The sequence below is a fragment of the Colias philodice genome, chromosome 14 (genome assembly GCF_061535455.1).
Source record: "Colias philodice isolate Cphi_HAF_F1 chromosome 14, ilColPhil1 Martin Lab GWU primary, whole genome shotgun sequence".
In the NCBI taxonomy this organism is placed as follows: Eukaryota; Metazoa; Arthropoda; class Insecta; order Lepidoptera; family Pieridae; genus Colias; species Colias philodice.
Window position 1 is genome coordinate 7,131,571 of NC_143099.1, and position 243,793 is coordinate 7,375,363.

Genomic DNA, 243,793 nt, shown 5'->3' on the forward strand with positions numbered 1-243,793 from the left:
CATAAATCTTTATAATTTTATTTTGGCTTTAGTTAGTAAAAAATAATAGTTTAAAAAAACTAAAAAACACGCTTTTTATAGAAAACCGTACTAAAAAATAGAAAATTTTATCAAATTAGTGTATTGTCATCGGTCCTCAATTAATCCACAAAGTTTGAACGAAATCTGGCCGTTTAAAGTGGGTCAAAATCGCGCCCAAAGAAGTCGGATACAAACAAACAAACATACAGGTGAAGCTAATATAAAGGCTATTATAATATATCGACAAATATATCGACGGACATTTCAATCAACGCTATCTAGTAGGTATCAAAATATTTTCAATGACAACAGTCAATCTATTTTTTATGAAATTATATGTATTCTTATTTGTTGGTGTAATAATACATAATATACACAAACATAATATATGTATTTAACATAGAAATCTATAGTAGAGCCATTTTAATAGGCAACATTTGACAGTTCAACAAAATTCAACAACGTAACCTAGTAACGACGACATAGAATAACATGATATTTCGTTTTGTTAGAACTGCACATTTGCTTAACTTTTTTCAATTACGATTACATATTTATAATAATAATGACCGATACAAGTAATTTTAGGATTTGATTTTACTGATAAACCATTCTAAACATAATAAACAATTTCTGATTTAAAGAACTGACGTCGCTACAATTTTGTGTCAATAAACCTTTTTTCTTTTTAAATACCAGAGACGTTACTCTAATAATCGAAATCTGACATCTAGAATGGAATGCATTGATTACTTGGGAATAAAAATCATCATAAATTATTGACATGTGTTTCAAGTTCGATTGACAAATGTTTCAAGTCCGTATCGATTAATTCACTTTAATCGATGTTTTTAAGCAGGTTACCACCCTATGAAGATAAAATTGATAGACGTCAAATGTTGCCTATTAAATTGGCTCGACAATAAATAACAAGACACATAGAAGTGCTATAATGTCATAATTCGTATGAAAACCGCTGTCGCCAAAATCAACACATTTAAACCGATAGCTAAACAATACACACAAGTAAACTATGCCTTTTATTGGACAACTTGATTTTAGTGAAAACTAACTTAAATATTAAATTAAGCTTTTTAATATGTATCCTAACGCACGAATTTACGGTTTATTTTAGAATAACATCCCTAAGTATATGAGACGTTTTGTTTCTTTTTGCTCCAATAAGGTTGAAACTGTGTCATTCATTGTTATTTCGATTACTATGGTGACACTCGTAATACTTGTAAATATTCTATAATTTTAAGGAAAAACGGCATTATTTCTAAAAAAAATATTTACCGATGAAATATTATTCCTTTATTAGTATAATTACAACTTGTGGAAGAATTTCCGCAATGGGAAATGCTGAAACACACCATGTTTACACACATACGTCTCCATAGCAACTGAACTGTGACGAACACACTGGTGATGTGAAAGTCACCTGAGTGGCGACAAGGTCACGCGCGCTTACGACTTCTAGTGTCTTGTTATTTAGATTTCTATGGTATTTAACATAGAAATCTAAATAACAAGACACTAGAAGTCGTAAGCGTGCGTGACCTTGTCGCCACTCAGGTGATTTGCACAACACCAGTGCATTCGTCACTGTTCAGTTGCTCTGGAGACGTATGAGTGTATACATGGTGTGTTTCAGCAATTCCCATTGCGGAAATTCTTCCACAAGTTGTAATTATACTTATAAAGGAATAATATTTCATCGGAAAATATTTTTTTTTAGAAATAATGCCGTTTTTCCTTAAAATTATAGAATATTTACAAGTATTACGAGCGTCACCATAGTAATCGAAATAACAATGAATGACACAGTCGACCATTCTTATTATCACGTTTGTTCGTATTGGAGCAAAAAGTCTCATATACTTAGGGATGTTATTCTAAAATAAACCGTAAATTCGTGCGTTAGGATACATATTCAAAAGCTTAATTTAATAGATAAGTTAGTTTTCACTAAAATCAAGCTGTCCAATAAAAGGCATAGTTTACTTGTGTGTACTGTTTAGCTTTCGGTTTGAATGTGTTGATTTTGGCGACAGCGGTTTTCATACGAATTATGACATTTTAGCACTTCTATGTGTCTTGTTATTTAGATTTCTATGGTATTTAATATATTGTTTTATATGTGTTTTTTTGTTTGACATAAAATATTTTTCAGTAGCGGTCTGAATTAAATTATTGACATATTTAATTCAAAAGTAAACCAATTAATAAAAGTTTCAAACACATAATAATTTATATAATAAAACGACATCCCAACATAATACAATAGACGTATAACCTTTAAATCTTTCTTGACGTTTTTATAAGAGCTACAGTTTCACCCTTGTTACTTAGACTGAATTACGAATTATGCTAGTACAGTTAGAAAAACAATGGTTACTTTATTTTTATATGAAATTTAAGGTGCATTCTGTTTAAGTAATAATTTATATTATAATATTAAATTGTATAAACTTATGAATTGTGTAATTTAATGCGTAAATTGAGTTATAAGAAAAATATCAATTCGTTTGACACAAACGGGAGGGAAGGTTTCTGTGTTTAAATATGTTGCATGCCCATTAGAATAAAATATAAAATCTCCTTTGGTACCTACTCAAAAATAAACTTGCAAATGAAAAGTAGGTATGTAATTAAATATAAAATGCTGCTGAAATAATATTTGCAATTACTGTTAATAAATAGGATATTTTAGTTGCTTCACAGGTATTATCCGAATTTCTAACAAACTAGCTTGTAGGGTCGATCGAGCAATTCGACTCTACTTCCACTTTTTCTTCAGGACTCTATGCCTGTCATATAAATTTCTTAAATAATAACATAAATACATTTTGTTTACCTCCCGTACCTACATGTTCATCTCGGACCGTAACTAGCGTTTTTCACACAAGTTTTATGTGCTATTATTCGTTAGGAGATATAAAAGTAATCCCGGTCGGTTTATGACCGGCCACCGGACAAAATAAACCGTGTTGCAACCCCTTTATATTCTGTTCGACACTAAAATCACAGCTTATGTATTGTTTATTTACGCATTGCTTAGTGCTCGTTTCGCACTTGACGTATATGGAGGACGGTGTCAGGTTTTAGTGTGCTGTGAACATTTTTATAAGGATTTTATGAGCCAATTTCGTTATACAGACTGGCCAGTAATATTTCAGTAAGACATGTTTTCTTACATTAAATGTAATCATAATAATGAGTAAGACTTGGAAACTGCTTTTTATTTGGAGTTGAGCTCGATGTTCCTGGATTCTATTGCAGCCATGCCGAGTGCCTTGGGAGGTACTCCAGATTTTATTTGGTTTCCGAATCCACATTTTTCGATCTGTATTTCACTTGATGTACTAACTCTCTCTGACGAAAGGTGGGATTCAAACCTACACATATTTTTTTATTTAATGTCCTATCGAATAAAATACCTACATATAGATAATATTGTATTTTCCAGCTGTATCCTTTCCATCAACGTTTGTTCTTTTATCGACCCAAACGAATGTTCCTATAACAGCAGACACCATTGCCCAGGCTCGCAAAAGTAGACAATATTAAACATTCACACACATCGTATAAGTTTACTAGTAGAACGTAACTCACGGCAATACAAAAGCCATTTTCTGTCATAAATAAAACAGCTCTCGAGCGCCCCATACCTTTCAATTTCTACATAGTCGCTATATTCCCAGTTCAATACTAAACAACTGTCATTTTATTTTATCACCAGGCTTTCGTAAACTCACTTGCTTGTGATAAATTTTAATGTTGCCCGAAATATTGTCGTGTGTTACTTGGTAGGGGTAAACGGGAATTGAGTCGCAAACCTTATTTGTGTACGAAAGTAATAGATATAATTACGGAGGGTATCTTATGAGTTGAGTTTATTCACTGATCATTTTTACCACAATTGAGTTTTAGAATAATTGCCGGAAGAGCGTTCAACGTTGTATCTTTATAATATCGTACTATATGTGCTTCAAAGTATTCCAATTTCATAAAAGTTTATTACTTATTACGTTTTGCACTTATAGGTTTTATAACTAGGTACTTACTATATAGTATTAAAATTTCATCGAGGAAACGTGATTTAATAATTTTAATAAAATAAATTATCTATCACAACACACATGCGTGATTTACAACATTAGTAATTGCTATTAATATTTCGAGAGCTTTTTCTAATTCAATATACTCGCTTCTATAAAAATACCTTAGTCACCTGCTCTTAAACTAAATATTGGTACGGTAACAAATGTATCCACCCCATGCTTTGGGAGCTGGAGATCTAAACTTCGTACCGTTAAAAAGTTTATACCGTACGGAAATAAAAACAAAATGTCTTCTATGTACAAATTGTTAAACATACTTTTTTAACTACCAGAACCAAAACCTCGGGGATCGTATAAAATTATGCAAGCCGCTCTTTGTTAAGGGTAACCCATTGTAAAAGTGCGTCTTTTAACAAACTCTTAAAACTTTTAAACTCCGTCCTGTTTCAAATCTCGGATCGCTCTCTGGAGATTTTTCGTAAAAAATTAAGGCACACGAAGTCAAAGAATAAGAAAATGTTCCCTTTATAAACGTTTATAAGCGTACGTAAACATTTTAGATACGCTTTGAACTAAATAATAAAGGACATTTGTTTGCAAATACAAATCCTGCTCTTTGTTAAGCGGAAATAATATAACACAATAAACGATTACCTACAGCTGTAACTGAATATGACAAATACACGGGTAGTCAAATGTTATACGAAATCAAACTGAAAAGTAAGTTATAATAAAACAAAGCTAGTAGGTAGTGTGAACAACCATAATATTAATTTAATCCAAAGAATAAACTCAAGAGTCAATTCAGTCCCAACTTAAAAAGAATCGAATCGTTACCCTTCTAGTTAAATTGAAAAAACTATAAATTCGTTAGTTAAACAACCAACCTACACTCCCATTTACAGCAGTGCCTAATAAGGTACGACACTCGTGCTAATAAATAAATAATCCACAACCGCCAAAATTTGTTTAACAATGACAGTTTAATGAGATGTCGTAGTCGAAATTGCGTGGCTTAATTATTCATGTTGAATTCATTAAGTTTGAAAAGGTGTCGTAACTAGGTGTCTTAATAATATAATCCTTACAGGATTGGCCAATTAAAATATTGCCAACGACTTTTTAAATATTCACCGCGGTAAGGGTTAAGGAGGCCTAAAAATTTCCCCACTTCAGCTCGTCTCGGGAGCTTTATGCGGAAATAATGACATTTAGTCGTCAATCAAAAAGTTTGCTGAAAGTTTTACGGCGAAAAAGGCTTAGGTTGTCGATAAATTAAATTCGGTTTTTTGGGGTGCTGGGAATTTTCGGTGATTTAACGCTACATTGAGTAAATTCTTGTTTTAAAATTAAAACGCTTAAAAATAAAGTAATTGTATTAGTAAAATTGGTATACCTAGCTAACCCTTTAAAATTACTTCAAAGATATTGTGTAGGTACATTAAAATCCAGTCACTCAGCGTCCTCATCCGTAACATTTTTATACGATTTGAAGTTCCTCATAGAGGAGAAAGTAATAATAAGTATGATATGAAAATCTATGGTATTTTATTTTATATCGCAGACATACCGATAACCAACCATTCCAGAACAGAAAATGTATAGGAGTAGCCTGAACATAAGAATTAAGTACCTATACCCTAAGTATTTGTTGTAACAGTAAATGACGATTTATTGATATTTATGTAAATATACAGATAATTCACGATTATAAATAAATTGGCAAAACAGCATGAAAATGGAGTAAAAGGTAGGTACTTTAACTTATCTTGAAAATATTGTGTTACTATATTCTTAAGTATTTTAAGAATGAAGAAAAGTACGGCTTTTGCAAATGACCTGCATGGTAAAATGGGATGATAAATTGACAATTATTACATTTAGGTCCAACACAATATCATACGACATAAATGAGCAAAAAACACACCAATGCGACTCCACATCTTTGTTGAAATAGTCAAGGGAGCGACGTGGACAGACGGACTGGCAACTTGTAATATTTTCATTAAATTTCCCATTTCCCCGCTCTACGTGCTTCGGATAGTCTCATCTTCCAAGATAATGCCAGATGTATACAAATGTGTTTCAAAAATATATGCAGCCACTGCCTACACATTGTAGTATGTATATTATCTTATCATTTTCTTTTGGTGCTTGTAAAATATAAAATGTGTAATGTTTTTGACTTTGTGTTATGGCATAGCAAAAATAAATAATTGTACCATGTAGTTGTGGAAAAATAGTAATTGTATAGGTTTAAATTGAGTTCCTGCCGTTTATATAATTTACCTAATGTGCAATGTGCTATTAGAAACTTTTCTTTACATCCTCAAACCAATTTGTGGTAAGTTTCTTCTCTTCTTCTGTTTAAAATCTCCTAGACTATATTGTTTGTATTATATTATTTAATATTGGTGATAATTAGGCTTCAATACTTTGAAGTAGGTAGGTACTAACCCGTCAATTCCCAGTGTCACCTGTAGGTGACCGTAGTTTAATATTTTTTTTCTACCACATGACAATTTATTTTTGAATTCTAACATGTTTGTATCAAAGCTTATTAGTTGAAATATCCATGTTTTTGAAGTAAAACTTCTTTAGGCGCGACTAGGGAGTAACTCAGATTTATTTTCTGACGGAAGTAACGCTTACTATAGTCTGCGTAGTTTCCGCCATTTAAAAATAATAATTCTGATTGGTTGTAAGTATATGTCATATACTACACGCTTCTTGACTTATACGCCAGCTAGTGGCAAATATCATAATCAATTAGGATTATTTATTTTCAAATTTTCAAACGGATCAATTGTGAATAGCAAAGTGAATGAAAAATTCAACAGTTTTAAAAACATTATTTTAAATTGCAAAATTTTTTGAAAATCTCTAAATATACTTGTTTATTTATTACTTTTAAAATAAGTAAATTAAAAATAAAAATAAACATGTTGCGGATTATAATCAATCTATTTTAAATATTGCTGAAGACAAAGTAGTATCCATAGCAACAGATATGTATATAGGTTGTCATTCAGTTGAACAAGAAGCATATTATGTACGCCAACAATTTCATAAAATGTCAGTTATTGATACAGGAGGATCGCCTTATGAAATCATATTAGTTCTTAACAAATTTTACATTATTACAACCAATATTGATGTATCTGATGGCTTAGCCAACGGTTGTGTTGGAAAGTTAGTGTATATTGAACGTGATGACAGTGATAACATCATACGCTTATGGCTTGAGTTTCCTGGTAAGATAGGAGAGAAAATTAGGAAAAAAGCTGCCCATCATATTCAAACTCTAAACATTAGTAGAACAGCAGTCCCAATTTTACGAAGATCGTCATCTGTACCAATGAATAGAAATAAGACAATATTTGCAAAGAGAAATCACTTTCCATTAGTATCTGCTTGTGCGCTTACAATACATAAGTCTCAAGGTGGTACTTTTGATCAAATCGTTTATGAATACAATAAAAGTCACAGTCAGCAGCTGTTATATATAGCATTATCACGAGTAACTGATATAAATGGATTGTTCATTGTCTCAAACACCGATGACAACAAATTTTATCATGGAAGAAAGCGTCCAGGGGGAATAGTTGATTTACAGTGTGAATTTGAAAGACTTTCAAATTCTCGCCTAATAACACAACAGGAAGAATTATATAACCTTGTAAATGAGAGTAACATTACCGCAGGTCCACACTGCGAGCCTAGCGCGGTTGCGACGGCGGGCGCGAAATATCAAACGTATGAAACGCGCCTTTGCGTCCACATTGAAATGACTAAGGCGGAAGCCTAGTGCGACGGTAATGAGCGAGCCAGCGCGCGTAGTTTTCAAACTCTCCTATCCGCGCGTTCTGGCCACACTACGGGCCTAGTCAGCAAGCGACCCAATGCGCGGACGGCGGGGGTATCAAACCAGTTCGGTCTTGTCGCTCGACTTCTTATATTATATCCTTTATTGTTTTTCGTAAAATAGCGGTAAATACTTAATTGTTGAAGTGAAACTTCTTTATTTATAAGTGCGATTCAATCTAAAACACTTATATATACACCACAGTAATTTTGTAGGGTATACTTAATCTCAATTTTTCATATAAGATTCACCCGTTATTCCTCTGTTTTATTTATTTCGAGTACAACTTCTATAATGATCTCATCTCAAAATCGGACTGTCCAGTAAAAATAGCAAATCGTCCAAAGTTTGCAACACCCGAAAAACGTCGAACCGCTACTTGAGCTCGCGCGTCGGTGTGGCCACCGCGAGCGCCCGCTCGTCGCGCCCGCCTAGGCCGCCGCCACCGCGCATTCAGTGTGGACGCACACTAAACACTATTTTCCTTCAACTGCCAAAGTTTACGTGCTCATGTTTCTGATCTGAATGATAAAGTATTAAAAAAAGTGTGTGCGTGTAACCTTTACGCGCGATTGAAGTAAAACTTCTTTGGCGTTGACGACATATATCACTGAAATGATTAAATATTAACTTAAATAAATAAATATTATATTATAATTTAATTATATTTATTATTCATGTGCTTTACAAAGATTATTTAAATGTTATATTAATATTATTCATTCGAAACAGGTAATTGAATGTCATCATAATTTCTTACGTACGAAATTATAGGTTTGTGGTAACTATAATGTGAAACATAAATTTTACTCTCTAAATTTGCTACTTTTCTTGAAAATACAGCATCTATCGTTGTACCGAAACGCGTTGTTGAATGAAGTCGAGAAGTATTCATAGATAAATCAAATTTTTCTTCTAAAAAATCAATTAACGGCTGAGATTCCTGAGAGCGAAAATTAACATTAAAATCTCCAGTTAGAATCATCGGTAATTCATGATAATTACTATTTAAAAGTCGAGAACCTTCAATTGTGAAGTGAAGTAATTGCTGATGAATAAATTTTTTGATATTTGTCAGGCTAGTATTTGTAGAAATATAAATAACAACGATAATCACAGGTTGGTCATTCGTATTAACACATCGAACCAAGGCGATGTCACCAATTTGTGAAACCTCATCGGAAATTTGTGATAATATAGTTGGTGAAATATTTTGAATTGGTGTTACATTGTTCAGTGTATCTGTAGATGAATGATATACAGCTACTCCACCAGCAGTTGAGTTGGGTCGTTTGTATTGGGTCGTTTGTATTGGGTAACGCAATAAAAATTTTCAATAAGAATTTGTTCGTCATTTTTCATCCAAGTTTCGGAAAATAACAGCAATGTGGACCTTTTTAATACTTTATCATTCAGATCAGAAACATGAGCACGTAAACTTTGGCAGTTGAAGGAAAATAGTGTTTAGTGTGCGTCCACACTGAATGCGCGGTGGCGGCGGCCTAGGCGGGCGCGACGAGCGGGCGCTCGCGGTGGCCACACCGACGCGCGAGCTCAAGTAGCGGTTCGACGTTTTTCGGGTGTTGCAAACTTTGGACGATTTGCTATTTTTACTGGACAGTCCGATTTTGAGATGAGATCATTATAGAAGTTGTACTCGAAATAAATAAAACAGAGGAATAACGGGTGAATCTTATATGAAAAATTGAGATTAAGTATACCCTACAAAATTACTGTGGTGTATATATAAGTGTTTTAGATTGAATCGCACTTATAAATAAAGAAGTTTCACTTCAACAATTAAGTATTTACCGCTATTTTACGAAAAACAATAAAGGATATAATATAAGAAGTCGAGCGACAAGACCGAACTGGTTTGATACCCCCGCCGTCCGCGCATTGGGTCGCTTGCTGACTAGGCCCGTAGTGTGGCCAGAACGCGCGGATAGGAGAGTTTGAAAACTACGCGCGCTGGCTCGCTCATTACCGTCGCACTAGGCTTCCGCCTTAGTCATTTCAATGTGGACGCAAAGGCGCGTTTCATACGTTTGATATTTCGCGCCCGCCGTCGCAACCGCGCTAGGCTCGCAGTGTGGACCTGCGGTAATGTTACTCTCATTTACAAGGTTATATAATTCTTCCTGTTGTGTTATTAGGCGAGAATTTGAAAGTCTTTCAAATTCACACTGTAAATCAACTATTCCCCCTGGACGCTTTCTTCCATGATAAAATTTGTTGTCATCGGTGTTTGAGACAATGAACAATCCATTTATATCAGTTACTCGTGATAATGCTATATATAACAGCTGCTGACTGTGACTTTTATTGTATTCATAAACGATTTGATCAAAAGTACCACCTTGAGACTTATGTATTGTAAGCGCACAAGCAGATACTAATGGAAAGTGATTTCTCTTTGCAAATATTGTCTTATTTCTATTCATTGGTACAGATGACGATCTTCGTAAAATTGGGACTGCTGTTCTACTAATGTTTAGAGTTTGAATATGATGGGCAGCTTTTTTCCTAATTTTCTCTCCTATCTTACCAGGAAACTCAAGCCATAAGCGTATGATGTTATCACTGTCATCACGTTCAATATACACTAACTTTCCAACACAACCGTTGGCTAAGCCATCAGATACATCAATATTGGTTGTAATAATGTAAAATTTGTTAAGAACTAATATGATTTCATAAGGCGATCCTCCTGTATCAATAACTGACATTTTATGAAATTGTTGGCGTACATAATATGCTTCTTGTTCAACTGAATGACAACCTATATACATATCTGTTGCTATGGATACTACTTTGTCTTCAGCAATATTTAAAATAGATTGATTATAATCCGCAACATGTTTATTTTTATTTTTAATTTACTTATTTTAAAAGTAATAAATAAACAAGTATATTTAGAGATTTTCAAAAAATTTTGCAATTTAAAATAATGTTTTTAAAACTGTTGAATTTTTCATTCACTTTGCTATTCACAATTGATCCGTTTGAAAATTTGAAAATAAATAATCCTAATTGATTATGATATTTGCCACTAGCTGGCGTATAAGTCAAGAAGCGTGTAGTATATGACATATACTTACAACCAATCAGAATTATTATTTTTAAATGGCGGAAACTACGCAGACTATAGTAAGCGTTACTTCCGTCAGAAAATAAATCTGAGTTACTCCCTAGTCGCGCCTAAAGAAGTTTTACTTCAAAAGGTCCACATTGCTGTTATTTTCCGAAACTTGGATGAAAAATGACGAACAAATTCTTATTGAAAATTTTTATTGCGTTACCCAATACAAACGACCCAATACAAACGACCCAACTCAACTGCTGGTGGAGTAGCTGTATATCATTCATCTACAGATACACTGAACAATGTAACACCAATTCAAAATATTTCACCAACTATATTATCACAAATTTCCGATGAGGTTTCACAAATTGGTGACATCGCCTTGGTTCGATGTGTTAATACGAATGACCAACCTGTGATTATCGTTGTTATTTATATTTCTACAAATACTAGCCTGACAAATATCAAAAAATTTATTCATCAGCAATTACTTCACTTCACAATTGAAGGTTCTCGACTTTTAAATAGTAATTATCATGAATTACCGATGATTCTAACTGGAGATTTTAATGTTAATTTTCGCTCTCAGGAATCTCAGCCGTTAATTGATTTTTTAGAAGAAAAATTTGATTTATCTATGAATACTTCTCGACTTCATTCAACAACGCGTTTCGGTACAACGATAGATGCTGTATTTTCAAGAAAAGTAGCAAATTTAGAGAGTAAAATTTATGTTTCACATTATAGTTACCACAAACCTATAATTTCGTACGTAAGAAATTATGATGACATTCAATTACCTGTTTCGAATGAATAATATTAATATAACATTTAAATAATCTTTGTAAAGCACATGAATAATAAATATAATTAAATTATAATATAATATTTATTTATTTAAGTTAATATTTAATCATTTCAGTGATATATGTCGTCAACGCCAAAGAAGTTTTACTTCAATCGCGCGTAAAGGTTACACGCACACACTTTTTTTTTTTTTTTCGGTATTTCGACTTCTTCTTCGTCATGTACACAATTTTCGTTACAAGCGTTACTTCCGTCAGAAAATAAATCTGAGTTACTCCCTAGTCGCGCCTAAAGAAGTTTTACTTCAAAACATTATTTTAAATTGCAAAATTTTTTGAAAATCTCTAAATATACTTGTTTATTTATTACTTTTAAAATAAGTAAATTAAAAATAAAAATAAACATGTTGCGGATTATAATCAATCTATTTTAAATATTGCTGAAGACAAAGTAGTATCCATAGCAACAGATATGTATATAGGTTGTCATTCAGTTGAACAAGAAGCATATTATGTACGCCAACAATTTCATAAAATGTCAGTTATTGATACAGGAGGATCGCCTTATGAAATCATATTAGTTCTTAACAAATTTTACATTATTACAACCAATATTGATGTATCTGATGGCTTAGCCAACGGTTGTGTTGGAAAGTTAGTGTATATTGAACGTGATGACAGTGATAACATCATACGCTTATGGCTTGAGTTTCCTGGTAAGATAGGAGAGAAAATTAGGAAAAAAAGCTGCCCATCATATTCAAACTCTAAACATTAGTAGAACAGCAGTCCCAATTTTACGAAGATCGTCATCTGTACCAATGAATAGAAATAAGACAATATTTGCAAAGAGAAATCACTTTCCATTAGTATCTGCTTGTGCGCTTACAATACATAAGTCTCAAGGTGGTACTTTTGATCAAATCGTTTATGAATACAATAAAAGTCACAGTCAGCAGCTGTTATATATAGCATTATCACGAGTAACTGATATAAATGGATTGTTCATTGTCTCAAACACCGATGACAACAAATTTTATCATGGAAGAAAGCGTCCAGGGGGAATAGTTGATTTACAGTGTGAATTTGAAAGACTTTCAAATTCTCGCCTAATAACACAACAGGAAGAATTATATAACCTTGTAAATGAGAGTAACATTACCGCAGGTCCACACTGCGAGCCTAGCGCGGTTGCGACGGCGGGCGCGAAATATCAAACGTATGAAACGCGCCTTTGCGTCCACATTGAAATGACTAAGGCGGAAGCCTAGTGCGACGGTAATGAGCGAGCCAGCGCGCGTAGTTTTCAAACTCTCCTATCCGCGCGTTCTGGCCACACTACGGGCCTAGTCAGCAAGCGACCCAATGCGCGGACGGCGGGGGTATCAAACCAGTTCGGTCTTGTCGCTCGACTTCTTATATTATATCCTTTATTGTTTTTCGTAAAATAGCGGTAAATACTTAATTGTTGAAGTGAAACTTCTTTATTTATAAGTGCGATTCAATCTAAAACACTTATATATACACCACAGTAATTTTGTAGGGTATACTTAATCTCAATTTTTCATATAAGATTCACCCGTTATTCCTCTGTTTTATTTATTTCGAGTACAACTTCTATAATGATCTCATCTCAAAATCGGACTGTCCAGTAAAAATAGCAAATCGTCCAAAGTTTGCAACACCCGAAAAACGTCGAACCGCTACTTGAGCTCGCGCGTCGGTGTGGCCACCGCGAGCGCCCGCTCGTCGCGCCCGCCTAGGCCGCCGCCACCGCGCATTCAGTGTGGACGCACACTAAACACTATTTTCCTTCAACTGCCAAAGTTTACGTGCTCATGTTTCTGATCTGAATGATAAAGTATTAAAAAGGTCCACATTGCTGTTATTTTCCGAAACTTGGATGAAAAATGACGAACAAATTCTTATTGAAAATTTTTATTGCGTTACCCAATACAAACGACCCAATACAAACGACCCAATACAAACGACCCAACTCAACTGCTGGTGGAGTAGCTGTATATCATTCATCTACAGATACACTGAACAATGTAACACCAATTCAAAATATTTCACCAACTATATTATCACAAATTTCCGATGAGGTTTCACAAATTGGTGACATCGCCTTGGTTCGATGTGTTAATACGAATGACCAACCTGTGATTATCGTTGTTATTTATATTTCTACAAATACTAGCCTGACAAATATCAAAAAATTTATTCATCAGCAATTACTTCACTTCACAATTGAAGGTTCTCGACTTTTAAATAGTAATTATCATGAATTACCGATGATTCTAACTGGAGATTTTAATGTTAATTTTCGCTCTCAGGAATCTCAGCCGTTAATTGATTTTTTAGAAGAAAAATTTGATTTATCTATGAATACTTCTCGACTTCATTCAACAACGCGTTTCCGTACAACGATAGATGCTGTATTTTCAAGAAAAGTAGCAAATTTAGAGAGTAAAATTTATGTTTCACATTATAGTTACCACAAACCTATAATTTCGTACGTAAGAAATTATGATGACATTCAATTACCTGTTTCGAATGAATAATATTAATATAACATTTAAATAATCTTTGTAAAGCACATGAATAATAAATATAATTAAATTATAATATAATATTTATTTATTTAAGTTAATATTTAATCATTTCAGTGATATATGTCGTCAACGCCAAAGAAGTTTTACTTCAATCGCGCGTAAAGGTTACACGCACACACTTTTTTTTTAAAACTGTTGAATTTTTCATTCACTTTGCTATTCACAATTGATCCGTTTGAAAATTTGAAAATAAATAATCCTAATTGATTATGATATTTGCCACTAGCTGGCGTATAAGTCAAGAAGCGTGTAGTATATGACATATACTTACAACCAATCAGAATTATTATTTTTAAATGGCGGAAACTACGCAGACTATAGTAAGCGTTACTTCCGTCAGAAAATAAATCTGAGTTACTCCCTAGTCGCGCCTAAAGAAGTTTTACTTCAAGAAAGACCTTACAAAGCTTCTGATGAAATTATTGCCACCATGTGGCATGACAACAGCATCGTCACCATTGTATCCAACTAACACGGATTGGATCATATCATAAAAGTAGATCGCATTGGATTTGTGGATAAAAAACGTGTTTTAGCATAGAAGCAGCTTGCCAAAATGCATGGCTGATCAAAGGGCTGATGAAACTAACTGGACCTACTAAGATTTCCAGCGGAATGTGGCAACCGTAATTCTGCCTATATATTCTCAGTACAAATGAGAGTGCCCACAGAAGTGAGGAGTGCTGGAACTGTGGACGACCACTCGGCAGTCGATTGCTCACAGCGAAGATGCAGGTACTATCACCAACGCACTAGAAAAATGTGCACCAAGTGCAATATCGGTTTACTTCTAAAGTGTTGGTACATGTTCCACAAAAAATAAGTTATGGTTTTTTTTTACTTGTTCATAAATAAATATCATTATAATAAAAATCGATATTTTATTCCTACCAAAAAAAGAAAAACCTCGTTAGTCCTTTAGAGTCCTAAGTTAAAACAATGCCCAGTGTCACCTGTAGGTGACACCCTCATAAAAAAAATGGGGGGTAGAATTAATTTTTTTGTTCTTTGTTTTTGTCTTCGCCAGATGTATCTAAACTACTTCAGTAAAAGAGAAATGCAAAATTGCTATTAAGTTAGACATGGGAATTGAAGAGTTAATTGAAGGCTGATTTCTAACATAGTTAGGTATTTTACCTACGTGTAGCTTATGGTGCCTAAATAACTGATCTTGAGTTGACAAGACGAGCGAAAATTGATAAAAATACATAAAGGAGAGAAGTTGTGATACTGAGTTTAATATAATTTTAATGATTTGTACACCAATGTTCAGTTTATTTTTTGTTATAAAATATGCCGAAAAACCCACGCAGTTTCACCTGTGGACGAAACCACGAAAAAAGATATCTAAACCTCGTGTAGTGTTGGTTCATAAGCTACATGATACATCACATCGAAGTATTATCACAATCCGTTCAGTTGTTTTCCCGTGAAAGAATGTCCATCGTTAAAATGGCTACAAAAACATATGGCTAATTTTTAACACAGTCAACAAGCCTCGGTGGCGCAGTAGGCAGCGCGTAAGTCTCATAATCTTAAGGTCGTGAGTTCGAGCCTCACCCGGGGCATATCTTTTGTTTTTTTTTTCATAGAAGCTACACATAATGCATTTATACAAATTATTACATTATCAAATTATTATTCAATGAAATTTATGTTTTCAAAATTTTAATTCTATGTTGCTACGTACATTTTTTTAACTTGTTAAATGGTGACTACTGGCGCCATCTATTGTAAGAACAAGCAATTAATTTTATATGATAAACGCCATCTAGTGACAAAAAGTTAACTAAGATTACTTTAGCACTAATAGAATACCAGTAACTCGTCATTAAGGTATTTTGTTTGTGTAGTTAAAAAAATCCTATATTAAATAAAACCACATTTAGCTTACTACGTAATATTTACTACGCTTATTTATTTTTTAGTAAAATATATATTACATTGTCTTAATTTAATACAGCGCCATCTATTAATTTATATTAGAACTACGATCTGAGCACTAAACTAGCAAATCCTTAACTAGAACTTGTTCACGGAAACAACAATAGATGGCGCTTAAAACAATATACAAAAATTGTCGTTCATTTACTATACTTAACTGCATCCACTAAATATTTATTTTTATTTCTTTGCTCATATACATTCAAGATAATATTATTTATCACTTAAATGATTATATTATAAAGTGAAGCAGGTAAGCGAAGGAAATTTAATAGCTCATTGTTTTGAATTCCATCACGAACGATTTGTACAGGTTAAGGTCGCTGAATTTTACATTAATTGAATTGTATTCCTTACTTGATTTCAAAAAAGGGCACACTCCCTTTTTAATATAATAAGCTATCTGCGGTTAGTATTGCTAGTTAGATTAGATATACTTAAGATAAAGTAACTAGTAGGTATCTCATTCACTTAATAATAACAGCTGTTACAAAATGGAAATGGTACTTACTAGGTAGAATCTAAAGAAGGTAAGATTTTAGATGAGCAACTATGGAGCTTGCCGCGGTTTTTCTCCAACTCCGCTCCGCTCGGTGGTAAATGAAAAAAAAAAAAGTGTGTGCGTGTAACCTTTACGCGCGATTGAAGTAAAACTTCTTTGGCGTTGACGACATATATCACTGAAATGATTAAATATTAACTTAAATAAATAAATATTATATTATAATTTAATTATATTTATTATTCATGTGCTTTACAAAGATTATTTAAATGTTATATTAATATTATTCATTCGAAACAGGTAATTGAATGTCATCATAATTTCTTACGTACGAAATTATAGGTTTGTGGTAACTATAATGTGAAACATAAATTTTACTCTCTAAATTTGCTACTTTTCTTGAAAATACAGCATCTATCGTTGTACCGAAACGCGTTGTTGAATGAAGTCGAGAAGTATTCATAGATAAATCAAATTTTTCTTCTAAAAAATCAATTAACGGCTGAGATTCCTGAGAGCGAAAATTAACATTAAAATCTCCAGTTAGAATCATCGGTAATTCATGATAATTACTATTTAAAAGTCGAGAACCTTCAATTGTGAAGTGAAGTAATTGCTGATGAATAAATTTTTTGATATTTGTCAGGCTAGTATTTGTAGAAATATAAATAACAACGATAATCACAGGTTGGTCATTCGTATTAACACATCGAACCAAGGCGATGTCACCAATTTGTGAAACCTCATCGGAAATTTGTGATAATATAGTTGGTGAAATATTTTGAATTGGTGTTACATTGTTCAGTGTATCTGTAGATGAATGATATACAGCTACTCCACCAGCAGTTGAGTTGGGTCGTTTGTATTGGGTCGTTTGTATTGGGTAACGCAATAAAAATTTTCAATAAGAATTTGTTCGTCATTTTTCATCCAAGTTTCGGAAAATAACAGCAATGTGGACCTTTTTAATACTTTATCATTCAGATCAGAAACATGAGCACGTAAACTTTGGCAGTTGAAGGAAAATAGTGTTAAAGTGTGCGTCCACACTGAATGCGCGGTGGCGGCGGCCTAGGCGGGCGCGACGAGCGGGCGCTCGCGGTGGCCACACCGACGCGCGAGCTCAAGTAGCGGTTCGACGTTTTTCGGGTGTTGCAAACTTTGGACGATTTGCTATTTTTACTGGACAGTCCGATTTTGAGATGAGATCATTATAGAAGTTGTACTCGAAATAAATAAAACAGAGGAATAACGGGTGAATCTTATATGAAAAATTGAGATTAAGTATACCCTACAAAATTACTGTGGTGTATATATAAGTGTTTTAGATTGAATCGCACTTATAAATAAAGAAGTTTCACTTCAACAATTAAGTATTTACCGCTATTTTACGAAAAACAATAAAGGATATAATATAAGAAGTCGAGCGACAAGACCGAACTGGTTTGATACCCCCGCCGTCCGCGCATTGGGTCGCTTGCTGACTAGGCCCGTAGTGTGGCCAGAACGCGCGGATAGGAGAGTTTGAAAACTACGCGCGCTGGCTCGCTCATTACCGTCGCACTAGGCTTCCGCCTTAGTCATTTCAATGTGGACGCAAAGGCGCGTTTCATACGTTTGATATTTCGCGCCCGCCGTCGCAACCGCGCTAGGCTCGCAGTGTGGACCTGCGGTAATGTTACTCTCATTTACAAGGTTATATAATTCTTCCTGTTGTGTTATTAGGCGAGAATTTGAAAGTCTTTCAAATTCACACTGTAAATCAACTATTCCCCCTGGACGCTTTCTTCCATGATAAAATTTGTTGTCATCGGTGTTTGAGACAATGAACAATCCATTTATATCAGTTACTCGTGATAATGCTATATATAACAGCTGCTGACTGTGACTTTTATTGTATTCATAAACGATTTGATCAAAAGTACCACCTTGAGACTTATGTATTGTAAGCGCACAAGCAGATACTAATGGAAAGTGATTTCTCTTTGCAAATATTGTCTTATTTCTATTCATTGGTACAGATGACGATCTTCGTAAAATTGGGACTGCTGTTCTACTAATGTTTAGAGTTTGAATATGATGGGCAGCTTTTTTCCTAATTTTCTCTCCTATCTTACCAGGAAACTCAAGCCATAAGCGTATGATGTTATCACTGTCATCACGTTCAATATACACTAACTTTCCAACACAACCGTTGGCTAAGCCATCAGATACATCAATATTGGTTGTAATAATGTAAAATTTGTTAAGAACTAATATGATTTCATAAGGCGATCCTCCTGTATCAATAACTGACATTTTATGAAATTGTTGGCGTACATAATATGCTTCTTGTTCAACTGAATGACAACCTATATACATATCTGTTGCTATGGATACTACTTTGTCTTCAGCAATATTTAAAATAGATTGATTATAATCCGCAACATGTTTATTTTTATTTTTAATTTACTTATTTTAAAAGTAATAAATAAACAAGTATATTTAGAGATTTTCAAAAAATTTTGCAATTTAAAATAATGTTTTTAAAACTGTTGAATTTTTCATTCACTTTGCTATTCACAATTGATCCGTTTGAAAATTTGAAAATAAGTAATCCTAATTGATTATGATATTTGCCACTAGCTGGCGTATAAGTCAAGAAGCGTGTAGTATATGACATATACTTACAACCAATCAGAATTATTATTTTTAAATGGCGGAAACTACGCAGACTATAGTAAGCGTTACTTCCGTCAGAAAATAAATCTGAGTTACTCCCTAGTCGCGCCTAAAGAAGTTTTACTTCAAAAAAATTAGGTAGATATGTAATGAGTAATGACCATTCAAAAGTGCTTCTAGAAGAAGTCTAATTGAATAAATTAATATAAATTAAGTTTCAGTTGAGTTTGAGTAAAAGGTTTTAAAAGTAATTAAGAAAGACGGCAGCAGTTATCAACATCATCATCATCAGACCATATTATACGCTCCCGCTGCAGGGGCTATGAGCCTATGAGGGTCGCTCCCACTGCAGGGACACTGGCCTATGAGATGAGGGTATGCCATAATCCACCACACTGGCCAAAGCCAAATATGCAAAGTTGCAAACCTTTTACGTTTCTAATTAATAACGACCAGAAGGTTAAATCTAATGAATGCTGTATTTTAATAGAAATTAAATATATTTTAAATTCAACTCTTTGTGCAGTAAGGAATCTGTAAGAATAATAATAATTATATTGAGATTTACTTCAAACGCCAGGCTTGTAAAGAGGAATAATTTAATTAAATACTTACTGGATTATCACACAAAACGCGTGATCGACACACACGGACAAACTTAATTCTATGTTATTAAATAATTATGTTTTCAATTTAACAACAACGACAAAGGTCAGTCAAATAATATAATCATATAGAACCTTCATAAGTGATAAACATAAAAATTTATAATAATCTGTGATAATAATATAATTCATAATTTTATGATTATACGCGAAGGTCTAGGTAATTTATAAATCACATTTTTTATTAAGTTATGAGATTTATTGTTTTAATTATTTATTATATGTACTTATTAGTTATAATACCTATATAGTGTCATGGATTCTAAAGATTTCTATAATTTAAAGAGTTATGAAAATATAATACTTATTTAAAAAAAAAAGTGTGTGCGTGTAACCTTTACGCGCGATTGAAGTAAAACTTCTTTGGCGTTGACGACATATATCACTGAAATGATTAAATATTAACTTAAATAAATAAATATTATATTATAATTTAATTATATTTATTATTCATGTGCTTTACAAAGATTATTTAAATGTTATATTAATATTATTCATTCGAAACAGGTAATTGAATGTCATCATAATTTCTTACGTACGAAATTATAGGTTTGTGGTAACTATAATGTGAAACATAAATTTTACTCTCTAAATTTGCTACTTTTCTTGAAAATACAGCATCTATCGTTGTACCGAAACGCGTTGTTGAATGAAGTCGAGAAGTATTCATAGATAAATCAAATTTTTCTTCTAAAAAATCAATTAACGGCTGAGATTCCTGAGAGCGAAAATTAACATTAAAATCTCCAGTTAGAATCATCGGTAATTCATGATAATTACTATTTAAAAGTCGAGAACCTTCAATTGTGAAGTGAAGTAATTGCTGATGAATAAATTTTTTGATATTTGTCAGGCTAGTATTTGTAGAAATATAAATAACAACGATAATCACAGGTTGGTCATTCGTATTAACACATCGAACCAAGGCGATGTCACCAATTTGTGAAACCTCATCGGAAATTTGTGATAATATAGTTGGTGAAATATTTTGAATTGGTGTTACATTGTTCAGTGTATCTGTAGATGAATGATATACAGCTACTCCACCAGCAGTTGAGTTGGGTCGTTTGTATTGGGTCGTTTGTATTGGGTAACGCAATAAAAATTTTCAATAAGAATTTGTTCGTCATTTTTCATCCAAGTTTCGGAAAATAACAGCAATGTGGACCTTTTTAATACTTTATCATTCAGATCAGAAACATGAGCACGTAAACTTTGGCAGTTGAAGGAAAATAGTGTTTAGTGTGCGTCCACACTGAATGCGCGGTGGCGGCGGCCTAGGCGGGCGCGACGAGCGGGCGCTCGCGGTGGCCACACCGACGCGCGAGCTCAAGTAGCGGTTCGACGTTTTTCGGGTGTTGCAAACTTTGGACGATTTGCTATTTTTACTGGACAGTCCGATTTTGAGATGAGATCATTATAGAAGTTGTACTCGAAATAAATAAAACAGAGGAATAACGGGTGAATCTTATATGAAAAATTGAGATTAAGTATACCCTACAAAATTACTGTGGTGTATATATAAGTGTTTTAGATTGAATCGCACTTATAAATAAAGAAGTTTCACTTCAACAATTAAGTATTTACCGCTATTTTACGAAAAACAATAAAGGATATAATATAAGAAGTCGAGCGACAAGACCGAACTGGTTTGATACCCCCGCCGTCCGCGCATTGGGTCGCTTGCTGACTAGGCCCGTAGTGTGGCCAGAACGCGCGGATAGGAGAGTTTGAAAACTACGCGCGCTGGCTCGCTCATTACCGTCGCACTAGGCTTCCGCCTTAGTCATTTCAATGTGGACGCAAAGGCGCGTTTCATACGTTTGATATTTCGCGCCCGCCGTCGCAACCGCGCTAGGCTCGCAGTGTGGACCTGCGGTAATGTTACTCTCATTTACAAGGTTATATAATTCTTCCTGTTGTGTTATTAGGCGAGAATTTGAAAGTCTTTCAAATTCACACTGTAAATCAACTATTCCCCCTGGACGCTTTCTTCCATGATAAAATTTGTTGTCATCGGTGTTTGAGACAATGAACAATCCATTTATATCAGTTACTCGTGATAATGCTATATATAACAGCTGCTGACTGTGACTTTTATTGTATTCATAAACGATTTGATCAAAAGTACCACCTTGAGACTTATGTATTGTAAGCGCACAAGCAGATACTAATGGAAAGTGATTTCTCTTTGCAAATATTGTCTTATTTCTATTCATTGGTACAGATGACGATCTTCGTAAAATTGGGACTGCTGTTCTACTAATGTTTAGAGTTTGAATATGATGGGCAGCTTTTTTCCTAATTTTCTCTCCTATCTTACCAGGAAACTCAAGCCATAAGCGTATGATGTTATCACTGTCATCACGTTCAATATACACTAACTTTCCAACACAACCGTTGGCTAAGCCATCAGATACATCAATATTGGTTGTAATAATGTAAAATTTGTTAAGAACTAATATGATTTCATAAGGCGATCCTCCTGTATCAATAACTGACATTTTATGAAATTGTTGGCGTACATAATATGCTTCTTGTTCAACTGAATGACAACCTATATACATATCTGTTGCTATGGATACTACTTTGTCTTCAGCAATATTTAAAATAGATTGATTATAATCCGCAACATGTTTATTTTTATTTTTAATTTACTTATTTTAAAAGTAATAAATAAACAAGTATATTTAGAGATTTTCAAAAAATTTTGCAATTTAAAATAATGTTTTTAAAACTGTTGAATTTTTCATTCACTTTGCTATTCACAATTGATCCGTTTGAAAATTTGAAAATAAATAATCCTAATTGATTATGATATTTGCCACTAGCTGGCGTATAAGTCAAGAAGCGTGTAGTATATGACATATACTTACAACCAATCAGAATTATTATTTTTAAATGGCGGAAACTACGCAGACTATAGTAAGCGTTACTTCCGTCAGAAAATAAATCTGAGTTACTCCCTAGTCGCGCCTAAAGAAGTTTTACTTCAAAATAGGTTGGTATACAATTTTAACATAAAAATAAAGTTAAAACGTAGGTAACCAATCACAAACAAACCAGCATATACAGAAACTAGATATAGCAATAATTTCATTAATACAAAGGGATGCAGAGCCGACGGTAGTGACGAAGCACCCTTAAATGTCAAATTATACCCCCTTTACGTATCTGCCGCCTCAGAGCTATTAAGAGCTGATTTATTAGAAAGATTATATAACATCATTAAGAGCATTGATTAGTCACGGATACCACTTTTGAAACACGTGGTAGAACGAAAACGGTTTTTGCTGACGGTTAACAATTTTCTAGACAATTTTACTAGGAATTTTGTGCCGTTTTAATTTTTGAAACACGGCGTATTTGTGGATTTTGAATGATGCTTTTTTGTGTTTGAATCATATGACGTGATCGTTGTACCGTGAAAAAATTTCTCATGACATTTTTAATGATTGCATTCTTAACAAATACTTAGTTACCTAGGTATCTAAATAGTAAATACCAATATTTTTTGAAAGTACGAATATGTATAGATATGTACGAATATTTGGACTGTTATCTTTGTTCAGAACAAGTACCTACGATGAAGATGAGGCATAGAGAATATAATATATTTTTAAAATTCGAAATATTTTAATAAGTATAAAGGTGAGTATGAAATATTTCAATAAATTATAACAAATGGCCCTTTTATTAATATTCACACCGTAAAATTGACGATTTATTAAAATGCACTCATCTTATTCAGCGCAGTTTTTACAAACGATGCCGCTAAAGTTCATATAACTGGACCAAAAGATGAATAGAGTAGTATTATTTAAACAATAATTTTAATTTATAAGTTTTGGCCAATATAATATTTGAAAAGATCACTCCATATTATAATCCACACATGTTTCGAATCAAAATTCAACAGTGAGCTAAGAACTTTGCAAGCTGAAACCGCAAATGCTGAAAACTAACATATTAATATGTTTAGTGAATGTACTTTATTATGAAATAATATGCCAACAATTTTTAATATGCCTAATAAATTTAAGGATGTAACAGGTTTTTTAATAACAGTAAAATAAAGGCAAAAGCAGACAGAAAAAGTATAATAACGGTAAAATAGAGGTTCTTCAAATATTTATAAATAAATGTAGAAACAACAAATAACTGCGACTCCATAGTTTCTTTGATATGAGCCGAACTAAATTAAGTTATCAACTTTGATAAAATACATTGTCTTTACTTTTTTTACGATACGTGTTTAATAGTCAATTAATGAAGGTGCTTGCTACCTGCGGCGCTTTTATCCCAAATTGATTGCGAAGGTAGGCCTAAGATTCATTTTAATATCGCGATAACTTCAATAAGAACACAAACTGACTAAGCGGTTTTAATTCCTTTCTTTAAAAATAACAAACACACACTGAGGCTTCAAGCGTGCCGCGTGCGATTAAATCCTATCTATTACTATCAATACCACAAGTTTATTATAATAACAGTTGGGTGAAAGAAAACATCGTTTTGGAAAAAGCGAGTCATACAGCTTAAAGCTCGCACTGCACTAGCGGAGCAGAATGTGGCTTAGACCCGACTATTTACTTATCTGTGTACCAAGTAACACGTATCAAAATGTAGACATGTACTTAGTAGCACAGATAATATAATATTATATTGTAGTCGTAGGTATAGTAGACATGGAAACGAAAATTAAAGCTCGCCTGTTAGGTATAATTTATTTGAACCGATATTGCAACAAAATCTAAATACATTTATTCTACAAATAAATTATTTAATAAATATAATTACAATAAGTATTAATAACTTTTCCATATTACACAAAGCAATTAAAACTTTAAAAAATAACTGATACCTATACCTTTCCTACACTACCTAAATGTAAGTAATTATTTTTCATCATCTACACTTACGATATTAATTATTTCCAAGTGCACGAACCCGCCTTGTTATTACAAAATAACCAATCACCTCGTTATTACCCCTACGAATTACAAAACCTATATTTTTCTCACAAATCAACGTACTAAATACCTCACAATTACAGACAGGGTAATATTGTAAGCGATATCAATTTACACCGAGATTCTCTATAATTATCGAGTTTTCTCAAGGAATAAATATAAAAGATGTGGTAGATTGGCTAATAACAGTTGAAAATCTTTGATGATATTTATTACGAATTATTGCTTCATGCTTCATATAGCTCGCTCCAATACGGACTCGAGGAATTATACATTCATCATTTATCATTATCATACATCACTAAACATTTATCTAAATAAATAAGTGTAGATTTTTATTAATTCCAATGTCTCTATTAAAATGACCAATGCAAATAGCCTTAATGCCTTGGCAAAGAAAGGCCTGAATTGCTATTGCTTCAATTTTGCTACTAAAGTTATCAGAATACTTCGAGATGGACATAGACTAAAAACTGTTCGCTTTAAAACTGAATTTTTAAATATCCTTTTGCGAAGGAAATAAGACTATCTTCGTACCCCGTTTTGGAGAGAAACCCACTTTTACCTCGACCACCGGCTAAATCATCTTTTAAATTCAATTATTAAAAATTAATTCCATAATAAAGACAAAATTGACGTTTCCGTGTCAAATAAGTACAGTTAATAATTATAAAAACACTTTCGAAGGTTATTAATGCAATAAATAAAGTCAATTTTTCTGGATGGATGGCACGAGGATGCTATCAATCAAGTAAAATGCACTAACCTAAATTTTAAGCTGTATTTTGAGCATATTGGTTATACAAAAATATGCTTCAATCAATATTCCTACAATAAATTTGAAAAAAATGTCTGAAGAGAATGTCCGAAGATATAGTCATATTATTACAAGATATTATATAATAACATACTATAATCTTTAGATAAAAACAATCTTATATATTGACGTATCTAAATCTTATATTGCTGGTATATGATAATGTATAATTGCACATAATTGTGAAACATCTAAAGCTACATAATTTAGGAACAAAATGGATCTTTAAATAATAAATTGGCTATGTACCATCCCCAATTATGGGTCATAGCTCTTAACGCTCTACGTAATTGACTTAAATGCCATTATCGTAGTTCAAGGTGCACTTAAAACTATAAGAAAGGAAAATACTTGTTCACCCAACACTACTATATCTGGGTAGATATCTATGCATACATATTTGTAATTATGAATGGCAATAAAAAAAGATGAAAATAAATAGACACAGACTAGAAAAAATTGCGAATAATTTAGTCTCTCTTTTTATCTCACTAGAGAATGGGACAAACATGGGAGAATATACTGGACATCGTTCATTCATTGCATTTTGTTGTCTATAACCTAATGTTTATTATTTTGTCTGTAACCTTATGTATATTAAACTAAAATTACACACCTAAAATAAAACATCTGTCTTCGTAATATTATGCAGACTTATTAATGCCAAAGTTATTTTTATCCAGCTTATATTATACAATATTTATGAAGCCTAATGTTAAAATTATAATCAATTAATTATAACAGAAGTACCACTGTCACTAACTAATGATAACATGCAAACTACAGAGCTAATGTTGTCTACGACCAGTTTTTAACATAATTAATTATATCTGCTAGATTAGAACGCTAAATGGAACTATTTCAATGTAAGCTCTACCAAAAATTTCAATGAAGCTTCTGGGGTATTCTATGATCTTTAATTCGACAAGGTTCCTAAATGATTTGTATGTGTGTAGGAGTGTCGGCGCCACTACTACATTATATTGTATGCTAATTTCGTAGTTCGAATTATAATTGATACAAAAATAATATGGAAGCGGTTGCGAGTAAAGACGGGTTCCCTCATAATAGTAGAGCGTTACTTTATACCGGTTATTATCATATGAGCTTGGTGATGTACCGATGTTGGGAAATATACTATTGTTTGATGACACTGTAGCTGTTACAATAGGTACAGAACCATATTATATCTTGAAAGCTCCATCTTACAATAGCCTTATAAATATGAGCCCGCGAATGTATGCAAGAATGTATCGATATAACCACAGAACAGACTAAATATTTGGCAGTAATGTAGCTTATATACCAGAACAACACATAAGTTGTAACTTTATATACTTGCCGTCATTTTCATTTTCATTGATTATTATCTACAGGCGGGAGCTTCACTCGCGTTGTACCCAGAAACCTATGTGCTATTTATATGACAAATTTACAATCAGCCAATTATGCGTGATCCAATGTAAGAAAATTTTAAAATAATAAATTACCGAGGATAAACATAAGCTCGACATTTCTATTCATTTAGGTATAATTTGAAAACTTAGAAATAGCTAAGCTTTGAAAAATTATCAAGTTTATAAAAGATTGTATTTATTATTTTCAAAGCTTTTCTTTTCTATGTTATTTATCTAGACGCTACGCGATTAAAGGCCGTACTTATAACTTATAAATAAACACAATACATACTAGCATAATCCGTATTTTATTATACTTATAAATAACATATTTTGATTAACATTATCCATTATTTACGTGAGATTTTAAACCACCTTATTTTATTATCCTTTTAATCCGTATATATCTAATCAATTTCCGTTATTCAAAACAAGAATTTCCCATTGACAAGATATTATTTAATTGTATTTCAATTGTGATTAATTATTGTATTATCATCGTGTGGGTTCAGATATTGATAATTCTGTAACCATATTATCAATGTTTTCTATTTGTGAAATATATTTTTAATATAATTATGTAACAGAAATAAATTTAACATAAATTACCAACCTATTACTACAATATTATGTCAATCAACAAAAATTTATTTAGATAACAGTATAGGTACTAAATAAAGTATGTACACGTATAATTTCAACTACCACAGAGAACAGGCCATACATAAAGCAAAACTTTCATAAATAATATTTTACGTAAACAATATTCCATGTAACTTTATTAGTTTCATTAATCTCATTTCCAATTCATATGCAACGTAAGTGATCATCCATAAATCAATTTTAAATGCTTTTAATATGCGCATTACATAAAGGAACGCCTTCCAAAACCGTGGATGAATATTGTAGTAGCTTGGTTTTACAGTTAAGGACAAAGATTATGAGGTGATAAGTAAATACTAAATGGAGGTTCCCTCTGAGAGGCAAGGCAATGAAAACCTATAAAAATTATTATTTGAAGTCTACACGGGATTAACCGTAGCAAGTGTTGTAAATAATAATGAAAATTAGTATTAAGTACCTATTTAATATTTGTAGATACGTGTAACCATGTTTGAGAATATTGTATTACAACGCAATTCTTGATTTATCAATACGATAATATAGATAAAGTTGAATTAAAAATAACTTCTAAGACATAATTATGTAAGCTTCGTTCTAAAATAAACTATGCGTAATTTACTGTCTTGTAGTGGGTGCCGTTTGTAAAGTGACTTCTCTAATCAAATGTGAATTTATAATCATCTTTGTTACTTTAATTGTAGGTTCTACAAACGATCTATAAAATTTAAATACCATACTTTGAATTTCCGATCTTGTGCATAGAAAAATAATATAAAAATAAATTACACACACATCTTACGGCATTTAAAATCGTACAACTTATTTTGTTCGTGCTACGTTATCTATGCTAATGGCGGCTGCATACAAAATATTCAGAAAAGAATCCTACTTTACAAGCATTAGCGCCTCATATCATATGCAAATTGCTGACAGCATGCGGACCACGATTACCATGCTCCAGCGATTTCTCTCGGCCATTCAGTGGTCATTTTCTTAATTCCCTTTTATCTACATATTTTACGATCTATTACGAATAGAGGTGATGATTTTGGGTGGTCCGAGGTTGTAATGATGTTATTATTTATATGGTATTATTAATGGTTTCTTCCAACTGTCTCATCAAGATAAGTTTCAACGAGCATTCATTAGCCGCTATCGATGTACGATCGACTATCTCTATTCGAGATTTTAATTCGATTGTCAACAGTTGCTGATGGTTGTAAATGCGGTTTCTTGCGTCATAGGTACAGCTAGATTCAATTAGCAATGCTATATAATTGTACTACTAAAATGCAATGTGAAAGTTTGGGAGAATAATTTTATGAATAAATTTTAATTGCAATAACAATAGCTGATCGAAATACGATGAAATTTGGCACATGTATTATGTATTAAAGCATAAAAACTCTGTTATTAGATATTATTTAATATGTAGAGAAAAATCTCTATACGAGTGAAGCCGAAATTAACTCAAGAATAGGCACAGATAGATGTAAAGAAGGTAAGTTTGCTTTTGTAGAGAGGTCCTAGGACCTAGAGGTCCAGTTTACTAAAATTAAACTAGTTATTAGTTTAATAAGTATTAGAGCCTTAAATGATATCCTTAAATACCTATGTATTATTTTATATATTAGTGGATTAAAATAAATGGACAAAACCATCGTATTCCGTTTTTATTTTATATGTTAAACAGCTTGAAACATTGAACTGTGTATTCCATAAAATTGTTAGAATCATTGATTTATAGGTACAACACTAAGAACGTGCGCAGTAGGCTCCCCAAGGAAAAACGATACATAATTCATTCTCACTAATTAGAACTCGGAACATAATGATATGCTGTAAGATTAGTTTATCCTTATCAAAGATATATTTCAAGTTAGGTTAAGTGGACATAGATAATGTAAAAGAGTAAAATGCGTTCAGAATTCCTTGCGTTTATTTTGTTTTTGTTCGTATAAAAGTGTTTACCGTCGCTTCGTTTCTGTTAGAAAATTATAAAGGATTGGAATATAATATTATTTCTTTACGCTGCAGCTGTTTTGTAGTTTAAATTGATTTAAACGTGAATTATTGTATTTAATTATTATGAATTATTGATATGGATGCCTTCAAAAAAAGAGCCTACGCGTCCCTCAAAGGCCGGCAAAACAATCGCAGGGTTTACCTAACGTTGCAATTGCTATGGGCGGCGGTGATCACCTTCATCAGTACACCGCCCGCTCCTTAGTCGGTTTTAGTATTAACAAAAATTGTAGCGAAGTTTAAGCTTCTAAAATATACGTGTTTTAGAAACAAATTGTCAATTGCTATGTCTACAATTCCTTCTATTAATTTGAGTTATTTAAATAAGGATTGATATTGAATGAATAGCACTTGATAAACAAAAGCTAAGAGAGACTTTGTTAATCAATTTTAATATAAAAATTTACTCATAAACCATGCAAAATAATAATGGCTAATAATTTTATACTTACAATTACATTAAGAAAACAATAAGAGGCTTACTATTGAAAATATAATAGACGTAACATAAATGTAAAATTAAATAGGTTCTCGAGTTTGCTCTATAAATGTTCTATTCCGAACTACAAAGGACACGAAAGAATGTTGCTTTATAAGTTAATTGCAATACATTGCTTGCTATCAAGAGACGCGAATTGTTCACTCTCATTAAAGCGGTAATGTACTTCGTTCTTAAGTTAGTATGCATTTGTTCCCGTCCCAAAAAGGGGTACGGAGGGCCAAAGCAAAATGTTTGTCCGTGGGAACGTGGTTGTTTGTCCACCACATTTGTTGGCCTCTCATCGAGAACTAAACACTCGACGCCTTTGTCCGAAAATGTAATGGGAATAGATAAATATAAAAGAGTGGCGTGGCGCTATTGATGGTGTGACGTTTTATGATGCTTATTATGAAATAATAACTGTTTTTATTCTTATTGCGAGGAACTTCTGAATTGAGAAAATTGTGATATGCAACGCTGGAATGTATGGTGATGGAGAGGTCTTGTGTTCTACAAAATATTAATCTAAAATAAAAAGTAGTTGTATGGTACAGATGACTATAGACGTGAAATTGTTCGTAAAGAAAATTGATTGATCAACCCATTTAAAATTTATCTTCTGTGTTAGCCAAAAGTTAAGAACCCGTACATTTTCATATTATGTTTGTATATTATGTAACTATTTAAAAAACTTATACATTTTATCATGAACCATGACTTTGAGACGTTCAAAATCTGAACTTTTATAAACCAAACTATTAAATTTCTCGTTTTTTCTTCTTCTTTTCGCTGTCTTTTAAATAAAGCAGTACACAAATTTAGGACCAATAATTGAAAGGCCGCTCCACTCCTTCCTTATGCCACAGGCTTGGCTTAGAACATATCCGCAAGCGAACCTAATGGATTTGTAATACCCGACAACTTCAAATACACTGGTGGCGTTAAAAGGACGAAGGGCCAACATTATACTTTCGATTTGTGATTTAATTCATAAGAGAAAGAGGGATAGAGCCCAACATTATATGTGGATGAATGTAGAGTAAGTATTTCAAGAAGTTATATGCTCTAAATAAAATAAATTGATATTTCTTATAGAATTGATGTCTTAAAGTAAAAATAAAATACAAACTCCTTCTTGTTAGAGTTTATTTTTTGGTTAGAGTTCAACACATTTTTTATTCTAATTGACTTCGTTGTTCGATATATATATTGATTTTCGAAATATCTTCTTTAGTTTCGTATAAGTTTGAAATCCCGTATGTATATGATGCCTTTTTATATATGATGCAATATCATCCGTTTCTCTGATCGATTTCCCGTAGTAAGAGCGACGTTATACACTAAATATTAAATATGTTTATTAATATTAGCTCTCGCACCTTTTGAGTCTTACACACTTGGATTACACTCCTTATCTAAAATGAGTGTCATGTGGTCATTCATTCCAACAAGCTTATCCCTTAGACCACACACTAAGACAGTGGACGTCCAATATTTACCGAGTGTGGAGTATTTTTTGTCAAGCTTGAGTGGAAGGGTTGAATGGCTGAGGGTGTTTGACTAGTCGCAACCTTCACTTTGGTATTGGGAAATTGGGAACATTATGACACTGAGATCCTTTAGAATCCTTAACTAAGTCATGCAGGTGATTAGTGGGGATAAATGAGATTAATATGTGTTGGATGACAGTTATGGGTACACTGTTCAAGCAGCAGACTGCCGCATGCAAGTGCATAGCCGAAAAGTATATGTATTTCAGAATTCATCTAAAATTACTTTGGCAGAGAAGAGCACGATGCGTATTTTAGAGAGCTCTGTTAATATTTAGAAATTTTGGGATAAATAATTTGCTTTTTAATATTTAATATTTTTCGCAATACAAATGAATAGAAACATTCGGCTCAATTATCCCATATTTATAGTATGTCCATAATTTCAGATGGCGAATTATACATTGTAAGTAGAATTATCAACGACATATTATTCAACTATTAAAGTAAATTTAAAGCCACAATTTTTGAATCAAAATAGGATACACAACAGCATTTTGAATTAGCAAATTGAATTTAACGTATAATATCAGAACTATAATATGATACAAAATTGTCAAGTACTACCAAAACTTGCTTCTAAAGTGGCGTAAAAATGAAATGTAACAAGTAATATAGCTAGGCTTGTGACGTGAGATTAAGATGTCAGTGTTTGCTAAACTCTCCACTTCCATTGTAATAAGGGCTCTAGAGGGTAGCATTTGTTTGCGTTTCAGCTTCCACGCTGCAATAACTTTGCTTCATAACTGTATATAGAATTCTTTTAAGTTTTTGGTACCGCAACTGGCTTTTAATAACACTTTTAAACTAGCGTTTATTGATGTTGAAGATATTTTATAGAGATCAGGTTCGTTTGTTTAAAAGTATATTCGTAAATATAAAACAGATAATACATACTAATGGTAATGTCTCGTTATTTCTTAATTTTTTTATTAAAAATGCAATAAGTATCTGTATTTTTCTATGCCTAGTATTTTGTAGATATAAATTACTTCATCAAATAGCAGGATCTTTTAGACTCTACATAATTCCTCCACCAAAATATGAATGAAACCGAAAAGCGGTCCCAAAATTCCTCCAAAAGCTGTCGATTCATGACCACTACCATGAATATAACCAGGTAGACCGGGTTGATGTTTGAACTATCCGTTAACACCAGGCCTAACTAGTTGCTGGCATCATGAGCCCGATTAACATTCGGTTATGAATAAACTATTGTTACTTAATAGACCACACGTTTTAAAAGGTTTTAAAGCATAGATTCGACGCATAGAAATATAAGATGAGTAAAGAATATTGGTGTTGATATAGAAAACATAATATTTATATATAAGAAGCTTTTTATTTTTAAAAAGAAGAGTTAAAGAGAGAGTGTAACGTTTAACGTAGTTCTTCATTGAAAACATAACCATTCATTGGCATATCATGAGTTATCAGGACAATTGCTTTAATTGCACATTTTATTTCATTCATAAATTGTTTTTATCAGTTTAATATTTATACTGATAAAAACAATTCACATTTTCTTAATTTATAACAAGGTGTGTCTATTTTTTTAAAATTCATCATAATTTAGTATTAATATTTAAGTCTAGTTAATCTTCCCCAGTTATCAATGCAGTGCTAAATATACATTTTTCTTAATCGCTTTAAATATAAGAAATACTCAATATCCTCTTTAGATTACTTATCATATTCCTAATGATCAGTAAAATTGTCAATTTTAAGATTATGAGCCGCAACTTCTATTCTAAAGTTTTTCATAATTCAGTCGAATATTCTAGATGTTTGCAGAAATATCATAAAATAAGTAATATTTGCGGGGTAACCGGTAAAGTCCTATCTAAATAATAAAGCTCAAATTTTATTTTCAAAACTAGATCAGATGACCTGAAAGTTAACTTAATTTAACGAATGCATATACGTAGATTAGAATGTACTCCAAGAATACCTTATGATATTCCATACAAATTGTATCTTGTATATTTAAAAACCCTTGTAAATTCTCTCAAATTCCTTCAAATTTCCATGATATTTGTAAATGTGGTTATCGTGAAGCACACCTGTGCTATGAGCGACTCATTAGCACTTACATCGGGTTAGTATTGACAAACAGAATCGGCTTCCCACTTCCATCTGTATTGTTAGGAATGTGTTAGCTTTCGGCTATTTATAGAATGCAATTAAGTACAATATATTTAAATACCACATCGTTAATAGTTTATTTATTTCAGCAGACGCAAGAGAAAGACTTTCCTCCTTTCTCTGTAGAAACTGCTTTCCGAACCGGCGGTAAAATTTTAAGTTATGTATTTTGACGATTCAAAAGCGCTTCTTGAGGCAGTCTAGTTAAGTTGAAAGTATTTAAATGTTTAGGTTAGAGTTTGATATCACTCGTATTTTACTACATGTTCACTACAATATAGAAATAAAGTGATAGGTATAAAATTTATCAGAAAATAATTTTTAGTGTAGGTATCTAGTTTAAAAAGGGTTTGAAATTTTACATGATTAACCATACATGGATTACATATTTTCTGCTTAGACTTCCTATACCTCTACTAATTGTGAACTACAACAGCTGACTATTGCATAATTAAAATTTATTTAATTTCATACTTGAAACTCTTAAATTCACTTCAGCTCAGCTTTAAATCCCCGTTTTATTATCGAAGGAATTCCGTCTATCTATGTGTGTCAAGTTCGTTAAAGGCAATTCGATTTAGTTCTGCAAAGCGTCGTTCTGCTTGCAAGAATATAAGATAAAACCTAAAATATCACAAGTGAAGATTTATCATACGAAAACAAATGTTCCACAAATCTTCTGTAAGTAGTATATATTCTCTGAAATAAGTAACGTATCAGACTGTATGGTAGTAGAGCGTAACATATAAAATAAATCCTTAATCGGTATTTCAATACATTTTGAAGTTAAACTTCTTAGGCGCGTTGAGAGTAAAATTTCAGGGTCGGGCATGGCAATACCGTAACGCCATGGTGACGATTTTGGTATCTTTGAATATTTCCAAAGAAGTTTCACTTCTGACACACGTGCACACACCCTATTTTTTAAATTAATTTACGTGAGTTTAATATATTTTTCATTTATCGTACAGATCTCTTTATAGGTACAATTTTATTTAACTGCACGTGACCCGCTCTATACAAACGTTCAAGTACAATTTGACCCACTTCCCAGTGTTCGATAGAGCTGAAAATTTTTCACTTTAGCCTAATTTTCCATTTAATAATTTTATACAGAAATCTTTATTTTGCTCACAGTATTATATGATAGAATAGGCTAATTACTAAGAATTAAAAACGATAAATAAGTAATCAATATAATTATTACGAATATGACGCAACTTACATTTGTAATCCATTTATAAAACAAAGACAAATAATATTTAAAGAATTTAAAAAATCTTAATCGCTATTACGTATCAAATATGAGTCACAATTTAATACCTGAGTCTAGCTTGTAGCTCAAGTACGTACACACCGTGACATCAATTATGGTATGACATAATTTGAACTAAAACTACTTATTACTACTTTGCTGATGTTATCAGTATAGTAAAAGAATCGATTGGATCCACTTACTGTGTAGGCCATTTGTTAGATAACTGTGATAGCCTTGGTGTGTAATCCCATGTCTGGTTTCTAAGAAAACTGATTGATAATGACATAGCTAATTTAAAATTTGTATGTGCCCTTGCCAAACTATCCCTAATTATGGCAAGGCCATGGTAGAGTGACCGATGTTCTGTCGTAAATTTTCCATTTGATCTCAATGCATCTTTTCTGAGTGAAATTCAAACAGTTATTTATTAAATTACTCTTAAATTATTATCATCATTAATTAGAAAGGGAGGGATTGTACGATCGCACTAATTTTAGACTTCTGATTGCTCATTGCAATCGAAAAAATATATTTGTGTTAAATAGACCATTTATTGAAGAAGGCAATATAACGTCATGTATCTACAATGTGGGTGAAACTGCAATCCACGGCTTGTATAAAATATTTTTGGTAATAAGCTCTTTCTTTAATTCTAAAGGTGAAAACCACAAAATAATATTTAATTTTCTTTTCGTGACGTCAATACGCAGACATTCGCGCCTGCCGTATCAGCTGTAATACTGCTTCCACGTAATTTTATGAAGCTGAATTGTCTAGCATTCTATAAGCAATTTTAAAACACGTCATATAAAAAGAATGAAGCATTGTAAAATGATAACTACTTATGTACGTCAAACAATACGAACAAAGACATGTTACGCTCAATTTTTACGCTATTTATCATATTCTATACCTATCACACCCACTATTATCTATAAAGTATAACAATATAGCACAAAATTGTTTGGACACCTCACATTGTTTATGAATATTTAAGAACATTCCGACAATTTCATTGTTAACAATGTGATAACCTCGTGTCTTTAAATACTGTCATATAATGTATTAATCAACAAATATGTCATATCATCATTTCTGGTTTATTATAAAAATTTTTTATTAATAATTACGTTCTATATGAATAACGTTTTAGATAAAATAAATTTGGATCTTTGGATCACTGTTGTCATTTCTAAATATAATATATTCTGCTTCATTTTTGTTTTGAAATTTAAGTAGATATAAAGTTTATGTAATTGTGCCTTTCGACCTGACACTCACCCTGTAGAAATAATATTTTTTAATAAATAAGTTCTAACCAATATGATTTAAATATTTTATTTATAAATATTACAACAATTTGTTCTTTCTTTGAGAAATTATTATAATATTACAATAAAACCGTTATTCCAGAAACTATATTCGGTAAACCTAGAAGTTTATCGTTTATTTGCAAAATGTCATTCTTATAATATTTCGTAATTTATTCTAACATTGCGTTAACATGCGCTAGACAAACCTTTAATTAATAGTCGTCACCAACCATCAAGTGATTGATAGGGCTCTATCTTTTCTCGATGATCAAAATCCACTCATTTCCACTAAATTGTATACTATCTATCTATCTATCTATTACTATCTATCTATTACTATCTATCTATCTATTGTATCCAGTATAAAGTTTCGATTTAATATGCAATGTATAAACCTAATTGTTTTTGATCAGATCTTATTTTACGAGCTGAAAGCCACCCTATTCCTAAGTGACATATCTTTTTTATCCTGCTTCAACTTTCTAGGCGGCATGAACTGAATGACTCGTAGCAAACAGGGTGGCAGTGAAATGCCTCCAATAACAACCACAAGCCTTCGCTGTACTAGCCACTAGGTGCTAATCGAAGCAGGCACGCTCGTACGATGCGGCATCATGGCCAGTTAGCCAGTTAGTCTCACTTTAGCCTATTTGTCTTTCTCGTTAGATTTCGTGTTCAAACAATCTCCTTCCGGAGACTTACTGGAACTAACCTTTTTATCCCCAGCCACTTATTGATAATTTACTCAAGTCAACATATTATTATATGCACTTTGACGTTTCGGTATAAATGAACACCTAATCCGGCCATAAACATCAGCGTTTTTGCCTAATCTTTACGAGCATTTCAATAAAATTGTTTGGCATTGGTATTTTAAAATACAAATAACTTTTGAAAGCAATGGAAAAAGTCGGCTAAAAGGGTAGGTAAGCATTCGAAATAAGATGTCGGATTAAGGTTTCGTAAATCAGGCGAAAACTTCTTGATGTGCGTGCAAAATTAGTAAGTACTGTTATACTGTACTTTGCTTGGATAAATGTAGTAAATTTAGGTGTATGAACAATGAACTTTTTTGAAAGATATATGTTTGGTGCATTAAATACTAACTGTTTGAAACAATATCAGCAGAAAAACATGTCTTGGGCCGAAATAATGAAATTAATTTACACTTCAAGGGTATAAAATAAATAAACAAAAATGCGAGTTAAATATGATTTAATTTCGTAATTTTCTTAGCAATTATGTAATTTCGTTTTCAGCATCTGAGTAATTATAAATATAGACACGGCGATACATTTTAAACAGTAATATAACTTTGTGTATAAGCGCATCACGTAAACTAACATTTAAATAGTTGGAATGTTTCTACGTCTTTTACATGTATTGTCGACTATGAATATACATAATAATAGTACATAATATACAGCATGTAACAGAGTTTACTATATACGCTGAGTGTAACTTGTTAAATAAAAAGTTTCCAAAAGATGTAAATTACAGACACCCTAAATTGTAAAGCTACGCATACACCGTATCACTGTGTGCGTAGAATTTTGTTATGTGTGTTTTATATTGTATCCACACTTTCCACCAATAACGGGAATAATGCAATACTAAAATATGCAACGATTTATCCTGTTCAAACATTTTACTGTATTTACTTAAATTTACCATCGTATAGTTATGTAATTTCTCTTACACGTTGTATATGTTACGGAACGTCTAACATCGATTGTATTCCACACATTATGGTGACAGCAACCATTAATATTCAGTAAATACATTCATAAATAATTGAATAGACACTGGGCGTTACACTAATGTTTTAAATCATCTTTTCCTATAAGTTAAATACTTTATCTACGCGTAATTACATACAAACTTAACCCACTAAATAAGAACACAAATCGTGCACTGCCACCACACTATGGCACAGATCTTAAAATATTAAAATTACAATGTCTATTACAAAATTTCGCTTCGATATTTGTTAGGATGACTTTATTATCCAATAGTTTTTATGGTAAAATTATATTTTTACAATATTACAATAGTCATCGTATGAAGGCATTGAACCTCGATAATTTGAATGAAGGTGTTTTTTTTTATGAATTACCCTTTCGATTTTGAATGCATGATTGGCATAGATTGATTTAGTGATTTGTTTACAAAATAGCAACAATAAAAATGTAGGTCTACGAGATTTTTAGAGGCATTTGAATGAAACTATTAATGCAGAGACTATTTATGTTTCAAATTATCCAGAGTCCTCTGCAGAAAGTGTCAAAAGAGATTCAAAAACCTATCACTCACATACAAACACTTAAAATAATATATACAAAACGTTCAAAATCATACACATAATTCATTTCATACATTACAATTAAATTGAAAACATAAAGGAAGATGTTCGTAGTTACAGAAGAATTTTAGTTCGATTGTGACAATACACAAGAGAGCCGTCGGATTAAATACAAAACATTTAAAAACAATTTTACATCTAACACCTACGTTACAAGTTTCCATTTAAGTTTTCGATAAATAAGTGAACATATTAGTATATTTACAAGCGGATAACACGATTCATACTTAAAAGAGTAAAGCGTTTAAATAATAATACACTGAGAATTGACATAAAGGCGCTGTAAGTACATTATGGCGAGCCAGCCGAGCGATCGAGGTTCGTAGAACTCGGCCTTATCAAACCGTTCGGCGCATGAAAGGGAAAATTACATTTTGACACGTACTAATGACGACGCGGCCGATATACCTCGCGTGTAAGCTACAAGTTCAGCGGTGGTCTGTCGGAAGACTCGTGACTAGGGAGACTACTATTTGCTCTCCGTACAGAAAACCTTTTTTCTCTCGGAGCGCAAGAGCGCAGGCAGAAGAGCAAACGCCACGATGTTACACGACCTTAAGGAATTTCACAGCTCCAGACGCGGGCCCGGCTCGGCTTTTTTCTCCCCGTCCAATGTTTGCTCTGTCTCTCGGTTCGGCTACCATCCGTGCGGCGTTCGCGACGCCGCGGCCGCGCTAACCTAACACTATCCAGTCCTCGTCACTGTAATAATACTGCGGTAGTTGACTAATACTCTGTCCACTCACAATGTCCATCGACAGCTGGCAACGAAACGCGCGAAGCGTTGAAGCGCAAATGAATCGCGAGCGAGAGCCGCCTACGTGCCCTCGCAGTTCCGTCGCCGCTGCGGCCGGCCGTGGTGGTGGCGCACGTGGCATGGTGGCTTGATGGAGTTCTGCGCGGGCGGTCGGAGCCTACGCTGCGGGCGCCACTTGGGCAGCGAGCCGGCCAGCACCGTGTTGTGCCGGCTGATGTCGAAGTCGTGCGCCTCCTTCAGCAGCGAGAAGCACTTGTGCTGGCCCTCGGGGAGGTTCCGCTTGCCGCGCCGCATCTGCGCGCCTCGCCTGTTGAATCCTATGTACCGGTCTTCGTTCTTCACGAGATGGTATCTGCTGTAGCCGTCCACAAACTCTTCTTTGAATAGGCAGTTCGATTGTCTCTCGGCTTGAAATCTCGTCTGTTGACAATGAGGAACACATTTTAGACATGATCATCCACGATACCTATTTATAAGTTGAATAATATTGATAACTACTTCTATAATATAACGTTCAAAACATTATCCATATTTTATCATTTTAAACTTATTATAAAGAGTATCTTACCAGCCTCCTGCCGACCAGTCGCGACCGATTGAAGCACAGGTACATGTCTTGCACCGGCGAGTGTATGAGCAGGTCCAGGCTTAAGCCGCGTGTGCTGATCGTGAGATTCGCTGAAACAACATGCATTTACACATAAATATCTTGTAAACAGTACAGTTAAACGTTTTGTTATTTAAAGTCGATTGTGTTCAAGTTTTTCATTTTTTTGCAAATATGCATTAAAAATATTTTATGCAATCTTCTCTTTTATTTACGTATCATATAAATTAAATAAATATTACGTTCGTATAAAGAGAACTTTATTATTATTTATTCTAATTCTAAGAAAATATAGTCGACGTAACAAGTCTTCTTCCTAAATTCAAATGCTATAAACATTCATATTTTTAATTTATGTGAACGATTTGTGTGATATTAGATTGCAAAATGGTGTAATATTCTCTTATGCAGATGATACGGCTTTGGCTTTCTCGTCTAAATCATGGCTCGAAACTTATAATCTTGCACAGCAAGGTTTCAACTCCGTTTTACATTGGCTAGATAACAACTTGCTGACCTTAAATGTTAAAAAGACAAAATTGGTAACTTTTTCAATACGCAATGACATATCTGATACTAATCACCTCCAAATTTTGGTTCCTTCTATCACGAATCCATCGAATCCAGCTGTTATTGAAAGAGTATCATCTATCAAATATCTCGGCATCATTGTTGACTCCTCGCTAGCTTTTAAGGAGCATATAGAAACTGTTGGGACTAGGATACGAAAACTTATGTATATTTTTAGGCAACTACGCTCATCAGCTGACAATTCAATTATGAAAATGGTATATATAGCGCTGTGCCAGTCTGTTATTTTGTATGGAATTGAATCTTGGGGTGGTACATATAAATCTTATCTAATTCAGCTTGAACGTGCCCAAAGGGCAGCTTTGAAGGTTTGCTTTCATAAGCCTCGATTATATCCAACAGCAGAATTATACAAATTATCTCAAGTACTAACAGTTCGCCAATTGTTTATTCTTAAAACCGCTTTAAAACAACACAGTTCCACTCCTTATAATCCCCTTACTGAGCGTCGCAATTATATAATAGCTCCGACAATTAGATTAAATTCATCGTTCAGTCACAGATTCTTTTTATTTCTTGGCCCTTACATTTATAATAAACTCCAAAATATTCTATCTGTACATTCATTAAATTATCACAAACTGAAAATATTACTTGATAGCTGGCTAAAGGGACTTTCATATGCAGAGACTGAGACCTTTATAGATTCATTTATCTAATTTGTTCACATTTAGATTTCAGATGCACACGCACTCAAACTCACTCACACTCACTCACACTTCACACTCACTCAATCTTCACAATCACTCACACTTCATCCGGGTACGCTTTTTGCATGTTTAATTTTAGTTTTTCTTTGTATTATTTTATTTTATATATATATATTTTTTTTTCTTTTGATAATGTAACTAAAGTAATTTTGATTTTTAAGTTACATACATATTTGTCTAAACTATAATGTTCTGTTCATCCGAGTGGTGGAGACCTGGTGACCTATATTACAGGTTTTACACCTACCATGGGCACCAGCTTTCCACACCTGTTGCCTGTTTAATGTTATTATGTTACTGTACATGTACTGGAAAGAAATAAATGAATTATTATTATATTATTATTATTATATAAAATATCCAATTATAAAGATATTTAAGAGCATAATTGCTACACCACAGGCGCTAAGCGTCATAAGTTTTATAAACTTCACCGCCAGTGGTCACATAATAAATTCAATTAGCTACATGAACTTATATGAAAGTCATATGCAATGGACGAATCGTTAATGATATTTGAATACTTATAAAGTACAAAAATAAAAAGTCAATAAAAATTAATCTATTACTTGACAAGTACATGATTAGTTAAGCGGGGATTACATGGCTGTCGTTATTGTATTATGTATACCCAATTAATTTTCGATTATCACTATTAAATTATTTTAATCTTTGGAAGTATTTTGCTATAATATAACCATCTTATAAATTAGATTTAGGAAAAAAAGAACACTTGCGAGCATAAATTTATGTTATGATGATAACACAAAGTCCAACAAAAAATATTTCAAAAACAACACGTCATATCCGAAACACGTCAAGAATTCAACAAGAATTTCGCTAATCGCGGAGATAAGTCTCATTCGTCAGCCTAATTAAAGGATTTCAAACAGCATCATGTAATCCCAGCCGACTCATCGATTAGATAACATATAAAAGAGGAAAGTTCGAGAATGCAACGACCTAACGCGATGGGACACGTATAAAAAGGTACCGCTACGACACCGGCCATGTCAATTCAATTACCATTAGAAGAAATAAAAATACTCCGGGCGACTCCACGGACATAAATTTGTTATAATTTCGATGTAACGTGAAAGTGATAACACGGATATCTTGTTCTTGTAAGATGGAAAAGTAATGGAATGGTATAAAATATATGTTTATGCCAATTTTAATTGACGCGTTTAAAAGCAAAGCTATGAAAAAGCAAGTTATGCAATAGGGAGGATTACGTCGGAAATGTAGAGTTGCAGGTATTTTTATAACAAATAAAGTTATTCGTTATTTTCTATATATTTTTCAAAAAACATCCTTAAACACCAATAAATTTACGTAAATTTACGCCATTGAATAAAATAGCGTAAATTAATCGATCTGTTACTGAAATATTTCGGGATTTAAGCAAACTTGCATGTTATATATAACTATAAGAGAAGACTATGATTTCCTTATATACTTTTTTCTTTCTTATGTAAAAAAGTAACCTCAAAACGACATAAACAGTAAACAAATAAAATCAAACAAATATCATACGTATCAAGGAACGTGACCGCGTCACATTGTCTGCAATTTTTGTTAAAAATTTTAACGATGTTTAAATATCTCTGTATCTCACATGTGAAACAATGTTTGTTTTTTGATATAAAAAGTTATTAACACTGATAACGAGTCACGGCATAATATTGTCTTATTATTTAATCCACTTTATTACTGTTTGTGTATGAGTTCATTACTTGGAGAGAGAATTTTAACCAACGTCAATAAATTTCTTGCATTCATTTTGAGTTAATCATTCAATACACACGATGAAAATAAGAAGCATCAAAATTTTTTACTAATTGAGTGAACTTATTGTATTAAAAAGAAGGCAATTCAAGCATAGTTTTCAAATCATAGTCATCTATGAGTCTTGGAGAATCTCTACATTTAAACTGTATTCAACGTTTTCAACACTTTTCACTCGCATTCTTAGGCACTTATTTTACATGTAAAGCATGACTCACACTCAAAAAATCAAGTAATCTTCAATCCCAAAATAGATTCGTGTTTTCGTCTATTTACACGCTAAAACTGGACGGTGAATTCATAACAAACACTTATTGAACGGCGTACAAACATTTACTACAGCAATGGGCCATATTTCTGTCGTAACAAGAAAAACTTAAACATTGCACAACCTCCTTCATAGACATAAGCTAATTTTTGAAAAGACAACGTAATCTCAACTACTTATGGTAAACAAGTCGCTTTGATCGTATGCCGCTGCATGAATTTTCTCTTGAGCATATTTGCTAAGGGCGCAAGTACTCAATCAAAATAAACATTATTAGATTCCATGTTAATGTAAAATTGCGAAAGTTCTAACTGGTAATATATCTTAGGATTTCAAAGGATATAGGCTCTTTATTTTTGCTATTAAGTTTTTTGATGCTCTGAAAACTCTACTAAGAATTAATTCTTAATGTAGGGTCAAAAGTTTTGAGACAAAAGCTGGGTGTTTTAAAAAATGTTACTAGAAAAATAATACAATCATGAAGGCTTATTGTGTTTAAAAGTCAAAAAATGTAATTTTTAGTTACTTGGTATGTACTATGTAACAAGTACTAAGTACCTACGAAGGTAATAGTTTCCCTCCATACAACGGAAATTTCGTAAATGCCATAGACTAAGACATCCTTTCAAGAAGAACAATTATCATGAAGCTACAGTAATTTTCACTTGAAAACTGTTACATTCTCGATTCGATACGCCCTTTGAACAGTTAGTCCGTCTATCTGTTTATCAGTCAAAGACCGTTATGTACTTTAACGAAGGAATTTCAAGTCGGTTAGTAATAGACAATATAAATAGAATCATTATAATATTTCGGCATTATTTTCGCATACAGATAATTTAACCTATAGGAGGTAGTTTTCTTCAAAGACACTAAAATAAACTAGTAAGAAGTTTGAGACTAATAAAAGGATATCCTATCCTACTAATACCTATTAAAAGTTTGCGAAAGTTTGTTAAAAAATTTATGATATATAATAATTTATTTATGGCGGAAAATGAATATTTCATGTAAGTAAAACAATTAATGTTTCATGAACAGAATCGTGAATTTTATCACAAATGAACGTAATCTATGTATAGAAATTGTGAAAAAAACAGGAAAAACTTGTCTATATAACATCACACGGCAATTTATCGTTCATAACAAATATTTTCGATACTCATCGATTTTCAATGAAATTTCTTTATTCATCCGACCTCGCGTCATTTGACACATATTGTATGCGAAAAATATTGCTAACTCACGAAAACATTCGAGGCTAGTAAAGAAAAATATTTGCTCACAACTCCTTATTTCGAAATATATATAAAATTATAGTTGGCATAACATATTTGTTTTTAGAGATAACGTTAGATAATAATTTAATTATTAAGGTTAAGTGCGGGCGTTCTGAGTTCGATACACGAATTTATATACTACCTACTTTTAGGACAGTAGAAAGTCTATTACTGGATACAATTTCTAAGTAATATTTACGTAGTGCAGTCAATGATATTGTACGCTCTTTTAAACTGACTAGGAAAAGGATGTATTCTAAATTATATCTCACCAAATAGAATAAAAACTTACTGTAAAGTTTTACAGCTAACAAGTTTTAGGTCCAACAAAAAGTAAAATAAAAAATGTGTTACAAACGAGAAGATAGTAAGCATGATTTGCAATGCGAAATAATGAATGATTGATTTTTCACATTCAACAATATAAAATTACAGAGCAAAAATTATAAACTACGAATTTTTATAGTGCATATAAAAAGATTATTCGTAATCCGTGGTATACTTTAAATTTCCGCTATACCGTTTTCCTAATGATTAGCTTCGAATGGTCAACGTCCGGCTATCGATACTGATAACTGATAATAATTGTATACCGCATTATCTTAATCGAACCTGCATTTCCTTTTTGAAGATTACAAGTTTTATGTTCATTAAAATATGTGGCATGAAAATTCGCACATATATTCCGCCTAGTTACTGGAAGAGAAAACGATATAATATTATGTATAGCCTAAAGGTAATAATATAAAGCTGAAGAGTTTGTTTGTTTGAACGTGCTAATCGAAACTACTGCACCGCTTTTAAAAGTTCTATGTTGTATGTTCTCTGTTGTTCTTGGCTCCTGAGTGCTATAGGCTGGTTGTGCCACCAGCGAATCCAGGGCGGACCGCTAGTTTTGTCATAAGAGATCAATAAAAGAATCGATGTGAAAAAAATTAACATTAAACAAAATCTTTAATTGTGACGTACAATAAATGTAATGTATATGTGTTTGTACTCATAAAAATTATAGCATGAAATTGAATGTTTTTCTTAAGTAAATAGTCATTGATAAGTCAAAATAAATACACAAGTATATTTCATTTGCTATAAGCGTGTTCGCGCTATCACGTGTTTATAATACAAAGCCATTTAATTTAATAAAAATACTTCGTATAATTAATTTGATTATTTGCTCGTAAAATATTATCTAAGACCTTGTCTCCAATCAATCTACTAACATTTAAATAACATAATTTTACGTAATAATCGTCGTTTACGATAACATTTGATACCAAAAGGTTAAAATTGACTTACTTGTAACTTACTTGTACTTGTACAAAAAATAAACAGAAGAACATTTAAGCCGTGAAGCGTTATGACATTCGTGTAAATGTATTTTTATCTTGTCTTATGATAAAATTTTATTTTCAGCAGTTTAATCCTAATCCTAACTAAAACGGTATTCTTCACTGGGGACCTACAAAGGACTTTTATTTATTTTAAACTAACTCTTTTAAACTGTGGGTGTTATTTTTAGTTAGACTTAAATCTTACGAATGTAAAGTTTATCTAAGTTATTTAATTACACAGTCTTCTTAGTTATGACTGTAATTTAGAAATTTAACACAAATGGATGGATGTTGTAATTTTCATGTTCAATTTTACAAATAATTTTATAGCAAGCCGTAAGATTTATAGCAAGGGTAACATCATAATCGCGTTTAGTCTAGAAACCTAGGGATTAAATACTGGCGTCTAATCCACAACTGCGGTAGGTATTCGTCGAGAATCTGCTGAGCGCTCCTTTGGTAGCCAACGCGTTTCCATTGTAATACAGCTGTTTTGAAATATGTTATTAGATTTTACGCAAAAAATATTCTCTCTCATTGCTATGTAAATGGAAAACAATAACTAGTTAGTTTGATGTTGCATAATGCAGCATACTTTTTGAATTGTTTCAGTGCACTTTTTTATTACAAGTATGCGAATTCATTGTGAATTTATTGTGACTTTTTAAACTTAACTGATTTTAATACTTATTATAGAAAACTTAACAATCAAACGAAAAATCTAAACTATATAAAAAGAACCTTCCAAATTTCCTCTTTCCTCGTTTCCAGAGTATTATCTATACTCTGATCAACATAGAGCCAGAACTGGAAGCTTATTATAGCTCAATGAACTAAATGAAGGAACCAGCAAATAACAATTTTTTTCACTATCACCTATTGGAGGTATATAAATCGTTGTCGTATTCAGCACGCAGTAACAACAGCCATAACCAATATATAGTATAATCTCGTGACGTACCACAATGGAAACATACAAATTCAAGCGCCAAGACGACAGGATGCATAGCGGCACAGCAAACACGGATTACTATTGAAGGCTTTACAGTAACCGAGCTTTATCTTACGGGTTTATCTGCGCAATTAAACGCACTTGTTAAACAAATACAGGTTTCACTCGGAAGTTTTTTGTTGATAACATATGTTTTTGTTATTACAGTTTCAAGTCTATTTTTTCATGACGCTAAAATTTTCGTATGATGTAATCGAGATTTAAATCAAATGTTCATCAAAAACTCTATTTATATTGACAAGACCAAGCGTGCAGGAAATTAATAGATATTTCAATTTTCAGTTGTTAACATCACCACTGCTCGAACGGTGAAGGAAAACATTGTAATGAAACCGACATGTCGAAGAATCAAAAGATCGACGACATGTGTCATCTGCAAACCTGCACTTGGCCAGCGTGATGAATTACGACCTGATCCCTAAATGGCAATGGAGGCCCGTTTCCCAGCAGTGGGAAAAATTGTGGGCTGATGATGAAAATTAATTTTATCTATCGAAATTGAAGTGAAGTTTAATATCGTAATTAATCAGACTCACGTAATTTTTTTGTTATTTTCCGTTTTATAAAACTATTTACGTTCAGATTATATCTAAGACATTGATGATATTAATAAATAATGAAATATCATTGAAAGATAATAGTGTTTGTGAAACCACAATAGTTGTCCAATATTATCATAGAGATTTTTGGATAATCTTTGATTAAATCTAAATATTTGATATTGATCAATCTGTTACAAAAATACAAAATTATCATTTTAATGTCTGATATTCTAAAATAGATTTAGGGCTAATATAAAATCAAATAAGAAATCAAATAATTTGAGTTTGAATAAAAACAATCCGTATGTTTACATTTCATGTGGGTTTAACGTGTTGCTGATCGAATTTTGATGATTAATGTTAAATTTTAAATTCATTGAGGTATTACTAGTACATGGTAACTCAATGGTTAAATTCAACAAAGTTAAAATATTAGGGATAGTACCTTACCAGCACACATTGAATACTTTATTTTGTATATACCTTTATTAGAAAAAATATAGCAGCCGTACATTATTATAAAGCTGCAATATTGTATAGTTCCAAACATATTCTATACTGAGTCAGTGAATTTCTGACCCATATAGCTGGCTTTCATTCAGTCATCTGGACAAATGCCCAGAGTGAGGTCAACCTGAGACTAGGCTGCATCTGTCTTTGAATACAGCATAAATAACCAAAAGCTTCGAGACGCTTTATGGAATTCAAAGCAAATTATTAAATTCGTTTTGTTAACAAAATGTTATATGGAATTATGAAAATAAGGTTTTTAAAATTGTAATATGATGTATCGATATATTTTGTTTAACATATTACTGGGCCTACTGATTTACTTGTTATTGCTTAGTTCTAAATATTCAGCAAGCGATCTACCTATCACCAACAAGGACGTTCAATCAATATCTCCATACTAAAGATCCTTTTATATAAAGTTGCCAAGAAAATGTGATAATAATGTATTTATTTATTTTTGTCGCGGGTGTCAACGGCCAAACTGTAATTATCGGCTGGCGAAGTTGATCAATAAAATAAATAAAAATGGACTTGGAAGTTTACTGCACACTGTCAATAATATTATATGAATAGTTGAGGACTTTCTTGTCAGGGAGGTTATTATGGAATGTGACTCGATTACATTTTTTTTGTTTTTCCCTTTTTTTAGTATAGTAATGTTAGCTGCTACCTACTCCGTTAACATTTTCTGTATGCCAAACTTGTTATTTCAACGAAAAAGTAACTAGATGTGCATTACATTCTTAAGTTTATTTTCCAGAAATGTATGTATATTTCTAAACCATAAATTTGAAATTACATGCAATTAACATCGCAATGATATCGAGGAAAACGAAGTTTAATTGTTTACAAGCTTGTAAAGTAGTAAGTTTATACAATTAAGCCCGTAAGGTAGTTAATTATATTTTATAGGTAAGTAATAGTAATTGATAATAATGTCTCTGTACAATGCATCTATTTCATTTTTATGAACTTTTGCTGTAGTTAAGTTGTATTAATTTTAAGCTCTCGCTTCTGTTATGTACATAAAAAGTAACCATGGAAAAGTTACCTTTAAGTATAGAAAGCGAGTAAAAATCTACAAATTCGTTACTTTTATAAAAATTACCATAGTAAAGTTACCATTCAGTATAGAAAACAAATAAAAATCTACAAATTCTCGACAAATACGATGTTATTCGTAAACATCCACAAACACTAGAACACGTTTAGTCTAGACCGCATCACGACAATGACACTAATACTAGCATCTGAATTTAATACGCTATGCAAATTATAATAGGAAAATAAATAAAGGTCACTTCGAATCTCTGAAATGATTATCTTTAATGAATTCATGGAATGTTGTATGTCGACGTATTAAGCAGTTAATATAGGACTGTCTTCATTTTGCGGTGAGCATAATATTAACGTTAGTGTAATAATTGCAGGGAAGATTGGGAATTTCCTATGCATTGCTTCAGATGTTGCAATTTGCTTTAAGCTTTATTAAATTTAATGTGCCAGTGAATTTATTCACATTTTGTCATCTGTATTTCTTTTTCCTATTGAATTATCAACTATAATTTTAAAGGAAAAAAGGTAGGCTCTGTCTATCTTTCTAAATAAAATGAAAACAAGTTAAGAACATATGCAATGGTATCCCATGAAGATGAATTCCTAGAATCTTTTAACATATTAAGACGATATTGCAACAATCATAAGCGAGTTAGTTCTCGATTAGACATCAAACAGTTGAGATGGACTAAACAACGAATATATAATTTCCTAACTTTTATCATTAACTAATAAATCATCCAATAATCTGAATTATTATTTAACCCTATCACCTAAAATTATTCCTATCTGAAACCGAGTGAATCTAGACATAAAGAGAGTAGGTGAAAATCATATGTCACAACAAAACTGGGTCAATATTTTCACAAACAATGCGTAAAATTCGTAATAGCAATATGAACTTTATATCCATTGTTAGTAAGGTGACATTTGTGTGAATCATGTTATCGAATGATACGATTGAGTAAGGAATTGTCACGGCGATCGAAATCGGGTCATTCATATTTTGATAAGTAAGCGCAGACTTCACAAAGATAAGTTAAGATTATTGTTGAGTGCTTCACACTTCGTACAAATATCTTTGACCACCTGTTCTGAAATTTACACATATAGAAACCTTATTGATACCTGCAGGTTTTATAGAAAAATAAGGTAAGAATATTTAACAAAATATCACTTGAACCTACTACTTAATATTTGAATTTTACTAATGTTATTAAATAAAAGGAAACATACCGAGAATACATTTTATTATAAATGTTTCACAACGTTGCCCATCATATTTTACTAAGGAAATTCGTGAATAAGATTAGTATTTTGTCCTTAATGTAGTACTTGATTAATCACAAAAGCACGCAGCGTTAAATAACAAATTAAAAAAATAAAGAATTTTAAAACAATAAACTTGCATACCTCAACCCGATTCCATTGCATACAAAGTTGAATGTTTGCTAAACATTTAATGTTATTTTTTATTCGCGACAAAGGCCAGGACCACCCAAGTAATTGTAACAAACAGATGTTACGAAAAGCAATATTGTTGATAAGCGGTCTCTTTTAAAACGTATAAATTAGTTTTATTCCTACGATAGATATCGCGTGGAATCAACACTATTTTATTGATATATTTCGTATACTGAGATTATGTGGTTTGATTTTATAATAACGATGAGTTGTACAAGTTTTCTGTTTGGCATGCTCTTCGGTTTAAAAGTAGAAATCAGTCATATGACTTCAGCACCACCCTCCTATTTAAATATCGCAACTCTTCTTTTTAATTATTACGTAGAGTCCTTAACATATTTTTAACAATATCTCGAAGTTAAATTTCTATTAATATCCCATAATTCTAAGAAAAATATTTTCAACTGCATAGAAAATTGTCTACACAATAGCAAATAATATAACGCAAATTTAGTTACACTGAAAAGCATAAATCATTTGAAATAGTCACGTAATCAACACGATTTCCATTACAGTAAGTAGCCGTACCTTACCTAATCAAAACATTGTACGATACAAGTTCGCATTATTTTTGTACCTCAAATAAAAACACTCAAACCGATCTTCACTTTCACACAAAGAAAATGGCTAAAAAATATCCACTCGATAACCGCATAGTCATTCACAACGTTAAATAAATAGAAGACACGTAACAAATTGTATATTTACTAAGACAACCGACGAAATTAACCCATCAAAATCTCTCGACTCTAGTTTTGTAAACCACTTAAAAGACTCAAAATGATTTCTCGGTAGTTTATTTTCGAACGCACAAATTACGTTATTTCTTATTAGATTATAGGGAAATAATTGGATACGTGTGTGGTATGTTTTTTGCGAAACGGAGGGCATTATGGCTCTTTCATTATAATGTTTTTAACCTATAACAACTTAATTTGGGAAGGCGCCGCACCGCCTCCGTCGATTGATTTCATATAATTTGCGACCCGACAATCTTCTTTCCAAGAATTCACACAAAAAACACCTTGAAGAAGCTTACGAGTTGTAAAAGGTTGATGCTTATATTAAATACTTGGCACATTCTCTATCCTATATATTTAATATAATATTTGAACCTTAAATGGAAAATATTAGAAGATATTCCAATCTAATTATTCTCTTGTCGAAAACAATTAATATATTCTTCTACAATTCAATTGGTTTCAAAAGAAAGTTCTGTCTGTACTTCAAATCATTGATTACTATTACTTTTTCTATTAAACCGGAGGCATCAGGAATTTTTATAGCTTCGTATTGAGCATTCCTTCTAACTCTCAATGAATTATTTTCTCTTATCAGTGCATTTACATCAAATTTTAATTAAAAAGCGTCACATATTTTATGCGGATATTCGGCGGTAGGCGGTGCAAGGTGGTCGCCTCGGCGTGAACCGACAAAAATAGCTTGACCTACGATATTACTTTACATTTAAGATAAAAGACAACGAGAACAGGTCAGCTTATATTGGATATGTGATATTAATTCGTTAAATCTAATACAGCCCGTAGTTTATTTCCTAGTGATTAACTAACTATAACCATACAATGTAAGGTTTTGCTTCACACTTGATTATCTTTCACACTTTTAATAATAGAACTAAGTTTAATGCAACCATAACTTAAAAATTCATTAAACAGCTATACATAAATTACAATTGAATATTAAAATGGACTCTTATGAATGAACGTGCAGTAGTAAAACCTTTAAAAATACTACATTATTTTTTAATATTTTACGATTATTACAAGCACATGCACAAAAATCGATGATGAAATAAATAATAATTATGTCATACAAGTGGATTGTTGCGTCTTCGATTCAAGTACTTGATGTAACATTACAAACAAATAAATCATATTACAAATTATTGATTACGTTTCTAATTGCTAATGGAATGTGTCATAATATATTGGGTCAGGCGTTAATGTAGCTGTGATGTAGTACACAATTCCAGCGAACATTTAGAGCCGAGGGAAATCTTTTAAAATGCCATTGAAGTACACTGTAGGACCCTTGTAATCGCTCTCCACATTCTTGTGAAGCAAAAATGAATACGACATAAGAGAATTCCTTTATTTAAGTCCTTGCAGGTGATGTAAAGCCTACGATAATTCCTGAGCAAACCGCAAATCGCTGTGAAATGTTAAGGTGAAAGTACTTTTTATTTGTACAGGTGACTTTGTTAAAATACGTTTAACAAACATTAAGTAATATTATGGACATCGTCTAGTCTAGACGAAGCCGTGATTTTTTCTACGTCGAGGTGTTGATCAGACGCATTAGATGTGCTAATCAAACGTGATGAAGTAAAATGTATCCGGCTATTAGAAATTCGTTTTACAGCTCTTTTGTATTTTAAATATTAACTTTCATTTGAGCAAGTTTTCTTAACGCCTTTAAACATTTGACAATTGACTGCCCAGATTGACAAAAAAATTAATGTTCTTTTATACGTACATCTGTTTAAATGTAAGTAATAATCTTTAATTGTACGTGCTTGCAAATTGATGATATTCATAAAATTTTCATTTAAATCCACTACAAATACTATTAAGCAACTGTAATATTACTGATAACGAGCTACAAATAAATAAAAAACATCACATGACTGAAATAAGCACTCGTATATTTGCCTACTTTTTGAACACTTAGCAATTATGTTTTGACATACCATTTGATCAGAATTTATTGTGATAGGTACCCTACAATACAGTAATTAAATGTCAAACATGACTACCTAAAACAGTACCCCGTCTACACATTCATATAAACTTACATTTGTAGGTACAATAAACCCCTGAAGAAGCCATGCTAATACAGTTTTGCCAATACAATTCAACAGAAGGCATCTAACAACAAGCAAGCTCCCTTAGACCTTGAGAAATCAAGTCGCACAATACATATCGCACGGTGACCATGCCCATGCCGTTAGCATATAGCAAAGTACTTGTTGCATGGCCGTTGACCCTTCAAGTATTGACATATTCCTATAGTTTCTCACGTCTAGAACCCGCAAACATGATTATGGCAAGCCTGCAACGCTCAAATCGACTCGGTAGCTGGTTTTTAAACTAAAGCCTACAGGTGTTTCTAATGGATATTTCGCATACCTTAGATATTGGTTTTGAGGATTTTACTTATTTAAATGAATTTGTGAATTGATTGTTATAGAGGGATGTTCCTGTGATGTATGATGTGAATTACTCGGTTTCAAAAAAAATGTTTTATAGCTTATGCTATGCTTAGGAATAATGTCACATTTTATCAATAGAGCACCAATCTATACTAATATTATAAAGAGGAAAGGTTTGTAATTATGTATGAAGGTATGTATGGTTTACACGCATAAACTACTGGACCGATTTCAATGAAATTTATATAGAGGGTAACTTGGATTAACACATAGGCTAGGTTTTATCCCGGAAATCCCACGGGAACGAGAGAAACGCAGGTTTTTCTTTGAAAACGCGGGTGAAGCCGTGGGCGGAAAGCTAGTTAAAACTATTTTACTGATGAAAACTTATAGAACGATGATTTATCGAATGAAGTTTTATCATAACGTTTTAAAACATGTTAACGCTGGATTATAGCAAATACCTACTTCTTTAAATGTCTAAAAACTAAGTCATACACAAAGTCATATTGCGGTTGTTTCCGATTAGCAAATGTGGTCTAAACAGATAACAATAAGTAATAGATAGCATCACAGATTTGAGTTATGTTGAAATAGGTTTTCACGGATTTGAAAAATGCAACATTAAAAGGAAGGAAGTAAAATAAAATATTCTTAATCACGTGTTGTTTCATTAGGGTTTTGTTTTTAGTACATTTCAATTAAAATACCGAGTATTATGAATAGAGATAGCAATTTATCAGAAATCAATAGATAATATTTTTTACTTTCTAGATAATGTTTTAGTCTTTTGAGGCCAAGGATTATTATCACACTACATTTGAATTTGTTATTCTTTTGATTTTCGATACGATATTATCTTCTATATAAAAATGAATCGCAAAATGTGTTGGTAAGCGCATAACTCGAGAACGGCTGAACCGATTTCGATAATTCTTGTTTTATTATATTCCTTGAAGTACGAGGATGGTTTTTATGTAGAGAAAACGTAAATATGTACCACGGGCGAAGCCGGGGCGGACCGCTAGTATTTGATATAAGTGAAGTCAGTAGGGTAAAATTATGAACTTTTCAGGATTGTTTCATATTCATCTCGCGATTTTCCAATGATTTCGTATTGTTGTTGAGTCATTTAGGTATAATTTTCTTGATATCATTGTAGTCCAAATCAAAGAAAGTCGCGATTTTCATATTAAATTCATAACAGAAAGATCTAGGTATATTCTATCTATACTAATATTATAAAGAGGAAAGGTTTGTATAATTATGTATGTATGTATGTATGGTTTTCACGCATAAACTACTGAAGCGATTACAATGAAATTTAGCACACATATAGAGGGTAACTGGATTAACACATAGGATAGGTTTTATCCCGGAAATCCCACGGAAATGGGAACTATGCGGGTTTTCCTTTGAAAACGCGGGCGAAGCCGCATGCGGAAATCTAGTATGTTATAAATAAACTTGAAAACAACTCTATCGATTTTAAAAGAAAATATGACACATCTTTATTAAGTAACATGGGCAATTTTTTTAGTAGAAAAATAATAAAATACTTACGCTGGTCGTTTCCATCGGAGCGGGCCATGACAGTGCCGTTTGGGAACACGTTGACATACATGTGTGAACACTTGCTGTAGAGACGAACCGACCGGACCATCGATGGCACCGCACCGCAGATCACCACCTGGGAACAATATAGGTTTCAGTCGGCCATTTTGTTGCTATGGTAACGAAAAAAATGAGTATGAGCTTGCAGTTGTAATACGGTAAGATTGTATATATAAGTTATTTAAACTACCTACCAAGCCTAGTAGTCTCTGAATAATTATAATTTTGTTGTAGTTTTTAATTGAATAATGAACAACTATCGGCTTGCAAATTGACGGAATAAAAAGGTAAACAAATATGTTTAGGAATATTAAAATTAATTAGTAAAAATTACAACACATAAACATGAGGTTGCAGTGTAACCCGAGAAAATTAAGCGGAAAGAATTCGTGTAATTTTGAAAATCGCGCGATTAAATTTTATTTCTCAGACTATTTGTAGCTAGACTTGTTTTATTTTGGTTTTATAAATATTATCATAAAAACTGCTAAAAACAAAAGATTTCAATTAATATCATCTATTTTTATAATCTTTACTTAATTAAATATTCGTATTGTTCGGAATTTCTAAACACGAATTAATTAACATTAATACATTATTAATTATTTATTGTATCTATGCGCATTTTTCAAACCAATACCAATACCGAGCAAAATGTATTATGTATTTTTTTCACATAATAAGTATACTTATTGAGAATAGAAAAATTTTACCAGTTAGAGACTAATATTAAAAAGCTTTTTTTTATTAAAAGGCTGAGTTAAAAGTACTACTTAGCTTCAGTTGATACAGAACATACCTATAATTTTTTTATACTTTAATAAGTTTTTTAAACGCCATGTGTGGTCGAATTCAAACGTAGGCTTTATCTATAAGTCTATTTAAATTAGTTTCCTTATAGATGATACTTTCACTGTAATTTTAATGGCGCTTACGTTGGACACCTCATTACAAAGATTTGTATCAATACCTTCCTTGATATCGGGTGTAATGTGAGCACCTTTTTGTTCATATTACGTCGTAATTAACCACACTTTTAATAAATATCATGTTGCTTTAATAATTATATTATTATATGAGAATGTACATTAGTCTATCTGTTTGTTTGTAATATTTTCAGGACTATTCACTGATAGTACATATTTGGATGTGTTGATATATCCAGGAGCAATTTTGGTGAATAAGGTTATTTTTGTCGCAAAATCAAACTTTAATGATGTGAAAGAGGATGGAAATTAGTATGTAGTAGGAGTCTCATGATCTATTCGTCTAATTAGGTGATAATATAATCCAATGCAGATATCGCTGCAGAAAATTTGTTAATATTGAATATCTGGCGAAGCGCACATCACGTGACTTTCAGTCACCTGTTTCCTTGCTGTTTCATATTTAAATTTTATATTTCATCCATGATTTTCCATGCGTATACGCTTGGTGTCATAAAATATATCAGATTGATTTAAACTTACAAAATATGTAAAACAAAAATAAGTTCCGTACGCTATAATAAGGAAACAATCGATCGTTTTAATGGGTCAGCCGCGCTAATCCGCAGCCAGGGGTTCAAATCGGCGCGGTTACGCGAATGTAATTTCTATTTATTATTCACGAGGGTCTCATTTTGACTGTCTCTGTGGGGTGTGACATAGTCTCTTGTGAGTGTGGTGCGGGTGTCATGTTCAGGTGGGAAAGCATACGCTACCACGACGCGGTCGACGTACAGACGTATTGCGTTTCAAGCCTGCTTTTTGTAAGCCGTACTAATTTTTGTTGGACTAGCTACCTGGCGTTGTACGTAAAACTAAATAAAACTAGGAAGGCTTTACGGGGTCAATAATAATCCTGCTATGTTATGTTGCTGTACCTATGTGCCAAAATTGGAAGGAATCAGTTAATTCCTTACTATGACCTCTTTTGATCTACAATAAAAAAAGTTGTAATATATATTCAATTGTAAAGTACAATGTCATAATCTGTATCAAATCGCTTTGCAATTATAGGTATAATTGTAAACATTATAAGAGTTAATTTTCATTAATTAGCAGTTAATCTCATTTATATACTGTCATACGTGAACAAAGACTGGGATATATGTTTCTTATTCTACTGTATGATCTATCTACATTAACTTCGCATTAAAACACGTTTCAAAACAAACATAATATTAATATAAAGAAAGACGACCACAAATGTCACATTTTTCTCAATTATCATACAAATTACGACTTATTGATAAATTATTACTTAATAAATAAAAGTTTAATTATTCATATAGTTAATTAATGCTGTTGTTATTAATTGAATATCTTGGATAGTTATACATTATTTATATGATATGTACAATTAAATATCATTGCACTGGTGTTTTTACCATAAATATGAGAAAATTTGCATTTTTATTAAACCTGCACCGACGTAAAAAAACTAAAAATAGTTCTACAACATAAATTAAAAAAAAAAAGATTAAACATAACAATCTTACAATTAATGTAAGATTTGTCAAATCTTCAAATGCTTATTTTCATTTTAAAGGATATAATCCTCTGTCACTAATTTCAGGATATGAAACTCAAAACAACCCAGTTCTTAGTAAAATTGTAACGTAGAAGAGATGTTTTTACTTCAATATTAGTTCATATTGTTTGATTAAGTAGGTACTGTTAATTAGAAACTCTAAGAGTGTATCCACGACTCTACAATTTACTTTTGTCATGGTTTCATTAATTATTTATAACGTTCCATAAATAGTAGTTATTAGTACTTTTGTAGATGGCGTCTATATAAACAAAATATTTTGTTCAAAAATCTATACTTAGATGATATACCAATAATAAGAACAATTTTATAAATAACATAACACGATTAAACTTCACCTGTAGCAATAATTATTAATTAAATTTATATAAATAATTAATAAATATAATTATCAGATAATATAACGTAATAAATAACAATTTAATTAATTCATAATCTATCAATGATACATGTCTAATTGTCCAGTCTGACCAAAGTCTGAGCGTATTTTCTCTCGGTATTTTCTTGAGAGGTTAGCTGATTCAACCAAACCTAGATATATAATAAACACGTATATTATACGTGATTATTATAATTAGTAATAAATGTAATAATATTTAAAAACAGTCATACATATAATTATCGCGATGCATTTTAAATATAATGTTATGGTAACAAGTTTAATTGATTTTCATAAATACGATAAAATTCTTGACATGAATGAACGAATACATAAACTGAAGATGTTATTATGGTTGCGTAATGCAGACACATTGAAATAAGGATGCGAGTAAGATGAAGGTACAGTATGATTTAAACTTAATGGCGTCTCGGAACAAACGATACGATGATCATACGATGTTTACGATATGTACAGAAAACAATTTTAGGTATTAGAGGGACGTGTGCGCACCCGCACTCGCACGTGTACCTAACTTCCGAACTGCCATTAAGTTTGAATTAGAGTACATACTGTATAGTAGGAAAGTGAGAGTAATCCCAAATTTGATAACTGTTATTAGATAATCTTATGTAACTAAAGGTATTATCTTGAAAAGTATAAGAATCAAAATAAATAAGAAAGACATGGGGCTTTCTTATTCATCCCCTGGTAGGTAACGTACTTAGACTGATGTAAGGATATTGTTAATTTCCGAATCGGGTCTCTTAATCTTTCTTATATTTAATCTGTTAGCTTGCTAATGCTTGCGATGTCCTCTTTTATGGACATCGCAATTGACAAAAACCTCAGAGACATAAACTTTACTCAAACTTCAATCAGCAGTTATCTCTTTGATATATTTTGAAGCGGCAGCATCACAGCACAACAATAACATATGATCATTTGTAGGGAATACATAGTTACGTCATGCTTTATAATTGTTCAATGATAGTTATCAACTTAACCGTTCGGTCAAATCGCTTATCTTTCGACCCGACCGCACGCATTATGAACGGGTGGTCAATTGCCAAAATATAATCAGAGCGGTGGAAACTTTCACGGATGAGTTAATTCAAATGTATTGTTTTGTTTGAACCTTATGTATTGTTTAGTATGTGAATATTATCCAGTGATTGACAACCGTACAGTACCACCAAAGGAAAGACTCAAGAATTACGTCTTTAGGAATACGTCTTTATAACGAATTTTAACGCTTTATATTATTTATACCGACACTTCGAGCACTGAACATTTTGTGATGAGGGTGGTCAAGGAGTGTATTTCCTTGAATTTCTTAAGCTATTTATTACTTAACCTGACAGTTAAAGCACTGAACATTGTATGATGAGGGTGGTGAAGGATATATTTCCTTTAATTATTTAATAATTAATAACATAAAAAATATATACGCAAACAGTGCAGTTGCAACGAGTAATATAATGTTCTTTTACATATATACCCTTGAAATAGAAAAGAATGACGTGTATTTATTCATATTAACATCTTATCTATAATCTTGAACTATCTTAAACTAGGATTACTGCCCACACGCCACACGCATTATTAATATCTACATTAACGTTTTTCCTATACGAATAATATTACAAACATGGAATTATTTATATTTTTCGTATTAAGAGAAATAATCGTTTTTTAACAAGAGCGTTTAGTTCTCAAAAAAACGATTAATTTTTTTTTAATATTTCTGTGATATTTTTCTTTTTTAAACAAAATCCTAATGTTTAAATTAGAAAAGAAATGTTTCAATCCCTTTTATTAATATTTTCAATGTTTTCCTGTCTCTAAATCAAATCATGGCATTCATTTACATTCTTACAGAGTGTATGCGGTAGAGCAAAGCGGTAGCGCTTAAAGCTGTCACATAGAGCTTCATTGAAGATTCATTCAAGAAAATCAGGATATACATTGATACATTATTTTACTCTTTATTACAAATCTTACTTATATTCTTCATATAGTAGATTAGATATTCTATGTTTTAATATTTATATAAGATTCATATCCTCTATTTCATTTAAAAAAATGAGCTTTCAAATGAAATTTGCAATACGCTTAATAACGCATATCGCCTTTTACACATATTTAGCAAAACTGTATTAAAATCCATATTCACAATTTACCTGTAGTAACACCAGACAATTTGACATATTTACTGTTAAAGTAGGGATTTGCGTCACAAGTTTGCGTGGTTTTAGCACGTTTTTGATAATCCATATCACTTAAGCTATTTATATGTGTGTTATTTATATGCATATTAAATATATACGGTAAATATATCCGTTTTTTAATTTAATGAGAGAAAAATATTATTTTTCAGATCGATTTTCCTTAAATATTCGTAGGTGTCTCTTTCTCTGCAGAGGTCTTTTTTTTACCTCCATCAGTGATATAATCCATCTAACCTAACGAGCTAGCGCGTAAGATTCAGTCGGGAGACATATATTCTATATCATATTATACTGCAGAAGAGTTTGTTTGTTTGTTTGCAAGCGCTAATCTCAGGAACTACTGGTCCGATTTGAAAAATTCTTTCGGTGTTAGATAGCCCATTCTTGACCAACAGGAGCGGAGCCACGCGGGTGAAACCGCGGAGCGCAGCTAGTATATAATATTAGTGGGAAATAATCAACCTGATTACCAGTAACTTTTTAATTTCACACGTAACAGTAACCAACGCGAGAGTATAATTTATACATTATATAAACCATAGAACACCCACATAGAAAGTTAATGTACGGCAAATACGATTGGATTGAATAATGAAAATCATCATGATCCCCGTATTCAATAAGCGCCGGCGCATACAGCGAACTTTTTGCTCATATCAAGCACATGCTGCTTATAGATGGACGATTGCATTACGACTGATCATAGAGATTAGTTATGCCCGCGACGATGTCTGTTTATTAAATTATGTATGAAATATAGCGATGTTTCTGTTTCAGATATGTATGTACCAAATTTCTAAATCTATAGTTATCTATGATATGAAGCTAGAAAGTTCTTCCTGAATTGATTCTCTCTAAATTATAACCTTCTAAATACGGTAATTACGATTATAGCTGTTACGACGTGTTTTAAAGATCTGTAATAATGTAGGTATAAAAATCATGTCAAATCAATAGCAAAGATGTATTATTATCAAACTATGTAAAATACAGTAAATGCAATTATTCTTGTTGTTAATAATTACTTTCAAAAATTCATGCGATAAAAAAATCTTTACTCTTATCATGAAAAATCACTTTTTCAATAATCGGAGATGGATTAATAATTAATCCACATAATCATTTTAATTAGGTAATAATTATTATTTTATTACATAAATACGATTCGATTTTCCTTTGATATGCCTTTGTTTTCCAAAACATAAAAATGTTTCTCCAATATGGCATGGTGCGTTTCCTCCCAAAAATGCAGCGATATGATTGGTTCTTTACAAACATATTCCTCGTTATTCTTTGTTTATTGAAGTGAAACTTCTTTATCGGGGTTGGAAAAAAATTTAGTGTAACATTTTTTCGTTACGCGTGACATTTTTCCGTTACGCGCCATATTTTTCTTATCCCTACCACGCTTGATTGACGTATTTCTGTTATTTTAAATTATTTTTTGAAAAAATCAGGTAATGAAGAAGTTTCACTTCTTTCGTGTGTACACAAGAACACGCACACATTTTTTTATGAAATAGATGCGCTTTGAGAATATTGCCAAATCCCAATTGTTATCTAAAATTCGTCAAGAAACTTCTATATATGGAACTTACTATACACATGTATCCTCGACTAGTCGAGTCCATGACACACTGACATTTTTCTACACGCATAGATTATTAATTTATGACAAAAGTCGCACCATAAATAGTAGAGCGTTCATGAATATCCTTAAATTGAATTTCTTCATCGAGCGTGGCGTTCGCAAGCAATCACCGCAAATGATAGGTAGCTGGCTAAAGACGGCTATGATAGCCTATGTTTTAATATTACCACTACCTTTACAACCCGTTCGACTAATAAGTGTGCACTATATATTGAAAAAAACTAAAAATTATAAAACGCAGTTTGCTAAATGAAATATTTCCTTTATACGAACAATATGATTTGTTTGGAGGTAAAAATATTTATAATAAATGTGGTATGTATATTAGAATAGTTATCTAATAATAATATTATGATACTTATGAGAGATATAATAATATACCTATTTATGTTTTAGCTTACATAATACAGATAAATATGAACAAAGTAAATTTACCATAATATCCTCCTCCTTAAGTCGAAATCCTCACTGCTGAGGGTCGTGATCATTTTGGAGTTGTGATTTCCTAGTTATTTTACGCCATTTGTCTCGATCTTCTGCGATGTGGATTGCTTCAGGTACGCTAGTTTCTACGGTCGTTTTAATTTGATCTGACCAGCGCATTGGGCTACGGCCTCGGGGCCTTTTTCCTTCTACCCTGCCAGTTAGAAGGACTTTCTCCAGGTTGTCTCCCCTCTTTCTTGCAATATGACCGAAGAATTCCAATATTCGTCGCAAGCATGTGGAGGACAGTCTTTTGGTAATACCAAGCTCCTCGAGAATTGATTTATTCGTTCTACGTGCCGTCCATGGGATGCGAAGCATGCGTCGCCAACACCACATTTCAAAAGCATTTATCCGAGAGTAGTCTGCCTTACGCAATGTCCAGGTTTCGGAGCCATATAGAAAGATGGAGAAAATTAAAGAGTTGACAAGTTTCCGTTTAGTTACTAGAGAAATATTTCTATCTGCCCACACTCTGTGCAGTTGAGACATTGCATTTTTGGCGATTCCTATTCTTCTTCGGATATCGGGTTCACATGAGCCATTGTTGGTAATAATGGAGCCTTAGTAGACAAAACTATCGACGGTATCCAAGTTGGTCGTGTTTGTCGCATCCATCTTGTTTGTGCGATCGACAACCATTAGTTTGGTCTTTGCTTTGTTAATAGTTAGCCCCAATTCATTGCTGATGCTTTCCAATTTGTCAAGGAATGAAGCCATTTCGACTTTATCATTTGCTATAAGCGTGGTGTCATCAGCATAACGCAGATTGGTGATTTTGGTGCCGCCGATATTAACTCCACCATCCCAATCTTCACAAACTCTTCTCATGATGTATTCACCATAAATGTTAAATAAAATGGGTGAAAGAATGCATCCCTGCCTCACTCCTTTTTCAAATTTGAATGGCTTGGACAAAGTATGGTCAACTCTTACAACTCCCTGGCTATTGTAATATAGTGATTGAAGCAGGAAGATTAAGTGCTGGGGTACACCGAGTTCAGCAAGTACCTTCCAGAGACAGCTCCAGTCGACACAATCGAAAGCTTTGCTATAGTCGATAAAGCACAAAACTAGTGGGATATCGAATTCATAAGCTTTTTCGACTAACTGTCTTACGTTTAGGATTTGTTCGCGTGTGCCTTTGCCCTTCACGAAACCTGCCTGTTCTTGAGGAATTTGCCAATCGAGATAATATCGAATTCGATTATTTATAATATGTAGTAATATTTTGCTACTATGTGAAACGAGGGCCAAGGTACGGTAGTTTCCGCAGTTTCTGGTGGAGCCTTTTTTGTGGAGAGGTAAAATAATCGATATACACCAATCAGTTGGCCAATCACCATGTTGCCATATGTGATTACAGATGGAATGAATATAGTCTATACCTTTGTCCCCGAGGGATTTAAGAATTTCAACCATAATATATACTGAATTAATATTTTAATGAATACATATCCACGTAACTAAATAAGATTTTTATAACACATTCTTGCTTGTTTATTCAAAATAAATAAGGAAAACACACACCACATTACGCTACACATATTATAATATGAGCAAACATTTTCTTATTAAATCTCGCTAATGCGAATAAAATTATGGTTGCAATTGAATACTAATCCTTTTATAGTGTTTAGACAGTTTTTAGACATTAACATAATATATAAATTATATTATTATGACGCGTGTATATTTTGTTTACTTTTCGAGTGTGGCATGCATAATATAAATTGAGCAATAAAATTGGATTACTCGTCCCCGACGATATAAATGTCTGAGAGTGGATTATGACGAAATATTTGGACATTTGCTGTTAATTTGTTGAGACACTCCCGAATGAAGAATGCAATTTGAAAGGAAAAACCGCTGGTGACTCTTTTAGAAAATATTCGTATGTAGTTCGTATGCGCTACATTATATTATGATAAAATAACATTATTTACTAAAACGTGAAAAGTTTGTACAATCATAGGTAACTAAATAATGTAAAGAGCAAATTATAGTATGCTCACCTTATAATATAAAGAAAGAGGCTCTTATGAAATAATATTATAAATAGACCGGTTCAGAAACTCTGTATCAGACAGTCCTATATCTAACTAGCATGATATAATCACAGAATTTATAAAAAATAACCTTATTCAGTTATTGATGTATATCTAGACATTAAATAAAATAACTCACCATCAGGAGGCACAATATCTTCGCAGAGACGGCAAGCTGTGGTAACCTGAAAAAAAATAAACATTAACTCAAAATATTTTGGACTCTAACACATGGAAACAAATTAATTTCTTCAGTAACATATTCCATAAATATTCCTAATTATGTTTATTTTAGTACTAATTGAAAATCTTTCAAAACTTTAAATTAATTTCTTAGCTAAATTAAAACGTATAACAGCAATCTCAAATTTAATAAACCTTTTCAGTTGCGGTAAATACGTTATGAATAAGCAATATCTTAATAACACTGAAGGGTAACGAAAGGTTTAAAAACATTAACCTAAACTAGTTCTTCAGGGGATTTTATAATCTAATTCGATAATGTAGAGTCTAGTTTTCTTTGGCTCTATTTAGGCTTGACTATAGAAGTAATACGGATAGATTACACTTGACCTTTTAAAATTCACCCTCGCTTGCTTTTTGCTTATTACAAAGCAATTTAATTACGTAGCGTTTGCTGAAATATGACTTGGTGGTTTAATGGGTGTGCATTAATTTGATTTTCTGTTTATTCTCGTAAAAGGGGAAACGCATTTATAGAATTATTTATCGTCTATATTTCGCTTAACGTATAACATAACGTGACAGATTTTTCATACATAGCTTTTGTAAAAAGACTTTCCTCCATCATATGTAAGTCAAAGTGTCCAGTTGATAGTTACAAATAAATAAATAAAAAATTATATGTACATTAAAAATTTCGCTTCAACAATTAAATTTACAAATATAAGAATTTACCAACATAAAAGTATAACCATTAATCACCGATAATCACATTGTCATTGCCAGTAATGCGATAGGTAGCAATAACAGTGGGTAGAAAACAAAAACACAGTTCAGAGATCATTCAATCAACCGCTAATGGACTCAACGAACACCTATAATTTACTAAGTTGCATTCTATTGTAAGGACATATACACATGAGTTCCGTAATGGGTGGTAATGCTATACATATAGACAGTTGAGTTCAGTTTGACTAGCGCCAGTTACATAACCAACCCTGCGAAAGTGTTTGTTTGAGATGCTTTCACGAACTAGAAAACGTAGAGTTAATTATTACATAAAAAGTCGAAATGAGTTAAAAATGTAATACTTTATTCCGATCTGTATCTCAATTAAACTAATAATGACTCAGTATTTTCTGTCTTCCTCCTGAATTTCCAACTACAATGCTAATTTTTGAATAAATTTAAATGGTTTTTTATTCTCTGCTATATTATACAATAGACCACCATTCCTTATGATTGATTTACAAGACAAAAATGCTATGCATAATCATAAGGTATGTACGGTATATATTATACATAGTATATTATACCTACCGTATAGGTACAATATACTGTGTGCGTAAGTGTGAGTGAAATTCTCCCTTTTTTATGATACTGTCTTATTAATAGCTTTAATTTGGAAAAGAAAATTTAGTAAAAAAATATCTAATAAGCAACTTGGAACATTTAAGTGAATACACCTACCTACTTCTTTAAAGACTATTATTGGCACATTGTACACATGTCTGTGTGGATGTAAATGGCATCAAATTGAATTAAATTGACACCGGGAAGGTCGCGTCACTCACTAATTGGAAATCAAGGCACAAGATTATTGATTGCTTTTCAATAACCATTGGAGTATGTTATTAAGTTATTTTTTCACTATTAATCTTTTCTTATTGTTGGGTTTTCTCGATCATTTAACATAGCCCATTTTCCGCTGCAAGCTGTTGAGTTAAATTTTTCTTCACAAAATTAATTGTAGTACATGATAACTTTTACAATAAATGTAACGATTTTTTTGCAATTTTTTTTATTTCTGTTTTGTAACTATTTCTTTTTATTGGGAATATAATATGTTGTATGGCATACATCCGAACGTGTATTTTTTAAAACACCTAGAAATAATTTTTTACAATATTTTTTTGTTTCAAACAAGGTCGACCGTCAAGAAAATCTACCTCTACTATTACACCCAACTTTCATCGTTACTGAAAAATGCATACAAAAATTATTAAAAACGAAAAATATCTAAAGCTACTATATACAGTATGATGAAGATGTACAAATGAGTATTTACTCTGTTTGCAAGAAGCTCTTACTATTTGATAAGCTAATGACCTGTTCTGTGCAGGAATGATAATTATTTACAATATTTTTTTTTTTAAATAAAGCTCTTTAGAAAATATTTCTTATTATAACTGTAGATCCTTAAAATGTAGAGCTATAAAACTGTAAAATTTTTTACCTGATTTACGGGTATATTATTAAAGGGTTAAATGTGTAAATATTTTGTTAGAGACATGACTGAAAGATGTGCATGTTGAAATGCTCTAATAATTTTCTTAATTGATTAGGAATACTCAATTTCCATCCGCCAACCCGCACTTGGTCAGCGTGGTGGATGGCCTGATCCCATCAATTCCCCATCCAAATTGGTCTAAGCATATTTCACTTTATCGAAAAGTCACACAGAATGGCCAGGTCGAGATTTTTTTATTATTTATAAATAATATCAACCAAGAATTACAGCTTATTCCCCATAACACATTATTTTATTTTGTTTGTACTCAAAACACGTGACTTTTTGTAATACTGTTTATATTGAATTACAAACATATGCTTATTAATCTAGTTTTATACATATTTGATAATGATAAAGCTATTTTATTAAAGTACTGATTAGAATAATATGTATATCGATGTAATTATACATATATTATTAGGTCTTATTACTTCGCTAAAAATATACCTAATATGCATAAAAATATTTTACCATCTTCAATGGCAAAATAAGCAAATAAATTACTTATTGATACATTTAAAAAGGTCCTGAAAATACAGCACACGTGTCAGATGTGAAACTTCTTTGGCGTGACGGTATTGCCATGACGTGACCTAGAAATTTTACTCTTAACACGCCTAAAGCAGCTTCACTTTAATAATTAAAAAATATACTTTCTTCTTAATGAAAAAAAAAAAAAAAACGAATCCGAAGTTGCTCTACAGTGTAGAGCAGAATCTACACAATATATCGTCTACCACAAGTCTTAAGTAAATTTTGACGAGCTTAAAGCAAAATGCATAAAAATTATGTTAAAATATTTTTTTTGCATCAGGAAGTAATTCTAAACTAGTATCAATTATTATATTAATTAAGTATTAATTATTGTATTATTAGTAATTATATTAATATTTATTGTAATAAATTGAAAAATATATGATATGATATTCAATTAAATTTGCGGCTTTTCCCCAAACCAAGATGACCCGTGATAACACATAAAAATATAGCCACTATCAATCTGTAATAATTTTGTTTTCTACCAGTTAAATAATTTTTTAAATCGGTCCAGTTATTTCAGAGCTTATTTGGTAAAAACATACCTCCTTCTCTAATAATATACGGAGATTAAACTATACGATATATGAACCCCACGACGCCCTATCAAAAACACAGTCATTGCAGATTACAGTATAGAAATATACCTATATAATGATATGATAAATTCTATAATATAATATATGTGGCGCTATCAAAGCAATGAACGCGTTCGTAACATATAAATCACTTAAGAAAGTTTTATCAGTATATAGATGGATGATAAACTATAGATAAAGCCAATCGGTCGCTTGAATACGTACAGCTACATAATTATTAATTTGTATTTACATTCGTTTTTGTCAAAGAATATTGTAGACAGCGGAAAATAAAGCCAAACCGAGTACAGCAAGTACAAAGAATTTGGCTCTATATTTTGTGTAAAAAATAGTTTTTTTTTACATATATAAATGTTATTGAGGAAAAACTACTATAAAATATTATATACATTGGAGGTCTTATTGTAAACATTAAATAGTCGAGAAAAGATTTTCTGTTCTTGAATTCAATATATATCATATGGAAAATCTACGGAAATCAATTCTTCAAATAGTAGGTATATAATCCATAAATGTGTATTTTCGGGAATAATCCTATTAAAATCAGAAATAAAAATCATAACGTTCAAAATACAAACTAATGATAGAGTTTAGCTCGAGTCATACAGTTTACCTATAAATATTAATAACACAAATTTAACCCAGCATTAATTACATTCTAAATATTACCATACAACGAACTAAAAAATTTTAATTATTTAATTCCAATATAATAATATTTACTTTATTTAATTCCAATACACACAATATACGAACAATATAAACCACGGAGTATAAAATTTTCATTAAAATGAATTCAATTCAGGAAGTTATTTACATTTCATTGACGCTAATCGGCTAATAAAAAGATACGCTATCGAGTAATAGATACCATCAAACATATTGTTATAATCTCTCTTTTATCGAAGTATTTACTATTTGAACTATTTATTTACTGTGGTTGTAGTAGCCGTACTTTCCAAGGAAACCGCATTAGCAGTTTTGTATAAGCAATGCTGGTTTGTAATTCTATAGGAAAAGTGTAACATAATAAAATTTTATTATTAGAAAAATGTAAGGAAAACATTATAAAACCTCCATCTTAAAACATACGTGCCTTTCTGTGCTTACGTATTTAGTGATGCGTCTAGTATTTTTTTAATGTGTACAAAACACAATACTATATCCGTAGCATGTATTTATTTTGATTGCAAAACAATTAACGTAGAAGCTGATAAGTTAACCACTTAAATTGAAATACTTGTGTATATTATATTTATTTATAACAACATTGTAACCTGTAAATTATATAAATTATATTATTATAATGTATGAACTTTGTAATATGTAGAAGTTAAGTTACATTAATATACAATTGTATAAAAATAAAAAGCAACTTACATAGCCGAACTTTGCCGTCATGTTTTGTCCCGTTGTATATTACGTTGAACATACATCTAACTGAATTTCCCAGCCGATTTTCTTTCGTTAAAACTGAACAATCCACTTTTATGTAATAATTTAACACACTTCGCATTCAACAAAAAAACACTCAAAACAGCATATTTATACGCCTTTATAAGCGTTACCGCAAACAATAGGCTTTGTAGTCACACGAAAAAATAACTAAGCACGCTCTACGTTTTCTGAAAAGAAACACCTCAAAATGTTTTACACCACTTTCATAAATTTTCCGAATAGACGTGTACGATAACTACGACCACTCCAGTTTTCGCTCGTCCTCCGTCTCCGAGAGTGGCTCTATTTACTACAGGATGTTTAACTTTTCCTATTTTTCATATGCGGTCGCTTTTCACGCGCGTATTTATTCGACTTCCGTGACAACAACTACATGCGCACTCCTCGGCGGACGGCCGACGACTACGAGATAAAAACCGCGCTTGATTAAAAACTTATAAGCTAAAACTTTTTTGTTGGTGTGCGTGTGTTGAAGACGATAATATGTGCACAGGCTTTTTGTCTGAGGCTTGCTTAATTTTTCCTTTACAGCCCTATAGCGTGGATGCATCTTACGTCTTCATGTGGACTAATAAATATGGCTTTCAAAGCGTCGATTGAAACTTTTAAGGGATGTCACTATCTCCAATCAAAGTGAGTATATGGGTGTGTAATAAAAGCTTGCGTTTTAAAAGAGAAAATAAAAGAGAAATGTGAATAGCGTCCACGAAACGTTTATACACCTGAGTGCTTGAGTGGCCAACGTAATCTATGCGTGGCTTTATCGAAATGGGCCAATGCGCGTACCTACCTCACTCCTTTTTATTTCGCTCGAGAAATCCTTCACCGGAGCGATAGCGTCGTTTTGCTTAACATAAATTACCTTTTTACATTGAACCTGAATCGATCGAACTATGCTAATCAGCAATGGAGTGTACTGCAGCGTCGTTTACGTAAATCAATGTTAAAACCAAAACAAAGAAAGTACTACGATTTTAGTCGTAAAATGTTAGCAGTTAAATGCAGTCTTTAGGAAATTAAAATATGTTTTATTGAAAGTGACACATAATATAGGAATACTAAATTTGTTTTATTATAATTGTAATAGGTATCATTTACTATCCTTAGCAACGATTCCGATAAGTAAAATAAACACATTACAGTTTATTCAGCTGTTAATTTCTGTTGTATCTATTGCGTAATTGTAAGTCAATGAATATTGGAATATTGTTAAGGTTAACGATACAATGTGTAATGCGATGCGATGTGCCTTTTGTTTTGTTATACCAAGTTCTAATTGTAATGAAATATTTATTTATACCTAGTTATTGTTTTTATAACGATTAATTCACGACTTTAAACAGTTATTAATATAGCAGGATATATATTATAGATATTTATTAGTGTCCGACCGAACTTTCGGTTTCGGTTTCGGTTTCGGCCGAGTTTCGGCCAAAAATCAAGTTTCGGCCGCAGTTTCGGTTTCGGCCAAAATCGGCCGAAACTTTTGCCGAAACCGAAACTTATTTCGCAAGTTCAGTGAACTTAGTTCACACACGTTCACGCTCGCCTAACTTCGTTTTCCTCGGCAACGGTTCCTTGTTCCTTGGTTGACCCACGCTGGTGGAAACAATTTTTGATTATCTATGTTGAGATTGGAACTGGGTGTAATTGTAATTAATAATTATTATTTTTATATAAGAGGTACCTAAAAGAGACTTATTATTCTTCTAAGTACAAATATCAATCCAAATTCCAAAGTATTAAAGACTCTTTAATAAAGAGAAAGATCTCAAAATACCAAAACTTAGTATTTAAAGTAACAGTAACAATTACTGATTTGATTTAGATGACTGATTTTACCGAGAACTTAATTTGAAAAAATAATAAAAATTAAATTTAGACACACACACATTTGTTATTATTAATATTTTAAAAATATTATTTTTTTATTTTATATTAAATAAATGATAACAACAAATTTAATATACTGTGTTTTCCTTTCATGCCCTAATTAAGGCAAAATAATAGGTAAAATGCACCAAAGTTCAGTATTTTTAGAAATTTCATACTAGACCACGTGAGTTCGGTTTCGGTTTCGGTTTCGGCCGAAACTGAAGCCACGGCCGAACATTCGGTTTCGGTTTCGGTTTCGGCCTGGAAACCAGTTTCGGTCGGACACTAATATTTATCAAGATATCGTAATAATTTTTGGCTCTATTATTTATCTTCAGATTGAATATAGTAAAAATGTATAAACAGCATAATATATTCAACATAAACCTTCCCATTATGCAAAAGGAACACTTTCAAGTTTGAAAATATAAACACGGCGCTACTTACACTAACAAATAGTTTTCAAGAGGTTTGAAACAGACCTCTCCTAAGGTTAAGTGCAAATATTAATTAACTAGATAATTACATTCAAAACAGCCTAACACATTAAGCCTACGTCTTTTTATTTGCACATTCATTTAGCGTATGTGTATTGTTGTTTGAAACATGTCATTGAGGAGTGTAGTGAGGAGTGATGAAAATTTTGAATACATTAACTGTAGGTATACTATTCGTGGGAGTCGAAGATGCCTACAATCCTACATCACACTGTTATACACAATGGCAATGAAATAATAATACATTTGACAGGATATTTGAAATCGAACTAAAGATATCTAAAACTAGATAATGGGAATTATTTTTGCTAGAATACAAAATAGAAAACAATTACAATAGAATCGTTATGTATGTATTTTATTAGATACTCGTTATTTTATGAAAGTCAACTTTAACTTCATGACCTGACCGCTTCGTTAATAGTAAAATAATAAATGAATAATAGAGCCCTTAATACTTAGGAGTAGTTATCTCTAAAAAAATCACTATCGGTATATTTACTATAATTTTTAAATTTTCCATTACAATTAACTATTTAAACGACGGAATATTTTAGAATATAGAGCAGGTGAATATGAGTTGAAAAAAAAAGGTGAATACGAGTTTTTAAGAATCAAGGAATATAAAAATCCGACTAATCCTAAATTCTCAGTACAGCTTAGTATTATTTTCCTTATTACACAACATTCAGCCTTGAATTGTTCAAAATAGTCCTTTATTTAAGGCTGTAACCTTAATCATGTAGCAAGTATAGACATTTAATATTCAATAGAATTCATCATTAGATCCTTAATGATCAATAATACAAGATTTTCCTACATCCAACATCGTTCACACGTAAATTTTAGATTTTATATCCTTCCTTTTAACTATTATTAAGAGATTTTGAGGAATAAATAACCTTTTATTTCTCAAGGATTGTTTTTTAAGGAATGGTGGTAAATACAAATTACTAATTAATGCGTGTAGTTGCTCTCCCTTGATTTTAGAATAAATATCTAATAGATAGACCGACTATTAAACTTCAATGCCTTTTCTTAACTTGACATTTTCGGTTTACTTAATCTCTACATTTCCTGTTGAAATAAAACGTCGATATTCTAAAAATTTCATTTAATAAACAACACAATTGTTACAAATAAGTACAAGTCATTTGAAATGAATTCAAAATATTTGCCGTATTATGCCATTCTCAGATAACTGTGTAAGTAATATTTTAACAATTGGTCTTAAATTCCCACTCGTGTTTCGCAGTAGTGATGTTTATTTGCCGACCTATGCCAACCGTTCGCCAAAAGCTACGTCATACATTTATGAAATCATATGCATATCTAAAGGTTTACACACACAAGGGAAAGAAATAAATGCACCAATTCCATATTCATTATTAAAAAAAAACACATGGGAAATATTCATAATCCATATCCATAAATTTTGAAATGATGCAAATGTAAAATAAAGTAAACTGCAATTAAATTTCAGAATAAGAGTCATACGTACCAAGAACCTTTGACCATCTTATTTCGATTTTGAAACTGTAAAATCCATTACCACCTCCATACACTAGATTCCCTAACTTATGATTCTTAAAACTGGTCACAGAATAGGAACAAAGCATAGCACAAAGCCAGAAAGATGAAGTCAATAAATCAGCTATTTACGTTCATCCGTTACTCTGTACCGCCGGAACATAAAATCCGGTGGAACAGCTTGTTCATGCACATCCGTATTAATATCCTACTTATCCCAATCATCAAATAACTGCATGTATCCTTGTGTGTTGAAATGTGGAAAGTGTTTAGATGCTTTCTTTTTCTCCAATAGTTAAATTCCTTCTCGTAAGACCCCTCAACGTATAAATATGGTACCAGAATATACTATAATAGCGGTCCGCCCCAGCTTCGCCTGTGGTACATGAACGCTTTTTCTCCATAAGAACCATCCTCGTACTTCAAAGAACATTATTAAAAAAGAGTTAACGAAATCAGTTCAGTCGATCTCGAGCTTTTTTGCAATTCATTTTTATATATTGGATTACGTGCACAAATCGTTCTCAGCGACAAAGTTTATCCAGTTAAGTTAAGTGGTGTACGCATAAAAGTTCAATCATAGACACTTCAGAATATTTTAGATTGAGTGGGTTATTGTTGATATTACATATAAGATGAAATATCCGCCAATATGTATCCGCTAGAAATAATTATAAAATCTATTACGCTATAAGTATAAAAAAGTACTCCATTTTTTCACTCCATTTTTTATTTAGTTTAAAAACTTTTTAAAGTAAGCCTACTGAAAAAAATTGCATCGTCATTAGTAAACGATATGAAGGTTAAGACTAGGGTTGCCAACCGTACTATAATATATAGTATTGTACTATATTTCGGGTCTGCGTACTATATACTGTTGAAAACATATATAGTACGCAAAAATACTATATTTTCAACACCGACAAATGCTACAAACAAATCCTTCATGAAAAAAAATAAGAACGCGCCTTTTAATTGTTAAGATGGCTAAGGGCTGATTTTTCAATCCTTGGTTAAAACTTATTCGTCGAATAATGTATAAAACTACCATTTTAAAAACGTATTCTAATTGCCCGTATTTGACAGTTTACGTGACATTTTAATATTATCGTGTAATACTTTATTGGACGGATAAGTTTTATCCAAGCATTGAAAAATCGGCCCTTAGTCATATAACCTATTGCGCATATACCAGTGGCGAGAAGTAAGAAACAGAAGTAGTGTATCATTAATAAAAAATGAGCTTTTGATTTATATTAATTTAATAATTGGATGTGACAATGCTTGACACTTTTATTTTAAACAAAAATCTGTTACACAGTGCAAGAAGTGCAAAAAAATATAGTTTTTATAAAAATAAATATATATTTGTCTATTTTTTTGGTTTTTCCCATAAAATACTAACTATATATTTTTTAAATGTACTATATTTTTTACACCTCTTCTTGGAAAATACTATATTTTGATGATGAAGTGTTGGCAACCCTAGTTAAGACTCCGACTTTGACCTTAGAAAAATTTCCCACCAGAAAATAGAACGTACTAAATAAATACTTAGAAATTAAATATTTCCTACATTTTACTATAATACTTCATTTCGCATATTTAAGCTTGAATCAACAAAATATTTAGCATACCAATCTAATGTTTGAGCGTCATGATGGGTATTTGTCAAATATTTTTGTGGTTATTAAAACCGTGTAAATTTCCATTTACACACATTTAAGATGTAAAGACTCTTGTCTTAAATACTAAGAAAACAAAACAATACTAAATTTTCTACCATACAATAATTTTAACACATTAGACGTTAGAATAACTTATGATATTAGGTCAATCACTAACATAACAACAAATCTAGAAGACTTTATGGTTTATATTAGCATAACCTTGATTTTCCGTTATCTAAATATTACCTACATTTGAATGGCATGCATACAAGCGAATGTATATCTTATTGCATAACGCACTCTGTAAATACTTCCTTATATTTCTGATGCGAGTTCACTTCAAGTGAACCGTTCGTTAAATATTTTAAAAGCTAAATGATACCACTCGGTTATACGGCTGGCAAATAATGACTGACCCCTTGAACATTGCGTTTTTGAACGAATATCGAGTACTTTATCCAACAATTTAATATCTGTTGAATGTATAAAATGTTATAATTGAAAATACCGATGACGTGGACGAGTTTTGTGATAGCATTAAAACAATTTTAATAATTTGCATACAAAGATTAGCTTATGAAAAATACTTTTTAATTCATTTAACTGACGCATCTGTAAAACTATAAATCATAAAATTGCTATAGGACTTTCAAAAATAAATTGAATAATGAGATAAAATAAGAAGGTTTAAAAATTGTAATGCAAAGCCTTTAAAATCTTAAATACCTTTATTTCTAAATGTAACCAAAAATCAAGTATCTATAATTTTAGAACCAGCCGTGTAGTGCTAAAACTAGATACATAAGTAAATCGTGTGACGACGTGTGAGTTTGTTCGATCAATTACATATATGAGGCGCCAGTCGACAAATAAAAGTACATTAACTTTGTATGTAATGTAGTTATTCTTCACATACCTTGTTTAAGGTTACACTATATATTTTATAACGCAATAAAATAGCTTTAAAAGTGTTAACATGTTCATACTAAAATAATATTGTACGGAAACCTATATCCCAAAAGAGAATAAAATTTTATATGCTTATATATTTAGGTCGTATTTATGAACCATTTCGAATAATAAGATTTCAACAAGAAGGCTGAAAGCTTTATTTATTTTTGATAATTCTATTTACGATACAATATTTTTAGACGAAATATTTTGTCATGTCTAATATAATATTAAGTTATTATCGAAACAGTTATATCATAAAATTAAATAAATTTCTCTTGAATCACGTAACTATCAAATTAATGTATCTACATAACCGAAAAATGTTGCGCCGATAATGAAAACATCGAAAAGGATGTCTTATTTATCATAAATTTAGTCCATTACAGGACTTGTTGTAAAACAAGAGACAAACGGTAAATTTAAAAGGTACAATGCGAGTAATGAACGAGAGAAGAGGCAATTTTTCATGTTAAGCCTTATAAGTATCGTGTCCTGAATGTATGCTGAAATATAGGTTATACAATTTTGTAGGACATGGTCTGAATATGAGTAAATTACCATATGTTTCTATACTATGTGCTAAAATAGGTAATTAGTGGTACATGTTTCATAATATTTATTCATACCTAAAATGTTTAAAAGTAGAAATATATCATCCTTGTAAAGAGAAATTCCAGATGCTAAATCAGCGATAGTACTTTTTTATAGTTAAGATGTAACTTTTAAAATGTCTCATCAAATCTACTATACAATCGTTAAACAAGGAGAACATGTGTCTTCCAATATTTGAATATAAGTTTAATGCTAATACGTGTTGACATAAAATCACAATCAAGAAAATTCCAACGGAAATTTCCTCATACTTTCCCCTGTCCTGTCAACATTGGATGCCGACACGATCTTGCTCAAAGCTTTTAATTGTCATAAGGCGGATCCACACGGAGCGAGCCCCGCGACTCGCGAGGCAATTGCTCCGCTAAGGCGTTTTCACACTGACCGAAATGCTTCGCGCAGCACTTGCATTTTGAAGTAAAACTTCTTTAGGTGCGTTGAGAGTAAAATTTCAAGGTAGCATCATGGCAATACAGTCATGTCATGGAGTCGGGCGACGATTTTGGTATCTTTGAATCTTACCAAAGTTTCACTCACAGAGTTACACTGCTAACACGTGTGCTTGGCTGTTGACACACACGCTCTTTTTTTATTGACAACAGGAAAGCGCTTGATTATCTCGCCTGATTTTAAGCAAGATGTGTTCTAAGATGGTACATGCTTCCTTTAGTAGGAAGTTCGCGAGGCTGCTCGCTCTGTATGGACCCGGCTTATTAGTATATTTAAAAAGGCGTACATAAACACTATAATATATTACATGCTATATCAATTTGTACGACTATCGATGGACGTGTTATTAACGTGTATTATTTTAGTTTTAATTGCATTTTAATGCTCTTCACATATGTAATAAAACTAATGGTTACTAAACAGGGTGATGTTAATACACGCAAAATGTTTTACTAATAAAGTATAAAAATGTAATTCTTATTTTCAAAGTATCAGTCCATTTTCTTTTGATGCCCACTAAAGTATTTTTTTTGTGTGATGACTATCATTTTTCATTATGTTATTAGTTTATTATTATGGAATTTAACGATGGACACAAAACTATAATCACGATTTTAAACTTTACGTAGAGACAAATAAAATCGTTTTTAAAGTAATGGATAAAATAACAAGAACAGAACGTGAACATCTTGCGATATAAATAATACAAATATTTAAATAACCTCTTATTAGTTATTTTAATCACATTATAAAAATAAAACAAGATCGCTAATTTTAATATTTGTATATGCGGTCAGAATTATTGTTTTATTAATAATTAGCATATTTTGTTTAATTTGCGCACAAAAATTAGCATTTTCATATCCTTTTATGCTTAGTCAATAAATAAATCATAGACTTTTATTCATTTTTTATTGAACTTAATTAATACCTAATACGATTATAATGTTAAAACTACTGTTTTTATGATATAATTTTATGAGCATATTGAATTGATTTAAAATACCTCGCATCTCATTAGACATGGAAGAATAAAACTTACTATTGAATATGATAACTAATAACTATACTAAAATATAATACCTATTATATTATCTGTGCTAGCTACCTAGCAGTCTACCAAGAAACATAGCGAATATAATGCTACAACATTGATACATTCATTTTCTTGTACCTACTTTTTATTGTATCCACACCGTAGAGATCCAAATCGATTCATGTTATACAGGGTGTGATCAAAACACGAGTTCAAAACCCATAACTAACTTCAAAATAATTAAATAAATAAACGACTCTGTATAAATTAACAACGCTTTCCTTATCACGTAGATATTAGCAACAAATGCTTCAAAATTATCGAACCATCGAATTATATCGACACACATAACATTGGTTTATAATTATCGATTCATTTTCCTACATGGCGCCTATGCTATATCAGGGGCTGATAACGATTTCCAATATTGCATATCTATAAGTGCGCCGTAGCTGTTCGGGATTTTATTATTATATTATAGCATGTTGTTTTAGGGATAACTGCTAAACTTGATATACCTAATTGGAGTAGTTAAATAGATAATAAAAAAATAGGTTAGTTGTTATTGCGATTAAAATATTGTCTATTATTATATATTATATTATTAAAGAAAAGGAGAAGTCTTTTCGAATAAACGAAATATACAGTAAAAAATATATTTATACTTTAAATTAAATAAAATAAAACACATAAACGAATTCAGACGGAAAGGTAAAGGAGGGGTAAAGATATCTGAAATAACTTGTTCAGATGATTAATTTGTTGACTTAAATAGACGCTAGATTATTATGTTTAAGCTGAAGAGTTTGTTTGTTTTAACACGCTAATCTCAGGAACTACTATTCAGATTTGAAAAATCTTTTGGTGTGAGGTAGCCCATTTATCGAGGAAGGCTATAGGCCTATCATCTCGCTAAGACCAACAGTAGTAAAACCGCGGAGCACAGCTAGTAAATGATATAAGGTCTTACATTTAAGATGCAAGGATATTGCACGCCTCATAAGCGAAGCGTTGAGGTGGGTACTACTGTCGCTTCGCGCAAAACATCTGATTTTTCAAACTTAAAATGTCTTTATGTATCATACATTGCACTTGTAAGATAATACATACACACACATATTAAGAAAAAACACTATTTTTAACGTTCATGATATTTTTGATGTCATTTTTGTTATTTAAACTAGTTAAAAAACAGTTTAAAAAAGTTCTGTCTTGGACGTCCGTGTGTCTGTATGTGCGGATCCTTTTTCTTGTTAACACGATAGCGACCGAAATACTTTACTAATCGAGTCTTTTTTTTTCTCTTACGCTTGAGTATGCTCAGGAATAGAACCCTTTCATTTTTCAGGGTCTGATTCGATGTGGTTTAATTGTTATTAAATAAACAAAAATAATAATTAATAAATATTTATTAAAAAAAAATTATGAGGCGTGCACTTTTGGATTTTCCAAATTATATTTAGTATATTTGCAATCCACACTATATTACAACACATTTTTCGCACCTCACGGTAATCGAAGATTGTAAATAGAATTGATATTTAAAACGCAAACAATGTAAAAATCGATATTTGATTCGAAATATTATCTTCTGTCTCTTGACCTGAGCACCTCTTTTAAGCGCTTAAAATAATTCGTAAGAATTAAAAATAAGAGAGATGGTTAAATTTAGCAGTATACCTCATTAGGTCGTTAGAACAACCAGAAACACAAAATCTAACAGCGCTGAAGGTGTATTATAAAGCATATATAAGTATGTGCACAAACGCAAGTACCCTCACCATTCCATTAATCTTAAAGTCGCTAAAGATCTAAGACGAATGAAATTGCTATACGTAGTCTACAGGTCAAGAGGCTGTTCTAACATCGCCGAATTTCTAACTCCGAGACGCTGTAAGGGTTTCAAAAATACCAAGGACATTTTCCTCCCTTACTTTCTTACCAGGACTACGTATCATGAAACATGTATATCACAGTACAAGCATAGTACCAAAAAAATCTATGAAATATTTGTTTCAAAACGACGAGAGAAAAATTAAATTGGTTTCGTAACCTTTTTACTAGTATCAAAATGACATTAAAAAAACATTGTGATGCCGCGACGTCATTAGGCGCGGGTCAAACACAAGCGGCGCGGGCGCGGGCGTGCCATAAGCGCACCTCTTGAATCTGTTTTGCACCACGTCCTTCTTATACATTTTGTATGAAAGAATTTTGGAAAGGCGACGAGGCGGCACGCCACGGTTGCGCCGCGGGCGTACCGCAGGCGTACCGCAGGCGCGCTTCCCCCATCGCATCCAAATATCCGCGGCGCGCCGGCAGTGCGCCCGCGGTGCGCCCGATGCGCGCCGCGCCGCTTGTATATGTCCCGCGCCTTATGGATAGCAATCGATGAGTCAATGAACCTTGTGGCCCAATTTAGGGGCCTATAAAATACTTTACATAATGTTTAGTAATAAAACTATGATATGGTTTCGACGAATAATGGATAATGATCAACAAGTTGTATTCAAGACAATACACTAGATGGGTGGTATGCTGCTATTCTAATTTGTCGTGGTAGATGAAAAATAACAGACTTAAACTTAAATAACAGTTCTAAAAAGCATAGACAAAGCAAACTTCTTATCTCAATACTCTTTGTCAAAGAAATATAATACCTGAGTCGCAAAATTTATTTATCTTACATTTATATATCGCTATTATGCTATTTCACCTATCTCACCATTTTCTCACTTCTAGGTGATTCTATTCAGTCATACTATACGAGTTAATCGTCAATTTTTACATCATTAAAAAGAAAAGTGACCTAACGCTATCCAGAATTACCTTATCAATGACACAATGGACAAATTTAGATATTGACTACATTGACTACATGACTACATTTAAAATTGAAAAGAAAATTAGCCTTATCGAAGCACTCAAATGTTAGTCATACAAATTGCTCATAGCTGTTTGAAAAACTGTTAATCGCATTAGCATCGTTGTTTGGTGATTAAGCTGATCAAGCTTTACCTTATGAGGTCAAAAAGATCATTGCCCAATATGAGTAATGAAGGAAAAACATTATTTATATAAATTATTAAAATTTCGAAAGGTTTTGCTCAGTATTGTTACGCTGTCTGTAACAAAACTGCAGTATATGTTCAGTTAATTTTTGTAATAAATAAATTACGTTATGAATATAATACGATATCACATCTTGCTAAACTGATTAGGGATTCACTTTCTACAAAATTTGTTTACGACTTTGTTTCAATTAATTTTTGTCACGATATTTTATACATCGATACTTTTAAAGACCTTCCTAGTTTACCTCAGGAATGAACTGAATTGATTATTAAAAAAAACCTTTTCTTATACACAAATAATTAACACGTACTAAAATTAAAACAATATTGCGTGCGCTAAAGGATTCTAAAAAAACTGCATTAGCACCTACCAGGGTTGTTCAAAAGTTCGATGCCTTTCGTAAGGAATGTTTGAGTGCATCTCAAATAGCAAACATGTTTATGATTAAGAACAAAAATAAGAAACCAACTTCAACTTTTAGCAAACAATACGTTCTAAATATAGAAAAGAGATAAACATATTTTCATCTTCAATATTAATAATAATTAATGCTCTTACTGTTGCAAAATTGTCTACGATGACTCACAATTGAGCAGCACCTTTGAAATTCAATTAAAATTCTAAATTGTTACGTTATCTTCATCTTCATATAGCCACATTTTATCTGATACGAAGGCCTAATTGCAAAATTACAAATAACGCCGTATAGACTATATTATCACCTCGAACATAACGCATTAATGAATTCCTAGTAGCACTGATTACGCATATCATTTGGAGCCCGTTGCAATAAATAGTATAGGATGAAGTGGACGTTCTCGCAGCACAGTTGCATAAAGTGACGTATTATAATTCATATTTTATACCAACACATGGCCGTCAAGTGCTAAGGCCAGCCGCTCGTTTAAAATTTGAGATCTGGAATTTTCTCGGACATTTACATGCATTCGTCGTCAAACCTAAGCCGCCTAATTAATGCGAAAGCACGCCTCTGACGATTGACCACACATCATATAGTATTTTCGTATACTTTATCCGTGTAGAATTTGTTTTTATAATTGTCGTACAAATATTGCGATAAGTGAAATGAACATTGTGTAATCGCAAATATTATTTTATAAGAACCGTGTCAGCTCCGTCCGAATAGTGTTCGACATAATATTTAAACATCGGGCGGTATGCGGTAGGCACACAATGAAACTGTACCTCGCATTCCCAAATCGTTCAGCGTCATGTGACTCAAAGTTTATCAATGTGATACAAGAACGCCATAAAACGCAGTTAATGAGAAAATTTCCGACTGTTTGATTAAGAAAGAATGTTTGTGTTGAAACTGCAAACCTGCTAATCTCGGTTGCGTAATAAAACGTGCCATTCGACCGACATAATCAAGGTTCGAGGTATCACAGAAAGAAAATATGGTTATTAGGATGGCACGGCGTGACCGCACGCCAGAACAATTACTTGGAGGTTTTTAACAAACCACAAGATAGAGGTTAGATTCCAAGTGACGCCTTTTGCAATATGACTCTACGAGCTAATATTATCGGCCATGAATATGCTATTCGATAAATGAGATACTATGAAATACACTTTCCCAACATTGTAAATTGTGTATGAATCTACTAAACAAAACCTTGGCGACATAGACCGGATAAAAAATATATGCCCACGATAATTAAACTAGTAAGGAAAGTAAAGAATTCAGAGGGATTTTTCAACTGCTGCGTAACATTACTCAAAAATATAGTCTGTTATCTCTCAGAATTCTCATTACTAAATACGTCACGTGGAAAAACTATAAAATTAACGTAAATATCCAAACTCGAAATTTGGCGCATTGGCGCTAAATTTGTGTCAAATTAATATTTGACAATCGGCTACACAAAACATTGTATTAAATATTTTGAATGAAACTAAATTAACAAAATTTTTAAAGGAAGATTTAGGACTAATCGTTTTCAACTTTACAGAGTTAATAACAACAGAGACTTCCATAGAAGCAAATAGTCAAGCGTTTATTTCAACACTTCTAACTTGCTTGCTTTAATTGTATTTAAGAACTACTGCTAATAAGTAAATGTCATAGTCCTGCAGTTAAGAATCGTGAGTTGTTTATAACTTTCTTCATATGATGAACAACTACATTGAAAGCTTCTAGGGACTAACATCAACACGTTGTCACATACATCGCGAAGTTTAATTTAACTGAGGAACTCTATTACATTGTTAAGGTTAGAGTTATGTAATGTGTTACAAAGACATCTTGGACGTTGTATGCACGTGTTATATTGCTATTTGTTTAATCCCATAGCTAGTAATTGGTATTCTATCTGTTGCTATGAGGAGAAATATGATTGAAGAAAAAATTATTGAGAATTAAGTTCAAATTGAGCTTTCTAAGATTAAATTATGAAATCATGTGAATGTACGAATATTATTATAAGAAATTAATTGATGTTCAATAGAAATATACCTAGTTTTCGTAAAATTATTACCTGAATCTCAGAGGCAAAGAGGCGATGAAATCTCTTAAATTAACAAAGGCTTTTCTTTTCAGCGCCACTAGGGAATGTTATTATACGGGCTTTGATAGGTGAGCTTATCATAAAAGATATCTTTGAGAGTAAATTTTGTATGTATAGAATTTCTTAGATATTTTTCTATCTAAAAATTTACATGCTTAATACAAGATCATTTTTGCACGCCTCATAAGCGAAGCGTTGAGGTGGGTACTACTGTCACTTCGCGCAAAACATCTGATTTTTCAAACTTAAAATGTCTTTATGTATCATACATTGCACTTGTAAGATAATACATACACACACATATTAGGAAAAAACACTATTTTTAACGTTCATGATATTTTTGATGTCATTTTTGTTATTTAAACTAGTTAAAAAACAGTTTAAAAAAGTTCTGTCTTGGACGTCCGTGTGTCTGTATGTGCGGATCCTTTTTCTTGTTAACACGATAGCGACCGAAATACTTTACTAATCGAGTCTTTTTTTTTCTCTTACGCTTGAGTATGCTCAGGAATAGAACCCTTTCATTTTTCAGGGTCTGATTCGATGTGGTTTAATTGTTATTAAATAAACAAAAATAATAATTAATAAATATTTATTAAAAAAAAATTATGAGGCGTGCACTTTTGGATTTTCCAAATTATTATAATATTATTCATATAAAATATGGACTCATATTGCTTCTAATTTCTAAAACACTTCTATATGGCATGTAATTGCTATATTTATGAATATATTCAACTGCAAGCTAATGCTATAGAAAACTAGTTTTTAAAAGCTATACCTAATATAAAACAAATAAAACATAACAAGTTTTATACCCAAATTATATGAAATAATGTGCAACAAAAGCAATACAAAATCAAATAACTGTACCAAAATAGATTCCTATTAAAACCATCCCTAATCTAAGAGAACGGTACAGTAATTACAACAATGATATTATAAAGCAAACAAAAAGTGTGAAGGATTGAAACTGGAATCCGAGGCTAAGTACAGACTCTAATGCTTTTTGTAGATACGTGTTAATTCGACAGATAATTTCTGAGAGTAGCCATTAATTAGTGACAGCATCTCTGACTGAGAGCAGAGAAGATTATATGGTGACGCGTCAAGCGCTCTTAACCTAATAGCCTACTGGCAAGATTCTATACAAATAACTTTGTATGACAAATATTAACATTGTGATTGAAATCGAAACAGTAAAAATCTAGCTAATAAATTGGTTACATCGCATTGAATACATACGAATCTACTTAAAAAATGCAAGTCATTGTAGCACATTTATACACTTTGGACATGTCCAAACTGATATAGTAATAACATTTTATAGATAAGCAAATAATTCCAAATGCCTGTTTAACTTTGGACGTAGCGTATAATGTGCAGCACTTATAATTATTTTTCTTCTTTCATTTCGACAAATTATTTATATCACATTACAATTGTAACTGCATTATGATATCAGGTTCATTTCAGGGGCTTCATTTATCAATTGGATTAATACTTTGACCCCTACCTTATTCAATATCAGGTATATTATGGACATGCTTTATGGAAAATAATGAGAGTTTTATTTAAGGGTTACTTATAGGAAAAACTTTGCCTACCAAAAGTTATTATGTAATGATACAAATGTATATTTTGTGAGTGTTATCGCTTACCGATAAACCAATTGCATAATAAGCCTTTACATAATCAGGCGTTTAAATTAGTCCTGAATTCCAACTTTGAGGTATTGTTTTTCTTTGGAAGCAAATTTTTTCGTTTTACTTTGTAAGTTAAGTGGTTGAATTTTGAAAAAAAAATTGGTATTATGTAAATGAGTGACGAATAAATTATAAACTATAATATGTTAAGTCCTACTGCAGTGTGATTAAATTTGGATTGCTGCTATGAAATACAATGTTAAAAAAAGATCTTTATGTAATTGATTAGTCAAGAATTATTCATCAATCTAATCTTCGATTTTAAAAGAAACCTTACAATGAAAGTGACGCATGGCGCTAACGATACCGCAATTTTGCAGAAAACTTATATTCAGTTTTGAATTACATGTAATCCCTACTTCACTCAATTCTAAGTATCAGGCGGATTAATTACATTGAGTAAGTAAATAATAATATAACTACGTATTTTTAATAATATTTCAAATGACTAATACTTTCAAAATATTTATTTTCTCATATAGATTTCTTCATTTCTGTTATTACGTATATGATTGGAAATGTAAAATTTTAGGAAAAGTTTTGTTTTAAATGTAATAAATATCGAATTCAATGAATTGCGGGATTATAGAATGATAATAGAGATAGTTATGGTTGCTAAAAGCTGATAAAGCTATCATACGTATCTATTTAATTTATCTTCATTCATATAAACATAACTTCAAAATGCCCACCGATTTTTTTAGTTCTATTTCTTTACACTCAGTCACAAACTGATGTACAACTAAAAACCATTACAAAACAACGAAATTAGTCCATTTCGGATGTAGGACAAGTTCGGTAAATTGTACTTCAGAGCATCGTTTTTGTAATAAGGAAATGTATGAAAATATACCGTTTTGATAATAATACCATTCATATTTGTTTAATCAATCACTACTTACGTATCAATTTCATTTTATTGTATTTACCCCGTCTTTTGGAATTACCACTGCACCTTATTACATAATAAGGAAAATTTTTCTCTAGCAAATACTAACAATGCAACGATACACATAATATGATATATATCGTTACAGATATAAACATTAATCTTTATGGATTATTAAAATCGAAAGGTTTTAAGGGCTTGGTCTAGTAGTGCAAACAAATGCATCCTGTCATCCTATATGTAAATAATACACATGTACTAAGGGAAAGTTGCTCCACTTAATTTTTAAAAATTAAATCATTCGTATGCATAATTTAATATTCGTAATAAGTACCAAAAATGACAATTTGAAACAATTTTCGTGAAAATTACACCGGGTGATTTTTTTTTATCAGTACACAAAATTTGCGAATACTTTCTATTGATATCTTCAACTTCATGTTTATATAACTGATCAACTTTTACAAAGAAATTTGGACGAAATATAAAAAAAAATAAGCTTTCCGTACAAAATGCAAACTCTATACATTTTTTTCGACCTAAGTTTCTTAGTGAAAGTTGTTCAGTTTAACTAATAAAACGGATAAACAAATTTTGTATATAATAAAAAAAATGTAATGTTTGTGTTAAAAAATTATAAAATAGAAAAATACGCAAATGAAAACAAAAGATATTTATTTCTGACTAGCTTCCGCCCGCAACTCCGTCCGCGCGGATGTCGGTCTTCGCGTCTTCTACAGATTTATTATATTATGTATAATATATAGATTTATATTGATAAACCTATAAATCTTTTGCTAGCATTCTGATGCTTTATCGGTTGCACTGGATTGATCTCTTTTTCAATCGCTTGAATGATATAGGATGGGTCCTTGATGGGCATCGAATGCTGAAGTCTCGAATCAATCAATTCTGACAGTAGGCAATTTATGTAAAATCTTGATAATGGTCCATCATTTTATTTTGCCTAAACGTTACATAATTTTTTATATATTCTATTTTTAACGAATGATTCACTCCAGTCCAAACAGCAAATAAGCAGACTTCTGCTTCTGCAACGTTTAGTTGTCCCTGAATTTGGAAAAAATAGTCATGATTCTTATCTATGACAAAAGTGTTATTTTTTGCATTGTATTTCAAATATTATTTTTTTTATTTTTAACCGCATCTTCCGCATTCATGTCTTTTGCCGGAATTAGACATTTAACTTCTACTAGTCCCATTTTCCCTTTTTGATATGGGAGTGTATAAAGTAAATTTTTTAGATATTTCTCGTTATACTTTTAAAAAGTTATTATTGTCATTTTGCTCATTAGGTAAAGTTATTTCGATATCAGTTTTAAGTTTTTTGATACCTGCAATAATAACGTCATAATCGCCTGCACATACTTAACGATTACACCCTGTATACAATCCACCATCCACATTCATAATGTTTTCCTGTCCTCCTCTCCTTTACGTTGTTCACCGATACATTTTAAATGAGTAAATCTGCTACCACTGAAGGATGTTTCATTGTGATCAGCAAATTTTCACCACTGTTGTCGATTATTTGTTTTTCATTTTTAATCAGCAATTCATCATCAGTTTTGTTTTTTGCAGATTGGTGATGTACCCTAACAATACGTCGAAAAGGGAAAGCATCAACGAATTATCGTTTTCGTCCTCTTTTTTTATTCTTCGCGTCTCTGTTACTTGTGTTTGTTTAGTTCTCAACACCCACTGAATTTTCTATGTTATTGTGATCTTCCATTACATCTGAGTTTTGATGATGTGATGATAATCCATTCGTTTTAATATTGGTACTAAGAGTTGGTGGACTAAACTAGAAATGGCGGACTAAATTTGTCAGCGCGTCTGTAAGATCAGAATATAAAACCAACATCCTGTATTTAAGTTACAAAATTAATAATCAAACAACATGCCGCTACGTTGAAAATGACTAGAAGAAAAAATTAAAACACCTCGGCATATAATTTTGGAGTAAACAAATCATTTTCCCCGTATGGGGATTTCCCCGGATGAATTTGGGAAGTTCAAGTTCTCAATACAAGTTTATATTATATTTCGTATTTCTCAAACGAAAAATAAACATTTTTGGAACTTCAAAAAAATTATATTATAAGAAAATTTATGAGATTACTTTAGTTTTTAAGAAATATACATCCCTTTACTGACAGCCCGTAAAATAAAGAAATTGTTGCCAATCACCTTTGCAATCTATTTGGTTTCATTAACTTTATGTTCGAAGATAATTTTTTTTCTAGTAGTTACACGCGTATTTTTTTCGTTTATTTTCCATATCGAAATCAAATGTTTAAAAATACGAATATTTGCACAAAACTAAGATAAAAATAATCAATTAACAAAAATATTAAATTTAATGAAGTAGAGCAACTTTCACTTCGGTATGAAGGAAAATCGAGCGTAGAGCACACGTCAGAACGCTCCGGCCCAAGGAGCGCGACTAAAGAAATTCGCTAGGATTTTTCCTAATTATTTTAAATATTTTTTTAATATTTAAAGAATTATCAAAATTCAAAAAAAATTTTTTTTAAAGGATTAATACTCATTGGTCTTCAACCAACTCGAATAAATTAATGGAAAAAATAACTTTTAGCAGTATTTATCAATAGATTTTGTAAGGCAAAAAATGGGAAATTTAATGAACTTATAACGTTCTAATTAGGAAAATCATAAGTTTTTCGGCAATTGTATTCAGCAGTTTTTAATAACGACTATATAAGGATAATAATGCGCTGATCAGATTGTATAAATTGTAATCGGTTGCAACGTAGTGAGTGCACAAACTTAGCTCGAAATGATTTTGGGGGAAAGAGACTTATCTTGAAGGCCTGATTAAGGTAACATAAAGTAACTTTATAAATGTGAAAAAATTCACGCGCATTGCGTATATAACACTAATTGATAAACAAGAAAAAAAAATTCAGTTTATCATTTAATTAGCCGGGAAAAAATTGTCAAATAACTTGTTGAAAACGCAATTTTGCTAGACTGCAGCCTTAATAAAAAGATAAAACATGAATATAGTATAGATATTGCGTTTGGCAACAGTGTAATAATTTATTTATTGTTTATCGCAATAAGCCGGATATCCTGAGACATATATTTTCTACATTATAGTAATCGCATATCTTGATTAATGATATTATACATAAACGTCATTCAAACATATAAATAGTATAAATCATACGATGTTGATAACTGATTAGCTTCTTAATTTGTGCGCTAACATTTTTCTTGTTAACTTTTAGATTGATAAATGATTATATTTTTATAAATTATAAGCGTATTTTATCTAATGACATATTTATTTTCCACTAAGCTATTAATATTAGTGTTTATAACGTGATATAAAATGTATATTTTGAATAAAACTGACGTGTGTTTAACCAAAATTAATACATTTTTAAAAGCAGTCACATCCGTGTCCCTTGTCAATGCAAAAAGAAAAATTATGCATAAAAACCTTAGCTTGTTTATCTCAAATTAAAAAGCATTTACACCAATCGATAAATTAATTTTGGAAAGACACAAGGTTAACGAAATACGTAGGTAAAAATCACAATTTATTACGATAACATAAATTTCCATTCCGGAATCGTGTTTGTCGCCATTAAGAATATATAATCACCAGAAGAAACAAAGACGTTAATAATTAATTATCTGTGACATACATGATGCTGCAAATTCCACAGATTCTATAAATATTGCCCAATAACCATTTGTCCAAATAATAATTTATCACTCCGATATGTTAATAACAAGATTAGTATATGAGCTGGTTTTGTGGAATTTTCATGTGTTTTGTTTGAATTCTGTATGGTTTATTGATGTAAGGAAAAATGTTTTTACAACGGAATTTTGCCGTGTTCCAAGTGATAATTGAATAGCTCAATTAGAACCCGGATATTATTAATTAATAGTTAAACGTCGATGTACAAACTAGCGACCAATTCATATTCAAATGAATGGCTTCAAATTTGACACGTATGACGTATCACCAATAAAATCTACATACGAGGAGACACAAAAAGTAAAACTGTATGTATAAGAAATAACATGCAAATTGGCAAATTTACAATCGATGTATCTAGACGTTTGGATCAATTATTGTGATTTTATTACATTCCTCTTTTAATTCGCGTGACATGAATATATTGTGTTTAGTTTTATATTTAGAGCCACCCAGCGTAGTAACCACAGTCTATTTAAACTACCCTTTAAAGAACAGAAAATTGAGAGGATATTTTAAGCCTTATGCGTATTTAATAATTTTTTTGTGAGTATTTATTAGAGTTATATTTTTAGTAAGTGTAGAGTGTAGACAATTTACATATTACTTTTACACGTGTAGTAGTTCGTTCACAGAGAAGGTAACAACATAATATTAACACGTTTGAATGATGCAAAATAATATCGTATAATATTATACACCTAATAACTTTTTACTAAATTGTGACTCTGTTATGTAAGTACATACATACATAATATTATGTTATTTCAGACGAAGCTTTAGTTTTAAAATCTTTCAATTCATTTTTAATTCCTAGAGGAAGAGAAATTCTACTTTCCAAATCTTAAACGCGTTATATCAAGTCAAAACACAATTGCAATAATTCATTCCGATTTGACATTCGCCTTCACACTTAATAAAAATTACCAATGACGCGTGTAGAAGCATTTAATTATAATATATTATCTAGTTTTGCATATTTTATCATTCCGACAGTTTTTGTATATTTACGTATACAAAAGGAATTCTTGGTAATATGATACACTAGTATTATATTATAATGGAACTCCCATGTTGGTACATGAGTTTCAAATTAGACTAAAACGAACCTTTGGCATTATGCTTCGAGTAACTTTGTAAATACGGTATCCTCAGATTATTTACACTTGTCTTCCAAACGAATATAGACCTTATAGGTCATAATTTTCTTTTTGGGGTAAATGTAAATTTTTTGTAAAAAGCTTGTTTTACAGCTTTGCCATTATCCATTGCTGTGCTAATTTAAGCGCCTATCTTCATTATTAAATGCCAATAAAAATTTTGACTTCATATCCAAAATCGTGGAAAATAACGATAGCCATGTGAGAACACGTACTATTCAATACAATAAGTAATTACCGAAATAGATATTTGGTATTCAGAAGCGGTTGCGCCTGTGTGTTCCTATTAGTATGCCGGCACTAGAGTCGATTTAGTGCCGATATCAAATTGTAGTTGCCGACTTACTCTGAATAATAAGCATTCATCGTTCCATGAAGTCTCTATTAAACTGACTGTATGATAATGCGCTAAATCACAGAACATTCAATATAAAATTGTTACGAAATTTAGGTATATTTTGGAATTTAGTAACAATACAAAGGAATTACTTCCTCAACTAGTTACTAAAATTTGTTACTCTAAAGATTACGGCATTTTCCTAGTTCCTTACGACTAATCAAAAGCAACTAAAACTACATTTTCTATCAAGTACCAGTCAGGCGAGGCCAGTGTAAATAAAACGTTAAATATTTAGCATATCGTGTACTTAAGAACGATTAAGTTACGTTGACACGGTATGCGTACTTTGATTGGCGCCACCGGCCAGCTTTGATTGTGCGGCCATCTTGGAATTAACTACGACACTGAAGGGAAGAAAAACAAGTGAGATATGAAGCTTACGTACTCGAAAGTTCTATCTATACTAATATTATAAAGCTGAAGAGTTTGTTTATTTGATTGAAGGCGCTAATCTCAGGAACTACTGGTCCGATTTGAAAAATTCTTTCGCTGTTAGATAGCCCATTTATCGAGGAAGGCTATAGGCTATATATCATCTATATAAAATCCGTGAGCGGATCCACGGGGGTGAAATCGCAAGGCGCAGCTAGTGCGTTATATTTACGTATTTAGTAATCTATGGTTATATTGCCTGCTTTATGGGGATTCGTGGACACTTTAAGAAAGTTCGAGGTAGTGGGGCTAGTAAGGTAATTTTGTATAGTGGAAAATTTATCAAGTTGCAATAATAACAAGGCGTAATTTCACATATTTAAATGCTATATTTGTTTTTGCGACGGATACCTATATAAGGTATATTTACCTCAGACTATATTATACTTTACATTATTGCTAATTATATTTATTAATAGATTAGGAAACATAGAAACTTAACTCAATTCTATTAAAATAAATTTAAAGAGTAATAAAATATTTGCCGTGAAATATATACATTTCGAGAGAATTATTTAAACATTGTTAAATAAATTCAGGGAACGTAGGTAATTAAATATGAACCGATTTTTCATGGTATGTGATTTGTATTACAACAAGAAGGTAAAAACCAATGAACACTATATAATGTGTTGTTTAAATTCAATTAAAGTTACAGCAATACACATTGAATCACGTATCTAGTTGATATTGTGTTGCTATCGTAAAAATATATTGCTATTAAAAATATTAGAACACATTTTGTCCACAGGAGCTTCACAAGAGCGTGTATAATTTTTGATTTGACTTACCTATTTCCTCACTTATAAGTAAAGCAAAATATAAGTTTCAAAGTTAATCTTGAACTTTTCATTATCAACTGCAAAGTATTCCTTGTTTGTTTGAACTTTCGATTCCGACATCAGTAGTAATAGTCAGAAAATTAATAATAAATAGTCTATTACTCAAACTTTATAGCCATTTACACAGGAAAATACCGTCTTGACCAAAAAAGCAAGTTCCTATAAAGTTCTGTATTCCATAAAAGGATAAAACTACAATACCACACAAACTATATGTTTCAATATCATATTGTTTTACATATCATTCCCAACTCTTGCGCAGTCGACGTCTTATATTAATGATCAAATGGAATCCACTTCTGAACTTCCGACGTCACGCAAAAAGCCCAAGTAAATGTCAGCTGATTATCAACTTCATAACACTGATGCACGAAATTGTAAAAATAAGGAAAGGTATGGCCACACTTGAGAGGGAATTATTTTTGGTTCGCTTTTACATACATATATGGATTTGTATAGAACAATAGATAAATGTAAGCTTTTCAGGTTTAAACATGAAATACTATTCTGCTATTCATTCAGAAGTTTTGTATGTTATTATTAAATAAAGAACAATTAATGTTACTCTCGATTATTTATATATTCTGCAATCAGACTGCCCTCATAGACGTGGGTAACTGGGTATACCTACTACGTATGATAGGTAAGTACTGAAATCGCGCAGTCTCAGATGTAGACATACCACAGTCACCATCGTAACATAAAGAAGAAGGTGGTAAAATTATATTCGCTCTATAATTCAATTACCAATCCATGACGAGTCGCAAACGAGCTCCGCACCATCAATCACACTTTAACTGTATCAAGTTTTTCATCCCTGCTTGCGCGATCTCTTAAAGCGGCCGCTTCAGAGACGCATAATTTGTCAAACTTTTTATCTCATTAATTGATTGACGTGGCCAATAACTCTTGAGTTGTAACGGATGAGAAAAATTGTTAACACGCGCTCTGATGCGCTGACGTTACATGAAAGGCTACGTATATTATACACAGATAGAATAAGCTTTCTTGCTGTGTACAATAGACTGTGTGCCTGTGGATTTGAAGACAACAGACTGGAAAAGAAAATAATAAAATTTTGACGTTGCGTGAATCTGAAAACCAGAAACAATAAAAGTAGGGGACGAATTCAATAAGGAGGTCTCAATAATTTTCTGCTACCTGGCGCTTATTTTCCAACAATAATTACTTCTAGGATATTAATATTGAATACAACAGCATTTTAATAATAATTGAAAATATACAAGTAGGACGGCACAAAGTCTAATACTTAATATGACTTCTATAGAGCTACTAGGTACATAATAAATGTCATTAACACACGAGTCTCGAGTGTCAGTCTAAGTCCGTGAGGTATTAAACAAATACTGTACAAGTTGCCAAGTGACATTTTGTTGCGTTCCCCCTCCCACGTGCTGCCCAATAACATAAATAAATATAGATTTTTTTTGTGATAAAATGCTTTCAAAACAATCAAGTCATAGATAAGCCATAAACACGTTTATACGACAAATGTCCAACAGTAAAACCTTAAAACCATAAAGCGGCAGCAAAACAATATTTTTATGAATTCCAACTACACTTTATATGAGACTACTGGAGATAATACTCATGAATAAACTTATAGAACTAGAACATTTTACAGCAGCGATTTAACACGTGATAAAAGTTGTAAGTACAACGGCAATAGCATTTCGCGAACGATATAAACTGATTCGAATGAAGATTTAATGCCACAACTGAGCGGCGCCGAACCACCGTCTGCAAATTTACGACTTTAGAGTTATAATGGTGATCACGCCCACAATACACCCAAATAATACTCTTTAACTCCGACAAAGCATTTATGGTACACATATAAATCATACGGCGAAGCGCAAACTCGCGAAATCACAAATGACAATGGAAAAAGTTCTAAAGAACTTCTGTCCAAGAACACTCGGAATTAAGTTATAAATACGGTTGCATACGGAACGCGCGGTACCGTTAACTTTTAACAAGAATTAAAGGAAATGTACGTAATAACAGTGCTAATTCTGTTCTTTAGAAATGCGTATATCGGTATTTTTCACAGACAAGTTTCATTGTAGTTAGGTATGTGTGCCACGCGCTATGGAAACTTGAAATTTGTCACGTAAATAAACATCAAAGAAAATGAAGACGATTATCATCTTTACCGCACTACCGTTGCTATTTAAACCTCATTTTATAGTACCGTGTTTTTGCATAAATATAACTGTTTAGTTTTTGTAAGGATTAAAATCAATATGACGCTAAAATGAATTGCGAAAAAACGTCCTTCGTAAAAAATAAAGCGAAAAATATGATTAAATAAAATCAATACAATGTAAAATGAAAATAAATATAAGGATCCAACAATTTTAACGTATTTTATTTTATACCCAAATAAGCTCTTAAAAACCTGATCCTCTGTTAAGCAATTAGTTATTTTTATAACCCATAGTTTTATTAATCGTTTTTCCATTGAAAATAAAATATTAAGTGGCGCCAATGAAAAATACCACGGCGACTTTTTATTCATTTAAATCGAATGAATATTAATTTCGTCTCATTTAGTAAATCCGCGATTAGTTACGGCGCGGGCAATTAATTTTCAATTCACAGATAATATAAGTTTTATTTGTGTTTAATTGCAATGCAACATTGTACGATAGAATCTCACAAGTAGCAACACGGAAAGCATCTATCAAGCATCCGTGCATCTCAGTTGAGAGTTACGTAACAATAATATTGGCATAGAGGCTCTGTTAAAATAAAATAAACAATGCTAATGAGCGTTGTCTGTCAAATCGTGACTGCCGTTCGATGGGAGCTGGGTTAGGGCTGCACCACACTATAACTTAACAATATAATAATATGATATGATGATATAAGGCACCATAATATGACAATTGAAAGTGTATTAAATTTAATCAGGCTATGTAATATCTTTCGTGATTATGAAATCTCAGCATTTGTTTTTTTGTTTTTATTAACTATATTTATTTAAATACTTCCTATTATCACTAATTACATAAAGCTTATCTGAAGTGAATATTATGTAACAATTAAACACGCTTTTCTTAAATTTTCTTTATCTCAAAATACAAAAGAAGTCTACATGAAAATATTACGAATACTTGTCGAAGATTATTCTATTATAATGAAATTGTATATTAATCAAATAGCCAGATAGCTATCATTTATTTATTTAATATTTCACTGTATTATGGACAGACCCTTACTTATCAAAGTTCTCAGGTTCATAAGTATTTGTTTGACGTACAATCATTACAACAAATTGTTTTTGATATTGATTGCTCACTTCCTCATCATTTGTATTACATTGATTTTTTCCATTACAGATATTCGATTGATGTTTTGTTTCGGTGTATTTGATGGTAATTATTATTGGTTATGAACAATTGTGATTTAAAAATTAGGATTATTTAGTATTACATACTCTATACTACTCTACTCTATATTTGTGACGTAAGGGCGAGTCCACTTTGACCAATAAAGATTGTAAAGTCCGATGAAATACTTTACGATAATCTTGAAAATTTTGAAGATCTGCATGCCTAATATGTAACTTCTTATTTTTTATTTATTTATTAATATATATTATTTCGCTATAAAATTTGGATAACAAGGAAAAAGCGTCATATTTCTCTATCTTTTTGTCATTATTACCTACTATATCACCAACGCACACGGATCATCAAGTACACACTTATCATAGCAACAATACAATATAGACCGGGAGATACTGACACAAAATTTCGAGTCATTTGTAACAGGATGGCGGTTCTACAGGGGTCTTAGTACGCAATGACAAAAAGAAAAACGATGGCGTGAACGCTGGTACCGGCGGCTTAGTCGCGTGGGAGTTAGTCGAACTCGTCGGAAAATAGCGAAAGTCAAACGATTTGTAACAGTATGGCACTTATTTTTCCTGTAAGTTTGAGGATCAACAAATATAAATACAAAATTTCAAAGATCTATGTGTTGGAAATCTTCACTTATATAAATTAATAATAAATTAAGTTTTCAAGTATGACAGCACTTTTTCCCCCTACTAGAAGTATGGCAAATATAATAATGGTCACATTTTATCAAATACTCTCCAAAAATCCAAATGCAATACTGGTACAAAAAGTTTGGCGAAATAAAAAATTTTTGCAGATTTTCGGCGGTATGGCGACCATTTGGAATCGTCCGAAAAGTATGGCATGGCGATTTTCGTAAATGGCTGCACGACGTTAGTTACCTGTGCAAAAGTTAGCCTGGTACAAATGGTTGAATGATTGTTTTATTTAAATCAACACATTCGCATCGGTATGGCGGGCTGTAAGTCACACCGGAAAAGTATGGCATGACACTACCGCCTACTACTTTTTTATGGGCTATCGGTAAATTCTAAAATTTTTGTGTTACAAATCGTTTGACTTTCGCTATTTTTCCGACGAGTTCGACAAACGCCCACGCGACTAAGCCACCGGTACCAGCGTTCACACCATCATTTTTCTTTTTGTCATTGCGTACTAAGACCCCTGTAGAACCGCCATCCTTGTTACAAATGACTCGAAATTTTGTGTCAGTATCTCCCGGTCTAATAATCCTTAAATACCATGTTTTAATTATCAGATACAAGAGCAAAATAAACTCGTAAAACTGTTTTAAGTAAATAAAAAATTATTTCCAGTACTTAATTTTTATACTCGTCATTATGTACATTTTATTGCATCTTGAAGTGAAATAAATTCGATACTTTATGATAATTGCAATTGACAATCGAGATAATTGTTTAATCGATTATGTCTTGTTTAATTTCAATTTAAAAAATCGATTGCAGGTTTTGTTTGTGTGCTTAAAATTAAAAACGATGTTGATAGCGAGTTATTTTTGTGTGTTTAAATGACATTTACTAGAAAAATATGATGATTAACTTTCAGATTATAGCTATAGAATTTATCCTGGAAACTCTTTATCGCAAAATATTAGTTATACCCAACTTAAACAGTCAAAATAATCCCTAAACCATCATTTTACCACGCGTGTATGTAAATTACATATCTCAGTGATGTAACACCAATCTTCACTCGATTATAAACATTTTCGAACCCGACTCGATATCACAACATTAATTAAAACACGATAATCACGTGTATTCTTATCTCGTAAGCTCAATAACTGAATGCAGTAGTCTCAGCAAGTTTAATAAAAATTCAGATTGCTAATTGGCTACTTGTATTATTGCCTACGATATGATAACAGTTGGTCTTTTATCTCAAAACTACCTTCGATTGGTATATCATACACTATTAATATGTATTAAAATACAAATTTTATTGGTCGTGATATCTTTTATGATATCGCAAGGTTCTTGTAAACAGGTATACGTTTTGAAATAAAATATCTCTCCACGTAATAGGGAATTCTCTTTTATTTTTGGATGCAAATAATAGAGCTCGTAATAATTAATAAATATACGCTTTTATTTTATAGTCGAAAAATTAGTGTTACAATTATTTGCAAAACGATGTCATATAACAGTGTGCAAAGTTCTATTCAATTATTAAAAGAAGCGGGAAAAATTGCTTACATGCTAAAATGTTACAAAATTTTACTTTTTTTTATAAAGATGCAACTAGACTCTAGAGAAAGACACGTGTAGTTCGCACTCAATAGCGATGAATGATGCTATTCAAATTGAACTTTAGTTTTTCTTAGTGAGTCTTAATAAAACAAAACATGATTATCAAAAAGACTAATTATTTAGCTACGTTGTATGCATATAATTCCAATCGATCTATTATGACTGTCGCTAAGATATTTTCAAGTACCATGGCACCACTTGTGTTGCAACTACCATCTTCGTCAAAGCTATTTTCCCATACAAAACTTTCTCGTCCAATGTTTGTCTTGTATTAAGTACCAACCTACGCACTCTGATCGACTTCTGATGGATTTTGATTGAACGAGGTGTTGATATATCCATTATAATGACTCTTTGACACTGTCCTTTACATGCGCCGTGAGAAAGTCGAGATTCCTTTCATGGCATGGACATTGGACACATTCTCGTATCAGTTTCTTGATTAATTCTATAGATTAGGAGAGATACAGGTGAAACTAGACGATTTTTAATCCAGCTAGTATCAAAAGTACTTTAAATGCGATAATTGAATGTGTTTAATCCATCAGGCCCCGGAATCACAGACACAATAGAAAATCTATTGTGTCGCGGTCGGATCTGGCCGCTCGGTGGTTGAGAGGTTAATGAAATGTGACATTGATGTACAGGATGGAGAATAAATAATACTTCGGTATCTGCAAATCCGCACGTGGCCAGCGTGGTGGATTACGGCCCTTATTATAGGAGGCCGTAATCCACCACGCTGGCCGCCCTTATTACAGGCCCGTGTCTTAGCAGTGGGAACATTTATGGGCTGATGATGATGATGATGATGAATATAATACATTTAGTAAGTCATTTTGATATAATTTTTCTTATATATTCATTTTATTTATAAATTTAGCATAGGTACACACTTGCCCCCATATTTCATTTTATCATTTCATCATTTTATCTTTTGGCGAAAATGTACCCAGATTAAAATACTTGTTCCAAATCTTCAACAACATTGAACTTAAAATCTACGTTTCCATTAACTTATCTATCTAAAGGAAGCGGTCAGAAGAGTAACCGTAATATAAGATAAATTGTGTAATGTCAAATACAGAAACATCGATACAGATTCGATTACGAGTCTCAACAACCACTATAGATATTTAATCGATTTGATAACCGATAAAAATCTAGTTTAGATTATGTTTCGAGATTAGCGGATGCCTTGTATACATTATACGGGTCAAGGACTCAGTATTATATTATTATAATGTGAGGAAGATTTGAAATTGCGCAATATTACGTACTTTTACAAGATGATTTATCTCCATAATTTTAAATCCTTACTAATAGCTTTTAGAGGTAAACAACAGTCCTAAATTTATTGTTCCGGTTATTCTATAAATAATCTAATGTTAAAAAAATTGCAAAGAATTGTCCAAAGCGAAGGTTAAAAAAACTAAAAACTGCATGGAGAGATACCTTATTTTCATTATGATATAATAAAAAAGTGAGGATGTCTTCCTTCGATAATCTGGTAGACAAATTATAGACAGTAACTACAAATTCACTAGTCAATAGACTCTCACTTGAAAACTGGCGCTATGTTCAACTATGTGGTCGCAGCATTAAGTTATCATAAACAACAATTGCTCACACCTTTCTAACAAGGCACTATCCTAGTTAATTTCCTAAAGAGGTTGGGATAATAGGATCCTATTACACGCCTGCTAATTCACATTAATATTAATTTCACGCGCCGTACATCATCAGATGTAAGCTGTAACGAGCATAATTCCGGCATTTCTAAACAAATCCACTAAACTTCATTAAAATTTGGACATAATACAATATTCGAACACCTAAGCCAAATTTATTATTAATTACAGTATGAGATTCGCCATAAATCTTGCCTTAGTTGTCTGACGCCTTGCAACCAATAATTCTAATATGTTATCGGCATAACACGTTTATATTTTAATACTTACTTATGACGTAATTAATAATTAAATTACAGGCGTACGTACTAAACACTATAGTTAAAAGATCATCCATCAATTTAATAGGTATTATTTTGGATTAAGAAAGTGAGGTGCTTGTTCGATAAAATCAAGTAATATTAATTGGAAATAAATTGGGTTAATTGGTAGGCGCAAATGTGATTTATAATTTACTATGCTTTATAGTCTATATTAACGGCATTTGGGATCTATTAATACTAATTTGCATAGTTAAGATTAATATCGTTTTTATTAAACCATCTCCGTAATTAATAGAGTGTAATTAATTTTTCCTTGGAAATGAGCAAATATAATAAAGAGATATTAAACGAAGAAACATCTTTACTTTTTATCTGAAATAAAAAGGATATTGCATGCAATTCGTTGCATACAAAGCGGTCTTGCAAACCTATTTAATCAGCCAATCTGATTATCAAGCAATGCACAATTTGTTTCATATCCATCTTCAAAATCCTTTCGTTATTCCAGCCAAAGGCAATGCGTGGCTTTGGCTATAATTTTCTATGCAAGTGTTAGTAAACATTTCGCTATTAAATCTGTTATTCAAATTGTGTACTGCCAGCCAGCCATGTCAAATAAATTTTAATTAAACCGAACATTCTCGAACCCAATGACCGCTACTACAATAATTGACAACTTCTTGATGAATCACTTTAGCTACCTTGTTATAATATAACTAGGGCCATCTATCTTGTGTGCCATAGGCACATAGCATAGAAAGCGTTGATATAAAACGCGTGATATATTGGTGAAGATTTTTTGGTAACGTAGATTTATGTTGTTTAAATTTTGCTGGACAACTTACGCAATACGAGCGGATTGAAATTGCGTGACAAAAGCGTTACCCAACCCGATCGAGCTTAAGCTCTATGACTAAAAAACAATCCGCATATATTTTTTTTAGGTATATTCAGAAAGTACGACAGTAGCATTCACTTAATTATAAAATCAAACAATTCACAAATTTTATTTAACATCATTAACTTTGTAGGTCACTTCTCAATCAATTTAAACTGAGCGCTTTAAACTAATAAGTCTACATACCCGGACTCCATAAATAATTTGTCGTATTACATTAAAGTCCTTTCCGAGGTATTTAATATTAATCTCAACGTCCCACGTCACATCAGCGATAAGCTTACATTGAGATTATTTCACTAAAGAATAAAACAACAAATACCGTTAGACCGATTGTAATAAAAAATATTCATTATATTTATTCAAGAAGGATAATTTTATAAAATACAGTGATAAACATTTCTTCTTCATCTTTCAGTTCAATTAAATTAACAATTTTTATCATTTAAAAACTGTTAAACAATTGTAAATACATCGAACATCGTCCCATACAATTATATCTCGAAGGTTGTTATCACACTGATCCAAACACACCGTTACTTATAAAAGTTATGAAGACGCAGGATGCACCTGCGTAAAGCATTAAAAAAGGTATGATATTTCGTAATTAAATTAGCGTCCCCGAAATTAAAAATTAAAAACACAAGGCGTCCTACCGCACGCAGTTGGGCGCCGCCGTCACGACACATACCATTGCATTTTATACCCATCAAATCGCTCGATAATTGAAATGAGTTCCTTGTAAAAAGCAGAAAAACGATTATCCCCATACCTTTTAAGACGTCCGAGATACACAAATGGATTTTGTATTAGAATTTATGTCACTTAGTAGATGATATAAAAACGCGCCGACGGGTTTACACGCTATAAAAATATGGGAACGACAAGAATGCCTTCCCGGTTGTCAATCGCTCGGTTTAATAATCGTAAAATGTTTTTGATCTACTCGAGCTTTGTATCGAAATCCCCGATGTATGGGCGTGTGCCCGATGCGTTTTATTCAAGGCTCAATTACTTCTTCTGGGATTGAATATTAATTTAAACATTTTAAACTTTCTTTTAAATATCTTCCTATCACGTAATCGGAATGGTTTTTGAATTCCGGAATTCTATTTCGAGAAGTGAACAGCGAGTCATACTTACATGAAGGCATAGATAGCTACGAAGCGAAAGGTTGGCATTATTTGCATACGACGTTTCAACGGTGCTGTATGCATACAGGTATAGGGAATAACATTATTGGATAGTGCCTACACGTAACACTATATAAAGATGAACACATGGAAATCAATTGTAGAAATTGCTTCATTAGTGCTTTAGACCAGCAGTAGGTAAGATTTTTATTATTGACTATATTCAGGATAAAATAATTTCAAATAATTCCAATCTTATATGAAGAGACAAAAATATTACGATAAATTAAATATTTTATCAAAAATAAATAGTTATTTCATGTTTTCCCAAAATTTCAGTTAATTCTTAGCAATGATGTGGACATAATGACTAATTCCACAATGATTATGCAGATATTTGGATGTATTCTCACTAGAGAGTGTTTCTAATACCGAAATTTAGCTTCCCAATACAATTTTATGATCTGTCAAGCCATTATGCATATCATTAAAGTTAAAGACGATAAAAATTGATTTTAACGATTTTGAATATTAATAAGCCGTGTCTAATTATTGAAGAAGTCGTATTAAGAAATCGGGTTTTCTACCAACTATGTAGTAACTTCAGTTGGCTGATAAACGACCTTTTATTTTATGTGTTACAAAAGTCAATATTCCATTACAAATTTTTGTAACTAATAAATAATTTACATGAAACTAGTAACAATAGTTGTGAGACAATAATTCAGTGATGTCGTAATAGTTGTTAACAATTTCCCAAATGTTTCAAAAGTTTAACACCAAACGTGTTGTGTTAATCGGTAGGTAATTTATATACCAAATTCTTAACGCCCTACACGATTAAAATACATGGTCTTTTTAATATTCATAATGTGCTCGTTTCGGTGTAAAAAACGGATGTATGGCACTCAATCCATCACTGGTTTTTATTGGTTCGACAGGCTACTATTGTATAAGAGTTTAACAATAAAATATAAACACTAACAAAAAATAATATAAAAGATTCAATACGTTAAGATCACTCGACGCGCGTTTTTGAATTCAAATTAAGACCATATTGCTTTTTTTATTCACGGTTTGGGATAATTAAAAATTAATAAGTTATTTTATGTATTTTGTAAAGAGTGATATATTATGCATAGAATTTCATAATAGTGGTATTTACAGCAACTTGTATAAACATTAAAAATAATTGAAGGGCGCTTTGATATTGCTCTAAATATTTTAAAATATATTACTCGTAGTAATAACTTGTAACTACTGGTTAAGGTGGTTTAACCATAATTTATAGCGTGGTACGTTTCTTTTTACGCTTTTTACGTAATTACAATTTTTTAACGCTGAATATATATTTAAATGAATAACCGAGACAGCTCATTTATCGTATGTAAGAAGACATCATCGGTTAATGATAAAAATCCTGCTTCCAAGTTTTTAATACGTATTCATTAAAACGCTTGTTCCTATACAAAAAGTGTAACAGAGTATCTAAGTTATAAGCATAAGATACGTGGGAAAATATTCTGTACTTTGGTCTGAAATAATTAAAACTTTAATAAGGAAAAAACAACTACCTAAATAATAAAATAGATGCAACATAAAATAGATTAAAAGGAAGCTCTACCAATAAAAATTGTAACGTTAATATTCAATTGATTCTTGTTTTGTGGAAGAGTTTATATTTTCTCCTAAAAACCTAACTACAAACTTTTTTCGTCAGTCAATAACACATGATTTGTTGCTACTAAAATCATTCAATTATCTTGTCATTATAACCATTCACCCTTTCTTTAATGAATTCCTACCAAAAGTGGAGTAAAAAATCACACCACCTGATTAATTTTCACAGGCAATTAACCCGCTCGTTTGCCTATTTATATAAACAATATCTAACTGAAATGTTAATAGACATGGCTTGTTATTAAAGTCAGATATGGGCGGACGTTCAATCTCCATACCGCCGGTCACTTGCGCCGTAGACCGCGTATAAAACCCACAATTACGCTTATTGGAGGATCAGATCAAAAGCTCCGACAGCAACCTATTATGACGTACACCAAATCAATGTATAGCATTTAATTTTACACGCTTACTTTGAGATGACAGCGCTAAGGTGCGTTAAAGTAGCCGCGCCGAGCGTAGCCTTCTCGATATAGCATAGGGTGCGGGATTGGCAATTAACTCTGCGATTGCTTTAATTTTAATAGTTTCACAGAAAATTGCCGCTTAAAATTCAGTATGAAGTCTTAACATTATCAAAAAGTCATCAATAACGGCACTCATAAACAACGCTTTTTATAGCGTATTGTAAAACAATTGAACAGTGTTTTGTAATAGTTATTTTTAATATTTACATAATATGATGTGAGGATACAAAATGATTTATCATCGAGCGCCGTCCACACTTCTGTCAGATACCCACAGAACTGATATCAATAAACCATTAAACATGCATTCATATCATTTCTTACATAGTGATAAGATCGCGTCCTTTGGTTCAATACTTCCCTCTTCACATGAGAGGGACCACCTGAACATTAAACGCGTCGTGTGCAGCCGTCAGCTGTGCTAATTAATTTATTGTCACGTTCCATTCTTTGTGACGTATCCTAATCTTTAAATACGTCCAAACATAAAACCTGCTTCGAAACAAGACGGCGAAATTAGAAAAAAGAGTCCTCGAATCAGAGAGGGTTAAGCTACCGATGTATTGTGCTTTCGAATAGAATCCACATAATTTACGACGACAACAATCAATTTATCATGCCCAAAAAACTAGGAAACTAAAATTAATAAAAGTAAGTCATGTATCATAAAAAATTACTATCATTTAAAAATTCCCGCAGTCCTTACGTTCCAAATAAAGACGCCCACGCTTTGACGAAGTAAAAGTCGCTTTCCAAACGCAATTGTATACCGTGACAAGTCAACAAAGACTCTGCATGCATACGCTTAGCTAACAGGTAACATTTAGCTAAGAAAAATCATAGAGAAAGTAATATAATAGAGCAGAGTGCATTTGACTTCTAGGCTTTTGTGAATAAAAGATAATGCATACGTTGAAGCAACGATTTTGCAATTGTTTCGTTAACCCCGCGACTAAAAAGTATAAATACTACAGTGCGTAGAACAGACTATTTATAAAAAGCTATTATTTACGTCATTGTATCTATTTATGCATATATTATAAGCTAACATTAACCGTAAATGAAATATACACAACAAAATTAACAATAATAAAAACCATTCATTATTCACCCATGAAATTGAAATAGTTTTGTATAAACAAAAACAAGCAATGAAAGTTGTCAACTTTCTTTAGTGTGAAGATGGCTTTACTAATTTTTTCTTACGTAATCGTAAAGCATACTGTTATAAAACAGTAGGTGGCGATCTGACTATCATTTGATAAGTGTCAAGGCGTCGTGGGAACATATTTGAAAACATTATTCGATACTAATTTTTGGAATTGCTTTAGTATTATATTGTCTTATAATTAACGAGAACAAATTATTCTCATTACCATTTTAATTCCAATTATATTGAACCTTATGTAAGCATTTGTTACTACATGATACTCGGACAGGATGCTAAAACTTTCATAGTAGACAAATCTCGACACATACTAATTAGCTTAACTACACATGTTTCATAATATTTAAGTACATATTTATGTAGCTTCTCTGAAATTATTTCTATTTGTATATATATATTATTTTTATTCTTATAAAATCGGGTTATGTGATTTTAAGCTACAGGTTTTGGAATCCTGCGCTAGGATTGCCTCTGACTTTCTCATTTTTAGTACAAAACGTCATTAAGTACCTATCTTCTTTCGTCATACATTTCATCCTAATACCTACTAACCTAGTCTTAAACGAGAATCCAACAACCCAGTCTTCTACTTTTGTTTTCTTTCTTAACCAGCACCACTACTATACTCGTATTCTATAATATCTCGATGACTGAACCAACTAAACGATCACTTAAGGCCCTCCATGCAACAAGATACTTCCAATTCATCTCACAATCTGTGAAAATTAATCCAGCTATTAGTATTGAGAGTCACCGTTCACAATCGACTCGTTAAGGCAAAGAGCTTAACGGAATTTGAGTGTCCAAGCATTATTTGCATTATGTTCTGTTTGATTCGATAATTTAACAGTCTACACCTTGCTGGGTCAATATTGACCGAATTGTCTGGACAGATTGCTACAAGTCATGCAGTTAGAAGATGAGATTTTCATAATTACTTCCTCGTGTTAAATTTTGTATGTGTGTTAAATTTATTGATAGTGCTTAAAGGATACTGTGAGTGTTTATTTTTTTTATTTCCGATGAATTTAAAAGAATATTTTGTGTATCAAACTCAAATTTATAATTGAAGATAAATTTTTCCCTAAATAACTTTATAATTTATTCATTCATTTATATCAAAATAATTTATGCATTACATATAAAAAATACATACAAAAAATAAAGCTTCCTCTTAACAATCTGTTCATTACATTAGCTCTACATTCAACGAACAGCTGACGTATGAATTACATTGTTTAATGTCAATGCCTTCCATCCACGCTATCTACACAGCTATCTATTAATCATCTATTAAACATATTTTGACCACACACAATCCTATTTAGATTTTGTTTAGTAAATCATTGGATTATATAATGCTTGAAGTTTAGTGTTTTTAAAACCTCTATTGTATCTAGTTCTAAGGACTCTAATTATTAAATCTTATGAAAATTAAATAAAACTATGACACTAAATATGAGACATTTTTAGTCATAAATAAAACTGTTGATTTTCAAACACAAGACGTGTTTCAAAAGCCTGTATTGTATCTAGTTTTCAAGTAAGTTCTTAAGTAAGGTCTCCAATTATGAAATCTAATGAAAATTAAATAAAACTATATCACTAAACTATATTACCAACATTACAATACCATAATAAGGCGTATTACATCAGATAGCATTATATTCGGCAATTCATTACCAACAAAAACATTCCGCTCATGATTAATACGTATTTAATAACGCCCACATCGTGATCTTAGAAAAAAAAATGTCTACCTTTCAATACGTCTAGACATCTGTGGTAATCTCAGTAGTAATATGAACCCTGGTACATTTAAACAATGAGTACTACCCACATACATACACACACATTTTCGCGTCTTGCCGCTCGCTTATGCAAATAAAAAGGTATCTTAACCGCGGGTGTCTTTCATTGGTTTTTTATTTGGTACTGATGGATGTACCGAATTGAAACGTGATTTACACTTAATGTTTCGGTGTGGCCATATTCAGCCTCCAATGGTGGATTATCCGTTATGCTTATATAGTTTTAAAAATGCAATGTAGAGCATTTTGTTAAACAGTAAGCATTTGTTAAACTTGCTAGACTAAAGTACCAATAGAAAAAATCATAATTTCTTGCCATTCCGGGGACGCAGCTGATTTAGGTACTATCACAAATAATTATTAAAAGTTGTAGAATCTTGTACTTCCAAATTTACCTTATGAAGAATTTAATCTATATTAAAATATTTTGATCAGTCGAATAAATACATGTATAATCTTTATGATTATAATTTACATCAGCATAATATATTGATACAATTAACATTTTTCCTATTTTGGCCTATAATAATAATCTGGGTGGGCAGAAGCGATTTTTCATATCATATTACATGTCCAAAAGTACAATCTTAATTTACGATAGCTCATTCTGTTAAGCTTTTGTTTGTTGCTCTATGAATAATAAATGTTTATTGTTATTATTGGCGCCATAAATTATTTAATTTTATCACGTTAAACTAGAACAACTTTTTCTTTTTTACATGTATTCTCGTAGTATTTTATCAGATTTTTTTAAGTGAAACTTCTTTAGGCGCGTTGAGAGTAAAATTTCAAGGTTGCGTCATGGTAATACAGTCACATCATGGAGTAAGGCGACGATTTTGGTATCTTTGAATTCAAAGTAAATTTCGGTTATTAGTAAAAAAAATGTACACATCACACAACCAAATTCGCGTTAACAAAAATCTTACTCAAACTAAACGAGTTCAAGTTAACCTTAAAAACAACACATGAACCCTTCAAAGCTTTGAAATACCACCCAGTACAGCAGGATAATGAAACGTCTCGAATCGGAAACCAACCATGAAGACGGTTCACATTTTATGTCCTCATTGAGCTGAGGTCGGTAAGCCTCTAGACCCACAATGTCATTGCTGGGGACTTGACACTTAAACTCGAAAGCAACTGTACATCGCTAGTGATTCAACTTCGTGCATTCAAATAGAAATTACTTTGTAATAAACCTATTTGTCGCTATGGTATTCAATTTATTTGTTGTTAATTTTTTTGCAGTTTGAAGATTCTGTTGTACTCTATAATACACTTTAATTTGGCAAATTATCTTTAATATACATTATCAGCAACACACTACATAAATATACAAACAACACATTACTCTTAATATTTGTACATACATATTTTCTAGACGTCCGCGTTCGAACGTTTACTTTTTAAACGTTCATATAACTTTAATATATTCTTTGAACTACATTAACAAATAAAACTATCACCAATCCCTTTTCTGATCAACAATGTATATCACTTCTTACGTTTATGGGCAGCGCATTTCGATTAACATCAGGCAATGAGTTAGCTCATTCGCCTTGCGCTAAAAAACAAAAAGGTACTTACGTGTATACAGTTAGTAGCATCCAGCACTGGAGTCGCGCGCTGGGAAGCCACGTTACGTAGCGACCAGACAGCGCGCAGTCGATACCAAATACAATACAAAGCATACCACTCCGAGGTGGCACTAACGTAATGGTAACTATCCCTAGCTATTGACTAGCACTGCTTCCTCGATCCCCTTCCCTACTTATCCAGGCAGCGGCTGTCGTTCGCCGAACTAACGTACACGCACTCCGATACTCTCTTTTCACCACACCCCAGCATCTTTATTCTATCCAACTGTATTAATGCGAGAAATTACATTTAATATCTTGTCACCCTGCTGTCCGTTATCACTGTTCCCATGTTGCACCTGAAACAAAAAACACCGAGTCAATACGCGTCGATTTAAATTACACTCGATGGAAACTTAACAAACCCGTCTAAGTGAGAATTTTAAGGGCAAAGTCATAAATAAATCACACCTTTGCGCAAACCCAGACCCTATTGTTTAAACGCTACCATACAAACAAAAACTTTTATTTTTCTCGCAAGCCTAACAGAAAAAAGCGAACGGTCGAGAATTGTGTAATATCACAACAGAAAAGTCATTAAACAATGCCTCTGCCAGGAATTGAGGTGTTTATTATATCAGTCCACGTTCCGAGTCATTCTGCAAAAAGTAGAAAGTCAGGTAAAGTCGGTGGATGCTTTTTTTGCATTACCGGGAACTTATTATGCGGGATTTATGTCACTTTTTGTAGCGTCCGAGCTAATTATTGTTATCTGCTTTTTGCTTGACCAAAGCGTTTTCTATGGGCAATAATGGCTCACTAATTCTCATGACACCTTCGGAGTCGAAGCGTCAATCGGTTTAGACGTTTGAATGCTATTGTGTCGGCGCACAAAGCCACCCGCAACTCCTACCGTGCTTAAACGTTTTATTTTTCGCATTGTCAGTGTCTCATTCAGCGCGCAGCTTCCACGCTGAAACACAACAACGCCTAACACCAATTAACGACTCAATTCTCTCAATAAGATTACCATATCGCTGACTCGGCCGATCTACCCTAATGGCACGAGGGTTCGCAAATTAAATTCCTCGATGCGTATCGGCCTGCGGTCGGGCAAAAAAATAACAATAAAATATCGAATTTAGAACGGCAATCTGGACGCGGTGCTTATTATTTTAGCCAACAAAGTAGAAAACCATTTACAATAAATCATTTTGAATGCTTTCTCGGTTCCCATGCGAGCGGGCGACGCAAAGGGTGATTTCTGTCTGAGCATACATAAATAAAGGTAAAGGTTCTGTGCAGATCTCAGGTACATTTGTAAGTACACGGAGATAACGTCGCTGGAAGCCTGCGACGATACACGCGAACATAAAATACATTGACAAGCGATAAACGAGAACTCTATTGATTTGTACTCGATTTTATTTCGGTCAAAATAAACGTCGAAAGCAAATAGTCTATGGTATGCCTAATTGCTAATTTATGTATGAAGGCTAACGGCCAAACGTCATTCGACTTTCTTGTTTATTTTGTTTAGATTAGACAAATGAAATATTAAAGTACACGTTGGGAAAAGTTTACATAATTTGGCAATAACATGTCAAAGTTTATTTCGTTATAAATAACAGGTGTGTTTAAACAACATGAAAATAAATTCTGAATATGAACTAAAACTTATACGAAAGTTAATAAAATCCACATTTAAAAAAACAATATACATATATGTAAATTTAAATCACCAACTACAACTTAATCGAATTCCAACGTACAAAACAACTAGTCGCTTCTAGATGTTTCTATAGAATTATTTGCAGAAGCGGAGACCACACGGGGGACCGTAGAATGTGGAGTGTTTGACGAACGATTAGGCGCGTAGCGGTCTACGAGTCGCTGTATAATTGTTTTCGAATGCCCACTTGCTTGGATTTTACTGCATATGCCAATTGAAAGCAAGCTCTTGTTTTACTTTCTTTTAGCTGGCAATGGGATTTGAAAATCTTGTGTTATTTTTGCATACATATTGACCTATACTACAACTGTTAGTATGTTAAAGTTAAAGTGGGAATAGCAGTAGCCCCTCGTAACCGATTGAAATAATTATGTGAAACACGTATTTTAAAATATCTCTATTAGAATTTAACTTTTTTATTACAACGAAGTAATATAATATTTCATATTCTATATCTTAATTTTTACTCGTTTCTTGCAATGTGCATAACCCTATTACTTAAAATAGTAGGTATTTTACCGCCAAACTTCCTTGATTATAAAAATATTCAGTCTTCATACTTTAGAGAGCAAAATCGCTATCGAAGGTAGCGCAATAAGTTTTACATCTATGACGTAATGTTGAAACTTACATAATTTCTACACTACAGTATTTGTCGCAATGCGGTCGCTTATCCTACATTAATATGATGGTTTAAAATTTACTAAATCAATAAATTATTAAATATTAATAACACATAATGATATAGATATTATAAGAGGGAGACAGTTTAAATCAAACCATACTGAAAATATATAGACTAACTAACTGTTCGCCCCGGCTAGCTTCTGGGTTGTTGTTATTTTTTGTAGCGAAATCGGAAAGAAAGCAATACTTAATTCAAATCGATTTATTCATTCGTCTTTATAATTTGTGTAACTTGCGCGAACTTTATATAGGTACTCGTATGGAATTTAGATTAGGATTTTCCTTTAAATAAAAAACGAACAATGAAGAAGCATGTTAATGTAAATAATGCTCACTACAAAGCCTTCACGTTATAGTTCCGTAGGATAATTAAGTTGTCTGTTTCCTGGTAATATCCTGTACACGTCTACTCGTAATAGGCTTTGATACTAGGTTTTACCTAGATACAAGTTATTCACCAACATACCTATGGAATGCCTTGGACTATGTGCATAGTAACAGTGCATAACTCTATGGTAATTAGCCGTTACTGATACAATTGTAATACATAGTAATTAGATTTTTTTTATTTAATTATTGTTTACTGTTTGATTGATTTAAATTCACACTCGAATCTCCATTAACGTTGTCATATTGTGAGATTTTTTTTAACTCAAAAACTACCGACCAATTACGAATCCACTATAAATAGAAAACTGCAGTAATCCTGAACGACATAAGCTATATTTTAGCTTAGCATATATTATTATTTATTACTAGCGGTCCGCCCCGGCTTCGCCCGTGGTACATGTTTACGTTTTCTCTACATAAGAACCATCCTCCTACTTCAAGGAATATAATAAGAAAAGAATTATCGAAATCGGTTCAGCCGTTCTCGAGTTATGCGCTTACCAACACATTTTGCGATTCATTTTTATATATAAAGATTATTTATTTTAGCATAGCTTTATTTTTGTTTTAACCAAGTGGTGGGAAAAACTTTTCCTTATTAGTATATGTATTAATTACACATTACTATCTCTAAACACTCCAAAAACTAAATAAATTCATTTGCGTGTACATAATAAAACAACATAATTAATTGCAAGCTTGCAACCTTACACATTTACAAGGCTCCCGCATAACATAATTCATGGACGAACAAGACTAAGCTGAGTCAATCGGATCGCGACAATATAATCTGCCTAGCCAAGTGATGTGATAATAGGATTAGTAATCTATAGAATATATCAAATTATATGTAAATATAGTTATTGAGATAGAATTGAGGTCATGATGTTCATAAATTATACATGTGTGTATTTCCGGTGTGTGTTTATTATTTTGAATTTTTAGTATTGGTTTTTATGATTTTCGTAATGTTATATTATTATTCATAGAATTAAAATAAATAATGTATACCTATATATTTCACATTTTGTATAGCGTGACCGTTAAAATAATAAAATTTGCTTTTCAGTTTTAATTTGATATGCAAATTGGTTGTCTAAATTTCAATTTCATTTCAGAATTAAAAATATGCCACAATTTTCAATTACCATAAACATTTTATCTACAAAATTATACTCATCCCTTTTAATCGACTCAACTAAAACGCCTAATAGAAAATGTACCGTATCAATGAAGAAGCTTTTTAAAAAGCACATCAATAACCTTTATAAATGGCCGTTAAAAATGCCATTTTGCCCCACATTTATAACTCATAATGGAGCAATTACTACCCCACTATTAAGATAAGGATAGTCAGCAAACCCGATACTCAACTACCTTATTTCTATTAAAATAAACGACATGTCTTTAATTAAACTAGGAACACCCATACAAAGTATCATGATTATTAATGACATAATTTTATGCGCGTTTATACGTTCTAAGTTCAATTTTCAGTAATAAAGAGTATTTTTTTATATAGGTACTAGCGGTCCGCCCCGGCTTCGCCCGTGGTACATGTTTTCGTTTTCTCTACATAAGAACCATCCTCGTACTTCAAGGAATATAATAAAAAAAGAATTATCGAAATCGGTTCAGCCGTTTTCGAGTTATGCGCTTACCAACACATTTTGCGATTCATTTTTATATATAAGATATGTTATTTCAATTAATATGCAGAGATTTATAAAATTGTCAAATTAATGAAAATTTAAATACTTCTTGATATCATTTTAACAAAAGTAAACTGTGAAAAACAAAGTAAATTCAAAATTACAGTCTATGTACAATATGTCTAATATATAAGCAAAGACGTTATGTTTGTTATGTTTGCCCGCAATAAAATAAAAAAGGTTTTTCACTTACATTTATAAATTCACTGATTAAAACGATCAGAAAAAATACTCTCATCATACTGAAACTCCAAAATGCCTTCCAAACTACTCTACTAAAACATAGCTATATAAACTACCATTATGTTCATCAAATTGTTTCCAATAAAAATAATGCAATATTTATTCAGTACTTCAACGTTAAACGTGTGTTAAAATAGCGTGCGAAACTTTTAACTACTTGACCTAGAGCCATTAATCAAAGAGAATTCCTAAGCGCATGAATTCGTTTGAAAACTACTATAATTTCAATTACGATCACGAAGGTCATGTTGACTTTATAGGCGTAAATTACTGATTTATTAGCTTATTTTCATATGGACTTTTCAACTGCACTAAAGCTTTAATAACAGACCTATATTATATGATATAAGATTAGGTATTCAAAGAAAAATATAGAAGCTTGACCGCTTTCTTGTTTAAGTGGTTAGGGCAATAGCCTTTCAAATGTGTCGTGGGTCGTTAAGTATCAAAAAATAGCAAAATACATGGAGCTTAACATTTGCCAAAAAATAGACTATCAGTGAAAGACGAGTGAAGGACGTCCCCCCACCACTTGGTGGTCTACCATATCAAAAGACTTGGAGAGAGTCCAATTGAATAAACAGACAACCCAGGATAGACCATCCTGGCGCATGAGAACGAGGAGAGCTGACCCCAAATAAAGGGATACGCCAAAGGAAGAAGAAGAAGACTATCAGTGAAAGACATGAAATAGCCACAAAAAAATTTAATGAGAAGTCTAAAATTTAAATAGGTATTTAACCCCTTGATTGATCCTTGCAAAATACCAATTTAGTACTATTTAATGATAAATATTATTGAGCTATAGGTACATGAAGTATTTATAATCATAAAAGTACAGGAGGTATAAAGTTAGAAATCTAACTGCAACATTAGACTGTAATGTCTCACATGTTGTAGTGAAGAGAGAAATTAATATGTGAAAACCACAGATGTAAAGGGACTAGATAGTTCATCAAAGCTTGTGCTGTAAAACAAATGGAACGCACAACTAATACATGAGTAAATAAAGTAAAAGTTTTTCTGCCACAATTAAAACATGAATGAATAAAATTAAATCCTAGCTTTACAAGCTCTATATGGAATGAAGAATTAGGTCTAGTTTTGAGTATTATCTCTAGGACACAGGAATCTGTGATGTGGTGATATTAAACATAACAATAAACCCCAAATCACAATTAACAGTTTTTAAATATCGTAAATAAAACCTAAGTAAATCGATATAAAAAATATATTTAAAGATATTCAAATACATCAGAAAAACTAACATATTATTTTAAGAATAAAACGAAAGTTAGGCTCATCTAGTTAGGCTCTCTACTTAATTCTGTGGAGAAAACCAATCGTCTACCAACAGTCAAGAGCGTTTTATTGAAATTGCATATACTTATGACCTGACGATGTCGACAACTAGCTGCAAAATTGTCTAACTGCAACACAATATGATTTCAATCAACACTTGTGTGTTGTTTATAGAAGGCTATGTATAGCTCAATTAAAAAGATACGTAAAAAGTATAGTTAGAACTAGCTAAAGAAGTAAGATTTAAAAAGATAAGGATATTATTTTTGGTTGTGAAAAAAATGTCTCCATATGTAAATTTCGGATAAAAATATTTCATTGTTAAAAAAAAACGTTTTTACAATGAACTCTTTCAAGCAAAAATGGTATGAACATTATCAGATTGCAAAAATATTTTACATATTTTGACTATTTTTTCTTACTATATTTTTTTTATTAACAACTATGTTAACAAAGTGTTCACGATAAAAAGTATTAATGAAAAACGGAAACTTCCATGTGATGTAATATAAATAATAATAATGTGTCATAACAAACCACATCATAATTTTAACCGCTAGTTCAATACCGGGATGATTGTAATGAACCGCATAATCTTCGGAGAGTAATTTCAAGAATTTTCAGTGCAATTAAAATAGTAAAAAGTCGATGATATCAATATATGGATAAATAAAATAATTTAACATAGAAAAACAACACCATAAATAATCGAATAGCAGATTTTTGCTAAGTCACGACTCATTAATTTACGACTTATTAGAAAAAATAGACCAAATATGAAACGTAAATCGCTCCGTAGGTAATTCTATAAAGTCCATTTATATAAGCACATACGCTCGATGTTGTCCGCAACGAATAAAAGATAAAACAGTTATAGTGACATATACGAGTGGGAATGTTTATTTTATGGCCAGGTACAAACTTTTAAAGTTTCAAACATTGTTTGAAAGAATACGTAACGGAGTCGGCGACGCGGCGACTGTCCCGAAGTTATTTGAGTCAATAACACCATTCCATGGAATATATGGGGGTGTTATTTTAAATTCCATTTTAGAGTAGCGAACCTGAATTTATTGATGCTAATAATTTTTCCCATTCGGATATATTATGGCTCGGAATTGGAGTCGAATGTGATATTGGCATTTTTGCTGATGTTTCGTGTTGACAAAACTTGTTTTGGAGGAAATTTAATGGATTTATTTACTTGTGGATAAATTTAACTTATTTATTTTGACCATCCCTTGTATTATAAGGAATAATAGCACGAGGTGTCAACAGAGCTTTGTAGAGCGGCTTAGTGCGTATTGACACTCATGATTTTTAACTCCTTTGGTCCTTATTTTTTTCAACACTTGCCATTTCTACGAAAACATAAATAATCCATACTAATATTATAAATGCGAAAGTAACTCTGTCTGTCTGTCTGTTACTCAATCACGCCTAAACTACTGAACCAATTTGCATGAAATTTGGTATGGAGATATTTTGATACCCGAGAAAGGACATAGGCTACCTTTTATTGCGAAATATGTACCACGGGCGAAGCCGGGGCGGTCCTCTAGTTTACAATAAAACTTTCCTTTAAATAAATGCTGATTATGAAGATTTGTAATAACTCTTCAGCGAGCTGCCTAACCAAATGCTAAATTAAATCTTCTGCGTAACGTAGAGCCTTATTATCATCTCCATAGCCGCTAAACGAAGAATATAATTAATGTAGAAGGAAGTTCTTAGGTAGAATCTAATAACATTATTAACATATGTATTGGTAAATTTGCTGCATAGTATATAATCTTTCAATAACTCAAACCGGCTCTATTATTACAACTTTTATATCCATTGCAATACGAATATAGAAAAGTTGGCAAGCTCTGCGTAGCTCAGTCCGAGTCCCTAACATAATCTAATTTCCGATAATGTCTTCGACTCTTAAGATTTATACTGTATTTATTAAAAGGGAACAATCTACAATCCTGCTTCGGAACAGTTTTTCATAATCCATATAACTTCGTAACTTATAAGAAATAAAATGGAATTTTCATGTAAGAAATTCTTGTAGGGCTGAATTATAATGTATTGAAGAAAAGATCTTTTGAAAGATCTTTTTCAGGGTCAACATTGCATGAAATACTGAACTCGCATAGAATATTCCTAAGTTTCCTTTTCTTTCGCACAAAATAAACTAAACATACATAAAATATACATGGCTATCGTTTGAAACCTTACACGACTCTAATATTTTTTATTATTTATGGTCCACGATTACGGCTTTTTAAAACTTAAAATAGGGTTATCACTTATCATTATCACCCTATTTTGTACCAATAGCAAGGACATTAGCCTCGCTTCAGTGTCATATTGATTCGAGTCGTGTTTTATTAAAGTTATATAAAAATTTAACTCTACACTTATTTATTGGCTAATAATTTTATGCTGCGGCCAAGATAGATTAATTAGAAAAAAATAGTTCTTATAATATTTACACTGGGCTGTTTCTATATATTTATAAGGCAAACATTTTTTTATTACTTATATACATATAATTCTTTAATAGAGATTTCCGCAAGCTCTACTTTGGGCTAAGTTAAATCATTGTGTTTTCATATTAATTAAATATTATAGTTATGCCAAACGAAATTCGTAGATGTCCCAAAAATACTTTCAGAGGGATTTATGAGATTACATTTAAATGTACAAAGATGGGAGGATAATTTTAATTTAGTTTTCTTTACAATATTTTAAATCGCATGATGTGTGAAATTTTATACTGCAAAATGAATAAAAGAAAGTTGTGTTACTAAGTTCCACTACTTACTTATAACACAAGAACGGCTGATTTCGTTTGTATCTACAATTTGTTTTCGCTTGGATAAGGAAAATAACGTCAAACAATTGTAAAACTTTCTAAAACAAAATTATATCCGGGCGGAACCGGGGCGAGCATCTAGTTTAAAATAAGTCTCACAGTGATAATTCCATTTTAATTACTAATTTAATTTAATTCTTAGCGAGGACTTTAGCAATTTACAACTTTTTTTAACTAAATTAGATAGGTAAGAAAATACGTACCTAAGCATTTTCTTTATCTAGGTATGTGCAAATAAAATTCATTTATATTTTGATTTTGAAGAGATATTTTCGATTATTCATATTTTTATCGCTTTCTTTCTTATTTCATTAAAACAGCTGGCGTAGCATTAAATATATAATGATTACTTTATTTGTTATACGAGTTTGAATTTACAAAATGAAAAGTTACCTAATATTCTATTAATCTGAATTTTCATATATTGAAATTTATTTCCCATATCTATCAGTTAAATAGGTTCAACACTTTAAATTGTTTCCATCACACAAAAATAATTTTTATTATAAAATTATGATTATATCTTAATAGGTATAACATAACTCACAGGTCCTATTTTTAGTTTTTGATTCATATGTAATTGAATAACTATATTTAAATGAAAAATTGCTTATGTTATTACAGATTAATAAAATGTTGTCGATATTATTCAATAAAAAGACTGTCAGCTTTTTCAAGCGATGCCAATAACGCATAGTCTGTTAAGAAATTAATCACGAACGCCTACCGCTCACCGCATGAATATTTTCCTACGTTACCCGTTAATATTATGATAGAATTTGTCATAAGAAAATTAATCGAATACTGATCGATATTATTCAACCACTTAGAATGCAGACATTAAAAAACTTAATTATAAAATGCCTTAATATTAATTTAGAATATAAGTAGAATATAAGACACAGATAGCAAAATAGATTAAAATGCATTAAAATAAAATTTTAAATATCATAAATATAATAAATTATTAATTAAAAAAATCAATGCAAACCAATAACCAACCAAAAAATTCCGGAGCAAAAAAAATCCAAAAAGTAAATGAGCACAAAATAAATACACTTCACATGAACATGTTCGCACACCGCACATAAACGAAATAAAAATGTTTAAAAGCTATATGCAAAACGCACTTATACACCAGCACTCAATTTACCAAAATTCGCCAACGCCAAATTTTTGTGTCCCCTAAAAAAAAGTTCAAATGTCAAAATCGAATTCGTTTTTTAAAATTCGCGCCGCGATTTCGCGCGTTCCCGAATACGAGCGGGAAATTTCGGCTAGGTTGGGGAAGATGTGCGCATAGCTGTGGCTTAGATGAGACTGTGGCGTGGTATGTACCGCCGTCGTACTGTACGGCAGCAGTCGACTTTCGCCCCGACCGGTCGCCCGATGCCTCTAACAACCAGTGACGCATCCAGGAACAAACTTAACTCCATTTTTACATATTTCTTGTTATTGGCACATTTAACCACAAAAGTTTACAGATTTATACATAATATTATTTAGAATATTGTAGAGCATTCACATTTGTGTTTTAATTTTATAAATAAGAAAGTGGATAAGGGTTGAACGCGTAGCACTATAACCGTTGAATTTTAAGCATGTTAACGCGTAGTGAAAATTGATAGTTTGATTATGTAAATTTATAAATTACAGTGTAAAATAAATTGTATTCTTAAAATTAGCTGAATCACGTAGCAAATTGATATTAGCAAATAAGTAAAAAAATATATTTCGTGAATAAGGTAAACGTATCTTTCTTTGAAACGTTGACATTATTCGTATAATGGATAAATCGTATTTTCCTGTTTGATAAGTCTTTAAATGGAAATAATGTCACATATTTGCTTTGAATTTGTGTCAATTAATTTAAATCCAATCTAATCAGAATAAATTGGTAATTCAATACACAAATTAGTCAATGAATCACATTCCGTGAAACATTAATATAACATCATGAATAACAAATCGAATATAGCTATATATTATTGTGGTTAATAATATTAAATGTAATTTAAATAATAATGAATTTACCTCTATATTACGTTACATAAAATATTATTCAATAACTATCGGCCGCTCTACATTTCAAAATTTTTAAATACATTTTATTTTCCTAAAAATAGACTTTCTCAATATTCGCATAATAAATTAACTCATATATAAAAAAATTTAATAGATCAGGAACTGTATTACGAATTACGATATTCGTAATATACAATTTTTTTTTTTCTTCATGGCAAGAATACTAATAATTATTTTTACACAGCTCTCACAATGTCATCACGTGGTCATCACACCACGTATGTTTTTTTGCTAATGTTAAAACCCAATTTCTATATAATCTATCTGCGATCTCAGAAATCTAAGGCACAGCCTTCCCGCTCCGACCAATTGCAGCTGAAATCCTCATCAAGATAAAATAACTAAAATATATCAACACCTAAAGCTGCATACAATAGAAGTTACCACAGTGTGTCACAGTCTAGCATTGTGTCCGGTATCAAAATAACCCAGTTAACAACAAGGACTACGGATGTGCTAGGCGCAGGATGCACTGCAACTTCGTTGAAGTGATATCAATGGCTTTAATGGTACTGTTGTGTGTTTATCTATGTTTTGTTCAACTTTGATATAAAGCTTTAGTAGAGCAAGTCATTGAAAAATATGATTAATTATTATTTGCACCTGTAATATTATGTATTTGGAATTTACGCATTATCTACTCTACAAAAACATTTGTTTTATTTCTTGAGAAGTTAACAAATTATTTCTTAACCCGTAATACTAAATAAACCTTCATAGCTACCAAAAATAAACCAAATCACGCACCTCATTAACTAAAAGTCTAATGAAGTAGACGTAAAAATCTAAAATTAAGCGGGTCATAAATCATTTTTCCCGCTAATGTGCATTCCGATCTCACCTGCACCGACCGTTACATTAAACACTTCTGTATGAAACCTAACACCTTTATTAACAAATCTAAATCACGTCATATTATACGAATATTGCTGTAAACATTTCATTCTAATAAGTGTCTGCCGCCACTGATGAAAATGCATATGAATAATTTGTAAATTTTACGATTATCGCCGCGTGATATGACAACTTTGTATGAAATTTAGTGATATACCTATTATACGTAATTAAGGTATCGAATTATCGTTAAATGTTTCGTAATTCTATCTATTTCCGCTTACCGAGTTTCGCAAATGCAATAAAACTATTATGATCTGCGCGATATAAATGTCGTAACTCATATTATGAATATAAAGTGTATGTGTTTCTTTTGTTGACAAGAAAGCGTTAAGTAGAAATAAAATACCCGTATTTAAATGCGAATTGTTTATATCCCGCGATTATCTTGTTATCGAACAATCTCGCGAACATCTCACTTGTAGGAGCAACTTTTGCTACCGACTCTAGTAATAAACAGAAATCCGATATCTTTGACTACGTTAGCCTTTTAACTACTTGCTGCTTGCAGGATAAAAATATCGTATGCTTTTACCTGTAGTGGCGCTAGATAAAACTATTTATAGAATACGTATCCTGTTAGAATGTTTATTTGGTTCCAATTTTCGAATCTGTTTTAATGTAATAGTTATGTTTTGTTGTACAATCTTTGTGATTATACCGTCTTATAAGTAAGTATATTTAAATGAAGGGGTATCTTAATATTTTAACAAAAATGCATTGACAAAAGTTTGCATAAACTTTCGATGTCTTAAAGACTAATAAAGAATCGTATTACAAATGCAGGCACAGCTGCGGTATGCGAATTTTGAGGCCCTTTATTAAATTATTCATTTACCCTTCACGCCCTAAATCCGTCCGTTATGAATGAAAGGGTTGCGCCGCGTGCGCTCGATCCATCATAACGACGACGTAAAACAAATCGATTTCGGGAACCGTGTGATATGCGACCACTATTGTCGTTTTTTATTCGCCAAATTATACCTTATTAAAATCGCACGAAGCCGTAGAATTAAATGAGGGTACATGTGTTAATTTTCGCATGAGTTGCGTTATCATATTATCGTGTGTAATTTCATATTTGTACCAGTCGATGTTTTTGGTAATCTGCGCATAAGTGAATTCCAGCGGGCCTGATTCAGTAATTCGAGAGTGAGGCGCTATCTTTGATCGTTTAATTGACGATGTGTAAGACAAGTTACACCTTGTACTACGCAGCATTAATATTCAAAGATAAATTACTGGAAAATTTAAATTTGAGTAAGGACAACGTGTTTGTTTGCAAAATCAACATACATGAACGTACATTATACATCCATCGCTTTATTAATTTGATTTATATAACTTAAATACATACTAGGAAAAGGCTCAGTAACAAATTTTAAAATATATTGCATATCTATTTTTATTCCTTACAGGAAACACAATTCCTTTTACCTCACATATCGTTAATTGACATTGCCTTTTCAAACAGTAAACACAAATAAAGAAAATGTTGAACCACGTCCCCGAGTCGAACGTTAACGATCGAATTATAATGATCGATACGTCTGCGTGTGCGCCTGCGGTCACGGTTCTAACAAATTGGTGGCAACAAAAGACGGGTGATATCGGAAGTGATTCTGGTTTTAGCCCACACCTTAGTATTGATTCCTGGCTGTCACCGGAATGGGGTAGCTTTGAATACCATTGATTGATGCTCCGTAGTCCATAGAATGCGACTAATAAATCCTGCTTTGTTATTTTGTGCGAAGGAATTTATAATTCTGACGTCGTATTTTGCACACAAAATAATTGGTCTTTTTATCGGACTAAGTATATAAGAAAATAAATTATTCAAAATGTTTATAATTACTGCATGAAACAAAAACACATACTATTATTTTAAAATGGTATTTTACTTTGTAGGAGGTAATCTCGGCAGAACGTATACTTAAGCTACCAAGTCGCTTCTAAGTAAGTATACAAATTCGTATTTAAATAAGCCTGCCAAATAATTTAAAATGTATTCAGTTAAAATTCTTATAAAGTTAATTTAGACTAGGGTGAAAAACGTTTAAAAAACAACCCTTTGGAAATACGATCGTAATCCGGGATTAACTATTTCTATTGTGCGAGTTATTCGCATCCGATAAGATAACTACAAGGGTCTATGTTTATTTAGATCTAATGCATACATTAAACCTTTATAAAAACGGTTTGTACTATTAACGCGAGCTTTACAATGCAAAAATTATCAAGCTAGTTTAAGCCTTGTTGCGTCTGAGATAAGGGTGATTATTGCGTGTTTAAGTTAAGGATTGATAGACAATCTGGGTTGCCAAATGTAGTAGCTTCGTGAATCGTGATAGAGATGTTGGAGACAATGCAGGGCATGTGCCAAACCGGTTTCAATGAAGCCACTGGAAGCTACTATTGTTAACATTTTAATTGGTATGAACAAAGTGTATTAGGTCAGGGGAATTATCATTTAAAACGTTAGACATACAGAATACTATTTATTTTATGCATGAAATAATTAGGCGTAAAGCAAACATTTTCTCGTCAGTTTAGTAAGTATTGTATCTTTGAAAATCAATGAGATAAATTATTCAAATGCATGAAAGTAAACCGGATTGAAATTAGATCCTAGTCTTAAAATAAATTGGATATAAATTATACACGATGCTTATTATCACCCCTTGCTTGATAGCAATATTATGAAAACACTAAAATGAGATTTTTTTAATAATTACTCAACCTATGACGTGCTATGACTTTATGACAAAAGTACCATCTATGTGAAAATTAAAAAGAAGACATAAATACATTGAGATAATATTAATAGGAGACGACACCGCCTACATCACTTATGTTCCACTCAACATACGTCATGTGACGTATGTTGAGCGGTATTTTTTAATGGTTTTAAAGTGAAACGCATCAAAAATGCCTTCGTGTGTGTTACGATATTGCACAAATAATACAAATAATACGGAAAAGTGCAAGGGAATAACTTTCATCGTTAAGTACCTAACTAAATAATAATTTTTAAAACTTAGTTAGAGCAAAAAAATGGCGCACAGATTTTGTTCGTGGTGTCTCCTCCATACGTAGTAATATTATCTCAATGTATAAATAACATAATGTCAAAATCTCATTAATCCACCTTCTGTAAAGCAAAAATACCTAGAGAGTACATTATTAGATTATTGTTCCTAGTTTATTCTTTTTTAAATGTTTTATTCAATTCATTATTTCAGAAATGTCTTCAACTTACGGACATTGTTTTTTCTTCAAATTATTTCAGATAAAAATATGAATTGCTCAATTATTCTCACTATAAAATATTTCCACGTTAAAGTAATTTTTACAGCTTAAAATGATAAAAAATATCCTTCGTGGATTAATTCGTGTTTATACTCCGTTCGTGTCATAATATTGGAAATGACACTTGTGAAATATGTTGTTTTAACATGAAATATTTATTTATCAGTGTTTCGAAACTTTTTGATATTTTTTTTATTTCTTGGTAACAAAGAATTTAATTTTCTGTACATTGTGATTATCTGCATGCTACATGCATGCAGATAATCACAATGTACACACTTGGTAAAGTATTTGCTTTTGATAATTATTTTACTTGCATTATAAATGAGTATTTTCTTGAAAATGATGACCCGTCCATGCAAGGGATTTAAATTTGTTTTTATTTATGAATTTTGGGTTCATTTTTCTAGTAAATAGTGTATAATATTGAAGTAACGAAGTAGGTATTTCTAAGATTGGTGAACCTGATCATATCCGTCCTAAATCCGTAATGTGATTTATTGAAATACAGTAAAAGTTCTTTATTCGCGGCCAATGGGTTCCGTAAATGTGCCGCGAATAGAGAAACCGTGAATATGGAATGGTAATTTGTATGGGGTTATAGGGGATACGTTCCTAGGTGACGAAATAAGGAAGCAAATACAGAAAAAAGAAATCAGTTTTATTGAAATTTTTGACCGTACATATTTATTAATTACCATTTAATTAGGTATTATCTTCAGGTTTAGGCAATGACTAAGCACTTTATACTCGTTTTTTAGTCGACATTATAAATTCGTAGTTGTAGTTCAGGCGTTTTCTAAGGATAACAATTGATTTTTATTTAGGTAAATACCTACATGTATGTACCGATGTACCGATTTGATCCGCGAATAAAGAATTTTGGGCCGCGAATATAGAAATTAGGTCGCATTTTTTCCACCCGCGAATAGTGAAATCGCGAATGAAGGAAGCGCGAATAAGGAACTTTGGCTGTATATCTACATATAAAATAAAAATAGCAAAATTGTTGAACTAATATTTTATTTATGTCCATCGCGTTTTATTCATCGATATAAATAAATTGTAATATAAAAAGATGATTTATTACTTTATAACCATGTCAAATAAAGAATCTATTTTTGGTAAACCAATAGATTTATAAGCGAAGGCAGAATCTAAATATTGTACAATCGACGCGCCGGACGCCAAAATTAGTATCTAATGTTTAATTAATCTCTTTGTGTTTAGCAAATAATAGTTACCAAATAGCAATATTAATTTGATAATTCCTTTACCAATCTATTTATCAAGTCTTTTTTATACAGATAATATAAAGAATTACGAAAAAATGGATACTTTTCAAGTTTTCATAAATATCTATGAATGAAACATCTAATCATAAATTTAAAATTCAAAGTAATAAAGTATAGGAAATGGAGTATTAGTTACCAGGTAATAAATTAAACATTTATGGCAATATTAAACAACAATAAAAACGCAATAAACGAGTGATCTTCAAATGCCATAAAATGTTTAGAAATCTCTCTAATGTTTTCTACTGAATTTATAAGAGGTGAAGGCAAGCCATATCCCATACTTACGTATCCTATTATGCAGTCAATGGCTTATTTAATCGAAGCAAATCAGTCGAATAAGCTGAAATTAAACTAGACATAGAAGCATTCTTAAATTGATCATAATAGTACTGAAACAGGTTACAGTAGCGAACTGAAAGATTAATATTTTTTTAATTTATTTCTTATATGTTGAATAAGATTATAACAACTTTTATACCAGACTTGTACTACATGTTATAACACTTATAACGTCAAGAGAAAAAAATAGAATAAAATCTTTCATAGTATATTTTTAAAGAAACAAAAGCAAATCAAAACGAACATTTTACCACATAGATTATCCGTTACAATTGCATCATCTCCCATGGTGTTAATATAGAAAGCACCTCACCAATAAAACAATATAAAATCGTATTGTCAATAATTTATTCAGAACAAGCTCCGAACGAAATATCGTCTATGGAGAAAGGTATTTATTAAATTACAGGGAAACTGGCAATAAAGCAACAAAATTAATGAATTCAATATTTTCGTGTCTAATCAATAATATCACACCTCTAGATTTTTAAATTACTTTATTTAAAGCTAATCAGTATAACCTTCGAATAAATCCCGCAGCTCGCTTATGGCTAAACATTTATACGATTAGACTTACAGCTTTTTATTCAATTTGGTTCTACGTGAGAATTTAGGTAGTATGGTGAATAAATCGCGTATTAAAGCCGAATATTAATAAATCATAGAATTTTTATATAAATGTCTCAAAGCCAGTGCTTTTGTAATTAAACATACAAATTCATCAAAAATACAGAATACATTTAAACTATTATCTTCATAGTAATATATTAAAATTTGTATTAACTCTATTATATAAGTTAAAATTTGCTCTTTTATAAAGTTGTAATGCACAGTATTATTATATATGAACATAGCTGTATCCCTCCAGCTATTACATATTATTAAGAACTTAACAACAGGCATCGTTGTCTCATCGGCTATAAAAATTGTACAACAACGGAAATATGTAAAAATCAATAGTAGAAAAATACATGTGATCCATGTTGATTCCGAGCTGGTATAACCTCTATGGGAAGCCAGGTGGGCGTCGATAATCTCGTGATTACTACGTATTATCATCCCAACGTAACATATTTTTATAAAATACAATTCATACATAACTTTGTTCACACATTTGTTAGCTATTCAATGGTTATCTTGTGAATTATTCGTATAGATTTCAGACTAATCTCGTACTTATCCCGCCTGAGTTTATCTCCCATATTAATATAAAACTTGTGAAATTAACAATAATCCGTCGTAACATCAATCTTATCCAAATAAATATAAAATGAAAATGTGACGTATATAGCGAGTATTAACTTCGAAGATATTACTTGAATGTTAAACTATTAATGTAAAAGTAGCGATAAAATCGTTCTATAAATTACGAATGATCGATGCCTCTACAAATGTTTAAAGTCTAATAATTTATCACCTATAAAAATTTACCATTCAATTTACATAACCATATTTTCAGTAAATAAACATGTGTAATTGAAGACATTTGTAGGTGTGACTTGCTTTCTATGGATATAATTTTAGTGCTACGAATGATTTTTTAACATTAACATTAACCATTTAAATTGTTTCGTTTGATTACTCTAAAACTGCGAATAAAATTTCAAAGATAGGTCTCAAATATGTGTTTCTTTCATTCCATTCGTACGTAAAAAAAGTCTCAACTAAGACATAGGTATAAGAAACTGAGTCAAGTCAAATACAAAGCAATCATTTATATAGAAAGAATTTCTCACCAAACATTATGAAATAAAGTTTTCGGATCCAGTTGTATCATGTTATATATAGTATGTAAAATTATCTTTATATAATGTAATAAAAATCACTACAATTTTTCAATGTTTAACTGGGTTTTGTGTATACAAACACTCGTTATCATAACATTTATTTTTAATGTTTTTACATCATTGCAATGTTTGTAGAACATGACACCACACTTGTTACATACTCAACTGATCTTGTCAAATACTTGTGATGGTTTCTCATTCAAAAACTTCAATAATTATATTTATGGGTCTATTTATCTTCCACAATAGAGATTTTCAAAATGTCGAACTTCTTTAAGGTTAATAACAAAAAGAGGAAGGTTTCAAGGCGAGTGGATGCGCCGGCGCACCGAGTCATCGCTCCTTCAAGTGTTGACACTCGATTGTTTATTCTCCTCGACCAAGCCACATAACAGTTGCACAGACTAATTACATACAAATAAAACGTCTTTCAACCTGCCATCTCGAATACTGTAGTGTATATTTAACCTTATCAGGTATGAAGTGACCATGGCCTTCGATTCGCTTTATTTACTGTCTTCAATGAAAAAACAGCATACAATTGACAGGTGCGTACTGTATGTTATGATTTTTTCAATAATTATAATTATATTAAGAATGGTAGAGCTATAGAATGATTGCGTTCATTATAAAAAGCAAAACATAACTGCCCTTTCTCAGATTTATCATCATAATAGGCACAGGCAGTCAAAGTGGTAGACTATTCCCTAATAATAATCTAATCTACGTATAAACTCTTTCTCTTTTAGAAGATAATATAACAAAGCATATCTATACCTAGTACATAAATAAGTATATTCAGTGAAGATTTACAATTAAACACAAACCTTTACTTCGTAGCAATCCTATCACAGCTTAACCGACATACCAATAACACCGTATTCAAAGCACATACAATAACAATTCCATTAGAAGCTCAAAACTAAAAACAAATGTAACTAAATTTACGATTACGACATAGATCATAGTCCGAGATGGAGTCTGTTTATCTAACTCTCGAGATATTAGATTCATACATGCGCGAACAGCTTTAAAAGTAGCAAACACTCAAGCCCCAATTTGCGTCGTAGATTATTCGTTTAATAGAGTTATGGATAATAATTAGGTAAATAATAATGCAGCCATCCGTGTGTATGAGGGCTCATCAAACTTCTCTCTGGTCGTATTAAATTTCAGTCCTATAGATTGAGAGGATACATAATGCTAATATGCACTTGTGCTTTTTACGTACCTACTTCAGTACCTAGTACAGGTAAAGTTGGTAAAGGTTACTAAAGATAGGTAACTAAAGTCAAAGAGTGCGTGTGAGTCTAAACCTGACACCAAGTGTGTATTTCCTTAGGAGGAGCAAGGTATAACAACACAACTATGCATACGAATAGAGCCTTTATCAGAAACAGTGATTAAATACGCTGACAAGCATTAAGACATCCTAACATAAAGAGCCGTATTACCGTCATGCAACATTCGTAAGCGCCACACATTTTATCAGCAAATAATTATAACACACGCCGTAATCCCCCATAACGTCGCAATATTGCGCCGCCCACGAATCAACTCGATTTCTATGTCGGCAAATAACATAATGTTTACTGCATCCAACACATTTCCTTACAAATTGTTATCGGAAATAAGCGTTCAGAGTGAAGCTGTTTCACTAGAAAACCCTTATCTCACGAGGAATGTCGAGTACGGTCGCTGGTTTAGATCCTGATAGCGCTAATGCTGTGGACTTCGGAACATTCGCAGTTTTCCTGTTAGCGCTGTGGACAAGTACGTTTTGCATAGACAACACGGATTTCTAAACACGAATAATAGCTCCCACCCATAAATATAAAGAATTACCAATATAAGATGATTTAGTAGACAAATTTATATGATTCGAAGAAAATTACTTAAATAGGGACGAATACACTTACAAAAGGGGTGCCCTATGTATGAAAATGAAATTATAATTAATAATCGTAGTATAATTCTACAAATCAATTCTCGAACTTCTACTTCAATTCTAACAAGTAAACTAAAATAAATATTCTATGATTTATTAATATTCTGCTTAGTCGAAACTTTTCGTAGTCTCACAGCGGTACGATTGTTATAAGCAAATAGTGCTGTATTTAAAAACAAGTTAGTCTGCCCAAGAGCGCTTCTGATTCGCGAGTCATGCACTTACTGTCCAGGATGTGCTAAATGTGTTGTGTTTCATTCATAATTATGTACGTACTTGATTTTATCACATGAATAAAAAACATTTTCAAGGTTACACACCTCTTCATTGTCATAATATTTCAGTGATGATGAGGCGTCATTACTACCAAAGAATATTAAAGTATACCTTTTCCGAATATACGTAATTAAAAAGCAGGAAATAAAATTGGTCAGTGAACAAAATATTTGCCAAACACTAAATATTAATATACTGAAATTTCCATACAAGACTTTCATTTTATAAGTACATATTGCATGGAATTAAATTGTTTACAATAATAATTAAAACATTTCCGATACTTTTCACACATTCACTCCCGGAAAGAGGAAGTTAAAATATCAACCAATTTTCCTTTAGTTATAATAATTTTTAATCATTTCAGTACTCTTAAGACAACCTTAAAGAGACTTTCATGTATATTTAATTAAATTCCCGTGTTAAAACATTGATAAAACAGACGCAAGTGAAAACGACGGTAAAAATAAAGCTTACATGACTTTTGTAGAGATAAGTTTAACCAGATTAGAGTGAAATTACAAGGCGATGTTCGTGTCAATGCCAAAATTGGTCACAGTGTAATGTAACTCTTTAAATGAATGTATTAAAACAAAGCTTGCCATTATAAGCTTCGAGTTTCGACAATTTACAGTTTTAAAAACGAAAGTTCGTGGCGATGTGCAAACATTATAAATAATTATTGTCAGGATAAGACAATACGTCATTATGAAAAGCAATAAACATAAAACAGAATTTGGAATATCTCGACTTTAAATATATAACAGCTTTTGGTTTTATAATAACCACAGCAGTATAAACATTAAATTAGTAAATGGCTTTGATAATAATAACAAATGTACAGATATTTACTTTACTGAAAGCTTCATACTCCTGAGGTCGCAGATTACTTTGCCAGAAGTTAAATGGCCTCAAGTGACAAGTTTACAGAAATTTGGTGCAAAGTTCATAACCTAAGGTTAATCGTGTGTTAACCTTCCTAGTACGTTTACCTCTGTCCTCGGAGTAAAGGCCGCTGAGTCGAAAAGCTATAGAAATTTGTTTATCAAAAGGAAACCATTTCAAACAATTTTCTATTCTTGTATGTTATTGCTCCTTGAGTAAACGAAATCTAATAACTTTGCAAATATGTATATAATAAATGGTGGAATAAGAATTGATACAATTTGATATTATTTTACTACGAAATTAGTGCTTCTCTAATCTGAAAAATAACACAACAGAAAATTTGATATTTTTGGTTTTACGGCATTTTCTATTCTTTATAAATTTATATTTAAGTACATTAGAAAAGTACTTCATTTCTATCTAATATCTAGATATAAAGTTTCCAGCTTCACGAACATCGATTATTACTTGTTATTCTTTATTAAATCGGTAAACTTATTTTCTTTCTTGAGCCGAAGTTGAACAAATTTAAAATTATAGGTGTTTTATAAATAAAGCATTATTAAAATAAGTCTAGTTGAATAAATAAATGTTCGAGATTTGATCTTGTAGGTTATGACTTTCTTAATATAACGTACTAGCGGTCCGCCCCGGCTTCGCCCGTGGTACATGTTTACGTTTTCTCTACATAAGAACCATCCTCGTACTTCAAGGAATATAATAAAAAAAGAATTATCGAAATCGGTTCAGTCGTTCTCGAGTTATGCGCTTACCAACACATTTTGCGATTCATTTTTATATATAAGACTAGCGGTCCGCCCCGGCTTCGCCCGTGGTACATGTTTACGTTTTCTCTACATAAGAACCATCCTCGTACTTCAAGGAATATAATAAAAAAAGAATTATCGAAATCGGTTCAGCCGTTCTCGAGTTATGCGCTTACCAACACATTTTGCGATTCATTTTTATATAAGACTAGCGGTCCGCCCCGGCTTCGCCCGTGGTACATGTTTACGTTTTCTCTACATAAGAACCATCCTCGTACTTCAAGGAATATAATAAAAAAAGAATTATCGAAATCGGTTCAGCCGTTCTCGAGTTATGCGCTTACCAACACATTTTGCGATTCATTTTTATATATAAGACTAGCGGTCCGCCCCGGCTTCGCCCGTGGTACATATTTACGTTTTCTCTACATAAAAACCATCCTCGTACTTCAAGGAATATAATAAATAATAATAAAGTAAGTTTTTAGAAAAAAAAACAAAAACCGACTTCAAGACTATACCTTTACAAGTACAAATTTAAATAATTTCTGATAAACAGTGTATATGCCTACAAAATTTGAGGGTTTCCCTCGATTTTCCCGGGATCCCATCATCAGATCCTAACCTGGTGACAATGGGACCACCTCTGACGTATGACCTACCAAATAAAAAAAGAAATATTCAAATCGGTTTATAATTGCCGGAGTAATCGCGTAACAAATATACAAAAAAAAAATACCGTCGAATTGAGAACCTCCTCCTTTTTTGAAGTCGGTTAAAAAAGAATTATCGAAATCGGTTCAGCCGTTCTCGAGTTATGCGCTTACCAACACATTTTGCGATTCATTTTTATATATAAGATTATTTTCGTATTAACGTACAAAGTCACAGGACTTAAAACTGATTGATTGATGTATGTTCCCCTTGACAGACATTGCATTTCACGTGTTCTTATCAGTACTTATGATTAAGAAAGAAGTTATGCGCCATCAAGACTATGTGGAGAGGCTCGCAAGTGCAATAAAATATCTTAGATACAGATTACAGCTGATAACGATCACGTGAGCAATTATTTTGCTTACGCCGAAGGATTATGATACTGAAATCTTTTCAAAGGATATATGGTTGATAATTAATTAATATCTATCGAACATATTTTCGTTGATTTAATTACGTATTATTTTCCAAAATATTGTTAAGATTGTAAACACACATAGGTTGTACCATTACTTCTAAGTAGTAGGTATCCTTCTACTAAAGAATCTACGATTTAGTAATCTTTTAATACAAAACTTATTCATCATCGTAAGATTTTTGTTGCTAATAATAAAAAAAAAACAAAACATCAGATTACAAACTCACACATTACATCATACAACCTAGATATTAGAAAATAATTAATGAATACTGTATTTTATTACTTACCCAAAGTATACACAAGCTTGAAGTATCCAAATCTAAAAATCAAATCAAAAGTAGCAAGTAATAAACATCCATAATGACATCTACCATTGATTCCCAACAATCAATAAAGCTTGGATTATAAAATCAATAGCCAATAAAATGAAACACACAAAGAATATATTTTATGACAACGATAGAACAAATATCATCTAAGGTGAATGTAAGGCGCCAATACAGTAACATGAGACTTTGTAGGTCCAAGCATACGACTGGACAGTTATTGCCTTAAACACATTCAATTACTCTTAATAAAGGATCTTTAAAGTATTGTTCGATATTATTAAATAAGAAGAAAACCAATCTTTTCAATAAGAACGATAGACCTATTTCCAAACCTGAGAAATCAGAAGGAAACAGATCATTTATAGGAATATTACTACTTATTTTATTCAACACAAATTAAATTAACTCAATGTGAATCTAATTTGTCTTCTAATCGTCTACATATTATTTCATTCACTATTCTTGTGAGAACTCGTATTTTGACAGATTTATTGCTAATTCCATTTAAGTATAGGGAATCAACTAAACCACAACTATTGTGGTTTAGTTAATTAGAGTATTACAAAATTCCTAAACACATTCGTTTCAATTCAATTCTATCGTTCATAGTCCATCGATATTCATCACGCCCCATAAAGTGTCAAAAGTGCAGAATGACCAAACGTTCTCCCCTAAATAAATAGGAAACGAATAAATTCACAGTGAAATTGCTCGATTTCCGCACAAAGCAGACGACTCAATTCGTCACAGAATCGATAAATCCTTCCCTGATTGTACATTAATTGTCCGATTCGGACACGAAGTCGTAATGACCCGTAATGGACTACAATAAGAACTAAAATGCCACGTACTTTATCGAAAAGCGCATCCAAGTAATGCTATTGTAATAAATATAATAAGTTAAACACCTAAATACGAGAAAGGGACGTGTTGTGGTCGAATAATCTTATAAAAGAGATTCAGCAATAATGGCGTATAATTGTCACCGCCAGATTCCAGCATCTGCTTCTATTTGGTTCAAAAGGAATATTTTTGACACGTGTCCGCAAGTACAATAGCAATAAATTGTATTAGTCTCGATTATTGATACAATAGGTGTCAAATGGACTATAATTCACATATTATATTGCCGTGATACGAAACGAATCACCAAATACCGTACCGATATCTTTTTCGAACATTTATCGATAAGTTTTCATCGATAATGCAATAGTGACGTCCTAAATTCCCATCTTCATTGCGTAGATATGTTGACGTAAGACAAGATTTTGTTGATAAACGCAAAAACGTGATCATTACCATAAATTAAACAAACATTCAAGTTAAGTGTTCAACATTTACACAAAACAACCGTGTGTTTGTGATATTTATTGATGGAATCAAGTGAACGCCCACGCTAGTAAAACACAATTATAAAATTAGGCATTCCATTAATATGGTTGGTCAAAGCACCTACTTATGACCTTCTTCTTGACACCTTGTTTACTATAAAAATATACCGTAGAATGTCACTTTAAAAGCTCTATTCGCTTAAAAATAAGTAAACAGTCATTTACCGATATCCTTTAAGCTACGATACGAAATATACTTTAATAAAATGCACAATATTCAAGGACCAAAACAGATAGATACTGTAGTTAGACTAGCGACATGTCTAGTAATCTTATTCGTAATATATATCAGTATATAAAAACATTAAAACACATCACATGTATGTCACACCTGTGAGCCAAAAATAGGCAGACTCAGATAGGCTGCAAAGAATGGACGGAAGTACAACAGTTATCATAAATAATGCATTTTGTAACAATCCTAAGAAATTCTAGCCTACCTTATTAGTTATTACCTGTAGTAGGTACAAGTAACAATAACCTACTTTACATACCGTTTAATTTATCTTTATCTAAATTCTTGTAAATAGGTATATCTCTTAATAAATTCCCTTCTAATATGGTGTCATGATAAAATCTGATTAGGATATAATGGTAAGTGTTCTACAGTTTACTTTACAAAGCTTGACTATTTAATTCCTTTCCTAGTATATGGTAGTTAAATATCTTTATAACCATATTATTTTAATATAAAAGTATTTATCGCAAGTGCCGGGGAGAGTTGGGATTTTAGTATTGATTTACATGCACACTTCTAAAGATCGTTCATCACAGGGACTTCACCTATAAATAAAAATCATAGCCATAAACAATAAGGAAAAGTTAAACAGTCATTACATATCTTATTTTGTAACGTTTTGTATTGTGAGCGAATAGCCATTACAACAACAATCGACCATCTAAACAGTAAAATAAATTTATTTGCACAGCGATTATAACTTCCATAAAATAGTTTAAACATTTGACACACACAATGCTAAGGTTATTTATTACTTGTATTCTAAGAAGTGTAATTCAAGGTGATTTTTCAACGGATTGTATATGATCTAATGAATTATTAGCGTCTTTGTTTGTAGGAATGGTAATTGAGGCAAAAAATACGACACATTGTAATTGGGAACGAAAATAAATATGTTCCCAGACAGCGTGCCGCTCGTTGTAGGTAATGTTTTATTTAGCGAGCCTTGGAGCTACGAAACGTTGTTTATAATTATTGATAGACTTTCTGAATGTGCTCTAGTTTGTTTTTTTTTTAATGCGATATGAGTGACCATTAAAAAATACTAGCTCTTTTATTGGATTGTGATAAAATATGATGAGATATTAAATCCTTTTGAAAATTTAAAAATGTTAAGACAAAAAAGATTGAAATAAATGTACCTACAGCTTAATACAATTTATACACTACAAAGATTCCCATATCATAGTTTAAACCATAATATAGTGTCCTTTCATTTACACATAACATCGATAATATGACATACATTCAAAGAAAGATACGAAATATAAACTCATAAATTCTATGCACACACATTACAGAAATACACATAAACAACTACATCTACAAACATCATTGAGATCTATTTTGTACTTATATTATCATAACCACTATGTACAGATACAACCAGTAGGGAAACTTCATACAACACGTTCGAAATGGCTCACGCACGCTAGCCAAGCGAGCGTAAAGGTATACTTATATCTGTCAATTGTGATATTACCCTTACGATTCTCGTAAACACGCCTGGCTTTTGTGCGTGAACCATTTCGAAAGTGTTCTATTAAGTTTTCCTACTGGTTGTTTCTGTATATTGTGTCATAACCTTGAATATCTTTGTCCTTGCATTCATTGCAAATCATATTCGTAGCTCATCCATAAGTCGCAGCTCCGTGGTTCTTTAAATCAAGGTTAGAAATTGATAAAGGAAACCAGATCACAAGCAAAAAATATAATATGCTATCATTATATTGCCGGCTCAAAGCAAAGCCTTATTTAAATATAGAGCAAAAAGTGTATGATTGTACTAGATCAGTTATTTCCTTCTTCCTAAAACTGTGATTGCTAATTTGTAACCATTAGTGCTTGTTAGTTAAGAATATAATAGAAAATCATAGAACATTGTAGGATACACATAACATTGAACAATCATAGAACAATATAGGATTATATATAATATTTTGGGATCAACAAATAATATGATATACCTACAACGATATGTTATTTTTATACACGGTTTAAAGCGGGATATTATAAATACTGTCACTACCATTAATAGGGATATTCACTTTGGCACATTCATAGATAACTAGCGGTTCGCCCCGGCTTCGCCCGTGGTTACATACTTACGTTTTCTCTCCATAAGAACCATCCTCGTACTTCAAGGAATATTATTAAAAAATAATTAATGATATCGGTTCAGCCGTTCTCGAGTTTTGCGCTTACCAACACAATTGGCGATTCATTTTTATATAATAATTGATAAATCACTAAGATATCGGCACATTTTTACATCGTGATTTTTAAATTGAACCTTGGTCTTGCAATTTATATATAAACTTGACTTTAGAATTGATACAGATGAAATAAACAAAATGTTAAATGGTTGAAAGTTTGAAGAATTTTATCAAATAACGCCTATTAGTGAAAAGGCTATAAATATATCACCTAAAAGATATAAAGTGAAAATGTATAGTTGATATTATGTGACATCGCCCACCCAACTAAGATATAAATGTCTTATAGATAATATTATCTTTATACAAATCTGTACTAATCACGTCAGTTTACTTTAGACGTGTATTTGTATGGGACAATTAATTTTGAGTTACCTGCATTTATCAGAAATTTTTACTAAAAATATTTTAGACAAAACGATTTTATATATATATATATTTTTTTTTTTCAACGTGTTATTATTTTTACGAATGTAGTGAGAATATAGTACGATATAGTTGACCACATAGATGGTTTGGACAGAGGCAGTTAATAGTATTGGCATTAAATTATGAGTTAGCTACATGCAACTATTGCTGGTAAAATATACTATTTGCATTTGTCGTGTACCGCGCGCTCTACATAAACAAAATAATTTTCAGTCTACGAATCAATATAACGCTTTTTATGTACAAGGTATCCTTCACATTACGTCTAATTTTGCGTACTTGTAATTTCAAACTAGGTTCGTAGGTATTCTACAAATCATTTGAATGAGAAAAATATTTCATATTATATTCACTAAATGTTGAACTTCATGGCCATGTAACACTAGTAGGTACCTACCTCAAAGTACACTTATACACGAAGTATAATTCATTAGCTTCGTGGTTCTTCCACCATATTCAACTTCAAATATATAAAAATATTTATGGTACACGACGAGTTTCAGGTCTACCCTGGCTTTTACATAGTTTTAATTAGAATAAGTACATACAACAAGTCATGTACAGAGAGAAATAAAATTGATTGATTGGTGACATCAAAATTTAACGCCGCGCCGACTTGAGATCCATCACACGAAACTGGTATTTTGAAAGTATTTCATCAGATCTTTCTACAGAAGCTTAATAGAATAAACATCTATATTAAGAAATACTTTTTGGACGTCACAAAATAAATATAAAAAATAAATCAACAAGTTGCATAACTAAAAGAGAAAAACAAACCAAATTTATATATGTAGGTACTTTAACTACATATTTTGAACTATTGTAAAAGATAATTATTTAAAAGATATTCGAGGCATGCAGTTGGTTTCTTAATAAAATTATCATTAATCTATTAATGATCACGAGATAGTGTTTCAAATCAATGAATACGTAATAAGTTTCGATAAAAATATTTAATCGTTACTTTTTAATCACCGCACGTAAGCAAGCAATTAGCTTTCTCTGTAAAATTTCGTTGGGAACATTTTTCCAATGTGATATTAATATTGTAATTTATTATTTGATAAAACATATTTCGAAGGCAGAACAAACAATTTTTATTCATTAAAGATAAAGAAAGAGATATAGATTTTATTTAAAAAATACCAATTGACATTTAAGTATTCCGTTTACGGTTACAAACAGTCCATAAGGCGTTTTACTTTTTTGTTCTCAAGCAATCATTCATCATCGATCACTTCCAACCGATAATTACTTACCATTTTATCATTAATAGCTACAATAAATAATCCATTGGATTATCCAGGATTAAACGATAAGAAATGAAATGGAAATCTCAGATAATCCTCTCCAAGATATATCATTAGCACATATGAGTGTGGAGAATTAATAAAAATAATTGATTGTAAACCACTGCATTTATATTTGAAATTCCCAAGCACCTGTCCAACGCAGCAACGAATGAAATTAATTACCGCTCGTCGATTTTATTACGAACAGAATTCCTTCTACAGCGTCTCGTTTAGTCCTGAACAAAAACAATTTGCACGTAGCCATGATACTTATGTCCAGGTTCGGAATACTGTAAGAAAATTATTAGAAGCCCTAAATGTCACGGACAAAAATCGCTACTATTTAGCTGATAGACAGCAATTTTTTCAGCATTCAATGACACGTACGTACGAGGTACGTAGAGTCCAGATTATTTCTACCAGATTGTTTGTTCCAGACCGGACTTTTACAATTATATGAGAAGTAACATAATATGAAATTACAAACTTATTCATTGCCAATAAAACATTTTATTTTATTTTTACGTTGACGATTTTATCATTCTGAAACTTTCGCTCTGACCAATATATTTTATGTTAAGCATTCGTTTAATAACGAACAGTTCTATTTAGCAAGGATTTTCTTGAACTGGGGCCCTCGTCATAACCAACTCGTTTTTAAATTCCCAAGTATCGCAATCTCAAAGAATCCGGGATCAAAAGCCGGGCCTCACTTAACCAAAGCCGCCCCTGCGCCCAGGTGTCGATAGACACCTCGCTCAATTAATGGGGCGCATGATTCGATTTTGACTATTTTTATCACTCTGTTTTCATCCGTTCCCGCTCAGGTTGAAATGTTTTGTACGGAAGTGAACCGAGACGTAAACATCCAGATTCTAGACTGTGTTTACGCGTCTGCAATGTTGTTATTGCAGGATACCGAACTTTAGACATAACTTTTAACTTTATACGCTATCTGAATGTTTTTATTTTTCATAGTAAAGCAATTTTCGGTTAGTGCTATTGGATATATTTTATTGCACAAATGCGGAATATTTTGTTCGCTAGTTGCATCACTGTGAAGCTTGTTGGAAGATCTAAGATAAAAGCTCGTTTAGTTTAGATAGCATAATATTATCTATAAGATTGTAGATTTCCTTAGAAAATCTTATAAAAGAAAAAAGATTTTTTTTTTTTCATTTAAAGTAATGAAGCTTGCTACCTCATGCAGAAACTCATTACTTCGCTGAATGACTAAATAGTTTCCTTCACAACGAGATTAAATTTGCATGCACAATTTATTGAAGTTAAGCTAATTGATCAACACTTTTGTGTTACTAATGGGTTACGTGAATTTTATATGGTATAAATTAATTTGCTCAATGTATTGAAATTGTTTATACCTTAACGGCACTAATAAATGTTAAAACATAACAATATAACAAAACTATTTTTACTTTCAGGGCGATGCGGTTACTACGCGACTATACTCCGTAAACCGTAATTAATAATATGTTCATTCGAAGAAATAACACATATTAAAAAAAAGAATAGAGCTTTTATCAAGTCTGCCTGAAGCAAGACAGGCGCAAATATTGAAAAAAAGTGTGAATATAATTAGCGAGAAATCGGTTTCACGTGCACCTATTAATAATGTTTCACATCAAAAATAATATATTTGATTCAGATCGAAAGTGAACTTATGAATGAAAACACTCCAATTACGTCACAAGTTGGCCAGTCGCCATATTATCTGAAAGACGTGGGCAGAATGTTCCCGTAAGGTCAGAGGTCAAGCAAATACGAAAAATATTTAAAATACGAGAAAACTCTATTCTACAAATCGAGGTTGCAACGCTGTCTACGATCTGTAAGCCAGTTCAAACCTTTGAAAGAGCAATATAAAGTCTCTGCTGTAGTCGCCTGTGTTTCATCCCAGTCTTCCAAAGTTACAAAAACATTACTCACCATATAGTCCGAGAGAAGTTTCTTTCAATTTGTGTCCATAGTATCAAAAGATGGACAATAACTATACAAAAAAAAACCATACAACAATAAATCATACACCGTTGACTGCTCCTTTTGAATTGGAACTAAAATTAGAGAAGCCACGGCAAGAGCCTAGTTTCCTCGACGTAAATAAGTAACTACGTAAAGACATGAATGGAGGCTGGCTGCGAGCCAAAATCTATCAAGATGGAGCGGGGTTTGTCTCCACAAAGTAAAGCTTGCGGTGACTCATCTATTGTGCAATTCTGGAATTTTCTAGATGTGTGCAGATAAAAACTTTTAGACGGTTGCTTTCCAATGGATAGATATCGTGTGCAATTAAGAATCTTGTATTTTCTGTAAATACAAGCACTTAGCAACTTAGACAATAATATTTTATTACATAATTTAAATTTTAAATACTTTGCATGTTTTTCAAGAACGGATTAAAATGCCTTCACCTAACTGGAAAATCTGCAGTCATTTTACTCCGCTATTAAAATAGTTGGCGATCAGTTATCTGAAAAACAAATTATGAAATATGCAGTTGTTATTATATTAAAAGTTCCGTATTGTTTTTTTAATTAATTTAATACAATTATATACTTATATCCATTACAAACTGTTGCATATATGTATTTTTTCTGCACATGTACATACAATGCCGGCGCCAGACTGGTACACCGTACAAGTCTAGTTCAAATCTAATTAACAAAGTTCATTGCGCATATTACTAGTATACTGAACATGTTATGGCTATAACTGTACATAATTCACATAAACACGCATAAAATGTAAAAATTATAATGATTGAAAATGCAAATGTGCATTAATTACTTAATTAAATACACGATGGCCTTTGAACCGATGCAATTGAAGAGATACGGCCTACATTTGTTGTTTTGTAATATAATACTTTGACTTTTTAATTTGTGGTTCTTTATTTATTACGTTTTGAGTTACGTTTCATAATATTTACATACTAGGCACGTTCATGATGTACTAAGAATAGGATGGTATTTTTTTTAATTTACTTTTTGTTGACAAAGACATTAAAAATGTAAGCATCCAAAAACAAACATATCGTGAAATTTTAATATCAACAAAATCTAGGTAAATTTTGTCAAAATTCTATCAAATATCTAAAATCTATGAAGAATATTGTGATATTGTAAATGGAAGAATGCGGTTCTTATTAATTGTATTTGTATTATAATAATTATACTGTAATAAATAAAAATAATTCCTCAAAATTTTCCTTAGACAATTTTACGTAGATATTTTATTACTGCAGATAAATGACAAATACTGCAATTATAAAACAGTAAACACTTTATTACACGATAAAATGCATTCCGTGTAATAACGCAAGTAACACATGTTACGAGTAAGTAATATTTATAATGTATTGAAAAACATGACTTGTAGTTTTGATTCTTAGATCCTGTATAAATGATGTAAAATTATCTTAAAAATTATAGACAATTTGCTAAGCGATAACGTCATAATGGAAAATTAATCCACTAATAAATAATATTCGGCTAGATTAAATTTTTTATGTGTAAGAAGTGAAACTTACAACATAAAATAACGTATGTTGAGATGGCCTGGGATGTCGACGGAAGTTTATAAACATAATATTTTTCGTGTGGCGCGCGTGCCATTCTATCGTAATCTATTTTATGCAATTTCTTCAGCGTAATTCTTCTCAAATCACATTTTTCATACATATATCATTTAAAAACTATGTAATTTAAATAGTTAACATAAAATAGGCTGTGAGAAATGAGTGTATAGTATGACGTCAATTAATAATATTGATCAGTAGGCAAATAGGCACACAAAACAATCTTATCACACCCTTAAGCTCTGAAATAAACACATGTATATTATCCCAAATGACCCCATAACCACGTAAAAGATATTAGGAAGGAATCGCGGCGCCTGTACGCCCCCGCTCGAGATTTCAGTAGTATTCATCGCCCACGCAGAACGTGGGTTTTATGAAGCTTTTAGGAATTTTTTGGCAATGATATACGGTTAAATCGGCTGTAATCTATCAAAATTGTATCAAGTGTCAGCACAATTAGTTTGGTTTCGTCAGTAGGATCTAACGTAATGTAGATTTTGAGATTCTACTTCTTACCTCTTTATTTATATCTCTACAAATATTAAAAATATGAAATTGAATTTCTTTTCTTTCACGTCGCAATGGCAATTTTTATGGTATTATTTTATTATTTTTTATGGTATAGTTTTTAAGTTCAAATGCAGATGTAGAACATCCCTTATGTTACCATGGTAAAACGTCTGATTCCTTTGGGAATTTTCTTTGACCACGCCGGTGAAGCTTTGGATAACAGTGAGTCGTTTATTTTATAAATGAATATGGTACAAAACAATGTACACTAAATAAAATAAGCATTATAAAATTGTCCGATTTTATAAACCACAATTCAAACTATTAGTACTATTTTTGCATTTAATTTGGGTTAAGCGATAATTTGATAATTCACCAACCATGCGTTTACAAAACCACACACAACAATTGCTAATGCAATAACACGTTTATCTAAAACTATCCTGTTTAATAATCCACAAATAATCCAGACTTGTAACACGGAACACTATTTTTAGATCCGCCCACAGCCCTAAAATATAGCTCAGGAGGGATGGCCGTCAATGGAGTCTGGAGACCAGCCATGTCGACGCCTTGCTATTTGCGTCACTAATGTATTATTCAGGCTTATTAGCACACGTTTCGTCCATTCAGTATTTAGATTCGTTACGAGAGAATGCGTTTAGATTTTATTCAATTACTCTATCTATTTTTGTAGAGTTTCGCAAATAAATACATAGGAATTAGAATTTATTTATTGAAGTGAAACTTCTTTAGACGCGTTGAGAGTAAAATTTCATGGCAATACCATCACGTCATGGAGGACGATTTTGGTAACTTTAAATCAGCTTTGGGGTCAAACCTGTTAATTACTTGTTATGGAATCCATACTAATATTATAAATTCGAAAGTAACTCTGTCTGTCTGTCTGTTACTCAATCACGCCTAAACTACTGAACCAATTTACATGAAATTTGGTATGGATATATTTTGATACCCGAGAAAGGACATAGGCTACTTTTTATTGAGAAATATGTACCACGGGCGAAGCCGGGGCGGACCGCTAGTAAATGAATAAATCAAATCTTGCTAAAGAAATTTCATTTCTGACACATTTGCTCTGCTCACAGGCTTTTTTATTTGAATACGTATTGTTTCTTCGACTTAATTCAGTTTCTTTTTTCAATCACATTTACAGCAAAAGCTTTCGTCATACCCTACTCACCTAAATTACCTTATACATTCGTCTGAAACCTGTGTTCTAATACAAACAAATGTAAGAACTAAATCAAACGCTAATATATCATAGAAACTATCTACATATCTAAACCACTACCAGGAAGAGCAATTTATTAGCCTGTAAATGGGGCAGATAAACAAAACACTCATTTGTATATTCATTTCTTGCTTTCTTAAAGATATTTATTACAAAGGACCACGAAGGCTTTATTATGTTTCTTGAGGAAAACAGTATGTATTCTAATCGTATACCAAATAAATTAATATAAATTTTGCTTGTTATGTACGTAAAACTACTACTATTTACTAGCTAACTAATTACTCGCTGCAACCCATACCTTTTCTTGTGTGAGACTTAGAGAAGTGCTACGCGAATAAAATCCATATGTATAATGTGTATCGAGACTATACTCTAATGTTGTGCAAAATTTAATACAAAACTCGTCAGCTGTTTTTTTTATATTTTTGTTTAGTGAACAACAATTATTAACATGAAATCAGTAAACAACAAATTATAATATAATATTATGTCTTTCTAAAATGGAAGAAGTAAACAATTTTAATCTGTGCTGAAGGCTGAACTTTAAAGTAACCTTAGATGTAATTTATATCAATGTTAAACTCATAATTATTCTGTTATGATAAGTGTCAAATTAAAATAATTTATTAAATTATTTTTGTAAGTTTACAATATGTATTTTTTTTTTTCACTCAACATTAATAACTTATTTCAAATACGATCGTCATTTAAGGTAGATACAGTACCTACACACCAAAAGTATGACGTTAAAATGTAGGTAATTTTACAAAAAATCGTTCACATTATTAAAAATAGTGTAAATATAACGGTACAACACAATGTAAACATGTCCTTCCAAAGTGGTATTTGAAAGCACAGCTTCAATGAATAGATTCGGGACAAATATAATCCTTTAGCTAAGAGATTTTGCACGCAAATTTTAACAAGGGCCAATATGAATACAATAATTGGATGAGAAGAAGTTTTTGAAAGGGAGGTAATGTGTAATCTTGTTTTCTTTCAAATGTTAGTACTTAACACGTGCGCTCTTTGTTGACTGAAAAAATAAAGCTTTTCAATTATGATACTTTAATATCATTAAACCGGAAATTGTTACATGTATAAAAATATTATTATTTTATTGTTATATTATAGTATAAATATTTATGTATTTAGTATATTTTTATTATTTATAGTAATTCGATACTTCTTTCATGAATAATGGTCTTCTAAATTCTCATTCTCAGAACACTATCTATGCAGGTAACCCTTTTTTCGGTAACTATAAAGTATTTGACAAGGTGCGAAAAGTTGTAAATTTTTTTTTCTACAAACATCATAGATTTAAATTGCAGGTAAATCGTGTGCCACTCTACGGTAGTTTCGTATTTTCTATATTAATTTGAAAAAATAAGCAACATTATATAATTGAATATGGTATTATTTAAATAGAATAATCTTTCAATTTAGGAAACAAGGGTAACATTGATACTAAAATTTTCTTCTATTCGACTGTTTTCTGAAATAAATGCGCAGCTAAGAGAGGTGTCAATTCACTATTATGTTATATAATTGTTGTTGAAACATTTTATACATGCTAATTAATATCTAATACGATAGTGCTATTAACAGGTAATAGAACAGAGATCAAGGTTGCATATAAAATATATTATCTATAGAAAGAACTTCTTTAAAATCCAGTAATATTCGTACAGAAATTTGTAAATTAATTAGGTATTTATGTAATTTAGTAAGCTGTTCACCCCAGCGTATAGACGATGTTTTTGTGACATTTTAAAATTATAAGATGTTGATATGAAAATGGAGACAAATTAAACGAACCTAAAATTAATTAAAATTTAGCCCACTACACAAACCACCTCGACTTTACCTATAAATTTAAATAAATTAAAGCAAAACATATACAACAGGGCGACACATTCCAACAGCATCTCAATTCAGTGAAATCACTTTTTAAAAAGCAATCATTGTAGTTAGTAGTGTTTAAATGCTCAATATTTGATGCTAAACCAGTCTTATTTACCGGGCATTGAACCCACTTTCTTCTGATTACAACCGTCAAATAAAAGTAGAAATTGTTCACTTATTATACAAAAAATACTTTACAAAGCCCAGTATGATTTTATTTAGTCATTATTAAATGATTGATAACTTTGTTGATTGATTGTCAACGGCTCGGCTATCGAGACAGAATCAGTCTCGTCAATTTTATTGTAATTTTTTATTCCCCTCTTGTAATTATAATATCATTGTTTATTCCTAAAATAATTGATAAATTTATGCTCAAAGTATGCTTGCGAAAAAGATCATAATATAATTTTATTGTTATTGGTGTGTGTGAAAATTAATAAAATTTTATGTTACGAGTAAAATGTCATCGCTTAGCTTCTGTTAAATGTCTTGTGCTATAAGAATGAATTATGGATATTATATGGATATTCTTTTTGTGAATGTTAAATGAACGTAAAAATCTTACTTTAATATCGTCACATATTGTATTACATATATTTTTATATACTGTAAGTATTTTCAACATCCAATATCATAAACTGAACCCAAAACTTATGTAGAAAATAAAGCGCTAGCACAGCGCTAGTGTCTCTTATACGAAGAAAACTGCGTGTACATATTGTACAAACTGGAAAACAAAAATTTCGAATACTTTAAAAACATTCAATTCAATTCGTATACCAAGGAAATAGTTCAAGTATAAATTTAGATATAATCTTGTTTTCAAACAGTAATATAAAGTGCATCCACCGAAATACAGTAACAGTTCGAGTCGACAAAACTTATAGAACAAAACACATTAAATTCTCAGATGCTTTATAGTTTAGCTGCGTAATAACGTAATAAATAGATTAGCTTTATGGATGATTCAAAAATCTAATCACGTTAAGAAAAAATCTGTAGATAGGTACTTATATTATGTAAGTATTTCCTGAATTTAAAATAGCCTATCTAAGAAGTATCAATCTTTGAAACTCCATACTGAACCGATTATTATTATAGTGCAATAGAAACAATATTCAGTTTTATTACGTTATTCTAAAGATTCATATTATGGTGTTTATAATATTTATTTGAAAAATACATTGGTATAAACATATAAATTGGTATTGATGCAAAAGTTGATGCAACTGCCAACTGCCAACATTTAAGGCAATCCTGTGTAGTAAATTATTTTGACTTCTTACAAAAATTACTGAATTTTTGTGTGAGATCCGAAGTAAAGCTAATAAAATATCAAGTTATACATGTCATAACTGCAGCTAAACCTACAGCGTTGTTCTTCGTAGTATGAGAATTGTAAATTATACAAAACAATAAAATATCACATTCTTGAACATGTATTTTAAGAAACATGTTGCTAATCGTATTTTGTATGCACAATCACGGAGTTATGACTCGTGGCGGTACTATGACGCTTTAAGGCGTTACGAAATAAAATAATTTGTTACCTTACTTTTAACATGTAAAAAATACAACATCAAACTTGTTAGTAAGAAGTTGAAAGGAGTTGTATTGTAAATACTTAACTGATTATGTAGATGGCATAGAATAACATAATTTTCCTTTGCTCGTGATGTGAGATGTCCTGTATTCGAGCCCTTTCGGTTGATCATGGTGTAGTAAAGCACAGGATCGTCTATTTTCTTGTACAGTAAATCGATTATTGAAGGAATGTGACATACATCTATCTCATATTATAACAAGTCAATAACTGCGTTAAAAACAACCGACTTCAAACTTGCACTTGCAACATTTACAAATACAGACAAAAATGCTCATAAAATAAAAACTACTGAGCCTATCCGAATAAAATTTTTATGGGACCAATTCGACACCATCCCGCATCGAACAAAAAAAGAATCACGTAAATCGGTTCAGAAACCACGGAGTAATCGGTGTACATACATAAAAAAAAAAAAAAAAAAAACATACCGGCCGAATTGATAACCTCCTCCTTTTTTTTGAAGTCGGTTAAAAAGCACCCCTAGTAGCATGTTACACAATTTAAGAAATTTACAACAGCAAAGCTACATTTTAGCGGCTCTCACTTCTGTAGCTTTCGGAGTAGGTCGAGATGGGCCTGGAGTGAATCCCTCTATGTCATTTACATGCATTATTCCATCGACGTCGTTAAATATTACCGCGTTCACTCAAAATAGCGAAACGCTGTAAAATTCGCATTTGTAAGTACGCACGTTTCAGCTTTGGCGGTAAGGAGCCGACACGAGGCATAGGTATGTATGCACATTCCATACAATGTTCTTGGGTATAACTTTTTTCTTAGTCAGGTTAAAGATTAAAATTTTTATGACACAAATAATAAAAATGGTCTAGTTAATTTTTACTTTATTATAATATGGAGCTGAAAAGCTATAATTATGGGGTCTACCTATAATAATGAATTTATATCTTATCAATCATATACATAGTATAAAAATTGCATCAAGCAATCTGCACTTGAAAAATTAAATGTACTAAACTAACCTGACTAAAATTACTATCGAAAGAATAAAGGAATAAGAAACAACAATTAATACGAATTTAAATTATGGTTCCATTTATCTTGTAATATTAATCCAATACAAAATTTGGCAAATACAAAACCGCTTAAATAGCATATAGACATGAGTCATCAGGGTAAGTAAATTCATAACCACAAAACAAAGTTGATATGGGCAATAAAGCCTGCGAATACGTATACGAGTAACATATGAAATACAATGAGCAATGAATTGCTACGTATCAAATAAAACACCACATTTTGACTCTTAAATCTTGCAGGATTATATGCTTTTTGTTTTGTATATTAAATTAACACGACCGAATTACGGAGGATCGTATATCATGATAAATGAGAAAATGATTTGTACCACCCCGTATAACATTAATTTAATAATATTTTTATCAATTTAAATAGTTGACATTTCAAAATTCGGAAAGAATCAAAATATTGAATTACATGAATGATGCCAAGTATTTAAGTACCTATACCTACTTAGATATGTATACATAATTAGTTTCTTTTTAACATAAAGGAAAATAATTCAATTTGAATAATGTGCAATTTAAATCGATTGACAATATTATGTAATTTATAATAATTAAAAGATACCTAATAAATAATATTTTATGCACTAAAATGAAATACACAATTATGGACATATGAATCGTAGTGTAAATTATAAATGTGTCAAGAAAATAAATGAATTAAGAAATAAAAATCAATTAATAAACTTTTCACTATACATTTATGAAAATTAATGATGTTTTGTAGTGACAAGATCGTTAGTAGAGTTATTTTTATAAATAAAAAGAAAACAATTGTATGCAATCTATAAGAGACTTGTTCAAACTGAAGTGTTAATATTATAATGTCAGATTTAAATAAACCTACTTTAATCATTTACTACAACCATATGACAATACTAAAAATCTGACTAAAAGTTTACATGTAATCCAGACAAATTCAAAATGTACCAGTCGAAAACTGTCTGCGACACGCGATATTCGCGAAATGTGCGAATGGCATATGAAATATGATTGTCGGGCGTCTCGGTAAGCAATTTGGGGTTCCGTACCCTGCGAACGCAATTGGAAACGTTGCCAGAATTGTCATCTTTACGCTCGCTGGCCCGCCAATATCAACCATGTATTGCGTTCAACTTTTTAATTACAATATGTTCTACTGTCTGGCTTGATGAGTTGTGGGTATTCATTTCTGAATCATTTAACGCTCAAGCCTTTTTTTGGGTAATCATTTTCTATTGCTTATGCTGGTAACTTTTAATGCATTAGCTAATTTTTAAATAGTATGTCCTTGTTGAAGTTTTTAGATATTATACTTGCATCTGATTTGGTTAAAATAGATATGTTGAAACTTTTGAAAATATTTATTATAAAGTGGTAAAGTAGTTTATAGTTTATGTCCATTAAAAGTTACAACGATCCTTTTCTTATAGATAATTCCACTATCATATAAAATTGCAAGAAATTTCATTCAAATAAAAACAAACAATCTAAAAATAAATTAAACATTTATTTCCTCAATCTCCATCCACAAAAAGCCAATACTCCAACATTAGTGTAGACTGTAGTCCATCAAAATAATGTTCGTGCACCGACTGCTGCCGCTGCCTTTCATCGCGAAGCTAAGCATTGTAACGTCGTACATATTCCATGGCTAGTATCCAAATGCATTGCAATAAGAACATTGAGATTGCCCTAAACAGTCGTTGCCACTATTGTGTCCAATATATTCGAATGGTCGATTTAATTTCAACAGCTTCGCAACAAATCGGAAAATATTGCCTGATTCCACTCTAATATAAACGCTTGAAAGCAATGTGGATTTGGGCCAAATATTGAAGTATAGTAGGGCTCCCAAGATTTAGTTTGGACTTAGGATTACATTCTTGTGTGTTGTAAGTATTATTTTTAAATTATATCTAGATATAGAGCAATTATTGCTCTAGGTATATGAATTTTAATCTCTTAATCTTATATATAAAATTCTCGTGTCACAATGTTAGTCTGCATACTCCTCCGAAACGGGTGGACCGATTCTCATGAAATTTTCTGTGCATATCGGGTAAGTCTGAGAATCGGCCAACATCTATTTTTCATATGTACCACGGGCGAAGCCGGGGCGGGCCGCTAGTATTATATATTATAACTTCTCTAAAAGCAATCGTTGTACATGCTACCTCTGAACATCCTAGGACTTAGACTATTATATATAGATAGATTCTACGTAACATTTCACAGTACCTACGAGTTTCAGAATCAACACGTCGCGTCGAGAGGTGCATCAACAGTTCAATCTACCTGAGTCGTTCAGCGTGAGAGCATCATGATAAACGACAGGATAGCTCAAATTTACGCGCGTCTGATGTTCCGCCATCCAATTCTGAATACGGCTCGTAAACTTGCGGTCATGTGCACGTAACCGATCGACTTTGATTTGAAAACACCGCAAACCATATAGCTATAGAGTTTCACTAACACAGCTCAAGCAAAACCCAGCCCTATCATCCAGGCAATAGTATTGGTTTTGCATTACAGCACATAGGTCCTTAATTATATTGGAGCTGCCGTGAGAACCGTGAAAAACACTTTAGCTTCTAACAAACAGCACAAACAATACGAAATTAATTAATTACTGACACTAAGTGTAACTCATGGCCTGAAAAGAAAATAAGATGCAGTAGCTACGTTAGAAATTATTCATTCTATGGAAACAAAGTACGGTAGCAATATACGCTATAAGCTATATAAGCCTATAAAGTGAAGTCCCATGTCCCCTAATAGTGGGGTAAGGGGCAGATGCATTATACATCTGTTTCACTGATCGATTTTCTTTAGGGACAAGTAGGTGATCAGCCTTCTGTGTCCTGCCAGACCAAGACTTTTTTTTTCTTCGTCTTCACCGGGAATTGAACCCGGGACCTTCAAGCGGTCGGTCTCAACTGCTTGAAGCGGTCCGACGTGTACGGCCGCCCTTAATTATACATTTTGAGCTTTGAAATTTTCTATATTCTAGGGCAGAATAAGTTATAGTCGATAGTATTTAGTGTTCACACTTAATTTCCGTTTTGGATTTCTCTACTTTACACAAGTAACAGATTTACGTATAAAAGTTATCCATAACAGCTTTTTTTTTAAATATGAACAAATATTTAAAATTTATCAAACAAACCATAAAACAAACGTACACTGATCTCCAATAAACAAGTTATTACAGCCAAGAATGTAAATTGAAGCTTTGTATAGAAAGCGAGAACTTTCCCAATGCCTATAAAATCAGTACAATATTTTTATTTGTGTCAATAACACCTTAATATGAAAATTCCGTAAAGCAAGAATAACGACCCATTAATGAATCAAAGAATATACGTCGATAGACGATATATTACCACTTAATTACCAATAGATTATACTTATCATAGAAAAGAAAATGCTTTATTTCACTCGTCGGAATTTGTATTTACAAGTATATTAAGAAGATTAAGAGGATCGTTTCGATTCCACTATCAATAGTATCGCCTCGTGTTTACAAACTTGTGTTGCTTTGAGATTTAAATTAGGAATTCGTGGTTTATCGAAACAAAAACACGCTTCAAATGGTCATGGCATTTGTAAATATACAGAGGATGAGTGATATTAATTATTAATTTTATGTCGGAGAAATAACTTAAATATCTAGAAGGAGTTTTGTAATTGGCTGAAAATATAAGTTTTCATACTCCACATAATATAATCCTGATTAGATAGGTATGCTTTTTACACTAACAATGAAAAACTAAATATTTTAACAAATAAATTGCTTTCGTAATTCCTTAATTGATAGGTATAAATAATTTTATAACATTTGTATATTCGAAACAAGATAAAATAAAAAAAGGACCAAAATTAAGGATCATACGTAGTTAACAAAGGCATGTCATTTTTTACCCACACACCTTATGATCAAACGATCAAATTTTAATAAATCGCTTCCTGCCCTATCGATATTATTTCAAATAGATAACTTCGTATAGGACTATAAACTAGTTAGCTATGAAACGCGCCTCGGAATCTTATCAAAGTATCGGCTTATATTACAATCTAATGCGTTATACGAATCATTTGCATATCAGTCACTATGAGATAATATATAAACAAATGCGTTTATAAGAATATACTACAATCTGTATGCCTACGCAATTTAATAATAACATAATAATGCACTTATATATAGGTATCTACTTCATTAAGAATATCTATGAAGATAGAAGTAAAAGTTTTTAAGAATATAGACAACTTTAAAATACGTAGATATGTTAATATTTTTCGGCTTTAAATAAATATTTTGGAGAAAATTCGGCTATTAATACATGACGTCACTTTCCATCAAATAAAATTGAAAAATGAAAAATCAACAAAAATCAAGATCGAATTGATTGAAGGAACAAACATTGGTCTGTTTTATTAAGACGTTATAATAATGTTCTATAATAACAAGCTGAAGACAACGCAAAATAAAACGGGCTGCAACCAATCGATAAACAATAAAATAATGTTGTACATCCGCATTCTCGCGCTTCTAATCAAATATACAATAATTTATAAAGTTATTCTGCTTTATAAGCTGATATAAAACTATACTGCAAACGCTTTAGGTCACTAAATTCTCTTTTAACTTGAGAAACGTGCCATAAAAACGTCTTAATTAATTGTTCAAGTAATCTATCCTATTTGTACGACTACTTTATTAAAGGCGGTCGAAAACAATTTTAGTGTGCCATAAAGTTTATGACGAGTGAACATATCAGACGTTTATAAGCTTGTCCATATAATTAATAAATGCGCAAAGGAATATTATGTTAATTCTTAATTTATTAACGGAAATTCTGGTCAAACGGTACTCTTAATTTTATAACATGACTAAAGTTGATTTTGAAATTTATAAAATTGATCTTAATTTTTTACACGTTTATATTGTCATAAATGAGGCTAAAAAAATTACCTACTTACCATGTTTCATAAAAAAAGACGTATAATTTCTATTTCTCTTTCTTAATAATGTTCTATAATAACAAGCTGAAGACAACGCAAAATAAAACGGGCTGCAACCAATCGATAAACAATAAAATAATGTTGTACATCCGCATTCTCGCGCTTCTAATCAAATATACAATAATTTATAAAGTTATTCTGCTTTATAAGCTGATATAAAACTATACTGCAAACGCTTTAGGTCACTAAATTCTCTTTTAACTTGAGAAACGTGCCATAAAAACGTCTTAATTAATTGTTCAAGTAATCTATCCTATTTGTACGACTACTTTATTAAAGGCGGTCGAAAACAATTTTAGTGTGCCATAAAGTTTATGACGAGTGAACATATCAGACGTTTATAAGCTTGTCCATATAATTAATAAATGCGCAAAGGAATATTATGTTAATTCTTAATTTATTAACGGAAATTCTGGTCAAACGGTACTCTTAATTTTATAACATGACTAAAGTTGATTTTGAAATTTATAAAATTGATCTTAATTTTTTACACGTTTATATTGTCATAAATGAGGCTAAAAAAATTACCTACTTACCATGTTTCATAAAAAAAGACGTATAATTTCTATTTCTCTTTCTTACATTGCCTCATTGGAATAGAAGTATTTAGTATATTGCTTTTTACATAATATTTAATATTAATTGTCCATGATAATTACTGAACCAATTTCGCTTATATTTATTATCATATCTATGGCCAGGAATGACATGTAAGTATGTACCTACATATATACTATGGTAAATAACGAGTTACTTTTAACTCAATAAAGCAAAGCCACAGACTAACGTTATATAACTTTACAAACTAAAATTAAATACTCGTTTGTTCGGTGAATAATAGTTTTATCGAAACCTTTGTTAACAATTATAATTTATTTGAAATTATATCGATTGTAGCGATACACGATATCTTCGATCTTAAATATACGGTCCACTTCCACGAACTATGTGCCACTGGGTTACTGGGATCTATATTTATTTTTTATCTGTTAAGGTCAATGTAATGGAATGGTCAATTAATAAAACTTTCATACTAAGGCTGTTTATACGCTTAGTTGTAGGCATTGATAGTAATTGTAAAACTTTATATAACTGTAGTAGGTACCTATGTGGAAAATGAATAAAACTACATATTTGTATTCTGTGGTATTTATTTATTGATCAATAATTCAAGTAGTAGGTACAAAAATCAGCGATTCCAAAGTTCATTCGTCGAAACTTTTATTTCGTGTCTTAAGAAGTAGGTACTAGAACTTAGAAGTATTAGAGCTGGCGCGGCGGTCGCGGTAGAAGTATCGTGTTGAGTATTGAGTATCCTTGCTGGATCCTGGATCTGCAACACAATCGCTATGAACAATAGAAACCGGAGGAAAATGATGTCTTTTATAGCAGTATTAGCAGTATTATTACTAATATTATAAAGCTGATGAGTTTGTTTGTTTGTTTGAACGCGCTAATCTCAGGAACTAGTGGTCCGATTTGAAATATTCTTTCGGTGTTAGATAGCCATCGAGGAAGACTATAGGCTATATATCATCACGCTAAGACCAACAGGAGCGGAGCCCCGCGAGTGAATCCGCGGAGCGCAGCTAGTAGTAGGTACAGCTAACTATATAGCGGTCACTTTTCCACACTGGGAATAAGGGCTTTAAGACATCATGGTACAGGGCTAGTTCTCATCATCTACTACATCGGCTTCGTAACCATACCTCAGAGATTATGATATGGACGCAAGTTTACATAGAATGTGTATGATTACTACCTACTTAGTTATATTTTTTGTAATCCATTCATTGTAATCTCATTCGAACTTAGTAAATTGATATCACTGCCGATATAACAATACAAATAATGTTGAAAGATATTAAACATATATAAGCTAAAAGCCACATCATCAAATTATCGTAATATATCGGTCAAACAGAATACAAATGTATATTGAAAATTACTAAACTGATATTAATTAGACTCTTCAAGGATCGCTAGTAACTGTGAGGTTCGTAACGCCGATAACAATCAATGCGGCGCCCGAAGCGTCACCAACTGCCACCAAACTGAACGAGGACATTAAAAACGGTCAAGTAATAGACATAAATTAAATAGCCATACACGTCACTCAAGGATACGAAGCCTCAAGTCAGGTAGTTAAGATCCGAAACAAAAATAGCAGATAACGCAAGTGAGATGTTTATTTTTATGTGATCCTAACAAATGTCACTAATTTACATTTTTCGATGGTAGTTAATATGACAGTCCGTTAAGATATCATTATATGCCTATATTGAAGGTTATCTTTTAATTTCTCAAAGAAGAATATAAATATAGGTATACATGTATATTAGTTTTTTATAAGATGCACTTTTCTCTTCTTCTTAATATTGATTGTATCCTTACACCGAAGTCGATGATGATCTTCATGCAATGATACAAGGTAGGTACAAATATTCGCACGTTGCATAGTGATTAAAAATCAAGATCATATATTTTGAACTTATGTAAACTATTGTAACATTTTTCTTAAATCCGTTATTTATTAAAACTAGTGGTCCGCCTCGGCTTCGCCCATGGTACATATTTAGTATCCTATGTCCTTCTCCTGGCTCTAAACCACCTCCCTGCCAATTTTCAGCTAAATCGGTTCAGCCGTTCTTGAGTTATAAGTGGAGTAACAAACACGACTTTATTTTATATATAGATAATACACACATCAAAATTCAATCATCATGATTATAAAATTAAGTCCAAAACTTCAATGTAAAACATAAATGGAAACAAAAATTAAAATCAATTACAGCTGTCTTATTAATATTCATTTTTACATCGCGTTCCGTTCATTGTTCGTGCGCACAAACTTTCTTGACGTCAAGTTTTCATCTTAAATTACTCGGAGGGGTCGTACCACACGCGAATATATTGCAATTCATTACAAGACGAACGCTAGAAACCGATACACAATACACAGTTGTTGCATGTAAATTACTCGACGTACTCATAATCTCGCCAGAAGCCAAACAATAGAGCAATAAAAGCGACTAGCATTGACTCGGGAAAGCTACCAGGTATCGACAACAAATAAATCAGACGAGCACTATACTTGCACTGAAAATATATCGAGAAGTCCCGAGCGTTACAAAGTAAACAGCACCAGCGCATAAGTCAGTTTTCAACATAAAATACGTTCCGTAGAAGTGGGACACGGTGAGCTACGTTCATATCTGTCGCATCTCTACTATGATTTATTTTCAAAAAGCGACAAACTTGTAGCAAATTCTCTTTATTTATCGTGTTAGTGCGACGAGACATTTATGGATTTGGGAAAACAACTGCGCACTAAATTTAGGAGAAACTATAGTTTTATTAAGTTGTTTTCTATAAGCGGTAAACTTGCAACTTGTGCGCTATTTGAAGTATTATGGAGGTAAAGTTTACAATAACGAGTAGTTACACTAAAATCTGAAACACAAAAGAAACCATTTGTTTCACCAAAATACCTTCACGCGGTGTTTCGTAAGCACAATCTCAAGAGCATCAAGGCAGGCAGTGAAAATCCGCTCTCATTGCGCATTTTAACAACTATACCATTCTTAATAAAAAGGCCCTTTAGATTCTATCAAATTATACCGTTTAAGTTTTAACTATTGTTAAACGTTAATACATCATTACGCCTTTATTCAATCATTTTAAACAATTGGTTGCATTTTCCTTACCTGTATAGTTTCAGAAAATTCTTAGCACTATACCTTATATTTTACGTTACAGCTTGCACAATTAGTTCCTTAACAACATTCTGATTTCTATTTAATACTGAAATAGATCATTTAAATCATCCCCACACTGCACCCTGCGCCGTAATCATCGCCTGTCGGCTGCGTCATTCGTAAATCGTAATCGTAACATCTCGATGCGATGGTATCAATCACGTACCACTCTACGTGATCCCACCAATTTTACCATAATTAGATCCGTTCTCATGACTTACTGCATTTTTGTAACTGCTATTATATGTGGAGTAAAGGTTTTGTTAATTGTAATGATGAAATCGGGTTGCACAATGTTGTTTACTAGATTAGATACAAAAAAATTGTTGACAAACAAAGCACATTGCCTGGAACACGCGAGCTCAAATCCCATCCTTGTCGTCAATAATTAAGGTTTGAATGATGATTCAATGCAAAAAATACATATCATCACTACATAGTATAAAACAAAGTCGCTTTCTCTGTCCCTATGTCCCTTTGTATGCTTATATCTTTAAAATAAAACTACGCAACGGATTTTGATGCGGTTTTTTTTAATAGATAGAGCGATTCAAGAGGAAGGTTTTAGTATATAATTTATTAGGTTTTAGACAAAGCGGGCGAAGCCGCGGGCGGTAAGCTAGTTATAGTATACAACATTTTAATTAATTAAATTTAATATCCTAACTCCAGAGTAATAAAAGCAAAATTAGAAATAAAATGGTTTTGTTTTCCGAAAGGAAAAAATAAAATAAATATGTCGAGACCCAAATTTTATTCCTTTTAAAATAAAATAAAAGACATTGCAACGTCAGGCGCACTTTGAACAGAATTTTTTATCTAATAAGTAGTGTAATAATATTATCTAAAATTATATGTACTAAATTTAAAATAAAAATAATAATGTCCGGTTTCACAACTTGATGATATGTTTTATTTAGGGCCGATTTTTCAATCCTTGGTTAAAATTTATCCGTCCAATAAAGTATTACACGAACATATTAAAATGTCACCTATAAACTGTCAAATACGGACAACTAGAATACATTTTTGAAATGGTAGTTTAATACGTTATTCGATGAATAAGTTTTAACCAAGGATTTGAAAAATTAGCCCTTAGCCTATCTCCTAGTTAAAATGACAAAATAAATAAAAAAAGGAAAAAGTTTTACAAGGCATTATCAGTAAGCAGTGAAACCGCTCATAAGTTCAATACTTGCCATGAAGCACTGCTAATATAAAACTATTTACATATTATAACTAAGAACTTAATACATCTTAAAGAAAACTTAATGGCTTCGAGTTACTCAATAATTTGCAAATAATGACGTGAAAATACTGGAATATTATTGATAAAAGAAAAAAACCAGTAAGTATTTATGTGGAACTCATAACAACACCTCTATACAAAATAATCTATACTGTAAAGCTGAAGAGTTTGTTTGTTTGAACGTGCTAATCTAAGGAACTACTGGTGCGATTTGAAAAATTAATTTGATTTGCTCATTTATCGAGCTAAAGCTAAGCTATATAATGGCTATATAATGCGGGTAAAACCGCGGGGCAGTTACAAATATATATAACTATCAATTAATTTCTCTTTTAACTATCTATTTAAAAATTTCTAGGTCTTTATACCTACATTATCAAATATCTGCTGTAACGACAGAATGTTTCTAATTAGCTAAAATTATTATTTTAGGTGACGCTTCTGAACGTTATATATGTATACATATTATACAAAAATACAAAAAAAATAATGTAATTTAATAAATATTAGTTGTATTTAAGGTTCATCTTATTTTTGTTCTAAGATACATATTATGACATTAATAATAAAAAAATATATGTTCAAAAAACTAAATATTTATATAAAAGTAACTAAAATTGAATTTATGTCATGACGTGAAAATAAAGTACCTACTCGGCCGTTCTCCGTGCCGCGGCCACGGCCGTTTCGGAGAGCGGAGTTCACGGCTTTTAAAAAAAACTTAAAAATGACAGGACAGTATTACTAAAATAGTGATTAAGAATAATGCTCTAAGATCTCGTTCATAGTAGTAAGTAGTAGTTCAAGTTAAAATAAATAACTTATAATAAGTACCTATTAATAAAGCTAGTCTTTATTTTTACAGACATCAGAAGAAAGGCGCAAGAAAAGAGAAGAGATTTTATTGCTATTGCATTTTGCAAAATGAAAAGGAAATATTTAGATACATATTTACTGCAATTAATGAGTATATAAAGAATAGTTATTAAATCACAAAACAACATTCAGAAATCGCTCGTATTCTATCTCATGCAGAATGTATCCGCACAACCTTTGACATTGTAATAAACACAAGCCATTGTCAGTAATCATATCTGAAATCATATGAATCTGTACTTGAGGCGCTATCCTTCCTATTTCTGTAATATTTATCTTTGTCGTTTTTTAATCTTTTACCACCGTACCTTCTATCGCTATACTTTACTGTACGACCCTCGAATTCTTCTTCATACGAACCTCTCCAATTATAGTCGAGATGATTGTTCCGCCTTTTATTATGACCATTGTGAGTATCTCTTGTCAAAATGGGATCTGTATGGGATTCGCGGATCGGTTTTATAATAGTCGGTTGGTTTATCTCAGAGTTAGGCGATTTAGGCTGCTTCGTTCCTAGAAGATCTGCTATATAAACTTTCCTCTCTATTTTGTAACCACGTGCCGTTTCAAATTCTGTAAAAAAATGTTGTTTAAAACAAGTAATAACAGTTTATTATTCAGTAAATCCATACTAATATTATAAATGCGAAAGTAACTCTGTCTGTCTGTTACTCAATCACGCCTAAACTACTGAACCAATTTGCATGAAATTCGGTATAGAGATATTTTGGTACCCGAGAAAGGACATAGGATAGGTTTTATCCCGGAAATCCTACGGGAATGGGTTTTTCTTTGAAAACGCGGGCGAAGCCGCGGGCGGAAAGCTAGTACATATATAACTGTGAACACCGGTATTTTGATGATACATTTTATCCAGGATTATTAAAGTATTTTCTTCTAGATATAAACAACTGGGGTTAAGCATCTATTCTATACACATTTTAAAGTCTCTATAATACATCATTATTATATTAAACAAACGAAATTTTGTTAATTTTATCTAAAATAGAAAAAATTACAGTCAAGTAAATTCTTGTAAACAAAATCACATTAATATTAAAAAAAAAAAAAAATTGGGGCACTTTTTACTTACAGACACTAATTTTTACTATAAGTTGAATATTATGCTATAAGACAAACTTAAATTATTTTCCTTTCAAAATGAACGGAAACCTAATATTGTATACTGTCGTATATAAGTACATATATAAGTACATATCGTAAATAAGTACATACTGTCGATAGCGCTGGCAGCAGGCCACCGCAGTCGGTCGCGCAGGTACCGACACACCATGTACCCCGTTCGGTTCAATCCATGCGTGCAGTGAACACCCAACAAGGAATCTGTAACAAATAATCTATTAGCTCCATATTTTTATAGGCTATAGGACAGATAGATATAAAAGTCTGCCACAATTTTGAAGCAAGGTGATTCGTCTATATCTTGACTATATAAACTTTTTAAATCTCGTTTTACGCTATATCTTGCCAGATAGAAACTTTTTAAATCTCGTTTTACGCTTAGATGCATTGACCACTTAAAATTTATACGTACAAGCATGATACAAATTAAAGTTCATAAATCATCTAATTAATTAATCACCAAATATATTCCCTATTAAAAGCTATTTCCTCAACAACAAAAAAATTAAAGGTCCAGAATTTCCCAATCATATCACGCTACAGCTTTACGGAGTCTGTCAAACCATACATAAATAAGTGTAAATACGATATCGAATATCGTTCACGATCTCATACCAATAAAATATGGACTACGGTGATATCCACTACGACGTTTATCATCTGGATGATCGCGTGACAGCCAGCGCCTTTAATTTATAGCCTCTGTAGATCGTGTTAAACACTGCAGTTTTCTTTTTTTGCGTAAACATACACGCCTACAGCGCACCTATCTTATTGTGTGAGATTGAGAGCAATGGTAATTCAATTAATCGTTACATTTTTATACCATAGATTATAGATTTGTTGTCAATGGCGGTTATAATTGTAATTATTTGCACTGAAATAACGCGAAGAGTTTGGACACTAATCTTAAATCTCAAAATTTCTAACAAAACTATTGAACTACAAATTAAAAACGCAATTCGCTCTACTCTAGCTCCATCTAAACTTCAATCAATAAATCACTAAGAAAAATACAGCGCGTCATCGTGTTTACTTCAAAATACTGCAAGCAGCGGGGTCGTTGACTGCTCGCACCCCTCGCACCCCCGGTGGGGTTAGCGGCGGAACTCGCGGCCCGTGGTTTGACACTTCCTCAGGAAGACCTTTGAAGTGTCGCAAGATGCTACCCTACGCCTGGAGTCGAATTTACACTTTTTTGAGGGGGAGGCGATGTAATTATGTACACGTTAATATATAGAGGAAAAGCTGATTTACAAAAAACTCAAAATCGAAAAAAAAATTAAAAGGAACAGCTCCAAACATTTGCATAAGGCTAATTAGTATACCTAAAGTAAACATATATATTAATAAATTCTTCTTAGTGACATTCTCACAGAACTTATTCATGAGCAGTCTCGGTACTTACTGTCTCTAAACGTATAGACTATATTCTATACAACTATCGTAAATTTCAACAAAAAAACGTTTCTAAACTCTTCCCACGAAGAGAAAAGCAAATTTGATGCATTACACATGCAAATATGTGACGTCTCGAGCCGACGAACAACATTTGCGTATACTAAAATCTATCAAGAGGGCTTTCAACGGGAACTTAATTAACGACTGACACGGATTTGAATTAAAGAAACAAACAATAAACGATAATTGCGACCGCCAAAGCGATTAAGTCGTTAGCGAACGCTTGGCGGAGATGTGACTGGGTTTCGCGACGGCCAAATGTCGACGATGCGGATTTTGAAATATCACAGCACTAACTTTCTTCTCCGTTAATTATAACGATGTTGTTTTTAATTACTACTAAATTTTAATAAGATTTTTTGTTCAGGTACTATTAGCGATATACTGCTTATTTAAGCTATTATGGGTGCCATCGTTCATAATATTTTTGTATTTTATGATGTTCCAAATAAATAATTTGAATTGATTTAGTAAATAAAGAATTACATTGAAAATGTAAACTGAACAATGAAAACTGAACAACAACTTTATATATTGATACATCAAACAATACCACTCTATGTAGTAGCTATTAAAATGAGTATAAGATTTATGTATGAAATAGCTTCATTTCAGCATCAGACAATATTACGATCGGTAATGCAATTCCAGAAAATTCCAGCTAATAAAATTGTAACCGGTTTTAATTTGAGAAACAAAAGAGTCATTTTAACAAAATCATAAATAATTTTCAAAGTCATACAAAGAAACATTCCACCTCTCAGCCATTGAATAAAGTCACACAATAAACATAAAACCAGTAACCGAGAGCAAACAATCGAACGAACATAGAAGCATTAAAAGGGGGCGTTACATAATTTTAATAATGTATTATTATATTATTGTGATCATGTGATGTATTTCATTATTACATCAGACACTATAGACTTAATAAACCCATAGACTGTTCGTCTTTTGCCAGTATTAATTCACTTACTATAAAATAAGAGGTACTACCTAAATCCTCCTGTGACATTTACATTTTAGATATTGTGTCGATTTTGTCACAGAAACATATCTATTACATATCTATCTATAAAATTTAACATTCTCCTTACTTAGATTCTTGTATTACGAAAATTCACAACCATACTGAATTATCCATTTCTCAAGCAGTAGGTATGCATAATTTTTCCTTAACTGAGTCACTCGGTGCACAGTGCATGCGGATCGATTGTCGACAATCGGTATATTGTAATCGAGACAACTCGATATCGATACTGGTGTTGCACCCACGCCCGACCTCCTTACATGATAAGCGGCTTATTAGGATTTTACCACACGCATCTCCTATTGTATAATATCGATATTCGAACCCAATATGAGTTAATTGCGTCTTGATTCAATTATGTAAATCGTCGCGTTGATTAACCGCGAACAAATAAAAACCGACTCACTAATAAAATTAGAGTTTGGATAATTAATGCGCAGTATTATCGATTAATTTGGAAATAATTTAGAGAAACGAGTCCGATACCCGTCCGGCTCGCTGTCGTTGCTTCACTCCGCTTGGCGCCACGCGTGGGCGTTGCTCAGATGGTGACTGATTAGGTATTTAGATAGATAACCGTTGCAATACACGTTTTATCGCTTGAATTTTATGATCCATCGATGATAGTACTTTAATTTTATGTAATCGAAAGTCGCATTCTTTTGAGAGTGCCCACAATTATTATGAAAAATAATTACCTCTCTGGATCTCCCAGAGAGTCAATTTAATTACTTACATTAAGTTCTACGATTGCATAATCATTTTGTTGACATTTTTTTATTAAATGAAAAGTTCACTTCTTATCATTAGACTGTTTATTATTTGAAACTTTAAACCGTTTTCATATAAGTCCTTGGCGCTTTTAGTTTCTAATATCTTATAACAGCCAATCTTAGGAATCTTCGCGTTGGAAATTACATTTTTTTTACTAAATTTCAAAACGCTTTATCAGATAGAGCTGTATATTGCAATCATATTTTATAGACAATGAAATGTCACGCAATAAAAAATAAAATAAAGAGACAATAACTCAGCCAAAGCATCAAAAATATGTGTTGTAAGAAAATAAACTATATTGATTAATAATGTAAGCCTTGTTAAGTAGCAAGTCATCTGTCCATAACGGTACCAAAGTTCATTTATCATTGTTGCAATGCCAAGATGTGACAAGTTATGCCAGCGGCGTCAAATATTTTTAGATCTCGGATATTTTATTTGATTTTATTACATTCGCATAGAAACGTCCGACTAGAATTCGGTAATGTGATATAGAATGAGAAGATTTGTAAATTGATACAAATATTGAATTTGTCTCGGAGCTGAATATGAATTCTATTATTGACGTATCGGTTGTCAGTGGGACCACCCCGGGCGGCATCAAACGGTAGCAAGTGAAACATTCCTAACGCGTGCGATATCGCTTTATTCAGACACGCGGTTGATTCTCAGCACGATAGCGCTTGAAATATGAATATTTGCGCGCTCGGTTCAACTATAGAAGGACATTTTATGTATAAACACTACACGGCTCGATCTTTTTATTAAAGAATCCCAACCCGTTATTTTCTTCATCGCAAGATAAACGAGCTCAACGCAGACCGCCCGGTAAAAGTAATATAGCCGACAGTAATTTTAATTAGGCTGAACAACAACAATTGTATCTTATTAATTAAATAGATTAACTCGGCCTCTATTAGGCTCGCGCTAACCATTTAAAACCTTCGTATTATACACATCTCACTCAATCTACTTAGCGACACCGATAACCGGTCATTACCGACTGAGACGCCGACGGCATATGCTCACAATTAATTGAAACTACCCACGTAATCTAATAAAAGCTAGTTTCGGTCGAGACAAACACGAGTGACCATACGTAATTATAATTTAATGAACATTCCGAATATTGAGTTCGGCACCGTGAGAAGTTCGACGATAAGTACGATTTGTGTCACTGTAATTAAATGTGTAGCTGCCGATAAACTCGGACGTGCGGACCGAATCTACTAGTTTTGATTGCTATGACGTATTGACAAACCAATCGGACTGGCCCCTAATGGGCCTTTCGTCGCTCGCCGATACAGGCGTAACAAATAAAAGCTGTGGCTCATTGCTAATTAAACACGTTACACGTTCGTCAATTAAATCAGAGCGATCTTAAATTGATGCCGTATATTATTTCCAACTTTTCGATAAGCTCTGATTTATTTTGTAAGGTGTTACGAAAGACTAATCTCTAATTAAAGATATAAAAATAAATAGATGCGTATTATTTATTTCAATTATTCATGAAAGCAAATTCTTAAAAACTTTCAGGATTCAACTTTGTCAGGATTCGAGATTATATTGAGATTGTTACTCCTCATTCTAGGAATAAGAATGCGTTTGGGACATTCAAAATAAAAAGAAATCTAGTAATTAAATCTGAGTGGTAAACTTTAACCAATTTAATCTCAAAGACCACTGAGCAAACAAAGTTTGTTTCACAAACGGTACTTCTTTTCGTAATATAAACACAATAAAAGATTATTGCGGGTTCGTGTTTTCGATTCAACAGTAAACAGATTTACATTAGAAAATGCGTTAAGAAAGGTGCCAATAGAATAGCGATTAGTGACAATAGAGAGGCCGCGCAATAGCACTCTTTATGGTGGTCTTGTAAAGCAATACAATTAGGCAATGGGCATGCATTAACACCTCAGCGTGACGACCAACCCACGTACACCGATGTACCTGCATTACACTTTGCTGAGCCTACGTAGTTTGCTATCGAAATTGCATGCAGAGATATAGGCAAGCTTTTACAAATTCAAATTGGTAAAATGATGTTGTAAAGTTATTTTTCACTATTGACTTATTTTAATGTAAATTAAATTCATGTTTACATGCAAGACAACACATTTAATAATTAAAAGATTATTTATCTTAAATAATGTTTTTACCCACATTCTTATCGCTACACAGTCCAAAGCAAAACAATGCCAGTCAGTAACTTAACGAACTAATGCAATATAGACGAAAAATATTTACAAAAGTACAAATAAAACTTACCGTCATCTTTTTCCAGAAACACATCAACAGCGTCCATGAATCTGAAAGGAACGGCAAATTAATACACGTGAATGTGGTTTTTTATACGTTTACATTGTTTCTTCGCACAATGTCACACTTAAACTTGAAGGAATGCAAAAATACATACATCTAGAGAATCGTAAAACACGAAGCCTCTATTATTAGTCGGGTATGATCAACAAAAGAAGTTTGCTGTTTAATTTTATGGCATTCCGACACATAATTCCAACATACATACTAATATAGAGTTGAACGCCAATAAAACTAAGTTACGGTGTAAAACGATACGTAACAAAGTTATTTCGGATCGTGAGGTTTAATTAAATTTTACAAGAATGTTAGACAGCAGTCGCACAATGAAATATTATCATATATCGATCGCAGCGTGTCGCCATGTTTTAATCGATTTTTTTACACCTAAAACCGCATGATCTGTGGGCGACCCCTAAATTACAAGGCATTTCTGCCGGTTGCATTTCAGATTCTTTGATGAAATATGTTTGTTTTCAACATTATAAATGTCTTTTAACATTTTAGAAAGGGGGCGCCGATGACGCGAACTTTTATAGAATATTCTGGAAGGGTGGTTTAACGAAACCCGTTTGAATGTTAACAATTTGAAAGCCTTGCATAAACACCGTGCTGATTGCGAATTGTCATGTAAAATTTATGTATATTCGCGTAAATGATGTAAAGTTATCACACCTAGTCATTTAGCTGATTCAGATTGCAAATTGTTCAAACAACGCTTAAATACACAATGATGAAGCTTTTAGCGGGTTATAAACTGAATAAATCCGCTCGCAAACAAAAAACTTTAATTAGAAACGATTTTTATGAAGAAGGAAAATATAATACAAAATTCTGTGAATACCTGACTGAGAATGGCCATAAGTGGTCAAACAAAACATCATCAACAAACAATTCCAAAGAATATATTCTTTACTCCAATAAGATTTACAAAATGAAACTATCCGCGACGTGTGGCGCCAAAGAGTAAACATTTTAATTATGCATAAAGTCACGTTTCAATTAATTCACAGAATATTTTACAAGGATTCGGATAAATCACCTTCGTAAATATTGACGTATTTGTTTTTTTGTTTAAAGCAATATTTCATCTAATAAATAAAATACTGCGAAAATAAGCTTGAGTACTTGTTACATTAAGAACATTTTATGAGTTGTCTGATTAAATATTCAATTGAATTTATTTCTATAATTTGTCTTGTATTATTTGTACTTGTAATAGAAACTAATATAACGTCGGCGGAGTACCCAGCAACAGACCCGAGTCGCCTCAAGCTTTTATTATTTTCGAAATTTCATTACAATAAATGTATTTAAATAATCCTTATTATACAACTTTTATAATTACAAGGGTTCGACATGGGCTCAATTCTAATTAAGTTCCATAGTACACATTAATTCCATCGGTGCCGTTAATCGATCTATTCGATTTTACGACCCAAGGAATTACATTTTGTCACGAAATTTAACATTAAAAATCAGGAGTCGGGAACGACATGCTCCAAGTTTTTAACGAGTTAGCCTTCGATGTTATATAGTAGAAAAACTTATGAAATATGGAATTCACAGGAATGATTTAGTTCCACTTGCTAGATCGACTCGAAGATTGGACGAATTTAATATTAAACTTTCTAAGCGCTTCCTGGTCAACACGGACGTCATTATTTAAAAAACTGTCAGAATTGTGTATTTTATTGCTCGGTTGGGCAGATCGGAGCAACGTGAATTACATGCTTTCTTATTTAATATCAGTTGCGTCTTACGTGTGTAAGATAATTTATATCTAGCGGCGTTATCTGTGCCGAAGATCGCTCCCGAGTTATAATCCGGATATTTTTCATGCGGCACCGCCGCGCCGGTGTGTGGCGTTCTCGGTCAATTTATGTGCTAGCCATCGCTGCAATTATTGTCACTGTTATTGGTTTAAGAGACGAAGCTGCCGCGGCTCCGCGAAACGTGTATCCTTGCGCAAAGAATTATTGATGCCTCCGTTTGATGCTTATCAGTACTCGTAACTAATCCGTAACCTATAACTTCTCATCGATTCTCGTACAGGTGTAACACATACCATTTTTAACACGCGATTTAAGTTACAATACATTTTATGAACGGAGCTCAGTAAAATTCCATACGAAACGAGTACGATAGTTAATAAAACACTTATTGTAATAAAATTGAAAATTAACATGGCCATTATTAAACTATGATGACGTGATTAAACGTAAATGACTATAATAAACAATGTTACAACTGTTGTAAAGCGAGCAAAATGTTGCGATGATGATTGAACTTTATTGATGATCGTTGAATTTTACTTATTAATTAAAAGTTTATTAAGAGCGCATGTATTTTCGAATTTGTACGAAATGGAACAAGCAAATAGGACCCAAAACCTGAGAAATTGGACAACAAGGCATCCATCATAGTACAAACAACGTGTCGGTACAATACACGCTAAGAAAGTGGTCGAAAGCGAGATAATGGGCGACACTTCGATACAACGTCAGATAAGGATTCAGGTGGTTCCCATGCGATCCAGCACACACTATGGGTCGCATCGAAATTGTCTCATGAGTCAAAGGTTAAAACGTGGAAATTGTTCGGAGAGAAATCCTGCTGATACTTAAAACAATCCTAACCAAAACAGTCCACAATCGAATAAGTCATTAAAATTGTGAAAGCATAAAACATGTAAAATGAAGATATTATCGCATGCGAAGGATCATGAGCCCATCAAAAGTGTTTTTACGATTCGACATAAACGCATTGGCGTTTTAATGTTCTGTATAGATGGTATGTAATTTACGCTCTCGGAGCGATGTTTATGGCGTGCGAAGTATAGGGCGGCCAGTGGCTAACTACCGATGGATATTAGTCCGTTTATCCTTTGATGTGCTTATTAGAATCGACGCGGTTAGATAAATCATCTATCAGTATTATTGAAAATTATAAGTTAGTCATTGTTTGATGAAGCTTTACTTCCGTCTACTTTATTCTTAAATAGTGCGATAGGTACAGTTCCGTTTCTTTAAATTTCAAGTCCATTTAATCCATCCATCCATAAGCTCTCATTAAGAAAACCAGAAACTATATTTTCATTGAGTTTGATAACAAATTCTTAACGAACCAATCGAAAGCCATTAACCAGAGCTATATTGCAAATGAAGTGTGCGAGTTATGGCCGTCATTGGTAGGCGCCTCTGTGAGCCTTCAGGGTGCAAACTGTCATAGCGGCTGTGATTTACATGGGATGAAGGCATATCTATACAGCTTGAGTTAACCGTCACATTCATTTGTATAGGCTTCAAGGAAAAGTATGTTTTAATGAAATTATTTGTATGTGGTTTTTTATTTTATTTAAAAGTGTTTATTATTAGCTAGAAAATATTTTCTTTCACATATTTTATTTCTCAGTCTTAATAACACAAATATGCACACCAATAATTCATTCAATTTAATCATTTCAGTAAATATTAAACAAATCATGCATACGTATTTAAGACAAGATAAAAAGTAAAACAACTAAAACCCAACTACGACAAAAAACGACGCTGAAAAAGTATAAAACAAAAGTTAAATTGATGAACTAATAAAGAAGCTATGAACGAAAAGATGTGAATTATATGCAATCAGCCCATGAATACAGGTAAAGTCACAAGCAAATGCTAGTAATATATATATATTCAAAATGTGCAAGTAAAAAGCTTTCAAATGATACCAAACACGGCATATTTATCTTAACTTTATTTTTTTACTCTGTATGTTTTGTCCGCTAGAGGGCGCCACATTAGATTTTGTGAAACCCCATATAGCCTATAACCAGCAGACAATTAAGACGCTTCTAATGATATGTCATTTGTCGAATTCTGATAAGTAGTTTAGAAGTTACGAGGGAACAGATGAACATACATACATACATACATACATACATACATACATACATACATACATACATACATAGCCTGTCAAAATCATAACCCTCCTTTTGCTTTGCCGTAGTCGGGTAAAAACTAAATCTGTACCTCAACAATTCTAACCAGATAGACCAACAAAAACTAGTAACTATGACATTTCCTACGGATACGCAGAATTCCGAATGGGGCATAAGATTGTTGGAAGAGCGAAAACAAAAGGAATTTGCATACATACCGCTCATATATAACAATAAACAACATGATAACAACATAATATATAGTAAGCAGTTCTCGTATTATACAAAAGCCAGATCAAAACTCGTTCCATTTTCCGTATACTTTTGCTATTCGCTACGCTACTCGTCACTCAAATACATCTAAGGAAACTCCGCGAAATCACTATTCAAGATGATGAACTTACCGAACAACATTTTTATCCTAAATTCATATGACGTAAAGAAAACACGATGTAACGCAAACAACAGGAAAATAAAGTTCTGCGATAAAGCGCGGTCGCTTGCACTGTAATCCAGTAAAAGAATTTTGTAACTTGAGTTTCGGTTAATTTTATATGTCCACAGGGCACTAGAGGGAATACTTATTAGATTTTACCAAAACTTATAAAACCTGTAGAACTTCCATTGATTATGCATACGGAAATCATAGTTATTGTCGTGCGTAGTCTTCGTTTGTACATGTGATTTTATATCTTCCAGTACAAAAAGATTTACATATATGTGTAGCTGACATATACCCACATTAATTTTGACTATGACAATTCGTTATGTATTTTTTGCAAATCTGATACAAACTTATAGTAGCCATTATTTCAACGTAATTTATTACGCGCACTTATAGCTGATGTCCTCTAAACAAATCCCGATATGCAGTGAATCATAAAGTCCTCAACAATTGCGATCAAACAGATTTCTAAGAACTGCTCATTTCCGAGTCACCGTTGTCTTGGTACAGCCATAATAGGAAACATAAAATATGCCGCTTCAAATGAAATAATATTACTTTATTTATAATACTGGTCGTAATAAAACCACAAACTATTTCTGAATTCCAATTATGCAGCGGTTTGCATCATATGCTTGACCTATTAAATGTCGTGATGTAATACACTTCGTTAATTTTCCGAATAACTGCATTATGAGGTATCTTGCAATATTTTGTTAATAAAATATTCATATAAATCACATATAGGAACTTTCAATAGGTCAATAATATAAAAGGTAATTCAATTCCAGAATGGATGGAAAATGGAAAATATATTTTAATTTCCAATAACATTTAATTCCAGTAAAAAAGAGTTTAATTTCAGGATAAAAATTTAAAGATAAAAAAGTTCCTATCATATGTTGCTACGTAGACGACTTAAGTTTCTCATGTACTCCTTTTTACCATCTCTTCCAAATAGATGTGATTGTTGACAAAAAAAGTGCCGCATAAACAGCTGAGAGATAAATAAAACACTATTATACAATATCGCAAACCATTACCGCAACCATGAGTCTCATCAGTTTATAATCGTAGGACGTGCTAATTAATTGCTGGCATCAATCGAAAATGGCGCCAATGACACATAAGTCATGGTGTTTTGATATTTACCCCGGCATTGTTTGACTCAGTGGCATGAATAAGTGTGAACTGTTCTTCTAATTAATAAATTTATGATGGGTAATCGACACCTCTTATTTGATTTAAACCTGTTTGCAAAGTTAAAAGCACATTATAAACTTTTGCATTATTGTCTCTAAATGTTATTTGAAGATCGTGTTAACGATTCATTGTGTAAAATAGGGTTCTTAGGAATTTTGTGCAATAAATTACTACGATAGGAAATGTAGAGTAAATATTGAAAGGTTTCAACACGTCAAAATACACGATTGAACCAACCCATCGAAAAAAATCTTAGTAAACTTACCATTAACATTTTAATATCTGTAACCGAAAACAATTTATGCCAGACAATTACATGAAACATCTATTTAAATCGACCCAAATCCATTGAAGTTCAGATTGCATAAGTAAATTTAATTAACTTCGAACGGTTATACTCATTTCACGAGTACACAACCGGACATGTAAAACGTACAATAAAGGGAGCTTAGAGCATAATAATACTTATTTGTCCAATGTCTCAATTACACAGACTTGTGTGGCCTCCGATGATTATACAGCACTATAGCAGCAATGTAATAGAAACTATAATATTGTCGATATTTAGATCGGTTATTACTCCGAATGAAACGCTATAACCACTGGTAATGGGCACGTTAGAAATAACATTATGACAGACATTATAGAAAGCCGACAATTTGTTTCTTCTGTCGTTACGGCGTTATTCAATGGAACTGACGAGAGTCGTCATTGTGGAAATTGTTTCATGGCTTGTTTATATTAATTGTCCTGTTTGTGTAAGACTGTGTTAATATTATTTGTAAGATTATTATAATATACTGCAAAATTGTCTCTACATTTTCATATTTTAGATATGTTTGTTACAAATTAATTAGGTATTAATTTCGAAAATATGAAGCAGCACTTTCAGATGCAAGAAATATTACATCTAAATACTGAGCCGACGTCATTTAAAACTATATTCTACATAGTACAAAAATATATATCGTGGAGTATCTATAACGTATATTATACAGGATTAATAATCTATAATCCGTTTTGCAATTATAATAAAAGTTTGTAAATGTTACACTTTCACTCCAACGCACTATCCCGAAAATTAATGTAGTATTTAGTTTTAATAGCTACAGAACTGTATTGTATTTCAAAAATAACGACATACTAATATTTTATTCACTACTATGTTGAATATTTTACATGATTCGTAACATTCGCATAACGTTTAACAGTCAGCTTTGTGACTTTCAGTAAAGTCTAAAGCTTACAAGTTTTTCCATAACAATAACCCTTAATAGCTAGAAAGTCGTAGTGAAAATTAAGTTTCCACAAACTTAAACATTTATTTGTCGAAGATTTTTCAAAAACATTTCCTGGTATGAATGTTTGTTTAATTTGTTTAATCAATTTGATAGTCTAATAGGAGACAGATGTTTATGTTTTATGATTAATGATAGCCAATGCCACTGTTTTTTTTTTATTATATTAATCTGCTTTATATTAATTACAATTTTTAACCTTCCCGGTCTACGCGAGATCAATAAATAATCTTAAAAGAGTTTTGGCGCTAAAAGATAAGCAATCAAGTATTATCAGATATTTTCAAGCAAATAATTTAAAATGTTTAAATGTATGGCGTCATTAACAGTTTCTAGTAGCAATTAGGGCGTTCGGTTCAAAGTCAAACAAAACAATATAATGGTTTTCCCGACAAGAACCTGAGCGAACCAGCTAAAAATACAAAATGACCTAACACGATGTCAAATTGTCTCGCACCCAAACTCTCGATCGAGCGCTAATAGATTCACAAACATAAAAAATCGATGAAACAAGCTTAAATACGGATTTAGCGTGTGCACATGGAATAAAATCCAATATTTAAACACTGAACGGATCGATTTTAAGTGTTACAAAAGTTTTTATACCTACAATTCCATAACACGACAGTATTGAAAGCGCATAAAAATACGACGTAATAAGTATTCATTAGTGACATGTAAATAACAGGGCGCGGAGTCACGGCGTAATCCTTCGTATCTGGGACCATAAAAATCTATTAATCTGACAATCCTTACTTCAACGGTGGTCACAATTTATTGTCGGGGTGATCGTGTGTACACGGGCAGGTTTGTAATGACGACACGCTTGTGGACAGTCGACATGGAAAACAAGTAAAAATATGGTCGTGATAAATGAACGAGCGAGGGAGGCACGCGAGCATCATTACGCGCGCGGCCGATCGGCTGCACAGTGCACTGCCAGAGGTCACGAGGGTCCCGTGATGCCTTTATCCGTGTTTCGACGATCTAGTTCAATCATCGCATAACGAGCTACTCAATATAGATCAACTATCATGAGACTACAATGATCCAGGGCTGAAGATATCATTGCTAATTGTCCCAGAGGAACAGAAGTAGGATCCGAATGCATAGCAGTAGATACACAGTTATTTGTTTCGATTGGAAATTAATTAACACTATTCTACGAGCAAATAATAACCCCTGAAGAATTTCCGAGTCATCCCACTTGATCATCTAAAACGTTAACTTTAATATTTTGTACAATATTAATGTACGCTGTAAATAAAAAAATCAAAACTGTCACCAAACACTCGATATATAGTAGCTATACGGGGGGCGCATTTGTCTATCCTTAACTGACAAACAGATGCAAGGTTCTCGGGCGCGATAACAGGAATAAACTATCTGAGAAATGCCGATGGTTATTTATGGCGAGTCAGCCGACGACGTAGCGCAGCCTCTAACAAAAGACTAGACAAATGACCGAGATAATCTTATGTTAAGGCTTTTAGTTACGGAATTGATATCTCTTTTGTGTGCCCTATCGCCGTATCCGTACATTACAAAATTGATATTATTAATGTGTCGATACACAGCAAAATCGTCACATCGTATGAAATATCGTTCTCGTTGTGGCGACGACATCTGTAAAGATGACACACTTGAGCGGTGACAATTACCATTCAAATTCCGAATGGCATGCTCGCATGGTGGCGCGTGGGCGGTGGATGTCTTATAAACACAACGCTAGTTTAGACCGGCTTCAATTGAATCCGAGGAGGTACGGGTCGGTGCCGCGGCGCTAGCACCGCGCCGGCCTCGGGCGCGCCGTCGCCCACGCACCCCCGAAGATTTATAACATTACCCATATTCGACCTACGAATGGCGCCAATTCGACGCTTCAAATTAAAACTCGCCGCGAATGCAAAAAGATGTCGAGTTACTGCTTTGATGGATAGCTGCGCGGTTTCTGATTTACGCGGCACTTTATCGTAATGTCGCGTCTTCCCTGAGGCGCATGTCGTATCGACATCGATATCAATCGAGTTCGCTTCGTCCGAGGAATAACATTTTCTATCGCCTTATTTACGTATGCAAATTTAGCACCGAAGCGTCACATACATTAAAAGTACATCAAAAAAGGTACAATGGAAAAATGAATATGAGAAAGTGGTTAATACTTCAAGCTGTCAGAATGTACGTACTCGGTCACTTTGTGCTCGGGCGGTATAACGCGACCCTCCATTAAAATTTTCTTGTGCAGAACACCCGCCGACTGCAATTCCTGCAACAAAACGAGCAATCTTGATTTCTAGGTAAATTTAAGTGTACAATACTCGTGGAATGCGTATGAGTTATGAATTATTATTTATACGCCCCATATAAAAGGAATGTCTTAATGACTACAGAAAGAACAATTACGATATATACTTTTTAGTTAATTTGACAGTTGGTCTATTAAACTAAGTTGACAGCTGCAATCGACACAGGGATCGACGTGTCAGGCGTAGCGCAATCTGACACATTGTCAGCGTAGCATGAACTTGAGCACGCGCACACGTCTTAAGACTTAATCTTGATTATTACTATACCATAATATAATTTGATTGCAAGTTCATCAAAACAGATGTTGACTAACGTTTAATTTAATAAGAAAATGTAAAATAATGTCAAAACTTCATCTGTAGTATAAAAATGTAATAAAAAGCGGCTATAAAAATATAATAAGCACAATATTTTATAGTTGCATAATTACAGGCCTATTCTGGAACGATGATAATATTGTAAGAAATATGATAAAACCCGGATTGAGTTTCAAATAAATACATGTCAATCGGACAAGCCCGAACAAAGCATCGTAGTGGAAAATGTGTCTTCGATCGTAAAACCAAACATAATTTTATAGCTTCCACGTATTCTAGTACCCGACGCGCGTCTTATAGGCATCCTTACAACTAACAGTCGTAATTCCGACCTGAGAATTTTGTCTTACACGTGCTAGGAGTTTCTGTTAATACTTTTCATTATCACTAACAAGTCCATAGGAATGCGTATTATAGAATTTGAATGGCGGTACGTGAATGTGTGTAATTATTCACCGCCGTTTACAAACAATTGCGCTCGCCGGGCCCGAGCTAATAGAAAATAAATCAAATATTAAAACGTATGACTCTCTAAGAATTGACAAAAGACAATAAACAATACACAAAAACTGTACATATTTATCGTCCGATCTTGCTACCAGACAATATGTACTTGAACATTTGCATATTTTCACAACATTCGGTTGCTAGTTGCTATGTATAGAGGGAAATTTACCTGCGGGTCGTAATACCGTTGCGTGTTTGTTAAATCTATTACAGCACCTAATTTTGGTATTTTCTCTAAAAGCGTCTTGATATCCCATCTGAAAAATATTCACTTGATAAACAGTCATATACAGGGTCTCCCAGGACAGTGTCAAGCGGTGGCTTAGAGGTAGATTAGCCCTTGGCCTACCCGAATCACAAAAAATATCATAACTTTCAAACTACGAATATACGCATAGTATAGATATGATTCTGATATCCTAAAGCGTGCTCTACCTCTGGGCCACCGCTTGACCGTCTTTTCTGGGACATCCTGTATATCAATAGCAGTGGTAATTATGGATTCACTGAACATTAATACTTACATTTCATTGTTTTTCGATTGCCATCTCTGTAACAAATAAAAAAAATAAGTTAATAATAAAATAAAAATTTAATCAATCATAAGTTGTTAATCAACAAGATAAATATGTACTGCCAAATATTATATCAAGTTATAGGTACATAAATTATAGATAGTATTGGCAAATGAGGAAAGCGCCCTAATAATATCTCATTATTGACCTCTGTTAGCTATTACAAAACGTAACCGAAACTCAAACATTGAACGTAATAGTAATTACTGGTCAGAGATTCTGGTGCATTAGCACATGTCCCCATGGCTACAGACAATGACGCTTTGAAGAATGCCGCACGTAGGCGACAGTCTCCTGATAAGAGCACTGATCAATCATCGACTAGCCCTACCTCACCGGTGTCGATGACCCCAGACTAGCCCACCTGATGAGACCAATTCGAGTTTTGGACGGGATATCTAATTTTTTACGTTAAACTCAATTAATAAACTCCCCGTAACGTTTTACGCGATACCAACTCGAAAATCAATCGAAATATTCCGAGAAATGCAGTTTTTATTTGAACACGCGCGTTATTATTTAAAAACTATAATCTCCCTAAAACGCATCACATAAATAACGAAACCCATTTCGTTCGCACCGCAGGCAAAATATTTCTGGTTGAAATTTTCAATTTGCCCGAAATGCTCCAAAAATGAAATGTCAGCCACCTTAATAATAGGTGGTTAGAGAAGAAATAATTTATCGTCCGTGTTGACACGATGGCGAAGATTGTGGCAAAAATATTGTGATACTTCACTCACTATAGACAGGAATGAACAGGGAGGCGTATACAATAAGTAATTTTCAATTAACGATCCCTGGTGGTCTTTATAAACTGAAAAGTAATGATATTAAATACATATCCACTTCGCTTGGTTCAACAGACTACGGCTCACTTTTAATAATGTAATCTTTCTTTAATTAACAATTATGACGATTAATAAAATTGTGACACGTGAAAGCTATATTATATGTTAAAGTATGACGAGTATTCTTTATTGTCGTCAATAATTCATGTTTTTAATTATTTTAAGCATTACTTAATTTTATCATAATGTCGTGATATGATGCTAATATGCATTATATTGACCGTATACACTACTGACGTACAGCACGTATTAATTCGAATAAAGAAATATGTGCCACAAAAATAATGAGCAATCAACAAAACCAAAAGAATAAAACCATAAATCGTAATCTATCATAATCGAAATGTAATAACGTATCGATAATAAATAGCAAAGCAATAAAACTGAACCAATACGAAATAATAAATCGACTCCATTACCATTAATGAACATTGTAATTCAACAAATCAGAACAGAATAATATCAGTTCGTTATTATAAGTACTTATCTGGTACTTACAATTATTACTACAATCAATATCAAACAAACAAGTATTTAACTTGAATTAAAGCAAGCTTTATAACCTTTAACCTACAATTTAAGAGATTAACCGCTGCGTCAGGGGTTTAAAAACCCACACCTATATTTTACTCTTCATCGAGTGAGCTTTTACAAATTATGTGCTTCGTAAAGGTATTGTTAATTATATTATTATTTATATTTTATTCTAGAACAAAACATATCAGATTCATCTATAACATTGATTATTGCCATGATGTATCGTCAATAATACGGTCCTTTAAAAGAGAGCACCTTAATTGCGCTACTTTGCTCTACCTACTTATTTTGTGTAACATTATATTTTCTATAATAAACATAATATTATTTTCTATAGAATTATTATATTTTATTATATTATATTATTAATTTGTATGTACTTATGTATGTGTATGTGTAGGTATATTGTTTTTTGAATTTGTTTTTTAATTATTAATCTAATATAGCTTTACCACCACCCTCTGTCATGATTTTATGTTTTTTTATCTTGTGTTTGGTTGCCTGGAAGAGATGGCTACTAAAGCCATAAGGCCGCCATTTGTGCATGTCTCTCTTCTGTATATGTATGTCTTTTTCCTGTTTGTAATGGTGTACAATAAAGCGTTTTCATTCATTCATTCATTCATTCATTCATTCATTCATTATATTTTATGCTTCTGTATCTTATCTTACTTAACTGAATATCATTATTTTTTTCAGAAATGAGAGAAACGTGCGAAAATTTTCATAAAATCATTTTTAACGGTTAGATAAGCTTGCGCTTAACAATTACTTGGGCTTTACGTTAGTTTTTTACACCCTTAAAATACTTTCGTCTAATTTACTTGAACTAATTAAATATTCATTTAGCATGACCGTTCTAAATGAGGCCTGACAACACATTTATATGCTCTTAAATATAAATTTTACGATTATCTGCCGATATAATGCGACAAGACATTATTTAAACACGTCAGTATGGGCAATAAAGGTAAGTTTATCATTTTTACGACATCGCCAATTATACAATTGCAAACACGAGTGAGGGAGGAGTCCCACCTGTGGAGATGTTAACGGTGATATATTGATTATTATAGCTTGTTGAAATTTTGATTTAAAATTTTCTTATTTACTTTTTAAAAATACGTAATATCACAGCTAGTTACAGTGCTATGAAAATAAACACTACTTGTAACAGAATACGGATTGTGGCATTCAATTGTAGCAACTCAATACAAACGATATAACTTAATTCGTGGGGTATCGGTAAACATTGTACAAAATTGATACATTTAGGTGAGTCAATGTTAGACTGTTGTATTGAATTTCAATGAAAGTGTGTTCTGGAGACATTCAGATTGAGAGGTAGGAATTTATGATCAAAACATTCACTAGTTTGATACATTTTATTCTCCGTCTTAAGTGGTTATTGATCAAATCGTGCTATTCATTGAAAATGTTGAATATATATAAAATAACGACAGAAGTATTGAACTAAACTTCGAGTTACCTCAACTTAACAGTTAACGACTTAAATGGACAGATAGATCGTATCTTCTGTGAATAAATTGAAATATTATGCAAACGCAATTGCCACACTAAGTGAAAATTAATAGAAACAAACATTTCGTAAAAAATCAATAAACGAGAAGCATTTTGTTGTCTTTCCCTAAAAGATTCAAGGCGAGCGACAAACACCTAGAGCGGCGCCACTGTCTGCCGATGATTTATGTTCAGCTAGCGAAATGCAACATCATTGTTCACAACGGCAACTTTTATAACTTTATACCGTTCGCTATAGTTTGAAACGGATTTTATTAAATTACTCTCTAATAGTATGACTAGACAGATAGATAATACTAGCCATATTGACTCCAGACTGTATGGTAAGTCTTTAATCTGTTCATACCAGTTACGGCTACATCATTAAGCAAATAAATTTCCCAAAAGATATAATTTTCCGGCTCAATTCTTGCCAAAGAAAGCTTTGTGATACGCACGCTGCAAGAAGTTAGCATACAGTATGATAACTGACCCCTTTTTGCAATTGTATCACCACAACATGCATCTGTGATCTAATTTATATCACTCTCTATTTTTAATTCTCTACTTCGCTTTGTACATTCTCCACAATCAACCGATCCGTTATGTCGTTTATTCCAATGGTAATGATGGCATAATTGACAGAGGGCAACTATTGTTCCTATTGTTTTCTATTGATATTAGCCTTTTGTCGCCTTGTAATGGACGAACTCTTGTCATTGTTTCGTTGATCGTTACCCATTCGTTTACTCTCGACACCGATGCAACTGGCACGGTAGATTAAGAAAAGGTGGAGCGATGTCTCCAAAGAATTTAACCTTTAGTTAACAACCTCGTGAATGTGTAGCAGATGATCGTACAAGCTGATGATAATTTAAATTGATTTTGGGTGGTAATTTATGTTAGTACAATATGAGAGTGACATACATGAAGCAATGTGAATACAAACAAAAGTATATTGAGATTGAATAATATTTCTATTGACGTCTAGACGCACATATTTACACTACCTATACTACTTTAATTTTATTCAATTATTATTTACCATCACCGTTATTCACCCTAGCTGCCCAATTTAGACAGAACTAACCATTAGATTCTAACCAATTCTTTACCAGTGCCCAAAATGATCCCAATTTAGAAAATCATTGTAAGCAAGACATAAAACGTAACACATTGTTATTGTGTAACGACTTAATAGTTGGTGTCAAAAATAATTGATATGTGGCCAGCTTTCATGTATGCGGGCTTTGACACTTAAGCTTAGAGCGGGGGCACACGATGCGTTGCGGCGGCGGTGCGGCGCCGGAGCGGTGTCGCTGCGTCGTCTTACATAGAAATATCTGTGGCATGTCACACGATGCGTTCCGGCGCCGCACCGGACTTGTAACCACCAAGACGAGGCGGGGAGGGGTGAATGCGGTGCGACGTCGGAGCGGCACCGCTCAGTTGTTTTGCGTCACAAGGAAGGACACGCTGTGCAACGCTGCTACGACGCCGCTGCGACATAAAAACGTTACGGCGCCGCACCGCTCGTGTGCCCACTGACACGGTGAAATCTTAGCGGTGCGGCGCCGCAACGCATCGTGTGCCCGCGCCCTTACGAATCATATTTTACTGATCCAGGATCAATTACTGTTATACGGGCGCCAAGCCGCAAGAAATTAATATTCTTTATTTCATCTTTAACTTTGTATGAAATTCCTCGTGTTGAATTAAGATTTGCAGTTTTTGAAGTAGGTAATAGGTAGGTATGAAGTAGGTTCTAATAAGTACATAATAACATTTAAAGGTGTCTATGATTGGTCAAGTTTTCAAATAATAAAATTATATTTATTTTACTTATCAGCTAACCTATAATGTAACCAGAATATTACTTTCAGGTGTTAAAACGCTCATAAGTCATAAGAAACACCTCGATAAACATAAGCTCTCCATCGAACTCGCCACATAAACAAGCAAAAGGAATGACCCGTTAAATCGGATTCCTTATTCGATTCACCCGATTAATCGAACAAACCCCGGTGGATCGAATATCGGAGGCATTTATCGCGCCTAATTGCGACCACCGCCGAATTTCGGATCCGAAACGAGTTGGGTGGTGTAATGATGATACCCCTTTTAAACGGGCCAAAGCCCGCACCTAAACAACAACAGCGACTTACAAGACGAATGATGATTAAAAAAATTAAGTAAGTGAAATACAAAATAACCATTAACGATAAAGTAAAAATGCCACCGAGACTGTGTGTGTTTACTCGTATTTCACATCGTAAACCTGACTAAACTTCGCAAAAAATACTTCAGAATCAAGTCGTAAAAATAATTCAAGATAATTCGATACTTCTGGTCCCTTAACATGACATTACTTGGCGTGTGTTACGAAATTTTAATTTAATTGTCTTATTTAAACATTCGTAACGTGCGTGCTTAAATCTCAGTAAGAAAGCATTTATGACAATTAAGCTTATTTGGACACTTCAACATGAAGGGATAAGACGTAATTTATTTCAACTTTCAATGTTTGATTCATCATTTGGACATTTACATATAATATAATTCAACAATTACAATACTTTCTTGTTTTATATCTTTCGAGTAGCCCACGACGAGAACGGAGTGAAACAATGTCAAACTTAAATCAGACAACAAAAAATTCAGCGAGGAGCCTGATTATATTTATGATAAACGATGAATACGGAGTATTTTCACTGACGTATTCGCATTTCGCAGTTAATAACGACCAAACATCGCACTTGACAACTTGAAGACGTACGCGAAACTTAAAAACACCCACATTTCAGCAACATTCTCTCCATCATATTAAAATAAAATCAACGTCAGACGTGACGGCAAAAGAATAATAACACGTTTTTAACTTTCGCCAGAATTTAAGGAGATATAATTATTGCAACACATAGGTATAATTCTTCGGGATGAGATTTTTAAAAAGACTTTAAGCAGATGAAGTCATTAATGCAGGGCTGATTTGCATAATTTCTATAAAGCATAATTCTGCAGTTCTGCAGTCAAAACAAGACGGTCAAGAAAGCTGATTACACGGTGCTCCCACGATCTCATGGCCTGGCTCGCGAGGTACGAAACTTGGCGCGTACGTGTCAAAAGATGTAATTATGAAGAAATCCAATCAACCGCGCCGCGAACCGGCGCAAGCGTCGACGTTGATTGAGCGATAAATTTATTGAAGATAAATCACCTTATCGCGACAAATCAGTAGCTGATATAGCCTTAATTCCAGAGCGGAAAGAACAAGGGCCGACAGCCACCTTCATTAAGAGCACTAATGAATATCTTTTTATAACGGGGCGGTTGAAGGGATTTAAGGCTCATATCTTAACTGCGAGCTGAGCTTCAATACAGGTGGTGTCAATAAAAATACAATGAATAATCAGACGCGAAGAAAGTTGGCGCCGTGTCTTTTTATGTCAGACCATTTTGGATTAAGGATATTACGAATGTGCATATCGCATGTCGCAAGACATAAGTATTTCAGTTTCTGTGAAAACCCCGAACGTATTTTTAACCGACTTCAAAAAAAGGAGGAGGTTATCAATTCGGCCGGTATGTTTTTTTTTTTTTTTTTTTTTTTTTTATGTATGTACACCGATTATTCCGTGGTTTCTGAACCGATTTACGTGATTCTTTTTTTGTTCGATGCGGGATGGTTTCGAATTGGTCCCATAAAAATTTTATTCGGATAGGCCCAGTAGTTTTTATTTTATGAGCATTTTTGTCTGTATTTGTAAATGTTGCAAGTGCAAGTTTGAAGTCGGTTGTTTTTAACGCAGTTATTGACTTGTTAAATTATTGAATACAATAACAACTAGAAGTTATACCGGAAATAACTTTGTGGGAGATAAAAAGCATACGAGACATTTCGTGGAGAAATATGACACATAATACGAAGTTTTCAAGACTGGAGATATCGCGAGCGTGGTCGATAAATTGTACGTTATGAGTTTGATATTTCTTGTTGTCAATGAAGCATTACCCACTTAAACGCATCAGACAAAGGAGATTTAATAGCTTTTGTAAATATGAAAATATGAATATTAACAGATGAATCTCCACGACTTCAGCAATACAATACGTTTTGTACATGTTCAATATGTGATAAGACAATAATTCGGCCTCGCAGGCGTATTGATGGCGCCTCTTAATCACGATATGGATATTTAAACAATACATTTTATAAACTTGAAGAGAGAAATGGCAACATACCTATGTACTATTATTAAAAATACTCATACGAATTATATACAAGACTACAAATCACCTCATTTTACTTTGTACGTTATTAATGCTGGCCCGCGGCGTATAGCACTAAACAGTCTGACTAATTAGATGCACTAGGCAACAAAGAGATACGTACGATCTAAACTCATGAGGAAAGTGAATAAACATGCGAATATTACCTCTATGCTCTACGTAATAAGGACGAATTAGGAGATGTTAAGATTTGGTCAAGTGTGTTCAGTGAGACGTGCGATGGCGGCTTATGATAGGCCGCCCACGCGCAAGCGCCGCGAATTCGTGAGAAATACTGCGCCGGCGCCGGCCAACTACATTATGTCACATAGTAAGAACGCTTTCAGGACAACAAATCACTTAGTGAATTAACAATGCTTATAAAAAGCTTTAAAACCTTTACATGGAAACAGTTAAAGAGTCAACCCACATATTATATTATTGTATAAGGGGATTATCCGAAACGCTATATTATATCCATAAATCAATGTTCTCGTTAGAAATCACTGCTCCTAGGGATATATAGCAGCTTTTAGAAACTGAACATGTAATAAAGTGGAAATTGAAGTTACAAAAGTACGAATTGTATCCAACAAGAAACAAAAAATTTTACACTAACACCAAAAATTGTGTCTGCTACCTAAAGCTTTCCGTAGAATGAAGTGAAAGGCCTAATTCCCTACTGCATCCCTGCTGCTAATGCGGCTCTATATTTACTACTAAATATACGGAATGTGTGAACCTGAAGCTACTAGCTTATTACATAGGTATTAACCGATATAATTTCAATAAAACAATTTTGTTTTGTTTCAATATTACATTATTACTTTGAACATTGTGATTTGTGTCTATGTGAGCAAAAAGCTCTACACGAAACAAAATATCGTAGCTTTACTCTATACAATAAATTTCCAAGATCCTGAGAATGGTATTGTATATTGTTATTGAAATCGCCGGGAGCGAATCATTTTCATACGTCTACACTACAAAGTTTCATACATGTTCACAAATAATTTAAGTTAGCATTTATCTCTATAAGTTTTAATATATGAAAGGAATACATATTTTTATTTAATTTTGGTAGAATATAAAAATGTTAATAATTATATTTGTCGAAAATTGTCATATACTCTTTTCCTTACCAACCGCGATGTCTTTTAAATATTTTTTTTTACCTTACTTCTTGCTCTAGAGTTCCATGTGAAAAAACGTAATAAACAGATAGAGTTATTTATCATTTACATAATATAATAATCATAATCTAGTACCTACTGTTTTAAAGTTCAAATCAAACTAATAAATAACTATGAAATACCACACGTCAAATTGGATACCATAAAAGCCAGAATGATAGCAAAAACAGTTGGCAACTATTTAATATTTAACACTTGGTGAAATAAAATGGCAAATGATTTCACACCGAGTTGCAGACACATACTTGTGTCTAATTAATCTTATTGATATTGGTAGTTTATATGTTGAATATTTTTCGATGGCTCAATTTAGTTTATATATCATATACCTATGTAATGTCTCGTTATTATTTTTATTATGATCTTTTTACAAAATAATAGCAATACAAACAAGCAAATGTTCAAATAATATACGTTAGTTTTATAAAAATGCATCCAATGAGAGTTCTTTACGAATTCCTATTGCTTATAATTGTCCTCCTTGTTTATTGTCTACGCCCGCGTTGTCTAAAACTTAATAAATGATCAGAAAAGATGAGAGCTTTAGCTATATTTAATAATGAAAACATAATGAAAATGAAAAAACAGACAGACGCGACGTTTAGTATTTTGTATTTAGTGACAAAAAGCAACCGAAAATATTTGTGTCAACTTCACACGCATCTAAATGACTGAAGTTGATCTGAGTGGCTTATTCTTAAAATTACGTCACAAAATGCGCATTGTCTTTCGTCTTTTAAAAAATGCATTGTTTTTCAGTTTATATATTTAACAGCTATATAAACTAACATCCCACGTATATATTAAAAAGCAATATCTTAAATCCAGGTGCACATACAAAATCAACACGACGCGTTGCGAAACGCGCATTCGACGCAGGGGCGTGGCGGCACACCTCTCTATTAATGCTCAGCCTCTCGCAGGTGCATTAGTTTCACATCTCTATATGTTAACGGAAATGTTTAATTGTATGTGCAATTTCTGGTTATTAATAGTGATCGAATTCCGTTTGAAAGTGACTCGAGTAGTAGAGTGTGCTCGCGCAGGCTTCACTATAGGAATTGATGCGATCCGATGCGATGAAAACTAATTTAACATACTGATTGTACTAAATACTAAGAAGTTATCATTTTTTTATAATTTTCATTAAAAATATCGTTCACGAAATATTTGAGCGCGCCACGACGTTCCCTTCTCTACATTTACAGTAGGCGTTGCTGAGGTGCGGAAGGGAAGGTCAGAAACAGAAAAAACTTATATATGTTTATATTTGATAATAACTTAGTATCAAAATTAATAACTTATTTCTTATTATTAATAAGAAAGAATAATCTATACTATACTAATCGGTTCGGCGGAGGCCGGAGCGGCGCGGGCGTGTTTCAGCTAGCTTACCTACTCGGCAAAGCGCAGTTAGTGTTACAATAATAATATAAACTATAAATTTCCCAAGTTCTTATCTGTTTAAGTATTAACTGGTACCGGTAGTGTGTAACATAATTTCGTATGTAAATAAAATACTGTTATATGAAAACACTGCTACGATTTATGTGGAAAAATTACAACCATTTAGTTTATTCAAAAGTGTGGCTTTCAATCTTTCATGTAACTGTTTATATTTTGTTTACACGTTAAAAGTCACGGGTCGACCGGAAATACAATATTTTATTGTAAAACATTACAACACGGTCATTACAGCAGATTCGATTAGTCGTAGCTGTGTATCTACGTCAAACAAGCAATTACAAACTTTCATTCGTAATATTATTCCAATAGGAAGATATAATAAAGAAATTAAGATTGTTAACAGATAAAAGCTTAAATTATCGCCGATAAATTAACTAATCAACAAGCTGTGTACGCGTGTAAATTGAATTATAAGATAACAAGTGAGGCAGAACCTTCGCGGGATTCACACAGCACACTGACCTTCTGTGGATGCGGAACGGTCGCATAATAAAGGTACGTAAAGCTGGCGATGAAAAATTAGCGAAATTAAAAAAAAACAACACCAGAATTTGTTGCTTATTTGTTGCTAATTAGTTGCTATAATGATGATTTTGTTGCTCAACCCGTTCGCTGAAAATCAGCAACAGTTCTAGCTTAACGTTAAGGTAGCGTGCAGAAATCGGAAAAAGGGATGGATCGTTCCAAAAATGCAGATGAATTTGTTGCTAATTTGTTGCTGCATAAAAACAGTGAAAATTTTAAATTTTTTTCATTGGCGCCTAAAATAACACTGGCCATGTCAACTTAATTGTCGATTTTCGGTAGTGAAACATAAAAAAAAATTTGTTGCTCCTCACATCGTTCACTGGCAAAGTGTACAGAGCCAGCAACAAAATAGAAACCGGAAGTAGAGTTAATTTTGAAACCGGTTTGCTAGAAAATCGTCCACGCCAGCTTAACTGTCGATTTTCGGTAGTGAAACATAAAAAAAAAATTGTTGCTCCTCACATCGTTCACCGGCACAGTGTACAGAGCCAGCAACAAAATAGTTAAATTGAACAAGCGCTCTTAGACAATATTATAATATATAAGTGCTTTCGCGGTTTTGCGTACAAAATAATATTGTCATTGTAGTACCCTCGGACGGTGAAGTGGTGAGTGTACCAAATTACATGAAGATTAATAAGAATAATTATTGTGTTATCGTCTCCTCAAGCACGTAAACACTTCTTTGCAAGAAAAACGGGCACCTTAGATTTTCTCACGTATTTTTAGTATAAACAGTTGTTAAAGGAATTTGATGCAATAAAATAAAATAAATATTATTTACTGCTGGCGTGGACGATTTTCTAGCAAACCGGTTTCAAAATTAACTCTACCTCCGGTTTCTATTTTGTTGCTGGCTCTGTACACTGTGCCAGTGAACGATGTGAGGAGCAACAAATTTTTTTTTATGTTTCACTACCGAAAATCGACAGTTAAGCTGGCGTGGACGATTTTCTAGCAAACCGGTTTCAAAATTAACTCTACTTCCGGTTTCTATTTTGTTGCTGGCTCTGTTCACTGTGCCGGTGAACGATGTGAGGAGCAACAAATTTTTTTTTTATGTTTCACTACCGAAAATCGACAGTTAAGCTGGCTTGGACGATTTTCTAGCAAACCGGTTTCAAAATTAACTCTACTTCCGGTTTCTATTTTGTTGCTGGCTCTGTACACTGTGCCGGTGAACGATGTGAGGAGCAACAATTTTTTTTTTTATGTTTCACTACCGAAAATCGACAGTTAAGCTGGCGTGGACGATTTTCTAGCAAACCGGTTTCAAAATTAACTCTACCTCCGGTTTCTATTTTGTTGCTGGCTCTGTACACTGTGCCGGTGAACGATGTGAGGAGCAACAAATTTTTTTTTTATGTTTCACTACCGAAAATCGACAGTTAAGCTGGCGTGGACGATTTTCTAGCAAACCGGTTTAAAAATTAACTCTACTTCCGGTTTCTATTTTGTTGCTGGCTCTGTACACTGTGCCGGTGAACGATGTGAGGAGCAACAATTTTTTTTTTTATGTTTCACTACCGAAAATCGACAGTTAAGCTGGCGTGGACGATTTTCTAGCAAACCGGTTTCAAAATTAACTCTACCTCCGGTTTCTATTTTGTTGCTGGCTCTGTACACTGTGCCGGTGAACGATGTGAGGAGCAACAAATTTTTTTTTATGTTTCACTACCGAAAATCGACAGTTAAGCTGGCGTGGACGATTTTCTAGCAAACCGGTTTCAAAATTAACTCTACTTCCGGTTTCTATTTTGTTGCTGGCTCTGTACACTGTGCCGGTGAACGATGTGAGGAGCAACAAATTTTTTTTTTATGTTTCACTACCGAAAATCGACAGTTAAGCTGGCGTGGACGATTTTCTAGCAAACCGGTTTCAAAATTAACTCTACTTCCGGTTTCTATTTTGTTGCTGGCTCTGTACACTGTGCCGGTGAACGATGTGAGGAGCAACAAATTTTTTTTTTATGTTTCACTACCGAAAATCGACAGTTAAGCTGGCGTGGACGATTTTCTAGCAAACCGGTTTAAAAATTAACTCTACTTCCGGTTTCTATTTTGTTGCTGGCTCTGTACACTGTGCCGGTGAACGATGTGAGGAGCAACAATTTTTTTTTTATGTTTCACTACCGAAAATCGACAGTTAAGCTGGCGTGGACGATTTTCTAGCAAACCGGTTTCAAAATTAACTCTACTTCCGGTTTCTATTTTGTTGCTGGCTCTGTACACTGTGCCGGTGAACGATGTGAGGAGCAACAATTTTTTTTTTTATGTTTCACTACCGAAAATCGACAGTTAAGCTGGCGTGGACGATTTTCTAGCAAACCGGTTTCAAAATTAACTCTACTTCCGGTTTCTATTTTGTTGCTGGCTCTGTACACTTTGCTTGTGAACGATGTGAGGAGCAACAAATTTTTTTTTATGTTTCACTACCGAAAATCGACAATTAAGTTGACATGGCCAGTGTTATTTTTGGCGCCAATGAAAAAAATTTAAAATTTTCACTGTTTTTATGCAGCAACAAATTAGCAACAAATTCATCTGCATTTTTGGAACGATCCACCCCTTTTTCCGATTTCTGCACGCTACCTTAACGTTAAGCTAGAACTGTTGCTGATTTTCAGCGAACGGGTTGAGCAACAAAATCGTCATTATAGCAACTAATTAGCAACAAATAAGCAACAAATTCTGGTGTTGTTTTTTTTTAATTTCGCTAATTTTTCATCGCCAGCTTTACGTACCTGCATAATAAATATAACATTACACGGCCCAATGTGTCAAATGCAAGTTAAACGTATAAAACACTAGTACATTAGGTTATGCAAATGTGACATGAATAGTTTCCGGAGAAATCTCTTTTTGTGCCCAACAATGTGGGATATAAAAAACGTATCTACGAATGCTTAACAGTTCATTAGCCTTATTTTGGCTATAAAGTATAAAGCGACTATTACCACGAGTTATACAGGTAGCTATGATTTACGAGTCGACGATAATAATTTCGTAGCCGACTGAATACGAATAAAGCAATAAAACGAAAAACCAATCAATTATAGAATGCATACCTTCATTATGTATTCGTTAATTAATTAATTATGTGGCGACGATATTGAATCAAACGTGAAGGTCGAAAATAAGCTGACAAAGTGAGTGGATATGTATGAAGGAAAATCTTGCTTTTAGCCGCTTTAAGCGAATTATACATAAAACAGCTTTACGACGTTGCTTTGATAAAATTTGTGTAGTCTATAAATTAAGCGGATAATAAAATATAAAAGGAGCAATTTATTCTGATTGTCCGCAAGACTTCAACCTTGCCACGATCGTAAAATAGGATTAAAGCGTATCTAAATTATGTGAAATCCTAGCCCAGTGATGTTTAATAAATCGTTCGCTATCAAATTTTAAGTATTCATAGATTTTTTTATTGCTATTTTAATAAATTAACTTTATGTCGTGATTAAGTAACAATAAAGTGTACGATCACAAATTAAAGAAGTCGGATTCGTATAAATCGTCGTATGAATATTCAGCGTCGTGATAAAACGAAAAGTATAAACAATGATTAAGAGTCGAGCGAACTTTCATATGCGGCTAGTTCGCTTCCACGCTAGAACTACATCCACGGGTACATAAATCAAAACTATATTCAAATGAAATATCTTAATTTGCATCGCTTGGAGCTAACGAGTGACACTAACGACGCGCCACACAAAACAACAAAATTGAACTATCAATTTTTCTGTCCAAAAAGCGCCATTAAGAAACCTATAACAACGTTATTAAATACGTTTATTTCAACCTGTGAGCATTAATTTTCAATCATGATGTATTTTCGCTAATTTATTATTTAAATACCGCTAGCGCCAACGCGCTCATAATGAAATGGAATAACTTGCTTGATTTAGTTTCGAATTGTGGTTTATATTTTTTGTTGACGCTATAAAACCATCCATAAAATTTTGATTGGTATTCAATTTATTGTCACACAATTTTCATGTTATTATGGAATGTATAATAGTTAACGATTTATTTTACCGTTTATTTAATGCCAATTATGTTGTTGCTTGAAGCTTTTTCAAAGACAAGACACAAGTTATGAAATATGTATTAGATTACAAGCAATTAAGGATTCTGAAATTCTATTAATAATGTTAGTGTTTAAATTATAAGCGTATGTTACTCAATCATGCGAAAATATAGCTGATTGGATCTGAATGAAATTAGGAACAGGGCAAGATTATAATTTGATTACCACATATACATACAGGGTGTCCCAAAACTCAACGTCAAGCCAAAACGGGGCGACAGGATTGATTGTAACCATCATGAGAAAAATCTAAAAAAAAATCTATCCCATGCATTTTGAAAATTATGGGCATTTAAGAAAAACCTAAAAATTTGGTCAACCTGTAACTATTTTTCGGTTATTGTGGTTAATTTTTATTATTTTTGTTCATTTAAACTTTGGAACCGTAACCCTAAATATCATTTCTAGAATCACAGTCAAAAATAATGACACAATTGCCCCAAGTTTCCTTGAATTGAAGACTATTTGTTAAACTATGAATTTAAAATTTTCTAAATTTGTCGACTTTGACGGCCCCTCCTTTAAAAAAAATGTACTAGAGTGCCTTGGCAAGTGCCATTAAAAGTTGGCGCATTTAATCAGGATTGTAAAATAGTACAATACTTGTTAGTTTCATACTAAAAAAAATGAATGAAAAATAAAAACCTCAAGTAACCCGATTTTTGCTAACCCTTTTTATTCAGTTAAAATGTTTTTTATTCGCACAAACTCTTGGTAGGTTCTTAGTTTTACGGTAAAATGATGAGAGAGATGGATAGTGGACATGTTTGCCATGAGTGAGCGAGACAGATAGTGACGCCACTTTTACCAAAGTCAACAAAAGTAAGTAAAATTAAAAAAATAATTAAAAATCTTGACCTAGTTTACTTTAGGTTTATTGAAATAAAAGTCAGATAGGGAAATAACATTATTTATTACAACAAATGTTCAAATTGTTTGCCATCAGCCTCAATACACGCCCTACATCTTCTTAAAAAAGATCTACTTATTTGCCGGGCATATCCTCGAGTGTTGATGTCCTCAGCAGCTTGAGAAATTCGTTCTCGCAGATCGGCTACACTCTCAATGGGCTTTGAATAAATTTTTTCTTTGAGAACGCCCCAATAAAAAAAATCCAGGGGATTTAAATCTGGGGAACGGGCTGGCCACGAGATAGTGCCTGAACGTCCAATCCACCTTCCCGGATATTTCTGGTCAAGGAAATTTTTTACTTGCACTGCGTAATGCGCTGGGCAGCCATCTTGTTGATACCACATGTGGCGAAGATCTGCTAGTGGTACGTCCTCTAACAAAGTTGGTAAATTTTCTCGTAAAAAATGTAGGTAATTCGTGCCATTCAAGTTCTCAGGCAGCTCAAAAGGCCCAACAATTTTGCCGTTTAAAATTCCGGTCCACAGGTTTACTTTAAAGCGATACTGGGATCTGTCTTCTCGCATTAAATGTGGATTCTCCACATGCCACTCGTGAAAATTGTGTAAGTTTATGTAGCCATCTTTTTTAAATGTACATTCATCTGACCAGAGAATTTTTTGGATGAATTGGGGATTTTCATTATGCCTCTGTAGCATTGTTCTACAAAATGAAATCCTTTCAGGATAATCTCGAGGGAGAAGACTTTGAACTCGTTGTACGTGAAACGGATGCATTTCGGCTCTTTGTAAAATACGATGTGCTGTGCTTTTGGGTATTCCCGTTCTTTCTTCAATTCCACGAACTGAAATACTTCGGTCATCTGCGACCTCTTGCAACACTTCTTCCTCGTAAGGAATGCGAGGTCTACCTCCAGCCCGCATTTGATTCGGGAAATGGCCGCTCTCCGTGAGTGAACGGTGCACATTAACAAACACGCGGTGATCCGGATAGCGCTCTAAATTTGGATATCTTTCACGATAAAGTCTAGCGGCGGCACTTGCGTTGCATCTGCATTCCCCATAAATGAGGTGCATGTTTGCATATTCTTGTGAAGTATAGCGAGTAGGCATCGTAGATAACAAGGGTATTATGCTAATACCAAAGTCCAATTCCAAAAGAAAGAAGCCAAAGTTGCCGGTATGTAATCAACAAGTCCAATTCACAATAATCCAAGTCCAAAAAGAGAAGCCAAAGTTGTCAGTACTAAATCAACACAAGCGAATACGGAAAGGTGCGCAGTAGACGAATGAGCGAAACGTACTAACTGATGTCAAACTGGTAGCGTAGCCATTTGCTTGGTATGGCGTCTGTATCTATTTCATTCGCACTCGTTTAAACGACGCATCTTCGTCTCACTGCGTGGCGTCACTATCTGTCTCGCTCACTCATGGCAAACATGTCCACTGTCTATCTCTCTCATCATTTTGCCGTAAAATTAAGAACCTACCTAGAGTTTTTGCGAATAAAAAACATTTTAATTGAGTAAAATGGGTTAGCAAAAATCGGGTTACTTGAGGTTTTTATTTTTTTATTCATTTTTTTTTGTATGAAACTAACAAATATTGTACTATTTTACAATCCTGATTAAATGCGCCAACTTTTAATGGCACTTGCCAAGGCACTCTAGTACATTTTTTTTAAAGGAGGGGCCGTCAAAGTCGACAAATTTAGAAAATTTTAAATTCATAGTTTAACAAATAGTCTTCAATTCAAGGAAACTTGGGGCAATTGTGTCATTATTTTTTACTGTAATTCTAGAAATGTTATTTAGGGTTACGGTTCCAAGGTTTAAATGAACAAAAATAATAAAAATTAACCACAATAACCGAAAAATAGTTACAGGTTGACCAAATTTTTAGGTTTTTCTTAAATGCCCATAATTTTCAAAATGCATGGGATAGATTTTTTTTTAGATTTTTCTCATGATGGTTACAATCAATCCTGTCGCCCCGTTTTGGCTTGACGTTGAGTTTTGGGACACCCTGTATACATATATACAGGGTGTCCCAAAAAGTAGTGATGAACGGAAGCTGGGAGGTAGAGGACCTAGAGAGCTATCCGAATCACCCCCATGTATGTTATGCGATTTTTCGTATTTTCGGAGTTATGACATTTTTTTCAATTTTTCATCTATCGCTGAGTACGATGAGATTTTTATTTATGGTGACGTGACTTATTGCGCTAGATGCTTGATTTTTTTTTGTGTGGTAAGCTGAAAGATAGGCCAATTCAGTATGGTAACATTTACTATCGTTAGATCTTCGAATGGAATAAAAAAAGAATTAAATGCCAAGAAAGATAAAATTACCCAGTATGTTCACAACTTCAAGGGCCCATAAAAAAATAAAATCACATAAAAAAAGTTTTCCATTTGGCTTTTAAAAACTCGCTCTATCTATCAGGTAGCTACCCTAAAAATTTCATTTTATTATTCAGAAGGCTTCAATCGAAAAATTGAAATCTAAATGTGGTAAGTGCAAAAATTTTATTAACATGATGATCATTAAAACCAAATTAAAACCCATAAATAGGTGTTTAATTACCAGAAATTTTTAAAATAACCCCGCTGTTGCTCAATGCAAGTGCGACATCACCGTAAAAAGTTGTCTTTTAAATGTCTGAATGCCCTTTTATCATTTTTAATGGTTTCTTCTGCTACTATGAATTTCCGGGTTATTTCGTCCAAATTGTAGCATTCTCTCAAGTAGCCGAGGTCTTTTTAGTATCCCCATTGAAACAAATCAATGGGGTTTAGGTCGAGGGACCGTGCAGGCCAGGCTTTAAGGCAGGCGTCACCAGCGCATGCGCAGGCTGCAACGACCAATCCATCTTTCAGGGTATCTTTGCCCTTTAGTGGCCTCGACGGTCCCCGGACATAAACCCTATTGATTTTTTTCCGTGGGGATACTACAAAGACGAGAGACTGCCACAATTTGAACGAAATAACCTGGAAATTCATAGTAGCAGAAGAAACCATTAAAAATGATAAAAGGGCATTCAGACATTTAAAAGACAACTTTTTACGGTGATGTCGCACTTGCACTGAGCAATAGCGGGGTCATTTTAAAAATTTCTTGTAATTAAACACCTTGTTATTGGTTTTAATTTGTTTTTATTAATCATCATGTTAATTCAATTTTTGCACTTACCTCATTTAGATTTCAATTTTTCGATTGAAGCCTTCTGAATAATAAAATGAAATTTTCAGGGTAGCTACCTGATAGATAGAGCAAGTTTTTAAAAGCCAAATGGAAAACTTTTTTTATGTGATTTTATTTTTTTACGGGCCCTTGAAGTGGAGAACATACTGGGTAATTTTATCTTTCTTGGCATTTTAATTCTTTTTTTTATTCCATTCAAAGATCTAACGATAGTAAATGTTACCATACTGAATTGGCCTATCTTTCAGCTTAGCACACAAAAAAAATCAAGCACCTTCCGCAATAATTGACGTCACCATGAGTGAAAATATCACCGTACTCGGCGATAGGTGAAAAATTGAAAAAAACGTCATAACTCCGAAAATACGAAAAATCGCATAACATACATGGGGGTGATTCGGATAGCCCTTTAGGTCCTCTACCTCCCAGCTTCCGTTCATCACTACTTTTTGGGACACCCTGTATAATAGCTATTTGTCAGAGCCGGCCGCCCCGAGTAAAACAACGGGCTTCAGATAGAATAAAATAAACAACATAATTATTAATTAGAAAACTACCATCGTGCACTATCAAAATTTTATCAATTACCTAACTTTGTTTCCCATCATCTAAATAAAAATCTCTAATGACGTCAATAAGATTAGCCTCTCAACAAAAACCATGTTAGCTGTAAACATTAAAAAAACGTAAGCATACTAATATCGTTTAAAACGAAACATTAATTGATCGCTTGTTTATTAAACAGGAATGTAATAAAATAACGACTATGTGTTGGGCTCTTAATCAATGGTATATCTTATTTAGGGTCTAATGAGCGGCATACATCAAAATAGGTAATAATGACACATGAGCATTTATCACCCTGCCTTACCACGAGTTATGCCTAACGATTAGGGAATTCGTGTTGACATAATAGCCGGCCGAATAGAGTTGAATGCTGCCATTTCTCATTGGATATAGGTTAAATGCTTTATAGACAATTACAAGTACAGAATCAAATTATTTTGTGGTATAAATCTGAACTCGGTAGGATTTATTGAAATGGTGTAAATCTATACTAATATTATAAAGAGGAAAGGTTTGTATGTATTTATGTACATATGTATGTATGTATGTATGTATGTATGTATGGTTTTCACGCATAAACTACTGGACCGATTTTGATGAAATTTGGCACAGATAATCTTTAGACCCTGAGAAAGAACATAGGCTACCTTTTATTGCGAAATATGTACCACGGGCGAAGCCGGGGCGGACCGCTAGTTAGAGAATAACTTTTAATTTTAATACGTGCATTTATTCAAACAACAGACAAAAGAATTTACTGTCTGTATTTGCAATTACGAATTTTCTGCGTGTCTCAACAATAAAATTATAATTTAGGATTTAAAGATAAATTTAATTCTTCGTACATTTTATCTCTGTTGTTCAATTGTGTCTGCTAACGCTATACCATTTAAAATTAATAATAAACAAAACCCAGTGAGAGTAATGTAAACTTACATAATTATCTGGACCAACACACAAGTTCTACAAACACGCGGACCGACGCGACGCTGCACATATTGTACATTTAATGGTACGCATTTAAAAGCAAACGACTCTTATTAAACACATTATGATGCAATATTAAGCGCGAACACACAACTGTCATGATTAAACAGCCGGAACGTGGGAACACGAAGCAGACTCACAGTACGCAAAGAACTATGAACAAAAGCTGCAAAAAGCTCTCGACTTAACCGCGCCATACATAACACAAACGTTTATTAAACAAAAAGATTAATACATCAAACTGTACAGGAGTAATAAAACTTTATACTCTACGAGCGCAATACTACGATAGTACATTTCTAATGCCATAACACGAACGCACTAAAATAAGACGAGAATCGTCTGACAATAGTTGCGTGCGTTTTATGAAAATATCAATAGTGTTCAACGTAGTTTAGTACGCTATTAATGCACCGTGCGCTTGCAGACAAATTCAATTGACAGCCTCCGCCATAGCCCCGGGGTGTCCCTCGCTTATCGCCGCTCTATCTATTTACGCCGTTATGGGATATAAAGTTAAGCTACGTTATTGCACAGGACGAAGGATGTTCCAATCTTTATGATCCGATTTTACTGTCATCATAGAAACACTTGTCTTAATCAGCTTGGCTATAGATTTTACAGGAGCTAAGTGGCTGTTCTACAGAAGCTACACGTTGAAACTAGTGCATTATTAATACTCCGACGCATTCAGATAGAAATTAACAGATCGAAACATCAACCCGTAATAAATAACCTACCTACGTCACGTTCAAAGGGCAATGCTCTGAAGAAAATGGCATTTTGACTATTGCGCTCAACGATGTCACATGTAAGTTTCAAATCCAAGATGCGTCTCGGTGTTATCACAAAATATGATAGATCGTCGGTTGGTGCGCGACGCTCTCCCACGCGACACAGTCGTGATTAATTATAATTCGAATTTTATTCAAAGTGAACAGCGGACAAACTACGATACAATCAATAAACGGTTCCGTACCGGCGACGGTACAAGTATGATACCACAATTTACAGCTGATAGTGCACATGAAGACGTCACTGGCGAAGTGAATAACGCTCGAGAACAATAGTAGCAACATTTCTGTAGCGATAAGCTTCGTTGTAAACACTGCGGTAATCTAGTTTATCATAATTTAATGGTTCTAAAAAGCAAACGATACGGAGTGACCGCTTAATGCAGTTTTATTTTCAAAGTCGTCTTTGTTTGTTTCGAAACAAAAATAAACATGTATGGTTGTTGTTATACCGATATTGTTTAAAGCTGGAGGTCTTATAAAAATAGTTAAAGCGGTGCTATAAAATGGTGAAAAAGAAAGGAATTAAGATTTGAATATGACTAAATTATGATAATTTTACTTACAACATACTCAAATAAACCCCCCTTTTAACAAACATTTCTACAAACTACAGATAAACACATTTCAAACAAAATAATCGACCATTAATCTTCCTTTAACAGTACCTAAGCGCACATCTAGTCACCATCGTGTGAAAGTCCACACTATTAGCCGAGAACATTACAAGTTTCCATTTCCTCGGACGGCTACAAGCACACAATACTAAAGGCTCTTCGGGTCGTGTCACATCCTTATAACTGCATAAATCATACGGACGAGCTCAAGCGCCACAATGATACGAACCAACTAGAATAATAAATAACGCACCAGTTCTCTTTCAAAGAGCGACCGGGGAGCAATAAGTCGTGGACGGGTCAGAGGTGAAGTGAATAAAAAACGGCCGACAATTAAATAGCGTTCTTGAAGGTTAATGAGCACAATAAATATGTTGTCGGCACCACAGCTGCGGACAAACAAATGTGTAGCCGTCACACGTGAGGAGGGTTCGCTTGAGGCAGGGCTGACTGGCAACTCTATTGTGGGGACGTGATGCTCGTCCAGATTTTGGCTATTATCACATCACGTATTAGATGCTCCAGCTAGTTCACTGAGCTGTCCTCGTGACTGTACTATTATTTCACAATAAAAATGCAATTAATCATACTAATCTCTACGTCTTTAATAGGATGACGATTCTAATACAATAATGTTTGACTTTTAGAATCGCAAATTAATTAACTCTGAATTATGGTTACCTATCTTAATCTCGAATTTTAATATTCCGAATATCATAATCCAGAAAACGTTTGGACATTTTTTCATAATCCCGAATTTTAAAATTTCGAAGTTTTGTTTGCCATATAATCGCAACTCCGAATTTCATTTGCCCACTTCTTTATTTGTACGACGTTTTACAATCCAGACGAATGAGTTCCAGACATACGAAATCTAAATGCACAAAATCCAGATGACCGTAATCCATATGCACGAAAGCCAGATTTTTAAAACAAAAATTTTTGAAATACAGTTAATTGATATCCAGACAAACAATATCCAGATTTTTGAAATTCAAATAAACGATATCCAGCAAAACGTAATCCTTCCAGGGGGACGCAGCACGAACCTAACCTAACCTTCTGAATAGATTTTAACACTTTAACCTCTCTGTAATGGGCAAGTAAAACAATAGCGAGTCGGTTCTGGCACTCGCCGGCCGCTGCCGCGGCACGCTCGCTTCGCTCGCTCGGCTCGTGCGTAGGGGGTCACAGTTCAAACCTAACCTAACCTACTAAGTCGAATTTGACACTTAAACCGTTCTGTAATGGGCAAGTAAAACAATAGCGAGTCGGTTCTGGCACTCGCCGGCCGCTGCCGCGGCACGCTCGCTTCGCTCGCTCGGCTCGTGCATGGGGGGGTCACAGTTCAAACCTAACCTAACCTACTGAGTCGAATTTGATACTTAAACCTTTCTGTAATAGGTAAGTAAAACAATAGCGAGTCAGTTCTAGCGTGGGGGTCGTAGTTCAAACCTAACCTACTGAGTCGACTTTGACACTAAAACCGGTCTGTAATAGACAAGTAAAACAATAAATTTACTTACTGACAATGTTTATTTTCAGTCAATAGTAAAGGTAAAATCACGATTGTATGGAAATCAAATAAAAATATTATGAAAATCTGGCAATAGTTTATCTGTTATACGATTATATGGGAACCAAATAAAAAGATTATGAAAATTTGGCAATAGTTTATTTGGAAAATGGTACGATGGGAAACAAAAAAAAGTATTTTGAGAATCTGGTATAACTATATCTGGATTATGAGAATACGGGAAACAAAAAAATACTTTTTAAAAATCTGGTTTTGGTGCATCTGGAAATTGATTCATCTGGGAAATTAAAAAAGGAATTTTAAAAATTTGTCATTCATTACATCTGTCTTTTAAAAGTTCTAACAACCGTTTTCGGGGTTTTAAGATTCGGGTAATAGAAATTCGAGTTTTTAATAGGTTACCCTGAATTATGTATTAAAAATAATTTATGACAAGTAAACATTTGTTTCGGATCGCTTACAAACAAATATCTTTCAGAAATAATATTTTTCAATACAGCACTCCAACCCTAGGGTTATGTGTGATAAATGAGGTAAGGTATTATCCATATCTTGAGTGCAAAGAAATAATTTTAATGGTTTTGAAAGCAATGAATCCTTACATAAATATCATGACATGTTCGACGAAATATGTTAAATGCTACAAAGGAGCAAATTAAGTTATCTTCGAAATGCACGTACTTATGTGAGAAAAAATCGTTTCTTATACAGTTTTATTTATTTCATCCAAAATATAATCTTCTATAGTCTATACTATGCTAAAAAATAATTGTTTATAAAAATTTAAAACTATAAACCTAAACAATCAGTAATTCAACATAGTCAACATTCTATGGAAAAGAACTGTATCAAAAGTATTTGTAAGTAACCACGATCATCCATGTCCCAAAAAGCTACAATAATTTCACGGTAATAAGCAAATCACCCCAAAACTGTAGCTGGAGTACATTAACACACGACTGCACCCGACGGCGTCGTACCTGCATTTGATTTATAACAAGGGGACAGCTCAGCGGTGTGAATTCATCTAGCAAATTCCAGGGTACTCACACTTCCAACCAATTTATGAGACCTCCGGAATTTATTTCACAGACCTACTTTCCGCTTGTGCTGGGGTAAATGCAAAGACTGGATCTTGGTCGATATAAAAATCCCAGCGGGATCCGCTCTTTGCTGGCGCCTCGACACCGACCTGCGTGCTCATGGCCTATTATCAGCAGCGACCTTTACACCTTTTTTTCATCTTTTAACAATTTCTATAAATGGACCGTGACTTTACTATTTAAGGAACGCCGTGGACGGCTCGATACGAATTGCTCAATACATCATCGATATATTTTCCAACAATATTTCTTTTCTACACGATTACGACGAGTGTTTTCAACATCGTAGCTTAACCGGTTTTTAATAATAACGAGGAAGTCTGCATTGATAATTTAATTAGCATGTGCATTGCGGCGACCGTCTTTAAATACACGAAAAGATGCATTACCGTGGGTCATCATTGTATCTCCGTTGTGTTTCACAAAGTTCAGCTAAATAAGCTGTGTGAATTAGGTAAAGGCTTTTCGGTGTTGCATGGTTGTACTTATTTTATCCTTATGTCTGTACGGTTAGAGATCATTTTAGTTTTACAAAGTTGATAACGTAAATTTGTTGGAAAACAGAAAATAAACAGGGACGTATTAACTGGTACCGGAAAGTAGACAAACGTGGGTGTTCTTAACCAGTCATTTAAGGTAATTGTCAGAAAATGAATAGAATCACGTATAAATCGATTGGAATGATTAAACTGTTTAAGATATGAAACGGAATTGATGGAAAGTTAATTTATTTTGAACATTTATAATATAGAATGTATAAAAAGGTGAAAGTATATGAATATTTCTGTCAGCGATATTTCACTGTAGCAAAATACCTTTCTTCACTTTTCGCACCTACACGTGAAAATGAATAATAAACATATTTACACATCCCACGAAAATCTTGCTTCTGGCTAGTGCCTGTGCTAGTGCAGCAATTGTCACAGTTATTATTTCTTTGTAAATATTTTAATTTTATTCAATAAAACTTAGGTACTATTTGTAGTGAGAAATAAACGACAACATCGCGAAATATCTAGAAGAATTTTCCATTTTAACATTTATTTGCCTATGTAAGTCATTTTCAAGACCCTATTTTCACTAGTAATTTATCAGGAGAATCAATCAACTGATTTTTATATAAACTTATTCAAAAACAATAAGGCCAGTTGCCATTGAGATATTATTTTTGATATGCTCCAGATAATCAAAACTTTAATGAAATTGTCATTTATACTTAAATGTTCCTCATACATATCCCATTAAAATGGAAACATTGAAATGATCCTAGCCTCGTTGCGCACACACTCCTCTCCGCGCTGGTTATCGGAAACGCCGCCCTCTGTTTTAGAAGACGTCAGCAAACAATGCCGAGTCGACAAACAAATGTAAATGACCGAAATGTGAACGTCATGTTTGGCATTCCCGTAAAACAACGTTAACACGTCATTATAAGGTAATGATGGCTGATTACAGGTGGGGGTAAGATGCACAGATGATTGCCCGCCGTCTGTGTGGTCTTGTGGTAAACAAACACTCTTCGATTGGAACCACGTGCCCTGCGTTTAATGCTCTTTTTACATTTACAGACCTTTCGTTATGAAAGGATCTTAAAGTTGCAGTGTAATTAAAATAAATTTATGGTATGGTGGCGGTGGATTAATTCGCTGTCGCTTCGCTGTGTCGATTTGTTGTATTGGTATAACTTAACGCATAGTTCGGTAATGGTTTAACACATTTGTTTCATCTGCTTAACTTTCGTGAGAGGAATTATAACTTTTAAGTCATTTATGTTTATGATTCATTTGCAAAGCCTAAAGATGTGGACTGATTCATATATTATATTATTTTATATTTTCATTATCTTATCAATACTTATGTTTAAACGAAATTGAAAGATTAATAATTATTTTCATCAAGACATAAAACTTAAGAATAAAATATGTACCGCAATAACAGTTAAAATACATCTTTATACACTTCTATCCCATAGTTAAGAGTTCTATAACATTTATCTTGATTAATTGGAGGACTACAAACTACCAACTAAATATAAACAAAACAAAACACAGCCATAAAATAAATTCCAGTTTACTTCCAAGATTCATTCACCAACCGTCACGGCCGTTACAAACATTTACACCCATTCAGTAAATCATCTAAAACAAAAAGTTAAAAAACGTCCCGAAAAGTCAGATGGTATCGTAGGCCAAAATAACATATCGGACCCTTATCACTATCACTCGATCTACGTTATTGATACGGGTCTTGTTTAGATGCTATGAGGCATCGTCTCCACATTTTATAGGACCGACTCCCGTTTAAACATTTTAAATTATGACAATGAATATAAAAGTATATTTCACCCCTAACTGCATTTGACTCAGGATCAGAAAAAAAACTACATATATAATAAATATCTTTAGTTCGTGCTAATTAATCTTATCACCTTTAATTTTTCTTTTTAATTTATAGCCGGAAATTACCGTTAAATAAAAAGAACACAACAGAGCGCACTACCATAATATAGATGAAAGATGGGACATAGTGCAAAACGTACTCTGTAGTTCTGTCCCGACGTATAATTTTAGCATCTGGAGAAATGGAACATTTACCTCTTGGTGGTCCCACAATGGCACAATAACAACAATAGTTTATATGCCAGCTGTACAATCGCGACAATAGCCTGTTATAGTAATCTCAATAATAATTGGAAACGCGTGCGACCAACTACCATCACTGATTGATAGAGGCATAAACCACCCACGGGCCGCGCATCATTCGCACTCTAACTTTAATAATGAAAGTTTATATTTAAAACTTCGGTGGTCCCGTGCAAAGTGTATGCAAGGACGATAAAAAATTAAAATGAATTGGGTTAATAGCAACAATAATTGCGCGATGTAATGCACGGTAAGCCACCATTTACTTAAACGATATTACAAAAATTAAAAGCGCTGTATCGTGTTATTAACTTTCATGTTTTATAATTATTCATATTGTTATCAGAATAAAAGAATTATTAATATTGTCAATTATATGTTACATATTGTAATTGTAAAACGAAATAAATCAACATCTAACTATGTCAATAACAGAGGCGGCTCGCCCTAAGGAGCGCTGGTGCAGTGAACTCCCATAAATAATTATAATAAAATCATACTCCTTAATTTAATTATTAACATTAATTATTACTATTTAAAATCAATCGTAATCTTTAAAACTACTGTTAATACCAATGAATATATCCATCATTCCATCATCCCATACACCTGTATAATACCTACTGTATTATGTAACGCGCGAAGCGGTGCGCTCACGATTGCGCTCCAATGAAAAAAGATTTAGTACATTTCCTAATACGAAATCCAATAGGAGTGAAAGAGAGGGTTTTGCCAGAGCCCTGCGCGTGAAACAAAAGATTTTCTATGGAAAAGTAGCAAAATTCGGTGCGCCGCACCCGCAAACGTTGCCGGTTCGTTATTACCGCCCGGCAGGACAGCGATTGCGACGTTGCCAGTTGCTACGTCTATAATATAAACAAACACTCGACTCTCGAGTCAACTTCAATGCACGCGCGCGATTCATGCAATTTTCTAATTAAAATTATAAAATACGTGTTGAAATAGCCTGTACTTATCAGTATTACTTGTGAGTGTTAAAATGAACAATAATTATAAAGTGGCGTTCATTAAAAAGTGTGATAAAACGTTACAAATTCGGCTTGAATGTAAAGCTAAGGGACCGCCACGGCCTGAACTTGATCTTACGCAAAAATGTACGACAAAAACGAAAACATATACGCGTGTGTTTAAATCTGAACAATATGTAAAAAAAACCGTGGTTGTGTGGTTTGTGATGAAAGCAACAACAGATATTTACGAATGTCTTGTCGCTTTAAGTTATAGATATTTTTGCACACCAAAAAGAAAGACGTATGTAGGTATTTCCTTTATAAGTAATTTTTTTGATAAATGTACTGCTTTACACCATGTATTTTCAGTGTTTTATTTCAAGTGAACACCCATAAAATTTTGTCACGAGCCGCCTCTGGTCAATAATAATGGTGTATGCGTGGATCTCACTCGGTTACTCATTGGTTATGCTCAATAAATTTTAATAAGTATAATTGGATGACGACAGAATCAAACATTCTCAATAATATTGATTTAAGAGCCGTGTAACAATTCAAGACTATAATAATAGAGAAAGTTAGAAACGGTAACTGCCGACGGTCCAAATCTATTGAACACAATAATAAATTCTTGACAAATTGCAGAATATTCTGAATATTGTAATATAAAGGCTATGTTATATTAAACGAACAATTGCCATTTAAGCATTCCATTATTGACGATCTCTTTATTAATCCCAAGCTAATAATCGTATTTTAATTTCCTGATGACGATTACGGTTAACCCTCTTTAACTCTTGAAGATTGACGACAGACTTAAAACTTCGAAACACAAAAGCTTATAAATGAGCGAACGCAGACGGGGCGTTGTCATCACGATTATCATGTCCAGAAATTGATGGTGACATCACCTCAACAATACCATAATAAAAATGCCATAATACAACTAACGAAAATGAATGATGACAGCATTACACCAACTATTTGACGCAATCACGGGGTACGAACTCCGGCCGATGCTTCACTGTTTACACGTGGAATTATCACAACCAAAATGCATGGATCATAAAAACAAAATGAACTTAAAAGCCACTTAAACACTTAACAAACAGAAATGGGCGAAGATCAATATCACACCCACCGATTCTGTCAACGCAATTAATACAAATATTATGGTCCAAACTCCGTTTTAGCATATTGGTACTAATAACCAATTAATAAGCACTATACATAATAGAGTTGCCCAATTTTAAACGAAAGATAATAAGGATTGTTATTCTTTGTAGATACATTTATTTCCGTAGTGTTCTATTGAGGTTTTCAATTTCTCCTCTAGTACCGAAAAAAGTTACAATGAAAATGATTATAAAATGATTAGAAATAGGTCACTAATTTTCCGCACACCAAAACCAGATATGAACAGACAAGCAAGGTTATTGTCTCAGTGGCATCGCTTTGATCGTTTTCTTTGGCGATTAAGGGCATCTTTACACCCTAATGAATATTCAAAGGCATGCAGGGGGAATCGATACACGTAGGTACTCCGAAAGCGGCAGACGTGTGACTAGATTCGGTTCGAATTTTTACGAGCTTGTAACATTATATCATTACAAGCCGATAAGCGATAAGTGCAATGTATTAGGGCTTGTGCTGTTGGCCCAATAAAGTGAGGACGATATCGTGCCACACTACTTACCGCCCAATATTCCCAAGCGTGTCATTTGCTTTTATGACTTTTTTATTCGGTTTGATAGCTGAAGAAATGCAACACCCGACCAGAATCAAATTTCTATGATAATACTCGTGTAACATTAACATAATACAGACAATAAAAACAATCGCAACCACCATGGAACAAGCTTGAAATATTTTAATTAAGCTTGATGTAGTTTTAAATATTTTTCTAGTGGGAACTGCAAGTATCCCTTTCTATTCCTATATTATTGGGAATTGCCATTTGGCAATGGTAACGATCATATTATAGAGTGTATTCAAACAATTGACAGATTACTAAATAAATTACTTTCAAATATTGTCAAATATTGGTTTATGTGCGTTAAGTAATCTACAATGTACCTACATATTTCGTAACGCGTATAACCTAAGCTCTAAATCATAAAATATACTCGTAATTGGATACATCCTTAAATAATAATTTTGAATTCAAATACATAAACAATTCTGATAATTTTCCAACGCTTATGGACACACATAAACAACACGCGAACACACGAACGAGCGTCCAATTGTCCATACCTATAAATAAAAGATAAAGAGAGGCAGCTTCATATGTCACTAAGTTAGCTTTAAACAGGCCAAAACAAATAAAAATGAAGGGGACAATAAGAAACGTCCAAGCTTTATAACTTTATAAGAGAGGTTCGTGTGCGCGCATAATGAAAACAAGCGATCAATGTCGTTACACCAATTGTGTGAGACGCTAGACAGATGATATCGTCTAAATACATTGCGAAAGAAAATATTGTTATTATCAAAGAATTATTTAGCTGATTGACACCGTCTGTGTGCCTGTGAGATCGCTTAAGTCGATGAAAGTCAAAACACTCGTAAATAACGTATATTCATTGTGGCGCCTTCGCAATTTTAAAAGTGCCTTTGAACGATGCTTCATAAATTGAAACCCATTCGAAGTACAAAGGTTATCAATTTCGAATCTAGTTTTTAATTAAAATTGTAGTTATGCTATTTACTGCTAAACGAAACATCACATCAACATAATCTTAATGCAATTCAATTAATAAAATCATTAATAACTTGCTACGGCAATGTATTGTTCTTTTGACCAGACGACTTAAGGAAACCTAACTCTTACTAATAAATAACAATAAAAATCTTACATAGCTATAAGTTATATCAAATTACACCTACCGATTGCCATTACGGTAATATCCCTTTATAACTCAAACTAAACAAAACATCAAAATTTATGATCGGATCCCGTTGTATAAGGGAACGGAATGAAAGCGCCGCGGATGCCGAATAAAGGGATATTTCTTTGGAAAAAAAAATGAAAAGACTTAGAGATAAAAAGTCTTCTATTCATAGAACGCAGTATGACGCACAGATGCTTTATCAAATATGAGATTAGCCTCTGAGCCGGGCTCTTCCCTTTATAAGGGAACAAATATTTTGACACGTCGGTAAGCAAATAGACACCATTGGTATTAACGGGATTAAGGTCACGGTTTGGGCACCATATAAGCACAGTGTAGACCAAAATATTGACAGAAATCGATGTAAGTTTATGTTTGGCTCCAAAGAAGCAACTCTTTTATTGATATCTATATATATAAAACTCAAAGGTGACTGATGTCACGGTGATCTATCAACGCACAGCCCAAACCACTGGACGTATCGGGCTGAAATTTGGCATGCAGGTAGATGTTACGACGTAGGCATCCGCTAAGAAAGGATTTCCCGAAATTCTTGCGGTAACGGGGGAAAACGGGGATGCACGTACAAAGTCGTGGGCGGAAGCTAGTCGTCAATAAATATCGCACACCATAAATATTTTTATTTTTTATTTCGCCTACAATAGTATAAAACGAACGGGAAGAGTGAAGACGGAGCACTTTATTGTTAATTTATTGTTTAACTATATTGTTGTTGATATTAATGAGATTGTTAAATTATTACATGATCATGTCAAACATTTTCCAACTTATCTTCTCTAAATACCGATATGTGATAAAAAATCAATTCTTTGCCTTGTTTATACTCGATCGTAACTTAATTTACAGTGTCGGTTTCTACATTGAATAACGTGTAATATAGAGCCAAAGACGTATGATATTAAACAATATGAACTAATTCGCCCAACCAAAGGCATTCTTGGGCTGTCTCTAATATTGAGGGAGAAGCCGCAATCCGACCTGAATTATTTTGCACGTATTTCAATGAACGATATCGACTTCTATACAACTGCTCAATTATCGAGTCCTTTTAATATTATACCTCTCATGACGCTCTTACCCAAAACAAATTCTTAAGGAAAAACCACATGAAATCGAGGTTAGATATACGTAAGTAAGTAATTTGTACATATTTCGAGTATAAAATGCATTTTTTGTGTATCTTAATTTTTTGTACGATAAGATCACCGTGCTTTTTAAAAACTTTGAACAAGACTGGATATTTTTGTATCCAGGATTATGATATTGTAACTGTATGTAACATCTAATCTTAGTCGTTCTTAATCCTATTAATATTATAAAGGCGAAAGTTTGTAAGGATGTATGGATGTATGGATGTATGGATGTATGGATGTTTGTTACTCTTTCACGTAAAAACTACTGAACCGATTACAATGAAATTTAGCACACATATAGAGGGTAACTTGGATTAACACATAGGATAGGTTTTATCCCGGAAATCCCACGGGAACGGGAACTATGCGGGTTTTCCTTAGAAAACGCGGGCGAAGCCGCGGGCGGAAATCTAGTACGGTAATAAAGAGATAAAGAAAATTCAAGTTGCCTAAGATATTATAATAAACAAAAAAGATCAGATAGAACTTTACAAAAGCATGTTTTTGAACGCGTACAATTTTTTTTAATCGCATGTTAGAAAATGATAAAATAAAAATAGAAAAAGTTACACAATATTATTTTATAATCAAATATTTACAAAAACATCCAAAGTTGTCTGCAAGTAAATAATTCGTAAAGGTGCCACAACCTATTTGTCCGCTAAGGAAATCTTGAAGCCCACGATTCGATCGAATGCAAGCAAATCAAACAATTGATATTATAGCAATGCAAATGCTATGCAGAACAAATTAACACTGATCGGAGCGATGTTTGTCGTCTAACTGTAGTGCTCAAGTGTGCGACGGCCTCACAGTTAGATAAATAAGTATTGTGCGACGTACTTCTTCACCAATAATGCATTTCATTGTCGGTTCCCTTTTGTGGCGCAGGTGCAAATTCCACTAATTCAAGAATAGCCGGCCACTATTAGTCGCTGATAGATATTCAATGTTTTCACATGCTCTCTAATAGACGCATAGACATAACGTTGTTACAGTTATCCTTGCGCATTTCCACGTTATATATACATATTTCGAATATACCGTTTTTCGGTTCGGATATTAACACCCTGTGATTGCGATAGCATATACATACTTAGTTACTAATATGCTAGATGAAAACTTTACCTTACGAGACTATTCACACTATTACGTACAGATGATGGTGCTTCCAAAAAATCTAGTAAACCTTTGAACATACCGTGTAGGATAACGTAAATAAAACTAGAAAATAAAAAGAAAAATGTGCCCAAATGTTGTAGCAAAACTTAATTTTACAGGCCTGCAACGATTACAGTTATAATAAAATTTGATTGCGCGCCATCTATGTAGCGTTCAATGAACCACGCATTGTTCGAATAAATAATTCTACTAGGGATAGTAGATGGCGGTAATATAAAATAATTTGGAAAATCCAAAAGTGCACGCCTCATAATTTTTTTTTAATAAATATTTATTAATTATTATTTTTGTTTATTTAATAACAATTAAACCACATCGAATCAGACCCTGAAAAATGAAAGGGTTCTATTCCTGAGCATACTCAAGCGTAAGAGAAAAAAAAAGACTCGATTAGTAAAGTATTTCGGTCGCTATCGTGTTAACAAGAAAAAGGATCCGCACATACAGACACACGGACGTCCAAGACAGAACTTTTTTAAACTGTTTTTTAACTAGTTTAAATAACAAAAATGACATCAAAAATATCATGAACGTTAAAAATAGTGTTTTTTCTTAATATGTGTGTGTATGTATTATCTTACAAGTGCAATGTATGATACATAAAGACATTTTAAGTTTGAAAAATCAGATGTTTTGCGCGAAGTGACAGTAGTACCCACCTCAACGCTTCGCTTATGAGGCGTGCAAAAATCTACAAATGTATCTAATAATTAGTACATTTTAGTAAAATTTTATAAATACCAATGTTTACTAACGAAATTAATCTTCTTATATATAAAAATGAATCGCAAAATGTGTTGGTAAGCGCATAACTCGAGAACGGCTGAACCGATTTCTATAATTCTTTTTTTATTATATTCCTTGAAGTACGAGAATGGTTCTTATTTATGTAGAGAAAACGTAAACATGTACCACGGGCGAAGCCGGGGCGGACCGCTAGTTAGGTATATATTTATGTTGAGACTAAATTTAGTCCAAATCCATTCAGTGGTTTAGGCTGTGTCCACACAATGATTTTTCAATGCGCAGATTTTATTCTTGCATCACACCCCGGACACTCCATACTAAATTATCGTTTTGACAGTCACACTGTAGAGAGTGCAAATGTGTGTGTTAACGCTTTAGTGTTCGCACATTAATTGTGACTAGCGTAAAGAAATTTGCGTTTTTCTGATGAAATACATCCGTAAACAGCACAATTATATCTAACCATTTTCTACGAAAAACGATAACCACAAATCCAAAATAATAAAATTACTTTAAGTCAATTTGATTAATGTTGTCAATCTTCGTTGCTTATCGTCCTTACGGAAAAATGCGAGCCATCCAATAGCCTGATCGTGCGGGGTGAGGTAAGTGTTTAATTTTGGTGGGAGGCAGAGAGTGTCCGTTCTGTAGCGTTTAGCTACTATTATGTATTCTGTGCTTGCATATTAAATTCCACAATCAAAATTGTGCACACTGAATTAATATTTCTTACATTTTTAAACATTGTTATGTAAGTATTTAATATGTATTTATTTATTACCATTATCATAGTAAACTATGAATTAAATTTGTTTCTATCCCGGGTCAACCCAGGCAGAGTTTGGACGAGCGGCTTTCACAATCTAAGTAATCATTAAGTACAAATTACAACTCATAAAGACATCATAATATTATTACAAGTGTGTATGGATGGTACCTACCTATATATTTATAGGTTTGTAATATTCAACATTGCTAAAAAGTTACTAAGATCATCTTATATACTTATGAAAAATCTAACTATGTATAAGTATGTATTTTACCCCTGTTGAAAATACATATAATTTTGTGTTCAGTTAATAAAAGGAAAAGAACAAACTGTTACACAAGCCAAGATATCTCAATTTATAGACTAATTATTGTAATATATTATTGTAATATAAAAACTGTCAAATATTGTCAAAGTGTGTACACGTTTCTCGTTGTTTTAATTCAATTTTAATAGTTTCAATTACCTCAATCGTAATAAATTGTTGTTCACTTCGAAGTTTAAAACCCGACTATGAAACTGTGATATTCACTTAAGTAAACACTTCACTGATTTGTTTATGTTTCGAAGAATAAACTACACTGAATTTACATGTAAGTGACTTTTATAACTACAACTTGGAGGTGGATCTAAAAATAATTCTCGTCCACCACCCATCTATTCGTGTTGTATTCAAGAACATAAGTCACATATGATTGTCTAATTCGCCTCAGCAAGTAACTGCCGAATAGCTCTGCGGACAAACTTCAATGAGCGACTCAACGAACCCAAGATCAAATCACCACGGTCTTACAAGAATTTTTACTTTTAAATTTTAAATTTTAATTTATACATATTCTCATTATGCCTTTAGAATGCGCTAAGTGTTTAATTACAATACTTGTAACGCAAAAAAGGCTTAAATGCATAAAATGTGGAAAACATTATCATAACGACTGTGTTAGTCAACGAAGCGATTCCAAGCCAAGATCACAGTGGGTATGCCCGATTTGTTCTCCAAACACGAAAATCAGTAACACTACTACACCTTCGTCTCTTGTAACTCAGGCTCATAACAACGCGCAGGATTCAAATATTCTCCCGCCAAATATTATAAGCAAAATTGAGGAAAAAATTATTGACGCAATTCGAAAGGAGTTACCAAGCATTATTCGAGAGGTTTTGATTTGTGAATTAGAACCGATTAAACAACAAGTGCAGGTTTTAGAGGAAACTACAACATTGCTTCATAATCAATACGACGAGTTACTAGACGTCGTCAATTCAAAAACAGATGAAATAGTTTCTCTCCGCGCCGAAAAAGACATTTTAAGCACAACATTAAACGATTTACAATATCGATTATCCTCTATGGAACAATTTGCACGACAAAGCAACGTAGAAATAGTTGGTATTCCGGAACACAAAAACGAGAACACAATCAAACTTATTGAACAAATCTGTAACGTAGTTGGATATAACCTTTCATCGCCAAGAGATATACTAATCGCCACGAGAGTTGCTAAGTCTAATAGGGAATCCAAGAAACCAAGAAATCTTGTATGTCAGTTTCCTAACAAGTTCATCCGGGATAATTTTCTTGCAGCTGTAATTAATTACAATAAATCCCATAAAGACAAAAAACTATCATCATCTCTTCTGGCCATATCCGGTCCTGAATCACAAATATATGTAAATGAACATCTGACACTGGCAAACAAACATCTGCATGCTGAAACACGTAAACAGGCTAAGAGGAACGGTTATAAATTCGTTTGGGTGCGAAACGGGAAAATATTTATTCGTAAAGAAGAGGCGAGTCCTGCAAGGAATATCTTAAGTATTGAACACCTTCAACAGTTGCTCAAATAATTTCTGTTATTAATTATAATATATAGAATTTTTTTTTTTTCAAATTGTAATTCGTGCATAGTAGATATCTTGTAATTTTATTTTATTTTATTTTACTTTTTTTTTTTTTTTTTTGCTTTGTGAATATGAGTCGAGTTCGAAACATTAATAAACAAATCGAATTAAGTATTTATTATCAAAACATCAGGGGAATGAGAACTAAGTTACTAGAGATACACAAAAACGTACTGGCACATAACTACTTAATAATAGTATTTACTGAAACATGGCTTAACCATAATATATTTGATGGAGAAATACTTGACAATCGTTATGAAATTTACAGACGGGATAGACAGTCTAATTCATTGTTTAGGGATAAAGAGGGTGGCGGTGTACTCATTGCTGTACATAAGTCAGTGAAATCCTATAGAATGTCTAATTTTGAAAGTAGTGCTGAGGATTTATGGGTAGCGATAGAATTTCCCACTACGAATGGATTGCAGAGAATCAGTTTATGTGCTATCTATATTCCTCCTCCCATTAATAGTGCGGTTCTGGAGAACTTTTTAAATAAATCTTCCATGGCCGCTAATGCGTCGGTAAATCATCTGATCGTTGGTGATTTTAATATGGGTAGTAATCTATGTTGGACAAGAAAAGAACATAATGACAATTTTCTGAGTCCATATAATTGCAATAACCCGATTGCAGTTTCGCTTATTGACTTCATGGCTTTCTGTAATAATAAACAATACAACGCCATTGCTAATTGTAATGACAGAATATTAGACTTGGTATTATCTAATTTAGACAACGTCATGGTCACGGAGGCGTTGGAGCCCATATCCATAGTTGATAGGTATCATCCCCCTCTAATCATAACTGTAAGTTTAGAAACACCTTTGTACCTAAAACACAACGTCACAAAAAGGAATGACATATTTAACTTTTTCAATGGAAAATATGATAATATTAAACATGAACTATCTGCGATTGATTGGACATCAACGTTACCTTATGACATGGATGTAAATAATATGGTTTCCGAGTTCTATGCTATCTTGCGAAATTTAATAAAGAAACACGTTCCACTTAAGCAAACACGCAACTCTAAGTATCCTCCCTGGTTCACAAATAGGCTTATTAAATTGTTAGGCGAAAAAGAAAAATATCGTAAACGCTATAAAATTTATAAAAATGAAATGGATAAACTGCAATATAATTTATTAAAAAATAGAACTCGTATCATATTAGATAAGTCTTATGAAGATTATATAACTAAAATACAGATAGATATATCAAAAAATCCTAAAACCTTTTGGACCTACATAAAATCTAAGCGGAGTCATGCATGCAACTTTCCATCTGTTATGGTACTTAATAATAAATCAGCTAATGATGGTAATGAAATAGCAAACTTATTTGTTGAACATTTTTCTTCGGTATACAGACAATCGTCGTCATCCTCGTTGGCACAAAATGTACTTTCATCTTTAACTTTTAGCAGCGCTCTTAATAACGTAAACATTACTGAACGAGAGATCAAACGTAAATTACAACTACTTGATATTAATAAAGGTGCAGGATATGATGGTATCAGTACGGTATTTTACAAAAGATGTGCAACAGAATTGTCAGTTCCTCTATCTATAATTTTCAATAAATCACTAAATATCGGAATATTTCCGACTTTTTGGAAAAAAGGTTTGATAGTACCAATTTTTAAACAGGGCGATAAGTGTGATGTTAAAAATTATCGGCCTATAACGTTGTTATCGACACCTGCGAAAATTTTCGAGTCTCTCGTTTATGGTTACATATCGTGGCATACCAAGAGTCTTATCTCTGAGAACCAACATGGCTTCACTAAAAAACGCTCGACACTTACCAACTTGCTAAGTTTTACTAACTCAGTAATAACAAAAATAAGCAATGGTAACGAGGTCGACGTAATATACACTGATTTCAGTAAGGCCTTTGACACAGTGAATCACCATCTGCTAATAAAAAAACTTAGGGACACATATTGCCTTCCAGAACAGATCTTACCCTGGTTGCAGTCTTACTTATACCTTAGACCACAAACAGTTAAGCTTAGTGGATATCAGTCTAAAGAATATTATCAGTTATCTGGAGTCCCCCAAGGCTCCCATCTAGGACCATTATTGTTTACATTATTTATAAACGACATTACTAATGTCATATTATAATCTGAATATGAAGTTTATGCGGATGACTTAAAACTTTTCAGAGCTGTAAATTGCTCCCACGACCAAAGAAAACTGCAGGATGATCTTAATCGAGTATCTCTTTGGTGTAAGACTAATCTAATGCAGCTGAATGGAAGTAAATGTAACTTTATAAAACTCTCCAGGAAACATGTTAGATTCAAATCAACTTATAAAATTGATGATATTGCTATAAATCAGAAGTACAATCTTAAGGACTTAGGCGTTACATTAGACGGCGAATGCAGATTTGATACACATATAGATTTGGTGGTTCGCAAAAGTTTTAAAATGTTAGGTTTTATTTTTCGTAATACACAGGATTTCAAATCTGCACTCGCAATGAAAATACTTTATAATTCTCTCGTAAGGTCTAACCTTGAATACAATTCAGTTGTCTGGTGTCCTTATTATAAAAAATATATTACTCGGATTGAATCGGTACAGAAAAAATTTCTTTATAGATTAAGTTTTATCACAAAAAACAACAGTTTTACAAACTATCGTGAACGGCTAAACTTTTTTAAAATGGAGTCTTTGGAAACGCGCAGAAACGTGTCACAGCTAATATGCCTACATAAATTATTGAACAATGAGATAGACTGTCCATCACTGTTGTCACAGATTGGAATCTCGGTGCCTATCTATAACTGTCGACTTAGTAGTTTTTGCCCTATGTTCACAAAATTTTCAAAAAATAAATATGGTTCGAACTCCCCGTTACAACTAATTTTAAAATTATATAATAGAATATTTAGCATTGATCATAACACAGATGTTTATTTTTTAAAATTGAGCTCGTTCAAAAAACATATTGTTAACATGTTAAACAAATTGTATTAATTTTTTTTTTTTTATTATTTTAGATTAGTTATATTTTAAAGCTTATTTTTATCTGAAATATTGTCAAAGCGGTGCCTACCTATAATTTAGATACATAAGTACCAATGTTTATTTTAAACTAATTTGGGGTTGACTTTAGAAACGTGCGGCACGAATTTCGGCGCGATTTTAATTTTTATCGATCGATAATGATGCCCCGAAACATACATTAGCGGCTTTTCGTGCGGAAACGTGTAATTACAGAGAAATCTTTTTTTTAATTTTTGAGATTATGTTCAAAATTGTTTGAGTTACATTGACAAAACTACAAGAATTGTGTTTGAAAGAGGTAACAAATGTCTTAATGTACATATTAAAAACCATAGTTCATTCAAAAGCATGTTGCTGAGGGGACAACAATTCATACGGGTTATTGGCGAGCATATGATTGTTTGGGGCAATATGGGTATGTTCATAAAAACGTTTATCACTCAGACCCAGACAAGACCCATTTGTTGCCTCTGACCCATTTGAGTCCCAGTGGCATGTTGTAAAAAGATTTTTTAAAAAAGATAACTATAACCACCCAGCAAACTTCGGTGATAATATTATAGAATATGTGGAGACGATGAGTGGAAAAAAATAAAATGGATCCATTCATTGCCATTGTAAATTGTATCAAACATGTATACAAGATTTGAAAAATAATTATTTAAAAAAATGTTTTTATTGTATGTATATTGCACACAAATTGTTAATCACAGAACCGAATCTGTCCACCCCGATTCCACGTGGTACTTGTCTGTCATACACTAGAGTGTATTAAAAAAGTCGGAGGCGCGGAGGAGCGTGGCGCCCGCGTGTGCTGAGAGCAGGCAGAGTCAAGCGAGCCGGAGTGGCTGAGGCTGGTCGCCAAAGGCGACCAAAAAGCCGAAGCTACGAAGGCGAGTGAAGACTCCTGCCTGCAACGAGGTACACGGGGGCAAGCGCCACGTTCTGCAGCGCCGGAGCAGTCAAGAAAGCCCATAATCTTCGTTATATTTCTAACTACACATCACTACACAGTATAAAACAAAGTCACTTTCTCTATCCCTATGTCCCTTTGTATGCTTAAATCTTTCAAACTACGCAACGGATTTTGATGCGGTTTTTTTTAATAGATAGAGTGATTCAAGAGGAAGGTTTTAGTATATAATTTATTAGGTTTAAGTCAAAGCGGGCGAAGCCGCGGGCGGTAAGCTAGTATAAATATAATCTCAAAAAAAAATAAAAAAAAATAGAAGGGGGGGTTTCCTCACCCCCCCACTTTATAGGGGGTCTCCCCTTACCTCCCCCCTCCCTTTCCCTCCCCTCCCCCCCCTTAATTCGTGCCGCAAATTTCTAAAGAAATACCCTAATTTGAATTATTGTAACAAAAATTATGTATCTAGTTGGTAAGCCTTTTTGAAATAAATAAATAAATAAATAAATAAATAAATAAATATAGTCATATTATATTCTCTAATATTTATTTTTCTACATACCCGGTGGAGTGGAACCTTGAAACAAATAATCCGAGTGCCTTCTATAACTTTACCAAATGCTTTATAGGGTATCCATCTGAAATATGGTTTAAATCAGAACCAAACAGTAGTAATACAAAAAATACAAAAGTATAAATAAAACACGAAAAACCTACCTATCAGGAATTTTAGGAGCCATTTTAAAGTATAGAAGATAAAGACTAAAGTTAAACTATTTACTATACTGAATGTAAAATTAATATTTTTTATTTTTATTTAAATGACTATTTTGTAAATATAAACTATAACCTCAAAACCCAATTTGTCATTTTAAATTTTAATTCGTGACGTTTATTATTTTGTTTATGGGAATTGGGAAGCACAGATTAAGTAATAAATATCCTCAAAAGCTCAAAAATGATCTTCAAATTAGAGCTAGCGCCAAAGAGTACTATAATAATGGCTAGCGCGCACGAGCAACTTTGTGTCCGCAACTATTTTGTCTCCGAAACTATTTTGTCTCTCCACCCATGGGCTAGTATGAAAGTGCGCGCACGCGACGCAACTCCCCATACAATTGATGGGAGAGACAAAATAGTTGCGGAGACAATGTTGCTCGTGCGCGCTAGCTCTTAGGGAATTTGCAGGATTTTTTTTTTAATTTTTTTTTATCCGCTATGTAGTCTACAACAGACAACAGCATTTTGACAAGGTTTTGACCACAGTTTTCACGTTATCCGATCCAATATCAGTGTTGGACGCCGATCCGATAAATAATATGCAGTAATTAATTTTAAACTTTTAACAACAATTTTAATATTGTTGTTAGTTTTGACGTGACAACGTCTTAAATTAGGTTGCGACTGGGAGTCACTTATGAAAAAGTGTAACGCTCGGTAACGTTACGATGAGTCACCGAACGAGAGAGAGGCCCGCCGAATGCCTTGCGTCTCTCTCCCACTCAACTATGATCGAGAAAAAGACGTTGTCACGTAAAATCTTCGCCCGTAAAACCGACTTTACAGGCAACCATTTTTGACGTGACAACGCGAACGTCTTAAATTAGGTTGCGACTGGGAGTCACTTATGAAAAAGTGTAACGCTCGGTAACGTTACGATGAGTCACCGAACGAGAGAGAGGCCCGCCGAATGCCTTGCGTCTCTCTCCCACTCAACTATGATCGAGAAAAAGACGTTGTCACGTAAAATCTTCGCCCGTAAAACCGACTTTACAGGCAACCATTTTTTTTTAAATAAATTAATGGTAGAGGACTCTTGGTAAAGTTTATTTCACGAATGAAAACTCGCGGACAATCAAACAGAATAAGTAAACCGAAATAAACTTCTATGTTCTATACTTGACACTTGACAGGTGGTTGACACTTGACAGTCCATTCAGATCTACGATTCAGATTTCAGATACATAAATTTTTATTTAAATTTTCGACTTTACGCCACATAATTAATTTTGTTTTGTTTGCGATGAATACTATTCATTACTTATGCTGGAACTTGGCTGTAACCAAACATCTAAAGCTCTAAATTTAAATTAACATATATATTTTGTATGATGTTTGTATTACACACAAAACATTATCAAGGCACAAAATAATTTTAAAAATTTTAGGCAACACGTCTAATGGTTACCATAGAAACAAAATGAAAAGAAAAGTTTGTTTGGTCGAAGCTTATGAATCGGATAAAGCTATATTTGAAGAACAAGTAATACGACGATTTAAAGAAAACATGTACAAAAATACAGTGTGGTACAGATCTTTATTAAATGCAGAGAAAACGTGTTTAAAAGAAGATAAAGTAAGAAAAATTCACTATAAATTTGATGATGACAAAGAAATGGTTGAAGAATATAATGTGGATACTAAAGTGCTACTCCGAAGAGCATGGAAGTCTAAAGGAAAACTAGGTAGTGAAGGGAAATGGGATGTTGAGATAGGAGATCCTATACCAGATGCAGTGCAGCCTATAGATTCTGCTGAAATTGTTGAAAGCAAAGACCAGGTATGTCAAACCAACTGTTGATACTTACCTTATTTTGTTTAATATTAATATGAGTTATTAGTATCATAACAAGATATTCATAGACTTATGATATTCTGTAGATAGGAATAAAACATATTGATTTTATCAAACTCGTACATAACTTCTATAATTTCCTTTTTTCGTTTTATTATTAGACTAGATTTCCGGCCGCGGCTTCGCCCGCGTTTGCAAAGGAAAACCCGCATAGTTCCCGTTCCCATGGGATTTCCGGGATAAAAACCTATGTGTTAATCCAAGTTACCCTCTATATGTGTGCTAAATTTCATTGGAATCGGTTCAGTCGTTTTCACGTGAAAGAGTAACAAACATCCATACAAACTTTTGCCTTTATAATAGTATTAAGATATTAGATGTATCATATCACTGTTGTATATTTTTATTCTGAAGGAATTTATAATGTAACATTAATGGCTTGGATCTTTATGTTTCATCAAATAATCGTGTGAGTATTTTGTTCGTCTTCAACATGATTCTTATTTTTGTTTCAGCCAGTTGTTACTAGGCGCAATACTAGAGTTAATTTGGAATGGAGAATAAGAAACTTGCCATACCCAATAGAAACATATGGGTTAAAAGCAAACAATGAGGAGAAGTGTATCGTCGTCAGTACAACAAATAAGAAATATTATAAGAAGTTATTTATTCCTGAACTTACAAGACTTGGATTAAATGTTGAACAAGCTAATATTCAATCTTCTCATAAGTATAATACTCTCATTGTAATGGTAAGATTTATCATTTATTATCTGTAATTTAAAAAAACTTACTTTTAAAAATCGATGGAAGCTTCGCAATATGTAGCATATTATACTGATTTTTTTTTGTGTTATTACAGTTTATTAAGCATAGTTTGTAATGTGTACCAGTTATTAAAAAATAAATTTAACAGTAACCTGACTTATATTGTAAGATATAAACGGAGCAATAAAATTTTACAATTATTTAGACTAGATCACTTATCATTATTAAATTTAAATTTACAGTACAAGAAGCCCCAACAACTACTAGATATGGAAAAAGAATGGTATGAGGAGCTGAATAATGTTAAATCAGTAAAGGATATTCCAAGTGATTGCAAAACTCAATAAAATTATTGATATTTACAAGAAATAAATTGTTTATTGTTCTTTGGACAAATGAGTGGTATTTGTAAGTTGTGTGCAATATTAAGGATGTCAATGCAGACTATTATTGAAATAAAATAAGTTTTTACAGTTTAAATTTTTTATTTTATATCTTATACTTTATAGGTTCACAAAGAATGGTTAAATTATTTTCATCTATGCAAATATTATGCAATATTTGCTGTAGAAATTCTGTAACTGTCAAACATGTGTTTGGGTAGATGGATTAACATATAAAATAACATACAGCAAAAGGTAAAATTAAATATTCAGAGAGGATAAGTGACAGAGTTCAAATTCTTCACAGACATGTAACAGGTACATAATTTAAATTCCTCAATGAGTCAAAAGATTAAATAAATCATTGATTCTGTCACAAGGGAAATTCAATATCTTAAACCTACTATTTATGTAAAATATAACTTAATCACTATCATCCATAATTAACGCTTTTGCTTGTTCCTTGAGCTCTTCTTCATTCTCTTCTTTGTCTAACAGTCCTCTTGATTTTAAATATTCCCCATATTGTAATGGTATGCCCATAAAAGTTTTCACTTTGGCTCTCAGTTGTTTCCATGTATATTGGTTATAGTTCTTTTTATCTTTTACCATTGCTTTATAATCATGGCCATATTTATCTAGTAAATAAGTAATAAATTCAACTTGTCCTTTTGGTAGCCTGAAAATTGTAAAAGAAATAAAATTATAACATTTTCTTCAATACAAATTGAGCTTTTAACAATTTTATTAGATGTATAGATTTAAAGCAATACAACACCCAGTGTCTGTAAAGTTATTTAAATACTTGTAATAGAAAACACATTTTATGGTGATCAAACCTATATAGGTACTGCAATTCAGCCAAATTTTATGAATACATTTTATATATGTACTTACATGAATCTCCTTTCTCTAGGGGCAGTAGCTTCTTCTTCTAATTTTTTGGCAACAACCTTTTTGCGAGATTTTTTTGCAACTACTTTTTCTACATCTGGAGCTTCTGGATTAACAATTTTCTTGGCTACTTTTAATTGCTCTTCTTTGAAACTGGGTATTTTTATAACTTTGTTAGGATCGTTCGCCAGACCCATATCTCGTAAGTTACGGGATGTGGATTTACTATGATTCCAGGCCTCCTTAAGTGCTTTACTAAAAAAATATTAATCATATTATAAACTGCGGAAACAAATACATATTATTATAATTCGTTAAGTAAGTTAAAACCACGTGTATTACAAACCATTTAATCGTCCCAGTACTTTTTTGTTTCAAATGCATTCTTTTACGGTTAAGTTTATGAAGATATTTCTTCTTCTTATGTTGCTTTTTTATCTTCATATTTTAAGTTATTTAGTTCTTTAAAGAAAATAATATAAATTTACGATTTGTAAACAAGATATTTTGTGCGTTTTGACCACAGAGCAAGTTTTGACTTTTGACGTAATTGTAAATTGACGTAAATGTTGCCACTTACCGCTGCTGCCAGTACAGAGTAATTATTATATTGTTGCCAGATGTGCATATATATTTTTTCTCAATTATGATAATGTGTAAAGACTACAGTGTCAAGAAGAAAGATACCTGGTGCATATTTATGATTTTTTCACTCTTTGCACCGCTTTTCATTATTAACGAAGATTTAGCTTTGTAGAAGTATTTTAAAATTTTCTTGAATGGCAATAATAACACAATAATGTCATATGTGAGACGTGAGAACTGACGTTGTCACTTGTCACTTTATTCGTGTAACGTGTTCGAAATCCGATTATCCGACAAATTGTTGAAATAACACAGAACAAAGAATATACTACTCACACAGAACATAACCTGTAAATACTAAATTTAAAACACATTGCTGTTCATATAAAAGTATAGACATGTTTTCTTAAATAGTTAGAAGAGTCATTACTAAAATCATTATATTTTTGTTCGTACGATAAAATAGTGTTATCTTTTATTACTTAACAATGCATAAAACAGGTGCAACTCGCCACAAAAAGTTTCTAAAGGCAGAAAAGTCGAAAACAAAATTGAAAGGCAAGAAAGACAAAGAATTGCCCAAAGGAACAAATGTTACTAAAACCAATTTTAAAGTTAAAAAGATAGTAATCAAAGAGCAATTGAAAAAACATGCTCAAACGGAGGCTCTGTCTACTAGAAAACTTAACGTCAAAGAACTATTATCCAGACTCAATCATTTCAATGCACAGTCTCGTACTGATGCACTTGATGGCCTGAAGGAGATCATAAGTTCAAACACAGAGATTCTTGAGCAAAGTCTTGGCCCTGTTATTCAGGGTGTTAGTGCTCTAATATTAAATGTGGAAAAAAATGTAAGTTACAGAACAAGGTATTTCTTTAGAAATTTGCGGCACGAATTAAGGGGGGGGAGGGGAGGGAAAGGGAGGGGGGAGGTAAGGGGAGACCCCCTATAAAGTGGGGGAGTGAGGAAACCCCCCCTTCTATTTTTTTTAAATTTTTTTTGAGATTATATTTATACTAGCTTACCGCCCGCGGCTTCGCCCGCTTTGACTTAAACCTAATAAATTATATACTAAAACCTTCCTCTTGAATCACTCTATCTATTAAAAAAAACCGCATCAAAATCCGTTGCGTAGTTTGAAAGATTTAAGCATACAAAGGGACATAGGGATAGAGAAAGTGACTTTGTTTTATACTATGTAGTGATATAGTTAGAAATATAACGAAGATTATGGGCTTTCTTGACTGCTCCGGCGCTGCAGAACGTGGCGCTTGCCCCCGTGTACCTCGTTGCAGGCAGGAGTCTTCACTCGCCTTCGTAGCTTCGGCTTTTTGGTCGCCTTTGGCGACCAGCCTCAGCCACTCCGGCTCGCTTGACTCTGCCTGCTCCTCAGCACACGCGGGCGCCACGCTCCTCCGCGCCTCCGACTTTTTTAATACACTCTAGTGTATGACAGACAAGTACCACGTGGAATCGGGGTGGACAGATTCGTTTCTGTGATTAACAATTTGTGTGCAATATACATACAATAAAAACATTTTTTTTAAATAATTATTTATTCAAATCTTGTATACATGTTTGATACAATTTACAATGGCAATGAATGGATCCATTTTATTTTTTTCCACCCATCGTCTCCACATATTCTATAATATTATCACCGAAGTTTGCTGGGTGGTTTTAGTTATCTTTTTTAAAAAATCTATTTACAACATGCCACTGGGACTCAAATGGGTCAGAGGCAACAAATGGGTTGTCTGGGTCTGAGTGATTAACTTTTTTATGAACATACCCATATTGCCCCAAACAATCATATGCTCGCCAATAACCCGTATGAATTGTTGTCCCCTCAGCAACATGCTTTTGAATGAACTATGGTTTTTAATATGTACATTAAGACATTTGTTACCTCTTTCAAACACAATTCTTGTAGTTTTGTCAATGTAACTCAAAAAATTTTGAACATAATCTCAAAAATTAAAAAAACAGATTTCTCTGTAATTACACGTTTCCGCACGAAAAGCCGCTAATGTATGTTTCGGGGCATCATTATCGATCGATAAAAATTAAAATCGCGCCGAAATTCGTGCCGCACGTTTCTAAAGTCAACCCCAGAACAATGTTAATTTACCATATTCTTTTAAATATGATGACATTATTTTGTTCCCCTTCATTTCTTACACATAAAATACATGGTAATTTTATGTTACAGGTGCGGCAAGCTGCATTAAAAGTTCTTCATTTAGTATTATCAAATATACAAACTGAAAAGATTGAACCATTTTTTGATATCATGTCAACATACTTGCGAAGTGCCATGACTCATATTGATAACAGAATTCAAGAGGACTCGCTTCTATTTTTAGATATACTGTTAGCATGTGCTCCAGAAAAAGCAGCAGAAGATTTTCACAAAATAATACCAAATTTTTTGGACATGATTTCAAAACTACGTACAGATGCCAAACCAGGAAGAACATTAACTGTTAATCTCAACAGTCAAATAACCAGTGTCAAATGGAGGGTTAAAGTTCTAGACAGATTGAAAGGCTTTTTACACAAATTTGCAGATTACAACAAAGTTTCACTTATTGAAAAGTCAGATGACACAAAGAAAAAAAGTTTTAACATGGATGGCTCTAATCACTATCCTTTATTTAATCCAGTTTATACATCACTTTGTCACCTATCTTGTTTCTCTACAAAGAGTTCAGACATGCTGCAAATAGATGAAGTCCATAAATTCAGAGAGTATATTGAGACGTTGATGCCTTTACTATTTGAAACATGGATAGAAGCTAGTCCCAATGCACAATCTGGGAACCGCATGGAAACTGTTGTAACTGAGGATGCTGCTTTATTACTGAGACATATACTAGAAGTGATATCCACTATATGGGACCTTGTCAAATTCTATCACCAAAGAACACCCAGTTCCAATATAGAACAACTGTTTTGCCAGAAGTATAAATCACTTTTTAGTCAAAATATATGCAGTTCATTTCCATATGTGACAAATGTTAGAACAAGACAGGCTAAAAGCAGTGAAAATAGTATGGAAGATGTAATATCTGATCCCAAATTAACCATAGAAAACCTACAAATCTGCTACTTGTATATCATGTTGAATCCTCGTATCCATATTGCACAAGATAGCAAACTTATAAATACAGTTGTTGGCTACATAGAAAGAGTGCTTGATTACAAGTTAAATCAAAATGTAAATAAGATTGTTTTCAAAATCTTGCAATCAATGGTTTCAAAAGAAATAACTGGTTGGACTAGAACTACTGTAGTTATGGATTCACTGTTTAAAAAAATCATTGAAGTATATTTTAATAAAACAGAAAGTGATGATATCCACCAACAAATATTCACTTTGCTGTGTCAAATAGCTATGAATGATAAACTAGGGCATTTCCACTCCAATCCCTTATTTGAGAAATGGTTGAAAAACTTGCCCAATATTCTCCTTGGAGAATCTCTTACATTACAAACTGTGGACATAATTCACAAATTTGCAGTTAGCAAAAATGCACTTTTTAATTCTGTATTGAAGCCAAAGCTTCTGAACATCATTACAAACTTACCAAAAATAATGATAAGTGATTGTGTAAATAATAATGATTATCATAAGTTATTATCTCTATTTTACTGGATAAAATCTTGGGATACAGATTCATTAAATTTATTAGAGAATCAACTACTCAATCATGAATATAGAAGTGATCATGGCAAATTTATCTTTGATACTTTGAGATTGAAGAGTGGTGGTATTTTATAATGTTATATTTTATAAATAAAACTATTATACATATTTTTCATAATTTTATTTCCATTAAAACGCAAATATTAATTTATTCATAATCTGCATAGACGAAATAATTTAATTACAGTTACATTGTATTAGTTAGGTGCACACAACACTTGAAGCAATAAGCCTCTCAACACCTTAATCTGTGGCTAGTAATGAATTTGAAGAAAGTTGTAGCTATTGTGATTTATAACTTTAAATGAAACATCAATACATTTTTGATAAATTTAAACTGGACATAATTTTTATATTAACATAATGATGTCATGGATGACTCTTTATACATGAGCATTTTGTGCTATCATAATTCAATTATTAAAAATCAATTACAACTAATCTTATGAAGGAACATTTTCAAGTCCTTAGAAATTAACATAACACAGCATAAACAATTTTGATTACCACACTCCTTTTATATTTCTACAATGTATTAAAAATATTCCTTTATATTTTTATGAATAATACTGCCTTGGCAATTCTTTTCACATGTTCATAAACTTATAACGATCAAAATCAAAAGATGCATACCACGATTATTCATATATTTTACTTCAACTTTGCTTGCTTGCTATAAAAAAATACAAATTATTTGTCTTTACATTTGCTGAATGAACAAAAAAAATAGAGGACACAGGATTCTTTTATAATATAAATTGGAAGCAATCTAAATAATTTTACCTATGTAATTGCAACTACATATTATAAAGGATACATACAATAAATAATATTCGACACCACAGCTTTGGAAACATTAAAAATGTTAATAATCATTCATTAAATTATGTATAAATTATCTTGTAAATTGATTGTGTACAAGCTCTTTGGACTTGCATATATCCTTCGGTACAAAGGAATAAGACTAGGTCATAATTTAAATATTCTTCTAACAGTCTACGATTTAAATATTATGACGTAATATTACATATTGAAGTTTCAGTTTACTTAAAATTTGGCAAATTTTGGCTAAAATATATATTACCAATTAAAGAGCAAATTAATCCTCCCCTTTTATAGCTCACAACAGAGGGGTGATATGTTTATTATGAGTACATATAATTTTTGCGTAGCGAATTTGCTATTGCAAATATATATAAGTACCTAGTTCATATTTATACATGTATATTTGGTTAAAACATTTTTGAGAACATCATCTCATAAACAGAAACGTTTCTTAATTCACTATGTGCATTTTATGCTTAAAATATTGGTAACTTTTGTATATTTGTGACCTCACATTGCACGAAACGATTTGAAACAAAACATGCAAAAATCAACATAGTTAATGATTCAATCTATTAAATTTAAAGCAGCAAGACTATCTTCATGTAATAATATACTGATATATATGTAATACTTTTTGAATGTGTTTATTGTGTTTTCCTTTTACTAGATTTTTTTGCGCGAGGTATTGTAGCAGAGGCCGACAGCACTGCCTGTAAATAAAAAAAATATTTTAAAATAATAAGAAGCGAAAGCGATACTTCAACATTCAAATCCATACTATATATCAGTCTATTCTTTATTTTAGGAACATCGGGGATTATTATATGTTATGTTATTTAAAATATATTACATATATGGTTTCATTCAAAGGAAGATAAGCATATTACATAGAAAACACACACAGATAAATTAACTAATAGCCACATTGTGCTAATTGTTATAGATAAGAATACACAACAAATACACACATAATATCAATTTATTTAATAAATATTATTATGAAATTTAGTAAATAGGATTATTTTAAATGAGGATTCTATGCAGCAAATTAAAGTACCTAAACCTAAGTTTCATATTTATGTTTTACAGAGAGAGATGCACATCTGCCATAGCAAAGCAAAGCAAGCATATTTTTAAAAAATAATGTATTATTATTTAAAAATATTGAAAGCTTTGAATGTATAGTTCATATCATGTCTTTATGGATAATCCTAAATATGTCTTGCGCTCTTTCCATTTGCGTACCAAAAAATATCAAATTATATATGATTTATAAAGTTTTTAAAATAAATCCGTACACTACGCCAGATGCATATCGCTCTATGAACAAATAATAAATAAAACACAATGCTAAACTCCATGCAAAACTCACAAAACTAAAAGTGAACATACTGCTCTGCCTGTGCCCGCTATAAAAACTAAATTGGAACGTTAGGAGGATTCTATACATCGGTGCTCTTTGAGGCGGTTTCAATTTCATCATGTAAAGGAACAAATTTGTATTCCGGATGACTTTCAAATTTAGCATCAATAATCTTTTGTAATTCATCACTCTTTTCCAAGATATCCTGCGTTATATTTTCTTTTCCAGCATCTTTATTACTTAATTTACTATCGTTGTCGGATGTGTTTATTTGAGGTATTTCGACAGATTTATCATTTGAAAGATTCGTTACATCCAAGGTACTTTGAAATTCATCAAAGACTTTTTCGGAAGATCGTCTACTTTCATTTCCCGAAGAAATAGATATGTCAGATTTAGATTTCTCATCGCCTTTGTTCCAAAAAGCTAATTTACTTGGAAAGTGCAATAATTTGCCTAATACCATATTGCTTCCGATTGGTAATCGAGCAGGCGATTTCGATTTAGCCCGTCCTGGTTTAACATCTATAGTTAGATTGTCCTTTAAGATTTCTTGACTAGGAACATCACAGACTTCATCATTAATTATTGTAACTTCATTATCATGTGCGATTCGAGTTGGTTCAGTTGAATCTAATTCACTTGTAGAAAGTGCCGCGACATCACTTACTTTAGGAGGTGATGGAGCTTTACTCTTTCCATATTTGCCTTTAACAGTTTTTTTGACAGATTTAGGCGTTGGCTCAGGTGTACCGTAGGAAGCTTCATCATCACTCTCGGCTGAATAGTTGTCATTTTCTGAAGAACTTGTGCTTACAGTATCAAGAAATTCTTCTGACATATCTGTTTCATGCTTTTCTTTGCATTCATTCTCTAGATTTGATTGTAATAGTTTTTCATCCGACACAGGAATTTTATCATTGGAACTATTTATTGTTTGAGAAGCTAAAGGAATGTTAGATTGATCGTCTTTTCGCACATTTATAATGTCTTTATCAGTGTCCTTTACATTTTGATCATTTCTTTCCTTTAAATCGCTAAAAATTGAATCAAATTTCTCAGTTACATTTGTGGGATTGCCTAAAACTTGAATAATTTTAATTTGATCTCCTACATATTGGTAAATGAACGGCGGGATAGTATGGGATAGGTATAAAGGAGAGGATATAGAAAGGAGTGGGGGCATCGTATTATCAAACGAATCATCCTCCTGAAGCTCCTCGATGATCACTTCGTTATCCTTTAAATAAAAAGTAATAACTCTAAATCTAATATTAAATAATACATTCAACATAGGATAATATAAAGAATACATAAACTAATAAATGCAATAACAGACTCATTTAGCATTATAATTAAATAGTTTTCTATATATGTTATCATAACTATATATAATAAATAGCATGCATTTAAATAAATAAGCGGGATATCTTTCAATTTTTTGAGCCAATAAACACATTTTTCGGTACTGGATATATATTTTTATACCGTTATTCCATCCTTTATTCATATACCGATACATTCTTTAACCAGCACCAATCCTACCCTGACATTCTCTTTTAGATATATACTAGTATTAGAAAATTGTATTTCTCAAATACATATATTATATTAAATTCTGAGCTTCATTTATTTTTATTGTTCTATATATCACTATTATATGTTATTACATCACCAATTTACCAAATAATAAGTATAACATTAAAAAAAGGATTAAAAACATCTCCATTTCGAGTTAAGGGAAAACTACAAGTAAACAATATTTTAAAACAAACCAAAGTGAATGTTATAACTTTAAAATGTTAATTTTGTATGACGACATGTTAACTTCATTGTTATATAAAATTAACAATATAATATTATGGCAGTCATTCTGTATTATGTATATCATATGATATTAATATACTTACTATTTTATAATTAATAGACATCTACATTTTTAAGCCCTACTTTTTAACATATAGAAAAACATTACATGGCTATTTATGAGTTATTTTAGTATCTCGGACCTAATATAGCATGACCATAGAAATCTAAATAACAAGACACTAGAAGTCGTAAGCGTGCGTGACCTTGTCGCCACTCAGGTGATTTGCACATCACCAGTGCATTCGTCACTGTTCAGTTGCTCTGGAGACGTATGAGTGTATACATGGTGTGTTTCAGCAATTCCCATTGCGGAAATTCTTCCACAAGTTGTAATTATACTTAATAAAGGAATAATATTTCATCGGAAAATATATTTTTTTAGAAATAATGCCGTTTTTCCTTAAAATTATAGAATATTTACAAGTATTACGAGTGTCACCATAGTAATCGAAATAACAATGAATGACACAGTCGACCATTCTTATTATCACGTTTGTTCGTATTGGAGCAAAAAGTCTCATATACTTAGGGATGTTATTCTAAAATAAACCGTAAATTCGTGCGTTAGGATACATATTAAAAAGCTTAATTTAATATTTAAGTTAGTTTTCACTAAAATCAAGCTGTCCAATAAAAGGCATAGTTTACTTGTGTGTACTGTTTAGCTTTCGGTTTGAATGTGTTGATTTTGGCGACAGCGGTTTTCATACGAATTATGACATTAGAGCACTTCTATGTGTCTTGTTATTTCGATTTCTATGAGCATGACACTATATTATGTTCGAGACCTTCTGTATGCTATAGTCATATTCAAGAACGAACTAATAATAGTTTTTGTTAAAAATAGCTTATTTAACGTATATGGGGAAGGCATTTCAGATACCCGCAAATATTTTGTAGGGAAGTTTATCGAACTATTATCATCTGAATCAAACAAATCATTATATAACGTAACGAAAAAAGCAATTAATATTTCCTACAAAAACATACATTAATAAATGTAAATATTTTTCGAAACGCCTCGATCATAGCAGTTTACTTCACAATAATTTAGCCCAATCACTAGCGGCGTACGAAAACTTCATAAATTATAACACAGTGAAACTAACACCTCCCAAATACCAATAATCAATTAATTGTTAACCCCGGACAAAACAAAACACGTAACTATTATCTAACAATAAATGCAATCAGCACGCAAACTTGCGTGCCTACGGATCTTTGGTGCGCGCGCGTTAGCGAGATACAACGACTTGTTAAAATGTTGTTTTGTTTTTTATCCCTATGAAATTTTTTTATTTCCACCCGAATTAATTCCCACCTCCCAAATTACAAAGAAAATTTAGTAAAAAACACCGAAAATACTTGAAACAAACGTTGCGAGTGCGCGTCGTGTGAGCTCGTGATCTCGCCGCGCTAACTGCGCGCCGCTGTATCCGAAATAAAGGAACTATCCCCCCCCAAATTAAAAACACAACATTTATTACAAAAACAGAGATAATTTCCGAAACAAACAACGCAATCAGCACACCTCGGCGGCCTGCGGTCGTTTGATAGTAGTCACAGTGGTGCGCGTGGTGCGAGCACGTGACCTTGCCGCGGCTCCGACGGACGCAGTGCGGGTTAGCGAGGCGGAGTTCTCCGCGCTAGAGTAGCCGGAGCTTATGTCCTCCGTGGATTTTATGTGGCTGGAATTGTAAATATTTTGTTAATCTTCATATATATAAATCTCGTGTTTATGTTTGTCCTCAATGGACTCCTAAACCACTTAACCGATTATAATAAAATTCGCACACCATGTGCAGTTCGATCCAACTTGAGAGATAGGATAGTTTAAACATGTAGGTACCACGGGCGAAGCCGGGGCGGACCACTAGTATGAATATAGAATATGGTTTCGATGGCTGTTTAAATAAGATAGGAGGAATAATTAATTTTGTAATACATGGGTAAGCTAGATAGGTATTGATATAGGATTGAAATAACAGTAACAATAACTACCAAAAATCACGATTTGAACAACTAATATAAATATTGCTGCGTAAAAATATATTGCTGTAATTAACATACATTGTACCTATATTAAATTTTATTTTATTTTAATATGCTTTGCTTGTTCTTAAGTTCTATAGAACAGAAAGCTACATAACTTTGTATTTAAGCTATAGAGCTATGAGAGCTACCTGAAATCAGGTTCATCCATACGAGGTCTAGGGCCGCGCACGTCCACATCGACCTCTGGGAAATACAGCGGCTGACGGCTGTTCGATTCAGACGCGCTTCTTCGTGTTGCATATGCGCTGCAAATTCAAAAGAAATGTTAGAAATCATAGGTCTTTCAATTTGTTTGTTTCATAATAATCTATTCCACTTAATTTTTTCTGTTTGCTATAATTAATTATATTAGAACCTATTTAAATTGACAAACTGTTTATTTCACTGTACAACTAACACTTAATTTGTTTCACAAATCTGTTCAAATAATACATAATTTGTTTGACTTCGTTACTTGGACAGGATAAATATATAGTTTTACAAAAAAACGGTCTATCTCAGCGAAACTAGATCTCACTATTTTAAACAAACAGCTCTATACGCCTCTATTTTATATTTTGAATAAGTATATAAGTAATAAAAATCTATTATTCAAATCCAGTTCAACTATTACCTAATATGCTCGTAACTTAGCGTCAGGAAGTACATATTTCATTTTACACAAATCCTCTATATACATCAAATCACTAAGCCGGACAGTATCTGACTTTTGTATCTTTTTTTAAATATTATTTACCTTTTAACAGCGCGTCTAATAAGCCTAGGTTCAGAGAGTACGTCGTCCGCCTCATCAGTAGCGAGTTCCTCTCGAGGTTCACATTCAGTTAAATCTGATAGACTGTAACTCTTGCGCAATTGTTGTACTAGACCACCACCGCCCTGGAAATTATTAAAATTAGCTAAATGTATTTTTACGGTAGTAATTCGGTTGACAGTGCTTTGAAGGTAGACGGAAGTTTACTGACTATAGAAGATTATAGAAATGTTTACTTGATATTAATAAAAAAAATTATTTTTAATATCATCAAAATAACTACATTGTTTTGTTGTTTTTGAATTCATTAATGGTAAAAAACAAACACTTTTCTCAATTTACATGATATTGATGAATTTTTTACATGATATTGTTGTGTTTATGTGAATATTTTAGAAAAAAAAGAGCTTAGCCAAAAAATAAAAAAGGATATACTCACTTGTTATATATTGCGTTATACAAGCTTCGTGTTGTAAAGCGCATGCAATCGTGTTACCTAAGCATTGAATAGCTAATCTAAATTGCTATCTATACTAATATTATAAAGAGGAAAAGTTTGTAAGTATGTATGTAAGTATGTATGTATGTATGTATGGTTTTCACGCAAAAACTACTGGACCGATTTCAAAAATTCTTTCACCATTAGAAAGCTGCATCTTTACTGAGCAACATAGGCTATATTGCATTTTCAAAAAAATTAGAGATCCTTACCAAAAATGCAATAATGTAACCCAAGGTGTAAAAAAATCCTCAATAAAACTTCTGTCATCGCGTGCGCTGCGGAATCTATTGAAGATAGAACAAAAAAATGTTCTACGGTATTATAGAATGGATCAATATCTACAAGAAAGTCCGCGATACCATATGTCCATCTTCAGTAGTTATGTTACTACAACAACTTTTTTACGTTTTCAAAGTAAATAGAAGTGCCGACAGTAATCAAACCATGTTATCCATACACATATATTAATCCTTATCCTATTAAATGATGTTTTATTATAGACTGTTTCAATACCAGCAAAATACTTTTTAAATGAAAAGAATTGGATATTCCATTCAAAAGATATAACGAATTTTTAAAAGTGTCAATCTACAGAAAATAGTAGGTTAAACTGTTCGAGCAGGCCGTAGTGCGGGGGTCACGGAGGAATTCTACCAATATGCGTCTTGACGGAACACAGTGGGGTTTTGGTCGGTAGGAATCCGACATAACCCACGGCCCCACGGGACGGGGTAAAGGTGATTTTCATGTGATTAAAAATTAAACCTATAGTCCGACCTATATAGTAGACTTTTCACTGTAACGATATCGCTATCTATGCGGGTGAAACCGCAGGGCATTGCTTGTTTAAAATAAAAATCAACTTATTATGACTATCGTTTATTTTAAATGATATAAAAACAATTACACTAAGTCAGTCATACGGCATACTTTACAACTAATAACACACGTATTTTAAAACGTCCCTAACATGCGAATTTAACCTATGGGACAGAATATTACGTCACACATAGCATACGACATTAAAATATAATTTATTGTAAAGAGCATATCTTTTTAACCTAATACATCTATTATTACATGTCTGGTAAAGTACATAAAGCATAACTATTTGGTCGGTATTAGTGAGCTGATTATGGTGTAGTGAAAGGCAATAAACGAAATAGTAAGCGAAAAAAATCAGAAAGAAAATCAACGGAAAAATAGGAAACGAATAAATATTCATTCTAATCGATAGCTATAGATCATCACAGATTAAAAATTACATATACACAACACAGTCAAGAGATCTCATTTTTAACAATTTAAACTAATCCACTGTATTTTCTTTGAGTAAATTACGAGGAACGTTTATGAGAGTTAATGTTAACACGAATTTTGTTAATGGCTGTGTTCAAATGAGATTTCAGTCGACCAATATTTCATTGCTTTCCTTCTCGACGGCTGCTCGGCTCCTGGTCCTGCGGCCTCGAGACCTGCTCCGAGGTTTTTTCTCCTTTTCCTTGGCAGTTTTCCGTTTTCGCACTACATTGCCGCGACTCCTGGCCGCTGATGCAGGGTCATAGTCAGGATCATTTCCATCACCATCCCCAGTGACGTCATTTGGTACATCATTATCTAATTCGACTATCTCCACGATGCCAGGCATATTGTCGCTAGCGCGTTGGAATTCCAAGTCTTCATAAGTATCGCGATAGCCGTCTACTTCATCGTGACTGCGTATAGCGCGTCTATCTTGTTCGGGATTCGGCAGATTCAAGTTCTATATGAACGATGGGATAGGAAATGTACGGGTGGGTGGGGGAAATTAAAAAAGCGTGTTAATAAAATTAAAAAAAAGTACAAAATTAAAATTAAACTAGGCGGTGTGGCGTGGATGAACTAAAATGTTTGTGGCAATACGGGCATGCTTAGTGATAAGGCAAGGTGTGTCGTGTATGGTTTTCTTTTGCTCGTTTTCTCTAGTTTCTTTATTCCTTGAAAAATGTAAGTATTTCATTGTTTAAGACAAGAGAGTGCTTGTATAAAAGAAAATTTAGAATTGATTCAATTTGAAGCACTAGCAATATGTGCAAAAATGTGAAATATATGCTCTCTAGCGCGAGCTCTAGTGCATGTGTAAATTTTGTTTTAAATTGTTCAATTTTTAACACGCAACCATGACTAAACATGCCACATATATAAAAAAAATAAAAAGAACACTGGATTAACTAATTACACATCATTAAGTACACTCACTAAGTGTTATACCATAATCCTCGCGTGAACTTTAATAAAAACCGTTTTATTTCTAAGAAAACAAATTACTTTTCAAATGTACATTAACAGTTTTTATTCAAGTCAATATTATACAAAGCATGCGATTAAAGATTTTATTGTGTTGATAATAAGATCGAAACTTACTTTGATAGCTGTTTGCATAATAACGGTGGTGGCATAGTTGACTCCTTTAGTGCCGAGATTTAGCACTGTATGGTAACCCTGGTCTTTGGCTTTTGCTATGTATTCATCTATCTCCTGTAATATAAATAAATGATTTCAAATATAACTTCTTATTTATTTTCTATAGATCAATACATGGTTAGTGAATTTCGACTCTATCGTGAAATTATTGGGTTCAAAGTTATATTTAAATTGACATTATTACAGATGAAATATTTATAATAAGTCAAATATTTGTTAATAATGTAGACCGCATAATATAAACTGTTAAGGTCTACGAACTCTTTGTGCCTTATCTCTTTGTAATACTGCTGGTTGTGGTAGCCTTTTTGAATATTCATGAGGACCTTCGTCGTGTCAAGATCAAAAACAATGCTCGTGAATATAATATGTATTATTATAGAATAATTTAAATGTCACTGGGTATCGTTATAGTTTTACATTCAATAATTCCTGAACTAAATCTAACAAAAACCTATTTTACATAATCCTACCTGACCTTTTCCTATGGTTTAACAGTCTCTATCTTTTCTATATTATTAATAGGAACAACAACATGCAATACAAAACGACATAGAGGAATAGATTCATTATTAATATATTCTCAAATTGAAGATCATTAGAGGTTTGCTGCATAAATAAGACGCGTTCTTCGCTTTAAGTGGAACCAAGAATGCGTGTCACCTTATGGTATGCAACAAATGCATATATGGAGTACACTTCCGCGACATTTTATCACGGAATGTTTTGGCTTTTTTATGCTGAGTCTTCAACAAGCAAATAGACTAAAGATATTTTGAAATGAGACTGTTTGATTCACCTGTATAATAGTCCGGGATACATCGCCCATTTTTGCAAGTGATTACTATCAAGCTAATTTTTCGTGAGTAGCTTTATTTTGATGAGATGCCCAATAATTTCATGTACGAAACTCTCGATTGTGGTAGCTACCAGAGGAAACAAGGATAAAATATTTTGATTTGATGGTTCTCAAATATTAATTACTAACTGAATGTTTTTTTTTTGTTCAATCTCAAGATAATTATCTAAATTATTCGAAAAAATATTTGTCCTACAAAATCTATGGTTTGATCAAAGAGTCCCCCTTTCCAATGTGTATCGATAACAAAGTCATCATAAATGATTACTAACCAGCTGATTTTTTTATTTTCACTTATTTAATACTTATATAATTCAACAGACATATTGTCCTACAAATTGCGTGATAAATATTTGAGAACCATCAAATCAAAAATTTTTATCCTTGTTACCTCTGTAAGCTACCACAATCGAGAGTTTCGTACATGAAATTATTGGGCATCTCATCAAAATAAAGCTACTCACGAAAAATTAGCTTGATAGTAATCACTTGCAAAAATGGGCGATGTATCCCGGACTATTATACAGGTGAATCAAACAGTCTCATTTCAAAATATCTTTACTAAAGATATAAAAATCAGAAGCAGATTGTCGGACAAAGCTGTTAATGCTCTGATTTTTTTAAAAGCCTATTTTATATTGATTATAGGAATAAACATACCAATTATTTGACATATTAAAGTTATAACTATTGTGATTATATTTTATGTTTAATAAATGTTGATTTAACCGATAATTAATGTTGATTTAAAAAAATCCCTTTTTATTAATACGTTTCACCAGAAATCAAAGTTCAAATTTTATAATTAAAAAAAGTCTCGAAGTCCCGGGAAGTCCCGGGACTTTGATCGTAGCCTGTCTCGTGTCCCGGGACGTTGAAATTGTCGAGAATTCCCAAACTCTAATCTTTAGTCTATTTGCTTGTTGTTGTTTGTATCCCAGACTATAATAATGCCTATATAAAAAAAATATTTCTGTGTGCTCGATATTTGGAATACCTTTCCAAATTTATACGGAATAATAAAAAGGAAAAGGTTTTCTTTTCTATCATGTTTTATAAAACATTAATTTATCCTAACTTCCATACAAAACTGCCACCTCTAAAATCCACATTCACATCCTTTGTCTACCATCTCTATACCTATCACCAAAACACATCGCAGGAAATGCTATAAAAGGATTTCCTCCTCACCTGCTCCCTCCGACAAAGCGCTGGGTGCACAAACTTGCGGTACAGTATCGAGGATCCCTTCGTGGCCGGCGACAGGAGCCACAACACTAGAACAATCTTCACCTCGTAGTAGAACGGGAACCATGACAGGAACACGTCCGTGAACGTCTCCGTGCATGTGAACAGGGCGAATACGATCCAGTACATCATCCATTTTACCTGCAATTTGGGTATGTGGATATTATAATTCGATTTGAAATGGTGTAGAGATCGTCGGAAGGGAATTAATACTTAGGAATTGAAAATAGGGTTCATAGAATACTTAGGAATTGAAAATAGTATAAAATAGAGTTATAATGATTGTTACTGTCTATTAACCTTTTAAATCTTACCTATTTTCGACCTACAGTCAGAAGTGAGAAAATCTACGAGATATGGCCACGACATATACAATATACATAGAGACAGAGTAAATAATAATCTTTTTTCTAGAGAGTTTTGAAAATCATACTTTGATTGTATGAAAATATATTTATCAAGCACAGTTTAAAGCAAAACTGATGTGTCACTGTTTGAGAATAGAACACTGACTTTCTGCTCACAACATTTTTTTATGAATCAATAACACAGCCGATAAAATAATCTTTAGTCAGTTATATTGGTGACGAAAGTGTTAGCGAGAAAATGAGTAATGTACCGAGTCTGAACTGACCCAGTGAAGGGAAGGAAACCATCACCGCACTGACACGTAAATAGATCGGCCTTATTCAGATTGCATGGTGTATGTGAGCAAGATGGTTTGGTTTCAATTCGGGATACTTGCCGTAATGTAATAGAAGTTAGTCACGTAAGCCTAATGAAATGTGATACATTTAAGTCATGTATTTAAAAATAATATCAGTATTGATTATAAATAATAAAAAATATATCATAGTTATACATGCTTGAATACCGTTCTTGCAAAAACCTTTAATTAAACTAGCGTTCTAAAATTATTTTTACTTCCTATAATTCTTTTAAAAATGAACAATGATAATTAATTACTTTTTAATGCACAAAGAAACAAATTTCAATCGGTGCACGCTATACCTACTAATTACTACCGACTTCGAGAGGAGGTAAAGGACACAGAAGAATTGAAGCGTTTCGGCAAGTTGCGCACACGCAGCAAGGCCAGAGGTGGTTGTTTTGAAAGCGTTTAGTGCAACTATTGTGCATAGATTTTATAGCGTACTTTATTTCTACTCAATCGACCTACGATTCTAATAATATTATTCGTAAAATTAACTGTTTTAAGACCAATACATATGATATACTATTGTTATTAATAATACTTTGGACTCTATCTATGCATTATGTACAATAATATGTGTCATACTCACGTATTCTTTTAAATTCTTCGTTCGTACAGCTTTATATGATGCGTATGCCGGGTAGAGCGTCCCAAATACCAATCTGCAAAAGGGATAGATCAGCAGATAAGATATCATCCTCGGAGCCACTAGTCCAGTCGCAACGGACAATACACCAAAGTTTGCGAACGTTACACTAGGCACGCATTGCTGCAATGCAATTCCTAGGTTCGATAGGAACTTATTCAGCACTTGTCCTTTCGTGTACACGAGAGGCAAGTCATAGTATCCATAAACGTCAGCATTTGGTTCGTATTTCACGAGCTGTTTTTCTGAAGCGTTTGCAGCGGAGGCGCGAGCGTATCGAGCCTCTAGTTTGGTGACAATGTGACGGACACTAGACACTCCAAGACTGAGCGTCGGTAAACCAGGGTTGTCGTCACGGTAACGCGCGCGGCTCGCTTCCATGGATACGCGTTTTACAACGAATAATTTCGAGCGCTTTGTTGTCCGAATGCGTTCGACTCAAATCATCTTGTTCATATAAGTAGTATGTAGATGTGCACCGGCTGAGTGCTTTATTAAGACTGGGAGATGAGAATCACTTGAAGAATTGCGTGCTTATAGATCAATAATAATAATTTAGGTCATAATTCATTGACTTGGTACAAACTACCATTAAGAATTTTTATTATTTTCAACAAAGATAAATATTTTAATAAAAGCTTCAACCAAAAGTTTCTATTAGAAAGGAGCATGAGAGACAAACGTGGGCGATGATTGATGCAAGGATGTTTTATAAGCCCAATAAAACGAATACCTTGAATTATTTGCTTGTTTAGTCCAAATATGTGTGTTTTATATAAGCAATTTTATAGTTACGTTAACTTTGCTTCCTGAAAAAAGGAATGTTCTACATAACATTATGTTTTCGTTATGTTTATGTATTCCAAATTAATTTATGTTTCTTAAATAATTTAATGTTTAGAATTCTTGGTTGTTTAATGTTTGTTGTAACTGCAATGTTATTTTATACATCTGAATCTTTACTTTTCAATCACCAATAATAATACAAACGGTATGTAAACATTAGTACAATTCAGCAAATAACGAACAATAAGTGACCGGACAGCAGACATTTAAGTATCTTCAGTTTAAATTGTTATAAAAAATATAGAGATATTATCTAATATTTAATTATTTTAATGATTGCAAGGGAAAATCATTAAACATAATTGCTAACATTAGCAACTATTTTGTAATTACTGAAATTCTGAATCAGCTCTAATTAGCATTCACGGTTCACCACAATAGGGATAAAGAAAAATCGAACACGCTTCAGCCGAAGCGATATAATTCATCCGAGATGATAATTGTCATAATTAATACACAGCCGTCAGCTGCATTGAGAACAAAGAAATACTTCACAACCCTAACAATTCGCTGACCCTTCCATATACGTAGAGATCTTTAAAAATAAACGATAGGTACAATTGCACAGATGCGCGATCATGTAACCGTATAAATAGACAAGTGAACATACACGTATATTTGTCTGTCAGCGCAAACAATGCCATGTTTGTGACCGTGTTAGCATTGAACATGATAGTTTGATAAATTGCAAGCTGTTGGAAATAAAATAAAAAGTCGAGTAAAAGGCGAGAAGTAGATACTCAAGACCATTACTGCCGTATAAAAATTATGATGTTTTGCTTATATAAAATAATAAATTCATTTTATAGGTTTGATAGAGAATAGCATGTAGATGTTTAAACAACATTATAATTTATAATACATATTGCAATTTGTAATGTTGAGTTTTGCAATATCATATTGTTCGTGTATCTAAGTTTACCATTCAAGAAATCATTGATTGGAACCAATGTCGATTACATAATTTTTCTATACTTGTTGCTATTGACTTGTTTTATACGTGGGCTTCAGATAATAAATATTACATTTAATGAACGAGCAATATCGTACAATAAATGAAGAGCCGGAAACCTTACATATACATAATTGACTTTTTTATTATTAACTCATACATTTTCGTATACAATCTCCTGACCAATATTCTACTCAGAATATTGGTCAGGAGTCAGACTCAGGACAGAAGACTTTTTGTTTGCCTTACAATTTTTAGTAGCCGGAATTGACTTCTTAAATTCTTATGATTTTATTAACTAGGTAGGTACGTTGTTTTTAAATTAGTTAATGTATGAATAAATTAATTTCGCACAAATTTAACAAGAGATATGTCGTAGAAAGTAGGAAAAATACAGTTAAAAATATTATAAAGTTAAATACGTAAAAATCTGCATAATATAACGATTAACTATGCAGTTATTGACCGTAAGGTTTACGTAATATGTATTACCTACAGGAATTTTAATTGTATCGTCACCTAATTTTCATATTATACCTAGAGCTAACACATCAAATCCTTCCCTGTCCACTTATAGAAATTCTCTCCTGCTATGCCGCATAGCATGTGGGTCAAGAACCTCCGTTCCAGTAATAAATACGTTCGAAATACGCCCAAAATATAAAACCATAACTTCGTTACCAGCTTTAAAACTGTTTCATCCATAAGAATTACAAACAGAGATTAAGATTAATATTTCGTGTTTTCCTAAATTAGAAACGAATCTTGTTTATATCGTGACCATGTAGTTACCTCTATATATGTATAGACCGCATTCAAAATGTCATATCACACGGAATGTCTTTCTCTCAACAGCATAATGTGATCAACTTTTACAATTCTCTGGAAAAACGTAGAAAATAGAAATGCACTTGTAAAACGCGAATGCAGGTATGAACAAATGTAGTCGAATTATAAATGACTGTTGTGAATTGCGATACCGATTGCTGTGCAGGTTTTATTAAATAATTATTCAATATATCTTGATAAAGAGGTCCGTCTCCGAAACAGTTTTTATTGCGTAAAGGTCGGAATCAGAAGTATTTTATTATGTTGGCACGTAGACGGTAGAATACCTAGGTACAATTCATACAATTTGTAATGAAATCTGAAATAAAAATGAAATAATTTAAATTTTCAAATGTTTCTTGTATGTTTGACTCAAGTAGTTTGTACCTTCATCGTGATAATATAGTGAATCAGTTATTTATGGACGGTACGTCGCCTGCCGGATCCTTCTGTTTAAGTATGCACCGTTAATGAGGTGTGGTTCAGAATATGAATTTTGTTTATTATTGTGTTTGGTACATTGACAATGAAAAGTAAGAGTCTAATAAACTCTGCTCCGTAAATTAAGATTACATTATCGAAATGTATTCACTTATAGAAAAACAATAACCTGCATAGACCAATATTATAAGTAGTTATTCAACATAATAAGGATTGATTTCTATTTACAATTACATTTCCCAGTACGCAGTACGCACAGCCATGTTATGTGCATACTGGAACATTATTTACGTATGTACTAGTTGCTTCGATCGCGATATTATGTGTATTTTGTATTGAACGTAGTCTTTGAGCTATAACCCCGTTTCAATTCGCCCTAATGGAATTCAATTAAACAGCTCCAATACGTTCATTTGCTAAAAATACATCCG

At 32.6% G+C, this 243,793-nt stretch overlaps 6 protein-coding genes and 1 non-coding gene across 12 annotated transcripts; 3 read left to right on the plus strand and 4 right to left on the minus strand.

Annotated features, from left to right (window-relative positions):
* The first annotated feature begins 15,954 nt into the window (after window positions 1-15,954).
* TRNAM-CAU (transfer RNA methionine (anticodon CAU)) lies at window positions 15,955-16,027 on the plus strand. Its single transcript has one exon. It is a non-coding gene; the product is annotated as a tRNA-Met (tRNA).
* Window positions 16,028-38,012: 21,985 nt separating this feature from the next.
* On the minus strand, window positions 38,013-120,282 carry LOC149482925 (uncharacterized). Of its 3 annotated transcripts, none has more exons than XM_089703085.1 (6): window positions 120,127-120,282; window positions 110,052-110,400; window positions 65,348-65,393; window positions 55,831-55,957; window positions 40,502-40,611; window positions 38,013-40,353 (listed from the first exon to the last, which is right to left on the minus strand). In XM_089703085.1, the coding sequence occupies exons 2-6, from the start codon at window positions 110,153-110,155 to the stop codon at window positions 39,994-39,996; spliced, it is 747 nt and encodes a 248-aa protein (XP_089559211.1). In that variant the 5' UTR covers window positions 110,156-110,400; window positions 120,127-120,282; the 3' UTR covers window positions 38,013-39,993. The 3 variants fall into 3 exon arrangements, with proteins under 3 accessions (XP_089559211.1, XP_089559209.1, XP_089559212.1); XM_089703083.1 differs by having other exon boundaries at window positions 119,976-120,282; XM_089703086.1 differs by lacking the exons at window positions 110,052-110,400; window positions 120,127-120,282 and adding an exon at window positions 70,201-70,668.
* Window positions 117,527-218,956, minus strand: LOC149482926 (RNA/RNP complex-1-interacting phosphatase). 4 transcript variants are annotated; one of them, XR_016316553.1, is made up of 9 exons: window positions 218,793-218,956; window positions 218,638-218,713; window positions 177,685-177,710; window positions 177,330-177,417; window positions 176,216-176,295; window positions 167,102-167,142; window positions 161,653-161,760; window positions 160,131-160,989; window positions 117,527-117,665 (listed from the first exon to the last, which is right to left on the minus strand). XR_016316553.1 is itself a non-coding variant. In XM_089703074.1 (9 exons), the coding sequence occupies exons 1-9, from the start codon at window positions 218,813-218,815 to the stop codon at window positions 155,781-155,783; spliced, it is 741 nt and encodes a 246-aa protein (XP_089559200.1). In that variant the 5' UTR covers window positions 218,816-218,956; the 3' UTR covers window positions 155,679-155,780. The 4 variants fall into 4 exon arrangements, 2 of the variants coding, with proteins under 2 accessions (XP_089559200.1, XP_089559199.1); XR_016316554.1 differs by lacking the exon at window positions 117,527-117,665 and adding an exon at window positions 144,610-144,750; XM_089703074.1 differs by lacking the exon at window positions 117,527-117,665 and adding an exon at window positions 155,679-155,866 and having other exon boundaries at window positions 160,777-160,989.
* Window positions 218,957-220,004: 1,048 nt separating this feature from the next.
* LOC149482927 (protein DPCD) lies at window positions 220,005-221,898 on the plus strand. Its single transcript, XM_089703699.1, has 3 exons — window positions 220,005-220,635; window positions 221,166-221,402; window positions 221,661-221,898. The coding sequence occupies exons 1-3, from the start codon at window positions 220,276-220,278 to the stop codon at window positions 221,763-221,765; spliced, it is 702 nt and encodes a 233-aa protein (XP_089559825.1). The 5' UTR covers window positions 220,005-220,275; the 3' UTR covers window positions 221,766-221,898.
* Window positions 221,899-221,937: 39 nt separating this feature from the next.
* LOC149482928 (nucleolar protein 16) lies at window positions 221,938-223,251 on the minus strand. Its single transcript, XM_089703701.1, has 3 exons — window positions 223,042-223,251; window positions 222,699-222,950; window positions 221,938-222,480 (listed from the first exon to the last, which is right to left on the minus strand). The coding sequence occupies exons 1-3, from the start codon at window positions 223,137-223,139 to the stop codon at window positions 222,225-222,227; spliced, it is 606 nt and encodes a 201-aa protein (XP_089559827.1). The 5' UTR covers window positions 223,140-223,251; the 3' UTR covers window positions 221,938-222,224.
* A 344-nt stretch (window positions 223,252-223,595) lies between these two features.
* Window positions 223,596-227,329, plus strand: LOC149482929 (testis-expressed protein 10). Its single transcript, XM_089703055.1, has 2 exons — window positions 223,596-224,134; window positions 225,497-227,329. The coding sequence occupies exons 1-2, from the start codon at window positions 223,769-223,771 to the stop codon at window positions 227,066-227,068; spliced, it is 1,938 nt and encodes a 645-aa protein (XP_089559181.1). The 5' UTR covers window positions 223,596-223,768; the 3' UTR covers window positions 227,069-227,329.
* A 1,710-nt stretch (window positions 227,330-229,039) lies between these two features.
* On the minus strand, window positions 229,040-240,784 carry LOC149482930 (uncharacterized). Its single transcript, XM_089703094.1, has 7 exons — window positions 240,239-240,784; window positions 238,878-239,075; window positions 236,768-236,881; window positions 233,845-233,987; window positions 233,237-233,353; window positions 232,585-232,741; window positions 229,040-230,424 (listed from the first exon to the last, which is right to left on the minus strand). The coding sequence occupies exons 1-7, from the start codon at window positions 240,674-240,676 to the stop codon at window positions 229,264-229,266; spliced, it is 2,328 nt and encodes a 775-aa protein (XP_089559220.1). The 5' UTR covers window positions 240,677-240,784; the 3' UTR covers window positions 229,040-229,263.
* Between the last annotated feature and the right edge of the window lie 3,009 nt (window positions 240,785-243,793).

Excerpts from the sequence above, each read along its gene's own strand:
- LOC149482925 (XM_089703085.1), bottom strand. The coding sequence starts at position 110,155 with ATGCTTTGTATTGTATTTGGTATCGACTGCGCGCTGTCTGGTCGCTAC. Across the intron at positions 65,394-110,051 it reads ATGCTACTAACTGTATACAC|GTTACCACAGCTTGCCGTCT; the intron begins GTAAGTACCTTT and ends ATTTTTTTTCAG. Across the intron at positions 40,354-40,501 it reads GACTGGTCGGCAGGAGGCTG|ACGAGATTTCAAGCCGAGAG; the intron begins GTAAGATACTCT and ends CATTGTCAACAG.
- LOC149482926 (XM_089703073.1), bottom strand. The coding sequence starts at position 218,815 with ATGGCTCCTAAAATTCCTGATAG. Across the intron at positions 177,418-177,684 it reads CAATCGAAAAACAATGAAAT|ATGGGATATCAAGACGCTTT; the intron begins GTAAGTATTAAT and ends AATATTTTTCAG. Across the intron at positions 176,296-177,329 it reads AACGGTATTACGACCCGCAG|GAATTGCAGTCGGCGGGTGT; the intron begins GTAAATTTCCCT and ends GTTTTGTTGCAG.
- LOC149482927 (XM_089703699.1), top strand. The coding sequence starts at position 220,276 with ATGAAAAGAAAAGTTTGTTTGGTCGAAGCTTATGAATCGGATAAAGCT. Across the intron at positions 220,636-221,165 it reads TTGTTGAAAGCAAAGACCAG|CCAGTTGTTACTAGGCGCAA; the intron begins GTATGTCAAACC and ends TTTTTGTTTCAG. Across the intron at positions 221,403-221,660 it reads ATAATACTCTCATTGTAATG|TACAAGAAGCCCCAACAACT; the intron begins GTAAGATTTATC and ends TTAAATTTACAG.
- LOC149482928 (XM_089703701.1), bottom strand. The coding sequence starts at position 223,139 with ATGAAGATAAAAAAGCAACATAAGAAGAAGAAATATCTTCATAAACTT. Across the intron at positions 222,951-223,041 it reads AGTACTGGGACGATTAAATG|TAAAGCACTTAAGGAGGCCT; the intron begins GTTTGTAATACA and ends ATATTTTTTTAG. Across the intron at positions 222,481-222,698 it reads CCTAGAGAAAGGAGATTCAT|GCTACCAAAAGGACAAGTTG; the intron begins GTAAGTACATAT and ends TACAATTTTCAG.
- LOC149482929 (XM_089703055.1), top strand. The coding sequence starts at position 223,769 with ATGCATAAAACAGGTGCAACTCGCCACAAAAAGTTTCTAAAGGCAGAA. Across the intron at positions 224,135-225,496 it reads TATTAAATGTGGAAAAAAAT|GTGCGGCAAGCTGCATTAAA; the intron begins GTAAGTTACAGA and ends TTTATGTTACAG.
- LOC149482930 (XM_089703094.1), bottom strand. The coding sequence starts at position 240,676 with ATGGAAGCGAGCCGCGCGCGTTACCGTGACGACAACCCTGGTTTACCG. Across the intron at positions 239,076-240,238 it reads CGAAGAATTTAAAAGAATAC|GTAAAATGGATGATGTACTG; the intron begins GTGAGTATGACA and ends CCCAAATTGCAG. Across the intron at positions 233,988-236,767 it reads TTATGCAAACAGCTATCAAA|GGCGGTGGTGGTCTAGTACA; the intron begins GTAAGTTTCGAT and ends AATAATTTCCAG.